The sequence below is a fragment of the Bufo bufo genome, chromosome 1, assembly GCF_905171765.1.
Source record: "Bufo bufo chromosome 1, aBufBuf1.1, whole genome shotgun sequence".
NCBI lineage: Eukaryota > Metazoa > Chordata > Amphibia > Anura > Bufonidae > Bufo > Bufo bufo.
The window spans coordinates 16,745,893-17,034,250 of NC_053389.1; the positions used below are offsets into that span (position 1 = coordinate 16,745,893).

The 288,358-nt window shown below is 44.2% G+C and overlaps 2 protein-coding genes across 3 annotated transcripts; both read left to right on the forward strand.

Moving 5' to 3' along the window:
- Positions 1-779: 779 nt before the first annotated feature.
- Positions 780-119,413, forward strand: LOC120990677 (sialic acid-binding Ig-like lectin 8). The gene is made up of 12 exons (XM_040419800.1): positions 780-899; positions 33,507-33,614; positions 36,357-36,719; positions 44,310-44,594; positions 46,044-46,073; positions 47,347-47,601; positions 97,060-97,153; positions 104,558-104,588; positions 106,108-106,150; positions 107,748-107,767; positions 115,579-115,689; positions 118,218-119,413. The coding sequence occupies exons 2-11, from the start codon at positions 33,539-33,541 to the stop codon at positions 115,651-115,653; spliced, it is 1,272 nt and encodes a 423-aa protein (XP_040275734.1). The 5' UTR covers positions 780-899; positions 33,507-33,538; the 3' UTR covers positions 115,654-115,689; positions 118,218-119,413.
- Positions 119,414-123,700: 4,287 nt separating this feature from the next.
- LOC120991972 (sialic acid-binding Ig-like lectin 8) lies at positions 123,701-239,608 on the forward strand. 2 transcript variants are annotated; one of them, XR_005776888.1, is made up of 9 exons: positions 123,701-123,743; positions 137,812-137,919; positions 162,923-163,288; positions 172,039-172,341; positions 188,364-188,393; positions 189,202-189,456; positions 224,754-224,863; positions 226,993-227,083; positions 239,361-239,391. XR_005776888.1 is itself a non-coding variant. In XM_040420736.1 (9 exons), exons 2-9 carry the CDS (start codon positions 137,844-137,846, stop codon positions 239,541-239,543), a joined length of 1,410 nt encoding a protein of 469 aa, XP_040276670.1. In that variant the 5' UTR covers positions 123,701-123,743; positions 137,812-137,843; the 3' UTR covers positions 239,544-239,608. The 2 variants fall into 2 exon arrangements, 1 of the variants encoding a protein (XP_040276670.1); XM_040420736.1 differs by having other exon boundaries at positions 224,754-224,859; positions 239,361-239,608.
- Positions 239,609-288,358: the final 48,750 nt, after the last annotated feature.

Here is a 288,358-nt window from a genome sequence, read left to right on the forward strand (position 1 = left end):
TACCCCTCCTCTCTACAATTAGATGGACATGCTGCCGTGATCACGCTCTTCTAGTGCATGCACGGTACGCTGCCTGTTACAGCGTGACGGCCGGGCGCGCGCGCGATCGAACTGTCCGGCGCATCCGCAGTCAGTAAAATGCAGGCGGGTGAGTGAGGATTGCGCTGTAACAAAAGGCAGCGTACCGTGCATGCGCTAGAAGAGCGCGATCCCGGCTTCACGGCAGCATGTCCATCTAATTGTAGAGAGGAGGGGTAAGGGGCGGGATTAGCTTTACCTGAAGCAAGGAGGCCGCTGCCCCCTTGACTTCAAGCCTGACTCGGAGACAGCGCCAACCGACATTAAAACAGCGTTTTTAACAAGTATGAAGAAACGCAAAGAGGAAAGAAAACATGATTAGCAACACACGGGGGGGATACTGTAAGGTACTGTGGTCGGTTTAATATGCGTTTTGCAGGTGACAGGTTCCCTTTAATTGCATTGTAATTGCGTTTTTATTCTATGGATACAAGGAACCTTCTTCATATAAGTGTACGGGGGTGCAGAAAGTAGAAGCATTAGCTGCCTACAAAGGATTAATTGCAAGATTTGTGGAACAGATTGTAGAACTCTGGTAGAGAAGGACCTGCTACGGTTCTGTGGAGCTGGAATATTTGCATAGTTCTTGTGGTAATGAGAATATCCTCAACAGCAAGATAGAAATTGGATTTCTTCATTCTTTCATTTCCTTCTGCATTTTGTTCAACTAGTAACTTAATAAATGCAGTACAGATCAGACAGGACGTCCACAAGATCCACCAAGAGGGCAGAGAACGAAGTATTGTATATAGAGGTGAAAGCTGGAAACTGAAGAAATGGAATTATAAGAGGTGACTCCACATACTGTAGGAGAATTCAAGGTAAGAAACCAACGACCCTGAGGACATGGTATATGGAGGGATTGTTCATAGCACAGCTCACTGCACCGTGCAGGACTGAATGGGTTAAAGAGAATGTCTTAGTATAGACACTAATGGCTCACAGTACGTTTTGGTAAAAGAGAGCTGGTGGGCCATGTGCCCTGGCTGCAGAGTTTTGGGGGATGCTTGCCTTGAAGAACATATAAGATAGGTGGGGCTAGGGCAGGCGGTGGCAGGTATAGTCCTTCTTTATTATAGTGGAGTATACCAGTATAGCAATTCTTATCCTGACACTTAAAGGGATTCTGTCACCAGGTTTGACCCCTGTCAGCTAAAAATATGCTGATGTTCAGGGCGTCTTCACGATTCCTAATGTGGGCTTATAAATGTCATCTGTGGGCTTATTTAGCTAAAAAACAGCTATTAAAAAAATAAGGTGCAAATAAGTCAAACAAATAAGGTGCCCAAGGGGATGTTAATGGTTGCAAGGTGCCGGCCGCACCCACCGCCGTTCGTGCCCAGCGCCGCCTTTCCAGACTTCTGCGCCGCCTCCTAATCCTCTGTGCCGCCTCTCGCTCTCCCTCCCTCCCCCTCCTCCTGCTGTAAGATCTCGCTCATACAGGGGTTGAGCGAAGTGCCGGTGCATGCGCACTTCGCTGTAAGAAGCCAAATGGAGAAGTCCGCACAGGCGCATCAGACAGAGCCCTGTGCGCAAGCGCGAGATCTTACAGCAGAAGGAGTGGGAGGGAGGGAGAGCGAGAGGCGGCACAGAGGATTAGGAGGCGGCGCAGAAGTCCGGAAAGGCGGCGCTGGGCACGAACGGCGGCGGGTGCGGCGGGCACCTTGCAACCATTAACATATTTTTAGCTGACAGGGGTAAAACCTGGTGACAGAATCCCTTTAAAGTAGACACTGGTAGGAGACGCTTGAGGTCCTATTACACCTGCAGATGTAGCAGGTTTCCTTCCCGGCAATCACCTGCTCAATAGCGGAGGAGACTGTTGCTATAACATGCAGTGATCTCCTCCGGAGTATGGGGACTAGCAATCACTTATGCCATCGCTCGTCCCCATACTTTGCCGGCAGCACAGCGCTGATTACAGGGCAGGATCTGCCGCCAGCAAATTATTATTTTTAAACATGTTTAAAAACACGGAATAACTGCTGATCGAGCCTTTGCTTGTTCATTGAGTAATTGGTGGCAGTATTAGGACTCTTTCACACGACTGTATGGCTTTTTCAGTGTTTTGCGGTCCGTTTTTCACTGATCAGTTGTTCCGTATTTCGTTTCTGTTGTGCTTCCGTTTCTGTTCCGTTTTTCCGTATGCCATATACAGTATACAGTAATTACATAGAAAAAAATTGGGCTGGGCATAACATTTTCAATAGATGGTTCCGCAAAAACGGTACGGATACAGAAGACATACGGATGCATTTCCGTATGTGTTCCATTTTTTTTGCGGACCCGTTGACTTGAATTGAGCCACGGAACGTGATTTGCAGGCAATAATAGGACATGTTCTATCTTTCAATGGAACGTAAAAACGGAAATATGGAAACGGGATGCATACGGAGTACATTCCGTTTTTTTTGGCGGAATCATTGAAATGAATGGTTCTGTATACGTACAGTATACAGAACGCAAAAAAGAGGCCTTACACTGCCAGATCATCGATAACAAGCGTTCATGCGATGATCTTCTGGTATAATAGGGCCTTTAGTTTTTCAATAGTTTTTAGTGACTTTTCTGATTTAATAACACAATCAAGTTAGAAACTTTTCCATCTGTAGTACTCAAGATCAGTATACAATGCATTATATGTACAGCATGACACCACCCGCAGAATAGTGAGTGCTGCTCTGAAGTATAATACAGGATGTAACTCAGGATCAGTACAGGATAAGTAATGTATATACACAGTGACTGCACCAGCAGAATAGTGAGTGCAGCTCTGGAGTATAATACAGGATGTAACTCAGGATCAGTACAGGATAAGTAATGTATGTACACAGTGACTGCACCAGCAGAATAGTGAGTGCAGATCTGGGGTATAATACAGGATGTAACTCAGGATCAGTACAGGATAAGTAATGTAATGTATGTACACAGTGACTGCACCAGCAGAATACCGAGTGCAGCTCTGGAGTATAATACAGGATGTAACTCAGGATCAGTACAGGATAAGTAATGTATGTACACAGTGACTGCACCAGCAGAATAGTGAGTGCAGCTCTGGAGTATAATACAGGATGTAACTCAGGATCAGTACAGGATAAGTAATGTATGTACACAGTGACTGCACCAGCAGAATAGTGAGTGCAGCTCTGGAGTGTAATACAGGATGTAACTCAGGATCAGTACAGGATAAGTAATGTATGTACACAGTGACTGCACCAGCAAAATAGTGAGTGCAGCTCTGGAGTGTAATACAGATGTAACTCAGGATCAGTACAGGATAAGTAATGTATGTACATAGTGACTGCACCAGCAGAATAGTGAGTGCAGCTCTGGAGTGTAATACAGGATGTAACTCAGGATCAGTACAGGATAAGTCATGTAATGTATGTACATGGTGACTGCAGCAGCAGAATAGTGAGTAGCGATGAGTAGAGATGGCCTCACAGTTCGCCCAGCGGTCGTTTCGTGGCGAACTTTGCTTGTTCGCTGTTCGCCGAACGGGCGAACATATGGCGATATTCGCTCTCGCCATATTCTTTTACATTGTGAAGAACTTTGACCCATGACACATCCATCAGGTGGTACAGGACAGCCAATTGAGATGTTTCAGCACATGGACATACCCCCTACCTTATAAATAAACCCGATCTGGCCGCCATTTTACATTCAGTCTTTTGCCAGTGTAGGGGGAGGTTGCTGTGTGGAGCAGGGAAAGGCTATTAGGGACACAAATCACTAGCTAATAGGGCCACAAAAGTCCTTTTAAGCACTAGTATAGGTGTGCTATCTAAAGGTGTGACTTACTGAGGGGTGTGATATACTTATAATATACTTTCTAACATAGAAAGTATATTATAGTGCAATTGTATTGTGCAGCAGTTGTGTGCGGTTCCGCTGCGATACTACATCTACACAGAGTGAAAAACACAATTTGAAGAAATAATTTCTACTACTAGTGTGATTTACCAGTTGACCCCCCAAAAAACTGATTGAGGCAGGGGTGTGATATACCTTCTTCCACAAGTACTGCTCTTCTATAGGGACTTTTGTCACAGGGACATTTTGAAAATGACAGGCAGAGGAAGAAGCAGGCCATTCCGCAGGGGTGGTAGAGGTCGGCCAGGTGCACCATGCCTTGGCCTAAGTGGGAAGTTGGAGAAGGTGCGTGCGATTACGTCAAAGGACGCACCAGACTTGGTTGAGTAGCTCACTCAGCCTTCCGCTTCTGCACACTCCTCATCCTCTGTATCTGCACCCTCTTCAATCTGTGTGCACTCCCAAAGACACCACCACCACCATATCCCCTCCGCTCGGTTCAGAGGAATTATTTCCCCATCCATTACAAGACCTTACCGATGCGCAGCCATTATTGGCATCGGATCAGGAAAAGGAGGTATCAACGGTCGCCACCTAGCAGTCTGACGACAGTACCCAGATCAGCCCAAGGACGGAGGTCCGCGCTGTTGCTGCCTACTCCGAGATCTCTAATGTCAGTGGTGGTGAATGTGACGAATCCGATGATTCGATGGACGTCACGTGGGTGCCCACAAGAGAGAAAGAGGAGGGGAGTTCATAGAGAAAGACAGAGCAGCAGAAAGGGAGGAGAAGGAGGAGAAGCAGGCAGAACTTAAAGTGCACAAGAGGCAAAAAGCAGACTGCTAATGTATCTGAAACGAGCCATCCACCATGCATGGTCACATCTTGCGCTCCCAGGACGCCGGCACATGGCTCCGCAGTGTTGGCTTTTTTTAATGTGTCCGCTGCTGACAATAGTGTTGCCATCTGCAGCCTGTGCTGTCAACGCATAAGTCGCGGTAAGCCCAACACTCACCTAGGGACGACCGCCTTAAGAAGGCACCTGGTCTCTCATCACCGAGCCCAGTGGGAGCAACACCTTCAGAACCCACAAAGCCACACTCCCGGCACTCCCCGTCCTGCCTCTTCTCCTTCTCCTCTCTCCTTCCAGTTGTCCTCCACTCCACCTTCCACCGTGCCGTCGTCTCATTCATCAGGCAAAAGGCCGGCTTCCTTGCCCAAAATGTTCGAGCGAAAAAATATGATGACGCCGGATAACCATCTTGCCCAACGGCTGACGGCTGGCTTGTCAGAAATGCTAGCGCGCCAACTACTTCCATATAAACTGGTGGACTCAGAGGCCTTTAGAAAATTTGTGGCCACAGGGCACACCGCAATGGAAGGTCCCCGGAAGCAAATACTTCTCCCAGAAGGGCATCCCAGAGCTATATGGCCACGTTCAGCGGCAAGTAAATGTATCTCTGGCACACAGTGTCAGTGCCAAGATACATCTGACCACAGACACGTGGTCTAGCAAACACGAGCAGGGTAGGTACATAACTTTTACTGCCCACTGGGTGTACCTTCTGATGGCCATCAAGCATGCAACCCGTGGTTCCCGTTTGGATTTGGTGTTACCACCACGGATTGCATGCAGGCCTGCCTCTTCTTCTCCTCCTACTCCATCCTCCGTCTCCTCCTCGGCTGACTTCTCCTTTTCCGCTGCTACCGCCTCTTCCGCTGTGCCCCCCAGCTCCCCAGAACCTATTCGACGTGCCAGCTGAGACGTTGCCATGCTGTGCTGCGCCTGTTGTGCCTGGAAGCCAAGAGCCACAACGGTCCTGCACTGCTTTCAGCTCTGCGGTCACAGGCCGATCAGTGGCTAACCCCGCTCAATTTGACAGCTGGTAAAGTGGCGTGTGACAGTGGTGCCAATCTGCTGAGTGCACTAAAGCAGGGTAAAATGACACACATGCCGTGCATGGCACACGTCCTGAACTTAGTTGTGTAGCGATTCGTTGCCAAATACCCCGGGGTCCAGGACATCTTGCGGCAGGCCAGGAAAATATCTGCCCATTTAAGAAGATCTTACATGGCCATGGCTCGCCTTGCTGACATTCAGCGGCGACACCACCTGCCCGTCAGACTTCTGACGCGATGGAACTCCACCTAGTATATGCTTGATAGGCTGCTCCAGCAGCAGTGTGCCGTTAACGACTACCTGTACGAACTCTGCGGCAGGACAGGTTCTGGGAAGCTTGTTTTTTTTTCACCGCGCCAGTGGCTGCTCATGCTCGACACATGCAGACTTCTGCGGCCATTTAATGAGATCCCCAAACTGGTCAGTCGCAGCCAGGGCGCCATCAGTGACATCGTACCTTACGCCTTCTTTCTGGAGCATGCATTGCGTCGTCTTATTGATCAAGCCATCGAGGAGCAGGAGCAGGAAGATGAGGAAGTCGCAATGCTGGATGAATTCCCAGGGGGGCTAATCCATATGAGACAAGTCAAGAACAGGAGTCTGAAGAGGAGTAAAAGGAGGATGGTGCTGGGGCGGAGGAGGGGCAAGAAGAGCATGCTTTAAACTTTTCTGGGATCCCTGATGTTGTTCGTGGCTGGCGGAAGGAGAACGAGGATGACATTCATTATCCTGGATGATGAGCAGGAGCCAGGCCACTCCACCGCTTCCAGTGTAGTGCAAATGGGGGCCTTCATGCGCCAGTGTTTTAGGAGGGACCCCTGCATAAAAAGCATAAAGGGCAAGGACCAGTACTGGGTGGCAACGTACTTAGACACAAAATGGCGGAAATGTTACCACCATCACAGAGGGCTGTCAGAATGCAGAACTTTCAGGCCTTGCTGCGAGAGATGCTGCATTCTGCTTATGCGGGCGCTGACAGAGGAATTTCCACTCACAGAGAAACAATTGTGGGTACCAATTCAGCAGCGCCTGCAAGAAAAGGGCTGTTTGAAGATGTGTTGGTCACTTCGGATATGAGATCATTCTTGCAGCCAACCCATCGAAGGCCATCCTCCGGATCTCAGGGAACGCCTAGACCGACAGGTGTCCGACTACATCGGGTTAACGGCCGATGTGAACGCTCTGAGAAGGGATGAACCCCTGGACTAATGGGTGTGCAGGCTTAACCTGTGGTCAGAGCTGGCACAATTTGCCATGAAACTGTTGGCTTGCCCATCGTCCAGTGTCCTGTCCAAAAGGACTTTCAGCGCAGCAGGGGGGATCGTGACGGATAAGTGCACTCGCCTAGCTCACGACAGTGTGGACTACCTCACATTTCTAAAAATGAATGAGGCCTGGATCTCGGAGGAATTCAACACATGTGACGAGTCGACCATGTTTGATTGAATTTCCTCATGACAGCCGACAAATATCCGCCACCACCCAGAACAAATCATGGTCCCTGTCTTAGGTAAATACAGCGGCATAAGAGGCCTTTTCTGTCAGATGAATGCCTAATTTTTAGGGCCTGTACTGGCCGACAGTTACATATTTATCCTGTGATCGCCTAATGCACCTCCAGCCACAGAATCCAAAGTTCTTTGCTGTCAGGTGAAGGCCTATTGGCTAATTTTTGGGCCCTGTACTGGCCGACAGTTACATTTTTTATCTCTAGCCACATAATCACACCCCTGTCTCACTCCTCTGCCTCTCATTATGGTGGCGTATGAACCGCATTCACTATATAAGGACCTTCTAATGTCACAGGGTCATGTGACTGTGCCCCCCACCCCGTACTGTGCCCCTCACCCCGTACTGTGCCCCCTTATACCCTGCATTGTGCCCTCTTACCACACCCTGTGCAGAGACCCTAATCATTCCCTGTACTGTGCCCTCCTGTACCCTTTTATCCGGTCACAGTATGGCGGTGTTATCTGGTCACTGTACAGAGGTGTTATCCGGTCAATGTATGGCGGTGGTATCCAATAACTGGATGGCCATAACTGTATCCCTTTCCCTGCCCACGCCATCATTTTAAGGACCTGGCATGAGCGGGAAAAATATGCAGATTGCGGTGCTAAGGACCTTTGCGCCACAATCTGTGTCAGAAATACGCCTAACATAGACGTATTTCTATATAATAAATGACCACTTAATTGTATTATTATTCGGGGGTAGGGCTAATAGCTTTATAGTATATAGATTCTAGTGTATTATACTGTGCCCTGTATTTCCCAGTAGAAAATGATCCTTGGGAAACACAGTCCTCATCCCTGACCACAAGGACCAGGTAGCGCTCTGTCAGTACATGGCGGCCTCCCCTCTCCGCCACGCTGCTCCGCTGTGTACTGGGGCTTATTCTGACACTAGGGCTGGGTTCACATCCTATTTTTGCCATCCATTTAATGCATACCAGAAATGCTTGCGTTACCAGATGCCTCAGACTGATGCCGTACAGTGGCGTCTGTTCACGCCATGGTAGAAAAAAAATGTATGTTAACGTATGCATTTTTTTAATAGACTCCGCAGGATACAAAAATGTGAAGTGCTGCACATTTGTATACATCAAACCGATAGGAAATAACATTTTTCTAGGATCTAGCAGGGCACATTTTTGAGAGTTTCCCTTTAAGACGCATAAAAATGGCCCCTGATTAAAATACATATTTTTGGGGGGAATTTTTGCCAATGATCCCCCTCTGGTATGTCACTGTCCCTGTTGTGGGACTAGTTGTGCACTTCTAGTAAGTTGTATTAATATGTAGAGAAAATCTAAATCGCACATCCTCATTCCTATACTTCTGATACGACAACTGTTTACAATTTGCAGCATTTCTTTTGATAAAACATGGCTATACAGCACTAGTATCAATCATTTGCTGTGCACTATTAAGAGGCATTAGTATGCAGTTTGATCAAAGAGCATAGGCCCACTTACCGCGACAAGGTCGCCTCTTTTAAGTGGGGACCTACTCTAACTATGGCGCGGCGCCGTGCGGCGACCACTGCGCCCCCACATCGCTCCAGCAGGCAACGGGATCCAGCAGCCGCACAGCAGCCCCACTGTACAGTGAGGCCACCTGGGCCCCGGGTCCCATCACTCCGCCAGCACAGCACAGAAGCAGCCGTCCAGCGCCGCATGTGAACTGGTGCAAAGAGCTCACCTGTTCACAGCCTCTCAGGAACTCCAACTGAGATGTGGTAGGAATTTATAGACCCTTTGCAGACTTCTGCTAATTAAAAGCACCTTCTGTGCCGTGCTGGTGGAGTGATGGGACCCGTGGCCCATGTGGCCTCACTGTACAGTGGGGCTGCTGTGTGGCTGCTGGATCCCTTTGCCTGCTGGAGCGGTGTGGAGGCGCGGTGGTCGCCGCATGGCGCCGCGCCAGGGTTAGAGTAGGTCCCCACTTAAAAGAGGCAACCTTGTCGCGGTAAGTGGGCCTATGCTCTTTGATCAAACTGTATACTAATGCCTCTTAATAGTGCACAGCAAATGATTGATACTAGTGCTGTATAGCCATGTTTTATCAAAAGAAATGCTGCAAATTGCAAACAGTTGTCGTATCAGAAGTATAGGAATGAGGCTGTGCGATTTAGATTTTCTCTACATATCAATACACTTCTAGTAAGTGTTTGCTGGCTGCAAATATGAGCTGAAATTTTTGATTGCGTTCGCGCTATCGTGTTCGCGAACCGTCCCGGCCGATGTTCGTCCATCAGTAGTGATGAGCGGCATAGGCAATATTCGTTTTCGCAATATTTTGCTAATTTTCCACATAATATTCGCAATAAATTTGCGAATTCTAGAATTCGTGATCTCCAGTTATTATTTTCGGGATTGCTCAAATCGGCACTAATGATGCGCATATGTTTTGCGCAATACATTCAACTTCACATTTTATCAGGTCTGAGAAGATATTACTGATTGCTGTCTGTGAAGGTTCTCATTCATCCAGGTCATGGTATATCTGTAAAGAATAAATCAAGGCAACTGGACTAACCCTAACTGTAGTAAGTCCAGTTGCCTTGATTTATTCTTTACAGATATCACTGATTGGTGCACTAAGTATTGTTGTGACATCACAGCACTATGTCTGTAGGATGCATGTATGGACAGCAGAACCTATCGCACTACCCAACACCCTGCACTGGAACCTATCAGCTCCACTATATCAGGATATAACCTACACTGACTATCTATATCACTATCTAACCTACACTGACTATCTCCCACTAACTATCTGTATTATATATATGAGCTTACTAACTATCTAATGTAATTGGATAAGGAATAGGATCCAGATGAAAGCACAGAGCACAGCAATGTCACTGCTCTCTCTCTCAGAACTGCAAAAAAAAAACTGCAGACAATGGCTACTGGGGAGGTTCTTATATAGTAAGGGGTAGGCAACTTTCCTATTGGTTGCTAGGGATGTTGCTAAGCTCTGACAAAGACATTGCAGTCTTCTCATTGGCCCACAAGCAAGAAGGGAGGTTACTTATGAAAAAAAAAGCTAGAATATTCGCGATTACGAATACATAACACTATATTCTACATCTTCGGGAATTCTTGAAGTGCCAATATTCGCAATAAAAATTTGCGATTAGAATATTCGTCATCAACACTAATAGTGAGTGCAGCTCTGGAGTATAATACAGGATGTAACTCAGGATCAGTACAGGATAAGTAATGTAATGTATGTACACAGTGACTCCACCAGCAGAATAGTGAGTGCAGCTCTGGAGTATAATACAGGATATAACTCAGGATCAGTACAGGATAAGTAATGTAATGTATGTACACAGTGACACCACCAGCAGAATAGTGAGTGCAGCTCTGGAGTATAATACAGGATGTAACTCAATATCAGTACAGAATAAGTAATGTAATGTATGTAAACAGTGACTTCAGCTGCAGAATAGTGATTGCAGCTCTGGACCAGCTGTTCCTGAGCTGCAATTACCTGTGGGTGCGGTCGACCGTGACTGTGTGTGAAAGAGCTCCTGTTCGTTTGGAGGAAACCATCTCTCCACTTCTGGTCTGTGGAGACCAGGAGAAGATGCAAAGCTTCCACCATGGATGGCAAGCTAGGCGCCGTGAGTGCCAGTGATCCTTCCAGGTCCACCGAACAAGGCCGACCTCAGTGAGGAAGGCTGGGGACTGCAGAGGCCCAGCGAGTCAATTACCACCTATGTCTCTCATGTCATTAACCATCTCCGTGAGTACGAAGAAGCGAGTAAGACCACAAGGAGGCTCCGGGAGGAGCTGCGCTGTGCCCATGCCAGGGCTGAGGGAGCCACCAAAAAGAAGAGGCCAGTAATTCAGAAGGAAATAAAAAGACTGGAGGTGGAGATTAAAATATTGGAGGACAGAAAAGCGCTGATCTGGGAGAACAGTGGTCCTTTCAAGGAGAAACTATTAAACAAGGGAAGATTTCGCAATAAGGCGGAGAAAAGGTTTACAGGGCTGCAACCTGAGATCCAGGTGGTGTATGATGGCAACCAGCAGCAGGAGCCACCTGGCAGCCTGCAGTCCAAACAGCATACCACATGCAGTGGGCTCCCTGCAGGGCAGGCACCAGTAACATCCCAGTGCAGTTCTGTCGACTTGGAGGAGGACAGTGACACCAGTGCACTAATTTTATAAAAATTTTTAAAGCCCAAAGTCGTGCTTTCTCACCCCGTGCAACAAAATCGTGCAGTGCGCCACACAAAAAAAGTGCACTAGGTCGCGGTCTATCGCAGGCTCTCTCCATAAGAAAAGGGCCCCCCACAAACCATTCCCAATCCCTCCGGGGCCGAAGCTCCTGCAAGGGACTGGGACAAATGGCAATCCTCAGCCGAAGCCAAGGGTACACCTATCTATGCTCCCGGCTTTCGCCTAGGCTGCCACCAAAGGCGTCAGCCAGGAACTTCAACAAAGGTCTGGACTCTCCCTGGAGGGAGAGCCCACGGGGTATGGCAGGGGGGTGAGGAACCAATATGGCCACACACACACCCCCTAGACCTCAGGGGGGGTACCCGTAAGGGCGCCGCAACCCTAAAAATCCTAGTGACAAAACAAACGTGTAAAAGTGCACACAGTGAACACAAAAAATAAATAAAGTGAATGTGTGGGATTAAGGCCCGGACATTCGACCGGAATTATAAAAATTCCTCATCTTGTCAAGGCCGAAGCCGAGCAAAGAGAGGTGTGTGCTAAAATTGTGAGAAAGAAAGTGTTGTGCCAACGTGCCATTTCTCAGTGGGATTCCACCCCCAGTGAGTTCCGGCACCCCAGGGTCACCACTCCTGGGGCACTTGCACTTTGGGCTTTCAACACAACTCAACCTAAGACACCAGTGCACTAATGGCAGAGATAAAGCTGCTTGAGTCCACAGTGTATCTTCAGGACTTTTCCTTTGGAGATGAACTCCCGGAGGAGGCACCTGGGGGCAGCCACAAGCTGAAGGCGAAGAAAACCAAGCAGAAGCTGCAGGAGGTGGCAAGCTATGTCTATGGTCCCCTTCCTATGTCCCCTGAGTCGGCCACAGAGTCTGTTGTGGATTTGGTGCACAGGCACAGGGAGATGACAAAGAGAGGTAGTGTGGCGCTGAGCTCCGTCTCTGCTTGCAGTAGCAAAGATGCAGCAGGGAAGGCATTGGTCGAAAGGCCGGACAGTAAGAGCAGCTGGGCAGCCGGCATTCGGTCAAACTCTGGTGCTGAGGTCTGGTCTCCGGTGGGAGGAGGGAGCGGCCCAGTACCAGAGTCTGCAGCAGTTGCCTTAGTGGCTCTTAGCTCAGTTGCTGCTGATCACTTAGTTGAGAAGCGGTGGCAGTGTGAAGGAGCTGCCTGGACCCGTAGTCTCGGTCCTTTCACAAGTACTGTTCGCAAATCTAAATTACTATTTTGCATTGGGGTGAATAACAGAGACTCTGACAACGAGAGAGATCAGCGGCACCCTGAGAAAGATCAGCGCAGCCCATTGCAAATATCTGAAAAACTGACTCAACGGATGGGAGTGTGACTGGTGCTGTGGTTGGTGTGAGTGACACAAATGTAAAATAGTCTGTACTGTTATGTGTAGAAGTAAGTGTTGGTGAGGGGACTGGTGTCTCCATGGGTGAGGGGAATTCTGATGATGTTGGGGTGGGGGCAGGGACTGTTCCAGTTGCCCCCCCAGTGGTGACAAATTTCGGTCAGAAGTTATGCCAGTGTCACCGCTGGAGGAGGGAGGGTCTCCTCCACCTTGTCTTCATACTCTGGGGATGGCATATTGCAGCGGCTACTTCTGGAGGCCTTGAGGACGGGGGAGAGATCGATCACTGTAGAGGGTAAGAAGGTTAATCTGTCCTTCTGGATAGAGAAGCATGGCCTCGGTGCTTTCAAAGAGGAAAGGGCTAAGGTGGTGGAGGTCCTGCTGAAGATGGGCTTTAAGACTGTGGACATCTATGCCTTGATTCACCCCTACAGCACGCCTGAGTTCAATGTCAGTTTCGTTCAGCCTGAGGGGCTGGAGCTCTTCTGGTCGAATTATGAGCTGGCAAAGAACGAGCCAGACTTTGCCATCCAGGCAGTGTCTCGCCAGAACGAAGTCAAGAGAGTGACCATTATCACACGTAATGAATCTCTCTCTTGTTTTGACCTCATGACTTGGCTCAGGCCATATGGTGAGGTACTGGAGCTGCCAAAGAAAAACAGAGACGACTTTGGTATCTGGTCAGGGTCCTGGACGTTCATGGTGAAGTTGAGGTGTTCAGGTACGGTAATTCATTTCCCCATATCCCTTCTTTAGCCTTCCTGAGGACGACCCTACAAACTTCAGTGCAAAAAGGCACTGTGCAGAAGTGCATATTGTGTGGGGGTGTCGGTTATCTAGTCGCATCTTGTGTAGAGATTAGGTGTTACCTGTGTGGTGACTTAGGTCATCCATTCAGCCGTTGTCCTCGTTCCTTCACCAATGCAGTAGGGGACAGCCATGAGGTTGCTTCTGCTGGGGAAGGGACTAGGAAAAAACAGAGGAAATAAAGCTCATAGGCGTCCAGTAGTGAAAAATAATGTACTTTATTGATTACAAAAATTGGTGGATAGTAAAATACCATAAAACAAGGGGGATAGGGAGCACAAACACCATCTCAGCATTACAGTGTCGGCATAAATAGCAACAGCAATAATAAGCATGGAAATAATGAACATGAGTCCTAATATGGAGACACCACGGCAGTTACCAAATGATATGAATATGGAACTATATCCTGCCTATATAGCAAAAGCCATGAATGAAGATGTAAATAACGTGGACTCACCAAGAGATGGCAGCGACCTGAATGCCTGGGATGGCGTTACCCCGACGCGCGTTTCGGCGTACCTTCGTCAGGGGGTAACGCCATCACTGTGGGGATAGCCATTTAAACCGCCCCTGGCCAATCCATGTTCTTAAGATGATTGCCCCCAGCTGAACATTCGTGGGCGCACCGAGCGCGGTGGCCAGAGCTCCATAGTCCCGCCCATGGGCGTCACGCCATGACGCGGCGAGCCACATGACATGGTCACGTGACACAAAGCCCTGCGCGCACCATGTCAGTCAGGGGAATCCAACACAGACATACATAGAAACCGTGTAAGCATCATTGGAAAAGATCCTTAAAACAGAAACCGCTATTGCTGCATATATGACTGTGTTATATAAAGACGGTATGCAATAATTCATAACGATCCAATGGAATACATCATATATTGTCTTTATCATACCCATATTCAATATAAAAACCAATCTTTCAAATACCCATCGTATCATATAATATAAATACATCAAGCTCAAACATCTACATGAATCCACATAATATACATATATATATATCGTATCTCGCTACGTAATGTGGTACTGGGTATACGTCCCGCAAGTCAGTGCCTCCACGGATCATATATAGATAACATTTCATAAGTATCTCGGCTACCGCATAAATAAACAATACCATTTTATTAAAAAATGATAGTCATGAACTCCACTGAACAAATCTACAACAAAATATATATAAATCACAGTAAATGCTTATCTGCATGCATCTTCCTCACATCCTAGGAGCACCATTAATGCCATACCGATTGGGCAGTTTTTACGGATGCGCAGAATCTGCTCCACAGATGCAGCCTTCGAAACACAGGCCACGGACCTACGAGACAGTCTCCTGAAAAGGGGATATAGCCACCGTTCCATAAAAAAAGCCTACCAAAGGGCCAAGAGTCATCAACAGATGATTTTACTACAACCTAGGAAGGAAAGATCTGGAGATAATAACATCAGGTACGTGACTAAGTACCACTCACGTTGGGAGGAAATGAGGAGATCTGTGAACAGACATTGGTCTGTCCTCTTGACTGATTCGGTCTTGGGTAAATTTGTTCCCCCAAGACCTTCCATCACAGCTCGCAGAGCCGATACTCTACGAGATATTCTGGTCAAAAGCTATCTCGAACCGGTGAATGTACCATTATTTCCTGGTATTGGGAGACCAACCAATGGCTTCAAACCATGTGGGAAATGTGTCGCATGCCCGAACATGGAACGGGCATGTGATTTTGTGAATTCATCCGGTGAACGGACATTCCAAATCAGACACAATCTCACTTGTTCCAACTCCAAGGTGGTCTATTATGCCTCATGTCCATGTAAGAAAATTTAAGTAGGGCTGACAACTCGCGAGCTGAAGGTACGTGAACATGTGAAAGATATTATTGCAGCGGTTGATACACAGGGCAATATAGATCAAAAACCCATAGCTAGACACTTCAAAGAATATCATGCATGCAACCCAAGTCTGCTCAAAGTAAAAGGGATTGATTGTATTAGACCCAATTTAAGAGCAGGCAACATCTCCAAAAAATTGGCCCAGAAAAAAAGCCGGTGGATATGGACCCTTCGAACTTTGCGTCCAAGGGGCCTTAATGAGAATTTGGGTTTCTCGTCATTTCTTTGATCACTAGGACCATCACTGTGGGGTATTCCTATACACCTTTTTTTTTATGTCTTATTGTCTTGATTTTAACATGTTTTAACAAGATTTCTTTGCCTTTCCAGCCCCAGGCCATGTATTAGTGAAGCTGCTATTTGGTGCCAGGTCAATCCATCTATAAGTGTTCTGCGTGGTGGGGTTTTAGCATACCATCGGCTCTACGGTACCTTGAACTGTTTGACGCCACATCGCTTCACCACCTCTGTATATACACACTGTGTTCTGCTCAACATTGTCTTTTGGGAATTTTTCTCATGATTTTTTGTCTATATATTTATGTATTTTTATGCATATATTCATATATATATCGCTCCACCATATCCGTATATATGCATTGTGTTCTGTCTAATGCTGTTTTTATGAATTTTTACGACACATGTTTTTATATATATATTTTTTGTGTATATATTTTTATTTATAATATATTATGCACTACTGATATGAAATGTTTTTTTAATGTATAGTATAATTTTCTCCACTGACCCATATGGGTGTCTACACACTATTTTTGTATATTTAATGGACATATTGCAACTCACAAAATTATCACTGTATCCCCTTACATTCTTTTCACATTTCTTTCAACACACATTTTTCCTTGATTTTTTGCACCCTATGGGCAATAACCATACACGTTGGCACTTTCTCAGCTCCAGTCTTTTTTACACTTAATAATCGATGTCCTCTTATTATGGTTTCACCTACAATGGACACCTCATTAATATTCCCACCTTTTTCTCCTCATATTTTCACATACAGCACACTTTCACTTTTCTAGTATTTTTCATTTTTAACATACATACCTTGTGTCCTCTTACCATGGGATTATTCATAATGGACACTTCATCACTGCCCTTTTCTCTTCTCCTATTTTTTACTAGACACTATCCCCCATTATACCACTTTTCTGTGATTTATATATACACTGCTCAAAAAAATAAAGGGAACACTTAAACAACACAATGTAACTCCAAGTCAATCACACTTCTGTGAAATCAAACTGTCCACTTAGGAAGCAACACTGAGTGACAATCAATTTCACATGCTTTTGTACAAATGGGATAGACAACAGGTGGAAATTATAGGCAATTAGCAAGACACCCCCAATGAAGGAGTGGTTCTGCAGGTGGTGATCACAGACCACTTCTCAGTCCCTATGCTTCCTGGCTGATGTTTTGGTCACTTTTGAATGCTGGCGGTGCTTTCACTTTAGTGGTAGCATAAGACGGAGTATACAACCCACACAAGTGGCTCAGGTAGTGCAGCTTATCCAGGATGGCACATCAATGCAAGCTGTGGCAAGAAGGTTTGCTGTGTGTGTCAGCATAGTGTCCAGAGCATGGAGGCGCTACCAGGAGACAGGCCAGTACATCAGGAGACGTGGAGGAGGCCGTAGGAGGGCAAAAACCCAGCAGCAGGACCGCTACCTCCGCCTTTGTGCAAGGAGGAACAGGAGGAGCACTGCCAGAGCCCTGCAAAATGTCCTCCGGCAGGCCACAAATGTGCATGTGTCTGCTCAAACGGTCAAAAACAGACTCCATGAGGGTGATATGAGGGCCCGACATCCACAGTTGGGGGTTGTGCTTACAGCCCAACACCGTGCAGGACGTTTGGCATTTGCCAGAGAACACCAAGATTGGCAAATTCTCCATTGGCGCCCTGTGCTCTTCACAGATGAAAGCAGGTTCACACTGAGCACATGTGACAGACGTGACAGAGTCTGGAGACGCCGTGGAGAACGTTCTGCTGCCTGTAACATCCTCCAGAATGACCGGTTTGGCATTGGGTCACTAATGGTGTGGGGTGGCATTTCTTTGGAGGGCCGCACAGCCCTCCATGTGCTCGCCAGAGGTAGCCTGACAGCCATTAGGTACCGAGATGAGATCCTCAGACCCCTTGTGAGACCATATGCTGGTGCGATTGGCCCTGGGTTCCTCCTAATGCAAGACAATGCTAGACCTCATGTGGCTGGAGTGTGTCAGCAGTTCCTGCAAGACGAAGGCATTGATGCTATGGACTGGCCCGCCCATTCCCCAGACCTGAATCCAATTGAGCACATCTGGGACATCATGTCTCGCTCTATCCACCAACGTCACGTTGCACCACAGACTGTCCAGGAGTTGACAGATGCTTTAGTCCAGGTCTGGGATGAGATCCCTCAGGAGACCGTCCGCCACCTCATCAGGAGCATGCACAGGCATTGTAGGGAGGTCATACAGACACGTGGAGGCAACACACACTACTGAGCCTCATTTTGACTTGTTTCAAGGACATTACATCAAAGTTAGATCAGCCTGTAGTGTGTTTTTCCACTTTAATTTTGAGTGTGACTCCAAATCCAGACCTCCATGGGTTGAAAAATTTGATTTCCATTTTTTTTTTTTTGTCTGATTTTGTTGTCAGCACATTCAACTATGTAAAGAACAAAGTATTTCAGAAGAATATTTAATTAATTCAGATCTAGGATGTGTTATTTTTGTGTTCACTTTATTTTTTTGAGCAGTGTATTTTGTTGTAGATTTGTTCAGTGGAGTTCATGACCATCATTTTTTAATAAAATGGTATTGTTTATTTATGCGGTAGCCGAGATACTTATGAAATGTTATCTATATATGATCCGTGGAGGCACTGACTTGCGGGACGTATACTCAGTACCACATTACGTAGCGAGATACAATATATATACATGTATATTATGTGGATTCATGTAGATGTTTGAGCTTGATGTATTTATATTATATGATACTATGGGTATTTGAAAGATTGGTTTTTATATTGAATATGGGTATGATAAAGACAATATATGATGTATTCCATTGGATCGTTATGAATTATTGCATACCGTCTTTATATAACACAGTCATATATGCTGCAATAGCGGTTTCTGTTTTAAGGATCTTTTGCAATGATGCTTTCACGGTTTCTATGTATGTCTGTGTTGGATTCCCCCGACTGACATGGTGCGCGCAGGGCTGCGGGGCCGCGCTTTGTGTCCTGCCCCGGGGCGTCTCTACGCCAGCTTGGTGTGTCACGTGACCATGTCATGTGGCTCGCCACGTCATGGCGTGACGCCAACGGGCGGGACTACGGAGCTCTGGCTGCCGCGCTCGGTGTGCCCGCGAATGTTCAGCTGGTGGCAATCATCATCAGAACATGGATTGGCCAGGTGCGGTTTAAATGGCTATCCCCACAGTGATGGCGTTACCCCCTGACGAAGGTACGCCGAAACGCGCGTCGGGGTAACGCCATCCCAGGCATTCAGGTCGCTGCCATCTCTTGGTGAGTCCACGTTATTTACATCTTCATTCATGGCTTTTGTTATATAGGCAGGATATAGTTCCAGCGGGCTCACAAAACCGCTTGTGTTTGCGGGTTTCCCTGTGTGAACTACCCCATGGTTACTACCTGCCATATTCATATCATTTGGTAACTGCCGTGGTGTCTCCATATTAGGACTCATGTACATTATTTCCATTCTTATTATTGCTGTTGTTATCCATGCCGACACTCTAATGCTGGGATGGTGTTTGTGCTCCTTATCCACCTTGTTTTATGGTATTTTACTATCCACTGATTTTTGTAATCAATAAAGTACATTATTTTTCACTACTGGACGCCTATGAGCTTTAGTTCCTCTGTTTTTTCCTTGTATTAAAAAGCTTGTCTAGTCATATAGAATGTTGGGAAGTCTATTTATATAAAGCCGCACCATTGTGTGCATACTCAATTGGCTATTTGACACCCATGGTTGTGTTTCGTGTTTTTATTGGGGAAGGGACTAGTAGAGGTGGAGGAACTAAGGGGCCAAGAAGGGAAAGCAAGAAAAAGATAATAAGAGAATAAGCTCCAAAAGGATAGAAAACTGGAGGAGTCTCAGGTAACTGGGGAATCCCCTGGCCCTGTCCTGGAGGCCAATCATGCTGCTGAGGCCCAGAGGGATGACGTCCTGGATGAGGAGGTCAGGAGGATCCAGGTTGAGGAGGTCACCACATCCTCAGAGTCCTTCCATTATGAGAGTATGTGTGTCACAGCCAGACAGCTGAGAAGCGCTCACAGGAGCTTCTCAGATCCTCCTCCTTGAATTTCTTTGTTTTGGTTTAGTTTCTCATCTCGTTAGTCTATCTCAGCTGTCATGCAGATGGACTGATTGCTACCCTTTAAGTTCCTCCCCATAATGCAGTAGTGTGTGGCTGATACAACTTCCTGGAGTGTGTGTGCATGCTGTTCCCAGTTCCCAGTTCCCAGTTCCCAGTCCTCAGTCGTCAGTCGTCTGCAAGATAAGTGCTGTTTATGTATTTATGATTTTGTCTTTTCTGGATCCAGGTGACCCTGACTCCCTCCGTGTCAGTGTAGGGAGCCGGTGGTCGTGTCCCTTCACTATTGTAGGGTCTTCAGGTAATAGATAGCCGAGGAACGTGGATATGCGGCCATCCACCTTTGGGGTGTTCGCATAGGCTGAGCAGTGAGGGAGAGCGGCAGGTCTATTGCAGGGGTCTCCCTTTGTTCCTTAGTTGTGGATCCAGAGAGACATTGTTTATATGGTATTGTCTTGTTTCCTGTACACCATCCGTGGCATTATCAGCCGCCAAAACCGTCTCAAGCATGGATCCGGTTTCACTTTTGGCTGAACGCTTTCAGGGTCTTTCTTTGGAGGTAGCTGATCTCCGTAAGACTTTTTTTCAGTTTCAAGTGACCGGTTCAGCTTGCGTTCATGGAGTTTGTGCTGAGCCTAAGATCTCGCTCCCGGATACGTTCTCCGGGGGTAGTGAGAATTTTGTGCGTTTTAGAGAGGCTTGCAAACTCCATTTTCGCCTTCTTCCCCATTCTTCTGGTGATAAAGAATGGAGGGTGGGGATCATTATATCGCTGCTCAGGGGTAACGCTCAGTCCTGGGCCTTTTCGCTGCCGGAGGGGGCACGGCCCCTTCGTTCAGTGGATGAATTCTTTTTAGCCCTGGGTCAGATATATGATGATCCGGATCGTATTGCTCTGGCTGAGTCTAGACTACGTCTGTTATGCCAGGGTAAACAATCCGCAGAGATATACTGTTCAGAATTTCGGAGATGGGCAGCAGATACGGGTTGGAATGATGCTGCACTCCGAAGTCAATTTTGCTATGGTCTTTCAGAGGGATTGAAAGATGCATTTGCCTTTCATGAAAGACCTACCTCCTTGGATTCTGCTATGTCTCAGGCTGTTCGTATTGACAGGCGTCTTAAAGAGAGAGGAGAGATCTCTCCTTCCTGTCATACTCAGTCCCGCGACAGTGCAGCGGTCTCATTCTGTGCACAGGGGTCTCAGTCACTGTCAGCCCCTTCTGAGCAGGAGTCCATGCAGCTGGGGTTGATTACCTCTGACAATAGAAGATTCAGCCCGCAGGGGAGGGTTTGTTTTTGTTGTGGAGGTATAAATCATCTGGCAAATGTTTGTCCCTCTAGGAGATTCAGGCAGTTTTCTGGGAGTAATAAAGAGACAAAAAGGAAAAAATCTTTTAAAAATGTTCCGTCTGTTACTATTGGCAGGGTTGAGGCGGAAATTGAAGGTTTTCCGTTTGCTTGTAGTTCCCGTTTTGTCCTGCCTGCTAGGGTGGCGCTAGAGAGCAAGTGCATTTTTTGTGAGATTTTTGTGGATAGTGGAGCAGCTGTCAACCTTATTGATAATCAATTTGCAATAACTCATGGTTTCCAGGTATGCACTTTGGGAAAGGATATTCCTGTTTTTGCTATTGACTCAGCTCCACTTTCTCAGAAATCATTAAAGGGCATAGTTCACAATATCCGTTTAATTGTGAGTGATGCTCATGTTGAGGATGTGTCATGTTTCGTCCTTAGCGGTTTGCCTACTCCTCTAGTGTTGGGGCTACCCTGGCTCACTAAACATAACCCCACCATTGATTGGCAAGCGAGGCAAATAAATGGTTGGAGTAACTTTTGCAGAGAGAATTGCCTCATAACATCTGTTTCTGAGGTTTCTACTAAGACTGTACCACCTTTCCTCTCTGAATTTTTGGATGTCTTCTCTGAGAGTGGAGTTCAGGGTTTGCCTCCGCACAGGGAGTATGATTGCCCTATTAATCTCATCCCAGGCGCCAAGCTGCCTAAATCTCGTTTATACAATCTCTCCCAACCTGAGAGGGTCGCTATGCGGGCTTATATCTCTGAGAGTCTGAGAAAAGGACACATACGACCCTCGAAGTCACCTGTTGCCGCTGGTTTTTTCTTTGTTAAGAAAAAAGATGGTTCTTTAAGACCTTGTCTGGATTTCAGGGAGCTGAACAGTATCACTATTCGTGATCCTTATCCGCTTCCTCTGATCCCGGACCTGTTTAACCAGGTTGTTGGGGCTAAAGTCTTTTCCAAATTAGACCTAAGAGGGGCATACAACCTGGTTAGGGTCAGAGAAGGAGACGAATGGAAGACGGCTTTCAATACCCCTGAGGGCCATTTTGAGAATTTGGTTATGCCTTTTGGTTTGATGAATGCCCCAGCCGTTTTTCAGCATTTCGTCAACAGCATTTTTTATCATTTAATGGGAAAATTTGTATTAGTGTATTTGGATGACATTTTGATTTTTTCTCCTGATTTCAAGACTCATAAGGAACACTTACGTCAGGTCTTGCTCATCCTGCGGGAGAATAAATTATACGCGAAACTGGAAAAATGTGTGTTTGCGGTTCCAGAAATCCAATTTCTGGGGTTTCTTGTCTCCGCTTCTGGTTTTCGCATGGACCCCGAGAAGGTCCGTGCTGTGCTTGAGTGGGAGCTTCCTGAGAATCAGAAGGCGCTGATGCGTTTTTTGGGCTTTGCCAATTATTACAGGAAATTTATTTTGAATTATTCCTCTGTTGTTAAACCACTCACTGATATGACCAGAAAGGGGGTAGATTTTTCTTCCTGGTCGGTAGAGGCGCGTAAGGCCTTTTCTAATATCAAGGAGAGTTTTGCTTCCGCTCCCATCCTAGTACAACCTGATATTTCTTTACCCTTCATAGTTGAGGTTGATGCTTCTGAGGTAGGGGTGGGTGCGGTCTTGTCTCAGGGTTCCTCTCCTGCCAAATGGCAACCGTGTGCCTTTTTCTCAAAGAAACTCTCCTCCGCAGAGAGAAATTATGATGTGGGAGATAGGGAGTTGTTGGCCATCAAGTTGGCTTTTGAGGAATGGCGCCATTGGCTAGAGGGAGCCAGACACCCTATTACCGTGTTTACTGACCATAAAAATCTGGCCTACTTGGAGTCAGCCAAGCGTCTGAACCCGAGACAGGCCAGATGGTCTTTGTTCTTTTCAAGGTTTAATTTTGTTGTTACGTTCCGCCCTGGGGTTAAGAATGTGAAGGCAGATGCCCTGTCACGTTGTTTTCCGGGAGGTGGGAATTTTGAAGACCCGGGTCCCATTTTGGCTGAAGGTGTGGTGGTCTCTGCTCTTTTTCCTGAATTGGAGGCAGAGGTGCAGGCAGCCCAGTCAGAAGCTTCTGATCTTTGTCCTCCTGGGAGGTTGTTTGTGCCTCTCGCTTTGAGACACAAGATTTTTAAAGAACACCACGACACGGTCCTTGCTGGGCACCCGGGGGCAAGAGCCACACTGGATCTCATCGCTCGGAGATTCTGGTGGCCTGCGCTTCGTAAGTCGGTTGAGGGTTTTGTGGCAGCTTGCGAGACTTGCGCTCGTGCCAAGGTCCCTCATTCACGGCCATCAGGTCCTCTCCTTCCTTTGCCCATTCCTTCCCGTCCTTGGACACATCTGTCCATGGACTTCATAACGAACTTGCCTCGTTCCTCGGGGAAGTCTGTGATTCTGGTGGTGGTGGACCGTTTTAGCAAAATGGTGCATTTTATCCCTTTTGCCCAATGCTAAGACGCTGGCGCAGGCATTTATTGACCACATTGTCAAATTGCATGGGATTCCTTCAGACATAGTCTCTGATAGGGGCACGCAGTTTGTTTCCAGATTCTGGAAGGCTTTCTGTTCTCGCTTGGGGGTTCGGTTGTCATTCTCTTCTGCTTTCCATCCGCAGTCGAATGGCCAGACAGAGCGCGTCAATCAGAATCTGGAGACATATCTGCGCTGTTTTGTGGCGGAGAATCAGGAGGATTGGTGTTCTTTTTTGTCCCTTGCTGAGTTTGCTTTAAATAACCGTCGTCAGGAGTCCTCTGATAAGTCACCATTTTTTGGTGCATATGGGTTCCATCCGCAGTTTGGGACTTTCTCGGGAGAGGGCTCTTCTGGTTTGCCTGATGAGGACAGATTCTCCTCGTCTTTGTCATCTATTTGGCAAAAGATTCAGGATAATCTAAAGAGCATGAGTGAGAGATATAAGCGTGTGGCGGATAAGAGACGTGTGCCTGGTCCGGACCTGAATGTTGGTGATCTGGTGTGGTTGTCTACCAAGAATATCAAATTGAAGGTTCCCTCCTGGAAGTTGGGTCCTAGGTTTATTGGGCCTTACAAGATCCTGTCTGTCATCAATCCTGTTGCCTACCGTCTTGATCTTCCTCAGACTTGGAAGATCCATAATGTTTTTCATAAGTCCTTATTGAAACCTTATGTTCAACCTATTGTACCCTCGCCTTTGCCTCCTCCTCCGATTATGGTTGATGGAAATCTTGAATTTCAGGTCTCTAGGATAGTGGATTCTCGTCTTGTCCGCGGTTCCCTCCAGTACCTCGTTCATTGGGAGGGTTATGGTCCTGAGGAGTGGATGTGGGTCCCAGTGACGGACATTAAGGCCTCTCGTCTCATCAGGGCTTTCCATAGGTCCCATCCTGAGAAGGTGGGCTCTGAGTGTCCGGAGTCCACTCCTAGAGGGAGGGGTACTGTCACAGCCAGACAGCTGAGAAGCGCTCACAGGAGCTTCTCAGATCCTCCTCCTTGAATTTCTTTGTTTTGGTTTAGTTTCTCATCTCGTTAGTCTATCTCAGCTGTCATGCAGTTGGACTGATTGCTACCCTTTAAGTTCCTCCCCATAATGCAGTAGTGTGCGGCTGATACAACTTCCTGGAGTGTGTGTGCATGCTGTTCCCAGTTCCCAGTTCCCAGTTCCCAGTCCTCAGTCCTCAGTCGTCAGTCATCTGCAAGATAAGTGCTGTTTATGTATTTATGATTTTGTCTTTTCTGGATCCAGGTGACCCTGACTCCCTTCGTGTCAGTGTAGGGAGCCGGTGGTCGTGTCCCTTCACTATTGTAGGGTCTTCAGGTAATAGATAGCCGAGGAACGTGGATATGCGGCCATCCACCTTTGGGGTGTTCGCATCGGCTGAGCAGTGAGGGAGAGCGGCAGGTCTATTGCAGGGGTCTCCCTTTGTTCCTTAGTTGTGGATCCAGAGAGACATTGTTTATATGGTATTGTCTTGTTTCCTGTACACCATCCGTGACAATGTGTGAGGATTATAGGAAGTGGCTAGAGGAAAAGCAAAAGCGGGGAGCCAAGAAAAAGAAGAAGAAGGGAGATGTAAGATCTTCTCCCACCCTGGTCCAGGTACCAAAGGAAGGTAACACAGACTTCCCTCTGGTTGATCTCTCCAACCGGTTCCAAGCCCTTGATAACATCTCTTCCTCTTCTTCGGATGATGAGGGGCCGGAGGTAGCAACAGCAGGGCCTACAGGGGGGCCGAGTCTTCCCCTGAGGGCGAAATGTCCTCAGCAGGGGAGACTGGCCTGGAGTCCGGGAACAAGGATGAGGAATCAAAACGGGTGGTGGGGATGAATACCTGTCACCGCCAGCTCTGTGAGAAGATCGGGCAGACGTTCTTCTCTACCTGTTGTATGATGTTCTTTGTTTTGGTTTCACTTTCTCATCTCTTTTCCTTCTCCCAGCTGTCACCTATTTGCACTGATTGTCTCCCTTTATATTCCCTCCCATACTGCCTCACTTTGCGGTTTATACTTCTTCCTGGATTGTGTTCACTGCTGGATGCTGCTTCTCCTGATTCCTCAGATAAGTCTGTTTCCTTTATTTGTGTTTCTTGCTGGCTTGATTGTAGGTGACCCTGACTCAGTCCGTATTAAGTACAGGGAGCCAGTGGTCGTATCCCCTCACTATTATAGGGTTTTCAGGTTTTACATAGTATAAGGTACGAGGGCATGCAATTGTCTACCATGAAGATCTTTGCATGGGCATAGCAGTCAGGGAGAGCTCTAGGGATTTTATAGGGCTCACCCATATGCTCCTTAGTTTGGGATCAAGCCAGTCGGATGTTTATTTATAAGTTCCAGCTTTCTGTAACACCATCCGTGACAATACCTCTGTGTCATTGAAAAGGGGGAAGGGTTCTTGTTCAGACACAGAGGGTAAATGGGGGAGTGAGAAGAAGAAAGCCGTCTAACTCAATCACCCAGGATGGCGGCACTCATCCTGTTGACTCCATTAATGTCGCCAGTATTAAGTCAGATACGGCTAGTTTTGCGGCTTATGATTTTTTTTGCCCAGATTGATGTACACATTTTATTTTTGCAGGAGACCAGGATGCTAAATTTGGCAGCCACACATACAGCTAAAAGAGAGTAGAGGCACGGGCCCTCCTATTGGTCTCTTGAGGCCGAGTCATAAAGCGAGGTGGCGGTACTTTTTACTTCACCGGTAGAATGCAGACAGGTTATTGAGTTAGAAATGGTGCCTGATTTTCTGATAATGATGTCCTCATGGTGGGACAGGAACTTCAGTTAATTAACATCTACGGTCCCCAGTCCAAGTGGGACAGGAAGTGTCTCTTTATGAGATCAAGCCCTACCTTTTTACTAGTCGGCAGGTGGTCTTTGGAAAGTACTTCAATACTGTCACGAGGCCTCAAGATAGGGGAGGTTCCAGAGACAAGTTGACTTATGATTGGGTTGTGCTTAATGGCATAGCTAGTGATGCTCGCCTAGTAGATGTCCACATCCGCCACACCCCAGGCCACACGGGGTTCACCTATCATAGGGCTAGTTGCAGGTCTAGAATAGATAGGTTTGATTTAAAGGAGGAAGCCGTCTCTTTGGCACTATCCGTCATTGAGGTGGAGATCTCCGACCACTGTTAGATATTGTTTTCTCTGAATGTTACAGAGACCCCCCGAATGGGGAGAGGCTTTGGAGGCTCATTTGATCTCTCTTGGAAGAGGTGGAGGTAAGACAATCTTTTGAGGACTTTTTTCAGAGCCAGGTGCCATTGCTGGATCTTTGTAGCAGTAAGTCACAGTGGTGGCCAAGTACCGCTTGTATCAGCCTTAGGAAACTCGAGAATCTTGTCTTGACTGGGGGTAGCGGTGAGGAGATCTTCAGAGAGAAGTCTTTACTCAGTACGATAGACATGAATCTTTGGTTTTTAGAGGGATTACGGGAAATACCTTACAGGAACTGTAAGATGTCAGTGAGTTCTAAGATCGTCTCAGGACTGATGGATAGTACAGGATCCTTGAACAGGTCCAGATCAGAGATCCTGGAGGTCATCAGATCCTTTTACTGACACCTCTTGGGAAAGAGGGATCTAGATCGAGATGTGATGTCAGCTTTCCTGGCTGAAACTGTCCCTGAACCAGAAGTAAACCCCTCTCTTGATGTTTTGGCAAAGATGATCTGTGAAGAGGAAGTCAGACTGGCAATCAAAGGGTTTGCCCTCAAGAAGTCGCCAGGTCCAGATGGCTTAACATCTGAGTTTTATAAGACCTTTAAGGACGCCTTGGTTCCCCTCTTGACTGAGGAATTTAATGAGTGTCTATCCTCGGGCACTCTGCCAAAGTCAATACGGAGGTCAGCCCTCATCATCCTGTCAAAGGGTAAAGATCCATCTCGCACTGGGAACTGGTGTCCCATAGCGCTTCTCAATGTGGACAGAAAGATTCTGGCAAAGGTGTTGTTTAACTTGCTGGTGAAATTTGCACCCCGGCTCCTTTTGGATGCCCAGCATTTCTGTTCCAGGCCACAGTGCGTTTAGTGCTGTGTTCAGTGTCCAAGAGGCGGTGGAGCAGGGAAGGGCTGGTGACTGGAAGGAGTACTTGCTGTCCTTGGATAAGGTAAAAGTGTTTGATCGGTTTAACCACGAGTATCTCTGGTCTATCCTACTGAGGTATGGCTTGCTGGGACGGTTTGTCACTTGGCTTAAGACCTTGTACACAGGGGCAGAGAGTTTCCCTCTTGTGAATGGTTGGGTTGGGCACTCTTTTGAGGTGGGGTCTGGTATTCGCCAGGGTTGTCCATGGAGACTACTACTCTATGTGTTCGCAATTGACCCCTTCCTTAGAAGAGTAAATCGTGGGCCATTGACGGGGATTGGGATGGGTTGAGCAGAGCCGGGCTCCACTCTGAAAGTGGTGGCATATGCGAATGATGCCACCGTCTTTGTAGACTCGAGAGGGGAGACAGAGTGGCTTATGTCTGAGGTGGATTGCTACTCGGAGGCCTCCGGGTTTATGATCAACCAGGATAAGTGTGAGAGTCTCTGGCTGGGAGGGGAATCCTGGTTTTGATCTCCCAGACACCCTTCCAGAGCCCCAGGAGTCCACAAAAGTCCTCGGCATCGAATTTGGCCAAGGGGATTACCCCAAAATTGGGACAGCAGGTTAAAGATCGCCGCTCAGAAGGTGGACCAGTGGAAGGGTTGGTCTTTGACCCTCAGGAAAAGGGTTAACATGATTAAAACATACCTGCTCATTTTGCTGATGTATCTGGGCAGTGTGTGCATCTTGCCGGATCCTCTTTGGACCCGGGGTCTACAGTCTGTTCTTCCAACTGTTATGGGGGCACAGACTGAATCTAGTCAGGAGGGAGGTTACTTACCCCACAAGGTGGCTAGGGGGGTTGGGTATGGTCAACCCCGTGGTGTTCCTGGTGAACACTTTCATCAAGGTTAACATTGCTGACCTCTAGAAAGAGAGGGCTCCTCTGTGGGTATTCTCCTGTCGGGGAGGGTTTCGGCCTCTCTTCCAGGAATGGTAGACAGGAGTAGTGTTGAGCGTGAATATTCGAAAAGCGATTTTTTTATTGCGAATATTGGCACTTCGAGAATTTGCGAATGATTAGAATATAGTGCTATATATTCGTAATGACGAATATTCTTTATATATCTTTTTTTTAACACAGTACACATCAATTGATCATCCCTCCCTTCTTCTAGCTTATGGGCAATTGAGAAGGCTTTGTCACAGCTTAGCAACATCCCTAGCAACCAATAGAAAAGTTGCCTACCCCACACCGTTATTTTGCACGTATTATGCAAATAATACATTTTCGAAATCAAGAATATAATCTCGAATTCGCGAATATATGTTGAATATTCTACAAAATATTCGCAAAATATTGCAAATTTGAATATTGCCCCTGCCGCTCATCACTAGACAGGAGGGCAAGTGAAGGATCTTCGTACACCGCATGGGCATCCTCCGGCTCCGGTCCTGAAGATGATTCACCGGTGGAGTCTGGGAATGTAGGAGATCAGGACTCTGTCAAGGAAACTCCTTGACCGAAGGGTTCAGTTAACCTATTTCCAGAAACCTCTGGCCCTCAGGGATTGCTCAAGTCGGGTTATAGAGGGTGGATTGCGACTTTTGAATTCAATCATGATCCCCTTGAAGTTTTGGAACTTGGCTAGGTGCTGCTTCCATGGGAAACTGTATGTGAGGGACAACTTGAAGTGTATTAGCTCTGAGGAAAGGGGTTGTCCCCGGGAGGAATGTGGTGATGTGCTGGAAAACATGGACCACTTCTTGGTTTATTGTTCCTTTAATACAGAAAAAGGGTGGGTGCCTCCACTGGCTGGCCTGGGCTCGCCGTTCTCAACTATGTGGAGTGGGCCTATGTAGTGGTGAGGTATTACACGTGGAATGCAAGCTGTCTAGTTTCTATGCAACAAAAAAATCCTCCTGGTGGATGAGTTGGTGATGAACCTTCTGGGTGACCTGGTGAAGGTGTGCTCTCTAGAATATGACAGACTGGAGGCAGGGAGGGCCTCTCACCTGTGGAGGGACTTTTCCTTTCAGGTGTCCTAGTCTTGTCATCTCCTTACTTGGTGTTGGGCTGATCCTGACATAGTAGATTTTTGTTTTGTTTTGGTCAGTATATAGGATGTAGAGCTCGCAGGCACCAAACTTGGGCTTTGCTGGGTGTGGTTTTTGTATTTAGTTTTTTTATTGTTTTACCAAAGTTCTCTTTTATTATGTTTATATTGTGTATATGGGGTTTGGTGTTAGGTGGGGTGGTGACAAGGAGGGAGAAGTGTGTTCATGGGACTGTCTGGATTTTGGGATTGTGGGACACTGGGTAATAAAAAAAAATTGTTCACTAGCCTGACCTGGTCTATGGACATGAGCTGCGACCATGAGAGATGGGTCCAGCTCTTAGCCTAGTTGGGGCGGAGGGGGTTGGTGAGTGTGGGTGTATATAGTTCAGTTTATATGGTGTATAATTATAAAAAATATATAGTTATTGTTACGGATATATAGGTGGCTTATTCAGCAAATGGAGCAGTTTTCTGTGTTTTTTTGTATATATTTGGTGTAAGGTAGGTGTATGTATATAATATGATGGGGATGGTATTGTGCATGTTCAGTCTGGTCACCAAAAAATTAAACTGACTTTCGTATATATGAAAATCCAAAAAGCTTTATTGTAAATATATGTGAACAATACATACATGTATTATAAAAAAGGCAGCACAAGGCCTCTCCTTGGGTCCTGCTCCTGCTCCAGATAAGGAGCAGGACCCAAGGAGAGGCCGGGAGATCAGTGCACAAAAATACAGGGAAAAAGAATGCTAGCTGAAAGAGCATACCTCAAAACCTCATAGCAGCAACGCCCCAAACACAATGCAAAGGAGGCCATTATAGAGATTGAGGTTGAGATGAAAGGAACACAAAGGAACACAATAAAACATATCCTGAATGGTGCAAAGATCTCTCGGCCAACTCCTGACCCAACGCCGTTTCGCCAGTAGACCTTGCTTCTTCCGGGGATATGGAAACATATAAAAACATCTCCCCTATATAGTGCCCACACAGGTGTGTGGAAGATAATTATGGTTGCAGGACCTGAATGACATCAGCACCAATGGAATTGGAGCCCCAGTACTTGAGAGCCAATCAGTAGAAGCAAAAGCACCTAATGGGGGCGGGGCTAGGCTGACAGAGCGATTATGTGACCGACCAATCCCCTCTCAAGTGGATGAGCCAGGCAAAAGTGAGGAATGCTCGGGTCACCAGATGGTTCTTGTCATTACAGAACTTCAAGTTCTCAGTGGAAAACAGGGCAGGCCGCTTGCAGGGAAACGTGAATGCCCTGTCCCGTGTACACACGGGTCTGGCAAGTGTTCACCCCCCAGGGTTGAACAAAGGAGGGAGGTAGGTAGGGAGGTGCAAGGGTCCGTCGTTGACGGAAGGTATGTGTCACCGAGGTTCCTGGCCTCAGTGAAGTAAGAGCCAATATTTTCAGGTGTCAGCGGAAGCTAATGCTGATTGACACTTTACTATTTTAGTATGGCTGTATAGCTGATCCGGGACAGCTCTTACTGGGAGTAGTCAAAGTGCTGGGTGGGTGACTACTTTCCACGTTCCAGGCCGGGTCTTGACTGGCCTATAAAAAAAACAGCAGGCAGTGTCAGCTGGGAGTGATTACCTCCCTCTGACAGAGGAGCTCTGGCAATTGATGGTGTGGGAACTGAGCTCTGCGCTGGGCTGGAAAGCTGAGACCTGTGTGTTGGGAGTGCAGGCCACCTAAAGCCTGCATTTGGACTGCTGGAGGCAGAAGCATCGACAAAGTGACTTTTTTATGCACAAACTTTCTACTCACTAGGCCACTGCCACAAGAAGATAACAGACGCACAGCCACTGCTTCCGGTGCCCTGTTAACCAATATCCCTGATGAGCCGAGTCCACACTTGGTGAAACGCATTGGATAAAGGTACATTAGACATCTATTAGGGAGGTAAGAGCATAGGGCTTCACAGCACAGGCCCGAGGTTCCTGAGGCTGGGGGTCGTCCTTATAAGGACGAGTGCCCCGACTACAGCCACTGAGGTAATCACACTCAGTAGACTAGGCCAAGTAAGGCGAGCACCTAGGGAGAGTTGGGGTCCTCATCAGTAGCCCCCCCCCCCCAGTATTCCCCCAACAGACTAGGATACTAGGCCTTATTTGCAACTATAGACCCAGAGTACCCCCTCCCTTCTATAGTGCAGGTTCTACTATACCTTATTGTCTCACTTATTTTATAAGACATAAATCAAAGTTATATATTAATTTAAATACATAAAGGCATTCTCAGTTCCGTATATATCTTATTTGAGACCACTGAGACTATATAATAGGAGGTCCACTAACTATAGATCCCTATTACAAATACAAGAACTTTCTACTCAGTGTAAACAAACACCAACCTTACAAAGAGTGTTTTTGTTTGACCTTATGTGTGAATAAACTAGGACATTTGAATTACGAACTTGTACTTTACCTCTGTACTGCACCCGCTTATCTCAACTACCAGAGCAAATCTCCACAATATGTATAGTTGGAGTATGTATATAATACAATATTAATATTGGAGTGAGTGGCTGGACCAGTGTTAGTTTTATTTACTGTTTGGTTCTGTTTGATATTTTATGATGATTATGTTTGTTATTCATGTTATATTGTTATATTATGTTATTGTTATGTTTTATAATTTTATAAAAGAAATACAGGATGTAACTCAGGATCAGTACAGGATAAATAATGCAATGTATGTATGTATACACACATCACCCCCCAGTATACAGAGGTGGCCAGAGGACCCCCACACCCATCCAAAGTGCCTGCCTCAGACCCCCATACACACATCACCCCCCAGTATACAGGGGTGACCAGAGGACCCCCACACTCATCCAAAGTGCCTGCCTCAAACCCCCATACACACATCAGTGACTCCACCAGCAGAATAGTGAGTGCAGCTCTGGAGTATAATACAGGATGTAACTCAGGATCAGTACAGGATAAGTAATGTATGTAGACAGTGACTGCACTAGCAGAATAGTGAGTGCAGCTCTGGAGTATAAAACAGGATGTAACTCAGGATCAGTACAGGATAAGTCATGTATGTACACAGTGAATCCACCAGCAGAATAGTGAGTGCAGCTCTGGAGCATAATACAGAATGTAACTCAGGATCAGTACAGAATAAGTAATGTAATGTATGTACACAGTGAATCCACCAGCAGAATAGTGAGTGCAGCTCTGGAGTATAATACAGGATATAACTCAGGATCAGTACAGGATAAGTAATGTATGTACACAGTGACTGCACCAGCAGAATAGTGAGTGCAGCTCTGGAGTATAATACAGGATGTAACTCAGGATCAGTACAGGATAAGTAATGTATGTACACAGTGACTGCACCAGCAGAATAGTGAGTGCAGCTCTGGAGTATAATACAGGATGTAACTCAGGATCAGTACAGGATAAGTAATGTATGTACACAGTGACTGCACCAGCAGAATAGTGAGTGCAGCTCTGGAGTATAATACAGGGTATAAATCAGGATCTTTACAATACAGATAATCTAATCTATAAACATAAATGGGTTTTAAATGTGCTTATTTGATTTAGAAGTGTATAGTAATATATATATATATATATATATATATATATATATATATAATGCTGTATTGGATTCATGTTTTATCTCTTCGTTCTCATGTCACTGATGGCGCTCACTGCTCTCCCCCCCCCCTATTTATTTTACCCTAGGCCCTAGAGAATATAACTGTGAGTCATCTAATATGGGATTGAGAAAAGGTTTTGTTTTTGTGGATTATTATTTGGCTTTAATGCTTATTGGATCTCAGCTGTGGAGCAGTAAGTATGACCTTGTATTCTCTCTATATAGTATATAACTATGTTCATTACTATGGATATTGTCTGGAGCAGTGAGACACGAGGCAGTGCTGTGTACAGAATCAAATATCTCCACCCTTCAAATGCAAGAAACGATTTCTTCTCATGAAGACGACCCTTGACTATGCTCCCTATTAAAATAATAGTGTGGTCCACTTGTCTTGATTAAAATCCAATTTTATTTTAAATCAAGTAAAAATCCAGGTGATAGAAAAATCCCAGCGCGTTTTAGAAAGCGTCGCCTATCCTTGAATGGTAAAACACATTTTCAAAAACACAAATGGTTCTGATTAGAATTGGGTGTGCAACCAGAAGCAAAGCCTCAAATCAATCAACCCTCCCATTCCTCACATAAAAACAATAGATGCAGCGACTGTAAATAGAAGGAGAAACAGAACATAAAGAAATAGGATGAATAAAAATATATAGAAATATAGAAATATATGAATAATTTATTAATAAAACTATATAAGATCCAAATGAAAGTTTAAACCCCTGGGTGCCCTAGCTTCCAACTTGAGAATCCAAAAGACCTCTCTGCTCCGCACCTTATGTTCCCAGTTGTCTCCTCACAACATTTTACATACTTTCTCACAGCCTTAGATCCTCATATGGGTAATATCCTGGGCATGAGCCCGCAAAAAATGCCTGAACCTCGCAGATGGAGGTTGTGCACAAGGATTCAAGACATCATATACCATGCTCACGGCGCTGCCTATAAGCCACATACAATAGAATAGACGACATACGTTGATCCACTGTTTATAAATTATTTGATAAGAGGGCTTCTCTTAGGGTACGTTCGAATCTGCGGCATTCTGATCCAGCAGCCTGATCCGGACATAAACAGTTGCATGCGTTGGAGATCCGGGGGTGAACAGTAGAATCCGGCAATGTCAGATCATGCGAAATTCGGCCTGCTGGTCTCTGCCGGAATATTGTGTTGGGTCTGATGGCGCGTATGCAAATGTACCCTTAGTGTGGAAGGATGTAATGACATTAGTCTCATGGAAAAAATTGCACGTAGCCCAACGTTTATGACGACATTTGCTCGAGCCCTTCGCGCTCAGCCAGTTAATGGTAAAAATCATTATTAGTAGACAAGCTAGGTGAGATAATGTCCCCTGCTGGTAGTGGTCTCCTAGCTATAAACTTACACTTTGTAAAATTTCCCATGGGTTATCTGTGTTCAGAGTGGGTAAATACCCTTTTACAATATCAATGACCGGACTGTCGTCCCACTGTTCCATGTACTGAAAACGAGGTTGTGAGTTTGCTTTTTTCTCCCCCTGAGTTTGCTTTTTTCTCCCCCTAAGTCACATAGTGCAGGACATGCCCTCCAAAAGTCAGTTGGCGACTGACTCTACTCAAGTCAAGAGCTCAGCACAAACACAGAGGGGGAGATTTATCAAAACCGGTGCAAATAAATACTGGCTTAGTTGCCCATAGTAGCCAATCAGAGTGAGCCTTTCATTTTCCTACGGAGTTCTGAAAAATACAAAGGTGGAATCCGATTGGTTACTATGGGCAGCTGTCAGTTTTTCTTAGCACCAGTTTTGATAAATCTCCTCCACAGTGTTACTTACTCTGCAAGGTCTCCGCACTTCATAGAGGCCATGTGACATGACCCCTCCGCACTCTCATTGAAAACATTTTACATGCAGCTTGGCTATCTCGGCTATACCACCACAGGGGGACACCCAACAACTTTTGGTGCCGACGACCCTCACTAGTATACCCTTATATCTCTGCCCACCGGTATGTCAGGACACAGTGCCCCTGAGCCTTTGCTTCTCACATGGGCCACATGTCCTCTTATGCCAAAAACCCTGAATATGTCCACTGCTTGAGGACCTATTCAGAAGGTTTATTTGACTACAGGTCCTGCACATGTATACCGCCATGCGCCAGCTACGGTATATCCTTGCATCAATACTATAACTGCTATATAATTTTTTTAAATTTTACACTGTAATCTTGCTGTCAGATGCCGCCATCAGCTACGAACGTGGTATCTGAGGGGTACAATGATGCGGGGGTGGCGCTTACAAAGAAATGCGCTTTGTGACAAAGTAATTTGTCACGAAGAGGATTTTTTTGTAAAATTCGGCTAAGCAGCTGAATCGAATTTTACAAAAGTTTGCTCAACACTACACATGATGTACCACAATAAAGCCCTTGACTGCAATGTAAAATAAGATCAACAGCAAGCGTATAAAGGGGGCGTCTCCCACCACCTTACACCATTGTTCACATCCAACGAGAGCGGCTTCTTCTGGGTGTTGAGATTATAGGCTTATGTCATGAACTCAAGGATGGAAAATGATCTTTCCTTCTGTGCCAGAAATCTAGTGGGAGAATAAAGTGGCACATTTTTAGTACAATCTATTATTATAATTTTTTTTTAAATGCTACTTTTTGTGATTTGCGGATATGTTAATTTGGTGAAAGCCAGATTTCATCCACTGTCACAAAAGGGCAAAATCTTACGCTAGAAGGCAGTATAAAAACATGGAGTAACAACTCTAAACAAAAAGATGTGTTACATATTTTCACTTTGAAAAACTTACCGCAAATTACAATAGAAAACGTTTTTTTCATGATTAATTCCTCCCAAAGTGCCTCAAACATTTCTACCAGAAAATACTGTGCATACAGCTAATCAGACAATTCTTCTTCTGATCCCTGTCTTTTCTTATACAGATTCTGTCTGTGAAGAGCTCCCTGGATATAAGATAGATACAAGTCCATCGGTGACGGTGCAGCGAGGTCTCTGTGTCCATGTTCCATGCTCATTTACCGTGGCCAGTGATAAACAGTTATCTATATCTACCACTGGTATATGGTATATCAACAATGGCACTCAATATATTGCTGCTTCTAAAAACAATTCTGTACATCAGACATTTGGACGCTTCTTTATAACTGGAAATGTGTCTAGCGGAGACTGCTCATATTCCATAGAAGACCCATTGCCTGCAGATGAGGGAAGATATTTATTTAGATTTGAAGATGGTCCCCTAAAGTTCAGCTATCAGGATATCCACCCTTATGTGAACATAACCGGTGAGTACAAAATATTGTCCAGAGCTGACCAGAGGTGACCACAATGGATGGATCTGCAGCTTATGAGAATATCACAAGCTGTGTCAGGATAATGGAACAATTTTTTTTTATTTTTTATGTCCCCATCATCTTTTTGATGGTTTGGACACGTTTAGCGCCTTGACCCATATTAAACTATGATTTAGAATCTTATAGCGTTTTCCAAATTCTGGACAGGGTACCCTTCAGAATTTGCCCTGCAGATTCATTAGCTGCAAGTACTACCTTCATGTACTACATTAAGTACTAGTAAAGAGATATTGCAGGAGATAGTCAGGAGGTAGGCTGGAAGGTGGAAACAATACAAAAAAAAAAGGTAAGATTTGTTTGATTTGTTTGATTTAAAGTTACAAATTTTTTTTATTTTTTTATTTTTTATTTTTTTTCTCCTCTTTAAAATGGCAGACTTGGTTCAGTGCAGGAATTGTTGTGCATTTATTTCATGTTCCACTCTTTGGAGATTCGGATGCTGTCAGATCTGTAGACAGTTCTCCTTACTGCAGCAGGAAATTGCATTTTTGAAAGCTGAAATATTTAAATTATCTGTTAAACAAACTCCAGCTAGGACTGCTGCAATGCCACTGCCACAGAGGACCCCCAGAAATGGCAGATGGGTTACTGTAGGTTCTGGAAGTCTTAGAGTGGTGGATAGAAGACATTTCCCACAGTCGGTGGTTCTCCATAATTCATTTGCAGCACTCTCAGAATGTAAGGACAACATGGATATGGACTCAAGCACAGAGGGTGAGAAACCATCGACTCCTATGTCTAATGTATGCAACAAAAAAGATAAAGTGAAGTCTCAAAGGAAGCAGCTGTTGCTGGGTGATTCAATCATAAGAAGTGTGGAGCTTAAAGAAAATGGTTTTGTGAGATGTCTCCCTGGGGCTACTGCTAGAAGAGATAGAAGACGTATTATTAATATTGTTAAGCAAGCAAAGCAGGAAGGGGACGTGGATGTTCTTGTCCATCTAGGGACAAATGACCTGGCTTGCAATGAAGTGTCAGAGGTGAAAAAATCTTTTATCACACTTGGTAATGACGTACAGGATTTTGCATCCACCATTTCATTTTCTGAAGTTCTGCCTGTGCATAATGTTCAGAATGATAGGCAGAGGCGCACAAAGGAGTTCAACATATGGCTTGGTAAATGGTGTCAAGAGCAAGGATTTGGCTTTGTTTCTCATGATAGCTCTACTTGGAATAGAAAGGAACTGTACAAAAAAGATGGTTTGCATCTTTCTCTCAAAGGAACAAATGTACTTAGTGAACAACTCCAAGAATTTGCGAAAGAGTATTTAAACTAGGAAGGGGGGGCAAAAGAGTGAAAATAAAAGAGTCCAATTGCCCCCCGAAACAATGCCAGAACAGGTCAGAAGCACAGAGGTTAAGAAATGATAAGCTCAGAGTCCTGTATACAAATGCTCGCAGTTTAGGTAAAAAAATCAATGAACTTGGGTCAATAATGGCATCTGAGAATGTAGATTTAGTGGCTGTTACGGAGACATGGTTTAATGAAAGAAATGACTGGGACATAACCATACCAGGGTACTCTTTATACAGAAGAGACAGAGAAGGCAAGAAAGGAGGAGGAGTGGCCCTGTATGTGAAAGATAGCATTAAATCTAACCTAATACAAGTTGGTGAGGCCAACATAGAGTCAGTTTGGGTTACGTTGCAGTTTGCTAACCATGCAGTAACTCGTGTAGGTGTGATATATAGACCACCTGGTCAAGTTAAAGAACTAGATGATCTACTAGTTGAAGAAATAGCTAAAATGACAATGAAAGGAGAAGTTATCATTATGGGAGATTTCAATCTTCCAGATATAAACTGGAAAACCAAAATAGCAAGTTCTACCAGGAGTACAGATATTCTAAATTCCCTACTGGGGTTATCTCTACAACAAGTGGTTGAGGAGCCAACCCGGAGGGAGGCCATTTTGGATTTGGTATTCACAAATGGGGATTCGGTTTATGATGTCATTGTAGGCGAAACCTTGGGATCTAGTGATCACCAGTCAGTGTGGTTTAATATAAGAACTGTGAAAGAGTCCCACCACAAAAAAACAAAAGTTTTAGATTTTAGAAAAACAGACTTTTCAAAAATGAAATTAGTCATAAATGAGTCCTTATCAGACTGGAACGGATTACATGGAGTCCAGGAGAAATGGGACTACTTAAAAGGTGCATTATTGAAGGCAACAGAAAATTGCATTAGACTTGTCAGTAAAAGCAAAAAAAGGAGGAGACCACTGTGGTACTCAGCAGAAGTGGCCCAAATCATTAAAAATAAAAAGCTAGCATTTTGTAATTATAAAAAAAAACAGAGCAATGAAGATAAGGAAATCTACAAGATTAGGCAGAGAGAGGCCAAGCAAGTTATAAGAACTTCTAAAGCGCAGGCAGAAGAAAAACTAGCTCAGTCTATGAAAAAAGGGGATAAGACATTCTTCAGATATATAAATGAAAAAAGGAAATTAAAACAAGGAATAACTAAATTAAAAACAAAGGACGGAAGGTATGTAGAAGAGAATAAAGGGCTAGCTGACTGCCTTAATGAATACTTCTGTTCAGTTTTTACAAAAGAAAAAGGAGAAGGACCTCCACTAGAAAGAATGACTAATAAATCGTTTGATGCATGTATCTTTACAGAGGAAGATGTTCTAAGTTTGCTGTCTAAGGTGAAGACAAATAAGTCACAGGGGCCTGATGAGATACACCCAAAATTATTAAAAGAGCTTAGTGGTGAGCTGGCAAAACCGTTAACAGATTTATTTAACCAATCATTAGTAACAGGAGTCGTCCCGGAAGATTGGAAATTGGCAAATGTCGTGCCCATTCACAAGAAAGGTAGTAGGGAGGAATCGAGCAACTATAGACCAGTGAGTCTGACATCAATAGTAGGCAAATTAATGGAAACCCTATTAAAGGATAGGATTGTGGAACATCTAAAATCCCATGGATTGCAAGATGAAAAACAACATGGATTTACTTCAGGGAGATCATGTCAAACAAATCTTATAGATTTTTTTGACTGGGTGAATAAAATAATAGACGGTGGAGGTGCAGTAGACATCGCATATCTAGATTTTAATAAGGCTTTTGACACTGTCCCACATAGAAGACTTATCAATAAACTGCAGTCATTGAGCATGGACTCCCATATTGTTGAGTGTATTAGGCAGTGGCTGAGTGACAGACAACAGAGGGTTGTAGTCAATGGAGAACATTCAAAACAAGGTCATGTTACCAGTGGGGTTCCACAGGGATCTGTACTGGGACCGATTTTGTTTAATATCTTCATAAGTGATATTGCAAAAGGCCTCGATGGTAAGGTTTGTCTTTTTGCTGATGACACAAAGATATGTAACAGGGTTGATGTTCCTGGAGGGAAACGTCAAATGGAAAAGGATTTAGGAAAACTAGAAGAATGGTCAGAACTCTGGAAACTGAAATTTAATGTGGATAAGTGCAAGATAATGCACCTGGGGCGTAAAAACCCAAGGGCAGAATATAGAATATTTGACACAGTCCTGACCTCAGTATCTGAGGAAAGGGATTTAGGAGTAATTATTTCAGAAGACTTAAAGGAGGGAAGACAATGTAATAGAGCAGCACGAAATGCCAGCAGAATGCTTGGATGTATAGGGAGAGGTATAAGCAGTAGAAAGAGTGAAGTGCTTATGCCGCTGTACAGAACACTGGTGAGACCTCACTTGGAGTATTGTGCGCAGTACTGGAGGCCATATCTCCAGAAGGATATAGATACTCTAGAGAGAGTTCAGAGAAGAGCTACTAAACTAGTACATGGATTGCAGGATAAAACTTACCAGGAAAGGTTAAAGGACCTTAATATGTATAGCTTGGAAGAAAGAAGAGACAGAGGGGATATGATAGAAACTTTTAAATACATAAAGGGAATCAACTCGGTAAAGGAGGAGAGCATATTTAAAAGAAGAAAAACTACCACAAGAGGACACAGTTTTAAATTAGAGGGGCAAAGGTTTAAAAGTAATATAAGGAATATTACTTTACTGAGAGAGTAGTGGATGCATGGAATAGCCTTCCTGCAGAAGTGGTAGCTGCAAATACAGTGAAGGGGTTTAAGCATGCATGGAATAGGCATAAGGCCATCCTTCATATAAGATAAGGGCCGGGGGCTATCCATAGTATTCAGTATATTGGGCAGACTAGATGGGCCAAATGGTTCTTATCTGCCGACACATTCTATGTTTCTATGTTTCTATGTTTCTATTACAAGAGAATATGGTCAAACTGCAGAACCTTGCACAGCTGATGACCAGGAGTGCCAGCTTGCAGGCATAAAATGTAAAGAGGCCCCAGCCCCTTCATTCTAAGGACTGTGGGGAGTCCTGACCAATAACTGATAGCATGACCAAGGTATATGACATCACTTTCTATGGTGGGAAAACTTGACGCAACATTAGGATAATAGGTGAGGACTCTCTACAATGTAAGGCATCAGGGCACCAATTGTACTGTAGATGGGCATTATATTTTTTTGCTTTTGAGCTTGATTTACACGAAGGGCCCCTTCACCATCCCTAGTGTTATCATATCATCACCACTTATACACTCTAGACCTCAAAGTCCTATAACCAATAGTCACTATAAATTACCATTGATAATGTACATTAATATTAACTTCTTTATGAGAAATCACATTGTATAATGTGTAAATAATGAATTAGCATTTTATTGCATGAAATAGGTTTTTGAGGTTTTTGATACAATAGAAAAACAGAACTTAATATTTGGTATAGAAATCTTTGTTTGCAATTCCAGAGGTCAGACGTTTCCTGTAGTTCTTGGCCAAGTTTGCAAAACTGCAGCAGGGATTTTGGCCCACTCCTCCATACAGATCTTTCAGGTTTCGGGGCTGTCGCTGGGCTACATTGTGTCTCAGCTCCCTCCAAAAATCTTCGATTGGGTTCAGGTCTGGAAACTTTCTAGGCCACTCTTGGACCTTGAAATGCTTCTTACGGAGCCACTCCTTACTCTACACCCCTGCCAATCAACGGTTTCAGATTAGCTCCAACTTTAGAAACAAGTATCAGAACGACACCACTCTGTCCACATGTAGTGGCCGGACCTGGCTACTGAAGCGCTTCTACCATTAATGTGAATAGGAGAAGCAATGCAATAAATCCAAAAAGCAGAAAAATTGTGTCCACAGTCCTCATACACCGCAGATCAACCAGTCGCAAGTTCAATTCATGTAACAGAATGTACATTCCACGGACTAATATTCAGTTATTCTAAATACATCTGTAACACCGGTGGTTCGTGCCCACCGCTTTTTTGCTGCCAGGCAGGAGCAGACGTCGCTTTACTCCCCCTGAGTGAATTGGAACTAGTGCTCTGTGAAGTTCCTTTTAGCCCTGTAAGAGTTATTCATTTCCTAGTGCTCGCAGCCTGGCTGGTGATTAAGGATGTGGATTCATCTCCGTGCCTGAGCTTTGAGGTTGTCTAGTGTCTTGTAACCAGCAAAGGTGTATTTCTCTTGTCTGACTACCCGTGTACCACACCTTGCTTGACTATCAACTCTGCTTCTTGCCCGAACATGGAATTGCCATCTGGATAACACATGTATTCAGCCTGCGCCAATCTTGGAATTCTTATCTGGAATAAGCACTTACTCAACTTGCCCAGACCTTGGACTGTATTCAGACTACATTTTCTGCCTGATTTTTTGGTGTCTGTCACCCCATGGATCAGCAGCAAACTACACCGGGACTGCTCCAGGAGGTAGCGGCCTGGTTGGATCCCTGCAGCAAGTCCAGATCCCTGTACAGGGTTTACAGGGGGAATATCAGCAAACCACCAGGTCAACTTTAGGTTTATCCCAATGTCAAACTGGTCAGTTGGCTCACTGGGTCAACGTCTACTGCCTATTACCAGATGCTTTATTCATTTTTAAAAACCAATGCATTATATTTCATATAGAAAAGTAAAAACCTGAATCCACTTTGTTCTGTCAGTTCATTTGATATCCAGACTGCCTCGTCCATGTGCATTCAACTCCAAGTGCACTCCCTCAGCGTGCTCATGAGCACAATTCACAAGCGCAGATACACTTGACAAAGGGGGCGTGTCCACTGAAACGTTACTTTATCACAAAGCACATTTTTTTTTGTAAGTAGCGGGTGCAAGGACAGGGAGCTGTGATAGCGCCGCCCCCCGTCATTGTACCCCTCAGATGCCGCGTTCATACATGAACACGGCATTTGAGTGTAAAATTAACAATAATTTTTTTTTTTTTATCAAACTTACTGCCTCCATTTGCTCGTGACGGGCCAGCCACCGCTAACTTGCTTGAAGATCTCAGCCAAAATCCTGTGCAGCGCGAGATTACGTTATCACGCCGGCCAGAAAGATGATGTGATCTCGCGCCGCACAAGATTTCGGCCGAGATCTTCAAGGATTTCGGCCGAGATCTTCAAGGATTTCGTCCGAGATCTTCAAGCAAGATGGAGGCTAGCGGCGCGTCGTGAGCAAATGGAGGAGGTAAGATTGATTTTTTAGTTTTTTTATGCTATTTCAGGTTAAATTGATTCGCTGACACGAAGTACGAGGAAATTCGGCATCTAGGCAAATCGAATTTATCCTGAAATTCGAATCGAATTCCACTTCTTGGGATTCGATTCGCTCATCTCTAAACTGAATATCAGTCCATGGAATAAATCTTCTGGTATACGAGCAGCAATGCAATAAAAAGTTCCATTCACTACAGAGTGGATGGAGATTTATAGCTATGTTGCCTATTTCCATGGCCAGTGCTTCTCCAGAACTGCTGATCTGCAAGGGTGCCAGGTGCAAGACTCCTAATGATCTGATATTGACGGGTCATCAATATCAAAATCCCTGAAAACCCCTTTGACCTCCAAACAATTCCTGACCACCAGGAGTAGTGTTGAGCAAATCGATAATACTCCTAGAAATATCTACACAGTGTTTATATGTACTTGGCTAGTTTGTTAGAGTTTCCTCCAGGGACTAAATTTTTTTCTGAAACCTCCAAGTTAATGTGGATTTCAGATTGTGAACATCATTGGAAACAGGGACCTGATGACAATTTCCGTACAGCGCTGTAAGCAGAATTAAAGTCAAACCTAATGCGTTATCCCATTAGCTTATCTCCCTAACTTAGTTTAAATTATGTGCAAAGCTTTTAGAGCTTAAAGGTGGGGTTGAGTAACACTGCTGGGATACACCTGTATGTTGGTGCTATATAAGCAACTTAAAATGATAAAATCATCTTCAAAAACTATATGTTTTCCCCATAAGGCCATATAAATACACATTTTATTTGTTATGTTTTCAACAAATTATATAGTTCACTTAAGGAAGGCATTGCGGTGACTGTGTGTAGAACTGCTTGGAACAGGACTTCCCGTATAAAATCAATGAAGCAGAAAAACATGCCCTTTTTTTTTTTGACCCATTGTGAAGTTAAAATGCAGGTGAGGTTTAGCTTGTATGTCCTCCTTGTTTCTTCCCATGTTCTTATAATCTTCTATTTTTCTAGACCTCACAGATAAACCTAACATCTCCTCTACAAGGCTGGTGGATGGGAAGCTGGTGACTTGGACCTGTACAAGTCCTGGTCAATGCCGAAATATAAAACCACGGATTACATGGGAAGGTATAATACAGGAGATGTTTGACATCACCTATGAAGATGGTAGCAGAACCTTCCATTCCAATATCACATTTAACCCAAGGAGGTCACACAACAATTCCACATTATTCTGTAGAGTGACCTTCAAATCAGGTGTGACCACAGTGGAGAAGAGGACACTGAATGTTGAATGTAAGTCCGACTACGCAGCGACCCTATCGGGTGGTGTAGAAACGCAGCGCTCTGTATGCATGGTTTGACCTCAAGGCAACCAATTCCAATTCATCCATCCTACCTAGAGACAATAAAACGTCACTTTTATTTGTATGTCAGTTAATGAACTCCAAAAACACAAGTTTAAAAGCTCTAGTGTGCAGATGGGATTAGTACTAGTATAGACAGCCTGTGTACAATGTAGCAATAAATCCAGTACTGTAAGCACTAAGGGCGGGTTCACATCAGTGTTCCAAATTCCGTTATAGGTTCCGTTATAACGGAATATTAAAGAATTTAAGGACGGAATGCAAAACGGAACCCTTTAAAAAGCATTCCATTTGCTCCGTCCTAATACATTTCTATGGGCAGAAATAATGGTTCCGCTATTTCCGTTAGGTATGACAGGGATTTTTTTTTAAGTATAGTATGTAACAGAATGAATGCTAGCTGTTAAAAAGAAACTGTTAGCCCCAGATCATGTTTTGTTGCAACAGTGGCGTCTTCAGGGGTAATGGGGCTACTGACGCTGTTCTAAACCCTCAGGATTATTTATAGACAGAGGATCCTCCAGTAGGCCCAGGCTCTGATACCATAATGGGCCCCAAAGGTCCAGGAGAAAGAAAAAAACTTTTGGAGTTGCCCTTGAGGCTAATCACTTGCCACTAGGGTCTAGAAAGAAAACCTATTAGACTTTATTAATGATATGGAGGTTGTTCCCAATATGAGTATTTTCTTCTGGTGGGTCCAAGAAACCCCAGTCTGACAGTGTGTATATACAGAGGGTGGAACCTCAGAATAATTTCCTCTGGTGGTCCCAGGGAACTCTCGTCCAACACTGGCATATACCCAATCCTATTTAAAAGTGGACCAATGACTACCCCAAAAAATTGTTCAAAACAGTGATTTTTATGATTATTACTCAAAGCTTAGAAGCATCAGGTATTAAATTGGGCAGTATATATCCTATCTGTTTCTTTCTCTCTTCTCTTTCTCTTCCTCTCTCTGCGGGTAGAATCAAATTTCGTTGCCAATTTGGATGAATGAGACTGAAACACATTTTTAAAAATGTGCTCATCCTCAGCATGGCCCACCATTTGAAAAAGTGAGAGTCCTATAGATGCAGCAAAACATAATAAGGGCAACAGTAAAGTCGACCTGTGAGTTCTGTCGACATGTTTAGATCTGTTGTCCTTTAACTTTCCCCATAACTCGGTGTTATACTCGGCAAACATATATGTCTGACGTATGCCTCTAACGGAAGCCATCCACTGCTGCTCAGGGCATGAGGTGCGAAACAATGTTACAGTCTGAGCAATCAGATCCCACCGACATATACAGTAATACATAGAGCAGAAGATTGTGTCAGATACATTATTATAGCGGTTCCAGACATTTGTGGTAAATATTTTTGTTTGTTTTTCTCAGATTCTCCATCAGTGATTATCACCGTAGAAGGTAAGAGATTGTGAAATATTATAAAGAATCAATTAATGTGCAATAAAACATAGAGGACAATCTAGAAGCTAGGAGGAAGATGAGTCAATGACTAAGTGGGGATTTTGTTTGAGAAGAAAATATTCTTTAAATCTGAAAATATAGTACAATGTTTATTTCTTCATGGTAAAATACTTTCTATATAAAAAAAGAAGAGATAGATAGATAGATATGAGATACATACTGTAGATCGATAGATGATAGATAATAGATAGATAGATCTATATTATATAGATAGATAGATAGATAGATATTAGATACAGTACAGACCAAAAGTTTGGACACACCTTCTCATTCAAAGAGTTTTCTTTATTTTCATGACTATGAAAATTGTAGATTCACACTGAAGGCATCAAAACTATGAATTAACACATGTGGAATTATATACATAACAAACAAGTGTGAAACAACTGAAAATATGTCATATTCTAGGTTCTTCACAGTAGCCACCTTTTGCTTTGATTACTGCTTTGCACACTCTTGGCATTCTCTTGATGAGCTTCAAGAGGTAGTCCCCTGAAATGGTTTTCTCTTCACAGGTGTGCCCTGTCAGGTTTAATAAGTGGGATTTCTTGCCTTATAAATGGGGTTGGGACCATCAGTTGCATTGAGGAGAAGTCAGGTGGATACACTACTTAATAGACTGTTAGAATTTGTATTATGGCAAGAAAAAAGCAGCTAAGTAAAGAAAAACGAGTGGCCATCATTACTTTAAGAAATGAAGGTCAGTCAGTCAGCCAAAAAATTGGGAAAACGTTGAAAGTAAGGGCTATTTGACCATGAAGGAGAGTGATGGGGTGCTGCGCCAGATGACCTGGCCTCCACAGTCACCGGACCTGAACCCAATCGAGATGGTTTGGGGTGAGCTGGACCGCAGAGTGAAGGCAAAAGGGCCAACAAGTGCTAAACATCTCTGGGAACTCCTTCAAGACTGTTGGAAGACCATTTCAGGGGACTACCTCTTGAAGCTCATCAAGAGAATGCAAAGAGTGTGCAAAGCAGTAATCAAAGCAAAAGGTGGCTACTTTGAAGAACCTAGAATATGACATATTTTCAGTTGTTTCACACTTGTTTGTTATGTATATAATTCCACATGTGTTAATTCATAGTTTTGATGCCTTCATATTCATGAAAATAAAGAAAACTCTTTGAATGACAAGGTGTGTCCAAACTTTTGGTCTGTACTGTAGATAGATAGATATTTCCGTCTATGATTTCATACCTCCTCTCTTAGGTGCTGATACTGATGATATCACCACTGTGAAAGTGAAGGACGGGGATTCTATAACTATGAAGTGCATTGTAGACAGTAACCCGGAGGCTTCCATTACTTGGTATAAAGAAGAAATGGAGGTTCAGCGGACTATAAGTGACCGGACTGTCACCCTTACACTCAGCAACATTACCCTGAGTGATGCTGGAAGATATCGGTGTTCTGCAGAGAATGAACATGGGTCCGCACACAGGACGGTAGAAATCATATATGACAGTAAGTATAAAATATCTGTATTACATGCAATGTGACATCTGTTCTCATTATAGATACGGGAATAGAAGATACGATTTCGCAAATTAACTATTCTTTTTCTGCAATATACTAACCAGCCGGGCTAGGCCTCTGTCACATGGGTGCACAGAAAATGTGTTTTAGGAGTATATTGTGTGTACGCTCCGTTCAGTAAAACTGTGTGTTTCATCCAGGATAAAGATCCTTATGAACAGTTACAGAGATGATGGACTTTCTCGAACTTCTTTTTGAGTCTGATTCTAACGAATAGGCCAGAAAATCTGATTTAGATCCAAATTGATTTTACCTGAATCAAAAGTGCTCCAAATGGCCTGAAAATTGGTGTATGTAACTCTGAGATCTTCTAGGAATCTTTTTTTTTCTCTCTTGACTTTTTTATTTTTAATGTAGATTTTTTTTTCTTCCTTTTTAATCTGTTTAATGGAATGACAGCAACAGTAAATAATATCAGAGTGACAATGACAGATATAGCTATGGGTAAACGCATGGTTGATGGTTCAAGAAACAGCTTGTTTAAAAGAAAACACTGCACTTTTGGATTTGGGTTAAACCATTTCTTTTAAAAAATCCACTAATTTTCCCCTATTTGGGACAGATGCCTGCCGGGGTTTATACACACACACACACACAAAGTTTTATCCAAAGAAGTGGTGGCTTGTTCAGAACAAGTGAACAAAAAATTATGTCTTAATGGGGGCAGATGCCTGCCTGTATTTACGCACGTGCACAGTAGTATCAAACATGGCAGTGGCTTGTTCTGAAGAACTATCCGTTATTTTGGGTAGCAGCAGCAGTAGATTCTTGAACCTGACAGACAGGGAATGTGCACCTGTGCAGGGGTAGTGGTAGCGGCAAAATTATTGTCAGCATTAAAGTTTTCTGAGATGATACTTTGTCACAACCGTTTTTAGAAGTAAATAGCATATATGAAAAAATATGACTTTTTAAAAATACCTTTATTTAATATTCAAGTGGTTATAGGTATGTATATACCAACAGTGGTGTACTACAGTTAACAAGATTTCTAAGTAGGGGAGTAGTGGCCCCCAAAAAGAAAAACATTCACGGTGACGGGATAGACACTCGGGTTCAGGTGGAGGGATGTAAGTCTAGCCCAAATAGATGGCAGGGCCGACAAAAACTTACCCTAAAGGCCCTAGAAGACTGCTAAGCCCAAGGCGACCCCCTGATGGTGGAGGTTCCCTGTCCCCAAACCTAATGCTACCCGGTCCCTAGAAAACCCTCAACAGGGAAGATATTAACAATAATGTGGTAGCGAGTGGCTGGTTGTCCTATTAGATGGACATCACCACCACTCTCTAGACCAAAATAAAACACACAAAACCCCTTTGTAGTGGTAGCGGCAGCAGCATGGAACATGACAGACAAGGCAGAAGATGTGCAACACTTAATTCTGGACAAGACAGCACACTGATAGCAAACTGGCCCAGTTCCAGCTACTCTTCCAGTCTGCCTGCCCAGACGTTAATGGAATCAGATAAAAGGGAATGTGCTGAAGAAAGGGCATGGTCCAGGTAGGACTGTAGAAGACACAGCACTGCTGCATACACACCTAGCAAGCACAGCTCTGCAACACAGCTGATGTGTACACACACAGCAGAGCTGAATACACCTCGTGACAAGCACAGGTCTGCTACACAGCTGGCAAATATACATTCAGAAGAACTGGTATACACACCCAAAAAACACAACTATGCTACATACAGTAGCTGACCTATATACACACAGCACTGCTACACAAACACCTATCAAACACAGCCATGCTACATATAAATCTCTCTCTTACACATACTATTATCTTTTTTCTTAAATATTACATTTCTCTACATTTACACCACAGTAATCTACCTGGTTCTGGCTCCTCCGGCTCAGGACATCAAAGGTCATTTAGCTTCCAGTGATCAGAGTTTTCATCTCCTTTCACTGTTCCTCAGGACCTTTCAGCATGGAGATGACTGTGTTCCTCTTCAAGATCGGTGTCAGGCAGGGAGAGAGAGAAGTGTACAGAGGCTGTAGGCCGTATCATTAAAGAAGCAGTCAGGGATGGGGTAAATGCCTTAGTTTGTCATGTGGTCATCCATCCACATGGTGGCAGTATTTATGTTACAAACCAACAAAGGACAATATATATATCATAATCCAATTCAAAATTTACCAACACATTATTGTGTTAGTTTGTTCTAAAACAATAATATACATTATGCTATAAATGTTACACTGTGTCTTTATTGTTCACCTTTTTTTTAACTAAGACTACATTGACACAACAGTGAAAAAAACATCCGTTAAAAACAGCCCCATTTAATTGTCAGGCCGTGAAAACAAAATAGGACAAAAAGCCTGTTCCTAACAGTTGTATGAATGCTTATATGAAACCCCCCTGGGAAAAGGCCTGTGCGAAATGTATGTCAGGGTGCGGGCGTCCCTTGGATCCTCTGGTCTGGTATACTTTAGTTTATTTTGCACTTGCTGTGGATGATGGTGTAAATGTTTCTCCCCCCCCTCACTTCCTTTGCAGTTTCTTTTGTTACACCACTGTTGGGTTGATATGCTATACTGCAGTAGTGGAAGGGAATCAACAATATTAATATTTTATGGTAGATTGAGGGGGGCCAACATTCTATATTTTGTATTGTCAAACATTGTGATTAGTTAGACAATTATCAGGATCTCAGGGACGCGTTGGTGACATGTGTAGGTCATCCAGGACTGCGGATATTCTAATGTGATTATTATTATTTTCTTGATCATGTTTTTGTTGGTGTGAGTAATTGTGATCCCACACAGAACAGATGGTGTAAACATTATAGGTGATAATTAGTGTTGAGCGAATCGATATCGATCCGAATTTCAGGATAAATTCGGCTCTCCGCAAAGCCAAATTTACTATTGCTTTGCAGTAGCGAATCGATTTAACCTGAAATGGTGTAAAAAAAAAAATATATAAATAAAATACTTACCTGATCCATTTGCTCGCGACCGGTTGCCTGCCGCATTCTTGAAAGATCTCAGCTGAAATCCCGTACGCAGCGACGTATGATGTCACAGCGCCCTGGCCAGCATGATGACGTCATCGGAGCCTGAGCAAGATTTTGCGCCAGACCTTCAATGAAGATAGCGGCGGGCAGCCCGTTGCAAGCAAATGGATCAGGTAAGTATATATATACTGTGGGGTTTTGCTTTGGTAGACAGCCTAGCGGGCGCAGTATAGAGGCAACCACAACGTCTTTAACTTAAACAGTTCGGTGTTTATTCAAAGAAAAACAAAATGACCATTCACAATCTTAGTGTTTGTTTACACCATGCAATGTCCATAGAACAAAATCTTCACCTTGTTAGCAGTTTTCCACCCGTAGTCCACATCAGGCCTTAGGGGCCTGTTTCCCGGCATGCGGCTTTCAGCCCTTTAGCACGGCAAAAATTCACAGGTCTCAGCACACAGAGACTCCCCAGCTTCTCTGTCAGATGGAGGATAAACCACACCCAGTTGAGATTGTTAGCTGGATTTTTTTTATATAGGCCAAAAAGACCCGGCCTGGAGTGTGGGGAGTAGCCACCCACCCAGCACTTTGGCTACTCCCAGTAAGAGCCGGCCCGGATCGGCTTTACAGCCATACTAACAGCAAACAGTGTTAGTCAGCACTGACACTTAAAACTAACAGCTCTTACCTCACCGAGGCCATGAATCTCGGTGACACATACCTTCCATCAATGACGGCATCTTGCGTCTTCCTACAATATATATATATTTTTACAATCAGATGCCGCGATCATATATGAGCATGTATCTTAGGGGTATTAATGATGGGGTGCGGCGCAATCACTGCTCACTGTCATTGCACCCGCTACTTACAAATAAATGCAGATTCTTTGGTAAAATTTGGCAAAGCAGCCGAATCGAACTTTGATAAACTTCACTCATCTCTAGTGATAATATATGTTGTGTGAATGTAGCCTTACAGGCTGCTGCTGCTTAGAGATGTGCAAGTTTTTTTGAAAATGCAAACTAAAGAAATAAATATAAAAACCTTTTTCCTTCTTTTCTTTTTAGGGACAAAGTTTGGAGCTATTATTGCAATGGTCATCGGAATACTTTTACTGGTGCTGATCATAGTGATTGGAGCTTTTCTGATCATGGGCTTCAAAAAGTAAGTTTGCAGTCACTAGGGGTCATTTATCGTGCTTGTCTGTGAGCGCCATTAGACCGGCGCAGTGAATTAGCCTGTTAGTATTTTGCATAGTATTTATAAGGCGTCGCACAGCAGGTGATAAATTAGGTGATGTATTCGTCCGGTGGATCGTGTGCAATTAGACTTCTCATTGGTCAGCTCAAGAATTCGAAGCAAAAGTGCTGGGAAAAAGTCACACATTAGACTTTAAAAGTTGCAGCCATATACAGATGTGGTTATCTGTGAAAAGGTGCACGTCTACCCGTCCATGTGGCTATTTTTAACAAAATTGTCAAGCGGCCAAAACACAGTCAGTGTTCGGTCAGTGACTTCCATCAGTGGTTTTGAGCCAAAACTAGTTGTGGGTCTATACAAAGAACAGGTGCAGATCTTTCCCTTATACTTTATGCCTGTGGAGGCTCCAATCCTGGGTTTGGTTCATAATCACGTACGGCGACCGCCCTGACATGTGACCCTGGTTCAACTGCAGAGGGTCGATTTATTTCACGCACTTAAAGCGAACCTTTCACCAGGATTTTACTTAATAAACTATTACCAGTACCTTATAGATTATCCTCATTCTGTTTCAATGCATTCTTGTGCAGCTTTCCTGGGGTGTATATTAATGAAAAAAAACGACTTATAAAGTCCTCGTTTCCAGCTCCTTAAGTCACGCTAGAAGTCAAGGGGGTAGCCCTTCCCTCACTCCGGGCTGTAACTCCCCTGCCCTAACCCCTCATCTATGTAGTGTAACTGACACCCGGCTCAGACGCCGGGACCGCGCTTGTACAGGCGGCGCATGCGCCGTCGGACTCGAGCGCGATCCTGTAACTGAATCGCGCATGTGCCGTCACCAATGCCTGCCTGTCTTCTCTTCCTCATGCGCGATTCAGTTACAGGATTGCGCTTGAGTCCGACGGCGCATGCACCGCCTGTACAAGCGCGGTCCCGGCGACTGAGCCGGGTGTCAGTTACACTACTTAGAGGAGGGGTTAGGGCAGGGGAGTTGCTGAAAAGGCGCTTTTCTTTGTAGGCCTGATTCCGTTTTCGGTAAACAGTAGAATGATGTGCTTTACCAAAAAGCTCTATCTTGGTCTCATCTGTCCACAAGACATTTTCCCAGAAGGATTTTGGCTCACTCAAGTTCATTTTTTCAAAATGTAATTTTGCTTTTTTTTTATGTCTCTGTGTCAGCAGTGGGGTCCTCCTGGGTCTCCTGCCATAGCGTTTTGTTTCATTTAAATGTTGACGGATAGTTCGTGCTGACACTGATGCTCCCTGAGCCTGCAGGACAGCTTGAATAACAACTTGTTTGGGGCTGCTTATCCACCATCCGGACTATCCTGCGTTGAGTCCGTTGACACCTTTCATCATTTTTTCTCTTCGGTCCGCGCCCAGGGAGATTAGCTACAGTGCCATGGGTTTCAAACTTCTTGATAATGTTGCACACTGTGGACAAACGCAAATCTAGATCTCTGGAGATGGACTTGAAACCTTGAGATTGTTGATATTTTTCCATAATTTTGGTTCTCCAGTCCTCAGGTAGTACTCTTCTCCTCTTTCTGTTGTCCATGCTTAGTGTGGCGCACACAGACACACAATGCAAAGAATTTTTGTCCAGCCCATTTTTTAAGTTTGGTGTGACATTATATCCAATTTGCATTTTTTCCTCCCTTTTTTGGTTTTGTTCCAATGCACACAAAGGGAATAAACATGTGTATAGCAAAACATGTGTTACTGCAATACTTTTCTCTGAGAAATACTTAATTTTCTTGAAAAATTTCAGGGGTGCCAACATTTACGGCCATGACTGTAGAATCATACAACAGACATAAAACCATAGACAGATAATAAAAGCCACGAGAAAGGTTGTCTATTTCTAATTATCACTAACAGAAATCACTGACCAAAACACTGACGTGTGGATAAGACTTTAGTCTAAAACTAAAAATTGTCGTACGAGGCACGAACTCCTCCAAAACACTTTTATTACTAAATGCACCTAAAAAAAATTCAGTCTAAGGCCTCATGCACACGGCTGTTGTTTTGGTCCGCATCCGATCCGCCAAAATTCACTTCAATGGGGCCGCAAAAGATGCGGACAGCACTCCTATGTTGCTCTGTTCCGTGGTCCCGCCCAAAAAATAACATGTCCTATTCTTGTCCGCGCTTTGCGGACAAGAATAGGCAGTTATATTAAAGGCTGTCCATGCCGTTCCGCAAATTGTGGAACGCACACGGACGCCATCCGTGTTTAGCGGATCCGCGATTTGTGGACCGCAAAACACACAACGGTCATGTGCATGAGGCCTAAAATATAAAAAATTAGACTAAGGGCTCATGCACACCACTGTATGTATTTTGCAGTCCACAGAAAAACAGATCCGCAAAAAATACAGAGGACGTCCGTGTGCATTCAGTATTTTTTGCGGAACGGAACAGCTGGTCGCTAATAGAACAGTCCTATCCGTAATGAGGACGATGATAGGACATGTTCTATTTTTTTGCAGAACGGACATACGGAAATGGAATGCACACAAACGTTTTTCCTCTCTATATCCGTTCCGTATTTTTTGCAGACCGTATGTGGAACCATTCATTTCAATGGATCCGCAAAAAAAATGGAAGTTACTCCGTGTGCATTCTGTGTATGTATGTCCATTCCATCAAAAAATAGAACATGTCCTATTATTGTTCGCATTACGGACAAGGATTATACAGTTCTATTAGGGGCTAGCTGTTCCGTTCCGCAATATACAGAATGCACACGGATGTCATCCGTATTTTTGTGGATCCGTTTTTTGCGGTCGTGTGCGTGAGCCTTAACTTCATTTCTTTTTGCGGATCCATTAAAATCAATGGTTCCACATATGGTCCGCAAAAAAAAAAATATGTTTGTGTGCATGAGCCCTAAAACAGGTGCAAAACACTCTAATAAATGACTGCTAATGTTTTATTTAAAGTTAAAAATACCCACACTACCAGGGCTGTAGGTGGGGGAGGGTTTATGTGCATCCAGTGGGGCCCCAACAAACAACTCTGCCTTGGCAACGGTAAGAACAGCAGCCGTTGTTTTTACTAAGTGTGAAGGAAAGTCTAGCTATGACTCGCAGCAGTTTCAGCTTCCCTCTAACCTAATTCATGTGGTCCAGACATTAACCAGTATTTTTGTCTTCACCACAGGCTCTCGGATCTAGGAAACTGAGATATGAGGAACTATAACTTTGGCTCCTGACAATGTCAGACTGCTTTGGCTGTCCTTGTGCCTGAAAAACTGTGGCTGCTACAGTATATTCAGTAATCTATTTGCAAAGTTAAAAAAAGACCATAATGTTTCCTTTGGGATACCAGGGAGCTCCCGCAGCACTGCAGTGTGAGGACCCCACCAAACAGCTCATCATATCTCACTTTGCTGCAGTCCTTCACTGAAGAAAGATTGATAATGAAGAACTAGAGAAATTCTAAGATGTTGGTTGGGTTCACGTTGAGTTCCTTGGAGCTGGTTTTCAATCAGATTTCTCTTCAGATATTTCAGCCAAATCCAGAGGTGGCTCCATCAGGAAGGAGAAGTCTTAGTCCTCCCTTTATATTTCCAGTTCACTTCTGACTTTGGCTACAAAACCTGAAGGGAAGTCTGCATTGAAGCCTACTCCAAAAAACTCTGTGAGAACCTTAAAGTTTGGATTCAAAGAATACCTACGGCTGGTACATATCTGCTTATCTGATGCAGTTTAGCTGCTAACATCAAACATTAAGCAGCACTACCGTTAGGTCCAAATTGGACAGTCCATGAAGTGGCGGTGCCAGCAGTGTTAGGCCTTAGCCTAGCAGGTCCCTGATAATCAAGGATTTGGGAGAAATACTGCAGCACTCGATGTCTTCAATGCCAATCCTAATTTATTCACCAAGAATACAATGCTTTGACTACAATGAGTCACAATGTATGAAAAAGACACATTGTAGTTGAAACCGCATTTTTGTTGAATAAATTAGGATTGGCATTGAAGACATCGAGCGCTGCAGTTTAGCTGCTGGCATTTTAATAATAATGATAATTATTTATTTCAATAGTTTCCATAAAATATTTCATTTATAACACTGACATATTCCATTTCAGGAAAAGACAAAAAAATGTTAATGGGACCCTTAATGACATGATCATGAAAGACACAGATGCTATTTGCTGCAATACTGAATGTAACATTTCTGTAAGTACCCCTGACCAGCATATAAACTGTTCTATAGTTGTCCGTCAATAAGCTTACAAAAAAAAAATCAGAGGACGGGATGCTTCATGTACTTCCAGATCAGAGAAGTTACGGTACTCTACAAGTCCATACAGTTACTGAGTAGAAAAATAAAATAGAATCCCACAACAGCTTTAAAAACAAAAATACTGTCTCTGATATACAAGATTAGAACTACAAAAACACAAGAAATCAACTACTACTATATAATTCTACCCTCTATGTCACAAGAATATAACTACCATACTAATGCTCCCGAATACAGGAATGCAACTACTATAATACTTTCTCCTATCTACAAAAAATAGTTATTGTAATACTGCCACTATGTAACAACATAGCTACTATAATACTGCTCCTATGTACAAGAATATAACTACTATAATACTGCTACTATGTACAAGAATATAACTACTATAATACTGCTCCTATGTACAAGAATATAACTAATATAATACTGCTCCTATGTACAAGAATATAACTACTATAATACTGCTCCTATGTACAAGAATATAAGTACTATAATACTGCTTCCTATGTACAAGAATATAAGTACTATAATACTGCCTCCTATGTACAAGAATATAACTACTATAATACTGCCTCCTATGTACAAGAATATAACTACTATAATACTGCTTCCTATGTACAAGAATATAACTACTATAATACTGCCTCCTATGTACAAGAATATAACTACTATAATACTGCTCCTATGTACAAGAATATAACTACTATAATACTGCCTCCTATGTACAAGAATATAACTACTATAATACTGCTCCTATGTACAAGAATATAACTACTATAATACTGCCTCCTATGTACAAGAATATAACTACTATAATACTGCTCCTATGTACAAGAATATAACCACTATAATACTGCTCCTATGTCCAAGAATATAACTACTATAATACTGCTCCTATGTACAAGAATATAACTACTATAATACTGCTCCTATGTACAAGAATATAACCACTATAATACTGCTCCTATGTCCAAGAATATAACTACTATAATACTGCTCCTATGTACAAGAATATAACTACTATAATACTGCCTCCTATGTACAAGAATATAACTACTATAATACTGCTTCTACGTACAAGAATATAACTACTATAATACTTCTCCTATGTACAAGAATATAACTACTATAATACTGCCTCCTATGTACAAGTATATAACTACTATAATACTGCTCCTATATACAAGAATATAACTACTATAATACTGCCTCCTATGTACAAGAATATAACTACTATAATACTGCTCCTATGTACAAGAATATAACCACTATAATACTGCTCCTATGTCCAAGAATATAACTACTATAATACTGCTCCTATGTACAAGAATATAACTACTATAATACTGCTCCTATGTACAAGAATATAACCACTATAATACTGCTCCTATGTCCAAGAATATAACTACTATAATACTGCTCCTATGTACAAGAATATAACTACTATAATACTGCCTCCTATGTACAAGAATATAACTACTATAATACTGCTTCTACGTACAAGAATATAACTACTATAATACTTCTCCTATGTACAAGAATATAACTACTATAATACTGCTCCTATGTACAAGAATATAACTACTATAATACTGCTCCTATGTACAGTAATATAACTACTATAATACTGCTTGTATGTACAAGAATATAACTACTATAATACTGCTTGTATGTACAAGAATATAACTACTATAATACTGCTTCTACGTACAAGAATATAACTACTATAATACTTCTCCTATGTACAAGAATATAACTACTATAATACTGCTCCTATGTACAAGAATATAACTACTATAATACTGCTCCTATGTACAGTAATATAACTACTATAATACTGCTCCTATGTACAAGAATATAACTACTATAATACTGCTTGTATGTACAAGAATATAACTGCTGGGGGCGGACCCTGACCGTGAAGCTGAATGGCACCAGCTTCCTAAGCTCCTCACTCACACCGGTGATTTAAACCCTTTATAAGCTATCAAATTGCACACCAATGGGGAAAACTGGCAAGGACCGAGCCAAGGATAATCTGGAGCTGACACCTGCCCGCTCCAAGCAACCAGACATGGAGCAGTACCTTAAAAAGCAAGCAAAATCACGCCCCATGGAAGTCTCCAAGATGGCGCCGGGCACGCCACAACCATCAGACGCTGAAGATCCTTCAGAGGCTGGAAGCACATCAGAGGCCTCGGAGTGCAGACTCCCTCGGAGGTGCTCAAACTTATCCAAAGAGGTCCTTAAAGAGCTGCTGGACACCGCTTTGGCTCCTCTGAAAAAAGACCTGGAGTACATCAAAGACGACCTCCGGGGTTTAGGCCATAGAGTAATGGCGCTTGAAAACTCCCAAGACACTATCCTTCATCATGAAGGGAAAACCTGCCAGGCCTTACAAGCCCATTGGGACATAATCAATGATGCCCTCCTCCGAATAGAGGACCAGGAGAACCGGAGTAGGCGCCGGAAACTGCGGATCAGAGGCCTACCTGAATCCATCGCAGCAGAGGCCCTCCGCAAGGTGGCAGCTGAAATCTCAGCTACTAGGCCCAGACAGGGCAGCCACAGTGGTTGTGGAACGCATCCACCGCGCATTCCGCCCGAAACCAAAGCCCTCAGACCCGCCGCGTGATGTGATATGTGTAGACAAAAAAATCACAGAAAAAACTAAGATAAAAACATCCTGCACGGTATGATATACAAATGTGCAGATGTCCCTGGCCATATTATTAAAGAAAAAGGTCCTACGCTAAACCTACCGAAGCCATTGGGCTTCTATGTTCAGGAGTGCAGACGCCGCACATATGGTGTGCTGCTCCTAGTCACCTCCATGTGCATCAAGCAACCAATGGGATGAGGAGCCAGCACACCTATATGTACCACCTAATCAAGGCGCTCTATTGGATAGGAAGGGCAAAAGTGCAGAGGAATGCTACTCCCAAGATAAAATAGGTGCGCATTCACACTTGAAGGTGCCACTCCCTCAAGCAAATACTACATAGACAAAAAAATCACAGAAAAAACTAAGATAAAAACATCCTGCACGGTATGATATACAAATGTGCGGATGTCCCTGGCCATATTATTGAAGAAAACCACAGAAATAAGATAATAATGCACTTAGTAAAGTAGATGCAAGCATTATATATGGACAAAGTCCTCACTCTGATATGATAATATCTGAGACACTTAGTCAATATATTTTGATCAAAACACATCTAAGCCCGCCTACCAAGCGCCAAGGTGGTCTCAGGTCAGGCGGGTCCTACGCTAAACCTACGTGATGTGATATGTGGTCTCCTCAGCTTTGTGGACACGGTCGACCTCTTGCGAACCAGCAGAGAAACCGACAACTTGAGGTATGAGGACTCCCCTCTCCTGTTTTTCCAGGACTTGGCGCCTACTACGCTGACTAAGCGGCGTATTCTCCGTCCATTACTGGACGCCTGGAAAGCATCGGCTACTTCGTTTAGGTGGCTGTACCCCTTTGGCCTGGCCATGTTGAAAAATAGCAGGCCACTCACGGTACGCACGCCGGCGGACCTGAAAAATATCTGGGGTCCGCTCGGCCTAGTGCCAATAGATGTCCCTTCTTGGATGCCCGCAGACCAGGGGGACCCCTTACCTGCCCCGCCAAGAGTCGATGCCTGGCTTGAAGTATCTCCAGGGAAAGCCGATAGAGCCAAAAAGGACCGGCATAACACCTGAAGGGTGTAGATTCATGACCTCTGCTACCTCAATGGGGATTTTCTCCCTTATACTGCACAGTGATTATATCTGTGCCTCAAGTTACCAGGCTATGTGCCTATTTTCTCCAAGATCTAAGTTCACACATGAGTGGAGATGGTTATGTACTGAGCTTTAAATCCCTTGCGGTTTGCGGGGACCTTGTTGAATGAAAAAGTGCTGTTGCTGTTCTGGCGGACTACTGCCCTCACAGGCTTCTGTTGTATTGTCCTGGTCTGGGCTTTTGTTTTTGCACTGCTACCCCGCCCCAGCTGGTCAAGATCCTGGGGTTACACTGGTTCTTCACATTGTGATGTTCACCCCCCTCTGAAAGCCTCTCAGTGGCTCTCAGTTGTCCCACGGGAGCCCCCCCCCCCTGATGGATCCCGGCATGATGTTGTGATGTAAAAAGATCCTATATGCATCAGGTGTCTTGTGGGACTTCTCATATGTGTTCTAGAATGTTTGCTGCCATCTAACATTCACATGTTCTTCTTTTATTTTCCCTTCCAGTTGTTGTCCTACCTTATTTGTCCTGCAATCCTTCCCTTTCTGTCCTCTCTCACTGCTCTGTTGGAGTTTGCCATTTGTTCTAGGAATGTACCCTTCAAGAGGTTTATGCTCTCCTCATCATCTCATGTTTTGTAACCATGACTACCTTTGTTGTATCCTCATTGAATGTCCGGGGTCTGAATGAGCCATGTAAAAGATCTCAAGTATTATCACTTTTGCAAAGAGATAAAAGCTCTATAGCCTACTTTCAAGAAACGCATTTTAAAACTGGGAAGATTCCGAAATTGCTGACCACGAAATTCACCCAATGGTACCACAGTACTCATACATGGGCTAGCAGAGGGGTCAGTATTGCAGTGCACAAAGGTCTTCCGTATAAACATATCGCAACCTCCTTGGATCCTGAAGGGCGCTTTCTGTTTATCAAAGGCCTCATTGCTGACACCTCTGTTACACTGGCGAATATATACGCCCCCAACAGGGGCCAGATCCCTTGGCTCATTCAGACCCTTAGACAATTGAATACCTTTAAAGAAGGAATGCTTATTCTAGGTGGGGATTTTAATGTGGCCTTGGAGCCATCTCTAGACTCCTCCTCAGGCCGGTCGTCTATCACTCATAGGCAGTTGAGACGCCTTAAGGTTTCTCTGAAAAAATTAGAGGTATTAGATGTGTGGCGTACATTGAATCCCTCAGGAAGGGATTACACATTTTATTTCCATGCTAAAGCTTCATATCACAGGATTGACTACCTATTCCTCTCCTCTGCCAGTGCCCCATTAGTCTCTAATGCTAAAATTGGGAGTATTGTACTTTCAGACCATGCCCCGATTTTCCTAACTCTCTCACTCACCGGCCTCCCAAAGAAAGATTGGACATGGCGATTGAATGACACTCTTATCCAGGACCCTGATAATGTCTCTAGGCTGTCAGCCTCACTGTCCGAGTTTTTCAATATAAACACATCTGGGCCTTCTCCCCCATATATTCCCATCATCTGGGAGACGCACAAGGCCGTGATTAGAGGTGAACTGATTGCTCTAGGCTCTCATATAAAGAAAAAACATTCTTACACCCAGAACTTGTTAATGTCCCGTATTACGGCCCTTGAGCTCACTCATGAGCAATCCCAAGCCTCGCATGTGGCTGCAGAGCTGTATGAAGCCAGGAATGACCTAAAAAACCTTTTAAATGCCACCTCTGCCAAGCTACTGCTCTGCTCTAAGTTTAAAGCTTATGCCCACGGTGACTGAGGGAATAAATTGATGACAGCACTTAGTAAACAACAACAGATAGACTCCTTCATCCCCGCCATAAAGGATGCTTCGGGCACCAAACATAAGGCCACACCAGACATAGCAAAGGCGTTTTGAGCCTTTTACTCTAACCTATACAATTTACCGCCCTTGACTCAAGCAACTCCAGAACTGATAGCTAAAGCGACAGATGATCTCCTACATACACTTGATCTCCCATACATAAGCCCTTCACAGGCCTCCCAACTCACAGACGCTGAGATACTGAAAGTACTATCCTCAATACCCTCTGGAAAGAGCCCCGGCCCTGATGGCCTGAACATTTCATACTATAAGACCTTCAAAACCATATTGCTGCCGCACTTTAAATCCCTCTGTAACTATCTACTCACTGGTGGATCGTTGCCTCCACAATCCCTAATGGCCCATGTAACCATCCTTCCCAAGGAAAACAAAGATCCCCTTGAATGTGGCAGTTTCCGCCCCATTTCTTTATTAAATGTGGATGTCAAATGGTGGGCGAAGATCTTGGCCTAACGCCTTCAACTGGTACTCCCTGATATAATATATGGCGAACAGGTTGGGTTTGTCCCTGGCAGACGGGGCAGTGAGAATACCATACGCCTATTGCACTTGATGTCTTAGGCAGGGCCGATCCTAGGGTCACAGGCGCCTGGGTGCAGAAATATTTCTGGCGCCCCCACATGGGCGTGGTTATCTTACTAACTCCTCCCCTTTACAATGTAGTGGTAATAGAGTCTCAAGGGTCTATAAAAGCAGCTACACTATTTTTACAAAGCATTGAAACTCTATTAACACTACTATCAACATAAGGTCATCTAGAGAAACTGTAGGTTTTTATTTATTTTTTCTTTCTCTTTAGGTGTTAAAACATAACTTTAATTAGATTGCTCTAACACCTAAATGGGAAAAATAAGAATTTTAAAAACCTGCTTTTTCTAGTCTAGATGACCTTATGTTAATAGTTAATAGTAGTGTTAATAGAGTCTCAAAGGTCTGTAAAAATAGTGTAGCTGCTTTTATAGACCATTGAGACTCTATTACCACTACCATAAACATAAGGTCATCTAGAGAAACAGCAGGTTTTTAAAATAATTTGGGGGATCTGTGGATGACACATTGTTATGGGAGATCTGTGGATGACACATTGTTATGGGGGACCTGTGGATAACACACACTGTTATGGGGGACATTATACAGGGGTAATATAACTGAGGGGTATCAGGTAAATTATACAGGGGGTAATATAACTAAGGGGTATCAGGGTACACTATACAGGGGTAATATAAGTTATATTACCCCTGTATAATAATGTCCCCTGATACCCCTTAGTTATATTACCCCTGTATAATAATGTACACTGATACCCCTTAGTTATATTACCCCGCCCTGTATATTTTAACCTGATACCCCTCAGTTATATTATATAACTGAGGGGTATCAGGGTACATTATACAGAGGTAATATAACTAAGGGGTTATCTATCAGGGTACATTATACAGGGGTAATATAAGTGAGGAGGGCTATATCAGGGACATAATACAGGGGTGAGGGGTAAGATAAGTTATATTACCCCTGTATAATGTCTGATAGTAGCCTAGCCCTCCTCAGTTATATTACCCCTCATGTACCCTGATACCCCTAGTTATATTACCCCCTGTATAATTTACCCTGATACCCCTCAGATTATATATTATATAACTGATGGGTATCAGGGTAATACAGGGGACAACAGAGGATTCGTAGCACTGTGGGACAGGGGGGGGGTACATACTTCTTTTTTTATATGCCCTCACCTCACCAGCTAGCAGGCGGCCAGGCGCGCAGGGTACTCAGATGTAGCGTAACGTGACGTGACGTGACGTGACCTCAGCCTGCGCCGCACAGCACGCACTCCCTCTCTGCCTCCGGCGGGTCCAAAACTCCGCCCCCCTATTTGAATACTAGCCACCGCCCACCGGCAGCCCACAGCCAGGTATTGTAAATGAACTGACCGTGCGGCGGGCGGCGTCAGCCAGCAAAACAGCGGGGGAATCAGCTGGGGGCCGGCACAGCTGAGTGAGCGGGCATTATAAAATAAAAAATAAAAAAAGTCAAAAAAAAAAAGTCCCGGCGGCTCGCTCGGCGCCTTTCGGGTGACAGCGCTGGGGTGCGGGGCACCCACTGCACCCCGTGTAGGATCGGCCCTGGTCTTAGGCATAGAATAATTCAGTACCAGTGGCATTACTGAGTACTGACGCAGAAAAAACTTTCGACAGGGTAAGTTGGTCTTTTATGTCCAAAACTTTGTCGAAGTTTGGAATACCAGAGCAATTTATTGCAGCCATTTTCTCACTGTATTCAGCCCCCTCTGCCAGGGTCAAAGTCAACGGGACCTTGTCCCCAGCATTTGACATTACCAATGGCACACGCCAGGGGTGCCCACTTTCCCCGACCCTTTTTATCCTAGTAATGGAGACCTTGCTAAGCAAAATCCGCCAATCATCTGAGATTGAGGGCATTACCGTGGGATCCCAGAGGCATCTGACAGCTGCCTTTGAAGATGATCTCCTGGTGGTGACTTCGAATCCTAAATCATCTTTCCCCAAGCTACTCACAATTTTTGAAGACTTTGGCTTCGTTTCCAACTTTAAAGTAAACTATTCCAAATCCATGGCCCTTAATGTCTCCTGCCCTGCAAACATAGTGCAGACTCTCAAGAACACCACCCCTTTCAAGTGGGCCTCAAAAGATATACCATTCCTTGTTATACAAGTGACAGCTGATGCCAAAGATCTATTCTCCTCCAACTACCTACCACTACTGCAATCTGTTAAAACACAGCTTCAATCACTGAAAATGCCATTTATTTCCTGGATAGGCAGGAAAAATTACTTAAAAACATACATAGTCCCCAAGTTCTTGTACCTCATACAGACATTGCCAATCTGGGTCCCACAGTCGTTCTTCATAGAGGTACGCCGGATGATTCTTTCTTTGGAGAGGCCGGTCCCCCAGAGTGGCTTACACCATTCTGACTAGGGAAAAAATTGTTTGGGGAATTCGGGCTGCCCGATGTACATATGTATTACAAGGCCAATCTTATGTGTAGGGGCATGACCCTCCTCTCAGATCATCCTGGAAATATTTGCTCCCGTCTGGAACAGACATTACTTACTAACCGTGAGAAATTGATCATGTGGGGTGTCCGTCCATGTTCCCCCACGGCCACCAAGTTATCTCTGCTTTGGAGAGGAGTACTACTCACCTGGTATAAGCTATATCACTCCAAGACACTTAATTACCCTAGCCCTGGGCTCCCACTACATCTATTACAGTCCTTTATTCACACCACAGTTCAGGACGCCACGGGAATTTGGGCCCTGCTCAAGAAGCACACCTTGCAGAATGTATTAACGCTAGAAGGGGAGCTGGATTGGGGAAGGATTCTCCAATTGCCTAGGGTTAATTCTGCATTGTTTCTACATCTCTATAGTTTCAAAAGGGACATAAGATCCCTGCAACTGCAGACCTCACTTTGATTCACCTACATGGCTGGAGCAGAGACTGAGGTCTGCGCGGCCCTCCAACAGACTTTTCTCCACGATGTACAAGGAACTATTATCCTCTACCCATTCTGAACCGCATTTCCTGTGTTCTTGGGAGAAAGAACTATCCATTAAACTATCTGACCCGGAGAAAGCCTTCATACTGACCCACTCACATGGCTTTAGCCGTTGTATCAAAATTCAGGAGAACTCGTACAAACTGCTCACCCATTGGTATAAAACACCAGAGTTCCTCCATAAACTCAACCCGGATATTCCGGGGGTCTGTTGGAGGTGCGGGGCGGACATCAGCTCTCTTTCCCATATCTGGTGGAGTTGTGTGAGTATACGCCCTTTATGGACCCAAGTTGAGAGTCTGCTAAACAGAATTTGTTCCACCTCCATTGTATTAGATCCAAAATTGATTCTACTCTGGTGCCCTAATGTATCGCTCACCCCAGCAAAATCAGATCTGCCCACCATACTCATTACAGCTGCCCGTTTACTGATTCCTTTATTCTGGAGACAGACCCTCCCTCCGTCCATTTCTGGTTGGATGGAAAAGGTAGACCAATTGTCTAGGTTTGAAGAGCTAGCCCACTGGGAGTCATACTCTCGCACGAAATACCTCAAAACGTGGCTTCCCTGGAAGAATTTTAAGTACCCTTGCAACTAGAGCAGATCCCCCCCCCCCATACCCCCTTTCTTTTCCAACCCATTTTCAACAACTTTATCTAGTATTTCTTTTATTGTATATGATACTGGATATTTGCCTGGTCAGAGATGATATGACTACTTGATACCTAGATGTACATCATGTTTTATGTGTTTAATATGACCCATCATCTATTATGCTTAAAAAGTGTATCCTGTATCATTTTGTTTTTGGCTATATGTAACATGACCAATAAAAAGAGATTTGGTTAAGAATATAACTGCTATAATACTGCATCCTATGTACAAGAATAAAACTACTATAATACTGCTCCTATGTACAATAATATAACTACTATAATACTGCTCCATATGTACAAGAATATAACTACTATAATACTGCTCCTATGTACAATAATATAACTACTATAATACTGCTCCTATGTACAAGAATATAACTACTATAATACTGCTTCTATGTACAAGAATATAACTACTATAATACTGCTCATATGTACAAGAATATAACTACTATAATACTGCTCCTATGTACAGGAATATAACTACTATAATACTGCCTTCTATGTACAAGAATATAACTACTATAATACTGCTCCTATATGCAAGAATATAACTGCTATAATACTGCCTCCTATGTACAAGAATATAACTACTATAATACTGCTCCTATGTACAAGAATATAACTACTATAATACTGCTCCTATGTACAGGAATATAACTACTATAATACTGCCTTCTATGTACAAGAATATAACTACTATAATACTGCCTCCTATGTACAAGAATATAACTACTATAATACTGCTCCTATGTACAAGAATATAACTACTATAATACTGCGTCCTATGTACAGGAATATAACTACTATAATACTGCTCCTATGTACAAGAATATAACTACTATAATACTGCCTCCTATGTACAAGAATAGAACTACTATAATACTGCTCCTATGTACAAGAGTATAACTACTATAATACTGCCTCCTATGTACAAGAATATAACTACTATAATACTGCCTCCTATGTACAATAATATAACAACTATAATACTGCCCTCTATATACAAGACTATAACTACTATAATACTGCTCCTATATGCAAGAATATAACTGCTATAATACTGCCTCCTATGTACAAGAATAAAACTACTATAATACTGCTCCTATGTACAAGAATATAACTACTATAATACTGCTCCTATGGACAAAAATATAACTACTATAATACTGCCTCCTATGTACAAGAATATAACTACTATAATACTGCTCCTATGTACAAGAATATAACTACTATAATACTGCTCCTATGTACAAGAATATAACTACTATAATACTGCTCCTATGTACAGGAATATAACTACTATAATACTGCTCCTATGTACAATAATATAACTACTATAATACTGCTCCTATGTACAATAATATAACTACTATAATACTCCCTCCTATGTACAAGAGTATAACTACTATAATACTGCTCCTATGTACAATAATATAACTACTATAATACTGCCCTTATGTACAAGAATATAACTACTATAATACTGCCTCCTATGTACAAGAATATAACTACTACAATACTGCTCCTATGTACAAGAATATAACTACTATAATACTGCTCCTATGTACAAGAATATAACTACTATAATACTGCTCCTATGTACAAGAATATAACTACTATAATACTGCTCCTATGTACAAGAATATAACTACTATAATACTGATCCTATGTACTAGAATATAACTACTATAATACTGCTCCTATGGACAAAAATATAACTACTATAATACTGCCTCCTATGTACAAGAATATAATTACTATAATACTGCTCCTATATACAGGAATATAACTACTATAATACTGCTCCTATGTACAAGAATATAACTACTATAATACTGCTACTATGTACAATAATATAACTACTATAATATTCCCTCCTATGTACAAGAGTATAACTACTATAATACTGCTCCTATGTACAATAATATAACTACTATAATACTGCCCTTATGTACAAGAATATAACTACTATAATACTGCCTCCTATGTACAAGAATATAACTACTATAATACTGCTCCTATGTACAAGAATATAACTACTATAATACTGCTCCTATGTACAAGAATATAACTACTATAATACTGCTCCTATGTACAAGAATATAACTACTATAATACTGCCTCCTATGTACAAGAATATAACTACTATAATACTGCTCCTATGTACAAGAATATAACTACTACAATACTGCTCCTATGTACAAGAATATAACTACTATAATACTGCTCCTATGTACAAGAATATAACTACTATAATACTGCTCCTATGTACAAGAATATAACTACTATAATACTGCTCCTATGTACAAGAATATAACTACTATAATACTGATCCTATGTACTAGAATATAACTACTATAATACTGCTCCTATGGACAAAAATATAACTACTATAATACTGCCTCCTATGTACAAGAATATAATTACTATAATACTGCTCCTATATACAGGAATATAACTACTATAATACTGCTCCTATGTACAAGAATATAACTACTATAATACTGCTACTATGTACAATAATATAACTACTATAATATTCCCTCCTATGTACAAGAGTATAACTACTATAATACTGCTCCTATGTACAATAATATAACTACTATAATACTGCCCTTATGTACAAGAATATAACTACTATAATACTGCCTCCTATGTACAAGAATATAACTACTATAATACTGCTCCTATGTACAAGAATATAACTACTATAATACTGCTCCTATGTACAAGAATATAACTACTATAATACTGCTCCTATGTACAAGAATATAACTACTATAATACTGCCTCCTATGTACAAGAATATAACTACTATAATACTGCTCCTATGTACATGAATATAACTACTATAATACTGCCTCCTATGTACAAGAATATAACTACTATAATACTGCTCCTATGTACAAGAATATAACTACTATAATACTGCTCCTATGTACAATAATATAACTACTATAATACTGCTCCTATGTACAAGAATATAACTACTATAATACTGCTCCTATGTACAAGAATATAACTACTATAATACTGCTCCTATATACAAGAATATAACTACTATAATACTGCTCCTATGTACAAGAAGATAACTACTATAATACTGCCTCCTATGTATAAGAATATAACTACTATAATACTGCTCCTATGTACAAGAAGATAACTACTATAATACTGCTCCTATGTACAAGAATATAACTACTATAATACTGCCTCCTATATACAAGAATATAACTACTATAATACTGCTCCTATGTACAAGAATATAACTACTATAATACTGCTCCTATGTACAAGAATATAACTACTATAATACTGCTCCTATATTCAAGAATATAACTACTATAATACTGCTCCTATGTACAAGAAGATAACTACTATAATACTGCCTCCTATGTATAAGAATATAACTACTATAATACTGCTCCTATGTACAAGAAGATAACTACTATAATACTGCTCCTATGTACAAGAATATAACTACTATAATACTGCCTCCTATATACAAGAATATAACTACTATAATACTGCTCCTATGTACAAGAATATAACTACTATTTAAACTATGCCCCGCTCCTGAAAGACATTAGACAGCACCTCCAATCAGTGAAACTCCCATTTGTCTCATGGATGGGCAGAAAAAACTACTTAAAGGCTTACATTGTCCCCAAGTTCATTTATCTCATACAAACGTTACCTATCTGGCTGCCCAATTCTTATTTTAATGATATCAAAAGAATCTTCTCCTCCTTTATTTGGAAGAGTAAGAAAGCTAGAGTAGCCTACTCGACCCTAACAAGGGAAAGGAGGTTTGGGGGGTTTGGGTTGCCAGATATCCGCCTTTATTACAAGGCCACCCAAGTGATCAGGGGTTTGGACATAATAGCTGGGGAACCATCGTCACTGTGCGCCCATCTGGAAGCCGCCACCCTTACTTACAGAGAAAAACTCGCCCTATGGGGGGTTCGCCCCTGCCTGCATAACTCCACAAATGTATCGTATATGTGGAAAGCGGTACTAGCGGAATGGTCTAAGCTGTTCACTGCCAAAGAGCTGAGATTCCCGCACACTCGCCTCCCGCTATCTCTGCTACAAGCACACATCCACAGAGATATACTTGACGCCTCAGGCATCTGGGCACTTCTTCATAACCACTCACTGGATAGTATTAGAAACCAAAATGGGGAACTAGACTGGACATCCATACTGGAAACACCTCTGGTGAATAAAGCGTCTTTCCTGCAGATACTGGGTTTCCGTAAGGACATTAAGAAACTCGAGATACCTCCCCCCCATAACACCCCGCCAACGTGGCTTGAAGAACGTGTGGGGCTTCCCTTCCCTGCTTCAAAAGCTTTATCTAAAATGTATAAGCTCCTTCTCTCAGCAGCCCCGCCATCCATGTCACATCTCACTGCATGGGAAATGGAGCTTTCGACGAAATTTTCGGCGCCTGAAAAAGCAGCCATTTTAACCAACTCACATGGCTTCTCACGCTGTGTATTAGTGCAGGAAAACTCCTTCAAACTTACGACCAGATGGTATAAAACGCCTGTATTTCTACACAAATTAAACCCTTCCATACCTGATGTGTGTTGGAGATGCGGAACTGAACCGGGATCACTGTCCCACATTTGGTGGAACTGTCATAACATACGGCCCTTTTGGCTCCAAGTCGAAAATACTATTAACCAGGTATGCTCTCCACAACATCCATTGGTATTGGACCCTAAACTAGTACTACTCTGGTGCCCAAACCAAACCTTTACCCCGTCAAAATCTAATTTACCCACGATGCTACTCACTGCAGCTAGACTACTTGTCCCGCTGAAATGGAAATCAGATAGACCCCCGTCACAAGCAGAATGGTTGGATAAGGTGGACCAGGTATACCGCCTAGAAGAGTTAGCGGCCTGGGAAATGGGAAACCGCCAGAAATTCCTAAAAGTCTGGCAACCCTGGAGGCTTTTTCGTGGCTTTACTTGATCATCCGAGCTTTCCAACTCTCTTGCAATAACCTCCCCCCCCTCCCCTTCCCTCCTTACATGTTCCCTATATGTCAATCCACATGTTGTCTGCTGTTTACCCTTGTCTACGTGTCAGTGTGATTCATAGAAACACCTTTTTGCCCATATTAGACGCCTGACAACTGTTTGGTTCCTAATGTCCTTTTTGGTTATATGATTTTATATAAGTCTGTATTTCAAACAAGTGTTAATATGTACATGCTTATTGTTTGATGATGTGTTTACTCAAACATTACCTGTACTTGTGATGAAGCATTTTATTCCTCCTTGTAACTTTCTGCTGATGTTTAATAAAAAGAAAATTGGCAAAGAATATAACTACTATAATACTGCTCCTATGTACAAGAATATAACTACTATAATACTGCTCCTATATACAAGAATATAACTACTATAATAGTGCCCTCAGCAATATGTTTAAGGACATAACTCATATAATACTGCACTAAATGTAGAACTGGTATCACCTACATTAATGCCCCTATGTACAACAATATAAAGAGTATAATGCTGCCTAAAATACATTTTTATACAATATGTAGATCGAAATTAATAAATGCAGATTGTTTTACTCCACTCATATATATGAGATAAATAAGGTGTTGTTTTCTTTGACCCCATCTAGAAACATAATTCACCTCAAGAGACTGTACAAAAAGACCCTCAATCCTCTGGAGGAGATGGTATAGAGAATGTGAATCATGATGATGTGCATTATGCAAGCATTACATTTTCCAGAGAGAAACCTAAGGAAGTCGTTTCAGAGAACATGGAGACAGAATACTCAGAAATAAGGAGAACACAATGAAGGACATTTGTCAGGATTGATCTTCCCACTCACCAGTCTTGATGCCTCTTAATAAATAAGTGGTATCTGTGGTACTCAGAAACTGAAGTATACGCCAACTAGGGGATGGTAGAGACTTCAACTATATCTTACACCCAAGGGCGGACACAGACAGCAGAGGGCCCCTATGCCCCCCCTCAACCACATATACAAATATAAACATATACGTGCAAATAAAAAACATATTGTTAATATGGGTCAATATGTTTACAGTATGTACAGTGGATATAAAAAGTCTACACACCCCTGTTAAAATGTCAGGTTTCTGTGATGTAAAAAAAGAGACAAAGATAAATAATTTCAGAACTTTTTCCACCTTTAATGTGACCTATAAACTGTACAACTCAATTGAAAAACAAACTGAAATCTTTTAGGTGGAGGGAAGAAAACAAAAACAAAAACTAAAATAATGTGGTTGCATAAGTGTGCACACCCTCTTATAACTGGGGATGTTGCTGTGTTCAGAATTAAGCAATCACATTCAAAATCATTATACTTAGCAATATTAGAAGCATCATACTTACCTGCTGCGCTGTCTGTGACCGGCCGGGAGCTCCTCCTACTGGTAAGTGACAGGTCTGTGCGGCGCATTGCTTAATGATCTGTCACTTACCAGTAGGAGGAGCTCCCGGCCGGTCACAGACAGCGCAGCAGGTAAGTATGATGCTTCTAATATTGCTAAGTAAGGGGAGGCCGCACACTGTGCCACCAATGAAAATAATACAATAGAGGGAGGGAGGGGGGGGGCCGGAGGGGGCCGCACACTGTGCCACCAATGAAAATAATACAATAGAGGGAGGGAGGGGGGGGGCGGGGGGGGGGGCGCACACTGAGCCACCAATGAAAATAATACAATAGAGGGAGGGGGGGCCAGGGGGGCCGCACACTGTGCCACCAATGAAAATAATACAATAGAGGGAGGGAGGGGGGGCCAGGGGGGGTCGCACTGGCCAGCAATGAAATTAAAACTGGAGAGGGAGGGGGGTCTGCACCCTGCTGCCTGGCAGCCCCTGATCTCTTATAGGGGGCTATGATATGCACAATTAACCCCTCAGGTGCAGCACCTGAGGGGTTAATTGTGCGGATCACAGTACCCTGTAAGAGATCGGGTGATGCCAGGAAGCAGGGGGCAGTCATGTACACAGTTCATAGTATATTCTAACTAGAAGCGTCCCCATCACTATGGGAACGCCTCTGTGTTAGAATATACTGTCGGATATGAGTTTTCACGAAGTGAAAACTCAGCTCTGAAAAAGCTTTTATGCAGACGGATCTTCGGATCCGTCTGTATGAAAGTAACCTACGGACGCGGATGCCAATCTTGTGTGCATCCGTGTTCTTTCACGGACCCATTGACTTGAATGGGTCCGTGAACCGTTGTCCGTCAAAAAAATAGGTCAGGTCATATTTTTTTGACGGACAGGAAACACGGATCACGGATGCGGCTGCAAAACGGTGCATTTTCCGATTTTTCCACAGACCCATTGAAAGTCAATGGGTCCGCGAAAAAAAAAGAAAAACAGCACAACGGCCACGGATGCACACAATGGTCGTGTGCATGAGGCCTAACACTTATACTTACCTCTTTGGAGCGATGCGATGCAGGCCTCTTCCGGCCTGTCACTGTGTCCCAACTCCAGCGCTGTACGGCTCAGGCAGCGCGATGACGTCATTGCGCCGCCTACGCCAGCCTCTGATAGGCTGCCGGCCTAGTAGTGCCGGCAGCCTATCAGAGGAACAGGAAAGGGACACACCTCCCTGCCCTGCTCCTCTGTACAGCCTTCTGTTTGTATTGCTGTCCTGAGGACGGCGATACAAACAGATCACTATGCACAATGGAAGCGCTCATCTCAGTGCCTGCGCCGCCGCCGCCGCACACATTGCCCCGCTGCCGCTGGGGGGATTTGACCATACCTGTCCCCCCCCGCATTATTTCCTGGGGGGGATCCGTCCCCCCCGTCCCCCCCGCTTCCTACGCCCATGCCTGCCATCATGTAAAGTGCCTCTGACTAACCCCAAATAAAGTTCAGCTGCTCTAGTTGGTCTTTCCTGAAATTTTCTTAGTCGCATCTCACAGCAAAAGCCATGGTTCACAGAGAGCTTCCAGAGCATCAGAGGGATCTCATTGTTAGAAGGTATCAGTCAGGAGAAGGGTACAAAGGAATTTCCATAGCATTAGATACTGTATACCATGGAACACAGTGAAGACAGTCATCATCAAGTGGAGGAAATATGGCACAACAGTGACATTACCAAGAACTGGACGTCCCTCCAAAATTGATGAAAAGACGAGAAAAAAACTGGTGTGGGAGGCTACCAAGAGGCCTACAACAACATTAAAGGAGCTGCAGGGATATCTGGCAAGTACTGGCTGTGTGGTACATGTGACAACAATCTCCCGTATTCTTCATATGTCTGGGCTATGGGATAGAGTGGCAAGACGAAAGCCTTTTCTTACGAAGAAAAACATCCAAGCCAGGCTACATTTTGCAAAAACACATCTGAAGTCTCCCAAAAGCATGTGGGAAAAGGTGTTATGGCCTGATGAAACCAAGGTTGAACTTTTTGGCCATAATTCCAAAACATATGGTTGGCGCAAAAACAACACTGCACATCACCAAAAGAACCCCATCCCCACAGTGAAGCATGGTGGTGGCAGCATCATGCCAAGGGGCTGTTTTTCTTCAGCTGGACCTGGGGCCTTAATTAAGCTAGAGGGAATTATGAACAGTTCCAAATACCAGTCAATATTGGCACAAAACCTTCAGGCTTCTGCTAGAAAGCTGAACATGAAGAGGAACTTCATCTTTCAGCATGACAACGACCCAAAGCATACATCCAAATCAACAAAGAAATGGCTTCACCAGAAGAAGATCAAAGTTTTGGAATGGCCCAGCCAGAGCCCAGACCTGAAAATCTGTGGGGTGATCTGAAGAGGGCTGTGCCCAGGAGATGCCCTCGCAATCTGACAGATTTGGAGTGTTTTTGCAAAGAAGAGTGGGCAAATCTTGCCAAGTCACAATGTGCCATGCTGATCGACTCCTACCCAAAAAGACTGAGTGCTGTAATAAAATCAAAAGGTGCTTCAACAAAGTCTTAGTTTAAGGATGTGCACACTTATGCAACCACATTATTTTAATTTAATATTTTTTTTTCCCTCTACATAAAAGATTTCAGTTTGTTTTTCAATTGAGTTGTACAGTTTATAGGTCACATTAAAGGTGGAAAAAGTTCTGAAATGATTTATCTTTGTCTCATTTTTTTACATCACAGAAACTTGACATTTTAACAGGGGTAGGGGTGTGTAGACTTTTTATGTCTACTTTATTTTTTTTTTCATACTAGGTCACGCCTCTAACTCTGCCCAAAGCATAACTATACACAACCAGTCCCCTTAATGCCACCACATAGTAATTATTCTCGCTTTGTACCTGCACATAGTAGTAATGCCCACACTGTGTCCCCCTCACAGTAGTTATGTCCAGATATGTGCCGCTCACAGTAGATATGTCCAGATATGTGCCCCCTCACAGTAGTTATGTCTAGATATGTGCCCCTCACAGTAGTTATGTCCAGATATGTGCCCCTTCACAGTAGTTATGTCCAGATATGTGCCCCCTTCATACTAGTTATGTCCAGATATGTGCCCCTCACAGTAGTTATGTCCAGATATGTGCCCCTCACAGTAGTTATGTCAGATATGTGCCCCCTCACAGTAGTTATGTCAGATATGTGCCCCCGTCACAGTAGCTATGTCCAGATATGTTCCCCCTCACAGTAGTTATGTCCAGATATGTGCCCCCTCACAGTAGATATGTCCAGATATGTGCCCCCTCACAGTAGTTATGTCCAGATATGTGCCCCCTTCATACTAGTTATGTCCAGATATGTGCCCCTCACAGTAGTTCTGTCCAGATATGTGCCCCTCACAGTAGTTATGTCAGATATATGCCCCCGTGCCCCTCACAGTAGTTCTGTCAGATATATGCCCCCCTCACAGTAGTTATGTCAGATATGTGCTCCCTTCACAGTAGTTATGTCCAGATATTGTCCCCCCTTCACAGTAGCAGTATGATGTCTGACACCACATTGTGCTGCTGCTGTGGACTAGTGTTGATCACGAATATTCAAATTGCAAATTTTAATCGCGAATATCGGCACTTCGAGAATTCGCAAATATTTAGAATATCGCTAAATATATTCGTAATTGTGAATATTAGATTTTAAAAAAAATACCAGTTCATGCGAATTTTCACAATCAAGAAAATAATGCCTGGAGATCACGAATTCGCAAATTCTCGAATATATGGCGAATATTCGCCCAAATATTCGCGAAATATTGCGAATTCGAATATTGCTCCTGCCGCTCATCACTACTGTGGACCCAGGGCAATATTTCGATTTTATGCTGCCATAGGCACTTTGGTGCCGGCTTCCTCCCCCCACTTAAGTCCCTATTTTTTAGATAGCTGACAGTAAAATGCTCCCTAGGCCTTCAACTATCCCTCAGGACTTCCTCATACTCTTGGGCTGACCTGCTACATGTGCGCTTGGCAGCTGAAGGCCTCTGTGTTGGTACCATGTTCATATATGTGCCCGCATTGCTGAGAAATATTATGTTTTATTATATCCAAACCGGGGCGTTGCGATTACTCCTAGAGGCTCCGCTCTCTCTGTAACTGTCGCGCCCTCTGCACTTTATCATGGCCAGTTGTGATGACATTTTCACTTCAAGGCCCTGTCAAAGTAGATGGGGAGCATCAGTTGCAAAGAAACCAGAGCCTCTAGGTGTAATGGCAACACCCCCATTGCTCCTAGAGGCTCATTTGCATAACTTAAAACATAATTTTTCTCAGCAATGCGGGCACATATGAACATGGGACCAACACAGATGACTTCAGCTGCCAAGTGCACATGTAAAAGGTCAGCCAGTTTCATACAGTACAAAACTGCTGAAAGATGCCCTTTAAATCAGTTGTCCGGGTTCAGAGATGAACCCGGACATATCCCCTTCTCCCCCCCCACTCAGCCCCTCTGACATTTCATACTCTGATGCTCGCCCTTGGCCTGCGCTGTAAATAATAGAGAAAGGGCTGTTTTGTTTACAGCCCTAGCAGTGTTCCTGGTGATGTCATCGGCACTGATGGGCGGCTTTACAGGCTAAGGCAGCGCTAAAGCCTGTCCATGAGTGCTGGTGATGTCACCGGGCTCACTGCTAGGTGGAAGCCCCCCTCCATAGTACCCCCAGTGGTAATAAGGCTCCCTACAGTGTCCTCAGTACTAATATGGCACCCCTAATAGAAATAAGGCCAATCTATAAGGCACTCCTATGAAGCCCTCAGTAGTAATGCTGCCACCACTGCCCACAGTATTTATAATGCCTCCCACCATACCCCCTGCAGTTATAATCTTCTTTGTAGTGCCCCTATAAATTATAATGCCTGTCCTCCCCTACATTCTTCTATAAAATACAGTCCCATGTAAATAACACCAGTCCTCTCCCTCCAGTCCCATGTAAATAACCTCTCTTCCTTGCAGTCTTCTATAACATACAGTCCTATGTAATAACTTAAATCCCCTCCTTCAGCCCCTCTAACATACAGTCCCAGTTAAATAACATATTTCCCTCCCACTAAGCAGGGAGGAGGTATAATGGGGAGGACCACATCTCCCAGCATTTCTTTGACACTTACATTAATTTCATGGCATCACAAGTTTCCACTACTGAGCGTTGCCTTTTTCTGCACTGGTCACATGATGGTGACCTCATCACAGGTCCTACCTCCACTTCAAATGTAGAAAAGGTCACATGACTATGATGTCATCACAGGTCCTTCAGCTATGGAGTATAGACAGAACGGACAGCAGATTCACAGTAAATCTTAATCAGGTTACCCTGGCAGATGAAGGGAGGGGAAAAAATAATAATAAAATAATAAAATTTAAAAAAATACCTCAGCTGGCACTGGGAAGGGCCCCCCTCCCTCTCTGGGCCCCTGTGCAGTTGAACCAGCTGCACAGGAGATATGTCCGCCCCTTCTTACGCCAGTTTCCGGAATAAGTTATAGTAAATTTGGCAGGCAACACTAAGCATTTCCCCTTCTTATAAACCCCACCCCTTTTGTCACCATTGTAAAAAAATAGTGAGTAGCTTCAAAAGTCGCCAACATAAGCAGCGCCATTTTCCTGTTTATGCTGCTAGGAAAAATCATGAGGATGGAAGAAGGATGGTTACATGCCACTGGGAGGAAGTGGGGGGGTATGAGCATGCTCTGATTGGCTCAGAGGCTGACATACAGTCTGATCAGCCAATCAAAGGAAGTATTCAGCAAGGTCCAGTTATGGACAGAGTCACAGAATGCAGTTCTGCATTTTAATTGTGACCTGGAAGGATCCTGTGCTGTTGCTCTGTCTGCCAAGGAAAAATTGTAGACCCAAGTTACTGATAGAATGTGAAAGGGGCAGTGTATAAAGACTATAGGGAGAGAATAGGAGATGTATTGTAAATTTTGAGTATATTAAAGAGTTTGATCAGAGAAAGAGAGCGAGGGAGCGAGAGACTGGTCTAGTCACTATCAGGTGTATTTGCTGGAAACTTCTGGAAACTCATTCTATATTACAGATTCCTGCAAAACCAGGATCTTTTGGTAAAAAAAAAAGTATCTTTATACACTTATTGGCTTATTGCCATACAAATTACACTTTTTCAAGCACGGAGGAACTGCCCATTTTGTTCTAGAAACCAGTTTCTTTTTAACTTTTATAATTGGTTATCTTTAGAGATGAGCAAATTTCAAAAAATTTGATTCAACCGGTTTGCCGCATTTTCCAAAAAGATTTGATTCGATCCAAATTTATTTGCGGTAAATCATGTTAAAAAACAGCTATTTCCCTTCCCGACCTTTGAAGTGCTGTTACATCATAGGAACCACTGAGTTCCCGCAATTTGACGTAATAGTACGTCATAGTGATCGTGCGGGCACCGGAGCGGTGCGCGCGCGATCACTGCAGGGGCCCGGCAGTCCGTGGTAGTCGGGCCCCTTCTGTATCCGCCGGCATCGCTGTAAAAGCGATGCCGGCGGATTAACCCCTTCTATGCCGCGGTCCGCGCTGAACGCGACATAGAAGAGGTTTGTGTCGGGTGAGGTAGAGCATCGAGTCCCCACGCTGCTGTGGCGGGGACCCGATGCGACACATGGCAGCCTGATGCCGTGCGGAGGCTGCCCAATGCCTTGCACGGCATCGGGAACTGCCTTCTACGGGAGCCGAGGAGATCCAGCCTCAAGCAACCTGTTAGTGTATTACTCAGTGTCATACACTAACAGGCAATGCATTACAATACAGATGTATTGTAATGCATTGCACAGGGGATCAGACCCCCAAAAGTGAATGTAAATAAATAATGGTAAATGTAAATAAATAAAGTAAAGTAAAAAAAAAGTTAAAAAAAAAGTGTTTTTAATAAAATTTATAAAGTAATAAAATTTATAAAGTAAAAAAGAAAAAAAAACGCCCCTTTCACCTTATTTTATAATAAAAAACTGAAAAAAACCCACAAAACCCACACATATTAGGTATTGCCGCGTCCGTAATGACCGGCTCTATAAATATATCACATGATCCACCCTGTCCTATAAACACCATAAAAAAATAGATAAAGACAGTGTAAAAAAAAGCAATTTTTGTCACCTTACATCACAAAAAGGGCAACACCAAGCGATCGAAAAGGCGTATGAACCCCAAAATGGTATCAATAAAATTGTCACCTCATCTCGCAATAAACGAGCCCCTACCTAAGACAATTGGCAAAAAAAAAAAAAAAACTATAGCTCTCGGAACATGGAGACACTAAAACATCATTTTGTGTCAAAACTGCTATTATTGTGCTAAAGTGAAATACATAAAAAATATATGCAGTACAGACCAAAAGTTTGGACACACCTTCTCATTCAAAGAGTTTTCTTTATTTTCATGACTATGAAGGCATCACAACTATGATTTAACACATGTGGAATTATATACATAACAAACAAGTGTGAAACAACTGAAAATATGTCATATTCTAGGTTCTACAAAGTAGCCACCTTTTGCTTTGATTACTGCTTTGCACACTCTTGGCATTCTCTTGATGAGCTTCAAGAGGTAGTCCCCTGAAATGGTCTTCCAACAGTCTTGAAGGAGTTCCCAGAGATGCTTAGCACATGTTGGCCCTTTTGCCTTCACTCTGCGGTCCAGCTCACCCCAAACCATCTACATTGGGTTCAGGTCCGGTGACTGTGTAGGCCAGGTCATCTGGCGCAGCACCCCATCACTCTCCTTCATGGTCAAATAGCCCTTACTTTCAAAGTTTTCCCAATTTTTCGGCTGACTGACTGACCTTCATTTCTTAAAGTAATGATGGCCACTCGTTTTTCTTTACTTAGCTGCTTTTTTCTTGCCATAATACAAATTCTAAACGTCTATTCAGTAGGACTATCAGCTGTGTATCCACCTGACTTCTCCTCAACGCAACTGATGGTCCCAACCGCATTTATAAGGCAAGAAATCCCACTTATTAAACCTGACAGGGCACACCTGTGAAATGAAAACCATTTCAGGGGACTACCTCTTGAAGCTCATGAAGAGAATGCCAAGAGTGTGAAAAGCAGTAATCAAAGCAAAAGGTGGCTACTTTGAAGAACCTAGAATATGACATATTTTCAATTGTTTCACACTTGTTTGTTATGTATATAATTCCACATGTGTGTATTCATAGTTTTGATGTCTTCAGTGTGAATCTACAATTTTCATAGTCATGAAAATAAAGAAAACTCTTTGAATGAGAAGGTGTGTCCAAACTTTTGGTCTGTACTGTATATATTAGGTATCGCCACGTCCGTAACAAACAGATCTATAAAAATATCACATGACCTAACCACTCAGGTGAACACCATTCCGCAAAAAATGAGACCCTACCTGAGACAATTGCACAAAAAATAAAAAAACTATAGCTCTCAGAACATGGAGACACTAAAACATAATTTTTTCTTGTGTCAAAACTGCTATTATTGTGTTAAAGTGAAATACATTAAAAAAAATACATATTACATCACAAAAATTGCAACAGCAAGTGATCAAAAAGGTGTATGCCCCAAAATTAGACCCTACCTGAGAGAATTTGTCAAAAAAATTAAAAAGCTATGGCTCTCAGACTATGAGACACTAAAATATCATTATTTCGGTTTCAAAAATGCTATTATTGTGTAAAACTTAAATAAATGAGAAAAAGTAGACATATTAGGTATTGCCACGTGCGTAACGATCTGCTCTATAAAAAGTCACATGACCTAATCCCTCAGTTAAACGCTATAAAAATAAAAAATAAAAACGGTGCCATATTTTTGTTACCTTGCCTCACAAAAAACGTAATATAGAGCAATAAAAAATCATATGTACCCCAAAATAGTACCAATATAACTGGCACCTTATCCCGTAGTTTCCAAAATGTCATCACTTTTTTGAGTTTCTACTGTAGGGGTGCATCAGGGGGGCTTCAAATCTAAAAACCAGTTCAGCTAAATGTGCCTTCCAAAAAACATATGGCGTTCCTTTCCTTCTGCACCCTGCCATGTGCCCGTACAGCAGTTTATGATCACATGTGTGGTGTTTCTGTAAACCGCAGAATCAGGGTAATAAATATTGAGTTTTATTTGGCTGTTAACCCTTGCTCTGCTACTGGAAAAAATGTATTAAATGTAAAATCTGCCAAAAAGTGAAATTCTGAAATTTCATCTCCATTTTCCATCAATTCTTGTGAAACACCTAAAGGGTTAACAAAGTTGAGGGGTGTAGTTTCTAAAATGGGATCATTTTGGGTGGTTTCTATTAAGTAAGCCTCACAAAGTGACTTCAGACCTGAACTGGTCCTTAAAAAGTGGGTTTTTGGAAATTTTCCGAAAAGTTTTGAGGTTTGCGTCCATACTTCTAAGCCTTCTAACGTCCCCAAAATTTTTTTTATGAATAAAAATGTTTTTTTTAACTTATTTTTACCACTGTCATGAAGTACAATATGTGACAAGAAAACAATCTCAGAATGGCCTGTATAAGTAAAAGCGTTTTTAAGTTATCACCATATAAAGTGACACATGTCAGATTTGAAAAAAATGGCCTGGGCAGGAAAGTGAAAACAGGCCTGGGGTTGAAGGGATTAAAGAGCACACAAAATGCTTGAAATAACTTCATTATTAACTTCAACTTTTTTTCATATATAGCACTGCCACCTCCGCAGCAGATACTCCATGTACAAAACACGTGTTGAAAAGATATCACAAAATGATGGTATGCATAAGATGGTGGTTCAACTGTTCAATCTTGTCATTCAACATAAAATGGTGGATATATTTCTCTCTTCAGTATCTGTACTCTGACTTTAAGTTATTTAAGCACTTTATGATCTCTCTGAGAGGTATATCTGAGGTCTAACTAATAGTTCACTTGCAGTATGCAGTTAGCAGTGACTATTTGCAGATTGGTTGAGTATGATCTGGTATGGTTGTATGCAATTGGGATTGCAATATTTTTGTATGGTATTTGTAGCTTGCAATTTGTATTTGTACTTTGCAATTGGTGGAACTGTAAGTAAACACATATATATCTAGTTTAGTATACAGTTCTAAACACAATACTAACAATATGAACATTATATAACTTGTTTTAAATACCTATATTGGCCTCTTGTTCCCATAAACTCAGCTCTCAGTGGAGTGAATGTCTCTTCAGCTCCTGTCTCTGGTGAATAATGATTCTAGCAGCAGGAGCTGGGGAATTCCCAGACAGGCTGTCTGTGAGGCTGGCTGTCATTGGTGAAAACTCTTGCTGTATGAGAAGCTAGCTGTGATTGGTCTAGACCAGTGTTTCCCAACCAGTGTGCCTCCAGCTGTTGCAAAACTACAACTCCCAGCATGCCCGCACAGCCAAAGGCTGTCCGGGCATGCTGGGAGTTGTAGTTTTGCAACAGCTGGAGGCACACTGGTTTGGAAACACTGGTCTAGATTTCTGCCCAGTAACAACAGATTAACACTATGCTTTCTGTTGTTTCTGCTGTGTCACTGAGCTTACCTTACATAACAAAATGAATCTTAAAGGCATATTATCTTTTTCTGCTTCTGTAAACACAAAATATAACAGTTATATGACATCCAAAACATGATGTCACAGTAAATAACTCTGCTTTTGTCTTTAACACATAAACATAGGAACTGTATTAAGGCTATTGGCAGGTCTAGCTGTATACACATATAAGCTATACTAGCAACCTAGGACAGGTCTTAGCTGGCCAGCTACAAGGCAAGCAGTCTGAGTCCCAAGTCATGAAACAGTCTCTTATGCTTTTTGATGGCTCTGCTGGCAGGGTTTCCATGGGCCATCCACATAGCCCTGCCCCAGAAGTGGAAGAGACTGAGTGCACTGATGCCCAACCACTTATGTTTCAGGATGAGGACATGGGAAGACCACCGCAGCACGTCTCTGATGATGATGAAACACAGATGCCAACTGTTGCGACTTTCTGCAGTCTGCAGACCAGCAAGGAGGGCAGGGGTAAAGAGTGGGTGTAAAATCATGTGGAGGATGATGAGGTACTAGACACCACATGGAATCAAGGTCAAGCGAAATCTGTTACATTCTTGGGTGACATTTTACCATTTTTGTCATGAATAAACCCCTGCTCTGCATAGGTGGCAGGGACCTAAATTTCTAAAAATCGTCTGTTACATTCTTGGGTGACATTTTACCATTTTTGCCGTATACAAACCCCTGCTCCGCATAGGCAGGGAACTAAATTTTGTAAAAACGTCTGGCATTCCCACCTGACAGCGGGGGCTCAGTGGAAGCACAAGGCGAAGGCTGAGGAGGAGGAAGAGGTCGCCAACGCAGCTGGGGCACCACCAGCACCTCAGAAGGCAGGTTTAGCATGGCCGAAATGTGGAAAAGTTTTGTCAGCACGCCATAACAACCAGCACCACCAGCTGATATGGAACGTCTTAGCAGGAGGCAGCATTTCACCAACATGGTGGAGCAGCATGTGTGCACACGCCTACACGTACTAACTGATGGGTCTGCCCCCTTCAACTTCTAGGTCTCCAAATTGGGCACATGGCCTGAGCTTGCCCTTTACGCCTTGGAGGTGCTGGCCTGCCCTGCAGCCAGTGTATTATCTGAATGTTTGTTTAGCACGGCAGGGGGACGTTATCACAGACAAGTGCAGCCACAGCCAATGTGGAAAAGCTCAAGTTCATTAAAATTAACCAGGCAGGGATCTCACAGGACTTGTCCGTACCTTGTGCAGAATAGACAGGTATACCGGCCTCACCCAGCCATTGTTGTACTCCAGCGTGCTTTCTCTTTGTTTTATTTATTATATTTCCCAATGTTTTGGGGTCTTCCCAAATTAAAACAAAAAAAAAAAGTGTTGGCTACCTCCTCCTCCTCCACCGCCGCTCCCACCTCCACTGCCACATCCACTGCCTCCTCAACCTCCTACTCCATATGGACCTCGTCCTCCTAGAACAAGATTATTATTTTTTATTTTTATGTATTTTATGTTATTTGAAGTCATTTCCCTGTCCACATTTGTTTGCAGAGCATTTGCCCTGTAGCCCTTTCCCGGAATTTTTTAGAGCTAGTTTAGTGCTCCAAAGTTCGGGTCCCCATTGACTTCAGTGGGGTTCGGGGTCAAGTTTGGATCCCGAACTCAAACTTTTTTGCGAAGTTCGGCCGAACCCGTCGAACCCGAACTTCCAGGTGTCCGCTCAACTCTAATCATAAATTCCATGTCCCAACTGAACACTGAAGAGCTGAGCCACAGCAGTTTAACCATACTTGTTTATGTGTTCTTTCGGTTCACTTGATTTCTATATACATTTGCTTTAAGTCTTGATTTAATCTCAAGACTTTTCAGCAAGTTGTGGTGGAAGAAATCTTGGAGAAGTGGGAAGAGCAGGAAAAGGAGATTAAAAATAAAAACAATTTATCAAAAGAAGAGAAAGAGGCTTTATTAAAAGAGAGATAAGTCTCTTAGTATTGAGGAAGCTGAGAAGGGTGGTGCTATGACTGTGAAGGACAGGGCTCAGTATCTTGGTGAGGCAGATTTTGCTTGCTGATGGAAAGGTCTATAAGAAATTTCAAGGTGACCCTGATGATGTGTTTAAAAAATATGAAATTGATGAATTTTTTGAAGATTCTATAGATTCTTAGTATGTTAAAAAGCGCATTGACAAATGATTGTCCCAGAGTACCAGTGTTTTATTTGCCCTCAAAGGTGCATAAAGATTTGAGTAACTCATCCGGATGACCAAGAGTCTCGAAGGTGAACTCAGTCTCGGAGCCCTTATCTAGTTATTGTAATTTTTGCAGGAAATAGTGAGAACACTCCCTGGTCTTTTAAAAGAATCTTGTGACTTTCTGAATCATTTTGCAGCCTTTGATGTATCTGATGTTACATACTGTAATCAATTTAAATGCCTGTACACTAGTATTCTGCACACTTAATGATATCTGCTCTCAGGGAATAGTTATACAAAAACCTTTCACTGACTAATGCCTCATTCACACGTCAGTGGTTTTGTCAGTGATTTCCATCAGTGATTGTGAGCCAAAACCAGGAGTGGAACCTCCACCAACTTAAAAAATAAGGGAGAGATCTGCACCTATTCTGTGGTTTTGGCTCAAAATCATTGATGGAAATCACTGACCGAACACTGATGTGTGAATGCGGTATGAGGAGTTTATAGAGTTTCTAATGACCTTGCTTGATTTCATCCTGACAAATAATTATTGTATGTTCGCTTTGGAATGGAATATTATCTTCAATTACAAGGCTCGTCAATGGGGAACCTGTAGCCACAAGCTATACTAACATATTTATCTTAGCTTTTGAGACCAGATTTATATGGGAGTGTGATATTAAAAATTCATGCAAATGTTGGCTACGGTTTGTGTACAATGTTTTAGTCCTTTGGCGAAGTATGCAGGATAAGTTTTCAAGTTGTATTTCGCAAATATTTGGGCGAATATTTGCCATATATACGCAAATTCGTTATCTCCAGTCATTATTTTCTTGATTGCAGAAATCGGCAATTGAAAAATTAGCGAATTATGAAAATTTGCAATCAACACTACTCCTAAAGTCAAAGATATTGCAGCCTTCTCATTGGCCCACAAGCTAGAAGCAGAGAGAGATCATGTGTACTGATTTAAAAAAAAATCTTGAATATTCGAAATTACGAATATATATCACTATATTCTAAATATTCGCAAATTCTCGAAGTGCCGATATTCGCTATAAAAATTAGCAATTTGAATATTTGTGATCAACACTACTCAACAGTTTTAATACTTTAATATAATTTACTGCAGAATTTGACCTATCTTGACCTAGGTTGTTAAGCAGAATGATGCTTTACTACTACTCTTTATTCTAAATCAATTGAAAGGAATAACCTTCTGAGATATGACAGTCACCCTGCTCCTCAGACTATCAGAGGAATACCTAGAGGGCAGTTTGTGAGAGCAAGAAGAATTTGCATTACAGACTGTAAGTATGATAAGTATAAAGAACTAAATATTCAGACATTTGTTGAAAGGGGTTACCCTGAATCTGTTATCTAGGTCATCTAGGTCAAGTAGGTACAATAAACAATATTATACCCCTTATATTCATCTTAGAGCAGATATTCACACCGATGCAACAAGGGACAATGGTGGATGAACAGCTTTCACATTTTGCTGGCTGCCCAGTAGCTGTTGGGCACCCACAAGAAGAAAATCCCATGGAGGAAGAGGATGAGCAGCAGGAAGATCATCATGATCATCTCATTGGGGGTGGAGCTGGAAAAAAAACAACCTAACCCTGCCTAACCTTTACTGCTACACACTACTACTACACACATCTATTGTCTTGTCTGTGCTGCCACAGCTGTCACTACTGTTGCGGCCACATATCACTATTATCCTACCCTTTCCAAATCCACAATATACAGTACTGCTTCAGCTGCCATTTAATACGGATAATTTTTCCAGGCTCGTTTAGACCAAGACACTCTTTCTTTTGCAAATTAACACTGTTGCAATCTGGGACCTGCATTCCTGCACATCATGATGTCATAGCCCTGCATCATAGGCTGGGGAAGAGGGGAACACTTTGACTGGGCTTAAATAGCCCAACACATGGAACACACAGGAAGACTACACACCGGATGCCTACCCTCCACACCATTCACTACCATCAGGCATGGACAGGAGGAGACATTTAGATGCCGGTCTTAATAAGGCCCTGCGCTGGTGGTGGATCCACCTCTACATAACTTTGGCGGATCCACTGCCGCTTCTAAATGTAACACAGCTTCCTTACATTGAAAATGCAAATGAGACGGGCTGTTCGGGCTATCCCCTTACACACCCATGCCATGCCCCCTTTTTTAGACCTGACCTGAGCCTGACCTGGCCTGAGCAGTCCTGGCGTGTCGAGTCCTAGTACGCATATCAGAACTAAAGGGAACAGTACGTTAACAGGGAGACTGAGTCAAGCTATATCCTTTAACACTTCCCAACAAGCCTTTTTCCCATAACATTGTGTGTGTTGTGAGGATTTGCTTTGGTAGGCAGAGTAAGCGGACGCAGTACAGAGGCAAAACAAGTTCGTAAATCAAAATGTCAGTGTTTATTCACACAAAAGGCAAAAGAAAAGCGACTCATTACAGTCTTGGTGTTAATTCACACAATGAAAAGTCCATAGAACAGACATGTCACCTTTCTAGCCGTTTTATCCCCGGAAGTTCACAGAAGGCTTTAGGGGGCCTGTTTCCCAGCATACAGCCCTCCTGCGGCTCTCAGCCTTCCAGCACAGCACCATGATTTAGATCCCAAAACAGAGACTCAGATTCTGAGCTCAGCTGCCTATTTAAAGGACAACGTATCTTAGCTTGTCACTGTGAAGTGATCAAGCTGGTAGATGATCATAAGGCGCATTACCACGACCTGGTACAGGATGCAATTACGTTTATTTTGAGACAACGCGTTTCGAGGTCTCGACGGCCCCTTTATCAAGTCTGTGTCACCCTAGTTTTTTGTGCAGCTGGGTGTGTACTGCCTGGTTTCTTCTAAAAAAGGCGCATGTCCGTACCTTAATTTTGTTCTTGTTACACTTTGAGTGAGTGTAGTGGTTCACCGCTACAGTCCTATGTGCGGCACATGTAAAAAGGGCTCCAAGGAATGACTTTACTTGCCTAGAGGTGACAGGTCGGGCCAATTCCTTATTGCCTCTATTTTGTTTACTTGGGGTTTAATGACTCCGCGCACAATGACATACCCTAGGTAGAGTTGAGCGAACACCTGGATGTTAGGGTTCGAGAAGTTCGGCCGAACCCGAACCCCATTGAAGTCAATGGGGACCCGAACTTTTGGGCACTAAAAAGGCTGTAAAACAGCCCAGGAAAGAGCTAGAGGGCTGCAAAAGGCAGCAACATGTAGGTAAATCCCCTGCAAACAAATGTGGATAGGGAAATGAATAAAAAAAAAAAAAAAAAAAAAAAAATGACCCAATATCAATTGGACAGAGGTCCCATAGCAGAGAATCTGGCTTCACGTCAGCAGAGAATCAGTCTCTTCATGCCATAGCAAAGAATCTGGCTTCATGTCAGCACAGAATCAGTCTATTCATGCCATAGCAGAGAATCTGGCTTCATGTCAGCACAGAATCAGTCTTCATGTCATAGCAGAGAATCAGGCTTCACGTCACCCACCACTGGAACAGGCCACTGTCACACATTTAGGCCTAGGCAATCAGGCAGAGGAGAGAGGTCCCGTAACAGAGAATCTGGCCTTATGTCAGCGCAGAATCTGTCTTCATGTCATAGCAGAGAATCAGGCTTCACGTCACCCACCACTGGAACAGGCCACTGTCACACATTTAGGCCCCGGCACCCAGACAGAGGAGAGCGGTCCCGTAACAGAGAATCTGGCCTTATGTCAGCGCAGAATCTGTCTTCATGTCATAGCAGAGAATCAGGCATCACGTCACCCACCACTGGAACAGGACACTGTCACACATTTATGCCCCGGCACCCAGGCAGAGGAGAGAGGTCCTGTAACAGAGAATCTGGCCTTATGTCAGCACAGAATCTGTCTTCATGTCATAGCAGAGAATCAGGCATCACGTCACCCACCACTGGAACAGGACACTGTCACACATTTATGCCCCGGCACCCAGACAGAGGAGAGAGGTCCTGTAACAGAGAATCTGGCCTTATGTCAGCACAGAATCTGTCTTCATGTCATAGCAGAGAATCAGGCATCACGTCACCCACCACTGGAACAGGCCACTGTCACATATTTAGGCCCAGGCACCCAGGCAGAGGAGAGAGGTCCCGTAACAGAGAATCTGGCCTTATGTCAGCACAGAATCTGTCTTCATGTCATAGCAGAGAATCAGGCATCACGTCACCCACCACTGGAACAGGCCACTGTCACATATTTAGGCCCAGGCACCAAGTCAGTGGTGTAGTACAGTCGATATGAACCACATGAAGTTTCACTAAATATCCAGTCTGCAGGTTTGCAATAGGGTCATACCAATATACAGGAGCTGCAGCAATGATCACTTGTTAAATATAGTTCCATATATTCATAAGCTGTTAGCAGAGAGTCAGGACATGCTAAATAAACCTCTTCAAATGTGCTATTAGATAACTGAGGAAAGTTTTAACAGACAGAGTCTTTACAGTGGACTCTTCCAGAAAGCCCCCTGTGTATTCTGCTACTTGAAGTGTATTTAAGATACTGCGCTAAAGGACAAGTTTTAGAGATCAATGTTACTATACAGGTATTGCAACTGGATGCAGGCTAGCATGCGAAGATGTGTCACTATACAGGTGTTTGAGCTGGTTGGAAACCGCTTACCTGCAGTGAAGACTTCAGTTGGCGTGCTTTTGTCTGCGTCCCTGTAGGTTCGGTGAGGCGGCTTTTTTCCTTTTCTTTTCTTTTCTCTACTTTTTTGCTGCTTTTTTGCTTTGGTTGTCAGTTCGTTTTTTCTTTCTTTATTCTTTATTCTTTATCGATGCTTTGGGTCAGGATGGGGTAATCCAGCTGCAGGATGGATTGGCGTGCTGCCTCGTGCCCCGGCCGGTGGCACGCTGCTGCCGCAGGTGGAGGTGTGTGTAGGGGAGTGGTTGGCGCTCACTTGGAGTTGGTTAGTGACGTCACTAAAGCGGTCAAACAATGACCGACAGGTGCCAGGTATACCGCTTTAGTGACACATCTTCGCATGCTAGCCTGCATCCAGTTGCAATACCTGTATAGTAACATTGATCTCTAAAACTTGTCCTTTAGCGCAGTATCTTAAATACACTTCATTGCCTTTTCTGTGCGGCAGTTTTGTGTGGTTCTTGCCGCGATACCGCTGCTTCTTGCATACAGCATCCACTGAGCGCCACCCCTGCAATTCTTCTATCCCACTATTCTGCTACTTGGTTTGGTCTCCTCAGTGCAGACATTTACTGTGAAGGAGGTAGGATCTCTGTCTAAGTTCTCTAAAGCTAAAGTTCATTTATCTATTGTAAAAAGTTATAATATATACCCATAATAGTTCTGTAGAATGTAAAGAGGTGACTGTATGTTTTTTAGCAGCTTTTAAACCCTGCAGCACATGCTAGGCTGAGTAGATGATGTACAGTTAGAGAGCCATGTGTTCTTCCTAAAATGGCTGCAAGACATGCTGTATTCCAGGTCACCCTGCTGCAATATCTTTGTAAATGATTTTCTCTTGTTCATTTTTCTGTATGCTTTGGTATATCCTGTAACATGTATGTGGGAATGTAATATAATGACTGCCTGTTATGATATAGGTGGGCTGGTGACCTGGCTGTATACCACATAGTGGCAGTGTTTCCCTGTTGTATTACAGGCTCCAGCCAAGTGCACTCCACCTCAATAAAGCTTTAAACCACAGAAGACCTGAGTGTCGTCCCTTAGAGTCCACTTAGAGTTTATGCCTGGAGGAGCTGGTGACCGAGTGAGTGTGAAAGCTGGAGGTGTCGCAGATGGTGCAAGGAAAAGAGGGTTACATTTGGTGCCGTGACTCGGATGTCATCATTCTGCTCAAAGTGACCAGTGAAGATACCTAAAGTCACCAGTGTGCGAGTTCTGAGGTGATTGTGCCACGGCGGAGCTGCTAGGCGGCAGATTGACCTTATTAGCGGTTTATATCCTCTCAGGAATAGAAGATGAGTGGACGAGCCAGAGCCCGCGGAAGAGCATGTGCCAGGGGGCAGCCCAGCCAAGGACATCCTGGACAGGAGCAAGAGGCTCAAGAACCTAGACGCATTGAAAGACCCCAGCAGCCACCAGCCGAGCCTTTGCTTGTGGGAAGAGGGCACCAGAGAGGCCTGCCAGTAGTGGAGAGACCTCCGACTGATGTTCTGCAGCTTTCAGCTGGATTTCTGGACATATCCCTCGGAGAACGGGGTGGCCGCAGGCGTGACTTCCATGACCTTGGAGTGAACACCCGGCAGACCATTGAATAGAAATGTGAGACCTGTTTTTTTTTGCACTGTGTGACAGGTTAAGGTTTAATCTCAGAATCAGACTTCTATCTGCACGGTAGCGTGTGTCTTAGGTTTTTCTGAATGACACTATCAGTACCTTCAATGTAAGATATCCTTTTTGGGATAGATTTCAAGTAGGCCTCAAATACCAGAAACTAGTTATTTGGAGAATGGCAAATTTGGGAATAGTTTTTCAACCCAGAAAAAAAAGTGTGCTTTTACGGTCACTACAAATAACTTGACCAGCTAAAACAGTACAGATTTGCTTGAATAGAAATGTCAGGTCTATTTTTTAGGCGCTGGGTGACAGGCTCAACTTGCCCCTGATGTAGTATATGGTCAAAAAATAACCACACTGTTGATGGTTAAATGCGCTTGGGTGACACAGGCTCAGCCTGTACCAGATGTAGTATATGGCCAAAAAATAATCAGACTGTTGATGGTTAAATGCACTTCGGTGACACAGGCTCAGCCTGCAGCTGATGTAGGATATAGCACAAAATAACCAGACTGTTGATGGTTAAATACACTTGGTGATAGCTTGTGCTGGCGCACCACAAGTCACAAAATGGCCGCCGATCACCCCAGAAAAAAAGTGATCTAAAAACGCTTTGGGCAACCCCAAAAAAGTGAGCAAGTCAATACTAGCACTTCAATGATCCACAGCTGCAGATCGATCACAGAATGAAGTCTTTTGGAGGAGTTAATCACTGCCTAATCTCGCCCTAACGTCGCAGCTGCAACCTCTCCCTATGCTTGAATCAGCAGAGTGACGTGCAGCGCAACGTGACCCAGGCTTATATAGAGGCTGGGTCACATGCTGCACTGGCCAATCACAGCCATGCCAATAGTAGGCAAGGCTGTGATGGCCTCTTGGGGCAAGTAGTATGACGCTTGTTGATTGGCTGCTTTGCAGCCTTTCAAAAAGCGCCAAGAAAGCGCCGAACACCGAACCCGAACACGGACTTTTACGAAAATGTTCGGGTTCGGGTCCGTGTCACGGACACCCCAAAATTCGGTACGAACCCGAACTATACAGTTCGGGTTCGCTCATCCCTAACCCTAGGTATTTGGTCTCCTCTAACCCCTTCGCACATTTTTTTGGGTTAGCTGTTAGACCAGCCTTTCGAAGGGAGTCCACTACGGCTTGTACTTTGGGCAGATGACTTTCCTAGTCGGTACTGTGAATGACAATATCATCCAGGTAACCCGAGGTGTACCGCCGATGTGGACGAAGCACAATGTCCATTAGACATTGAAAAGTGGCAGTTGCACAATGCAGACCGAAGGGTAACACCTTATATTGGTACAGCCCCTCTGGTGTAATAAAGGCAGTTTCTCTTTGGCAGCCTCCATCAAGGGTACCTGCCAGTACCCTTTGGTGAGGTCCAAAACAGAAAAATACCGGGCTTGGCCTAACCTTTCAATAAGCTCATCCACCCGAGGCATGGGATATGCATCAAATTTAGATATTTCGCTCACCTTACGAAAATTGTTACAAAACCGTAACGTCCCATCTGGCTTTGGAATTAAGACTATAAGACTGGCCCACTCACTTTTAGACCCCTCACACCTAATATTTTAGATGGTCCGCTCGGCAGCAGGCCCTCACCCATAATGTTTTATATGGTCAGCTCAGCAGCAGGCCCTCACCCCTAATGTTTTAGATGGTTAGGTCAGCAGCAGACCCTCGCCCCTAATGTTTTAGATGGTCCGCTCGGCAGCGCTCGCCCATAATGTTTTAGATGGTCAGCTCAGCAGCAGGCCCTCACCCCTAATGTTTTAGATGGCAGCTCGGCAGCAGGCCCTCACCCATAATGTTTTAGACGGTCATCTCGGCAGCAGACCCTCGTCCCTAATGTTTTAGAGAGTCAACTCAGCAGCAGACCACAACCCCTAATGTTTAAGACAGTCATCTCAGCAGCAGGCCCTTGCCACTAATGTTTTAGAGGGTCAGCTCCGCAGCAGACCCTTACCACTAATGTTTTAGATGGTCAGCTCGGCAGCAGGCCCTCACCCCTAATGTTTTAGAGGGTCACCAGCAGGCCCTTGCTCCTAATGCCTTTGAGGGTCACCAGCAGGCCATCAATCATAATTTTTCAAGGCTGTGTATGATCCTGTCCTTTATGTGTAATAAAGGGAGTATTGGAGTGCCGGTTCCTTGTAATTTTTGGCTGCACTTTCACTTTGTGCATAGGCTTTATGAGAGTAGGAGTCCCACTACCTGAACAATTGTACCACAATGTGAATGAGGCCCTCCTTTATGTGATATACAGGTTGTATCGGAGTGCCTCTTCCTTGTATTTTTTTTCCCAGCATTTGCACTTTATATACAAGTGAATATACAGGAAAGAATGTTTCCAAAAATTTTTCCTCTAAAATCGATTTTATCTTCGGTTTTGTGCGTATTATTGTCAGTCTGTAAAAGTGGCGTACTACTCGGACAACATCATTCCCAGCAGCGACCTGGGAGTCCAAGATGCATCCAGACATCCTCTCTATGCTGTTCCCAAACCATTTCAGTGGTGTTTCCATCAATTTCTGGCCTTTTCTTCTGCTTGTAGAAGTGGGAAGGTGACTCTGCATGTGGCGGAGAGGTGCTTCCCTTTCAGACACATGGGCTGCAAGGGTCTGCTAGTCGAAATCTGTGGCAAACTGCGTACACAGGCCCAAATTTATCATTAGTTCAAGTCAAAATAATGGAGCGAAAAAGTCGCTAAATCGCTAAAACTGCGATTGCGACTTTTATTGGCTCTGCGCTATGCTCGCCAGTTTTCTGAAAGTGGGCGTGTTTTCCTATGTAAATTAATCTCTAGACAGATTTACTATTGCGACAATTTAAAAAGTTGCAAAAAATTGCGCAATTTCACTCCAGTGAGGACCATGCTTATCTTATGCAACCTTAATAGAACATGCAACTTTTTCGTAAAGACGTGCGACTTTTGTAAAGCCGCCTGCTGAAGGATAAACTGCTACCGTCAAACCCCATTTATCACAGTACTAAAGGACCATTAATAAATCTGACTTAGCCAAAAGTGACTTTGGACATATGTAAAAGTGGAGTAAGATGTAAGTTTAATGATAACTCTGGCCCATAGTGTTTCCTGCTAATAAAGTAATTTTGCCTCTCTTTCAGAGGAAGAAAAACATTCCTCCATTTTGCTTTGATAGCGATGGTCTAAAAGCTTGGCTATTCAGTAATCATCAGACTGCTTGATGTCAATGATTTGCCTGTCACTGCGTAAGCAAGCGAGTCTATGGTTCGACATTTTGGCCAGTGTGCCCAAGGAGCCAGTTCTTTCCAGCTATGTCCCCCACTGAGACAATTGGGTTTTGTGGCTGGTGTCAATGTCATCATCATCCTCTTCCTTCAGTGGCAATTTTTCATGCTCATCTTCCTCCTCCTCCTCCTCCATGGGAGTTTCTCCTTGTGGGTCCCCAACAGCTACAGGGCAGACAGCAAGATCTGTTAGCAGGGGCGTAGCTAATGGCTCATGGGCCCTGGTGCAAGAGTTCAGTTTGGGGCCCCCCTTCCCTCAGTGCTTTGTGGCCAAGGGCAGGAAGCGCATAGCTTTCATGCTGCCCGAGGCTAAAATTGAAACGGCACCGCTGCCCCCATACCAAATTCTTGATTTAACCCCCTTCCCTTGAGCCAGAGGTGTAACTTGACCAGCATGGACTTTCTATAATACTGGTGTCTTCTTATGCACCACAAGGGTCTTTGGGCCCCCTCAGGCTTCTGGGCCCGGTAGTGACTGCTACCTCTGCACCCCCTATAGCTACGCCCCTTTCTGTTAGTATCTATGTCTGTGCATCTATGTCTGTTTTATGAATATGAGGGAGAGGACATCGTTCATGCCACGTTGTCCCTATTGACAAATTTTGTGCACATGAGATATGTTTAGGACGAGCTGCCACTGCCTAACCGTGAAACAACACCTGCTCTCTGCTGAGGTGGTCTGGTGCATGGCAAAATCATTCACAGCTTTCCACTGCTCGTATAGATGCTCGAGCATGTGCAATGTCTAATTCCAATGAGTTGAAACATTGTGGATTAAGTGGTGTAGCAGCACACTAATCTGTTGCTGCAAGTCCAGGAGAGCTTTCTTCACCATATAAGAAAAGCTGTAATGCGAGGACAGTCTCCTGGACATGGCAGCACCTTGCACAAGCTAGTGTACTTTTTTAAAAAGCATTGCACAACTAGGTTAATGACGTGCATCATGCAGCGAACATGTGTTATTTTCCCCAGGTTCAGCTCTGCCACAATGTTGCAGCTATTGTCATTGACCACATGGCCCAGCTGGAGTTTGCGGGGTGACACTCAACAAGAGGATTAATGTTTGATGTACTTTAGCAACTGCCAGCCTGTGTGGCTTACTATGAAACAGGACGATCAGCTCCAACACTGCATAGCAATTGGTGACTTGACCCATGTGATAGGAAGGAGGAAGAGTGGGAGCAAAGTTGTGACCTGCTGCTGTTGGGAATGGGAACATGTTCACAGAAGAGACGGATATGTGCCTGGTGTGAGAGCCAGGCTGACTCAATTGTAGGGTGGTCAAAAGGACCTGGCCTTGTTGCTGGAATGCAGCAAAAGACATTGTCCCAGTGGGCCATGAAAGACATCTACTGTCCCTGCCCGTAACAGCTGCTCCAAGTGTCCACCATGACGTGCACCTTGCCACAATCACAAGGAGCGGCCCACTTCTCTGCCATGTGAGAACAGACTATATTACATGGTACAGCAGCGATTGCACCGCCAACAACTTGGCCAGCTTCAGATTCAGCTGGTAGCGAATTGCTGGTCTAGAATAATTTTTTCATGGCCACACATTCCATTATGGATGTCTTAGCAGGAGAAGAAGCAACTGGTGATGAAGACACTGTATTGCTTTTGGATGTGGGTTGGCTGCCACCAAGTAAATAAGGAAAAGAAGGAATACTTGTTCTGATTAAGAATGGTGGCTACTTATATTTTCCCAAAGGATCCATTGATGCCGTGGTATGAGCTACAATAGACCTCTGGTACCTGTGTTTGTGTTTAACCATCAACGGCTTATTTGAATCCTGTAGATCCTGTACACAGCTCTGGTTTTGCAAGTCCCTCATGTTGAGGAATCAATGCCATACTGGAGTTTCTCACACAGATCTAGAGGAAGCTGTGCTTGGCATAGGGCTGGTGCACCCATAGTATTAGCAGAATCACCAGTTCCAGAGGTGACTCCAATATAGGCAGATCTGGCCATGCCAGTTCTTTTGGTGGTTTTGGCAGTACATTGCCTCCACTCTATATTGCCGCTATGACCACCAGGTTTCTCCTCATCCTCTATAGCACCCCAGAACCAGCTCCCAGGTGCTGTCCAACACACAATTATCACTGGAGTCATCACCCTCCCAATATGTATTATCAGACGGCGATATAACATGGTGGGCTTCTTGGCCCCCATCCCCATTACCTGCTCTGTAAAAAGCATTTTTGAAAAAAAAAATATCATGTTTTTGTCTCGCCATTTCATGAAAGCCATGATTGTATTTTAAATTTTTCTGGCAATGAAGTTATGTCAGTTTGATTTAAATGGTTTGACACTTTTATAAGCATTTTTGGTCACTTTTTAAACCCCCTGTGTACAAGCCCCTAGATATGACTTTGGATTCATATTTTCTTGTTATGGTTCAAATTTTAATCTATTGTCTATGTATCAATTTGCATCCAGATGGAGACTCCAATCACATTACACAAATTATCCTAGCAACAAACGGAACAATCTACCTCCTGCTGCTTGCATTGCTTGCATTTGCTTGCTGGAGGTAGTGTTGAGCGCGAATATTCGAATATTGAATTTTTTTTGCGAATATCGGCACTTCGCTAATTCGTGAATATTTCGAATATAGTGCTATAAATTCGATATTTCGAATATATTTTTTTTTTTATTGTTATATTTTTTTCTTTCCCACTTCCCAAAAGTAGTTCTTACCTGTCCTTAGGATTCCTGGCTTCCTGGCTGTTCCAGTCAGTGCCCGTTGCCGCTTCTGACGACTTCCGTGCTCATGGAGCGTCCCCATCACCATGGGAACGTCTCCATACTAGAATGTACTGTCGGATTTGAGAATTACGTTGAAATCGCATTTAGATTAATTCAAGTTATAATAATCGAATTGCGATTTCAACTTAGCACTGCTATATTCCATATTAGGCTAGAATTAACGAATATGGAATATAGCAGAGCTAAGTTGAAATCGCAATGCGATTAATATAACTTGAATTAATCGCATTGCGATTTCAACTTGGACCTGGTTTACTATGGTTGGCTTGGTAGAATTAGCGAATATGACGAATGTATTCGTCATATTCCTCAAAACGAAGATAACAAAGTATTCTCCATCTTCGTTTTAGCTCCATATTCGTCAACTTCGCTAATTCTAGCAATCAAATAGGAAAGTTGACTATAGAGACAGCTGTGTTTAATTCGCTATGTGATTATATTACTTTTCTTTTTAAAAAAAAATTGAATAGTTATAAATAATACTTGATTATTATAATGATTCAATAAAAAAATAAAAAAAGCAAAGTAATATAATCGCATAGCGAATTAAACACAGCTGTCTCTATAGTCAACCTTCCTATATGATTGCTAGAATTAGCGAAGTTGACGAATAGGTAACTAAAACGAAGATGGAGAATACTTTGTTATCTTCGTTTTGAGGAATATGACGAATACATTCATCATATTCCTATTCTTCGCTAATTCTACCAAGCCGACCATAGTAAACCAGGTCCAAGTTGAAATCTCAATTTGACTATTATAACTTGAATTAATCGCTGTCACGAGGGTATCAAGAGCCACGTCTGACTCCGTTATACCCGGGGTCAGGAAGTCGCAGCGGGTGGCTGCGCGCTCTATAGCTAAAGATCATGGTGTTTCTTAGTTATTGTTTTCTGTGTTTGCCTTGCTATCCTTTTTGTCTCTCTCAGGGATCCGTAGCTTCTCCTCCTCAGCTGTTTCGTGTCTGCCACTCCCTACCTCCTTATATTCTCCCCTCACACTTCTCTAGTTGCCAGTTATAGAGCTTCCTGCCTGGACATCTATACTGACCCACTGGAGTTGTGAATCCTGGTTGTCGTTCCAGAGTGCTACCCTCCGGATCCCTGCTGGGCTTATTGTTGTCTCCTGTTGTCACCCACCTGGGATTATATGTTGAGTCTGTGTTGTCTGTCCTTCCCTTGGTGTTTTCCCTTAGAGCTAGTGGTGCGGACTAGTGTTCCCATCGCCCTGTTCACTACCTAGGGCTCAGCTCAGGGAAAGCCAGGGCTTTAGGCACGTGATCGGCGTACGGGTGAGGAACCCGTCTAGGGACGTCAGGGCAGCCAGGTGCCAGCCGCCAGGTGAGTCAGGGGTCACCATCTTCCCTCTCACTTGGGCAGGGCCTTCCTTGTTCCCTCCCTCTGTGTCACGTATGTGATAGCCACGCCGACCGTGATATTATAACTGGCCATTACTTTTTGAGAAAAAATAAAAATAAAAAAATTATATAATTTTTTATTTGTTGTTTTTTTTTCTCTACTTAGAATCCAATATGGATCCTATTGATGCCTTGGCAGAACAGCTTCAAAGCCTGTCTTTGGAGGTGGCAGGATTGAAGGCGTCTGTTCTCCAACAACAGCAGCAAATGCAGCAGACCGCACCCCCAGCGGTTGCTATGGGTAACCAGGTTGTCACTGAACCCAAGGTTGCTCTTCCCGACAGATTTTCTGGGGGAAGGGACAAATTTGCAACGTTCCGTGAGGCCTGCAAATTATATTTTAAGTTGCGCCCTTACTCCTCAGGTCATGAAGAACAGCGGGTTGGGATTGTCATTTCCCTGCTTCAGGGGGATCCGCAATCCTGGGCGTTCTCGTTACCCCCTGGTTCTCAGGCTCTTCGGTCAGTGGAGGGATTTTTTGGGGCTTTGGGTCTCATATATGATGACCCTGACCGAGTCACCCTGGCTGAGTCAAAGTTACGGAGACTCCTACAGGGAGATCGGTCAGCAGAGGAATATTGCTCAGAGTTCCGTAGGTGGGCTACGGATACTCAGTGGAACGACCCGGCTCTCAGGAGTCAGTTCTGCTCTGGGTTATCTGAAAGGGTTAAGGATGCACTGGCGCTGTATGAGACCCCCCTTTCCCTTGATGCTGTTATGTCCCTCTCTATCAGAATAGATAGACGTCTTAGGGAGAGATCGAAAATTCCGGAGCAATTGGTTACCTCTCCCAAGCAACAGTCAGTCTGTACTGACTTAGATGAGCCTATGCAGCTAGGCGGAACTTCTCGTCAGGTCCGTCCTCCCGAGGTTCGCCGTAGGGGGGGGGGCTTGTTTTTTCTGTGGGGGGAGGGGTCATTTCATTAATGTCTGTCCCTCCTTTCTCAAAAACAAAAGACCGTCTGAAAACTACTAACCCCGGGCTGTGCGGAGGATGTCAGCCGGGGGGTATACGTTTCCTCCATACGAACATCTCAATTTGTGTTACCAGCGGTCATTGTTTTTGGTGTTAAGACGGAGTCTATTTCTGTTTTTCTAGACAGTGGAGCAGGGGTAAACTTGATTGATGCCCATTTTGCCCGCACTATGGGTTTGTCTCTCTGTACGCTGCAGAGACCTATTCCCGTATTCGCTATAGATTCTGCTCCTCTGTCTCAGAGAAACCTCACCCACATTGTTCGTAATTTACACCTTCGGGTAGGGGACCACCATAATGAGTGTCTTTCATGTTACGTTCTGGAGGGCCTTCCCTCTCCGGTGGTATTGGGTCTTCCCTGGTTGGTAGCGCACAATCCAGTGGTGGATTGGCAGGCCAGGGAGATATTGGAGTGGAGTGAGCATTGCAGAGAGAATTGCTTAAATAACAATTGCTTAATCGCCTCCATAGCTTCCCTACCTACATTTATTTCGGACTTTGAGGACGTTTTTTCTGAAAAGGGTTGTCAGAAACTACCACCTCATCGTCCTTATGATTGCCCGGTTAACCTGATTCCCGGGGCAAAATTACCCAAGTCCAGGTTGTATAATCTTTCGGGTCCCGAGAGACAAGCCATGAAAGATTATATCTCCGAGAGTCTGGCTAAGGGACACATCAGACCCTCTTCTTCACCCGTAGCTGCAGGGTTTTTCTTTGTTAAAAAGAAAGATGGGGGCCTGCGTCCTTGCTTAGATTTCCGTGAGTTAAACCAGATAACCATCCGTGACCCATACCCTCTTCCTCTCATTCCTGACCTTTTTAATCAGATTGCGGGTGCTAAGTGGTTCTCCAAACTTGATCTTAGGGGGGCCTACAATCTGATTCGTATCAGGGAAGGGGATGAGTGGAAGACAGGGGCATTATGAAAATCTTGTTATGCCTTTCGGTCTGACCAATGCCCCTGCTGTCTTCCAACATTTCGTTAATGATATTTTTAGTCATCTCATCGGCAGGTTTGTAGTCATATACCTAGATGATATCTTAATTTATTCGGCTGATCGGAAAACACATGAGGTGCATGTCAGGCAAGTACTACAGGTCCTACGGACGAATAAATTATATGCGAAAATTGAAAAATGTGTCTTCGCTGTTCAGGAATTACAGTTCCTGGGATATCTATAATCTGCTTCAGGTTTCCGCATGGATCCTGGGAAGGTCCAAGCAATTTTAGATTGGGATCTTCCTGAGAACCTTAAAGCCCTACAACGGTTTTTGGGTTTCGCTAATTTCTATAGAAAATTCATTAAAAATTATTCAGTGATCGTTAAACCCCTTACCGACATGACTAGGAAGGGGACGGATTTTTCCAAATGGTCTGACGCCGCTAAAGATGCATTTTCCTCTCTAAAGGAGAGGTTTACCTCGGCACCTGTTCTAATTCAACCTGATGTCTCCCAGCCTTTTATTGTCGAGGTAGATGCGTCAGAGGTGGGAGTGGGAGCTGTATTGTCTCAGGGTCCGTCTCCTGGCAAATGGCGTCCTTGCGCTTTCTTTTCCAAAAAATTATCTTCTGCAGAGAAGAATTATGATATTGGAAATAGGGAACTGTTGGCGATTAAACTGGCGCTTGAAGAGTGGCGTCACTTCTTAGAGGGAGCAGTCCACCCCGTCACGGTGATTACGGATCACAAGAACCTTCTGTACCTAGAATCGGCTAAACGTCTCACCCCTAGACAAGCTAGGTGGTCGCTATTCTTTACCAGATTTAACTTTGTAATCACCTATCGTCCTGGGGCAAAAAATACCAAGGCAGACGCATTATCTCGTAGTTTCCCTGGAGGGGGTAATGTTTGTGATCCGGTACCTATTTTACAAAGAGGAGTGGTTGTCTCTGCTGTACACTCTGTTCTAGAGGGAAAGGTGTTAGAGGCTCAGGGGGACGCCCCGGCCTCTTGCCCCTCAGAGAAATTGTTTGTACCGTTAAACCTGCGTCTTGAATTATTAAAAGAACATCATAATTCGGCACTTGCTGGACACCCGGGTAGTAAAGCAACCTTGGAGCTTTTATCTCGTCGTTTTTGGTGGCCAAGGTTGCGTCAGGATGTAATGGATTTCGTGTCTACTTGTTCTACTTGTGCACGCGCGAAAGTCTCTCATACACGTCCAGCAGGGTCTTTATTGCCACTTTTCATTCCCAATAGGCCATGGACACATCTGTCTATGGATTTCATCACTGACTTACCGTTGTCGGCGGGTAAAACAGTTATCTTGGTAGTAGTAGACAGGTTTAGCAAAATGGTACACTTTATTGCGTTACCCGCACTTCCTAATGCTAAAACTCTTGCTCAGGTGTTTATCAGTGAAATCGTGAAGCTTCACGGGGTCCCTTCCGATGTGGTTTCGGATCGGGGAACCCAGTTTATTTCTAAGTTTTGGAAAGCTTTTTGTTCCCGTTTAGGGGTTCACTTGTCCTTTTCCTCAGCTTTCCATCCTCAGTCGAATGGACAGACTGAGCGTACCAACCAAAACCTAGAAACATATTTAAGGTGTTTTGTGTCTGAAAACCAAGAGTTGTGGTCATCATACTTACCGTTAGCTGAGTTTGCCATAAATAATCATTATCAGGAGTCCACCGGCAAGTCACCATTCCTTGGTGCATACGGTTTTCATCCCCAATTTTGTACTTTCAAAGAGGGGGGGTCTTCTGGGGTTCCCGAAGAGGAAAGGTTTTCTTCATCTCTTTCATCGGTATGGCAGAAGGTGCAAGTTAACTTGAAAAAGATGAGTGGTAAATATAAATGCATGGCCGATAAGAAACGGTCGCCAGGTCCGGACCTAGGAGTGAATGACTATGTGTGGTTGTCTACTACGAATATTAAGTTGAAGGTTCCTTCTTGGAAACTGGGTCCTAGGTTCATTGGTCCCTATAAAATAGTAACCGTCATTAACCCTGTGGCTTTTCGCCTGGAGCTACCTCAGACTTTTAAGATCCATAACGTCTTCCATAAATCGTTACTCAAGAAGTATGTTCCACCTCTAGAACCATCGCCGCTGCCACCTCCTCCTGTTATTGTGGCTGGTAATCTGGAGTTTCAAATAGCCAGAATTGTTGATTCTCGTCGGGTCCGCCGCTCTCTTCAGTATCTTGTGCATTGGAGGGGTTACGGTCCCGAGGAAAGAATGTGGGTTCCAGCGTCAGAGGTAAACGCCAACAGGTTAATTCAGACTTTCCATGCCTCTCATCCGGAGAGACCTGGTCCTGAGTGTCCGGAGGCCCCTCGTGAAAGGGGGGGTACTGTCACGAGGGTATCAAGAGCCACGTCTGACTCCGTTATACCCGGGGTCAGGAAGTCGCAGCGGGTGGCTGCGCGCTCTATAGCTAAAGATCATGGTGTTTCTTAGTTATTGTTTTCTGTGTTTGCCTTGCTATCCTTTTTGTCTCTCTCAGGGATCCGTAGCTTCTCCTCCTCAGCTGTTTCGTGTCTGCCACTCCCTACCTCCTTATATTCTCCCCTCACACTTCTCTAGTTGCCAGTTATAGAGCTTCCTGCCTGGACATCTATACTGACCCACTGGAGTGGTTAATCCTGGTTGTTGTTCCTGTGTTCTACCCTCCGGATCCCTGTTGGGCTTATTGTTGTCTTCTGTTGTCACCCACCTGGGATTATATGTTGAGTCTGTGTTGTCTGTCCTTCCCTTGGTGTTTTCCCTTAGAGCTAGTGGTGCGGACTAGTGTTCCCATCGCCCTGTTCACTACCTAGGGCTCAGCTCAGGGAAAGCCAGGGCTTTAGGCACGTGATCGGCGTACGGGTGAGGAACCCGTCTAGGGACGTCAGGGCAGCCAGGTGCCAGCCGCCAGGTGAGTCAGGGGTAACCATCTTCCCTCTCACTTGGGCAGGGCCTTCCTTGTTCCCTCCCTCTGTGTCACGTATGTGATAGCCACGCCGACCGTGATAATCGCATTGCGATTTCAACTTAGACCTGGTTTACTATGGTTGGCTTGGTAGAATTAGCGAATATGACGAATGTATTCGTCATATTCCTCAAAACGACGATAACAAAGTATTCTCCATCTTCGTTTTAGCTCCATATTCGTCAACTTCGCTAATTCTAGCAATCAAATAGGAAGGTTGACTATAGAGACAAAAAAATCTCAGAGAAAAATTAGATAAATAGCAATAGTATGAGTGTCCGTGAAAGTGAATATTAGCCTAGAGATTAGACCCTTTTAAAATGTAGCTTTTATTAGTTCAGTTAAAAAGCAAAAAAATATATATCCCCCTATGATAACTGGATGACCGAAAAAATATATATCAGGACAGGATATCGCCCAGCTACCACCGTGAATTGGTGCAATTAATAAATAAGATGTAAGTGGTGCAAATTCCAAGGGCACTTATGACATTAAAGAGAGGTGTGGGATTGGGGAAAAGGTTAGGGCACTTCTGATGGGTGCTGGGGATGATTCTCTCCCTGTACCCGTCCTAGGTTAACCCTTTGCCCAGGGATGATCCCTGATGGTGGGATCACCCTGTCCCCGTACCTACCCTGTCTGGCCCTGTACAACCCTGTACCTTGGGAATTTAACACATATACTGATGTCATCGTCGTGTTAAATTCCCAATTAATTAGTAATTGCTGCAATATTTTTTCAAAAATAGAACTCCTTGACGTTTTTATTCTTTCATTTAGTGTTTATGTTTCACCTTTTTTTTTTTCTAATGAGTGACATTTTCAGCAGTAATAACTGTGACATATTTAATGTTTTATAGAAAAAAAAAACAGAAGAAGCTGACAAGTGCTGAGGTACAGTATGGGGCATTCTAACACAATGATGAGGGTTTTTAGGTCATATACCATAGATTTGATTAAAGGGAGTCTTCATGATTAATTTCTATGATCCAGTCTGGAGAGCCGCTGACAAAGAGCAGCTCTTTCTCTCTACCGGCTCTGAGCTCATCTGTGTATTACACGAATGACAATTTATTTCAATGACATGTAATATTATACTTCCCAGTGTTGAAGAGGAATAAACGCATTGGCAAAGTAAGGAATGTGAAACCTCTTTAGGACAGCCACCAAAAATTGCATTTATAAAAGTTTTTCTAGAGGGATGGTCCAATCAAGATGGGCAGTGTCATGGTAGGGAGTGGGGGAAACCCCCCACCGTACAATGTGGGGAAGAAGGGTTAGCAACTAGGCCTGGATGCCGGGAAAAGGGAGCCAATCACCTCCTACTGCAACCCTCATCCTAGCCCTGACCTTCTAACTGCATGAGCGAACCCAGATGGTAGGAGGGCTCCTGCACCGTAACCTCAGACCCTAACTGGCCCTGATGATCCCTGGGATAAAGTTCAGGAAAAAGAGATGACCAGTTCATCCACAACACGGATGAACCGGAGTCTCCAGCAGGCCTAACAGCAAGGAGAGGAGCAGACAGTAAGCAGAGGACAAACTCAACAGGTAAGTGTCCTGTGGCAGAATGACAACAGACCGCAGGACCACAACATCACTTACCTGCCCACAACAACTAAAACAAATGAGTCATCCGCACCACAACCACTGGATCCTGTGAAAAGCACTGAAGCCCAAACACACAAATCTGGACTCACCAAACACAGGAGCAATATTAACTGCCTGGACCACCATGCGGCAAGATGCATGGTGGACCCAGACATCGCTGCTTAACTGAAGTTGTAGTTCCCCCTCCGGGGAACCCCAGGAACCCCCTTCCGGAGGTACAGACAAACAGGGGAAATATCAAACAACCATGCTGGATTACAAACACCAAATAGACCAGACATGGAACACCAAATGGCATACAACAAACACCCTAAACATCACACACCATACTCAAAACAACAAGTGAGGATAGGTAAAGGAATAGAAACAGCGAAGACAAGGGGAAGACATCGCAGATGACATCGATGTCAAACTAGGATGGCCCTCAGAAAGCTTTAAAGAAAGGAGCAAGCTCCTTCTCATACAAAGGCAGACATAACAATGATCTCAGTCTCACAGCAACAGTATATAAAGAGACCTGAAACCACACCCAGCTCCACCTTGCTTACACCTTAACCCCATGCACAACAGAGTAGACGATACAATGGTGTGAATAAGGAGTGGTCTTGTCAAAGAAGTGGTCTTCTCAAAAAGGTGGTCTTCTGGAAAAATTTCACTGGATATATTTTCTAGCTTAGGACACAGGGTTGCAATTGCCTTTCTTTTATCTCACACAATACAGTTTTATGTTCTTAAAAAGTAATTTCATTTTTTTTACCTGTTACTTGCAATTGACTTAAAATTGCATCTTTTGGTCCTTCAGATAGAAGCCACATATACCAATCTGAGGAGATCAGATATCACAAGTACAAACCGGATTCCAAAAAAGTTGGGACACTATACAAATCGTGAATAAAAACTGAATGCAATGATGTGAAGGTGCCAACTTCTAATATTTTATTCTGAATAGAACATAAATCACGGAACAAAAGTTTAAACTGAGAAAATGTACCATTTTAAGGGAAAAATATGTTGAATCAGAATTTCATGGTGTCAACAAATCCCCAAAAAGTTGGGACAAGGCCATTTTCACCACTGTGTGGCATCTCCCCTTCTTCTTACAACACTCAACAGACGTCTGGGGACCGAGGAGACCAGTTTCTCAAGTTTAGAAATAGGAATGCTCTCCCATTCTTGTCTAATACAGGCCTCTAACTGTTCAATCGTCTTGGGCCTTCTTTGTTGCACCTTCCTCTTTATGATGCGCCAAATGTTCTCTATAGGTGAAAGATCTGGGCTGCAGACTGGCCATTTCAGTACCCGGATCCTTCTCCTACGCAGCCATGATGTTGTGATTGATGCAGAATGTGGTCTGGCATTATCTTGTTGAAAAATGCAGGGTCTTCCCTGAAAGAGATGACGTCTGGATGGGAGCATATGTTGTTCTAAAACCTGAATATATTTTTCTGCATTGATGGTGCCTTTCCAGACATGCAAGCTGCCCATGCCACACGCACTCATGCAACCCCATACCATCAGAGATGCAGGCTTCTGAACTGAGCGTTGATAACAACTTGGGTTGTCCTTGTCCTCTTTGGTCCGGATGACATGGCGTCCCAGATTTCCAAAAAGAACTTCGAATCGTGACTCGTCTGACCACAGAACAGTCTTCCATTTTGCCACACTCCATTTTAAATGATCCCTGGCCCAGTGAAAACGCCTGAGCTTGTGGATCTTGCTTAGAAATGGCTTCTTCTTTGCACTGTAGAGTTTCAGCTGGTAACGGCGATTGGCACGGTGGATTGTGTTCACTGACAATGGTTTCTGGAAGTATTCCTGAGCCCATTCTGTGATTTCCTTTACAGTAGCATTCCTGTTTGTGGTGCAGTGTCGTTTAAGGGCCCGGAGATCACGGGCCTCCAGTATGGTTTTACGTCCTTGACCCTTACGCACAGAGATTGTTCCAGATTCTCTGAATCTTCGGATGATGTTATGCACAGTTGATGATGATAGTTGCAAAGTCTTTGCAATTTTTCGCTGGGTAACACCTTTCTGATATTGCTCCACTATCTTTCTGCGCAACATTGTGGGAATTGGTGATCCTCTACCCATTTTGGCTTCTGAGAGACACTGCCACTCTGAGAAGCTCTTTTTATGCCCAATCATGTTGCCAATTGACCTAATTAGTGTTAATTGGTCTTCCAGCTCTTCGTTATGCTCAAATTTACTTTTTCCAGCCTCTTATTGCTACTTGTCCCAACTTTTTGGGGATTTGTTGACACCGTGAAAATTGGAATCAACGTATTTTTCCTTTAAAATGATACATTTACTCGGATTAAACGTTTGATCTGTCATATACGTTCTATTACAAATAAAATATTGACATTTGCCATCTCCACATCATTGCATTCAGTTTTTATTCACAATTTTGTTTAGTGTCCCAACTTTTTTGGAATCCAGTTTGTATATACGATCAGCTGAAGGTAACTATGATGACACTTGATAGCTTGATGTTTTCCGTCTATTATCATTATAATTAGCCCTCCTCTTGTGTTAGGGTCAGAACCGACCCGTTTTCAGGTTTTGAATGTCTATAAGTATCACATAAATTTGTTTATTGCATCAAGATTTTTTTACTTTGTCAGGAAAATCTATTTAAACAATGTAATAGAAAAAGAATCCTTTTCACTAAATTATAAAATACTGTGGTGAAAATTAAGACGTTTATGGTGTTATAATATAGGATTATAGGACACTAATAAGTGCCAAAACTGAAATCATAAACACTCTCTCTGCTTAGTAACACTGACAGCCAATCACCTCTCAACCCTGTGAGCTGTAGTTAGGGAGGGGCCGATCTCTTTGCCTGCTTGTCTGCTTCTCTAAATAAAGTAAATATTCTATTGAGGTTTATTTTTCCATTTTTTAAATTTGAAAATGAGAGGTATGCTATCAAAAGAAAGGTCTAAGGGGTCACACCAAAAATATTAAAATCAATCTTTTCAAGGATAAAGAAGCCTAACAAGGTAACCAAGAGGTAAGAAACAAATTGGATGATAAATAATTGTTCAGAGGGTATTTTATGGCTGATTTAAGACACGGGCCAAAACCGACCCGTTAACATCATGGATAGTAACAGAAAGCTAACATAAGAGGAGGGTTAACTATGGGGATGACATAATGTAACTGGCCCCTGCATATTTGATCAGCTCATGCCTTGCCTGACAGTCTGGTTGCTTGGGTTATGCAGTCACAATTGTTTCGGAGGCTGTCAGAAATGTTTCCTCAGCAATCGAATTAATCAATCTCAGATTAATCAGCCTTCAGGCAGATTTCAGACTTATTAACACTTTTTTGACAATGTTTTGAGCTAGTAGTAAGTTCTCTTATTTATTGTATTCACTCTATTCAAACTAGGACCCTTTAAAGGGTCCTAGTTCGAATAGAGTGAAGATTTCAGACTTAGCTGAGGGCAGAGAAAGGGTGAGGAGGCAGGGCTGATCCTAAACCCAAGGAAGTTCATTTAGATCCTCAGCTGGTAAATAGTCACACTCCCACTGTGAAATAAAGCCTAGTATGTCAATGTGTATTAAAAGTTCAAACATGTAGAGTGCCAATAATTTCTTTGTTAATACTGCTAAACCAGAGCTAATCGACTTACTTTATGGCCATTTGTTGTTCGTTTTGGGTCAGAAAATCTGGACCCTAAACACAGAGAATGTTCCAACTCTTCTTCCCTTAAATCCCTTTTTTGATCCTATTTTGTCTCATGTTACAAGTAAAACTGCCAAATATTTTAAGCAATATTCTCTGCGTGTTCTTCTGCAGTGGCTGGGTTTGATGGTAGCCCCAATGCTACGCTTCATCAACCAGACATCGTTAAGGTGTCACCACGTGTTGCTGCTCTCAAGAAGGAATGGTAAGATATGGTGCACCCCAATGGGAAATAAGTCCAGAGAGTCAGAGTCTGGAGTAAACCAGGGTGCTTCTTTAAAAATGTAGACGAGGCATAGGGCTGCCTTCTCTAGTCTCCTCCCTGGCAGAAGGCTGATTTGGATGGACAGATGTATTTTTTTTCAACCTTACAAACTATGTTGCAATGTTAGAAGTAGTGTTTCATGCTGAGGAAAAGCCTGATAGGTGTCAGTTTCTTTCTCAAAAGGCTGGTATCGTGGCAATAGGCTGGTGGCCCAGGCTCTATGCCAAAGTGTCCACATCTTAGCGTCTTCTTCTGGTCACTCAATAGTCTTCCCCTCCAAGCACTGGTCCCTATCTGCAGAATACTAGGGGCTCTGACTGCTCTCCTTATATAAATTGTCTAGCTCAGGGATGCTCAACCTGCGGCCCTCCAGCTGTTGTAAAACTACAACTCCCATCATGCCCTGCTGTAAGCTGATAGGTGTAGGCTGTCCGGGCATGCTGGGAGTTGTAGTTTTGCAACAGCTGGAGGGCCGCAGGTTGGGCATCCCTGGTCTAGCTGAACTAAAACCTTCTAGTGGTAGGGGTGGATAAACTCAGCACAAACAAATACATTGTAACACTTTCCGTCTCGTAGACTTGCATAAGAGCTTCAATGATACTCAAAGGCAATGATGTAGCAGTTTTTCCAGACAAAAACAAGTTTTCAAACATAATAACAGCTAAACCAGAGATAAAAAAAAAAGGTCAGTCTGTCTGGTTTTGGTGGTAAACAAGTCTGGTTTTCCCCCTCCAAAATATGCTCTTCTTTAACTCTTATGGTAGCTATGGTAAATTACCAGCTTCTCTTTATTAGCTAGAAAGTCTCAAAAGTCTCTCAGTATTCATTAACACTTTCCACAGTGCTGTGCAAATGCAGTGCAAATATACAGGATATACAGTATCTCAAAAAATTGAGTACACCCCTCACATTTTTGTAAATATTTTATCACATTTTTTCATGGGACAAGACTGAAGATATGACATTTTGATGCAATGTAAAGTAGTCAGTGCACAGATTGTATAACAGTGTAAATTTAGTGGCTTCAGTATGTCACAGTACATGTTGGTATTCATGGTTCCCTTAATGAACTGTTGCTCCCCAAAGCCGGCAGCGCTCATATACAGCCCCAAACCATGACACTCCCACCACCATGCTTGACTGTAGGTAAGACACACCTGTCTTTGTATTCCTCACCTGGTTGCCGCCACACATTATTGACAATATCTGAACCAAATAAGTTTATCTTGGTCTCATCAGACCACAGGACATGGTTCCAGTAATCCATCTTTAGAAGAGGCTTCCTTCTGGGATGACAGCCATGCACCCAATTTGATTCAGTGTGCAGAGTTTGGTCTGAGAACTGACAGACTGACCCCCCACCCCTTTAACCTCTGCAGCAATGCTGGCAACGCTCATACGTCTATTTTGAAAAGACAACCTCTGGATATGACGCTGAGCACATGCACTCAACTTCTTTGGTCGACCATAGCGAGGCCTGTTCTGAGTGGAACCTGTCTTGTTAAACCACTGTATGGTCTTGGTCACCGTGCTGCAGATCAGTCTCAGAGTGTCAGCCATCTTCTTATAGCGTCGGCCATCTTTATGTAGAGCAACCATTCTTTTTTTCAGATCCTCAGAGAGTTCTTTGCCATGAGGAGCCATGTTGAACTTCCTATGACCAGTATGAGAGAGTGGGAGAACGATAACACCAAATTTTCTGCTCCCCATTCAAACCTGAAACCTTCTAACACTAACCAGGGCCGTCTTTAACAAGAGGCAAAAGGGGCAGCTGCCCCGGGCCCAGTTGCTCCTGGGGGGCCCAAGGCAGCTGCCTCTTGAGCCCTGCTAGCCACTGCCCCGGGTGTCAGGCTGTCAGCTACACAGGGGGTGCTGCCATGCCATGCCTGCCGGCACTCCAGGCAGCGTACTGTGAGAGCTGTGATTCTCTAGGACCTTAGATGACATCATCACCATGTGACCAGTAACCTAGCAATATTACTGGTCACATGGCTATGAGGTCATCAAGGTTCTACCAGGAGTGTTGCAGGAGAAGTTTGCCTTAACTGTGGAAACTTTTTTTGTGAAGATTACATCAGAAAAAGTTGACAGGGGCTGTTAAGCTAATATACTGTAAACTACTGTATAGTGGGGTGCTGTATAGTGTGGGGGCCTGTATACTGTGGGGGGCTGTATACTGTGGGGGCCTGTATACTGTGGGGGGCTGTATAGTGTGGGGGGCTGTTTACTGTATACTGTGGGTAATGTATATTGTGGAGTGCTATACTGCTGTACTGTATACTGTGGGGGGCTGTGTACTGTGGGGTCTGTATACTGTATACTGTGGGTGCTGTATATTGTGGAGTGCTATACTGCTGTACTGTATACTGTGGGGGGCAGTATACTGTGGGGGGCTGTATACTGTATACTGTGGGTGCTGTATATTGGTGAGTGCTATACTGATGTACTGTATAGTGTGGGGGGCTGTATAGTGTGGGGTGCTGTATCGTGTATAGTTTGGGGTACTGTATACGGTGAGGTGCTATACTGCTCTACTGTATACTGTGAGATGTTGTATACTGTGGGGTGCTGTATACTGTGGGCTGCTATACTGCTCTACTATATACTGTGGGGTACTGTATAGTGTGGGGTGCTATACTGCATACTGTGTGGTGCTGTATACTATAGGGTGCTATACTGCATACTGTGGGTTGCTGTATACTATAGGGTGCTATACTGCATACTGTGGGGTGCTGGGGTGCACTGTGACACTAGGGTGAGCCAAGCCCTGGTCTCCTTCCTGCAGAGCGGTGCCCACTTCCAGCCTGAGCCCAGCTGCCCAGAGCACTGATCCTGAGCCGCTGGAGTCTTCAGAACTGGAAGTATTTACAGTCATTCACTGTACTCTACCAGATGTGTGGATTTTTTGTGTGTGTGTTGTGGTGGAGGGCGTGATTGCCTGCTAAGGTGTGGGAAGGCGGGATCCAGGGGACCCAAGTAAATTTTTGCCCAGGGTCCAATCAATATTAAAGACGGCCCTGACACTAACGGGTCACATGACACCACGGAGGGAAATGGTTAATTGGGCACAATTTAGCCATTTACACATAGGGGTGTACTCACTTTTGTTGCCAGTGGTTTAGACATTAATGGCTGTGTGATGAGTTATTTTAAGGGGCACACCCAATTTACACCATTATACAAGCCGTACACTGACTACTTTACATTGTATCAAAGTGTCAGACCTTCAGTGTTGTCCCAGGAAAAGATAGAAGTAAATATTTACTAAAATGTTAGGGGTGGACTGACTTTTGTGAGATACTGTATATCACAACGTACATATAAAATGCAGTTACACCCTATTAAACAGAATAAGTCAATGCAAGTTAACCCTTTAAAGTGAAATTCATTTAGGACTTGATGACACTCCTATGTCTGTCTCTAAGGCAGCTGACTGCAGCAGGAGCCTATCCCCATCTGTCTGTATTAGGACAAAAAGATTGTTAGACCTGCCCTCCTGCTAAACCCCATCTAATAATCTGGTCAGCATCCAAAAATGGAATATTATGGCCGCATGCACAGCTGTAGTTTTTTTCTTTTTTTTTTTGATCAGTTGCAGATCTACGGTATTCATCTCAACGGGGCCACAAAAGATGGTTGTGCTGTCTGCATCTATATGTCCGTTCCGCGGCCCTGCAAAAAAATAGGACATGTCCTATATTTGTGCATTTTTTGGACAAAGATAGGACATTTCTGCAGGAGTAAAAAAATAAAAATGGCAGCATGCACTCGACTGGGACCCATGATTTCTAGATCTGCAATTTGGACGGCAAAACACTTACTGCCATGTGCATGAGCTCTAATCCCTGTGTTTCTGCTGGATTTCCAATTTTGCTGGAGTCCAATTTTTCTTGTTTATATTTTTGCAAAAATTTCAATAACCTCAGAAATCTAACCCATGGGTCAATAGAAGAAATTATTCCTTTATTCTCATGGCCCAATTCCCATATCATCAATAAAGTTTTAAAAATTTTAATTCAAAGAAAAAGAGCCTAATGGTGAGTAATTGACTCCAAAGGAAACTCTGAGTCTTTTTTCTCCTGGTTATTTGGGGCCCAGTAAAGTATCTGTACCTGGGCCCATGGGAGGATCCTACGGTATTCTGGAAGGCCAGCTGGTAAATAGTCACACTCCCACTGTGAAATAAAGCCTAGTATGTCAATGTGTATTAAAAGTTCAAACATGTAGAGTGCCAATAATTTCTTTGTTAATACTGCTAAACCAGAGCTAATCGACTTACTTTATGGCCATTTGTTGTTCGTTTTGGGTCAGAAAATCTGGACCCTAAACACAGAGAATGTTCCAACTCTTCTTCCCTTAAATCCCTTTTTTGATCCTATTTTGTCTCATGTTACAAGTAAAACTGCCAAATATTTTAAGCAATATTCTCTGCGTGTTCTTCTGCAGTGGCTGGGTTTGATGGTAGCCCCAATGCTACGCTTCATCAACCAGACATCGTTAAGGTGTCACCACGTGTTGCTGCTCTCAAGAAGGAATGGTAAGATATGGTGCACCCCAATGGGAAATAAGTCCAGAGAGTCAGAGTCTGGAGTAAACCAGGGTGCTTCTTTAAAAATGTAGACGAGGCATAGGGCTGCCTTCTCTAGTCTCCTCCCTGGCAGAAGGCTGATTTGGATGGACAGATGTATTTTTTTTCAACCTTACAAACTATGTTGCAATGTTAGAAGTAGTGTTTCATGCTGAGGAAAAGCCTGATAGGTGTCAGTTTCTTTCTCAAAAGGCTGGTATCGTGGCAAAAGGCTGGTGGCCCAGGCTCTATGCCAAATTGTCCACATCTTAGCGTCTTCTTCTGGTCACTCAATAGTCTTCCCCTCCAAGCACTGGTCCCTATCTACAGAATACTAGGTGCTCTGACTGATCTCCTTATATACATTGTCTAGCTCAGGGATGCTCAACCTGCGGCCCTCCAGCTGTTGTAAAACTACAACTCCCATCATGCCCTGCTGTAAGCTGATAGGTGTAGGCTGTCCGGGCATGCTGGGAGTTGTAGTTTTGCAACAGCTGGAGGGCCGCAGGTTGGGCATCCCTGGTCTAGCTGAACTAAAACCTTCTAGTGGTAGGGGTGGATAAACTCAGCACAAACAAATACATTGTAACACTTTCCGTTTCGTAGACTTGCATAAGAGCTTCAATGATACTCAAAGGCAATGATGTAGCAGTTTTTCCAGACAAAAACAAGTTTTCAAACATAATAACAGCTAAACCAGAGATAAAAAAAAAGTTCAGTCTGTCTGGTTTTGGTGGTAAACAAGTCTGGTTTTCCCCCTCCAAAATATGCTCTTCTTTAACTCTTATGGTAGCTATGGTAAATTACCAGCTTCTCTTTATTAGCTAGAAAGTCTCAAAAGTCTCTCAGTATTCATTAACACTTTCCACAGTGCTGTGCAAATGCAGTGCAAATATACAGGATATACAGTATCTCAAAAAATTGAGTACACCCCTCACATTTTTGTAAATATTTTATCACATTTTTTCATGGGACAAGACTGAAGATATGACATTTTGATGCAATGTAAAGTAGTCAGTGTACAGATTGTATAACAGTGTAAATTTAGTGGCTTCAGTATGTCACAGTACATGTTGGTATTCATGGTTCCCTTAATGAACTGTTGCTCCCCACAGCCGGCAGCGCTCATATACAGCCCCAAACCATGACACTCCCACCACCATGCTTGACTGTAGGTAAGACACACCTGTCTTTGTATTCCTCACCTGGTTGCCGCCACACATTATTGACAACATCTGAACCAAATAAGTTTATCTTGGTCTCATCAGACCACAGGAAATGGTTCCAGTAATCCATCTTTAGAAGAGGCTTCTTGTTTATATTTTTGCAAAAATTTCAATAACCTCAGAAATCTAACCCATGGGTCAATAGAAGAAATTATTCCTTTATTCTCATGGCCCAATTCCCATATCATCAATAAAGTTTTAAAAATTTTAATTCAAAGAAAAAGAGCCTAATGGTGAGTAATTGACTCCAAAGGAAACTCTGAGTCTTTTTTCTCCTGGTTATTTGGGGCCCAGTAAAGTATCTGTACCTGGGCCCATGGGAGGATCCTACGGTATTCTGGAAGGCCAGCTTTATGCTTATTGTATGCTTATTAGCATTATAGGGGTGATTCTAGACTCTTCTGAGGCAGTTATGCTAAAATATCCCACAAATTGGGATTCAGATGATGGTTTCTATGCTGATTACTATTGTCTTCATCATATTCAGATGATATCATTGATTGTACTTGTTTTATCTTGCAGCCTGAGATCTCGGCAGACACCAATGTTATAGGATCAGAAGAGGCTGCAGCTAATAATTATGAGAAATTTCAATGAGAATACAATTACCTGTAATAACCATAGGTCCATAGTAGTGTTGAGCGCGAATATTCGAATTTCGAATTTTTATCTCGAATATCGCAATTTCGAGATTTCGCGAATATTTAGAATATACACTCACCTAAAGAATTATTAGGAACACCATACTAATACGGTGTTGGACCCCCTTTTGCCTTCAGAACTGCCTTAATTCTACGTGGCATTGATTCAACAAGGTGCTGATAGCATTCTTTAGAAATGTTGGCCCATATTAATAGGATAGCATCTTGCAGTTGATGGAGATTTGAGGGATGCACATCCAGGGCATGAAGCTCCCGTTCCACCACATCCCAAAGATGCTCTATTGGGTTGAGATCTGGTGACTGTGGGGGCCATTTTAGTACAGTGAACTCATTGTCATGTTCAAGAAACCAATTTGAAATGTTTCGAGCTTTGTGACATGGTGCATTATCCTGCTGGAAGTAGCCATCAGAGGATGGATACATGTTCTCATTCTGTTTACGCCAAATTCGGACTCTACCATTTGAATGTCTCAACAGAAATCGAGACTCATCAGACCAGGCAACATTTTTCCAGTCTTCAACAGTCCAATTTTGGTGAGCTCGTGCAAATTGTAGCCTCTTTTTCCTATTTGTAGTGGAGATGAGTGGTAACCGGTGGGGTCTTCTGCTGTTGTAGCCCATCCGCCTCAAGGTTGTGTGTGTTGTGGCTTCACAAATGCTTTGCTGCAGACCTCGGTTGTAACGAGTGGTTATTTCAGTCAACGTTGCTCTTCTATCAGCTTGAATCAGTCGGCCCATTCTCCTCTGACCTCTAGCATCCACAAGGCATTTTCGCCCCCAGGACTGCCGCATACTGGATGTTTTTCCCTTTTCACACCATTCTTTGTAAACCTTAGAAATGGTTGTGCATGAAAATCCCAGTAACTGAGCAGATTGTGAAATACTCGGACCGGCCCGTCTGGCACCAACAACCATGCCACGCTCAAAATTGCTTAAATCACCTTTCTCCCCCATTCTGACATTCAGTTTGGAGTTCAGGAGATTGTCTTGACCAGGACCACCCCCCTAAATGCACCGAAGCAACTACCATGTGATTGGTTGACTAGATAATTTCATTAATGAGAAATAGAACAGGTGTTCCTAATAATTCTTTAGGTGAGTGTAGTTCCATATATTCGCGAAATCGAATATTCGTATATATATTTTTTTTCATCTGAAAATATATGATTCCTCCCTGCTTCTTGCTTGTGGGTCAAGGAGCCATTGGCCCACAAGCAACTAAATTGAAGCTGGAAGGAATCACGTTTTCAGATGGACCGGAATATTCGAAATAAAGAATATATTGCTGTATATTGAATTTTAGAATATCCGTCCTATTCAAATCGAAACCAATAATCTCAGTTATAATATTCGAGTTCACGAATATTACAACAGAAAAATCGTAATGGTTAATATGTGTGCCCGAGCGCATGACAAAATCGTTATTTAATCAACTTCAGCATACAACAAACACCCCGACAACAAACACCCCTACAGGCGTCACCATGGGAACGCCTGTAGGTTAGAAAATACCATCGGATTTGAGTTTTCCCTGAGATTGTAAAACCTCAGATCCGATGGTATATTCTAACCCACAGGCATTCCCATGGTGACGGGGACGCTTGTCGGGGAGCAGTATGCCAAAGTGGAATATTATTGCTCTAACTTCGTATTTTAGAATATTCTTAATATTGCTCTAACTTCGTCTTTTAGAATATTCTTAATATTGCTCTAACTTCGTCTTTTAGAATATTCGTAATATTCTAAAAGACGGAGTTAGAGCAATATTACAAATATTCTAAAAGACGAAGTTAGAGCAATATTAAGAATATTCGTAAAATACACATAGATTGTAATTTAGCTAATATAGTGCTATAATCCTTTTTTTTTTAGTCTAATTTTTTTTGCCTCTTCTGATCTTCAGTTTTGGAAAATATGTACACTATTAAAAAAATTACTATAGCACTATATTAGCTAAATTACAATCTATATGTGTATTTTACGAATATTCTAAAAGACGAAGTTAGAGCAATATTAAAAATATTCGTAAAAAAACACATATAGACTGTAATTTAGCTAATATACTGCTATAGTAATTTTTTTAATAGTGTACATATTTTCCAAAACTGAAGTTCAGAAGAGGCAAAAAAAATTTGAGAAAAAAAAGGATTATAGCACTATATTAGCTAAATTACAATCTATATGTGTATTTTACGAAAATTCGTAATATTGCTCTAACTTCGTCTTTTAGAATATTATGAATATTCTAAAAGACTAAGTTAGAGCAATATTAAGATTATTCGTAAAATACACATATTAGCTTAGCCATAGCCATAGGAACGTTGATTTATACATAAAAAAAAAAAAATCATACGATTAATTTAATCGCATATTATTCGCGATAAATGAAATAATTACGAATATTCGTTTTCGACGAATATAATACGAATATTCAATCGAATATTCGCGAAATATCGCAAAATCGAATATGGCACCTCCCGCTCATCACTAGTCCATAGTTCTTATGTAGGATATTGCTGGTAGTACTACAGATTTCCTCTATTTGTTCTATCTTTGTTTCATCATTGTCTTAAGGAATGTTATAATTACAGATGAGCGAAGTATTGGAAATCCAATTCGACTGCTTTTGTGGAATTTTACAAAAGCGCATATCTTTGTAAGTAGTGGGTGCAATGATAGGGAACAGCGATTGCAGCGATCCCCGTCATTGCATCCCTCGGATGTTGCATTTATTGCGTCATCTGACATAAATCTTAGAATGTAAAATAAAATAAATAAATAAAATCATACTTACCTCTAACATTTGATTGCGAAGAGCCAGCCGTCACTATCTTGATTGAAGATTCAGCGCAAAATGCAAAATGTTGTGCGGCTAGTCATAACATCAGTACGACGGCCGGCATGGTAACGTCATACGTCACCGCACATGGGAATTCACAAGGGATCTTCAATTTGGATGGTGGCGCACAGATCTTCATCCTCAAATGGATGAGGTAAGTATGATTTTTTACATTTTTTCTGAGAAATTGATTCGTTTCCATGAAGCACGAGGAAAATCGGATTTGCTGCAAATTGAATTTTACCTGAACTTCAGATTAAAGTCCACTTTTGTTCTACAATAGTTATAAAGGTTAAAATGTGTAGAAACCCTCTTATTGCCTATATACAGTACATGAATCTATGACCCATAATGTATGAGTGTTCCTCTGACCTAAGGGAGTTACGCAGGTACAAAGTACTGGGCAAGTAAAGGGGGGGGGGGGGGTCCTGGAACCAAAATCAAAATGTACTGTAGGTGGTAATATAGTCCTGTGATCACAGCTTCATTTCTACACTGTTATCATGTGTCACTCCGATGTGATCTGCTGCTCAGACATTATTGCTACTTAAGAACCAATTATATCAGTCTGACATCAAAAGATGGGAGGGTCCCCCCTAATCAGGACCCTCATTTATTTATTAGAGAAAATAATAGCTACAAAGTATATCTCTGCAGGACCCAGCTCATCCATGTGCTACACGAACAGGCTACTGATTGCCATGTAAAATGTGTGATACTTTGTTTCACCTGTGGAGGCGCTGCAGAAACAAGTATAAAAGTGCCAAAGACAAAAAGCAACAATCAGATCACAGCTTTCAATACTAGTTTAAAACCTAATACACTGCAATGTTTAGATCTGATGATGAACAAACAAAAATTGTAACACTCCCTGAGAAAGGACACGCCACCTAAGCTGTCAGCTTTAAATTCATCTAGCAGAGCCTATGGAGCAATGAATAGAGAGATCCCTGGATCCACGTGAGCTACAGGACTGGTTCTAGCTTTGTCAGAAAGAGATTTTCATGTACTAGATTTTGTGTTATTTTTATTTAGTACAGTAATTATGGGAGAACCCCTTTAAATGTTTTTGGGTCACACTGTGATTTTAGAGAGTTAGCGCCAATCTACTGTATTAAGCCACTTAAGATAACGTTGTCTACAGCGATATATAACATTATAGTCATAGAAGATTATTTTTATTCAAATTTTACTTTTTTATTCTGCACGCTCTGATGAGACAATAGCATGTGGTTGAGGCGCCGTCCTTACACTGAGAAAATACCAAAAGCATAACTGATATTAATGGAGCATCTACAGCTCTGGAGGACCTGACGTGTCCAGATACTACATAGACGACCACTGCGCTAATGAAGAGTAAGCGACCGTTCAGAAAGGAAAGTCCAACTAAGGTCAGAGGTCAGAGTACTGGCATCGCCTGTGATTGGCCCTCTATATGGGGGCACAGCAGCTTGACAGTGGTTTACAAAATTGGAATACCCCTTTAAAAGAAGAAAGATGATAAATGGCTTGGATATAAATAATAGTAGCAGATAATTTGGGTTATCAACATATATTATTTTTTCTCATAGAAAAATCGAAAATTGTTGAGCAAACACCCTTTCCCTTAGGAAGGAATGAGGTCTATGCGGCCTGAACGATTTCATATTATTTACAGCAGAAAATTACTTTACTTCAATTTAGTTGGTAAATTACACCTGAAATGTACACCAGCTTCTACGTGCAGGAGATTCCAGTTTCTGGTGCACGGTCCTCCAAAAAAAATTTAAAGACCTGTGGCTTCTAATAAATTTGGAGCATCTTACATCAGCGGCACCACACGCCAGCCTAAATAAATTATCCCCATTGTGTATAATAGGAAAACACATTGAAACTTCTCCAGAAGACCATACCATTATCTCGAGAAGATTTCCCATGACAGATTTTCGGTTATATTATCTATTATCCATACATTGACATACTGTTATCTACCCATAGTTGGTAACAGTCCAAAGAAAGAGGGGGGTCATTCACAAAGGGAAAGAAAGGGGAAAAGTTTGCGCACATTTAATCCAAAATGTGCTTTTGCATTTTCTAATTCAGTAAACTAGGAAGGGAAACAGAACAGGAAAGTTGAAGACAGATGATCACGTGCATTCTTGGACTGGCCCATAGGGCAACAGGTGAATCCCCTGGTGGGCCCCTAGTCCCCCATCTCCTGCACAAGTGGCACATGGCACTGTAGACTAACATATAAATTGGATGTCTAAGATGCTATGTAGTGTTGAGCGAGCATGCTCGGCCAAACTGGTGTTCAAATCGACCATTGCTGTGTTCGGCCGAATACCACATATGCTCGAGCGTGATGCTCAAGTCAGTGTATTTAAATCTAATTTAGCCTCTATTTCTGCTGGGCTTTGAACTCACAACCTTCTACATAAGCAAGGACCTTAACCACTCAGCTATAAAGCTGAATGATAAACTGTGTCAGAAAAACCTGATAGTAGTTTGTAATGTAGTAAGTATTCATATACAGCAGACATATAATCTTATATTTCACTGCAGGTTTGCATGTAGCCGTATAGTGTAGTGGTTAAGATTCTTGGCTCTAATGTAGAAGGTTGTGAGTTCAAATCCCAGCAGAAACGTTTCAGAAATAGAGGCTAAATTTTATTTAAAGACCTGACTTGAGAAAGGTTCTGTGAGAGAACTGAAACGTTGTCAATTTTCTGACATATGTGAATGAACTGCACATTTTTTACTTCAAGGAGTGCTGCGGACTTTCTTTGTTGTTTATCCGTCCTGTATCGAGGGACCACCGCGGGCACCGTACAACCATTCATTGCATGTGAAGGAGTGCTGCCTAACCTTTTCTATGGATCTACATATATATATATATATATATATATATATATATATACACACAAGTTTTTAGCCATAATATATGAACATATACTATTATATATTTAGAATATATAATATATTATAATATATGTAAATATATTATTGCTAAAAACATCAGTAGTAGTTTCCCACATATTATGCCCAAACAGAAAAAGAAAAAGTCTTGAATACGTTGCCTGGACTCCTCGCGCTGCAGATCCTAATATAGTGATGTTGGTCAAGTTCACTTAAAGTCCAAACTGTACAAAATAGGATCGCTCTGCAAATACTCCTGAAGTCCTCTTTCACACCATGCGGTTATACATCAACAGATCCAGGCATGGGGCGGAATGCAAGTGCACATAGATATACCTCCCCTCATCCAAAACCTATAAAAGCCAAGGGGTCGAAGAATAGTGAAGCACTTTCACATATACAGTAGATCCCATTAAAAGGTTTATTGTATTTACAAAGTTACACTTGTAATCAGCATGTCACAAATCTAAAATCTCCACGCTGCCCAACCCGGGCTTCACTCCTTGAGCTTCGTCAGAGGCATTCATATATATCAGAAGTATAATTTTATATATATATATATATATATATATATATATATAATATATATATATAGAAACCAAAAAAAGGAAACACAGCAGCACAAGACCAGAAATTGCAGGTGCAAGTCCTCTCAGCCGTAGGCTGGAGTGCTGCCTCATCTTTGGAAACTATATATATATATATATTTTTTTTTTTTGTAATTGCACATTTATTTTGTGCCATACATTTTTTACAATTACAAAAAAAATATAAAATATATAAATTATCCTCTATTTCTGCTGGGATTTTAAGTCACAACCTTCTATATTAGAGCCAAGAACCTTAACCACTACGCTATACAGCTACATGTTAACCTGCAGTTCATGAAATGATACTTCTGGAATATTCACTACATTACAAACCACTATGAGGTTTTCTGAAACAGTTTATTGTTCAGCTTTATAGCTTAATGGCTAAGGTCATTGCCTCTAATGTAGAAGGTTGTGAGTTCAAATCCCAGCAGGAAATTTTAGAAATAGAGGCCAAATTAGACTTAAATACACTGGACTGAATCCATATATGGACATAGCTATATATGGAGTCAGAGCAAGGACTGGACTCCTAAGCCGCGGACTCACACTGGGGGATTCTCTCACTGTACAGCGATCTTCTGCATAGACTTGAGTGGGACCTGGCACCCTCTCCTCTTCAGAGCACCCAAGCATCCCAAAGTGTTCTACTCGAGCACTTCAACACTAATGCTATGCAGTACATTGCCTATGTCCATATAAAAGACTGGATGGCGTGGGCAGGTAGCATATGCATGTGGGCACCCAGAGGGAATTTTACTGGTGGGCCCTAGGCACCCCACTCCGACACTGATCGCATGAGCCTGGCCGGTGGGCTTAACCACAATGCTGTGCAGTCAGCCTGACAGCCAATCAGGTGGGAGGATATTGACTGGTCTATTGTGCTCTGTGATAGTTCTAAAGCGGAGACATGGGGGTCATTTACCAAGCTGAAACATGCCTAAATTTGGCATATTTCAGGTGCACATAGCGACACAACGGTTAGCTATCTTCAAATTCGCCCCGCTCACGCCAGGTCTAAAATTGTGGGTGGGAAGGGGATGGTCCGTCTCATTCACCATTTTCTATGCCTGTTTTAGGCATAGAAAATTATCTAAATGTAAGACACCTTGGAAGCTGAACCTCTTCATAACTGTGGCGGATCCACTGCCAGCTCAGGGTCTTTATTAAGAAAACACTGATCTTAATAAATGTGCCCCATGATCCAGATCCGGTTTTCTGGCTCCCTGTCCTCCATCTGGAGCAGGGCCTGGACAGATGCAGGGATGCCTTCCTTTTCAGTAGCTCCACGATCAGACCGCAGCATTGCACAGCAAATTGACTGACTGAGGCTTCTCTCAACCCCAGTTAGTCACAAGAGCCAGAAGACATAGCTCTCTGTGACTAACTGGGGGTGAGAGATGCATTTCGGGTCCTGCACAGCTCGTTCATGTCTTTGCATACTTTTTTTTTCCTCTTCTGCTTGCAACAAGGGTTGTGGCTTTACAGAGTCAGGACATGGCCTAGAAGGAGTGGGCATGGCCTTTAATGCCCAGCATTTGTAGGTAAAGCAAGTCCCTAATTGGATGTGTTTATCATGTATTTGAATGAAAAAAAAAAAAGAAAAGAAAAAAAACGGATATTGCACATTTTGAGGAAAGTAACTTCCTCAAATGCCTGATGTGGACAGAAGAGTTGTGTACTCGGAGGACTTAACATGTAAGTAACCGTTCATTAATTGTAGATAGAGATCTATCAGCTGCATATCACCCAGCAGATGTCCATATAAATCTGTATCTACTGACTACTAATAATGTGTAGTTCCCTTAAATCATCCAGTGTCCGCGCTGTTTTGTATAGTCATTGTATATAATGTTCTGATATGGATCATAAATTGTAAGGAGCCACAATAAAAATATGTCTCATAAATGATGGTAAAGGGACCTGAGGAGACCCCACGGTAAAGATGGGTAAAAGGGGTTAAGAAGATTCAGATAAATTAACCAAATTGTGCCTCTTTAATTTGAAGCAAAAATGTATCACCTACATAAAGTGTATGTAAATACCTCATCTAGATGTTACATTGTCTTTTTTTGAAATTGTAAAAATCTCACACAATGAGACACAGAGTCGGGCAGATTGGGAGAAATTAAGCTCTGATTTTTGTACCTGAAATTGTATTTTGATTTTAGTTCCAATCTCATGAAAATAATATTTATTATAATTTATCTAATATGTGAGATGTTACCCGAGAGATAACAACTTATCTTTTACTCTGTAAATTTCTCATTGACAGAGGGTACAGGATAGCTTCATTTACATGATATGAATGATGAGAGTGATTGTGCTGAAAATGGGATAGATGCCGTAGTGAGAATAGGAAATTCTGCAATGTCCTTGCATAGAGTTGAGGGGACACCTGGATGTTTGGGTTCGCCACGTTCGGCCGAACTTTGCAAAAAAGTTCAAGTTCGGGACCCGAACTTGACCCGAACTTGATCCCGAACCCCAACCCCATTGAAGTCAATTGGGACCCGAACTTTGGAGAACTAAAATGGCTCTAAAAAAGTCATGGAAATGGCTAGAGGGCTACAAAAGGCAGCAAAATGTGGTTAAGAGCATTGCAAGTGCTCTGCAAACAAATGTGGATAGGGAAATTACTTAAAATAACATAAAATACGTAAAAATAAATAAATTATAATCTTGATCTAAGAGGAGGTCAATATGGAGAAGGAGGTTGAGGAAGCGATGGATGTGGTGGTGGAGGAGGAGGAGGTAGCGTACACTGGTTTTTGTTTTTTATTTTATTTTATTTATTTATTTTTGTTAAAATTTGGGTAGACCCCAAAACATTGGGAAATATAAAAAATAAAACAAAGAGAAAGTGCGCTGGAGTACAACAATGGCTGGGTGAGGCAGGTATACATGTCTATTCTGCACAAGGTACGGACAAGTCCTGTGGGATCCATGCCTGGTTCATTTTAATGAACGTGAGCTTGTCCACATTGGCTGTGGACAGGCGGCTGCACTTGTCTGTGATGACGCCCCCTGCCGTGCTAAATACACGTTCAGACAATACACTGGCTGCAGGGCAGGCCAGCACCTCCAAGGCGTAAAGGGCAAGCTCAGGCCATGTGCCCAATTTGGAGACCCAGAAGTTGAAGGGGGCAGACCCGTCATTCAGTACGTGAAGGCATGTGCACACATACTGCTCCACCATGTTGGTGAAATGCTGCCTCCTGCTAATACGTTCCATATCAGCTGGTGGTGCTGGTTTTTGTGGCGTGCTGACAAAGCTTTTCCACATTTTGGCCATGCTAACCCTGCCTTCTGAGGTGCTGGCGGTGCCCCCCTCCTCAGCCTTCACCTTATGCTTCCACTCTGCCCCCGCTGTCAGGTGGGAATGCCACAAGCAGCACGTCTACCAGCGTGCGCTTGTAGTCGCTCATCTTTTGATCAGTAACAGACTTTTTTTTACTAAATTTAGTTCCCTGTCAGCAATGCAGAGCAGGGGTTTTTCACTGGCAAAAATGGGTTAATGTCAACCATCAATGTAACAGACAAATTTTAGAAATTTAGGTCCCTGTCACCTATGCAGAGCAGGGGTTTATTCATGGCAAAAATGGCAATATATCACCCAAGAATGTAACAGACGCTTTTGCACCCTGCTCCCTCTTCTGCTGTGCTGGTGCCTCTGTGCGACCACCGCCTCTTCCTCCAAACTGCACACGTCACTCGCATGACCTTGATTCCATGTGGGGTCTAGTACCTCATCATCCTCCACATCATCTTCCACCCACTCTTTACCTCTGCCCTCTTTGTCGGTCTGCAGACTGTAGAAAGCCGCAGCAGTTGGCACCTGTGTTTCGTCATTATCAGAGACGTGCTGCGGTGGTCTTCCCATGTCCTCATCCTGAAACATAAGTGATTGGACATCGGTGCACTCAATCTCTTCCACTTATGGGGCAGGGCTATGTGGGTGGCCCACGGAAACCCTGCCAGCAGAGTTATCAAAAAGCAGAAGAGACTGCTCCATGACTTGGGGCTCAGACTGCTGGGCAGGCCAGCACCTCCAAGGCGTAAAGGACAAGCTCAGGCCATGTGCCTAATTTGGAGGCCCAAAAGTTAAAGGGGGCAGACCCGCCATTCAGTACGTGTAGGCGTGTGCACACATACTGCTCCACCATGTTGGTGAAATGCTGCCTCCTGCTAAGACGTTCCATATCAGCTGGTGGTGCTGGTTGTTTTGGCGTGCTGAGAAAGCTTTTCCACATTTCGGCCATACTAACCCTGCCTTCTGAAGTGCTGACGGTGCCCCAGCTGCATTGGCGACCTCTTCCTCCTCCTCTGCCTTCGCCTTGTGCTTCCACTGAGCCCACGTTGTCAGGTGGGAATGCCACCAGCAGCGCGTCTACCAGCGTGTGCTTGTACTCGCGCATCTTCCGATCACGCTCCAGTGTCGGAATTAAGGACGGTACGTAGTCCCTGTAACGGGGATCCAGCAGCCTGGCCACCCAGTAATCAGCACAAGTTAGAATGTGGGCAACTCGGCGGTTGTTGCGGAGACACTGCAGCATGTAATCGCTCATGTGTGCCAGGCAGCCCAGAGGCAAAAACAAGCTGTCCTCTGTGGAAGGTGTATTGTCTCTGTCCTTTGTATCCCCACAGAGCTGGTTTGGGTATCACCCTGCTGTGAACACGGTTCCTCCTCCTCCATCTCCTCCTCCTCATCCTCCACCTCATCAGCCTCCAGAACTGTGCCCTGGCTGGACAATTGTGTACCTGGCTCATGTTGGTGCAGGAACTCACCCTCGGAGCCACTTGTGAATGACTGGCCGGAAACCCTATGAAATGATCCCTCTTCCATCATCACCCGAAGCACAATCACTTTTTTCAAGGAGGCATAGCAGTGGGATAGTAACGCTGAGAACGGCGTCAACAGCGCAACAAGGCACACAGGTCTCGCATGGAGGCCCACTCATTGGTGGTTAAGTGGTGCTGTTCCGCAGAGCGACTCACCCGTGAGTGCTGCAGCTGAAACTCCACTATCTCCTGCTGATGCTTGCACAGTCTGGCCAGAATGTGCAAGGTGGAGTTCCACCTTGTGGGCACGTCACATATGAGGCGGTGATTGGGAAAACCAAAGTTATGCTGAAGCGCTGACAGGCGAGCAGCAGCAGGGTGAGAACGCCGAAAGCGCACACAGACGGCCCGCATTTTCTGCTGCAGCTCTGACATATTGGGGTAATTTTTCAGGAACCTCTGCACCACCAAATTCAGCACATGCGCTAGGCAAGGGATGTGCGTCAAACCGGCTAGGCCCAGAGCTGCTATGAGATATCGCCCATTATCGCATACCACTAGGCCGGGCTTGAGGCTTACTGGCACCAACCACTGATCGGTCTGTTGTTCAAGGCCCGTTCACAGCTTCTGCGCGGTGTGGGGTTTGTTCCCCAAACAGATAAGTTTCAAGACTACCTGATGTCGTTTACCCTTGGCTGTGCTGAAGTTGGTGGTGAAGGTGTTACGCTGACCGGATGATGAGGCAGTAGAGGATGAGGAAGCGGAGTATGATGAGGAAACAACAGGAGGCAAAGAGAAATGCCCTGCAATCCTTGGTGGTGGAAGATAAGTTTTAAATCCTCGGTGGTGGAAGGACATGCGCCAAACTGCTATCCACCTCAGGCCCAGCCACCACTGCATTTACCCAGCGTGCTGTTAGGGAGATTTAACGTCCCTGACCGTGCTTACTGGTCCACGTATCTGTAGTTAGGTGGACCTTGTCACAGATGGCGTTGCGCAGTGCACACCTGATTTTGTCCCCCACTTGGTTGTGCAGGGAAGGGATTGAGCACCTGGAAAAGTAGTGGCGGCTGGGCACAACGTACTGTGGGACAGCCACCACCATCAGATTCTTAAAACTGTCTGTGTCCACCAGTTTGAATGACAGCATTTCAAAGGCTAGGAATTTGGAAATGCTGGCATTCAGGGCAATGGATCGCGGGTGGGTAGGGGGGTACTTCCTCTTCCTCTCCAGTGTTTGGGAGATAGACAGCTGAGCGATTCCATGGGATATTGTGGAGATGCTTGGTGGCTGAGGTGGTGGCATTGCTGGCACATCCTCTGTTTGCGGGGTGGCAGGTGGCACTGTCACTCCAGAGGGGGATGAAGAGGCCGAGACTGCAGCAGAAGAGGAAGCAGGAGGAGCCAGAGACTCTTCTTGTTTTTTTTGGTGTCTACTCCACTGCAGCTTGTGCTTTGCACTTAGATGTCTGGTCATGCAGGTGGTGTTCAGGTTTAGAACATTTATGCCTTGCTTCAGGCTCTGATTGCACAGCGTGCAAACCACGCGTGTCTTGAAGTCAGCACATTGTCTGAAGAACTGCCATGCCAGGGAACTCCTTGGAGCTGGCTTTGGTGTGATCGGTCTCTTGGTGCGATGGGCAGTAGCAGGCATACTGTCTAGGGGATGGCCACTACACTTTTGCACCCTGCTCCCTCTTTTGATGTGCTGGTGGCTCTGTGCGACCACCGCCTCTTCCTCCGAACTACACAGGTCACTCGCATGACCTTGAATCCAATTGGGGTCGAGGACCTCATCGTCCTCCACATCATCTTCCACCCAGTCTTCACCCCTGCCCTCCTTGTCGGTCTGCACACTGCAGAAAACCACAGCAGTTGGCACCTGTGTTTCGTCATCATCCAAGACATGCTACGATGGTCCTCCCATGTACTCATCCTGAAACATAAGTTGTTGGGCATCGGTGCACTCAATCTCTTTCACTTCTGGGGCAGCGATAGGTGGATGAGCCTTGGAAACCCTGCTAGCATAGTCATCAAAAAGCATAAGAGACTGCTGCTTGACTTGGGGCTCAGACTGCTTGGCTGATTTGTAAGGGGGTGAGGTGAAAGACGGATGTCCATGGGCTGTAGGTGCTAACTCTGATCTTTCAGCATGAGACTGGGTGGGAGACAATGTGAGGAACTGGAGGCACTGTCAGCAACCCAATCTACTATCGCCTGTACTTGTTCTGGCCTCACCATTCGTAGAGCCGCATTAGGCCCGATTAAATAACGCTGAAGGTTCTGTCGCCTACTCGCACCTGAGGAAGGTGTTTCACTTGTGCGTGTAGCTGGCACAGATCGACCATGTCCTCTCCCTGCAACAGGAGCTCCACCATCACCAGCAGCACAACGATCAGCGCCACGTCCCTTATTTGACGCTCTCCTCATTCTTTGCGTTCACCCACCAAACTAACAGATGGTTTATGTCAGGCAACAATGTAACCGCCAATAGTCAACAATTAAGTTCAACAGTGTGACAGGTGAATTTAATACAATTACTTCACGGTCACAAAAAATGTGAATTAATCAACCAACAATGTAACAGCAGTATTGACTGGTTTTATTGGACTGTTAAAAATGCAGAGCAGGCTGCAAATGTACTATCTAACACAAAAAGTTTTATTTTTTTTTCAAACAACAATATAACAGATGTATTTGACAGTTTTATTGAACTGTCAGAAATGCAGCGCAGGCTGCAAATGTACTTTCTAGCACAAAATGTGTGCTTTTTTTCAACCAACAATGTAACACAGCAGTATTTAACATTTTTATTGAACTGTCAGAAATGCAGCTCAGGCCGAAAATGTACGATGTAGCACAAAAAGGGTGTTTTTTTAAACCAACAATGTAGCAGCAGTATTTAACGGTTTTATTGGACTGTCAGAAATGCAGTGCAGGACGCAAATGTACGATGTAGCACAAAGTTAACAACAAGTTCTGATATCAGAATCTTTCCTATTCTCTCCCTCACAGCAGCAGCATCCTCTCCCTACACTAGTAACAGCAGAGTGACGTGCAGCGCTACATGACTCCAGCTTATATAGAGCCATTAAATCGCCGAACACCAAACTTTTATTGAAATGTTTGGGTTCGGGTCCGGGGTCAAAAAAATCGTAAAGTTCGGTACGAACCAAAACTTTACGGTTCGGGTTCGCTCAACCCTATCCTTGTATAATCTGTAGTGTTTAGTTTTTTTGTCTCAGACAATGTCTTCAGAATTCTATTAGACCAAATACATGACAGACAATAAGGAGGCATGCTTACCCCGTCCATTCATTGTAAGGTAACATTACAACAGAGACTGGGACTAGGAGAAATTCATTCTATCTAGTACAGGAAAACAGTGGTACCTCCGTAGATAGATAGATAGATAGATAGATAGATAGATAGATAGATAGATAGATATGAGATAGATAGATAGATAGATAGATAGATAGATAGATAGATTGATAGATAATAGATAGATAGCAGTGTTTCAAGAAAGTGTGAACAGCACAGCAGTATTCTATGATGGCGGGTGCCAGTGGCTGATGAAGCGATCCAGGCTTCCAATAACAGTAATCACAGAAAATCCACGGCACTTCCTTAAGTAAAAGCGTGTAGTTTATTCAAATTATATTCACAACTAGTGGGTAGCTTATTAAAACTTAACATTTAATAATGTCCAAGAATAAAATAGTAGGCCCTGAAATAATGAAACAAACAAAGAATACAACCATTGGCTGCATTAGTCTCCTTTGGAAGCAATGCTAACAAGAAGATGGGAGAGGACCAGAGCAGGGATAGCAGTGTAAAAAATATAGAGTGAGAGGAAAAGAGGCATAGATGGAGAGACACAGTGCTGGGTCAAACACCCTAGGTGTCCCTAGCTCTATCTCTCGTCCTCCTTATCTAATATATTCTCCCTGCCGTCACCCTCCCTAAAAATGGACTGCCCAGCTTTGCCCGACAGACAGAATAAGGTCCATAGGATCCCAAACTAATCTACCGGTTATAAGGGGAGCAATTGAACTGACAGAATAATGAGGTCGATTGGACTAAGTCGCAGTGTGGCTATGAAAGGCCTGCAATACTCAGTGCAATCAACACTCTAACATTTACAATTGTAGCTATGTGGCTAACAAGTTAATTAAGAGTCCCGACGCGTTTCCTCAATAGTTACTGATTCCTCAGGGGACCAAATCTTATATCAGTGACCCCTCGGTATTGGGTCCCTTTGCTCAAGTGGGAAGTACATAGAAGACCCGGCTTAATACAAAAATCCAAGATTATGCGCTGCAATCAATCCTGGTTGCTGGTGCCTATGCAGTATCCTTTTTACCAGTCAGATCACCAACAGGTCTCTATTTAAACCTCAACCATACGTCGACTTAATTCCAGACAATTATGGCCAAGTCTCCCCTCAGTTCATGTGACCACACGTCTTCAGGTCACCAATCACAACTGATATATAAATTAACTCATCGGTTTGAATATTGTCCAGGTACAAATAGCGCAACCTAGATCTGATTCCATTCAGTGATGTTCATTGAAATATTAGCTAACACACATTGAAACAGCTCTCCTGGTCTAGTCACACCAGGAAATATTCAGAAACTGTTCAATGGCGTGTGCTCTTAAGTGCTAAACAGCAATGATATATAAGCACAAAAACAAGAATCACTCATCTGTCCAGTATTGGATGTCAACTGTCCACAGATCGATGAGGCCGATGCTGCTCCTCGGCGTCCTGCATATGGCAATAGCAGTGGAGAGACATTCGCGGCTCTTTTTTAAAGCCGTGTTGCTCCGCCCACTTGCGTTATACAGCATCATCCGACCAGGTCACGTAAGGCATCACCTGTTCAACCCCCGGTCACATGACTGAGCAGTTCCAGGAAGCGCTTAATACAGCGGCGTGTCAATACTGCAAGATAACCATCCAGGTAGCCTGCCGTCTCCAAGGGGAGGAGACTCCAACATCTGAGTGGCACATATTACAGCCGCCGCAGGCAGTGCGCCTACCAGAGTGCGCTCTGTGCTACACACGTCTGAGGCGGGTTCGTCGCAATGTTTAAGTTAAGCCAGCAGGCAAGCCTGGTTCACCATTAACAAAGCTCCAATTCGAATCATTTTTCCACCGGGTCTGTAGGGTCCACAGATCCCAGGTGGAATGCAAGAGTTTATAAGGTTGATCCCTAAAGATATCTGACGTACACACAATTAACTTCACCGCCCCCTGAATACAGCGCTCACCAAAGTTAGATACCCAGACAGCATATAATATTGGATATAATATATGAACAAACAGGTATAAGTTTGAAAACAGGAGAGGAGGGGAGGGGAGGGGACAGGATAGTGTCTAAAAGTAGCAGATTCAGAAAGGCTTAGGGGTCAATGTAGCAGCTAAATGATAACTGCTCATTTAATCCCATGGGGACCACGGTTTTTAGCTGAAAGATCCACCATGTTTCTCTCTGCAAGAGCTTCCTGTCCCAGTCCCCTCCCCGACTCGGTCGTGCGACGACCTCAATACCCATGAATCTCAGGCCAGATATGTCACCACTATGTACCGTATTGACATGTTTCGCCAAGGAAACACTTTGCCCTGATTGAAAAACGCGAGAGCAAAGAGATGGGTATCTCACCCGACATTTTACAAGATGTTCGCCTCCTCTACAGTTTGAGCGACAGTACCCCTCAGGAAGGCAAGGGCCCCTTCACCCCCCTTAAAAACAGGAGCCTTAAAATGCCACCTGTAGGGGACCCTACATGTATTGACGTTTTTGTTAACCAAGTATGTCGGGACCTGACAAATCTCACTTCCTCACAATGCGGTTTCAATTGTAGTAAAAACGAATACAAATCACTGTTAGACCTGGAACATAAGAAAAATCTGACCATCAAGCCCTCCGATAAAGGAGGTAACATCGTCTTGATGGATACTATCGACTATAAGAGGATGTGCCAGGTCTTGCTTAGTGATAAAGACACCTATGAGAAGTTGAGTGGAGATCCCACGGTTTCATTCCAGAAGGAACTAGTCCTCATATTACGGTTAGCTAAGACCGAAAACCTTATTTCAGGGGAAGAATTAGATTTTTTGTATAAAAAACATCCAACCGTAGCAACCTTTTATAGTTTACCAAAGGTTCACAAAGGGGCACCCCTGTTAAAGGGCGTCCGATTGTATCAGGTGTCAATAGTTTAACCCAGAAATTGGGTATTTATCTTGATCGCATTCTGGCACCGTTTGTGAAAACACTGCCCACATACCTGAGAGACACGAGTGACCTTTTAGGTCGTCTGGAGGGGATAACTTTGGAGGAAGGTACATCTTTGGCTACAATTGATGTGGAAGCCCTCTATTCCTCCATACCCCATTCACTAGGAATGAGGGCAGTAGAGACATTTCTCATCACCAGAGGACGACAATTTCATCCCCATAATGCATTCATTCTGCGTTTACTTGATTTTGTCCTGACGAGGAATTGCTTCTTGTTTGACGGGGTCCTTTACCACCAGCTCAGGGGCACCGCGATGGGGAGTCCTTGTGCCCCGTCGTATGCTAATTTGTTCCTGGGCTGGTGGGAACGGACCCTGGTCTTTAGCGATGTACCCAGCAAACACATTCCATGTATCACCACATGGGCCAGATTTATAGACGACATCATTGTTGTCTGGAAGGGGGGAGAAAAAGAGTTTGCAGAATTTGTTCAGGAATTGAATGCCAATTGCATCAATATGAAATTCAACTCAGAATTTAAAACTAACACCTTGCCTTTCCTTGATATTGAGATTTCGAGGGGCAAGGATGATGTGATACAAACCAGCACATTCAGGAAGCCCACCTCGACGAACTCACTTCTACATTGGAGCAGTCATCACCCTCAATCCCTAAAAAGAGGGATACCGGTGGGACAGTACCTACAGATTAGGAGGAACTGTTCCACCTGGGGCGTCTTTAAGCAACAAGCTAATGATCTACGATGTAGATTTCGTGAGAGGGGCTATCCTGATGCAGTCCTCAGATCAGCCTACAAAAGGGCCTGTGAGAGCAATCGAGATGAGCTCTTGTACCCTAAACCTAAAAAAACGGATAGTGGTCCTATACGTCTCATAGGTACTTTTGATGGTGCATCTGAGAATATTAAACAAGTGCTGAGAAAACATTGGGACGTTCTACTTCTGGATCCGGACATTAAAAAAGTGATCTCGGAAACAGTACAAGTCACCTACCGCAGGGGCCTCAGCCTCAAGGATCGTCTGGTACACAGCCACTTCAGTGAGACTCGGGATACTAAAGAAACATGGCTACGGCGTCCCATTGGATGTTTTCACTGCAGTGGCTGTGTAGCGTGCCCACATATTGTACAGGGACGCTCATTTTGTGGTAATGTCACTGGTAAAAAATACCAAATTAGACATTTTGTGAACTGCCGCACTAAGGGAGTCATATATAAGATCAATTGTGAATGTGGCCTCGAGTATGTGGGCAAAACCACCCGTGAATTTCGACGACGGGTGGGAGAACATCTGGTTGATGTTAGAAACAACCGAGACACACCCTTGGCGAAATATGTAAATACGGTACATAGTGGTGACATATCTGGCCTGAGATTCATGGGTATTGAGGTGGTCGCACGACCGAGTCCAGGAGGGGACTGGGACAGGAAGGTCTTGCAGAGAGAAACATGCTGGATCTTTCAGCTAAAAACCGTGGTCCCCATGGGATTAAATGAGCAGTTGTCATTTAGCTGCTACATTGACCCCTAAGCATTTCTGAATCTGCTACTTTTAGACACTATCCTGTCCCCTCCCCTCCCCTCCTCTCCTGTTTTCAAACTTATACCTGTTTGTTCATATATTATATCCAATATTATATGCTGTCTGGGTATCTAACTTTGGTGAGCGCTGTATTCAGGGGGCGGTGAAGTTAATTGTGTGTACGTCAGATATCTTTAGGGATCAACCTTATAAACTCTTGCATTCCACCTGGGATCTGTGGACCCTACAGACCCGGTGGAAAAATGATTCGAATTGGAGCTTTGTTAATGGTGAACCAGGCTTGCCCGCTGGCTTAACTTAAACATTGCGACGAACCCGCCTCAGACGTGTGTAGCACAGAGCGCACTCTGGTAGGCGCACTGCCTGCGGCGGCTGTAATATGTGCCACTCAGATGTTGGAGTCTCCTCCCCTTGGAGACGGCAGGCTACCTGGATGGTTATCTTGCAGTATTGACACGCCGCTGTATTAAGCGCTTCCTGGAACTGCTCAGTCATGTGACCGGGGGTTGAACAGGTGATGCCTTACGTGACCTGGTCGGATGATGCTGTATAACGCAAGTGGGCGGAGCAACACGGCTTTAAAAAAGAGCCGCGAATGTCTCTCCACTGCTATTGCCATATGCAGGACGCCGAGGAGCAGCATCGGCCTCATCGATCTGTGGACAGTTGACATCCAATACTGGACAGATGAGTGATTCTTGTTTTTGTGCTTATATATCATTGCTGTTTAGCACTTAAGAGCACACGCCATTGAACAGTTTCTGAATATTTCCTGGTGTGACTAGACCAGGAGAGCTGTTTCAATGTGTGTTAGCTAATATTTCAATGAACATCACTGAATGGAATCAGATCTAGGTTGCGCTATTTGTACCTGGACAATATTCAAACCGATGAGTTAATTTATATATCAGTTGTGATTGGTGACCTGAAGACGTGTGGTCACATGAACTGAGGGGAGACTTGGCCATAATTGTCTGGAATTAAGTCGACGTATGGTTGAGGTTTAAATAGAGACCTGTTGGTGATCTGACTGGTAAAAAGGATACTGCATAGGCACCAGCAACCAGGATTGATTGCGGCGCATAATCTTGGAGTTTTTGTATTAAGCCGGGTCTTCTATGTACTTCCCACTTGAGCAAAGGGACCCAATACCGAGGGGTCACTGATATAAGATTTGGTCCCCTGAGGAATCAGTAAACATTGAGGAAACGCGTCGGGACTCTTAATTAACTTGTTAGCCACATAGCTACCATTGTAAATGTTAGAGTGTTGATTGCACTGAGTATTGCAGGCCTTTCATAGCCACACTGCGACTTAGTCCAATCGACCTCATTATTCTGTCAGTTCAATTGCTCCCCTTATAACCGGTAGATTAGTTTGGGATCCTATGGACCTTATTCTGTCTGTCGGGCAAAGCTGGGCAGTCCATTTTTAGGGAGGGTGACGGCAGGGAGAATATATTAGATAAGGAGGACGAGAGATAGAGCTAGGGACACCTAGGGTGTTTGACCCAGCACTGTGTCTCTCCATCTATGCCTCTTTTCCTCTCACTCTATATTTTTTACACTGCTATCCCTGCTCTGGTCCTCTCCCATCTTCTTGTTAGCATTGCTTCCAAAGGAGACTAATGCAGCCAATGGTTGTATTCTTTGTTTGTTTCATTATTTCAGGGCCTACTATTTTATTCTTGGACATTATTAAATGTTAAGTTTTAATAAGCTACCCACTAGTTGTGAATATAATTTGGATTTGAAGGGTTTAGCCCACTAGTACCAACAGTAGTCTGACCTACTTAAATTGGTTGTGTTATATCGTGATGTTTATTTAACAATAGCAATGCTTCGGTTCGTACACTGGAACCTTTTTCAAGCAGTGAGCAGCCACTAACATCTTCCGGGCATCGCACGGCTGAGGATTTCCCCCATCCTCAGCTGTGACAGTGATTTCCTGAATATTTTTTTAATTCTGTCTCAGAGTGGGAATGCACCTACAATGTGAATTTCAGACCCCTCCGTGATATCTAAGGCTACTTTCACACTAGTGGCACGGACCTCCAGCAGGTTGTTCCGTCGGGTGAACAGCCTGCCGGATTCGTCCTGCCGCTAGTGACCGTGTGCCCCCGGACTGCCGCTCCGTCCCCATTGACTATAATGGGGGCGGGGGCGGAGTTCCGGTGGAGGAACGGCAGCACACGGCGAGAGGCTGCCAGAATAAAACTATGACATGTCCGACATTTATTCCGGCAGCCTCTCGCCGTGCGCTGCCGTGCCTTCGCCAGAACTCTGCCCCTGCCCCCATTATAGTCAATGAGGACGGAGCAGCAGTCCGGGGGCAAAGGTTCACTAGCGGCAGGACGGATCCGGCAGGCTGTTCACCCTACGGAACAGCCTGCCGGAGGTCCGTGCCGCTAGTGTGAAAGTAGCCTAAGTGGGAGAACTTGCAAAATTGCAGGGTGTTCAAATACTTCTGTTCCTCACTGTAGATAGATAGATAGGAGATAGATAGATAGGAGATAGATAGATAGATAGATAGATGATAGATAATAGATAGATAGATAGATGATAGATAGGAGATAGATAGATAGATAGGAGATAGATAGATAGATGATAGATAATAGATAGATAGATAGATGATAGATAGGAGATAGATAGATAGATAGGAGATAGATAGATAGATAGATGATAGATAATAGATAGATAGATAGATGATAGATAATAGATAGATAGATAGATAGATAGATAGATAGATAATAGATAATAGATAGATAGATAGATAGATAGATAGATAGGAGATAGATAGATAGATATGAGATAGATAGAAAGATAGATAGATAGATAGATAATAGATAATAGATAATAGATAATAGATAATAGATAGATAGATAATAGATAGATAGATAATAGATAGATAGATAGATAATAGATAATAGATAGATAATAGATAATAGATAATAGATAGATAGATAGATAATAGATAGATAATAGATAGATAGATAGATAGATAGATAGATAGATAGATAGATAATAGATAATAGATAGATAATAGATAATAGATAGATAATAGATAAATAGATAATAGATAGATAGATAATAGATAGATAGATAGATAGATAGACAGAATTACCGGTAGATATACCTATATATTTTTTATTTGTTTATATTTTTTTTTACCCTAGGTCCCAGAGAATTCACCGACGTAGCAGAGAAAATGGAGTTTAAAAAATATTTGTTTTTCTTGGATTATTATTTAGCTTTAATTCTGATTGGATCTCAGCTGTGGAGCAGTAAGTATGACCTTATATCCCATTTATGTGGTATATGACTGTGTGCGGTATTATGTTTATTATGTACATTGTCTCACTGGCATGTTAGCTTTCCTTAGAGAAGAAGTAGAGAGACATGAGGCAATGCTTTATGGGAAAAATACATCTCCATTTTCCATATGACAGAAACCTGCTTCTGTTTCCACCCTTACGACACCTAGATGTCACAGAGAGGGTTTCCCACTCAGGACTAATAAGCCTCCTACTTTGTGCTCATGATGCCTAAAAGGCTGAAACAGATCTGTCAACAGACAGACATCTTAGAAATGACTGTATCTGTTCACATTAAAAGACATACAGGGGTTTCCCAAGATCTGGTGGATTTCAAGAAACCCTTTTACTGTGTAGGATATTGAGAAATAAATTTCTGTCCCCTTGAGCAGTCCATGCTATTGTGATGTTCTCCTTTCTTATTGGGGAACAAGCCTTAGGCAAGGTCCGTCTGACGCTCTATGTACAAAGATATTCTCCCCTCTAAGCACTGACATTGCAAAGTCTTAAAAGGGCTATCCCATAAAATGTATTCCTATGCCATGAATAGGGCATTAAAACTGAAGTATTATTGCAATGTATATGTACCCCCTGCACAGCCCCCCCCCACCCCACCCCAGGGGCTGGTATAGTGACCTCATAGTAAAGCAAGCAGCTCAGACACCTTTCATCATTTATCCTCACTTCATATATGTAAATATTAGAGATGAGCGAACCGAAGCTGACGAAGTGGAATTCGATGCGAATTTCGGGAAAAATTCAATTTACAACGAATGCAAATTTTCTTGTGCTTCGTGGTAACAAATCACATTTTTCCTAAAATTGCGGCTGCACGTGTGAGGACATGAAGAAAGGAAGTCTGGGAAGGCGGGATCACCCTGATTGACATACATGCATGCAGCCAATCAGCAGCCAGCCAGCCCTGTGATGTCACAGCCCTATAAATACGGCGGCCATCTTAGATCAGACATTTTCCAGAGTTCTGAGTGCAGGGACAGACGTGAGAAGGCGCTAGGAAGAGCAATAGGAAAAACCTCATTGTGAAAAAAAAACCTGAAAAAGCAATTTAAAATTGCAGAGAAAGGCTAGCGAGGAATCACTTCACAGCATCTTAGTGCAAGGAGAGACGCCAGAAGGTGCTAGGGACAGTGCTAGAAAAGCGATTTACAAGTGCAGGGAAAAGATTTTTTGGGGATCCGAATAGCCATTATACAGCTCTGTTATTCCAGCAATTTGTTTTGTTATTGGGTGCAAGTGCTGTGTTGAAAAGCCTTTAGTGGCCTATTTTAGTACAAAAAGAAAAATATACATGCACTTCACTGTTGCAGTTATTTGTGGCAAAAGCATTTAGTGGCCTATTTCAGTACAGATTTTATATATATATATATACGCATTTCACTTCTGCAGTTGTATTTGGTGATAGCGTTTATTGGCCTATTTCAGTACAAAAAGAGAAATATATACGAAGTTCACTTCTGCAGTTATATGTGGTGATAGCTAGTGTTGGGCGAGCATGCTCGGCCGAACACTATTTTGACTCAAGCATTGCGATGCTCGGCACATCGCGGTGTTCGGCCGAACACCGCGTGTGCTCAAGCACGATGCTTGAGTCTCCTTCCCGCACGTTTGTTGGCTGCTACGCAGCCAATAAACGTGCGGGGAGGTACTGGCACTCACTGTAATGCCGTGGTTCGGCTCAGTCTTAGTCAGGGAGGGCTGCAGCAGAAGGGACAGACAGTGTAGGGACAGGAATATATATATTATTTTAGGCAGGATTTAGTGTTGAAAGGTGTTAGAGACCCAAAAGTCCTTTTAAGGACTATTGTTTTATCTGGCTGCCATATATATTATTAGCCCAACCTGCGCTAAATTGTGTGCAATTGTTTGGCCGCTGCTGACAGTGACACAATCTCTGCTACATCTGTTGTGTTACATGTGCGGTTTAGGTACTAGTGCACATCTGTCCTTGCTACCTACAGTGTCCCATACTCCACGAATAAGTGAGGACACAGCTGTTGCCGTTCTCTCACAGCCCCTTTCTATCTTGGGGTAGCGGAAAAACTGTAGTTTGTATTCAGCTTTTTTACGCACATGTGGAATTATTGTGCGGTTTAGGTACCAGTACACAACTGTTCTTGTTACCTACAGTGTCCCACATTTGACGAACAAGTGAGGACACAGCTGTTGCTGTTACCGTTTCCCCCTCAGCTCCTCTTTATCTTGGGGAAAGCGGTATTGTGTATTCAGCTTTTCCACGCACATGTGGTGCCGGCATTTACTGACTATTGCTGCCCCGTTCAATTGACTGGGTATTAGTGCATACCAGCACTTGTTACCTTTCGTGTCCGACACTATCTGATTAGGTGTTGACACATTTGCTGCCGTTTTCATCAAGCACTAGAGTTGAGCGAACACCTGGATGTTCGGGTTCGGGAAGTTCGGCCGAACTTCCCGTGAATGTTAGGGTTCGGGATCCGAACCCGACCCGAACTTCGTCCCGAACCCGAACCCGAACCCCATTGAAGTCAATGGGGACCCGAACTTTTCGGCACTAAAAAGGCTGTAAAACAGCCCAGGTAAGAGCTAGAGGGCTGCAAAAGGCAGCAACATGTAGGTAAATCCCCTGCAAACAAATGTGGATAGGGAAATGAATTAAAATAAAAATAAAATATATAAAAATAAACCAATATCAATTGGAGAGAGGTCCCATAGCAGAGAATCTGGCTTCACGTCAGCAGAGAATCAGTCTCTTCATGCCATAGCAAAGAATCTGGCTTCACGTCACCCACCACTGGAACAGTCCATTGTGATATATTTAGGCCCTGGCACCCAGTCAGAGGAGAGAGGTCCCGTAACAGAAAATCTGGCTTCATGTCAGCAGAGAATCAGTCTTCATGTCATAGCAGAGAATCAGGCTTCACGTCACCCACCACTGGAACAGGCCACTGTCACACATTTAGGCCCTGGCACCCAGACAGAGGAGAGAGGTCCCGTAACAGAGAATCTGGCTTCATGTCAGCGCAGAATCTGTCTTCATGTCATAGCAGAGAATCAGGCTTCACGTCACCCACCACTGGAACAGGACACTGTCACATATTTAGGCCCAGGCACCCAGGCAGAGGAGAGAGGTCCCATAACAGAGATTCAGGCTTCATGTCAGCAGAGAATCAGTCTTCATGTCATAGCAGAGAATCAGGCTTCACGTCACCCACCACTGGAACAGGCCACTGTCACATATTTAGGCCCAGGCACCCAGGCAGAGGAGAGAGGTCCCATAACAGAGATTCAGGCTTCATGTCAGCACAGAATCAGTCTTCATGTCATAGCAGAGAATCAGGCTTCACGTCACCCACCACTGGAACAGGCCACTGTCACATATTTAGGCCCAGGCACCCAGGCAGAGGAGAGAGGTCCCATAACAGAGATTCAGGCTTCATGTCAGCAGAGAATCAGTCTTCATGTCATAGCAGAGAATCAGGCTTCACGTCACCCACCACTGGAACAGGCCACTGTCACACATTTAGGCCCTGGCACCCAGGCAGAGGAGAGAGGTCCCATAACAGAGATTCAGGCTTCATGTCAGCAGAGAATCAGTCTTCATGTCATAGCAGAGAATCAGGCTTCACGTCACCCACCACTGGAACAGGCCACTGTCACATATTTAGGCCCAGGCACCCAGGCAGAGGAGAGAGGTCCCATAACAGAGATTCAGGCTTCATGTCAGCAGAGAATCAGTCTTCATGTCATAGCAGAGAATCAGGCTTCACGTCACCCACCACTGGAACAGGCCACTGTCACACATTTAGGCCCCGGCACCCAGACAGAGGAGACGTTCATTCAACTTTGGGTTGCCCCGCAATATAATGGTAAAATGAAAATAAAAATAGGATTGAATGAGGAAGTGCCCTGGAGTACAATAATATATTGTTAAGGGGAGGTAGTTAATGTCTAATCTGCACAATGGATTTACAGGTCCTGTGGGATCCATGCCTGGTTCATTTTTATGAATGTCAGCTTGTCCACATTGGCTGTAGACAGGCGGCTGCGTTTGTCTGTAATGACGCCCCCTGCCGTGCTGAATACACGTTCAGACAAAACGCTGGCCGCCGGGCAGGCCAGCACCTCCAAGGCATAAAAGGCTAGCTCTGGCCACGTGGACAATTTGGAGACCCAGAATTTGAATGGGGCCGAACCATCAGTCAGTACGTGGAGGGGTGTGCACAGGTACTGTTCCACCATCTTATTGAAATGTTGCCTCCTGCTAACATGTTCCGTATCAGGTGGTGGTGCAGTTAGCTGTGGCGTGGTGACAAAACTTTTCCACATCTCTGCCATGCTAACCCTGCCCTCAGAGGAGCTGGCCGTGACACAGCTGCGTTGGCGACCTCTTGCTCCTCCTCTGCCTTCGCCTTGGGCTTCCACTGGTTCCCCGGTGACATTTGGGAATGCTCTCAGTAGCGCGTCTACCAACGTGCGCTTGTACTCGCGCATCTTCCTATCACGCTCCGGTGTAGGAAGTAAGGTGGGCACATTGTTTTTGTACCGGGGATCCAGCAGGGTGGCAACCCAGTAGTCCGCACACGTTAAAATGTGGGCAACTCTGCTGTCGTTGCGCAGGCACTGCAGCATGAAGTCGCTCATGTGTGCCAGGCTGCCCAGAGGTAAGGACAAGCTGTCCTCTGTGGGAGGCGTATCATCATCGTCCTGTGTTTCCCCCCAGCCACGCACCAGTGATGGGCCCGAGCTGCTTTCGGCGCCACCCCGCTGTGAACATGCTTCATCCTCATCCTCCTCCACCTCCTCCTCATCCTCGTCCTCCTCGTCCTCCAGTAGTGGGCCCTGTCTGGCCACATTTGTACCTGGCCTCTGGTGTTGCAAAAAAACTCCCTCTGAGTCACTTCGAAGAGACTGGCCTGAAAGTGCTAAAAATGACCCCTCTTCCTCCTCCTCTTCCTGGGCCACCTCCTCTTCCATCATCGCCCTAAGTGTTTTCTCAAGGAGACATAGAAGTGGTATTGTAACGCTGATAACGGCGTTGTAAAGGGAGAATATTAATCACCAATATTTATGCAAATATCGATAATTAATATTCATAAATGGGAGGAACCATCTAGTGATAACTCCGCCCATTTATGCCTTTATATAATAATAACAATACTTTCGCTATGCTCTACACTGATCGCTATGCTAGCTGCATGCGCCTTACTAACTCGCTACCGCTAACAAGTACACACTACACAAAAGGGTACAAATATAACGGTATTTATTACACCACGCAATACATTAACAATACACTACGCACGCAGTACACTACAATACACTACGCACGCAGTACACTACAATACAGCACTAAATATACAATCCTAAACTACACTACACATTCCCAATTCCACCCATAAACTATCTATACAGTTCACACATACAAGTATATAACAACCCACCCCACCTGACTATTCACTGTCCCTACGGGGTATGACGAAGGGTTAAAAGGATTGTTTGCAGAGCAGAGGACATGCTCTACAGAACCAGGGAACCAGGGTAACCACCAGGGGTTAATCAGGGGTGTATCGGGTTCCAGGGGTCAGTAGGGGATCAGGGGATATAGGGTTTGGGTTCCAGGGAACAAGGGGTGTATAGGGTAGGGTTAACAGGGGTTCAAGGGTATCAGGGACCAGGGCACACAGGGACCAGGGTCCATAATGGCAGGGAAGGGGTTATATCAGGGTTGTAGGTAAGGGACCAGGGGTACCAAGGGGTGTCAGGCAAGGGACCAGGGGTACCAAGGGGTGTCAGGCAAGGGACCAGGGGTAACAAGGGGTGTCAGGCAAGGGACCAGGGGTAACAAGGGGTGCGATACTTAAGGTCGTCCAGGGGTCTGCTCCGGTAGCGCAGGACACACTCTCCTGGGTCCGGTCCTTCAGGAGGGGGCGGCCAGGCACTTCTGTCGAGCGCCGATCGCGCTCTCCTCTTAAGATATCAGGGTCCCGGTTCTCTCTCCTGCAACGCAGGACGCGCTCTCCTTCTGAAGGGGGGGGGTAAGGGCTGCAGGGGTCGGGCTCTTCAGCCGGAGCTTCCGGAGTGCAGGACGCGCTCCTCTATAAGGTGGGGGCCCTCTCCTAACCTCCAGAATGCCGGGGCCGCCGGATATTTATCCCCCCGGCGGCCCGCACTCCCGCGCCACCAGTGGGCGCGCGCGCGCACACACCACAGTGCAGGACACGTGGGCCGGTGCGGTGAGATGACGTCACCGCGCCTGCCCGCGCGTCCCTGCACGCGCGCCGCAGGGCCGCGTGCACTTGCTGACAGGCGGGAGATCCTTTGATCTCCCGCCTGTAGCTCCCAGCATTCCGGACATCGCAAGGGTAATTGCGATGCCAGAATGCACGTAATAGAGTGAGCGGAGGTATCTCCTCTCTCTCTATTATGCTTAATTATCTCCAGCAGGACTGCAGATAATTAGAACAAAAGGATTCAAATTCTATTGAATTTGAATCCTTTTGAGGTCACCAGAATGACCGGACCTTGTCTAATGCTATGTCTAATGTATGCACATATATACCATACATGCCCGCACGTGTTTGCAGGCATGCATGGATATATATGCATACGTCTCAATCGTTCCTCAACAATCCCCCTGTTGTCGGAATATAATACGACAATATAATGGGGGAACGGGTTGAGATATATTTGCCCCCCTTCAACCCCATCTTTGGTGGAAGTTCAGGAAGAACTGTAGTGCACACTGATCTTTAGGTACTTAGACATCCCCAATCCAGCTTCCTCCGACCTGCCCTTCACCGTAACCTACTCCTCCGTCCACAGGATACACCGTCTTCTTCTTGACATCTTTAGGATACCACACCCCCACAGTCTCTCGGTAATTCTGCCTATCTTCAGGTATCTTCGTCCCCCCCAATTCTGGAGGGGGTTCACCCTTACAGTCTTTAACTGGCCTTTCTTTAACATTCTCTTGGTGTCGGCCACCCCCACTTTGGAGTGACCACACCCCCACAGTCTCTCGGTAATTTTGTCGATCTTCAGGTATCTTCGCCCCTCCAATTCTGGAGCGGGTTCACCCTTACAGTCTCAGTCCCAACTTTCTATCCAACGTCTGTTTCCATCTTGATGGGTGCGGTTCTCCCGTGGACAGATTAATAGGTCTTTACAAGGCAGGTCAGACTCTTAAGCGGTGATGTCATAGTATTTAAATTCTACTGCGGAGAACACCTCCGCCACACTACACATCCAGCCCTTCCCTTAAGAACTTCACCGTTCCAGGGTTCAAGGTGGCAAATGAATGATGCCTGTCCCTGTCGTGACCTAACCTTATCCCCATTCACACAAAATACATGTCACATCCCTCCCAACACCACCAAAATCATTATATGTATGTGTACCCATAGAGACTCATGCAACCTGGCATCTCTCTACACCTCCAAAGACACCGGTAGGTCGTAGACCCCCGTGTCAATGGGAAACGACTATAGGATGCAAATGTGTACAGCCGAATTATAACTCACCGCAATGCGTTGGGCGAGTTTCCCTGGGTATAGGCTGTCACACATTTGTACCTAGAGTGTCCATGGGTACGCAATCAACCGACAAACACAATCAATAAATGTACAATACAATGTGCTATGGGGTTTCAGGGTAGTACAAGTTATACGTCCCGAACCCTCATAGGAAACAAAGTGTGTCCATACAATATCTGGCTTCAGGAACAATGTTAGCGTTATGTCCTGAGCCTCCTCCTCTGGATAGTTCTGTAAAGTTCTGTCTGGTTCTGGTGTATTTGGTCAATAAGTCCCTTGACCCTCCAATTACGATGACCAGAACCAGAAGAAGTTTCACTGGGTGAAACAAGTGATAAGTTCTTCCACCCGAACGTCTCCCAAGTCTTCCTCCAGAGCCTTAAATAATGCTCCAGCTGGATTGTGGCACAGTCTTCTCTAGAACACCTCTAGGCAGAGGTCGCTTGGTTGCGAAAATCCAGTGGGATCCTCTGGAGCTTCACAACAGTGTCAGGGGGAATAGCTGGCCTCTTCTGTGGCATCTCCTAGGTTTTTCTTCCGCTCCATATAAAATCACACCTATGGCAGAAGAAAACACCAGGCGCTCCCAGGGGAATTTCTCCCCTAACAGTGCAATTAAATGTGAAAATTCCCAGCACCAATACCTTTGACCCATGGGTAGAGAAAGGTATTGGGCTGCCCTTTATCTCACAGGACCCCTCGTTATCCCAACACTGGTGTCTGAACACCCTACCTTCAGAGGAGCGTGTCCTCTGTTGCACATCCCTCTGCACCAAGAGATAAGGATGGCCACCCTACTAGGTTAGGATAACTGGAGTTCTGTGGACAAAGCACCATCTTGTTATTGATGGCACCGCATCCCTGTCCACTCATGTGTACCCAGGCTGACTTCCCCCTGTGATCCCGTCTTGTGGAGGCCTGCAGAACCAATGGCATAGTCATGCCCTGGCTCCCCAGGACCCCACAACACCAGAACACAGTCCACACTCTGCTGCCAAACACCCTGCGTCCAATCCCTATCAGAGCTGTGCTGCCTGCTCGGACTAGAATTAAGTGCGCAGCACAACATTACACCAATGTTGTCTGTCAGCCCCAGTCCCCAGCGCAACACAGCCCTACCGAAAACCTGGAGCACAACAGCGCTATCTGTATCGATCTGAGACCCTGGTTGCCCAGAATAATATCACATCATCCTTTGTGTGCTGCATGGAGAAGGTCCTTATGCCTTCTCCCGACCAGCAGGATTTCCCGTGTGATATTATCTGCTCGCGAACCTATACGTTCTCGATCCACAGTATAACACTGTTCCACTCCAAGGGGACACAGAATGAAACAAAGATAGCAGACGGGACTTACAACACTACATAAATCAGCATGGTAGAACACATCCGTAGACAAGGACTACCACCATCAACATCAAGAAAAACTTACAAACAGATAACAAAAACACACAACATGGACATACACAGGGAACAAACGGTGTAACAAATAGTACAGGGGTGTCAAATGTTGCCTAGCCTAGCTTGGCCACTCTGACCCCTCAGCAGCTGGTGATGCTGCCGAGAGGTAACCCCGTTATGGCCAGGCTGACTAGACCCCACTGCACAATTTGTTACCTGGCTGATACTGTTGGACACATTGCAATTACTTGGACAAGGGCAATTCCTTGCAAAGTGTCTGTCACGGGGTTCCGAAGGTGCACTCGGTCCCCCATTGCCCGCAAAACTGTTGCTTAGCTTTTGGAATGAGGTTCTGTGTTTGACCTCATTCCCAGGGCGGCTTTACTAGCTGGGTGGCTCCTTGCTCCTAAGTCTGCCTTGAGCGCCAAACTGATCACTCGGTGCTCGACTGGTTGGTCTGTCGGTCATGTGACGCTGGCCACGTCACATGACCCTCACTCCCCACTATAAATACAGGCAGCCTGCTGGCTACAGGTTGCCTGTTAATTTCTAGGTTCCTGGTATTTGTTGGACTGCTGAATACTTACCTGATCCTGTTCCTTGACCATCCTTTTGCCTGATCCTCCTGTACTGCGCATCCGTCCTGGTATTGTGACCTCGGCTCCCACCTGACTACTTTCTTAGGACTCCTCTTGTACTTCTCTGCTCTCCTGGTATTTATGACCCCGGCTTCTCCTGACAATTCTCTGCTTGCTCCATTTGTACTTTGCAGCTTTCCTGGTATTGACTCGGTCCGTTCACATCCTGTTGTTTGTCTGTCTGTCATCCCTGCACTTACTCCAAGTTAGGCATTGCCGTCCAGTTGTCCCCTGTCATTAGGACTCGCGAGGCAAGGCCAGGGGTAAGGGTGGAGCGCAGTGGTCACTTCCCTTCCCCCTGTGTGTGTGTGTACGCGACCGTTACAGATTAACAGGCCCAATAACCACTGTATTATGAATCCTCTGGTGACCCTGACTGACTATGTCTCTAATCTGACGCAGATGGTGCAGGAGTTAGGGGAAAAACTCAGCTCTTTTGAGTTAGGGCAAGGCTCTTCCACTCCTCAGGCCTCCAGTCCACATTTTGAGCCCCAGATTAAGCTCCCAGAAACCTTTTCTGGAGACCGGAAGAAGTTTCTCTCTTTTAAGGAGAGTTGTAAACTTTACTTCCGTAGGCGCCCCGTGTCCTCTGGCCCCAAGAGTCAACGCGTGGGCATTATCATTTCCCGATTACAGGGTGATCCCCAGGTCTGGGCGTTCTCTTTACCTGCTGGCGCCAGTTGTTTATATTCTGTGGAGGGGTTCTTTCAGGCCCTAGGTACCCTCTATGATGAACCAGACAGGGCTCTAGTAGCCGAGATGGCTCTAAAGGCACTGGTTCAGGGCAATTTACCAGCGGAGGATTATTGCACCCAATTCAGAAGGTGGTGTGTCCCCTCAGGATGGAACGAACCAGCCCTGAAGAGTCAGTTCAGGTCAGGTCTGTCTGATAAATTAAAGGATCTTCTGGTCAGTTATAAACTTCCAGAGACCTTAGAGGAGATGATGACCCTTGTTGTCCGACTTGACCGACGGGTTAGAGAGAGACGACAGGAACAACAGTTCTCTTCCCAGATGGTGGTCCAGCCAGAGGCCTATCCCAGAGACAATGCTGAGGTCTCCACCGAGGAACCCATGCAGGTTGGCATGACCCGAGGGAATCTTCGCCGCAGACGTGGAGATTCTGACCATTGGATCAACCAGTGTCCTAAGAAGGTCCTCTCTGTCAAGTCTCGCAAGGCAACCTAAAGACCAGGTACACCCTGAATTTTCTAAATGTAAGATTTCGGTACCCATTACGATTTCTCTGGGAGTAGATAAATGGGCGGGTAAGGCCTTTATTGACTCTGAGTATGCTGTTAGATTGGGTATTCCTATGTTTGCCTTACCAACTCCTATCCATGTCATGGCTTTTGATGCTACTCCTCTTATTGGTGGTACGGTGAGCTTATGTACCTCGGAGATTTCTCTAACCGTGGGTGTGTGCCACTCAGAGAGATGTTCGCTTCTAGTCCTGGAGAACCTACCTGCTGAGGTGGTACTAGGGTTGCCTTGGCTCCGACTACATAACCCCACTATAGATTGGTCCAATGGGGAGTTGGTGAGATGGGGGCCTAAGTGTGACTCGTGCCTGTCCGTGGTACAGGCTGGGGTCTCAGTAAAGTCTGATAGTTTACCCTCTGTTGTTAGAGAATATTCTGATGTATTCTCATCACCAACCCCAGAGGTTCTACCCCCCCATAGACCTTATGATTGTACCATAGAGCTAGTAGAGGGGGCCAAGTTTCCTAAAGGACGAATTTATAATCTTTCTATGCCCGAACGCAAGGCCATGGAAGATTATATTAAGGAGAGCCTTGGTAAAGGGCATATTAGACCTTCTGTCTCTCCTATGGGGGCGGGGTTTTTCTTCGTTAAGAAAAAAGATGGTGGTCTTAGGCCATGTATCGATTACCAGAGATTAAATAAAATCACTGTCCAGAATAGATACTCCCTCCCATTGATTCCGGATTTATTTAACCAGGTCCTGGGGGCAACCTGGTTTTCCAAAATTGACCTGAAAGGGGCATACAATCTAATCCGAATCAAGGAGGGAGACGAATGGAAGACGGCGTTCAATACTCCGGTAGGACACTTTGAATATCAGGTGATGCCTTTTGGACTCAGCAATGCCCCAGCTGTGTTCCAAAACTTCATGAATGACATTCTTAGGGAATTCTTAGGTAAATTTATTATTGTCTATCTTGACGACATTTTGATATTCTCTCCTGACTTCGAATCCCATGTGTCTCATGTTAGACAAGTATTAGAGGTGTTGAGGGAGAATCAGCTATCCGCTAAACAAGAGAAATGTGTCTTTGGTGTGCAGGAGATTCTGTTTCTAGGGCATGTTCTGACTCCTCACGCCTTCAAGATGGATCCTGGTAAGGTACTAGCAATTAAGGAATGGGTAAGACCATCATCCTTAAAGGCCTTACAACGGTTCTTAGGTTTCGCCAATTACTATCGTAAATTTATTATGAATTTTTCCGTAATTGCTAAACCGTTGACCGACCTTACTAAGAAAGGGGCGGATTTGGAGAATTGGTCTACTGAGGCCATTTCTTCATTTGAAAAATTAAAAAAGGCATTCAGTAGCGCTCCCATTCTGATCCAGCCTGATCAGGAGAAACCTTTTATTGTGGAGGTGGATGCGTCCGAGGACGGCGCAGGAGCAGTCCTTTCACAAGGTCCTGCCAGCCTCACTAATCTGAGACCATGTGCCTTCTTCTCCAGGAAATTCTCTCCCACGGAGAGAAACTACGACATAGGGAATAGGGAGCTGCTGGCCATTAAATGGGCATTTGAGGAGTGGAGGCATTTTCTGGAGGGGGCAAGGCATTGTGTAACTGTTGTCACTGACCATAAAAACCTTATGTTTCTCGAGTCTGCTAAGAGGTTGAATCCCCGTCAAGCCAGATGGGCTCTGTTTTTTACTCGTTTTGATTTTTCCATCACGTTCAGGCCGGGAAGTAAAAATGTGAAGGCGGACGCATTATCTCGGAGCTTCCAGGCTTTTCAACCTACTGAGGTACCACCTGAATCCATCCTACCAGCAAAAATCTTCTTAGCAGCTCTTACCCAGGATATCTCGGCTCGCATTAGGTCAGAACAACATCTGGCACCGGTATCCACCCCAACAGATAAGTTGTTTGTTCCTGTACAATTTCGTCTCCAGCTGTTGGGTGAGTGTCACGATTCTGCCTTTTGTGGACATCCGGGTGTTGAGGGCACTAAGGATCTGGTTTCTAGATCTTATTGGTGGCCCACTCTAACTAGGGATGTCAAGTCCTATGTGTCAGCCTGTGAGGTTTGTGCCAGGTCCAAGACACCTAGGACTCGCCCTGCTGGTAACCTACGACCCCTACCCATTCCCAGTAGACCCTGGTCCCATATCTCGATGGACTTTATAACTGACCTACCGCTGGCGGAGGGTAAGACTGTAGTGTGGGTAGTGGTGGATAGGTTTAGCAAGATGGTCCATTTCATTCCCCTGTCTAAACTCCCGAATGCCAAAACCCTGGCGTCTATTTTTGTGAAAGAAATTGTTCGATTGCATGGTATCCCGGAAAATATTGTTTCGGACAGGGGTGTGCAGTTTGTGTCCAAATTCTGGAGAGCCTTCTGTCAAAGATGTAAAATTTCGTTGTCTTTTTCTTCCGCCTACCATCCTGAGAGTAATGGGCAGACTGAACGCCTTAATCAGTCTGTGGAACAATTCCTGAGGTTGTATGTTGCTGATGACCAGCAATTATGGGTCTAATTCCTTCCATTGGCTGAATTTGCTCTGAATAATCGTGTCAATTCTTCTGCTGGGGTCTCCCCTTTCTTTTGTAACCATGTTTTTCATCCCCGTTTTCATTCTGGGTTATCCGTCTCCTCCTCTAACCCTGAAGCTGATAAACTCTCCTCCGAACTGTGCACAGTTTGGGCCCTGGTTCAATCGAACCTAGAAAAGGCTCAATGTTCTCAAAAACTCAAGGCCGATAGGAGACGTTCAAGGGGGGTAAACTTTCAGGTTGGGGATAAAGTATGGTTGTCCTCCAAGAATCTATCTCTCAAGGTAACTTCTAAAAAATTTGCTCCTCGTTTTATTGGACCATATAAGATCACGGAAGTGATTAACCCGGTATCTTTTAGGTTGGAGCTGCCTGAGTCATTCCACATTCATAGTGTGTTCCATAAATCTCTGCTTAAAAAATATTTTGAACCGGTAGTACCATCAAAAGCCTCGCCTCCGCCAGTTCTTGTTAATGATGCTGTCGAGTATGTGGTGTCTAAAATAGTGGATGTCAGGAAGGTGCGTAATTCCTTGCAGTACCTGATTCACTGGAAGGGGTATGGACCTGAAGAGAGATCTTGGGTACCTGCCAGGGAGGTTCATGCTCCTAGACTTGTTTGTAAATTTCATTTAGAACACCCTGAAAAGCCATCGCCTGAAGTCTTGGGTCCGGTGGCCCCTCGTAAAAGCGGGGGTACTGTCACGGGGTTCCGAAGGTGCACTCGGTCCCCCATTGCCCGCAGAACTGTTGCTTAGCTTTTAAAATGAGGTTCTGTGTTTGACCTCATTCCCAGGGCGGCTTTACTAGCTGGGTGGCTCCTTGCTCCTAAGTCTGCCTTGAGCGCCAAGCTGATCACTCGGTGCTCGACTGGTTGGTCTGTCGGTCATGTGACGCTGGCCACGTCACATGACCCTCACTCCCCACTATAAATACAGGCAGCCTGCTGGCTACAGGTTGCCTGTTAATTTCTAGGTTCCTGGTATTTGTTGGACTGCTGAATACTTACCTGATCCTGTTCCTTGACCATCCTTTTGCCTGATCCTCCTGTACTGCGCATCCGTCCTGGTATTGTGACCTCGGCTCCCACCTGACTACTCTCTTAGGACTCCTCTTGTACTTCTCTGCTCTCCTGGTATTTATGACCCCGGCTTCTCCTGACAATTCTCTGCTTGCTCCATTTGTACTTTGCAGCTTTCCTGGTATTGACTCGGTCCGTTCACGTCCTGTTGTTTGTCTGTCTGTCATCCCTGCACTTACTCCAAGTTAGGGATTGCCGTCCAGTTGTCCCCTGTCATTAGGACTCGCGAGTCAAGTAGGCAGGGCCAGGGGTAAGGGTGGAGCGCAGTGGTCACTTCCCTTCCCCCTGTGTGTGTGTGTACGCGACCGTTACAGTGTCCTTTGTTCCCACACCTGAAACGCGTGACTTGGTTTCCTGTCCTGTGTGTTTTGCAGTGTCTCGCTATGTGACCTAGGCCACCACATGCAAAACATCTGATGCTTTCTCTGCATGACCCAGGTCCATCTACACTGCAGCCGTGCTCCCTTCTCCTGAATTGTACCATCCTCAGGGACGCACTCTTCACCACAGTTCTTTTTCCCAAAGTCAGGGAAAAATCTCTGTTAGTCTGGACCGGCTTGACCTGATGATTAGACCGGTCACAGACTACTCTCCCCCCTTGTGGCCCTGCACAGGGCAACATTTTGGGAGATTCCGACCCTGGCTTTACGGAAAAAGAAAGGGCCGGCACCAACTTGATGATAACCTGTTGCATGCCAGACATTAGCTGGGACCTTACAGCAACCTCAGCCTTCAATTTGGCTACCGTCACATCAGTAGAGGCAGTCTGCTCCTTGAAGGCCTTGACCTCAGTATAAGACTGAGTCAACTTAGCTTCAATTTCCTCCTTCTGCCTCTGCAGCTCTACTAACTGTGACTCTATCCTAGCCACCTGCGCATCTCGGTCAACAGTAGACTGCACATTCTCTGCCAGCTGTGCCTGCAATGTCGAAACCTGGTCCGAATTACTGGCACAGCACTGGCAGTGAATGGCCGGAGGAATTGTCTCCGTTGACTGAGACACCAGCGCCACTTCCTTTGGCTTACAGATGCTAGCCTCAAACGTATGAACGAGTTTGGCTAGCATCCGAAGCCGTTTGGTGGCCTTGTTCAACACCGTCCGTTTGTTAACACAAAGCTTGTCATAACTACAAGCCTGTGCCAACAAATCGGACCACAGCATTTCTGCTGACTTGTATGTAGTGGGGAGAATGGGGTTAAATGTGCTGTGTTTGCTCAAGTGTTGCAGTGTGGGGAAGTCCATACTCACCGTATGATGAGCGTCCATTTTCTCCTTGGGGCCGTACCTCTTCGTCCTTTCAGCTGCTTGGAAGAAGTCCATTTTCCCGGATCGCTTCTTCCCCAGCCGGACTTGTACGCCGCTCCCACGAAGATGGATCTCCTTCAGTGACGTGTGCTCTTCACCCTTGCAATCACTTGAGCGATGCTTGTTGGTGCTGTACTTTTCCGTGTCTTCTTCTCTTACCCCAGCGACGGTGACCGTGTAAAGCAAATACAAAAATATTAATAACAGAACAATTATAGATTCTCTGCTGAAGATTTTGATCTGCGCCTGGTGCTGTGAGAGAGTCGCGCTACCCGTCCGAATTATCAGGTCCTAGACTCTCAGACCACTGACCGCGTCTCTCTTGCCTGATAACTGACAGTGTAACGGACCTCTAGCCTCCAAACCAAACACAGATTTCAAAATCTAAGCAGTGGGCCTGGCTCGCCAATGTAAAGGGAGAATATTAATCACCAATATTTATGCAAATATCGATAATTAATATTCATAAATGGGAGGAACCATCTAGTCATAACTCCGCCCATTTATGCCTTTATATAATAATAACAATACTTTCGCTATGCTCTACACTGATCGCTATGCTAGCTGCATGCGCCTTACTAACTCGCTACCGCTAACAAGTACACGCTACACAAAAGGGTACAAATATAACGGTATTTATTACACCACGCAATACATTAACAATACACTACGCACGCAGTACACTACAATACACTACGCACGCAGTACACTACAATACAGCACTAAATATACAATCCTAAACTACACTACACATTCCCAATTCCACCCATAAACTATCTATACAGTTCACACATACAAGTATATAACAACCCACCCCACCTGACTATTCACTGTCCCTACGGGGTATGACGAAGGGTTAAAAGGATTGTTTGCAGAGCAGAGGACATGCTCTACAGAACCAGGGAACCAGGGTAACCACCAGGGGTTAATCAGGGGTGTATCGGGTTCCAGGGGTCAGTAGGGGATCAGGGGATATAGGGTTTGGGTTCCAGGGAACAAGGGGTGCATAGGGTAGGGTTACCAGGGGTTCAAGGGTATCAGGGACCAGGGCACACAGGGACCAGGGTCCATAATGGCAGGGAAGGGGTTATATCAGGGTTGTAGGTAAGGGACCAGGGGTACCAAGGGGTGTCAGGCAAGGGACCAGGGGTACCAAGGGGTGTCAGGCAAGGGACCAGGGGTAACAAGGGGTGTCAGGCAAGGGACCAGGGTTAACAAGGGGTGCGATACTTAAGGTCGTCCAGGGGTCTGCTCCGGTAGCGCAGGACGCACTCTCCTGGGTCCTTCAGGAGGGGGCGGCCAGGCACTTCTGTCGAGCGCCGATCGCGCTCTCCTCTTAAGATATCGGGGTCCCGGTTCTCTCTCCTGCAACGCCGGACGCGCTCTCCTTCTGAAGGGGGGGGTAAGGGCTGCAGGGGTCAGGCTCTTCAGCCGGAGCTTCCGGAGTGCAGGACGCGCTCCTCTATAAGGTGGGGGCCCTCTCCTAACCTCCAGAGTGCCGGGGCCGCCGGATATTTATCCCCCCGGCGGCCCGCACTCCCGCGCCACCAGTGGGCGCGCGCGCGCACACACCACAGGACACGTGGGCCGGCGCGGTGAGATGACGTCACCGCGCCTGCCCGCGCGTCCCTGCACGCGCGCCGCAGGGCCGCGTGCACTTGCTGACAGGCGGGAGATCCTTTGATCTCCCGCCTGTAGCTCCCAGCATTCCGGACATCGCAAGGGTAATTGCGATGCCAGAATGCACATAATAGAGTGAGCGGAGGTATCTCCTCTCTCTCTATTATGCCTAATTATCTCCAGCAGGACTGCAGATAATTAGAACAAAAGGATTCAAATTCTATTGAATTTGAATCCTTTTGAGGTCACCAGAATGACCGGACCTTGTCCGGTCATCCTGGCGCCTTCACCCAGATTACATCAATGTAAATGCTTGGGGCACATTTACATTGATGCATCTGTGTCCATGTAAGGGGGGGGGGGATTTATATGGTATGGGGATATGACAAGGGGGCATAATATGAATATACATGTGTATCGATGCTTGGGGCACATCCATACACATGTATACATTAATCATACATTCTAAGGGGGATTATATAAGGGGCCACATTCATATATATAAGGGGGCACAGATAATAAGGGGCACATCACAAGCCCCTACATTATCAGGGGGCACAAGCCCCTACATTATCAGGGGGCACAAGCCCCTACATTATCAGGGGGCACAAGCCCCTACATTATCAGGGGGCACAAGCCCCTACATTATCAGGGGGACGGCTCCCAGGGGACACATATTTCCCACAGGGGCCAACATGAGCCCCTGGGGATCACCATGGGCAGACGTGCGCAGATGCTGGGCACATCTGCGCACATCGTCCCATGATGCTATGTCTAATGTATGCACATATATACCCAACATGCCCGCACGTGTTTGCAGGCATGCATGGATATATATGCATACGTCTCAACCGTTCCTCAACAGGCGTCATCGCCACTGGCCATGTTGGTGGAGTACTCGAAACAGCGCAACAGGGCACACAGGTCTCGCATGGAGGCCCAGTCATTGGTGGTGAAGTGGTGCTGTTCCGCAGTGCGACTGACCCGTGCGTGCTGCAGCTGAAACTCCACTATGGCCTGCTGCTGCTCGCACAGTCTGTCCAGCATGTGCAAGGTGGAGTTCCACCTGGTGGGCACGTCGCATATGAGGCGGTGAGCGGGAAGGCCGAAGTTACGCTGTAGCGCAGACAGGCGTGCAGCAGCAGGGTGTGAACGCCGGAAGCACGAACAGACGGCCCGCACTTTATGCAGCAGCTCTGACATGTCGGGGTAGTTGCGAATGAACTTCTGCACCACCAACTTCAGCACATGCGCCAGGCAAGGGATGTGCGTCAAACCGGCTAGTCCCAGAGCTGAAACGAGATTTCGCCCATTATCGCACACCACCAGGCCGGGCTTGAGGCTCACCGGCAGCAACCACTCGTCGGTCTGTTGTTCTATACCCCGCCACAACTCCTGTGCGGTGTGGGGCCTGTCCCCCAAACATATGAGTTTCAGAACGGCCTGCTGACGTTTACCCCGGGCTGTGCTGAAGTTGGTGGTGAAGGTGTGTGGCTGACTGGATGAGCAGGTGGAAGAAGAGGAGGAGGAAGCTGAGTAGGAGGAGGAGGAGGAGACAGGAGGCAAAGAATGTTGCCCTGCGATCCTTGGCGGCGGAAGGACGTGAGCCAAACAGCTCTCCGCCTGGGGCCCAGCCGCCACTACATTTGCCCAGTGTGCAGTTAGGGAGATATAGCGTCCCTGGCCGTGCTTACAGGTCCACGTATCTGTGGTTAGGTGGACCTTGCCACAGATGGCGTTGCGCAGTGCACACTTGATTTTATCGGACACTTGTTTGTGCAGGGAAGGCACGGCTCTCTTGGAGAAGTAGTGGCGGCTGGGAACAACATACTGTGGGACAGCAAGCGACATGAGCTGTTTGAAGCTGTGTGTGTCCACCAGCCTAAATGACAGCATTTCATAGGCCAGTAGTTTAGAAATGCTGGCATTCAGGGCCAGGGATCGAGGGTGGCTAGGTGGTAATTTACGCTTTCTCTCAAATGTTTGTGTGATGGAGAGCTGAACGCTGCCGTGTGACATGGTTGAGATGCTTGGTGACGCAGGTGGTGGTGTTGGTGGTATATCCCATGTTTGCTGGGCGGCAGGTGCCAACGTTCCTCCAGAGGCGGAGGAAGAGGCCGAGGCTGCAGCAGCAGAAGAGGCCGGGGCGGCAGCAGCAGAAGAGGTAGCAGGGGGAGCCTGAGTGACTTCCTTGTTTTTAATGTGTTTACTCCACTGCAGTTCATGCTTTGCATGCAGGTGCCTGGTCATGCAGGTTGTGCTAAGGTTCAGAACGTTAATGCCTCGCTTCAGGCTCTGATGGCACAGCGTGCAAACCCCTCGGGTCTTGTCGTCAGCACATTGTTTGAAGAAGTGCCATGCCAGGGAACTCCTTGAAGCTGCCTTTGGGGTGCTCGGTCCCAGATGGCGGCGGTCAGTAGCAGGCGGAGTCTCTTGGCGGCGGGTGTTCTGATTTTGCCCACTGCTCCCTCTTTTGCTATGCTGTTGGCTCGGTCTCACCACTGCCTCTTCCTCCGAACTGTGAAAGTCAGTGGCACGACCTTCATTCCATGTGGGGTCTAGGACCTCATCGTCCCCTGCATCGTCTTCCACCCAGTCTTGATCCCTGACCTCCTGTTCAGTCTGCACACTGCAGAAAGACGCAGCAGTTGGCACCTGTGTTTCGTCATCATCAGAGACGTGCTGAGGTGGTATTCCCATGTCATCATCATCATCAGGAAACATAAGTGGTTGTGCGTTAGTGCATTCTATCTCTTCCACCCCTGGGGAAGGGGTAGGTGGATGCCCTTGGGAAACCCTGGCAGCAGAGTCTTCAAACAGCATAAGAGACTGCTGCATAACTTGAGGCTCAGACAGTTTCCCTGATATGCAAGGGGGTGATGTGACAGACCGATGGGCTTGGTTTTCATGCGCCATCTGTGCGCTTTCTGCAGAAGACTGGGTGGGAGATAATGTGAACGTGCTGGATGCACTGTCGGCCACCCAATTGACTAATGCCTGTACCTGCTCATGCCTTACCATCCTTAGAACGGCATTGGGCCCCACGAAATATTGCTGTAAATTCTGCTGGCTACTGGGACCTGAGGTAGTTGGTTCACTAGGAAGTGTGGCTGTGGCAGAACGGCCACGTCCTCTCCCAGCACCAGAGGGTCCACTAACACCACCACGACCATGTCCACGTCCGCGTCCCTTATTAGATGTTTTCCTCATTGTTCCCGTTCACCACAATTTAGAAAATGGCAAATTTGGGAATAGTTTTTCAACCCAGAACAAAAACTGTGCTTTTACGGTCACTACAAATAACTTGACCAGCTCAAACAGTACAGATTTGGAGGAATATAAATGTCATGCCTATTTTTTAGGCGCTGGATGACAGGCTCAACTTGCCCCTTATGTAGTATATGGCCAAAAAATAACCACACTATTGATGGTTAAATACACTTGGTGGCAGCTTGTGCTGGCGCACCACAAGCCACAAAATGGCCGCCGATCACCCCAGAAAAAAGTGATATAAAAACGCTCTGGGCAGCCTAAAAAAAGTGAGCAATTCAATATCAGCACTTCAATGATCCACAGCTGGAGATCGATCACTGAATTAATTCTTTTGGAGGAGTTAATCTGCCTAATCTCGCCCTAACGTCGCAGCTGCAACCTCTCCCTATGCTTGAATCAGCAGAGTGACGTGCATCGCTACGTGACCCAAGCTTATATAGAGGCTGGGTCACATGCTGCACTGGCCAATCACAGCCATGCCAATAGTAGGCATGGCTGTGATGGCCTCTTGGGGCAAGTAGTATGACGCTTGTTGATTGGCTGCTTTGCAGCCTTTCAAAAAGTGCCAAGAAAGCTCCGAACACCGAACCCGAACCCGGACTTTTACGAAAATGTTCGGGTTCGGGTCCGTGTCACGGACACCCCAAAATTCGGTACGAACCCGAACTATACAGTTCGGGTTCGCTCATCCCTAATCCTGATGCATCCTGAACGGATTGCTCTTCATTCAGAATGCATGGGGATAAAACTGATCAGATCTATGCCGGAAAAGTAAAACGTTAGTGTGAAAGTACCCTTAAAATATATTTCTAAAATTCTACATTTAAACAATAGTAAGTTTTCTGATGACACATTTTTTACCCAGTTAGTGCTAAGATAAGGCTAGTTTCACACGAGCGAGTTCACTGCGTTGTGGCGTGTGTCTGCCAGAGCTCCCGTCCTGACCTACAGTAGCAATGATAGGATTGCTTAGCATTAGATTGATTTATGATGCCATGTAACCCTTAGAAATCTGGAATGTATTGTATAACACTGACGGCATTATGTCAGTCTTATACAATACATTCCAGAACTCGAAGGCCTCTTTCACACGGGCTTCGTGTGTGAGGGCCGTAAAAGATGCTGGTGCGTTGCGGGAAAATGCGAGATTTTTCTGCGCGAGTGCAAAGCGATTTAATGCGTTTTGCACGCGTGTTAGAAAAATCGGCATGTTTGGTACCCAGACCCAAAGTTCGGATTTGGGATCGGTGTTGTGTAGATTTTATTATTTTCCCTTATAACATGGTTATAAGGGAAAATAATAGCATTCTTAATACAGAATGCTTAGTAAAATGTCCATTGAGGGGTTAAAAATAATAAACAAATTTAACTCACCCCATCCACTTGATTGCGTAGTGGATCTCCTCTTCTACTTTCTTCAGGACCTGGCTAAAGGACCTTTGATGACGTCACTGCACTTATCACATGGTCCATCACATGGTCCATCACCATGGTGATGGACCATTTGATGAGCGCAGTGACGTCATCAAAGGCCCCTTAGCCAGGCCTTGAAGAAAGTAGAAAGAAGAGGAGATCCACTACGCAATCAAGTGGATGGGGTGAGTTAAATTTATTTTACTTTGTCCCTCAAAGGACATTTTACTATGCATTCTGTATTCAGAATGCTATTATTTTCCATTATAACCATGTTATAAAGGAAAATAATAATCGATCGTATCCTAGAAACCGTGCGTGAAAATCACTTGGTTGCGGATGCTTGCGATTTTCACGCAGCCCCATTCACTTCTAAGGGGTCTGCGTTGTGTGAAAAACGCACAATATAGAGCATGCTACGAAATTAACGCAACGCACAAGTGATGCGTGAAAATCACCGCTCATGTACACAGCCCCATTGAAGTGAATGGGTCCGGATTCAGTGCGGGTGCAATGCGTTCACCTCACGCATTGCACCCACGCAGAATTCTCGCCCGTGTGAAAGGGGCCTAAGGGTTACATAGCATCATAAATCCATATAATGCTATGAGAACCCCGACAGTGCTGGGAGGTCAGGACAGGAGGTCTGGCACATGCCGTGAGGTCAACGAATTGAACTTGCTCATGTGAAACCAGCCTTAGGGCTCTTTCACACAGGCGTCGCGTGTGAGGGCCGGACAAGATGCGGGTGCGTTGCGGGAAAATGCACAATTTTTCTGCGCGAGTGCAAAGCGTTAATGCGCTTTGCACGTGCGTGAGCAAAATATGCATGTTTGGTACAAAGACCCGAACCCGGACTTATTCACAAAAGTTGGGGTTTTGGATCGGTGTTGTGTAGATTTTATTATTTTCCCTTATAACATGGTTATAAGGAAAAATAATAGCATTCTTAAAACAGAATGCATAGTAAAATGTCCATTGAGGGGTTAAAAATAATAAACAAATTTAACTCATCCCATCCACTTGGTCGCGTACCGGATCTCCTCTTCTTTCTTCAGGACCTGGCTAAAGGACCTTTAATGACGTCACTGCGCTCATCACATGGTCCATCACCATGTTGATGGACCATGTGATGAGTGCAGTGACGTCACCACAGGTCCTTTTCAACAAAAAAGAAAGAAAACATGCCAGGCTGAGCGTTCAAGTGGATGAGGTGAGTTTATTCATTGTTATTTATTTTTTAACCCCTCCATCACTATTGTACTATGCATTCTGTATTCAGAATGCTATTGTTTTCCCTTAGAACCATGTTATAAGGGAAAATAATAATGATCGGGTCCACATCCCGATCGTCTCCTAGCAACCATGCGTGAAAATCGCACCGCATTCGCACTTCCTTGCGGATGCTTGCGATTTTCACGCAGCCCCATTCACTTCTATGGGGCCTGCATTGTGTGAAAAACGCACAATGTAGAGCTTGCTGCGATTTTCACGCAACGCCCCAGTGATGCGTGAAAATCACCGTTTATGTGCACAGCCCCATTGAAGTGAATGGGTCCGGATGCGTTCACCTCACACATTGCACCCACACAGAATTTTCGTCCGTGTGAAAGGGGCCTTAGTGTGCCAGCAAATTGCGGTCCGCAATGCACAGGCACTGACTATGGGGCCGCCGCATGCGGATCGCGGACCCGTTCACTTGAATGGGGTGCGCAATCCGCATCCGACGGTCCGCACCGCAAAAAAGTAGTACATGCACTACTTTTTAGCGGTGTGGAGGCATGGACAGAAACCCCACGGAAGCACTCCGCGGGGTTCCGTGCCTCCGTTCCGCACTGTCCTTCCGGACCCATTCAAGTGAATGGGTCTGCATCCGTGATGCGATGCCTCATTCACACGTCAGTGTTCGGTCAGTGATTTTCATCAGTGATTTTGAGCCAATACCAGGTGCGGCTCTGTAACGGACCGTTTCAGCAGACAAGGGGTTAAAATCCATTTAGGCGTTAAGCCCCTTTCTGAGAGACAGGCACAGCTACTGCAGGATACACCAAACTCCCGAACTGGATACAAAATAGCACTCCAAACTGGAACCTCACGAATAGCTGCTAGCAGACGAACAGGGATCAGCTTACACTTCTGGCAATCGGTCTTCTAACAGCATACAGTGAATCCCCCCAATAACGAGACAAGGCTCCGTGTTGAGGGTCAAGCAGTGGTCTGACTGTACTTCAAGTACAGCCTCTTTTATTCATAAACCACAAACATAGTACTGCCCACAGGGGTTTGAAATACAACCAATCAGTAATTTACAACACATACAATGTAACTACAGCAACCAATCGTTCACACCCCCAGAGGACCAGAATGAAGACTGTGACATAGGACAAATACAACATATCCCCACAATGCATCATGGTCTCCTCCTCTCTGTCCCGGAGACAACCTGAGGGAGATCGCCAATACACATGTGAGGACAACAGAACAGACATCACCATTTAAACACACAATGGGACAATGGCACAATAGAAACACACCCAGCATTTTCCTCCCAAGCTGACAAGTTACACTTATTATAAATTGTTACAACTTTGTGAGTTTACATTGGCCATACATATAACTTACATCAATTTAAACAGTATAACTTAAGGACAAACCTATCCAAAATTCACTTGAATAGGTTCAGGGGTTTAAAAGTTAGTATATGGCCCATAATCCAGGGGCAAGAGGCCAGCAGCCAGTCCTCTCCAAAACCCAGTGGCGAGGTTGGTTTTGCCACAGGCTCTAAACCCAGAACAGGAGCAGATCTTTCCCTTATATATTAGGTCTGTGGAGGCTTTAATCCTGGTTTTGGTTCACAATCACTGATGTGTGAATGAGGCTTTAGGGTGAAAAGATCTGTAAATGCAGCTAATCAGACAATCCTGTGACTAATCCCTATCTTTTCTTATACAGATTTTGTCTGTGGACAGTTCCCTGGATATAAGATAGAAACAAGTCCATCGGTGACGGTGCAGCGAGGTCTCTGTGTCCATGTTCCATGCTCATTTACCGTGCCCAGTGATGTACGGTTATCTATATCTGCCACTGGTATTTGGTTTCTTGCACACAATGGAGTTGGATACCCTGTTGCTTCCAAAAATAATTTTGATCATCAGACATTTGGATACTTCTTTCTGACGGGAAATGTGTCTAGCGGAGACTGCTCATATTCCATAGAAGACCCACCGCCTATATATAACACAATATATTATTTTAGAGTTGAAGATGGATCCCTAAAGTTCACCTATCAGGATATCCACCCTTATGTGAACATAACCGGTGAGTACAAAATATTGTCCAGAGGTGACCACAATGGACGGATCTGCAGCTTATGAGAAAATTACAAGCTTTTATTTTGTCAGGATAGTGGAGGAGAGTCATTTATTTATGTGCCCCATATCTGAAGAGGTTTTCCCTATCCCATGGTGATAGTTTGGCACATGTGCAGCTCTCCTCCCATACTTTGGGATATAGAATATTTTTATGTTATGGAATTTTTCCAAGATAAGTGATATCATCCTGATCAGTGAGGATCTAATCGCTGGGACTGATCTTGAGCAGAGGAACCAGGTTCCCTTCAGGACTTCTCCTGGCACTCCAGTGTGATTCTGTTGGCTGCCATCATTTCTGCGCAGTGTGAATTGACTTTCATCAGTGAACAGCACTGAGGACCACTGGTCCCTCGTCCAGCATAGATGCTCCCTGTCCCATGCAAGACGATGACGCCTGTGCCTGGTCGTGTGGTAAGGTACCCTTGCAGATTGTCTAGGATGAAGACCATGGTGATGTAAATGGTTTTGAATGGTCTGACATGACACTTGGGTACCTCTCACCTTCCTTAAATGTGACTGGAGTTGTGTGGCATTCATCATCCGGTTCCGCAGGACATTGCTCACAATGAAGCGGTCATCAGTATGGGATTTGGCCAAAGGACATCCACTTCTCTGCCTTTCTGTGACTCTTTCAGTATCTCAGTGTCTCTATTTCAACCTGCTGATGACAATTTGTGACACTCTAAGATCAGGGGCCACTTCCATCTGAGAACATTCTGCTTAAAGCCTTGCAGTGGCGAGGTAGTGCTGATCAGTTGTGTCGTCTCAGGATGTCAAAATGTGAACATGATGAGGAGGACTTTTTAATTACCAATTCTAATTGAACCAGGACATTTATTGGGCGATTCATGGATCAAACACCTGTTGTGAATTTTGCCATTAAGCTCCTTGTTAGAGAACAGCAAGTTGTGCAAAAAGTACTGAAACCTTGAACAATTGGACATGTGCATTCAGAAGTTTAGAGAAGGTCACATTAACTTCACCTGTAAGGCCCCTTGCAGATGAGAGTGTCCGGATTAGGTCCGGATGCATTGCAAATGCGTTCAGTGAAATATGCGCAATTTCACAAGCAAAGTCATTCAGTTTTGCCTGCGATCACGTTCATTTGATCAGTTTTTATTGTGCGGGTGAAATGCGATTTAATGCGTTTTGCACATGCGTGATAAAAAACTGAAGGTATACAAACAACATCTCTTAGCAACCATCTGTGTAAAACGCATTGCATCCGCACTTGCTTGCGGATGCGATGCGATTTCACACAGCCCCATTCACTTCTTTGGGGCCCCCGTTGCGTGAAAAACGCTGAATATCGAACATGCTTTGTTACGCAATGCACAAATGATGCGTGAAAACCAACGCATATGTACACAGCCCCATTGAAATTAATGGGTCTGGATTCCGTGCGGGCGCAACGCATTCGCATCATGCATTTCACCCGCGCGGAATACTCACTCGTCTGCAAGGGGCCTAAAGGTTAGAGCGCATTTTAGGTTCATCCTGAAATTTCTCCCACAGGCCAAATATCCCTAAATTTTTGTGAGTAGTGTATATCATCATTACAGTCGCACATAGAGTGTTTTATTCAGTTCCAACAACTCCTTTTTAGTTCACTATTTTATTTTTGGTTTAAAACTACATCATGATTAATGATGAGCGGGAGGTGCCATATTCGATTTCGCAATATTTCGCAAATATTCGATTGAATATTCGTATTATATTCGTCTAAATTGAATATTCGTAATTACTTAATTTATCGCGAATAATATGCGATTAAATTAATCGTACGATTTTTTTTTCTGTATTAGGCCTCATGCACACGACCGTATTTTTTTGCGGTCCGCAAAACGGGGTTCCGTTTTCCCGTGATCCGTGACGGTTTTTTCGTCCGTGGGTCTTCCTTGATTTTTGGAGGATCCACGGACATGAAAAAAAAGTCGTTTTGGTGTCCGCCAAACGGATCCGTCCTAAATTACAATGCAAGTCAATGGGGACGGATCCGTTTGACGTTGACACAATATGGTGCCATTTCAAACTGATCCGTCCCCATTGACTTTCAATGTAAAGTCTGGCCGTGAAAAAAATAGGACAGGTCGTATTTTTTTCACGGCCAGGAAACACGGATCACGGATGCGGCTGCAAAACGGTTCTTTTTTTCCGATTTTTCGGGTCCGTGGAAAAATCGGAAAATGCACCGTTTGGCAGCCGCATCCGTGAGCCGTGTTTCCTGGCCGTGAAAAAAATATGACCTGTCCTATTTTTTTCACGGCCAACGGTTCACGGACCCATTCAAGTCAATGGGTCCGTGAAAGAACACGGATGCACACAAGATTGGCATCCGTGTCCGTGATCCGTGGCCGTAGGTTAGTTTTTATACAGACGGATCCGAAGATCCGTCTGCATAAAAGCTTTTTCAAAGCTGAGTTTTCACTTTGTGAAAACTCAGAACCGACAGTATATTCTAACACAGAAGCGTTCCCATGGTGATGGGGACGCTTCTAGTTAGAATACACTACAAACTGTGTACAAGACTGCCCCCTGCTGCCTGGCAGCACCCGATCTCTTACAGGGGGCCGTGATCAGCACAATTAACCCCTTCAGGTGCGGCACCTGAAGGGGTTAATTGTGCTGATCACGGCCCCCTGTAAGAGATCAGGGCTGCCAGGCAGCAGGGGGCAGACCCGCCCCCCCCTCCCCAGTTTGAATATCATTGGTGGCCAGTGCGGCCCCCCCCCTCTATTGTAATAATAGGTTGGTGGCCAGTGCGCCCCCCCCTCCCTCTATTGTAATAATTCGTTGGTGGCACAGTGTGCGCCCCCCCCCCCTCCCTCCCTCTATTGTAATAATTCGTTGGTGGCACAGTGTGCGCCCCCCATCGGCCCCCCTCCCTCTTTAGCATTAACAACATTGGTGGCCAGTGTGCGGCCTCCCATCTCCCCCCCCCCCCCTTCCCCCATCATTGGTGGCAGCGGAGTTCCGATCGGAGTCCCAGTTTAATCGCTGGGGCTCCGATCGGTAACCATGGCAACCAGGACGCTACTACAGTCCTGGTTGCCATGGTTACTTAGCAATAGTAAAATAGTAGAAGATTCATACTTACCTGCTGCTGCGATGTTCGTGTCCGGCCGGGAGCTCCACCTACTGGTAAGTGACAGGTCTGTGCGGCGCATTGCTAAATGAACCGTCACTTACCAGTAGGAGGAGCTCCCGGCCGGACACGAACATCGCAGCTCCCAGGTAAGTATGAATCTTTTACTATTGTACTATTGCTAGTAACTAGGGATGAACCGAATTTTGGGGTGTCCGTGACACGGACCCGAACCCGAACATTTTCGTAAAAGCCCGGGTTCGGTGTTCGGCGCTTTCTTGGCGCTTTTTGAAAGGCTGCAAAGCAGCCAATCAACAAGCGTCATACTACTTGGCCCAAAGGGCCATCACAGCCATGCCTACTATTGGCATGGCTGTGATTGGCCAGTGCACCATGTGACCCAGCCTCTATTTAAGCTGGAGTCACGTAGCGCCGCACGTCACTCTGCTCTGATCAGTATAGGGAGAGGTTGCAGCTGCGACGTTAGGGCGAGATTAGGCAGATTAACTCCTCCAAAAGACTTCATTCTGTGATCGATCTGCAGCTGTGGATCATTGAAGTGCTATTATTGACTTGCTCACTTTTTTGAGGCTGCCCAGAGCGTTTTTAGATCACTTTTTTTCTGGGGTGATCGGCGGCCATTTTGTGACTTGTGGTGCGCCAGCACGAGCTATCACTAAGTGTATTTAACCATCGATAGTGTGGTTATTTTGTGCTATATCCTACATCAGCTGCAGGCTGAGCCTGTATCACCGAAGTGCATTTAACCATCAACAGTCTGATTATTTTTTGGCCATATACTACATCAGCTGCAGGCTGAGCCTGTGTCACCCAAGTGCATTTAACCATCAACAGTGTGGTTATTTTTTGGCCATATATTACATCAGGGGCAAGTTGAGCCTGTCACCCAGCGCCTAAAAAATAGACCTGACATTTCTATTCAACCAAATCTGCACAGTTTTAGCTGGTCAAGTTATTTGTAGTGACCGTCAAAGCAGACTTTTTGTTCTGGGTTGAAAAAGCATTCCCAAATTTGCCATTCTGAAAATAACTAGTTTGTGGTGTTTCAGGCCTACTTGAAATCTATCCCAAAAAGAAAATCTTACATTGAAGTTATTGATAGTGTCATTCAGAAAAACCTAAGACACACGCTACCGTGCATATAGAAGTCTGATTCTGTGATTAAACCTTAACCTGTCACACAGTGCAAAAAAAAAACATGTCTCACATTTCTATTCAATGGTCTGCCGGGTGTTCACTCCAAGGTCATGGAAGTCACGCCTGTGGCCACCCCGTTCTCCGAGGGATATGTCCTGAAATCCAGCTGAAAGCTGCAGAACATCAGTCAGAGGTCTCTCCACTACTGTCGGGCCTCTCTGGCGCCCTCTTCCCACAAGCAAAGGCTCGGCTGGTGGATGCTGGGGTATTTCAATGCGTCTAGGTTCTTGAGCCTCTTGCTCCTGTCCAGGTTGTCCTTGGCTGGGCTGCCCCCTGGCACGTGCTCTTCCGCGGGCTCTGGCTCGTCCACTCATCTTCTATTCCTGAGAGGATATAAACCGCTAATAAGGTCAATCTGCCGCCTAGCAGCTCCGCCGTGGCACAATCACCTCAGAACTCGCACACTGGTGACTTTAGGTATCTTCACTGGTCACTTTGAGCAGAATGATGACATCCGAGTCACGGCACCAAATGTAACCCTCTTTTCCTTGCACTATCTGCGACACCTCCAGCTTTCACACTCACTCGGTCACCAGCTCCTCCAGGCATAAACTCTAAGTGGACTCTAAGGGACGACACTCAGGTCTTCTGTGGTTTAAAGCTTTATTGAGGTGGAGTGCACTTGGCTGGAGCCTGTAATACAACAGGGAAACACTGCCACTATGTGGTATACAGCCAGGTCACCAGGACCTCTCTCCTCTGTCTGGGTGCCGGGGCCTAAATGTGTGACAGTGGCCTGTTCCAGTGGTGGGTGACGTGATGCCTGATTCTCTGCTATGACATGAAGACTGATTCTGCGCTGACATAAGGCCAGATTCTCTGTTACGGGACCGCTCTCCTCTGTCTGGGTGCCGGGGCCTAAATGTGTGACAGTGGCCTGTTCCAGTGGTGGGTGACGTGATGCCTGATTCTCTGCTATGACATGAAGACTGATTCTGCGCTGACATAAGGCCAGATTCTCTGTTACGGGACCTCTCTCCTCTGCCTGGGTGCCTGGGCCTAAATGTGTGACAGTGGCCTGTTCCAGTGGTGGGTGACGTGAAGCCTGATTCTCTGCTATGACATAAATACAGATTCTGCGCTGACATAAGGTCAGATTCTCTGTTACGGGACCGCTCTCCTCTGTCTGGGTGCCGGGGCCTAAATGTGTGACAGTGGCCTGTTCCAGTGGTGGGTGACGTGAATCCTGATTCTCTGCTATGACATGAAGACAGATTCTGTGCTGACATAAGGCCAGATTCTCTGTTACAGGACCTCTCTCCTCTGTCTGGGTGCCTGGGCCTAAATGTGTGACAGTGGCCTGTTCCAGTGGTGGGTGACGTGATGCCTGATTCTCTGCTATGACATGAAGACTGATTCTGCGCTGACATAAGGCCAGATTCTCTGTTACGGGACCGCTCTCCTCTGTCTGGGTGCCGGGGCCTAAATGTGTGACAGTGGCCTGTTCCAGTGGTGGGTGACGTGAAGCCTGATTCTCTGCTATGACATGAAGACAGATTCTGTGCTGACATAAGGCCAGATTCTCTGTTACGGGACCTCTCCTCTGCCTGGGTGCCTGGGCCTAAATGTGTGACAGTGGCCTGTTCCAGTGGTGGGTGACGTGAAGCCTGATTCTCTGCTATGACATGAAGACTGATTCTGCGCTGATATGAAGCCAGATTCTCTGCTATGGCATGAAGAGACTGATTCTCTGCTGACGTGAAGCCAGATTCTCTGCTACGGGACCTCTGTCCAATTGATATTGGTTCATTTTTATTTTTTTAATTTTAATTTTAATTCATTTCCCTGTCCACATTTGTTTGCAGGGGATTTACCTACATGTTGCTGCCTTTTGCAGCCCTCTAGCTCTTTCCTGGGCTGTTTTACAGCCTTTTTAGTGCCCAAAAGTTCGGGTCCCCATTGACTTCAATGGGGTTCGGGTTCGGGACAAAGTTCGGATCGGGTTCGGATCCCGAACCCGAACATTTCCGGGAAGTTCGGCCGAACTTCTCGAACCCGAACATCCAGGTGTTCGCTCAACTCTACTAGTAACCCGCTGCCACCAATGATCGGGGGGGGGGGGAGATGGGAGGCCGCACACTGGCCACCAATGTTGTTAATGCTATAGAGGGAGGGGGGGCCGATGGGGGGCGCACACTGTGCCACCAACGATTTATTACAATAGAGGGAGGAAGGGGGGGGGGCGCACACTGTGCCACCAACGAATTATTACAATAGAGGGAGGAAGGGGGGGGCCGGGGGGGGGGCACACTGTGCCACCAATGAATTATTACAATAGAGGGAGGAAGGGGGGGGGCTGCACTGGCCACCAATGATATTCAAACTGGGGAGGGGGGGGGGTCTGCCCCCTGCTGCCTGGCAGCCCTGATCTCTTACAGGGGGATATGATAGTACAATTAACCCCTTCAGGTGCGGCACCTGAGGGGTTAATTGTGCTGATCACGGCCCCCTGTAAGAGATCGGATGCTGCTAGGCAGCAGGGGGCAGTCATGTACACAGTTTGTAGTATATTCTAACTAGAAGCGTCCCCATCATCATGGGAACGCCTCTGTGTTAGAATATACTGTCGGAAATGAGGTTTCACAATCTAACTCATATCCGACAGTATATTCTAACATAGAGGCGTTCCCATGGTGATGGGGACGCTTCAAGTTAAAATATACCATCGGATTGGAGAAAACTCCGATCCGATGGTATAAAAGGGACTCCAGACTTTACATTGAAAGTCAATGGGGACGGATCCGTTTGAAATGGCACCATATTGTGTCAACGTCAAACGGATCCGTCCCCATTGACTTGCATTGTAATTCAGGACGGATCCGTTTGGCTCCGCACGGCCAGGCAGACACCAAAACGACATTTTTTTCATGTCCGCGGATCCTCCAAAAATCAAGGAAGACCCACGGATGAAAAAACGGTCACGGATCACGGGAAAACGGAACCCCGTTTTGCGGACCGCAAAAAAATACGGTCGTGTGCATGAGGCCTAAGGCAAAGTTCCTATGACTATGGCTAGGCTAATATGTGTATTTTATGAATATTCTTAATATTGCTCTAACTTCGTCTTTTAGAATATTCGTAAGTTAGAGCAATATTAAGTTAGAGCAATATTAAGAATATTTGTAAAATACACATATAGATTGTAATTTAGCTAATATAGTGCTATAATTTTTTTATTTTTTTGCCTAATTTTTTTTTGCCTCTACTGCACTTCAGTTTTGGAAAATATGTACACTATTAAAAAAAAAGAATATAGCACTATGTTAGCTAAATTGCAGTCTATATGTGTATTTTACGAATATTCTTAATATTGCTCTAACTTCGTCTTTTAGAATATTACGAATATTCTAAAAGACGAAGTTAGAGCGATACTAAGAATATTCGTAAAATACACATATAGACTGCAATTTAGCTAATATAGTGCTATAGTAATTTTTTTAATAGTGTACATATTTACCAAAACTGAAGTTCAGAAGAGGCAAAAATAATTAGACAAAAAAAAAAAAGGATTATAGCACTATATTAGCTAAATTACAATCTATATGTGTATTTTACAAATATTCTTAATATTGCTCTAACTTCGTCTTTTAGAATATTCGTAATATTCTAAAAGACGAAGTTAGAGCAATATTACGAATATTCTAAAAGACGAAGTTAGAGCAATAATATTCCACTTTGGCATACTGCTCCCCGACAAGCGTCCCCGTCACCATGGGAACGCCTGTGGGTTAGAATATACCATCGGATCAGAGGTTTTATGATCTCAGGGAAAACTCAGATCCGATGGCATTTTCTAACCCACAGGCGTTCCCATGGTGACGGGGACGCTTGTCAGGGTGTTGTATGCTGAAGTTGATTAAATAACGATTTTGTCATGCGCTTGGGCACACGTATTTAACCATTACAATTTTTCTGTTGTAATATTCGTGAACTCGAATATTATAACCAAGATTATTGGTTTAGATTAGAATAGGGCGAATATTCGAAAATTGAATATACAGCAATATATTCTTTATTTAGAATATTCGTCATATTTGGTCCATCTTCCTTCCAGCTTCAATTTAGTTGCTCGTGGGCCAATGGCTCATTGACCCACAAGCAAGAAGCAGTGAGGAATCATATATTTTCAGATGAAAAAAATATATAAAAAAATACGAATATTCGATTTCGCGAATATAGAACTATATTCGAAATATTTGCGAAATCTCGAAATTGCGATATTCGAGATAAAAATTTGAAATTCGAATATTCGCGCTCAACACTAATCATGATCTCAAAAGCCTCATATTTTCTTAACATGTCAAGTTAGAATGAGTGCAACTGACATTAGTGGGGTTTAGTTTGTACATCCTACTGCCTTCTTCTCATTTTTATATAATGTTCTATTTTTGTAGATCTCACAGATAAACCTACCATCTCTTCTACAAGACTGGTGGATGGGAATGAGGTGACATTGACCTGTACAAGTCCTGGTAGATGCCGGAAGATAAGACCACAGATTATATGGGATTGGGAAAGAACCATGACTGATATAAGACAGGAGATGTATAATATCACCTATGAAGATGACAGCAAAACCTTCCATTCCAATATCACATTCACTCCAAGGAAGTCACACAACAATTCAACATTATTCTGTAATGTGACCTTCGAAGGAAACTTTTCTACAGTGGAGAAGAGAACTCTGAATGTTGAATGTAAGTTACACTCATAAAATAGCATCTTCTTTACCAACATGCAAGGATGGAGTTTAAGAATGTTTGTCATGCTTTTTTAAATTAAAAAATATATATATTTTTGGTGAAACAATGTTGGCTATGTGCGGGGTCTGCGCTCCTGAACATAAATGCATAATGGCATAGGCAGGTTTAGCGTAGGACCCGCCTGAACTGAGACCACCTCGTCACTTGGTAGGTGGGCTTAGATGTGTTTTGATCAAAATGTATTGACCAAGTGTCTCAGATTTTTGTCAATAGAGTGAGGGCTTAGGCCATATGTTATGCTTGCATCTATTATTATAGTGTATTATTTTCTGTGATTGTATAAATGTAGCCATGTACATCCGCAACATTCATTATCATATTGTGCAAGATGTTTTATATATTTATTTTTTCCGTGATTCGTTTAACTTGTCTTGAAGGAGTGGCACCTTCATTTGTGAATACGCTCCTATTTTGGGATTAGTATTCATGTGTACTTTTGCCCCATCTATTTAATAGGTGACCTTGATAAAGGTGGTACATTTAGGTGTGTGTACTCCTCCTCCCACGGGCTGCTGTTACACATGGAGGTAACTAGGAGCAACACACTGTATGTGCGGGGTCTGCGCTCCTGAACATAAATGCATAACGGCATAGGCAGGTTTAGCGTAGGACTGAATTGAACGGAGACCACCTTGTCGCTTGGTAGGTGGGCTTAGATGTGTTTTGATCAAAATGTATTGACCAAGTGTCTCAGATTTTTATCAACGGAGTGAGGGCTTAGTCCATATGTTATGCTTGCATCTATTATTATGGTGCATTATTTTCTGTGATTTATAAACAATGTTGGCTAGCTATCGTTCAGCAAGGCAAAAGGCAACAGAGTCTACTACGTAGTATGGCAGCGACTGCACCACAGTAACTTGAACAGGTAGGAGTTAGGGCTACTTTAACACTAGCGTTTTTGCTAGATCCGGCAGGGTTCAGCAAAAACGCTTCCGTTACTGATAATACAACCGTCTGCATCCGTTATGAACGGATCTGGTTGTATTATCTTTAACATAACCAAGACGGATCCATCATGATCTCAATTGAAAGTCAGTGGGGGACGGATCAGTTTTCTATTGTGCCAGAGAAAATGGATCCGTCCCCATTGACTTGCATTGTGGGTCATGACTGATCCGTTTTGCTCTGTATCCCAGGACAAAAAGCAAACCGCAGCATGCTACGGTTTGCTCTTTGGTATGAGAATGGAGCAGAATGCATTTTGGAGCATTCTGTTCTGTTCAGTTACGATTTGTCCCCATTGACAATTAATGGGGACAAAACAGAATAATTTTTTCCGGTATTAAGACCCTATGATGGATCTCAATACCGGAAAATATTAACGCTAGTGTGAAAGTAGCCTAAGATTGCACATCATCAGATTGCTGAGGTCCTAAAGTCCTGTTCACACATTCCCGAATGATGGCTGAGGACACGGTAGAGAAGGAGGATGAGCATTTTGTGCGGGAGAAGCAGTAACTGATGATTATGATGACAAGGACACTGTATTGTATGTGGCTATGGCCTAACTGCCACAAAGGCAGCTGAGATAAGGACACTCTTGTTGTACTAGCTGGTGGCCAGTTCTATTTTCCTACTGAATTGGATGCTGCTGCTTCATCTGTTGCAATAGAGCTGTGGTGCCTTTGTGTTTTAATGCCCACAGCCTTTTTTAATCTTGCAGACCTTGCTATAGGCGATGCTTTTGTCTTCCGCAGCTGTGGAAACTGCCAGAGGAGAGATACTCAAAGCAGAGATACGCAGTGGTGCTTAGGCATCAACAGTTCCTGAGATGACCATAATACAAGCATATACTGTATTATCCTGTCAGTGTTTTCAGAGGTTTTGGCTGTATGTTTCCTTGCCTCTTTATTGCCAATTGGCCCACCACCTTTCTCCTCTGATGTCACATGCTCCTCAGCACCATGATCTGTCTCACAGGTGTGTCAAACGCATAATCATCATACTGTGATAAGTCATTGTGGACTCCATTGAATTTTCACCAAGTACACTGTCACCATCACTACCATTACTCCTACTGCCACCAGCATGGCTACAAGTGCCCCTACCACCAAACACCAGACAGTTATGTTTGAGGTCCCCCACCTCCACCTGAACCTCCGTCTCATGGCAGTCCAAATGCTGACTGTTCTCACACAATTCATCAACAGGGAGTATCTCCACATCATCCTGCTGCAACTGAGGAGAGACCCATCCAGTCCACAGTATTGTTCTCTTTGTCCTCAGTAATAATCAAGGAGTTGTCCTGCCATTTATATTGATGACCTATCGTCAGGATAGATCATCAATATCTAATCGGTGGGGTCCAACACCTGGCACTCCTGCCGATCAGCTGTTTGAAGAGGATGCGGGGCTCCATGTGAGTGCTGCTTCCTGTTCATTACATTGCTCATCATCTCGGAAGTCTCTGCAGTGCAGTGTAATGACAAGTACTCACTACATTGACCTGAATGAAGTGAGTACTTGTAATTACACTATGCCCACAGGCAGGGCCGGTTTTAGACAAAATCTGGCCCTGGGCAAAATCAAAAGTGGGCCCCAAATCTTGTAATAATGTTCTAACAACACAGTTACATTCTGTCGATAGCGGCCCTCCCTAACAGATTTACACCCCATAAAGCTCCTCACACAGATCTTCACCCTCATGGTCCCAGAATATGCAACATGCTCCCTCCCCTCACAGGAATGAGTTCCCCTCACTCACGGCAACTGAGAGTGTTAAAAACCGAAATCGCAGGATTCCTCTTCAGGCGCTCTTTCCCCCAGTGGAGATCAGGGAAAGCACCCTGTTCTATAAATAAGCCACAGCCTGTACTAGGCTTCCAGGCTCATTGTTAGTATATCCCAGTTCAGGCCACTAGATAGCACCACTGAACTGTGATAAACTGATTTCTATACAAAGTGTCCATTCACACATCTGTGTGTGTTTTGCGGATCCGCGGATTCGCCAAAAACACGGAAACCGGCAATGTGCGTTTCTTCATTTTGCGGACCGCACATTGCCGGCACTAATAAGAATATGCCTATTCTTGTCCGCTATTGCGGACAAGAATAGGACATGTTCTATTTTTTTCGGGATCGGAATTGCGGACCCGGAAGTGCTGGTCCACAATTCCGGATCGGGGCCGCACAATGTAGAAATGAATGGGTCCGCAATTCCATTCTGCAAAATGCGGAACGAAATTGCGGACGTGTGAATGGAGGCTAATGGAGAAATTTCCATCTGATGATTGTAAGTTGTGATCCACTTGGAGGACTAAACAAAAAGTTTAAAAAAAATAAAAAAAAATATAAAAAAAAAAGTATAAAATTAAAATAACCACCATTCCCCAAAATAAAAAGAAACAAAAAACAAATTGCTTTATGGGTATCGCCGCATGTGAAAATGCCCATACTATTAAAATATTAAAGAAGTTAGAATCGCGTTTTATTCATCACTTTATCTCCCCAAAAAATTTAATAAAAAGTGATCTAGACATACACACCCCAAAATGGTGTTGTCAAAAACAACAGATCGTCCCACAAAAAATGAGCTCCCACACATCTCCATAGACATAACTATAAAAAAGTTATAAGGGTCAGAATATTGCGATGAAAATAATAAAATAGGTGCCCTGAGTGAGTGTGTTGTTAGGGTTGCCACCTTTCCCGCAAAAAAATACTGGTTACACAAGTTAAAAAGGTTGGGCTGGGTTAATACGGGTGTTTTTTAGCATATTTTACGTTTTGCTCCATTTTATTTATTTTTTCAATAAAATCAAACTTGTCACTGTTTGGGACACCCTGTGTATTTAAGTTTTATTTAGACTCTATTTTCAAAATGTTTCAGTGGGGATTAAACATACAACCATCCACATTAGAGACAAGAACCTTAACCACTGGGCTATAGAGCTCAATGCTAAGTCATCATTTAAAAACCTCATAGAAGTTTCTCTTGTACAGGGTGGGCCATTTATATGGATACACCTTAATAAAATGGGAATGGTTGGTGATATTTACTTCCTGTTTGTGGCACATTAGTATATGTGAGGGGGAAAACTTTTCAAGATGGGTGGTGACCATGGCGGCGATTTTGAAGTCGGCCATTTTGAATCCAACTTTTGTTTTTTCAATAGGAAGAGGGTTATGTGACACATCAAACTTATTGGGAATTTCATAAGAAAAACAATGGTGTGCTTGGTTTTAACATAACTTTATTCTTTCATGAGTTATTTACAAGTTTCTGACCACTTATAAAATGTGTTCAATGTGTTGGATTGTCAATGCAACCCTCGTCTCCCACTCTTCACACACTGATAGCAACACCGCAGGAGAAATGCTAGCACAGGCTTCAAGTATCCGTAGTTTCAGGTGCTGCACATCTCGTATCTTCACAGCATAGACAATTGCCTTCAGATGACCCCAAAGAAAAAAGTCTAAGGGGATCAGATCGGGAGACCTTGGGGGCCTGCAGTGTTGCTATCAGTGTGTGAAGAGTGGGAGAAGAGGGTTGCATTGACAAAACACAATGGGCAGCACATTGAACACATTTTATAAGTGGTCAGAAACTTGTAAATAACTCATGAAAGAATAAAGTTACGTTAAAACCAAGCACACCATTGTTTTTCTTGTGAAATTCCCAATAAGTTTGATGAGTCACATGACCCTCTTCCTATTGAAAAAACGAAAGTTGGATTCAAAATGGCTGACTTTAAAATGGCCGCCATGGTCACCACTAGGGATGAGCGAACCCGAACTGTATAGTTCGGGTTCGTACCGAATTTTGGGGTTTCCGTGACGACGGACCCGAACCCGAACATTTTCGTAAAAGTCTGGGTTCGGGTTCAGTGTTCGGCGCTTTCTTGGCGCTTTTTGGAAGGCTGCAAAGCAGCCAATCAACAAGCATCATACTACTTGCCCCACGAGGCCATCACAGCCTTGCCTACTATTGGCATGGCTGTGATTGGCCAGTGCAGCATGTGACCCAGCCTCTATATAAGCTTGGGTCACGTAGCGCAGCACGTCACTCTGCTGATTCAAGCATAGGGAGAGGTTGCAGCTGCGACGTTAGGGCGAGATTAGGCAGATTAACTCCTCCAAAAGACTTCATTCTGTGATCGATCTACAGCTGTGGATCATTGAAGTGCTGATATTCAATTGCTCACTGTTTTTAGGGTGCCCAGAGCGTTTTTATATCACTTTTTTCTGGGGTGATCGGCGGCCATTTTGTGGCTTGTGGTGCGCCAGCACAAGCTACCACCAAGTGCAGTTAACCATCAATAGTGTGGTTACTTTTTGCTATATCCTACATCAGGGTCAAGCTTTCATCAAGTGCATTTAACCATCAATAGTGTGGTTATTTTTTGGACATATACTACATCAGGGGCAAGTTGAGCCTGTCACACAGCGCCTAAAAAATAGGCCTCACATTTATATTCATCCAAATCTGTACTGTTTTAGCTGGTCAAGTTATTTTTTGTGACCGTCAAAGCACAGTTTTTGTTCTGGGTTGAAAAACAATTACCAAATTTGCAATTCTCAAAATTAGTGGTTTCTGCTGTATCAGGCCTACTTTAAATCTATCCCTAAAAGGGTATATTAGATTCAAGGTGCTGATAGTGTCATTCTCAAAAATTTAACACACACGCTAAAGTGCAGATCCAAGTCTAATTCTGTGATTAAACGTATACCTGTCACCCAGCGCCTAAAAAATAGGCCTCACATTTATATTCAGCTAAATCTGTCATTACTGGTGTGCCTGTATTAGTCTACTACGGTACCTAAATAGATAGCCAGATAGTGTTAGGTGTCTGTAAAAAAAGGCCTGAATTTTAATTCAATACATTGGCCCGAATAATATTTTTCTTATTGTGGTGAACGGTAACAATGAGGAAAAGAATCTAGTAAGGGACGCGGACGTGGACATGGTCGTGGTGGTGTTAGTGGACCCTCTGGTGCTGGGAGAGGACGTGACCGTTCTGCCACAGCCACACGTCCAAGTGTACCAACTACCTCAGGTCCCAGTAGCCGCCAGAATTACAGGGATATTTGGTGGGGCCCAATGCCGTTCTAAGGATGGTAAGGCCTGAGCAGGTACAGGCATTAGTCAATTGGGTGGCCGACAGTGCATCCAGCACGTTCACATTATCTCCCACCCAGTCTTCTGCAGAAAGCGCACAGATGGCGCATGAAAACCAAGCCCATCAGTCTGTCACATCACCCCCATGCATATCAGGGAAACTGTCTGAGCCTCAAGTTATGCAGCAGTCTCTTATGCTGTTTGAAGACTCTGCTGGCAGGGTTTCCCAAGGGCATCCACCTAGCCCTTCCCCAGGGGTGGAAGAGATAGAATGCACTAACGCACAACCACTTATGTTTCCTGATGATGAGGACATGGGAATACCACCTCAGCACGTCTCTGATGATGACGAAGCACAGGTGCCAACTGCTGCGTCTTTCTGCAGTGTGCAGACTGAACAGGAGGTCAGGGATCAAGACTGGGTGGAAGACGATGCAGGGGACGATGAGGTCCTAGACCCCACATGGAATGAAGGTCGTGCCACTGACTTTCACAGTTCAGAGGAAGAGGCAGTGGTGAGACCGAGCCAACAGCATAGCAAAATAGGGAGCAGTGGGCAAAATCAGAACACCCGCCGCCAAGAGACTCTGCCTGCTACTGACCGCCGCCATCTGGGACCGAGCACCCCAAAGGCAGCTTCAAGGAGTTCCCTGGCATGGCACTTCTTCAAACAATAAGCTGACGACAAGACTCGAGTGGTTTGCACGCTGTGCCATCAGAGCCTGAAGATATGCATTAACGTTCTGAACCTTAGCACAACCTGCATGACCAGGCACCTGCATGCAAAGCATGAACTGCAGTGGAGTAAACACCTTAAAAACAAGGAAGTCACTCAGGCTCTCCCTGCTACCTCTTCTGCTGCTGCCGCCGCCTCGGCCTCTTCCTCCGCCTCTGGAGGGACGTTGGCACATGCCGCCCAGCAAACATGGGATGTACCACCAACACCACCAACTGCGTCACCAAGCATCTCAACCATGTCACACGGCAGCGTTCAGCTCTCCATCTCACAAACATTTGAGAGAAAGCTTAAATTCCCACCTAGCCACCCTCGATCCCTGGCCCTGAATGCCAGCATTTCTAAACTACTGGCCTATGAAATGCTGTCATTTAGGCTGGTGGACACAGACAGCTTCAAACAGCTCATGTCGCTTGCTATCCCACAGTATGTTGTTCCCAGCCGGCACTACTTCTCCAAGAGAGCCGTGCCTTCCTGCACAACCAAGTATCCGATAAAATCAAGTGTGCACTGCGCAACGCCATCTGTGGCAAGGTCCACCTAACCACAGATACGTGGACCAGTAATCACAGCCAGGGACGCTATATCTCCCTAACTGCACACTGGGTAAATGTAGTGGCGGCTGGGCCCCAGGCGTAGAGCTGTTTGGCGCACATCCTTCCGCCGCCAAGGATCGCAGGGCAACATTCTTTGCCTCCTGTCTCCTCCTCCTCCTACTCAGCTTCCTCCTCCTCTTCTTCAACCTGCTCATCCAGTCAGCCACACACCTTCACCACCAACTTCAGCACAGCCCGGGGTGCGATAATGGGCGAAATCTCGTTGCAGCTCTGGGACTAGCCGGTTTGACGCACATCCCTTGCCTGGCGCATGTGCTGAATTTGGTGGTGCAGAAGTTCATTCACAACTACCCCGACATGTCAGAGCTGCTGCATAAAGTGCGGGCCGTCTGTTCGCGCTTCCGGCATTCACACCCTGCCGCTGCTCGCCTGTCTGCGCTACAGCGTAACTTCGGCCTTCCCGCTCACCGCATCATTTGCGACGTGCCCACCAGGTGGAACTCCACCTTGCACATGCTGGACAGACTGTGCGAGCAGCAGCAGGCCATAGTGGAGTTTCAGCTGCAGCACGCAGGGGTCAGTCGCACTGCGGATCAGCCCCACTTCACCACCAATGACTGGGCCTCCATGCGAGAACTGTGTGCCCTGTTGCGCTGTTTCGAGTACTCCACCAACATAGCCAGTGGCGATGACGCCGTTATCAGCGTTACAATACCACTTCTATGTCTCCTTGAGAAAACACTTAGGGCGATGATGGAAGAGGAGGTGGCCCAGGAGGAAGAGGAGGAAGAGGGGTCATTTTTAGCACTTTCCGGCCAGTCTCTTCGAAGTGACTCAGAGGGAGGTTTTTTGCAACACCAGAGGCCAGGTACAAATGTGGCCAGACAGGGCCCACTACTGGAGGATGAGGAGGACGAGGATGAGGATGAGGAGGAGGTGGAGGAGGATGAGGATGAAGCAGGTTCACAGCGGGCTGGCACCCAACGCAGCTCGGGCCCATCACTGGTGCGTGGCTGGGGGGAAACACAGGACGATGACGATACGCCTCCCACAGAGGACAGCTTGTCCTTACCTCTGGGCAGCCTGGCACACATGAGCGACTACATGCTGCAGTGCCTGCACAACGACAGCAGAGTTGCCCACATTTTAACGTGTGCGAACTACTGGGTTGCCACCCTGCTGGATCCCCGGTACAAAGACAATGTGCCCACCTTACTTCCTACACTGGAGCGTGATAGGAAGATGCGCGAGTACAAGCGCATGTTGGTAGACGCGCTACTGAGAGCATTCCCAAATGTCACAGGGGAACCAGTGGAAGCCCAAGGCGAAGGCAGAGGAGGAGCAAGAGGTCGCCAACGCAGCTGTGTCACGGCCAGCTCCTCTGAGGGCAGGGTTAGCATGGCAGAGATGTAGAAAAGTTTAACACTGATTTAGGTATTTGTTTAAACAGTATATAAATGCACACCATATGTCATTACCTATTTTTTTCAAAATAATAGTCCTAAAGATCGCTAGTCCCAAATGAAGCATAATTTGAGAAAGTGACAGCCCTATAGAAGTAACTGAGTCTAAGACAGTGAAGACCACTTTAAAGGGAGTAAAATATTGATGATGACCTATCCTCAGTATTATTCATCAATATCTGATCGGTGGAGGCCTGACTCCGTTCAGCGCTGTGGCCTTTTACTTGGCCAGTGACATTATATCCATTGGTCTAGGGGAAGCTCAGTCCCTTTCCGGTGAATTGTCCTGAGCTGCAATACCAGTATAGCCACTGTACGATGTGCTGCGCTATGCTTGGTGAGGAGGCCGCAGCAGTCACTGGAGTGCCGCAGCCTCTTTAAACAGCTGACTGCCTGGACTCAGACTGCCATCAATCAGATAATGATGACCTATCCTTGTCACGCCGGTGACAGGTTTGAGAAGGTCTGAAAGAATATCTGCACATTAGTTATCTGACAGCCTCTTTTGGTTTCACTTTGTCTGTGTGTTGCTGGTATGTCCACACCCCCTGTTCAGGTGTGGATCATGTGACATTCACCTCCCCCTATTTAGTCTGACTTTACCCATCACTCCTTGCTCTGGATAGCTTCATTTGGTTTTTTGGAAGAGCTGGAGTGTGGTTCATGGTGAAGTCCTGTTCGTCCATCATCCATCATCCATCAGCCTCAGAAGTTAAGTGTTCCGCTTGTTGTGTTTTGTATTCTCCCCCACCTTTGTTGTTTACTAGGCTTCAGCGAGACGCTGGTTCCTTCACCAGGGAAGGAGCGGTTTGTCTCTGCCCGGTCATTACTATTAGGGCATCTGAGGGCCACCAGGGTTTTCTAGGTTCCTGTGTATGGGCATCTCTACCATTGAGAGGTGCCCATACGGATAGGAGTTAGGGCCAGGAGCAGGGTTTTATAGGTGGTGACCCTTATCCTTCCCTAGCGGTGAGGCCTAGTGTCTTTTCCCTTCCTTCTTGTTGTCCTTTGGTGTTCTCCCCTACAACATCCGTGACATTATCCAGAGCCAATACCACCATTTTTTGTTATGATCTGTGCAGCTATGAATGCTATGACTGCACTGGTCAAACAACTGCAAAATTTTACTTTGGAGGTAGCAGACCTCCGTGCGATGGTTTTGCAGATTCAGAGTCCACAGGCTGCTGGTGTCAGTGGTGGGTTCCAGGCCTGCCCTGAACCGAAGGAAGCTCTCCTGGACAGGTTTTCCAAGGGTAGTGACAATTTCATCCGGTTCAGGGAGTCATGTAAACTATACTTTAGGCTGCGTCCATACTCTTCTGGGGATGAGTGTCAATGGGTGGGTATGATTATTTCATTGCTAAAAGAGAATGCCCATGCCCTCCGGTCGGTAGATGAATTTTTTAGAGCCTTGGGTCTTATCTATGATGACCCGGATCGGATCTCTCAGGCCGAGACGAAGTTACGGGGGTTTGCAGCAGGGAGAACGTTCTGCAGAGACCTATTGCTCAGAATTTAGGAGATGGGCTACGGATAGAGAGTGGAAAGATTCTGCTCTCCGTAGCCTATACTGCCAGGGTCTCTCTGAGAGACTGTAGGACGCATTGGCTTTTCATGAAAATCCTGTCATTGGAAGCAGCTATGTCTCTTGCTGTACGTCTTGATAGACGCCTGAGGGAGAGGTCTATTGGTCCTCAACTTCAGGACATACTGTCCAATAAGGGTACTGCTTCCTTTGACACTTATGGTGGAGAGACACGGGTGGTTGTGCCTTGTGATGAGCCTATGCAGTTAGGAGGAGCTACTCCTGGAACTATTGGCAAAAGCTTGGGTAATGTGAAAGGAGTCTGCTTTTATTGTGGCAAGAAGGGACATTTGGTGAATATTTGTCCGTACTTGCAGCATCAAGGAGTAAACAAAAAGAAAAAAACGTTTAATCCCCAAATTACTATTGGTAGTATGGGTGGGGAGCAAGAAAACCTACTTTTGTCTTTTACTGGTAGTACCCATTTTCTCCTGTCTGCCGAGGTGGCGCTAGAGTCCAAAACTGTGAAAATCGAAGCATTTATCGACAGTGGGGCAGGAGTTAACTTGATTGATGGACAGTTTGTACGCATTCACGGGTTGACTACTAATGCATTAGAGAATAGTATTTCTGTCTTTGCAATTGACTCAGCACCTCTCGCCCAAAAATGCCTGTCGCAGGTAGTTAATGACATTCATTTAAGAGTGGGTGATTTGCATCAGGAATCTATCTCCTGTTATGTGTTGGAGGGTCTGCCTGCTCCATTAGTGTTGGGCTTACCATGGTTAGGCAAACATAACCCTAACATCGATTGGCAAGAGAGACAGATTCTCGATTGGAGTGATTTTTCCATGGACAACTATCTTAATGCATCGTTCTCCATGGTTACCACTAAAACTTTACCCTTGTTCATTTCAGAATTTTCTGATGTTTTCTCTGAGAGTGGTAATCAGGAGTTGCCTCCACCCCGGGAGTATGACTGTCCTGTCAATCTTATTCCCGGAGCTAAATTGCCCAAGTCTCGGTTGTATAATCTTTCGGAACCCGAAAGAAAGGCTATGCGAGAATATATCACCGAGAGTTTGGCAAAGGGACATATTAGACCATCCAAGTCCCCAGTGGCTGCTGGATTTTTCTTTGAAAAGAAAAAGGATGGTACCCTGAGACCATGTCTGGACTTCCGTGATCTCAATTGTATTACCGTCTGTGATCCTTACCCCCTTCCTTTGATTTCGGATTTGTTTAGTCAGATTGTCGGTGCCAAGGTGTTCTCTAAATTGGATCTGAGGGGGGCATATAATCTGGCAAGGATCAAGGAGGGGGATGAGTGGAAGACCGCATTTAATACCCCTGAGGATCATTTTGAAAACCTGGTCATGCCCTTTGGGTTAACCAATGCTCCTGCAGTTTTTCAACACTTTGTCAATGACATCTTTCATCATCTGGTGGGGAGGTTTGTTGTTGTATACCTTGATGACATACAAATTTATTCACCTAATATGGAGACTCATCAGGATCATGTGAGACAGGTGTTACAGATCCTAAGAGAGAATAAGTTGTATGCTAAGATGGAAAAGTGTGTATTTGCTGTACAGGAAGTGCAATTTCTGGGTTAAGGCTCTTTCACACCTGCGTTCTTGTCTTCCGGCATAGAGTTCCGTCGTCGGGGCTCTATGCCGGAAGAATCCTGATCAGGATTATCCCAATGCATTCTGAATGGAGTGAAATCCGTTCAGGATGCATCAGGATGTCTTCAGTTCCGGAACGGAACGTTTTTTGGCCGGAGAAAATACCGCAGCATGCTGCGCTTTTTGCTCCGGCCAAAAATCCGGAACACTTGCCGCAAGGCCGGATCTGGAATTAATGCCCATTGAAAGGCATTGATCCGGATCCGGCCTTAAGCTAAACGTCGTTTCGGCGCATTGCCGGAGCCGACATTTAGCTTTTTCTGAATGGTTACCATGGCTGCCGGGACGCTAAAGTCCTGGCAGCCATGGTAAAGTGTAGTGGGGAGCGGGGGAGCAGTGTACTTACCGTCCGTGCGGCTCCCGGGGCGCTCCAGAGTGACGTCAGGGCGCCCCAAGCGCATGGATCATGTGATCGCATTGGACACGTCATCCATGCGCATGGGGCGCTCTGACGTCATTCTGGAGCGCCCCGGGAGCCGCACGGACTGTAAGTATACCGCTCCCCCGCTCCCCACTACTACTATGGCAACCAGGACTTTAATAGCGTCCTGGGTGCCATAGTAACACTGAAAGCATTTTGAAGACGGTTCCGTCTTCAAATGCTTTCAGTACACTTGCGTTTTTCCGGATCCGGAGTGTAATTCCGGCAAGTGGAGTGCACGCCATATCCGGACAACGCAAGTGTGAAAGAGGCCTTACCTGCTCTCATCCTCAGGTTTTCGTATGGATCCCGAGAAGGTCCGTGCCGTGTTGGACTGGGATTGACCCGAAAATCTGAAAGCGCTTATGCGTTTTTTGGGGTTTACCAACTACTACCGTAAATTTATCTTGAACTATTCATCGGTGGTTAAACCTTTAAAAGACATGACTAGGAAGGGTGCTGATATTTCTATCTGGTCTGGTGTGGCATTACAGGCCTTTTCTGCTGTGAAAGAATGTTTTGCTTCGGCCCCTATTCTGGTGCAACCGGACGTGTCTCAGCAATATTGTCGCAGATTCCTTCACCCAGTAAATGGCGCCCATGTGTATTTTTTTTCTAAAAAACTCTCGACTGCTGAAAGGAATTATGATGTGCGGAATAGGGAATTGCTGGCCATTAAGTTGGCGTTCGAGGAATGGCAACATTGGTTGGAAGGAGCAATTCATCCTATTACGGTAATTACGGATCACAAGAATCTGGCCAACTTGGAGTCGGCTAAGCGACTGAACCCAAGGCAGGCCAGATGGTCATTGTTTTTCACCAGATTTAACTTCATTGTCACTTATCGCCCTGGGGTTAAGAACATTAATGCGGATGCTTTGCCACGTAGCTTTCCTGGGGGGGGGGGGGGTGAGTCTAATGACCCTAGTCCCATTTTATCTGAAGGGGTGGTTATATCTGCTATTTATCCTGATCTCGAGGCCAGGGTGTTGGAGGCACAGGAGGATGCTCCGGACTCTTGTCCTCAGGGGAAATTGTTTGTTCCCTCCGAATTATGTCACAAGGTGTTCGAGGAACATCACTGTACGGTGCTTGCTGGGCACCCTGGGAGCAGATCGACTGTCAATCTCATCTCTCGCAGATTCTGGTGGCCGGGGTTGCGTAAGTGTATTGAGGACTATGTGTCAGCCTGTGGTACCTGTGCACGTGCTAAGGTGACACATACTCGGCCTTCCGGATCTCTGCTTCCATTGCCCATCCCGTCCAGACCGTGGACCCATTTTTCCATGGATTTTATCAAGGATTTTCCGAATTCTTCGAGAAAGACTGTGATTTCTGGTGGTTCTCGATCGTTTTAGTAAAATGGCACACTTTATTGCATTACCTAGTCTACCCAATGCTAAAACTCTTGCGCTGGTGTTTGTCGAAAACAAAGTGAAACTACATAGTATTGGACAGACGGAGCGCACTAATCAGAATCTGGAGACTTACTTGAGATGTTTTGTTTCAGAGAATCAGGAACAGTGGTCTTCATTTTTGTTGTTAGCTGAGTTTGCTATAAATAACCGTAGACAGGAGTCCACTGATAAGTCGCCATTTTTTGGGGCATATGGGTTCCATCCACAGTTTGGTAAATTTTCTGGTGCTCATAATTCTGGCATTCCTGAGGAGGAACGATTTTCCTCTTTGTCTTCTATTTGGCGGAAAATCCAAAATAACCTAGAAAAGATGGGCAACAGGTATAAGCTTGCGGCTGACAGGAGACGTATGAGTGGTCCGGACCTGAGAGTGGGTGATTCTTTGTGTCTGTCTACAAGAAATATTAAACTTAAGGTACCTTCTTGGAAGTTGGGACCAAGATTTATTGGTCCATATAAGATCACTGCCATTGTTAACCCTGTAGCCTTCCGTCTTGAACTTCCTCAGGCATTGAAAATCCATAACGTATTTCATAATTCATTGTTAAAGAAATGTGTTGAAACTGTTGAACCGTCCTCCTTGCCTCCTGCTCCTGTCATGGTGGACGGCAATTTAGAATTTCAGATAAGCAGGATTGTGGACTCCCGAATTCTCCGGAGATCCCTCCAGGATCTCGTTCATTGGAGAGGGTACAGACCAGAGGAGAGGATGTGGGTTCCAGCGACCGATGTTAATGCTAGCCATCTGGTGAGAGCATTCCACAGAGCTCATCCTGATAAGGTCGGTCCTGGGTGCCCGGAGGTCACCCGTAGAAGGGGGGGTACTGTCACGCCGGTGACAGGTTTGAGAAGGTCTGAAAGAATATCTGCACATTAGTTATCTGACAGCCTCTTTTGGTTTCACTTTGTCTGTGTTTTGCTGGTATGTCCACACCCCCTGTTCAGGTGTGGATCATGTGACCTTCACCTCCCCCTATTTAGTCTGACTTTACCCATCACTCCTTGCTCTGGATAGCTTAATTTGTTTTTTTTGGAAGAGCTTGAGTGTGGTTCATGGTGAAGTCCTGTTCGTCCATCATCCATCAGTCTCAGAAGTTAAGTTTTCCGCTTGTTGTGTTTCGTATTCCCCCCCAACTTTGTTGTTTACTAGGCCTCAGCGAGACGCTGGTTCCTTCACCAGGGAAGGAGCAGGTTGTCTCTGCCCGGTCATTACTATTAAGGCATCTGAGGGCCACCAGGGTTTTCTAGGTTCCTGTGTATGGGCATCTCTACCATCGAGAGGTGCCCATACGGATAGGAGTTAGGGCCAGGAGCAGGGTTTTATAGGTGGTGACCCTTTTCCTTCCTAGCGGTGAGGCCTAGTGTCTTTTCCCTTCCTTCTTGTTGTCCTTTGGTGTTCTCCCCTACAACATCCGTGACAATCCTGAGGATATTGTATTCCTTGTAAACCCCTTTCAAGCTAATCTTTCAGTTTACCTGACATGTACAGACCTCTCCTTCCTTAACTTTTCCCTTAACTCACTGTATCCTGAGATGTGTGGAGCATGATGAAAAAAAAAAAAAACATACGTATGATGTATGCCTCTAATGTAAGCCATCTGCTGCAGCTCAGGAAATGATGAGTGCAACAATGTTACAGTCTGAGCAATCGGATCTTCCTACTGACCTGTACTAGGCCTCATGCACACCACCACTGTTTTGGTCCGCATCCGAGCCGCAGTTTTTGCGGTTTTGATGCAGACCCAATCACTTCAATGGGGCCGCAAAAGATGCGGACAGCACTCTGTGTGCTGTCCGCATCCGTTGCTCCGTTCCGTGGTCCGCCCAAAAAATATAACCTGTCCTATTCTTGTCCATTTTGCGGACAAGACTAGGCAGTTATATCAATGGCTGTCCGTGCCGTTCCGCAAATTGCGGAATGCTCACGGACGCCATCCGTGTTTTGCGGAACCGCAATTTGTGGACCGCAAAACACACAACGGTCGTGTGCATGAGGCCTTATATAAAGATCAGCAGATTGTGTCAGATGCATTATTATAAAGTTACCAGACATTTTTGTGTTAAATACTTTGTTTGCTTTTTTTCAGATCCTCCATCTATGAATATCACCCTAGAAGGTAAGTGATTGTGGTAAGATTATAAACAGAGATGAGCGAAGTTCTCAAAAATTCTATTTGCCTGCTTCGCAGAATTCTACAAAATAAATCGCTTTGTAATGAAGTACTTTGTCAGGAAGACCATTTCTTTGTAAGTAGTAGGTGCAGTGACAGGGAACGGCGATTGCGCTTTCCCCCGTTATTGTACCCCCTCAGATGCCACATTCATCACTGATTGCAACATCTAAGATCAATATTATGGCATTTCAGGGGTTGATAAAAAATTTAAAATTAAAAATTAAAATCATCATCATACTCACCTCATCCATTTGAGCTCAAAGTGGCCACCACAGCCATCTTGCTTGAAGAAACTTTTCGAGGTGCATGATGATGTCATCACGTAGGTCAGAATGGTGACATCATATATCACTGCGCACCAGATTTTGCGCAGGAACTTCAAGCAAGATGGCGGCGGAAGCCTCTTTGCACTCAAATGGATGAGGTATTGTAAGTATGATTTTCTAATTATAAAGAGTCAATTAATGTGCAATACAGAAGGGAGGACAGACTGGTTGTCACCAAGATTTTCCTGTTAAATAAATAAGTTAACAGGAAAAGGAGACAATGACAAAAAATATTCTTCAGACTGGAAAATATGCACTGTACTTTCTCCATGTTGCAATACTTTTTCTATAGGGTAATACAAGTTAGATAGAGAGATATGAGATAGATAGATAGATAGATAGATAGATAGATAGATAGATAGATAGATAGATAGATATTAGATAGAAGATATTTCCATCTATGATTTCATACCTCACTCTCTTAGGTGCTGATACGGATGATATCACCGCTGTGAATGTGACAAACGGGGATTCTATAACTATGAAGTGCATTGTAGACAGTAACCCGGAGGCTTTAATTACTTGGTATAAAGAAGACATGGAGGTCCAGCGGACTATAAGTGACCGGACTGTCACCCTTACACTCAGCAACATTACCCAGAGTGATGCTGGGAGATATCGGTGTTCTGCAGAGAATGAACATGGGGCCGCACACAGGACGGTAGAAATCATATATCACAGTAAGTATAAAATATCCGTATTACATGTGATGTGAGATCTATTCTCATTATAGTTAGGGATGAGCAAATTTCATATTTTAAAATTTGTTTTCGGTTCGTGTTGTGGTATAATGTGAATTGCGTTATGGATTCTGTTACCACGGACCATAATCCAATTCCATAACGGAATGCCTTTAGAGGCATTCCATTATCCATTCCGTCATAATATAAGTCTATGGCCTGCATAACGGATCCGCCAGGTTTACGTTATGCAGGAGAGGACTCCAGCATAACGTAGACCAGATGGATCCATTATGCAGGCCATAGACTTATATTATGACACAACAATTAAAGGAAAATGGAGATGAAATTTCAGAATTTCACTTTTTTGGCAGATTTTCTATTTTAATTAAAAAAAATCGCTAAGAAAGCAAGGGTTAACAGCCAAACAAAACTCAATATTTATTAAGTTTATTCTGTAGTTTACAGAAACACCCCATGTGTGGTTGTAAACTGCTGTACAGGCACACGGCAGGGCGCTGAAGGAAAGGAACACCATATGGATGTTGGAAGGCAGATTTTGCTGAATTGGTTTTTAGACACTATGTCCCATTTGAAGCCCCCCCCCCCCATGCACCCCTCGAGTAGAAACTCTAAAAAAAATTACCCCATTTTAGAAAATACACCCCTCAAGGTATTCAAAACTGATTTTGCAAACTTTGGTAACCCTTTTGGTGTTCCACAAGAATTAAAGGAAAATGTAGATAAATTTCTGAATTATATTTTTTGGCAGATTTTTAATTTTAATCAATTTTTTCCTGTAACAAAGCAAGGGTTAACAGCCAAACAAAACTCAATATTTAATGCCCTGATTCTGTAGTTTACAGAAACACCCTATGTGGTTGTAAACTGCTGTACGGGCACATGGCAGGGCGGAGAAGGAAAGGAACGCCATAGTTTTTGGATGGCAGATTTTGCTGGACTCGTTTTAGACACCATGTCCCATTTGAAGCCCCCCTGATGCACCCCTCTAGTAGAAACTCCAAAAAATACCCCATTTTGGAAACTACAGGAAAAGGTGGCAGTTTTATTGCTACTATTTTAGGGTACATATGATTTTTGGTTCCTCTGTATTACACTTTTTGTTAGGCAAGGTAACCAAAAATAGCTGTTTTGGCACCGTTTTAATTTTTTGTTATTTACAATGTTCATCTGACAGGTTAGATCATGTGGTATTTTTATAGAGCAGGTTGTTACGGACGCGACAATACCAAATATGACTACTTTTTGGGGTTTGTTTCAGTTTTTCTTTCAGTTTTACATAATAAAACAGTTTTTGTTTCAGTTTTACATAATAAAGCATTTTTGAAAAAAATTATTTTTTAGTGTCTCTATAATCTGAAAGCCACCATTTTTTATTTTTTGGGCAACTGTCTTATGTAGGGGATTATTTTTTTCAGTGTGAGATGATGGTTTAATTGGTACTATTTTAGGGTGCATATGACTTTTTGATCGCTTGGTATTACACTTTTTGTGATGTAAGGTGACCAAAAAATTGTTTTTTTGACACAGTTTTTATTTTATTTTATTTACGGTGTTCACCTCAGGGGTTAGGTCATGTGATATTTTTGTACAGCAGTTTCTTACGGACGAGGCACTACCTAATATTCATACTTTTTTATTTATTTAAGTTTTACACAATAATATCATTTTGAAACAAAAAATACTAATTATGTTTTAGTGTTTCCATAGTCTGAGAGCCATATTTTTTTTTTGGGGGGGGCAACTGTCTTATGTAGGGGCAATTTTTTTTTTTGTACGAGATGATGGTTTGATTTGCACTATTTTGGTGTGCGTATGACTTTTTGATCGCTTGGAATTACACTTTTTGTGATGTAAGGTTACAAAAAAATTGCTTTTTTTACACTGTTTTTATTTCTATTTTTTTACGTTGTTCACCTGAGGGTTTGGTCATGTGATATTTTTATACAGCAGGTTCTTACGGATGAGGCAATACCTAATATGTATACTTTTTGTTATTTATTTAAGTTTTACACAATTTTATCACTTTTGAAACAAAAAAATATATAATCATGTTTTAGTGTTTCCATAGTCTGAGAGCCATAGTTTTTTTTATTTTTTGGGTGATTGTCTTAGGTAGGGTATCATTTTTGCGAGATGAGATGACGGTTTGATTGGCACTATTTTGGGGTGCAATATCATGACTGCCGGACCCCTGCCGCTGATCGGGCGGGAGCAGCTCCTGCGCCCGCCCAATCAGAGAGCTGTAGCTGTACGGCCCTTGGATTTCAGACACGGATATCAGCGCCGTGTATCCTACGGGTTAAATTAATAACTGCATCAAAGTTAATAATACAAAATTCATTGTTTCCCCTTACAAAGAGGTTTGCTCCAAATCAAAGTTGCTCCAATTGCCCTGAGAATTGGAGTTATAACACCTTCTAGTCTCCTAGGCAAAGATGTTATCTGTTTTTCTTATTTATTTATTTATTTTTTATAAATTATTGCTCTTCCCCTTTTTCAGCTCTTGGATGCAATGGCAGCAATAGCAAATCATATCAGAGAGATATTGACATATGTAGCTATGGGTATATCATGGCAGCACAGTGGCTTAGTGGTTAGCCTTGCAGCGCGTTGGAACCTGACCAAGGGCAACATCTGAATGGAGTATGTATGTTCTCCCTGTGTTCGATTCTAATTTACTCCCACACTTTAAAGACATACTGAAAGGGAACTTAGATTGTGAGCTCCATTTGGGACAGCACGAGGTTAATATCCATATACTGCTGCGGAATATATCAGCACTAGTGATGAGCGACAGGGGTCATATTCGAATTTGTGATATTTCGTCGAATATTCGCAAATTCAAATATTCGTTATATTCTACATTCTTTTTTTTTACTCGAAAATCGGCAAGGTAATGATCGCGTAATATGCGAATATTGCGCGCTCAATACAGGCGTGGGTCAAAAACCAATATATTGCACTCTAGAATATAGTGCTATATATTTGTTTTTTAGAATATTCGTAATTTTTCCCATCTAAAGTCATGATTTCTCCCTGCTTAAGTTGCTTGTGGACCAATGACTCATTGGCCCACAAGCAAGAAGCAGGGAGGAATCATGTGTTCAGATGGAAAAAATGATGAATGTTCGATATAATGAATATATAGCACTATATTCTAAATATTCGCAAATTCTCAAAGTGGCGATATTCGAGATAAAAATTTGCTTTCGAATATTCGCTCTCAACACTAGTCAGCACTATATAAGTTAGGCCTCATGCACACGACCATTGTTGTTTTCCGTTCCGCAAATTGGGGTTCCGTTGTTCCGTGATCCGTTTTTGTTTCCGTTGTCTTTCCATGTGTCTTCCTTTTTTTTTTGGAGGACCACCAGAAAAAAAGTAAGGAAAAAAAAAAGTGTAAGGTTTATGTTCTCCGAAACTCTCCGGTCTGGATAGAGGATAAATTCTTCAAACTGATAGAGAAGATGATTAATGATTTGCTATAGGGGAGAAAGCGGGTAAGGCTGAAACTGGACTACTTTTTAATGCCACTGGAACAGGGGGGTTTAAACCTCCCCAGCTTTAGGGGATATGTCATTGCGTCTCAGCTATGCCTTTTTCATGAGTGGGAATCCAGCCCCCTATGTAAGAAATTAGTAGACCAATTTGGATTTCATGATTTTTTTACTCTATTAGATTCAGGATGTCTACTTCGTCTCAGGCAGGAGTTTGGAAGTTTTGCTAGGCTGGTTACCAAGGCCTGGACATTGATCAGGAGCTGGCTTTCCGTTACATCCTCACTGGTCTGCACTCCACTATGGCAAAATCAAAGACTTCCAATGCTTGAGGACCTTGATTGTCATCAGTATTGGAGGGCTAAGAACATCCATTATACAGGGAGTGCAGAATTATTAGGCAAGTTGTATTTTTGAGGATTAATTTTATTATTAAACAAGAACCATGCTCTAAATGAACCCAAAAAACTCATTAATATCAAAGCTGAATATTTTTGGAAGTAGTTTTTAGTTTGTTTTTAGTTTTAGCTATTTTAGGGGGATATCTGTGTGTGCAGGTGACTATTACTGTGCATAATTATTACGCAACTTAACAAAAAACAAATATATACCCATTTCAATTATTTATTTTTACCAGTGAAACCAATATAACATCTCAACATTCACAAATATACATTTCTTACATTCAAAAACAAAACAAAAACAAATCAGTGACCAATATAGCCACCTTTCTTTGCAAGGACACTCAAAAGCCTGCCATCCATGGATTCTGTCAGTGTTTTGATCTGTTCACCATCAACATTGCGTGCAGCAGCAACCACAGCCTCCCAGACACTGTTCAGAGAGGTGTACTGTTTTCCCTCCTTGTAAATCTCACATTTGATGATGGACCACAGGTTCTCAATGGGGTTCAGATCAGGTGAACAAGGAGGCCATGTCATTAGATTTTCTTCTTTTATACCCTTTCTTGCCAGCCACGCTGTGGAGTACTTGGACGCGTGTGATGGAGCATTGTCCTGCATGAAAATCATGTTTTTCTTGAAGGATGCAGACTTCTTCCTGTACCACTGCTTGAAGAAGGTGTCTTCCAGAAACTGGCAGTAGGACTGGGAGTTGAGCTTGACTCCATCCTCAACCCGAAAAGGCCCCACAAGCTCATCTTTGATGATACCAGCCCAAACCAGTACTCCACCTCCACCTTGCTGACGTCTGAGTCGGACTGGAGCTCTCTGCCCTTTACCAATCCAGCCATGGGCCCATCAAGACTCACTCTCATTTCATCAGTCCATAAAACCTTAGAAAAATCAGTCTTGAGATATTTCTTGGCCCAGTCTTGACGTTTCAGCTTGTGTGTCTTGTTCAGTGGTGGTCATCTTTCAGCCTTTCTTACCTTGGCCATGTCTCTGAGTATTGCACACCTTGTGCTTTTGGGCACTCCAGTGATGTTGCAGCTCTGAAATATGGCCAAACTGGTGGCAAGTGGCATCTTGGCAGCTGCACGCTTGACTTTTCTCAGTTCATGGGCAGTTATTTTGCGCCTTGGTTTTTCCACACGCTTCTTGCGACCCTGTTGACTATTTTGAATGAAACGCTTGATTGTTCGATGATCACGCTTCAGAAGCTTTGCAATTTTAAGAGTGTTGCATCCCTCTGCAAGATATCTCACTATTTTTGACTTTTCTGAGCCTGTCAAGTCCTTCTTTTGACCCATTTTGCCAAAGGAAAGGAAGTTGCCTAATAATTATGTACACCTGATATAGGGTGTTGATGTCATTAGACCACACCCCTTCTCATTACAGAGATGCACATCACCTAATATGCTTAATTGGTAGTAGGCTTTCGAGCCTATACAGCTTGGAGTAAGACAACATGCATAAAGAGGATGATGTGGTCAAAATACTCATTTGCCTAATAATTCTGTACAGGGTGTATAGCACAAGTAGTTGGTGATGGTCGGGTCCTCGCTTCGGAGGAGATTGCGCAGAAGGAAAACACAGGTGAAATAGTTTGGTTTAGATATTTTCAGCTACGATTGGCACTCTGCAGCATTGCAGATAAAACGTTATTAAGTATAGACATGTCTAGTTTTTTTGCACAGTTTAATAAAGAAAAAGAACCACGTAAAGGTTAAGATAGCTCATTGTTATAAACACTTAATTAAGACAAGTTTTTTTGGATTGTCACTCTTCTGGACAAAAGTCCTGGAGACTCACCCTAATTTATCTTCTGAGGCTTGGGAAAGTGTATTGAAGAATATGGGTTTAGTTTCTTTTAGTTTTAATCACATTTAATCGCATTCAGCTTAGTTTAATATTATTCACAAGATATATGTAACGCCGGTGTGGCTTCAGAAGCAAGGATTCCGAAACAATTCCAATTGCATACGTTGTGGGAGCCCGAATGCAGACTATCTCCATCTGTTTTGGGATTGCCCCCTTTTATATAGATATTGGGGAGCAATAAAAGATTATGAGGCCATCTTGTATAGGCAGAGAGGCTCATATGATAAATGGCTTAGGGTTTGGGCAGCATGGAACGGGTGAAGGAAGGATTGCAAAAGACCTTAAGGTGACCTCTTCCGTTGTTTTAAATCAAAAAAAAAATTCTCTCCGGGGGGCCGGCATCGTGGCAGAGGGAGGTGGCTGGGTGGGTGGGAATGTACGCATTTTGCTTTTCTTATTTTTGTAAGTGTTTTTGAGACGAATAAAGAAAATTAAAAAGGAGAAAAAAAAAAGAAAGGCCAGGAGAGTATAACAGTGGCTGCAAGTAGTAGTAGTGGCTGCTATGTATTGCTAATGATAGGAAAATTAGAAGCAGGGAGTAACAGCTGTGGTAGTATGGCAGCATGGAGCATGGCGTTGGAAGGTAGTGGTAGTAGCAGTCATGTGGTTCAGAACATGATAGTAGGCAGGCAGACAAGGATAGTGGCAAGATGGGGCACTATCAGCAACAGAAGATCTATTTGTTGGCTAAGTAGGAGTGTGATAATCCATGTCTCATTCATTTTAATAAAAGTGATGTCTTTTACATGGGTGGAGGACAATTTCATCTGTTTGTGTGTCACAAAGCCCCCTGCTGAACTTAAAACCCTCTTTGACCTGACTGAAGCTGGACAAGCTGGAAGGTTTGAATTCAAAGAGAGAAAAAAAGCAGTCTGGTTTGAATTTTTTTGGGAGCAGCAGCTATACAAGCCAGTGGCGTAGCTGAGGGCAAAATTTTAAGAGGCGCCAGCAGGACCGCAATGCCAATTAGGCAAAGTGAGGTGATCGCCCCAGGTGGCATGGCCCTGCTCACAAGTGAGGGGTGGCTGCAGGGCACAGGTAGATAAGAGCTTCCATTGGAAGCGCACATCCCCATAGTCATCTGTATCACCGTCCTCAGGACAGCGATACCGATGGATGTGCTGCGGGGCAGGCGAGAGGCGTCTCCCTTCCCTGTTCCTCTGAAAGGCTGCCGGCCTAGTGCCTACAGCCTATCAGAGGCTGGTGCAGGCAGCGCGATGACGTCATCGCGCTGCCTGAGCCGTACAGTGCGGGACATGCCGGAAGAGGCCTGCATCACATCACTGCCAGCCTGAGGTAAGTATATATATATTTTTTTTTATATGGTACAATACTGGTTACTGGCACATGATTGGGGGGCACTTGTTACTGGCACACGATTAGGGGCACTTGTTATTGGCACATGATTGGGGGGCCATCTATGGGGGGCACTTCTCACTGCACATGATTGGGGTCACTTCTTACTGGCATATGATTGGGGGCCATCTATAGGAGGCACTTCTCACTGGCACATGATTGGGGGTATCTATGGGGGCACTTACTGGCACATTATTGGGGGGCATCTATGGGAGCACATCTTACTGGTACATTATTGGGCACACTTTTTACTGGCACATTATTAGGTGGCACTATGAGGGTACTTCTTGCTGGCACATTATTGGGGGAACTATGGGGGCATCTAGTGAGGCCACAAAGAAGGAGTATTTTATATCAGTGGCTCTGTATAGGGGCATTTTATACTGGGACACATTATGGTGGGTTCTATGGAGAAGGGGGAGAGGAGTACTATGGGGTCATCTACGGGGGCACTAAGAGGGGGTATTTTATACTTGCAAATAATGGGGGAAACTGAGGGCATCTACTAAGGCACTATATAGGGGTATTTTATACTGGTACATTATTTGAGGTACTAGGAGGAAGGGGGATAGAAGCACTAGGGGGGAAATTAACTTGGGGCACTATATAGGGGTATTTTATGGGGGCACTATGGGGACTTTAGCTCAACTGGGGGCATTAAAAGGGGGTATTTTTTGCACTGTCACATTATATGGAGAATTATTACTACTGGGGGGGGGCATTATGGTGGGCTTTACTACTACTATGTGTCTATGGGGAATATTATTACTAGTATAGACACTATGGGAGCATTATTACTTCTGGGGCACAGTGGGGACATGTTGGGGGCCCTGTCGGAGCATTATTACTTGTGTGCTCTAGCAGAGAACTATTCCTATTGGTGGAACTTTTGGGACAATTTGCTGTGGGGACCATTGGCACAGTATCAGCTTATAAACTACAAATTGGAGTGGTAATGAAAAGCAGGAAGTGCACAACCCCATATGCAGTGGTACATCTATACCCGGGGGGGGGGGGGGGGGGACACATAGATCCTGCAGTTGTGGCCTGCTGCTAATGGCAATCCCCAGCAAAAATGCATACAATGGAGGATGCCCGCAGCGGACCACAATTACCACAATAGACATCCTACACAGGATAGCAAAGGTGTGGATGTGCTAAACAATAAAACAAAATAACAATAACTTTTACAAAGACAGGTGCACTCTGCGGTCTTACTAAACCCTCATACTGCTGTAAAATTGAGAGATTAGCCAACGTATTCTACTGTGGAGGACATGTTTGAGCCCGATCACCTCGCCAAGGTTTCTCAAGTAGCTCGGGACCTAACGCTAAACCTACCTGTGCCGTATGGGAAATACCAGGAGCCAGTGGGCAAATTACAGGAGCGCAAGGTCTGACTCACAGCAAACTCCCAGTTACCTCCAGCACGTAACCATGCTTACAATGAGAGGAGAGAGAGAGAGCTCCGAGCCCCACCCAAGACTGGCTGATATAGCCCGGGCCTCACATGTGCACCAGAATGCTGCCTGTAGAGGGAAATAAAAGCACATTCAGACTAGGAGTTTTTACACCTCCAAACAATTCTATATATAAACTACAAATTGGCATGGTAATGAAACCTTGGCGAGGTGATCGGGCTCAGACATGTCCTCCTCAGTAGGATATGTTGGCTAATCTCTCAATTTTACATCAGTATGAGGGTTTAGTAAGACCGCAGAGGGCACCTGTTTTTGAAAAAGTTATTTTTACAGTATCAGCTTACCACAATTATTTTTTGGGGACGTTATGTTTACACTATTAGTGTCAGGGGCACTATTTGCTGGGTGCAGTTATTTTAGGGCACTTCATGGTACTAGTATTACCAGGGGGTTTATCTGTTTCTGCAGTATAATATTCAGGAGCACGGCAGGCAGAGTATTGGGGGTGTTAGGATGATTTGTCCAGAAGATAGGAGGATGATGGAAAAGTAGTAAACTAAGATTTTTTTTGTCAAACTGCAGAGATGAGAAATGGCTGAAAAATAGTGGTCTGGTCTGAAGGTCTGAAAGGAGAAGATGAGGAAAGAGAACATCTACATCAAAGGAGACGTCACTGGATGTAAGAGGTATGGGGCGCTGTATTACCCTCTATGTTCTGTAGGGATGGGAGGGTGGATATAGAATTTGGCCCACACTGTAGCAGCCTGGCCCCAGACCTCAGGTCACACTGTGCGTGTTCTGAATTCTGGGGCCTCACACCCATCTACTACATTATCTGTACTCAGAGTTATCACCGTGTTATCTGTGGTGTTACATAGGACTGCAGGTGACATCTACTGCAATATCTGTACTCAGAGTTACCACTGTGTTATCTGTGGTGTTACATAGGACTGCAGGTGACATATACTACATTATCTGTACTCAGAGAGTTATCACCGTGTTATCTGTGGTGTTACATAGGACTGCAGGTGATATCTACTGCAATATCTGTACTCAGAGAGTTAGCACTGTGTTATCTGTGGTGTTACATAGGACTGCAGGTGACATCTACTGCAATATCTGTACTCAGAGAGTTAGCACTGTGTTATCTGTGGTGTTACATAGGACTGCAGGTGACATCTACTGCAATATCTGTACTCAGAGTTAGCACTGTGTTATCTATGGTGTTACATAGGACTGCAGGTGACATATACTAAATTATCTGTACTCAGAGAGTTAGCACTGTGTTATCTGTGGTGTTACATAGGACTGCAGGTGATATCTACTACATTATCTTTAAAATGGGCATGGCCACAGCTAAGCCACTGATACATGCAGATAAATAACGCAAGTTTGTGAATGTTTGCGTGTTTGTTTTACAGTGTGTGTTTGTTGTAAGTGTGTGAAATAAGATTAAGTGATGTTAAGAATCAGGGACTATAGGAAAAGACCACAAAAAGTCAGTTGCTTCTCATTGCACTGTATTATTATTATTTTTTTCTTTCTCTTTTCTTGTGTTTCATTATTGAAAGGTAGCTAGCTGGGTGGGAGACTCAATTATTAAGTTTGGAGAAGTGTTTAAACAAAAAAAAATGGGGGGCGGGGGGAGTGCAGAGAGAGCCGGGGATGAGGTACTTAAACTGGGGGAGGATTGTATGTATACTAATGCCAGAAACCTGACTAACAAAACAGGTGAAATGGAATTAGTGATATGTGAGGAGGACTATGACATAGTGGGAAGAACTGAGACATGGCTGGATGATAGTCATGACCGGGCAGTTAGAATGGATTGTTACAGGTTGCAGTCTGTTTAGAAAGGAGATGGGGTCTGCCTTCATGTAAAATCCTTTCCAAAACCCACACTCTGGAAAGAGATAAGTGAGGAAAATGAACATGTGGAGTCACGGTGGATAAAAATACTAATAGGAGTTTGTTATAAGCCACGTCATACACAAGAGTCCACAAAAAATCTACATCAACTTCCTGAAACCTGGAAACTGAAACCTGTACATCTCATAAAGGAAACAGGTTCTTGGCAATAACCAAAGACCTTTGCCAACTAGTTCAGGACCCGACAAGAAGGGCGGCCATACTGTACTTAGTCTTAACCAATAGACCTGACAGAACAACAGATATGTAGGTTGGCGGACAACTGATAAATAGTGACCATAAAATAATAACCTTCCAATTGTCATTTAAAAGAGTGTTTCTTCAGGGAGGAACAAAAATACCACATTTCAAAAAAGCTAAATTTGACCAGCTGAAAGAGGCCATTGGCCTAACTAACTGGGACAAAGTCCTCAAAAATAAAAATACAGCCACAAAATGACTTTAAAAGTGATTGACGTTATGCTGCCGGCCTGACCGCAGCTTTTTTATAGTGAGTACTACTACAGACGATTATGCTAGTTTAACAAACTAGAGCCACTGCTTGAGCATTAAATAAATAGACTTTACATGTAAAGACTGCTGTAAGCGGGGGTCACTAGTCACACAGGGACACGAGGGGACACATTAATAACGTAATACTGTAGCACATAGGGCCATGAGGTGACCAGCATAAGATGCTATATGTGTGTCATCCACAGATCCCCCATAATAGTGTCACCCACAGATCCCCCATAATAGTGTCATCCACAGATCTCCATAATAGTGTCATCCACAGATCCCCCATAATAGTGTCATCCACAGATCCCCCATAACAGTGTAATCCACAGATCCCCCATAATAGTGTCATCCACAGATACCCCCATAACAGTGCATCATCCATAGATCTCACCATATCAGTGTGTGATCCACAGATCCCCCATAACAATGCATCAGCCAAAGATAATAGTGTAATCCACAGATCCCCCATTACAGTGTAATCCACAGATCCCCCATAATAGTGTCATCCACAGATACCCCCATAACAGTGCATCATCCATAGATCTCACCATATCAGTGTGTGATCCAGAGATCCCCCATAACAATGCATCAGCCAAAGATAATAGTGTCATCCACAGACCACCATTAGTTCAAAACCCACCAAAATCACACCTTTTGGTTAAAAAAAAAATTATTCTTATTTTCCTCCTCAAAAACCTAGGTGCGTCTTATCATCAGGTGCATCTTATAAAGCGAAAAATACGGTAAATGGTAAAAAATATAAATCTTAAGGTGTCGGCCCCTTACAAAGTTATGAGAGGGGAGTTTCAGACAGCGATAAGGAGAAAGCAAAGCTGTGAAATATTTTTTTCTCCACTGTATTTACTGAGGAAAATAAACTGTGAGAGGAAATGCAGAATGTAAACGTAAATTCCCCTTTAATAGTGACCTGTTTGACCCAGAAAGAATTACAGTCGCGTCTTAAAAAAATTAAAATAGACAAATCCCTGAGACCAGATGGCATACACCCCTGTATCCTAAGAATTAAGGGATGTCGTAGATAGACCCTTATTTCTAATATTTAATGACTCTATATTGACAGGGAGTGCTCTAAAGATTGTTTAGCATTTGAGTAAATGTGGTGTCATTATTCAAAAAGGGGTCAAAAACTGAGCCCGGGAACTATAACCCGGTAAGTCTAACATCGGTCGTGGATAAACTGTTTGCAGGTTTTCGAAGAGATGATATCTTGGAGTACCCAATGAAGCAATGAAAATAATCAAATAACGCCATATCAGCATGGCTTCATGAGGGATCGGTCATGTCAAACTAATTTAATAATTTTCTAGGAGGAGGTAAGTTCTAGACTTGACCTGACTAAGTCAATGGATGTCGTATATCTGGACTTCTCTAAAGCATATGATACTGTACCGCATAACAGGTTAGTACATAAAATGAGAATGATTGGACTGGGAGAAAATGTCTGTATGTGGGTAAGTAACTGGCTCAATGATAGAAAACAGAGGGTGGTTATTAACGGTACACACTCAGATTGGGTCACTGTCACTAGTGGAGTACCTCAGGGGTCAGTACTGGGCCCTATTCTCTGTAATATATTTATTAATGATCTTGTAGAAGGCTTGCACAGTAAAATATCAATTTTTGCAGATGACACTAAACTGTGCAAAGTAATTAACATGGAAGAGGACAGTATACTGTATATATACACTACAGAGGACAGTATACTGTATATATACTACAGAGGACAGTATACTGTATATATATACTACAGAGGACAGTATACTGTATATATATACTACAGAGGACAGTATACTGTATACAGAGGACAGTATACTGTATATATATACTACAGAAGACAGTATACGGTATACAGAGGACAGTATACTGTATATATATACTACAGAGGACAGTATACTGTATATATACTAGTGGTACACCGGCGCTTACACTGAAATGGACTGACGCAGCGGTACCGCAACGGTATCGCCACCGTTGAAGATCAAGTAAATGATGTGTAATATGTGTGTTAGGTACTGCGCGACATGCACCCCCTTTTATTTTCCCTGCCTATTCGGCACTTTAAAGGTCCGCAGTAAATAATACAGTAGCTCACAGATTTTTTGAATACCTTATCCTGGATGTTCATCTGCGAGGGCTGTTCTCCTGCGTCCTTCTGGCTTCTTTTTTCTTTTTTTCCTTCTTTTAAGTGCCGTACGGGATGAGGAAAGGTTTGGGGGGGCTGAACCCTAGTTTTTATTTGTGATTTTTTTGTGATTTTTTATAAAATACAGAGCTTGCCCCGGCCGGTGGCACAGCTCGTGGTTAGAAAAAGCCGCTTGTTCGCGCTCGCAAGGAGCGCAACGTGACATCACGGCAGTAGCTACGGTGGACCAGGAGGACCAAAATTACTCCAACGCGTTTCGATTAGATCGCTAATCTTCGTCAGGGATGATTGTTCTGGCTCCTGGTGCTACTTTTAAAGGTCCGTATCTCCTCCCTTCCTTAACCCCTTCATCCTTGGCATTATAGTTTGATGTTATTGGAAAGCAAATAATTCTATTTCGGAGTTTAGTCCTGAGGGTACCAGAGCGTTTAAGTTAAATATCCAACGGTTTTCTGATCTGGACATTTTCTTGATGTAATCTCCTCCCCTTTTGTCTTTTTTGACCATTTCGATACCACAAAAGGTGGTCCCGCTAATGTTACCTCCATGTTTCTCGTTGTAGTGTCTAGAGAGCGGGTGACCCTCATATTTTCTTCCTATATTGTAGATGTGTTCCCCTATCCTTTTGCTTATGGTTCTCTTTGTGCGTCCTATGTATGTTTTTTTACACGGACATGTTATGGCGTATATTGCGCCCTGACTTCTGCAGGTTATGTGATCCTTTATTTTGTATGTTTCTGTGTCCCCTGTCTATTCATTTCTTATTTCCAAGTTAGTATGCTGTTTTCTGTTTATTTTTAGTTTTTTGCAGACACCGCAATTGCCGCATGGAAAAAAACCTCCCTGGGTTTTTTGTCCTGAGATCGCCTTTAATGTTTGGTTGTCATATATTTTGCTCAAGCATTTGTTGGTGGGGGCTATTATACTTCCCACGTTTTTAGCTTTTCTGTAGATGAATTTTGGATTTTTGGGGATCTGATCTCCTATTATTTTGTCCTGCTTCAAGGTTTCCCAATGCTTTTTGATTATCCTTCTCAGTGTTCCTGCTTGGCTGTTATACTGTGTGATGATGGGTGGCATTTCAAAAGCTCCCGCTTTTGTTTTACTGTCTTCTGTTTTTTTCTTTTTATTAATTAACTCCTATCTGTCAAGTTTTCCTATCAGTTTTTTCTGTATTAGTAGTTTTTCCTTGTCGTAACCTCTCACTTCAAATTTTTTCTGCATTTTATCTGCCTCTGCTTGGTATTCATTTTCCTTTGTGCAGTTGCGTTTTATTCTCATGAATTGCCCCTTTGGAATATTTTCCAACCACTGTGGGAGGTGGCAGCTCTCACGGGAGATGAAGCTATTTGCATCTGTGGGTTTGTCGTATGTCCTTGTTTGTATTTTACCATCCTCTATGTAGATGGTTAGGTCCAAAAAATTAATTGTCCTGGTGCTGCATAATGGTGTAAATTCCAAATGATATTCATTGTTGTTAATTTCCTTGAAGAATGCATTTAGTTCTTCGGGGGACGAGATTCGCACCGGTGTTCCCAAACATCTATGTAGGTCAGTGGGAACATGAAGCCATCTACCCCCACGGCCAACTCCGGTCGAATCTCGTCCTATGGAAACGCTTCATAGATGACATTATATTCATCTGGATCCACAGGATTTACTTTATGCTGTTAAAAACAAAGCAGGGCGCTCCATAGGGTAATACCGTTGGTAGTCAGATAAAATAAATGGTTCCAGTACGGGGCTCACCTTTTGTGGTTGTGCAATCTGTAGGCATAACTCTAGTAAAAGCTTGTCAATACATGTGATGGAGTCACGATTCGCTGGTGGATCTGCAGCCGCGGAGGGATGACTTCTTGTCGGAGATCCCTGAAGTCTCCAAGAAGTGGTAGGATACAGAGGTAAATAGATAAAATATCCCAGGGCGCAAGAATCCAGTCTAGATAGTGATAGTAAATAGAAACGTATTTATTGCACAAGTACAACGCGTTTCGGGGAGTAGTTCCCCTTCATCAATAGCAAGGGGGGGGGACTCTGTTGTTGTGTCTGGGTGAGGGGCTGGAGGGGGTAGGAAGAAGAGACATTCATAACAGATAAAATTATGATACATAATTGGTGCTAAAAAGAGTCAACAAATAGAGTAATTATGATCCAATAACTAATCAAGGACTAATGATTTGATAGGAGAATGATAAGATAATGAGGAGGGGGGTAATAAACGAATTAGAAGGTATTGATCCATGGTGATGCATGTGCATATTGTTCATTACACAAATAATGAAAAATAATAATGGGTATAATAATAATGGATCAAAAATATATACACTGCTCAAAAAAATAAAGGGAACACTTAAACAACACAATGTAACTCCAAGTCAATCACACTTCTGTGAAATCAAACTGTCCACTTAGGAAGCAACACTGAGTGACAATCAATTTCACATGCTGTTGTGCAAATGGGATAGACAACAGGTGGAAATTATAGGCAATTAGCAAGACACCCCCAATAAATGAGTGGTTCTGCAGGTGGTGACCACAGACCATTTCTCAGTTCCTATGCTTCCAGGCTGATGTTTTGGTCACTTTTGAATGCTGGCGGTGCTTTCACACTAGTGGTAGCATGAGACGGAGTCTACAACCCACACAAGTGGCTCAGGTAGTGCAGCTTATCCAGGATGGCACATCAATGCGAGCTGTGGCAAGAAGGTTTGCTGTGTCTGTCAGCGTAGTGTCCAGAGCATGGAGGCGCTACCAGGAGACAGGCCAGTACATCAGGAGACGTGGAGGAGGCCGTAGGAGGGCAACAACCCAGCAGCAGGACCGCTACCTCCGTCTTTGTGCAAGGAGGAACAGGAGGAGCACTGCCAGAGCCCTGCAAAATGACCTCCAGCAGGCCACAGATGTGCATGTGTCTGCTCAAACGGTCAGAAACAGACTCCATGAGGGTGATATGAGGGCCCGACCTACACAGGTGGGGGTTGTGCTTACAGTCCAACACCGTGCAGGACGTTTGGCATTTTCCAGAGAACACCAATATTGGCAAATTCGCCACTGGCGCCCTGTGCTCTTCACAGATGTAAGCAGGTTCACACTGAGCACATGTGACAGACGTGACAGAGTCTTGAGACGCCGTGGAGAACGTTCTGCTGCCTGCAACATCCTCCAGCATGACCGGTTTCTGTTTTGCATTGGGTCAGTAATGGTGTGGGGTGGCATTTCTTTGGAGGGCCACACAGCCCTCTATGTGCTCGCCAGAGGTAGCCTGACTGCCATTAGGTACCGAGATGAGATCCTCAGACCCCTTGTGAGACCATATGCTGGTGCGGTTGGCCCTGGGTTCCTCCTAATGCAAGACAATGACCTCATGTGGCTGGAGTGTGTCAGCAGTTCCTGCAAGACGAAGGCATTGATGCTATGGACTGGCCCGCCCGTTCCCCATACCTGAATCCAATTGAGCACATCTGGGACATCATGTCTCGCTCTTTCCACCAATGTCACGTTGCACCACAAACTGTCCAGGAGTTGGCAGATGCTTTAGTCCAGGTCTGGTAAGAGATCCCTCAGGAGACCGTCCGCCACCTCATCAGGAGCAGGCACAGGCGTTGTAGGGAGGTCATACAGGCACGTGGAGGCCACACACACTACTGAGCCTCATTTTGACTTGTTTTAAGGACATTTCATCAACGTTGGATCAGCCTGTAGTGTGTTTTTCCACTTTAATTTTGAGGGTGACTCCAAATCCAGACCTCCATGGGTTGAAAAATTAAATTTCCATTTTTTTATTTTTGTGTGATTTTGTTGTCAGCACATTCAACTATGTAAAGAACAAAGTATTTCAGAAGAATATTTAATTAATTCAGATCTAGGATGTGTTATTTTTGTGTTCCCTTTATTTTTTTGAGCAGTGCATATATATGGATAATGAATAAATGATAAATAATAAATAATATTGATAATGACAAAATAATAATGATGAAGATGAAAAATAAAAATAAAAAATATATGTATATATATATATATATAAATAATAATAATAATGAAAAATAAATGAATAAATAAAGATAAATGATACAAAATATGAAATAAATAAAAATGTTGGTTCAATATATGGAGCGTCATGCTTACATATGTACAGAAAATCAGGTGGTGGTGGAATATACATGTAAAATACTACATTACACAACCTTGGGGACCTCGGCTGTTTGAAATAGGGAACGCCACAATTGAAACATAACTGAACTCGGGGTATTTCAGAGGTTTATCTTGAAGGCCTCGTTAAGACCAAATGGGTTAAGGCGGTTGAGTTTGTATATCCAAAACATCTCGCGCCTTTTGATCGTCTGCATGGCATTGTGGCAATCAGAGCCGATTTGTTCAATGGGCGTGATGGAAAAGCCAGTGGCGAGGCCCTTATGGCGAATGGTTGCGTGTCGAGACACGCTGTGCTGTAGGAAACCCTTTTTGATATTTGACCGGTGTTTGTTAAGCCTGTTGCGCAAGGTTTGGATTGTCCGCCCCCACATACTGTAGGCCGCAGGTGCATTCCAGTAGGTAGATAAAATTTTTTGATCCACAGTCTAAATGTTGTCTGATGGAGAAGGTTCCCCCATTAGATCTACTTTGGAAAGAAGTTGACATGCGTATAGCGGTACAGCAGAGACATTTGGGTTGGTTGCATCTGAAGCTGCCAGGTTGTTCGGAGTGTTGGGTTCTCGTGGGGGAAGGTTTGTGGTCGAATCTGTCGGCACGCAGTTTGCTTGGAGCTAATAGATTTTTTAAAGTTTTAGCTCTCCTGAACGTCAAGGGAGGATGGCTGGGTAGTGATTTGGATAGAAATGGATCGTTTCTTAGGATATACCAGTGTTTGGATAGAATGCTCATAATATCCTTATGGTTATTGCTGTATGTCGTGATAAAGTTAGTACTCCACTTATTTTCAGATTTCTTGTTTTTTTAAATATTTTTAGTGATATCATCTGTATTATCGTTTTTATTAGTGGGTAGGCAGTTTTCTTGTGTGAGGGTTTTTGCTTTGTTGAAGGCCGCTTCTATGATTGGGAGAGGATAACCTTTTTGTATAAACCTCTTACGGATGTTCTCACTCTGGGTCATGAAGTCTTTTTCTAGGGAGCAGTTCCTTCTAATTCGTTTAAACTGGCCGAAGGAAATATTGGTTTTCCATTTTTTGTGGTGTGAACTGGTGAAGTCCAGGTAGCTGTTGCAGTCCACCTTTTTGAAATGCGTGCGTGTTTCTAATTTATTATTGATGACGTTCAGTTCCAGGTCCAGGTACTCAATTTGCGTCTGATTGTGAGTTCCGGACAAGGTGATGCCCCAATCAGTGGAATTGAGGTGTGCAACAAAATTATTTAAAGAGCAAATGCCACGGTTCCAAATAATTAACAGGTAGTCAATGTACCGTCGATAAAAGATTATGTTTTGATCCCAAAAGCTAGAGTTATATATGAATCTGGTTTCAAAAGCCCCCGTAAACAAATTCGCAAAACTCGGCGCGAAACGCGTGCCCATTTCAGTCCCCCTGGTTTGCAGGTAAAGTTGATCCTGGAAGCGAAACACGTTGTGCGTCAGAATAAACCTAATGGATTCGAGAATAAAGGATTTTTGGTCGGTGGGCAAGAGATGGTCGTTATCCAGATATTGTTTGGTACAGTTGATACCCAATTCATGTTCGATGTTTGAATACAGTGCAGTGACGTCTAATGTCATCAATCTGTAGGTGCCTTCCCACTTGATCTCCTTGAGTGATTGTAACAAGGAGGAGGAGTCTCGAAGGTATGATGGTAAAGTGGTGACATACTTCTGTAGGAGAACGTCAACGTAATGTGAGAGGTTACAGGTAAGGGATGAGATGCCTGAGATGATCGGGCGGCCTGGGGGTTTCATTGGGTCCTTATGGATTTTTGGTAAGTGGTAGAATATTGCAATTGCTGAGTCTAGGCTTAGAATGTAATTTTGTTCCTTCTTGTCTAATATGTGTTTTGCGGATTCAATGAGGGTTTTGAATGCCTTCTTGTGCTCTAAAGAGGGGTCCTAATTAAGAGGGAGGTAATAGTCTCTATTAGATAGAATGTGAAGTGCCTCTTTCACATAATCCTCTTTGTTTTGGATCACCACACCCCCACCTTTGTCTGCCCCTCGGATGACAATCCCAGTGTTCTCTTGAAGGTGTTTCACTGCTAGTTTCTCACTGGAGTTTAAATTACTGTTGAATAATGTTTTTTGGTGGATATCCTTATGGTTATTGCTGTATGTCGTGATAAAGTTAGTACTCCACTTATTTTCAGATTTCTTGTTTTTTTTATATTTTTAGTGATATCATCTGTATTATCGTTTTTATTAGTGGGTAGGCAGTTTTCTTGTGTGAGGGTTTTTGCTTTGTTGAAGGCCGCTTCTATGATTGGGAGAGGATAACCTTTTTGTATAAACCTCTTACGGATGATCTCACTCTGGGTCATGAAGTCTTTGTCTAGGGAGCAGTTCCTTCTAATTCGTTTAAACTGGCCGAAGGGAATATTGGTTTTCCATTTTTTTGTGGTGTGAACTGGTGAAGTCCAGGTAGCTGTTGCAGTCCACCTTTTTGAAATGCGTGCATGGTTCTAATTTATTATTGATGACGTTCAGTTCCAGGTCCAGGTACTCAATTTGCGTCTGATTGTGAGTTCCGGACAAGGTGATGCCCCAATCAGTGGAATTGAGGTGTGCAACAAAATTATTAATAGAGCAAATGCCACGGTTCCAAATAATTAACAGGTAGTCAATGTACCGTCGATAAAAGATTATGTTTTGATCCCAAAAGCTAGAGTTGTATATGAATCTGGTTTCAAAAGCCCCCGTAAACAAATTCGCAAAACTCGGCGCGAAACGCGTGCCCATGGCAGTCCCCCTGGTTTGCAGGTAAAGTTGATCCTGGAAGCGAAACACGTTGTGCGTCAGAATAAACCTAATGGATTCTAGAATAAAGGATTTTTGGTCGGTGGGCAAGAGATGGTCGTTATCCAGATATTGTTTGGTACAGTTGATACCCAATTCATGTTCGATGTTTGAATACAGTGCAGTGACGTCTAATGTCATCAATCTGTAGGTGCCTTCCCACTTGATCTCCTTGAGTGATTGTAACAAGGAGGAGGAGTCTCGAAGGTATGATGGTAAAGTGGTGACATACTTCTGTAGGAGAACGTCAACGTAATGTGAGAGGTTACAGGTAAGGGATGAGATGCCTGAGATGATCGGGCGGCCTGGGGGTTTCATTGGGTCCTAATGGATTTTTGGTAAGTGGTAGAATATTGCAATTGCTGAGTCTAGGCTTAGAATGTAATTTTGTTCCTTCTTGTCTAATATGTGTTTTGCGGATTCAATGAGGGTTTTGAATGCCTTCTTGTGCTCTAAGGAGGGGTCCTCATTAAGAGGGAGGTAATAGTTTCTATTAGATAGAATGTGAAGTGCCTCTTTCACATAATCCTCTTTGTTTTGGATCACGACACCCCCACCTTTGTCTGCCCCTCGGATGACAATCCCAGTGTTCTCTTGAAGGTGTTTCACTGCTAGTTTCTCACTGGAGTTTAAATTACTGTTGAATAATGTTTTTTGGTGGACAGTCCGGAAATCCTCCAGAACTAAGTTATGAAAGGTGTCAATGAAGTTGCCCTTATGTTGAGTGGGATAAAAATTGGATGGAGGCTTCAAGCCGGTAGAGATATATGTTGAGACTCCTGGGGTCGTTTGGGTATCCACGTGCTTCTCATCCGATGTTTTGCTCGAATTCTCCAGGATGTTGAAGTGCCTTTTGAGAGTTAATTTTCTTGTAAAATTGTGTAGGTCCAAAAAAAGGTCAAAACCCTTGATGTTTGAGGAGGGACAAAAAGATAGACCTCTAGATAGCAAAGCGGTCTCCTCAGGCCTAAGTGTGTATGTGGATAAATTGAAGATTCTAACCTCTGGTGCTGCAGGATCAGGGCATCCTATGTTTTGCGTTTTGCTCTTGCCTGTCCTACAGCCCCTTCGGTATTTTTTCTTTTGGCTGTTCTTTTTCCCAGCGGATGAAAATAATTTGTGATTGCGACTGTGCTGGGACTCTTTAGTATGCGGTATAAGTTGGTGGGTGTGAGGGTGGGGGGAAGGGATAAAAAAGAGACCGAGCCTGGATTGGAAAGGCAAGTGGTATTGAGTGTGGGGGGTGAGTCTGAACTGATGTGTTGATGGTGGTTGGCGGGGGGGGGGGGACCGGCTGGGAATTTGGGACGGGGATGTGGTATGTAAAGTGATCAATGAATCAAGTTCAAAATCAACAGGGGTAGGCGGGGAGGAAGGAGTGGACTGTAGCGAAGGTGGGGGGGAGAGAAGGGTTGGGGAGGGAGGGAAAGGAGGTGGGTGGAAAATTGAGAGGGGCACAGTTGGACAAGACGTCTGGATCGAAGATCTCTGAGGTGGAGCTGGGAGGTGTGGGGGAGGTGTGGCCCAGGGGAGAGCATGGTGGGGGGGAGTAAGGGCCGGTCTTAGGATCTGGGATGATGGATGGGGTGGGTCTGGAGTTGGAGGTATTGGCCAACGGTGTGTAGAAGGCTATGTCAGGTGACAAGAAGGGGTTGGGGGTGGTGGCCCCAATGGGAGATCGGTGGTGGGTTGGGTTGGACTGTAATCTTTTGGGAAATGCCATCCCAGGGGCTGACGGTAGGGGAGGTGTATCGTGGGTATGGGGTGTTGCGTGGTGTTTGGTGGTATTGCGTCTATGGAATTTGGATTGGGAGGGGCGTGGTATAATGGTACCGGATCTACGGGTGAAGGATTTAGTTGTATGCCGGGTGGGGACATGTGGCTCCACTCGGGTTGTGTTGGTGGGCGGAACGGATGAGGAGTGCGGTTTGGTGGAGGTGTGGTCATTGAGCCAGAATTTGACATTGTTTGTGGTTTAGTCGCTCCTATCCCTATTTAATTTGCCTGCTTTTTTGTTAAGGATTTCCTTATCATGTGTGATCACTCGTGCAGTGACCATCCGATCAAATTTATAGTAGGATTTGTGTTCATTATGACACAGGAGATTTTTGTGACATGATGATATTTTAACATCAAGATCTGATGCTACAGTAATAATGTTAGTTGGATGCACAGGATGGTTGATGCACCAAACAGGGTGCTCTCAGTCTTGCAGCGTCACCCCGCTGCTAGATGGAACAGAAATATAAAAGAGATGACTGGGCACACCTAAGATATTGGTTACTAATATTTATTAAAGTACTTGTGATAGTTTAAAACACAAATCCAATGTGGTGATGTACGGTACAAAAGTATAGCTTTAAAACATTGCCACACAGTTTGGCAGCATTCAAAGCAAAAGTTCTGCATATTTGTGGTTGGGATGAAGTTGAATTGGTCACTCACAGATGATATTGTAACTTAACATCCTCATTCCAAACTCAGCATAGGCAGAATAATAAAGTACGTGAGGTAGTACATATAGTGAAAATGAAGCAATATATTAGCGGTTAAATTACAATATTAGTAATAGTCATATAATGGCATAGAGTGTAAAATCAGGTGACAATGGGATAAAATAGGGATTCGCTTGATATAACAAGGTTCTAAATGTCCAGATGTAGCAAATAAAGTCCCACAAATATTTGTTGCCAATTTAAGGTAGCAAAGTGATACTGTGTATTGAGTTTTCAGTAGTTTGATGTATTAGTTTGCTCCGTCACTGACCCAGCGCGTCCCGCTGTCGGTCAGCAGTCGATCCAGCAATAAAGCAATAGTTAATTTAAGGAACGCTCTTACCGATGTTGGAGGGTTCTCACATTTGGGAGAAACCTCTGCCGTCTATCGGAACTTCCTCCCGGTTTTTTGGTGCAGTCAGGTGAATCCCAGTTGATAGTATTGGTCACCTGTTAGCAGTTTGATTACTGCACGAGGTCCCGCTTGTTTGGATCCGGAGAAGGTATCCCAGCTTTTCGAGTAGAAGTTTCAGACCGGCTGCGTTTTTATGAGTCGGTTCAGAGTTGTTCCTAAGTAAAGTCGATGCGGTGCACTCGCATGAAGTTATGCTTGGGGGGTCAAAGGATAGGGGAACACATCTACAATATAGGAAGAACATATGAGGGTCACCCGCTCTCTAGACACTACAAGGAGAAACATGGAGGTAACATTAGCGGGACCATCTTTTGTGGTATCAAAATGGTCAAAAAAGACAAAAGGGGAGGAGATTACATCAAGAAAATGTCCAGATCAGAAAGCCGTTGGATATTTAACTTAACCACTTCCCATCTGGTCCATTTGCCCCCTTCCTGGCCAGGCCTAATTTTGCAAAACTGACATATCTCACTTTATGTGGTAATAACTTTGGAACGCCTTTATTTATCCAAGTCATTCAGAGATTGTTTTCTCGTGACACATTGTACTTCATGATAGTCATAAATTTGAGTCAAAATATTTCACCTTTATTTATGAAAAAATCCCAAATTAACCCAAAAATCTAAAAAATTCGCAATTTTCTAAATTTCCATTTCTCTGCTTTTAAAACAGAAAGTGATACCTCATAAAATATTTATTACTTAACATTCCCCATATGTCTACTTTATGTTGGCATAATTTTGGAAATGTCATTTTATTTTTTTAGGACGTTGGAAGGCTTAGAAGTTTAGAAGCAATTCTTCAAATTTTTAAGAAAATTGCCAAAACCCACTTTTTAAGGACCAGTTCAGGTCTGAAGTCACTTTGTGGGGCCTACATAGTGGATACCCCCATAAATGACCCCATTGTAGAAACTACACCCCTCAAGGTATTCAAAACCGATTTTACAAACTTTGTTAACCCTTTATGCGTTCCACAAGAATTAAAGGAAAATGGAGATCAAATTTTTAAATTTCAGTTTTTGGCAGATTTTCCATTTTAATCCAATTTTTTTTTTAACACATCGATGGTTAACAGCCAAAAAAAACTCAATATTGATTATCCAGATTCTGCGGTTTACAGAAACACCCCACATGTGGTCATAAACTGCTGTATGGGCACACGGCAGGGCGCAGAAGAAAAGGAACTCCACATGGTTTTTAGATGCCATGTCCCATTTGAAGCCCCCTGATGCACCCTTACAGTAGAAACTCCCAAGAAGTGACCCCATTTTGGAAACTAGGGGATAAGGTGCCAGTTTTATTAGTACTATTTTTGGGTACATATGATTTTTTGATTATTCATTATAACACTTTAGGGGCAAGGTGACCAAAAAATTGGTTGTTTTAGCACAGTTTCTATATATTTATTTTTACAGCGTTCACCTGAGGGGTTCAGTCAAGTGATATTTTTATAGAGCAGATTGTTACGGACGTGGCGATACCTAATATGTATACTTTTTCTCATTTATTAAAGTTTTACACAATAATAGCATTTTTGAAACAAAAAAAATATGTTTTAATGTGTCCATGTTCTGAGCTATAGTTTTTTTTTATTTTTTGAGAGATTTTCTTATGTAGGGGCTCATTTTTTGCGGGATGAGGTGACGTTTTTATTGGTACCATTTTGTGGGACATACGCGTTTTTAATCACTTGGTGTTGCACCTTTTGTGATGCAAGGTGACAAAAATTGCTTGTTTTGACGTTGTTTTTTTTTTTTTTTTTTATTACGGTGTTCACCCGAGGGGTTAGGTCATGTGATATTTTTATAGAGCTGGTTTTTACGGACGCGGCTATACCTAATATGTATACTTTTTTTTATTTGTTTCACTTTAACACAATAATAGCATTTTTGAAACCAAAAAAATGATGTTTTAGTGTCTCCATGTTCTAAGAGCTATAGTTTTTTTATTTTTTGAGAGATTTTCTTATGTAGGGGCTCATTTTTTGCGGGATGAGGTGACGGTTTTATTGGTACCATTTTGTGGGACATACACGTTTTTGATCACTTGGTGTTGCACCTTTTGTGATGTAAGGTGACAAAAATTGCTTGTTTTGACACAGTTTTTTTTTTTTTTTATTACGGTGTTCACCCGAGGGGTTAGGTCATGTGATATTTTTATAGAGCTGGTTTTTACGGACGCGGCTATACCTAATATGTATACTTTTTTTTATTTGTTTCACTTTAACACAATAATAGCATTTTTGAAACCAAAAAAATGATGTTTTAGTGTCTCCATGTTCTAAGAGCTATAGTTTTTTTATTTTTTGAGAGATTTTCTTATGTAGGGGCTCATTTTTTGCGGGATGAGGTGACGGTTTTATTGGTACCATTTTGTGGGACATACACGTTTTTGATCACTTGGTGTTGCACCTTTTGTGATGTAAGGTGACAAAAATTGCTTGTTTTGACACAGTTTTTTTTTTTTTTTTTTTACGGTGTTCACCCGAGGTTAGGTCATGTGATATTTTTATAGAGCTGGTTTTTACGGACGCGGCAATACCAAATATGTCTATTTTATTTTATTTTTTCTATTTAAAAAATAAAAAATTTATTCCTTACTTGGGGACTTTTTTACATGTGAAACTTTTTTTTATTTTATTTTTTCAACCCTTTATTTTTTTTTTATTTTTTTTTACACTTTTTTCACTGTTGATTTCTCCTGTAACTGGGGCTGACATAGTAGCCCCAGTTACAGTAGAAATACACCCCCCAGAGAGGCTGTACAGCATAATACTGCGCTGTACAGCCTCAGAGCAGGGCTGATTGAGGTCTCTGAAAGACCTCACACAGCTCCTGCACTCTCCGGTCCCGGCGGTCACATGACCGCCGGGCCGGAACAGGAAGCGCATAGCGCTTCCTGCTCTGCATACACAGTGCTCAGTGAGCGCTGTGTATGCAGCGATCCAGAAGGCAGGGACACCTGGGAACTGTCCCTGCCTTCTCTCTGGGTTGCCCTGCTGTCACTGACAGCGGGCAACCCGATCAGCAGCTGCACGATTAGCGTGCAGCTGCTGTTTCTGAACGGACGTTTTAAAACGTGCTTTCAGAAATAGAGGTCCACCCATAGAACGTTTATATCCTATGGGCGGACGGAAAGTGGTTAAACACTCTGGTACCCTCAGGACTAAACTCCGAGATAGAATTATTTGCTTTCCACTAACATCAAACTAGAATGCCAAGGATGAAGGGGTTAAGAAAGGGAGGAGATACGGACCTTTAAAAGTAGCACCAGGAGCCAGAACAATCATCCCTGACAAAGATTAGCAATCTAATCGAAACGCGTTGGAGTAATTTTGGTCCTCCTGGTCCACCGTAGCTACTGCCGTGACGTCACGTTGAGCTCCGTGCGAGCGCGAACAAGCGGCTTTTTCTAACCACGAGCTGTGCCACCGGCCAGGGCAAGCTCTGTATTTTATAAAAAATCACAAAAAATCACAAATAAAAACTAGGGTTCAGCCCCCTCAAACCTTTCCTCATCCCGAACGGCACTTAAAAGAAGGAAAAAAAAGAAAAAAGAAGAAGCCAGAAGGACGCAGGAGAACAGCCCTCGCAGATGAACATCCAGGATAAGGTATTCTAAAAATCTGTGAGCTACTGTATTATTTACTGCGGACATTTAAAGTGCCGAATAGGCAGGGAAAATAAAAGGGGGTGCATGTCGCGCAGTACCTAACACACATGTATATATACTACAGAGGACAGTATACTGTATATATACTACAGAGGACAGTATACTGTATGTATATATACTATCGAGGACAGTATTTTGTATATATACTACAGAGGACAGTATACTGTATATACACTACAGAGGACAGGATACTGTATATATACTACAGAGGTCAGTATACTGTATATATACTACAGAGGACAGTATACTGTATATATACTACAGAGGACAGTATACTGTATATATACTACAGAGGACAGTATACTGTATGTATATATACTATAGAGGACAGTATTTTGTATATATACTACAGAGAACAGGATACTGCTACAGAGGGATCTGGATAGATTGGAGATTTGGGCAGATAAGTGGCAGATGAGGTTTAAAGGGCTTCTGTCACCCCACTAAACTCATTTTTTTTTTTGGGTACTTATAATCCCTATACTGCGATATATCTATACATTATGTTATTAATCATTTTCGTTCTGTAGATAAGGCAAAAAAAACACATTTTTATAATATGTTAATTACCTGTCTACCAGCAAGTAGGGCGTCTACTTGCTGGTAGCAGCTGCAAAAAAACACCCCCTCCTCCTGTTGATTGACAGGGCCAGCTGCGATCTCCTCCTCCGGCTGGCCCTGTCTGCATTTCAAAAATCGCGCGCCTGTCTTGATTCGGCGCAGGTGCTCTGAGAAGGAGGCTCGCCTCCTCAGCACTCACCAGTGCGCCTGCGCCGATGACGTCCCCGAAAGAGAAGACGTCATCAGCGTCTCCCTTGTGTGGATTAATGATGGTAGATTTAAAACTATAGATGCTATGTTAGGGTTGCTAGTATGGAGGGGTAAACCATCAATATTAAAATGGTAGATTGCCAAATGGAACAAAGATATGAAGGATAAGGCATCCTTAGCTTTAGGATCTTTTTTCTGGCATCCCAGTTGAAATATTTAATTTCTTTTTTGTACAGGATTTAGAGGATTTATTCTTGAATACAATCAGTGGAGGCAGGCTTTTTCTGTAAACAGACATTCCTTTAAATAGATATACAGTATTTAAGATGGCCCCCAAGACTTGGAATTGGTTGAGGAAGAGGGGAGGGATAGCAGGCTGTATACCCACGGTACCATTATGTGAAACTTTTCTAAAAGTTAAAGGTAACGCAGAAATGAAAAAATCTGGACAAGGAGGGGGCTCTTCTTTCTTTCTCAATTATATAATAAACTCGACCAGTTAATAACATTCAATGATGTAAAAAGATTGTTTGGTCTTGGACTGAAGCAAAATCAACAAATTTGTGTAATCAATGAGAATTGGAGCAACCCTAGTGTCCTGATGCAGACTTGTCCTCTGTTGAATGAGATTGTAGAGATTGATACTGCTAGAGGAGCTACTTCTAAGTTAGACAGAGAGTTGACACGGCGGGAGGGTCATCTCCCTCAAAGAAAAATATGGCAAACAGGGTTTTTTGCTATCGGAGGAGGATTGGTCGAAGTTATGGTGGTGATTACCAATCAAATGTCTGTCAAACATTGATCATAGAATGATTCAGTGTAAGTTTATACATAGGTTACATTCAACCCTGAAAAGATTGATGGTAATGAAGTTGAGGGACACAATCAGGGGGGGCAGACTGTATGCACCTTTGCACCTTTGCTGGCGTTTCCCCAAGCTTGTGAGAAACTGGCAAGCTATATTAAGTTATATACAAGTAAAGTCTGGAATGAGTAGTCCATTGGATGTATTACACCATATATTAGGTGACTTAATAGGTGTTGAGCAACATTTTTGTGATAGTGTGTATACTATAAGTTAATTTTTGTTGTGAGAATGACGATTGCCAGACAATGGTTCTCAAATAAGGTGCCAACCCTTACTATGTAGTGGAATAAAGTAATTCATTATATAGTGAAGGAAGGCAGAACCTATAAATCCAAAAATAGGTATGCGGCCTGGTACGATATAAGGTTATGGTGGATAAATACTCTGGAGTTAGACTAGAAGAAAGTAATCAAGTTAATATACAGTTACATTGAAATTGATGGAGAACTCCGCTCACTGGAGAATTAATAGGGTGGTATAGGGAGGGTGGGCAGGAGTGGGTTTACTTTTTAAAATAGGTATATTTATATGTGCTATAATTGATTTTTTTTTTCTCTTGAAAATAATGGAAAGACTAAAAAACAATAATCAATGACACTGCCTACGGTGGATGCTCCTCCTCGAAGCACCCAGCAAAATGAGTAAGCTATAGTTGTCAAGTATTCCCTTGTGACATCAGCATAAGCATCTACTCTAAGATAAATATCTAGGGGATGACATCTCTACTGACAAATATGGTGGCCTCTTTGTTGGGCCTGAATAGATATCAAGCGTCTCTGATGGGCTGCCATTGGCTGATCTTGAAACAACACATGTGCCCTGCTGAGGTGGTGAACTGCACGACAGATTTACATTGCTCATATAGATGCTCTAGTATATGCAAAGTAGGATTCCAACGAGTTGTAATGTTGCAGATCAAGCTGTGTAATGGCAGATCGTTCTGCTGCTGCAAGTCCAGGAGGGAGTTCCTTGCCACATAAGGAAGACTTATATGTGCAGACAGTCTCCTGGATATTGACAGCACCCTATGCAAAACTGTGAATTTTTTCAAAAAACATTGCATGACTAAATCTATCATGTGTGCCATGTAACAAGCATGTGTAATTTTCCCCAAAATGCAGTGAAGCCACACTGTTCCTGCCATTGTCGCTGACCACCTTGCCCAATTGAGGTTGGAACAGAGACATTCAATAAGATGTTTGCTGCACTTTAGCAAGTGATCAGCTATGTAGCTACTCTCGTCCAGGCCAATCAACTCTAGCACAGCATGGCAACGCTTCCCTTTACAGATTTGATAGGTGGGAGTAGGAGCCATGCTCTTCCCTGTTTCTATTGTGGATGGAAGGATGCCCATGGAGGAGGATTTGGAGGAGGTTGATAAGAGGTGGGAAACAGAACAACACAAAGATGGAGGTGTCTTTAAGACCTGGACTTGTTGATGCAGTGCTGGATCGCCATTGTCGTGAAAAATATTGACCCAGTGAGCCGGGTGTTCAATGTGGTGTGCAGCTTGCCGAGAATTGCAAGGAGCGGACCCCATTCTGAACCACAAAGAGTACAAAGCAGGAATGTTCTATATTTTTTTTACCTTTCTCACACTCCTTGCTAGCATATATTAATTGCTTAACCCCCTATTAGTCACTGTCTATAAGCTCATGTATGTAATTAATTTAGCTTTATTTCATAAATTATTTGACTACTAAAGGTTAAGATTTATGATAATAGGGTGAGAAATTGGATTTCCTCTCCCAGACAGGGAATTTAGTTTGAAGTAATTGTATATTCTGTACACATACAGTGCTGCCCATAATTATTCATCCCCCTGGCAAATTTTGACTTAAAGTTACTTTTATTCAACCAGCAAGTAATTTTTGGACGGGAAATGACATAGGTGTCTCCCAAAAGATAATAAGACGATGTACAAGAGACATTATTGTGAAAAAAAAAAAAGAAACATTTCTCAGCTTCTATTTACATTTGAGCAAAAAGCGTACAGTCCAAAATTATACATACCCTTCTCAATAATCAATAGAAAAGCCTTTATTGGCTATTACAGCAATCAAACGCTTCCTATAATTGCAGACCAGCTTTTTGCATGTCTCCACAGGTATTTTTGCCCATTCATCTTTAGCAATGAGCTCCACATCTTTCCGGTTGGAGGGTCTTCTTGCCATCACCCTGATCTTTAGCTCCCTCCACAGATTCTCAATTAGATTCAAGTCTGGACTCTGGCTGGGCCACTCCAAAACGTTAATGTTGTTGTCTGCTAACCATTTCTTCACCACTTTTGCTGTGTGTTTTGAGTCATTGTCATGCTGAAATGTCCACTGGTGCCCAAGGCCAAGTTTCTCTGCAGACGGCCTGATGTTCTCGGTGAGAATCCTCTTGTATTGCTATTTATTCATAGTGCAGTTTACTGTGATTAGGTCCATTGGCTGAAAAACACCCCAAAAGCATTAGGTTCCCACCACCATGTTTGACAGTGGGGATGGTGTTCTTTGGGTTGAAGGCTTCTCCTTTTTTACGCCAAATGAAGGAAACATCATTGTGACCAAACAATTAAATTTTTGTTTCATCTGACCATAAGTCTTCTTCTTTGTCCAGATGAGCTTTTGAAAAGGCCAAGCGAGCTTTTCTGTGCCTTATCTGGAGAAGTGGCGTCCTCCTTGGTCTGCCAGGGGTATGAATAATTATGGGCAGCACTGTATAAAGAAGAAAAGAAAAGAAATTAATCACACATTCAGCTGCTATGCTTTGATCTAATCCCTTCTACTTTTGATTAAAACAGCACTAAATAGCGCATGTGTACCGCCCCCTATGCTACATGCTAAATGAGGCATTAGTGTACATTTTGATCAAAAAGGCATAAGCCTGCTCACCACGCCAAGGTTGCATCTATGAGTGGGTCCTAGTCTAAAATTGGCGTGGCACTGCACGGCGACCACCAGCGCTGTGGCGCCAATCTGGCATGTAGTGGGACCCAGCAGTCAAACAGCACCCGTCCTGCCCGACTAGGCCATACCTAGCACTGGGCCCCACCAACCCGCCAGAAAAACAGCACAGTGGCCCCCATGCTGTACCGCATCATGTGAACAGTTGTCAAAGCTCACCTTACCTGAAGCTCTCAGGAACTCCAACTGAGAGTATGGTAGGTTCATTTAACCCTCGTGCAAAATACCTTGCTAATTAAAATCACCTGTCCGAATGGAAGGAGTGCTGATCCAGGGACAGAAGCTCTGTACATATATTAAGAAGAAAAGAAAAGAAATGAATCGCACATCCAGCTGCTATGCTTTGATCTAATCCCTGCTACTTTTGAAGAAAACAGCACTAAATAGCGCATGTGTACCGCCTCCTATGCTACATGCTAAATGAGGCATTAGTGCACTGTGCTGTTTTTCTGGCGGGTTGGTGGGGCCCAGTGCTAGGTATGGCCTAGTCGGGCAGCAGGGGTGCTGTTTGACTGCTGGGCCCCGCTGCCTGCCGAATTGGCGCCACAGCGTTGGTGGTCGCTGTGCAGGGCCACACCAATTTTAGAGTAGGACCCACTCATAGAGGCAACCTTGACGTGGTGAGTGGGCTTATGCTTTTTAACAAAATGTACACTAATGCCTCATTTAGCCTGCAGCATAGGGGGCGGTACACATGCGCTATTTAGTGCTGTTTTCTGCAAAAGTAGCAGGGATTAGATCAAAGCATAGCAGCTGGATGTGCGATTCATTTATTTTATTTTCTTCTTTATAATTGTATATTCTAGTCACTCTAGAAATTTGTATAAGCCATACAGTCTACAATCTTATCCTCTACATCCTCTACATCCTCTACATAATGCATTCGCTAACACAGAAAAAGGAATGCAGTTTTCACAGTAAAATGTGTTTGAACTATATATTCTGTGGCAGTAATGCATTCATTAACACTGATATAAAAAAATCTAATTTTGCAGTGAATGTATTTGAACTACAGGTTTGTTACAGTTCATTAACATGGGTTTAGCTACGTAATTCTTGCAGTAAAATATCTTTGAACTACATAGTCTTTTGCAGTAGTGCATTTTCTAACAATGCAATTTTTGCAGTGAAACGGGAATTGCACAGTTCATTGCAGTAAGGCCCCTTTCACACGAGCAAGTTTTCCGCGCGGGTGCAATGCGTGACGTGAACGCATAGCACCCGCACTGAATCCTGACCCATTCATTTTAATGGGCCTGTGTACATCAGCGTTTTTTTTCACGAATCAGTTCTGCGTTGCATGAAAAACGCAGCATGTTCTACAGTTGCAAGAAAAAGTATGTGAACCCTTTGGAATAATATGGATTTCTACACAAATTTGGTCATAAAATGTGATCTGATCTTCATCTAAATCACAACAATAGACAATCACAGTCTGCTTAAACTAATAACACACAAAGAATTCAATGTTACCATGTTTTTATTGAACACACAATGTAAACATTCACAGTGCAGGTGGAAAAAGTATGTGAACCCTTGGATTTAATAACTGGTTGAACCTCCTTTGGCAGCAATAACTTCAACCAAACGTTTCTTGTAGTTGTAGATCAGATGTGCACAACGGTCAGGAGTAATTCTTGACCATTCCTCTTTACAGAACTGTTTCAGTTCAGCAATATTCTTGGGATGTCTGGTGTGAATCGCTTTCTTGAATTCATTACACAGCATCTCAATCGGGTTGAGGTCAGGACTCTGACTGGGCCACTCCAGAAGGCGTATTTTCTTCTGTTTAAGCCATTCTGATGTTGATTTACTTCTATGCTTTGGGTCGTTGTCCTGTTGCAACACCCATCTTCTGTTGAGCTTCAGCTGGTGGACAGATGGCCTTAAGTTCTCCTGCAAAATGTCTTGATATACTTGGGAATTCATTTTTCCTTTGATGATAGCAATCCGTCCAGGCCCTGATGCAGCAAAGCAGCCCCAAACCATGATGCCCCCACCACCATACTTCACAGTTGGGATGAGGTTTTGATGTTGGTGTGCTGTGCCTCTTTTTCTCCACACATAGTGTTGTGTGTTTCTTCCAAACAACTCAACTTTGGTTTCATCTGTCCACAGAATATTTTGCTAGTACTGCTGTGGAACATCCAGATGCTCTTGTGCAAACTGTAAACGTGCAGCAATGTTTTTTTGGACAGCAGTGGGTTCCTCTGTGGTATCCTCTCATGAAATCCATCTTGTTTAGTGTTTTACGTATCGTACATTCGCTAACAGGGATGTTAGCATATGCCAGAGACTTTTGTAAGTCTTTAGCTGACACTCTAGGATTCTTCTTCACCTCATTGAGCAGTCTGCGCTGTGCTCTTGCAGTCATCTTTACAGGACGGCCACTCCTAGGGAGAGTAGCAGCAGTGCTGAACTTTCTCCATTTATAGATAATTTGTCTTACCGTGGACTGATGAACAGCAAGGCTTTTGGAGATACTTTTATAACCCTTTCCAGCTTTATGCAAGTCAACAATTCTTAATTGTAGGTCTTCTGAGAGCTCTTTTGTGCGAGGCATCATTCACATTAGGTAATGCTTCTTGTGAAAAGCAAACTTAGAACTGGTGTGTGTTTTTTATAGGGCAGGGCAGCTGTAACCAACACCTCCAATCTCATCTCATTGATTGGACTCCAGTTGGCTGACACCTCACGCCAATTAGCTCTTGGAGATGTCATTAGTCTAGGGGGTTCACATACTTTTTCCACCTGCACTGTGAATGTTTACATGGTGTGTTCAATAAAAACATGGTAACATTTAATTATTTGTGTGTTATTAGTTTAAGCAGACTGTGATTGTCTACTGTTGTAACTTAGATGAAGATCAGTTCACATTTTATGACCAATTTGTGCAGAAATCCATATCATTCCAAAGGGTTCACATACTTTTTCTTGCAACTGCATATTCTGCGTTTTTCATGCAGCCCTGGCCCCATAGAAGTGAATTGGGCTTCAGTGAAAAACGCATTGCATCCGCAAGCAAGTGTGAATGCAATGCTTTTTTTACTGATGGTTGCTAGGAGATGTTGTTTGTAAACCTTCAGTTTTTTTATCACACGTGTTAAAAACGCATCAAAACGCATTGCACCCGCACGGAAAAAAACTGAACGCAATCGCAGACAAAACTGACTCATCTTGGAAAATGGTGCGAGTTTCACTGAATGCATCCTGAACGCATCCAGAGCCAATCTGTCACGCTCGTGTGAAAGAGGCTACCTATTTTCTTGCAATAATTTGCAATGTGTTTAATAACACAGGTATAAAAATGGCAGTATAACCTTTACTGTAACTACCCTTTATCTTTCAGTAATATACAGTACAGTGCTTTTAGTAATGCAGATATAATAATGGGGTAACTGCATATTGATTTTGCTGTAACTACCTTTTATCCAAGTACAGTATTTAGTAACATAGGTTTAACACATTTTTTTTTTTTTTGAAAACAAATAAGCAACTGCTCATCAACATTTGCAGCAGAATGCTGTTGAAGTGCTGGAAATAAACTTTTTATTTCTAAAGCTCTCTGTTCATATCTGGAAAAAATGAGTTTATTTTATTTGCAGGATATTTTAGTGGGTTGTGAGTGATTAGTCCTTCACTCTTCTTATATGCTTTGCCTGATCAAATTTCCTAAAACTCATATTCTTCATGTATTCTCTTTATAGTGTACCTATCACAACATTACTGGCTCGTGTCTGTAATACTTTGTCAGCCACTGAAAATAAAAATCCTTCCAGGTCACAAGCTGAACACAAAATATATAATTTTTCCTTCTAAACAGATTGTCTGATAAAGCTGTCTTTCAGCCTCTGAATTAATCAGGGCAGCCCCCCCCCCCCAACTTTCTCCAAGTTTCATTTGATCCTCCATCTTCTTCTTCCCTCATGATTGTTCTGACCAACAATCACAGTAATTTTTAAGTTAAATAACTGTTTATTTTTGTGTTTTTTTGTTTTTAGGCATAGGAACACAGTTTAGCTCTGTGATAATGCCTGTGGTTGGCGGAGTACTTTTTCTGTTGCTGTTAATAGTGATTGGAGCTTTACTAATCATCTACTTCAGAAAGTAAGTCTGGTGCCAATGTTTTTTTTTCATCTAAACATATACATGCAACCAGGCCTGTAGATGGGGGTGGTTTGGCAAGGGTTTGTTTTATATAGGGTTAGAGCAGCAACTTTTATTTTAGTCAATGTTGAAGGAACGTCTACAGTATGACTCACAACAAAATTAACTTCCCTCTAACCTAGTTAATTTGGTCCAGATATTTACCAAAATGTGTCTCTTCCCTACAGTTTTTCAACAATCTAGAAAGCTGAGGTATGAGAAATTTTATGTTTGGAGAGCTACCATGGCCGTCAACGCAATAGGAGGAAAAACTGTGGTCAATTCTAGTGATGAGCGGGAGGTGCCATATTCGATTTTGCGATATTTCGTGAATATTTGATTGAATATTCGTCTTATATACGTCAAAATCGAATATTCGTCATTATGCTATTTATCGCGAATAATATGCGATTTAATTAATCGCGTATTGCGATTTTGTGTATTTTACGAATATTCGCCATATATTCTTGTTTTAGAATATGACAAATAATATAAAATCGAAGTTATAGCAATATAGCGAATATTCGTAAAAAAGATTATAGCACTACATTAGTGAAATTTCAGTCTATATATGTAATTTACAAATATTCGCTATGTTGCTAAATATTCGTCTTACAATATGACGAATATTCTAAAAAACTAATATATAGCACTATATCACATATATTTGTTTTTTAGAATATTCATTTTTTTCCCCCAATTAGTACAGCTATTGCCCTTCGGCATACTCCTCCCCGACAAGCGTCCCCGTCACCATGGGAACGCCTGGTGGTTAGAATATACCATCGGATCTGAGTTTTCACAATCTAACTCAGATCCAATGGTATATTCTAACCACCAGGCGTTCCCATGGTGATGGGGACGCTTGAAGTTAGAATATACCGCCAGGGCGCTGTGATCCACGCAATTAATCCCTCAGATGCAGGTTAATTGCGCGGATCACAGCGCCCTGTGCGCCCTCCCCCCCAGTATTAAAATAATTGGTGGCCAGTGCGCCCCTTCCTCCCCAGTATTAAAATAATTGGTGGCCAGTGCACCCTAACCCCCCCTCCCCAGTATTAAAATAATTGGTGGCCAGTGCGCCCTAACCCCCCCTCCCCCCCAGTATTAAAATCATTGGTGGCAGTGGCCACAGGATCCCCCTCCTCCCCTGGAAGTGGCCAAAGGGTCCCCTTCCCCCCGTCATTAGTGGCAGCAGGCAGTTCCGATCGAGTCCCAACGTAATGGCCGGGCTTCGATCGGTTAACATGGCAGCCAGGACGCTACTGAAGTCCTGGCTGCCATGGTTAGTTAATCACTCAGCAGCATTTACTTACCTGCGGGGCTCTCCTCCTTCTGAAAACTCAGGTCTATGCGGCGCATTGCTGAAGACATATGCGGCGCATAGACCTGTGAGTTCTCAGAAGGAGGAGAGCCCCGCAGGTAAGTATATGCTGCTGAGTGAAACTGCCTGCTGCCACCAATGACGGGGGGGGGTGAAGGGGGACCCTGTGGCCACTGCCACCAATGATTGTAATACTGGGGGGGAGGGGGGGTTAGGGCACACTGGCCACCAATTATTTTAATACTGGGGAGGGGGGGGCGCACTGGCCACCAATTATTTTAATACTAGGGAGGTGGGGGGGAGGGCGCACAGGGCACTGTGATCCGCGCAATTAACCCGCACCTGAGGGGTTAATTGCGTGGATCACAGCGCCCTGGCGGTATATTCTAACTTCAAGCGTCCCCATCACCATGGGAACGCCTGGTGGTTATGCGAATATTCGCGCTCAACACTAGTCAATTCATCCTGTAATTAATTTGCAGAGTAAACGTTTCCAAAAAATCCCAGAAATCAAAGCAATGGAGATTGATTGCACTGATTTATCAAAACTGGGCTGTTCTGCGATGATCTTGATGGGCCATGTGCAGCCAGAGCACAGCAACCTGTGTGCCGGACTGCAATCTATGCCAGATCGTAGCTATCTGGCACAGTTTCCAGTCATTATTTAGAAAAGTTTCTGCCATATGACTGTATTCACATGTGCTTATTCTGATTCAGTTCAAATGCAATAGTTTTAATGTGTAATTTTTATTACTCATATTCCTCTTCAGAAAAAGAAAAAAAAATGTTAATGAGAACCAGAAGGACGTGGGTATGAATGATACAGAAGCTATATACTGCAGTCCTGAATGTGTCATACCTGTAAGTGCACATGATCAGTATATAAACCATTCTATAGCTTTATTTTATGAGCTGCCATAAGAAGTGGAGGTAGATGTTTCATGGTTTTGTAGCTCAGATAAGTTGATTAGACTCTTCAATCATATACAGTTACTGACTAGAGATGAACGAATCGAAGCTGACGAAGTGGAATTCGATCCGAATTTCAGGAAAAATTTGATTTGCACCAAAGCCGAATTTTCTCGCGCTTCGTGGTAACGAATCAAATTTTTTACTAAAATGGCTGCTGCACGTGTGAGGACATGAAGAAAGGAACTCTGGTAAGGCAGGATCACCCACATTGACATGCATGCATGCAGCGAATCAGCAGAAGTGCTAAAATGACAGGCCTTTTTGTCCTATATTAGGGGCAAAACAAAAATATATTTGCCGGTCAGCAGTGCTGTTATCTGTTCTAAAGCCATTTTTGCTGTGTATTAGTGGCAAAACCAAAATACATTTGCCGTTTAGCGATGCAGTTACCGAATATGTTTTAAAGCCTTTTCTGGCGAGTTTTACCATAAAAAGAAAAAATATATTTGCCGGTCAGCAGTCCAGTTATCTGTGGTAAAGCCTTTTATGACTTGTATTAGCGGAAAAAGAAAAATATATTTGCCGATCAGCGGTCCAGTTATCTTTGGTAAAGCCTTTAGTGACGTGTATTACTGTAAAAAGAAAAAATATATTTGCCGCTCAGCGGTCCAGTCATCTGTGGTGAAGCCTTTTGTGACATGTATTAGTGGAAAAAGAAAAAATATACTTTCCACTCTTTTTGCGGTATGGACCGAATTATGTAGTGCTGAAATTTTTTATGTGAAACAGGCTTTTGTTGGGAAAATTGATGGGTTATTGTACACTGTATTCTGTATGAACCGAATTCCATCACCCTTTCATTGGTGAAATTTTTTATGTGGACCAGACTTTTTTTAGGAAAATTGACGGGTGATTGTAGACCTCCTTTTGCTGTATGGACCAAATTACGTTGTCGTGGGTCCTGCAGTAAACATAATGAAAACGCTGATGACAACACACCAGCAGACTTTGCCTTTACCATCTATTCGCAATTAAATCAAGCAGCTTCAGTAAGTTGAAAATATTCATGTGTTTTTATCTGCTCCGTCTGCATTCGATCTCCACAGCACACAAGACATGACAGGATAGCCTCTGCTTTGGAGTCCAAGTCCAGTTTCTTAAGATCAGGAGTTCCATCAGAATTGTGAGGAACATTCTTGCTCCCTGTGCAAAGCCATAACAAAAGGACTCCGTAGGCATACACATCAGAGGAAGTTGAAGCCATGGGTTGTCTACAGTGGTACATGCTCTGAAGAAAGCTGGAAAGGTTCAGCCCGAACTTCCAGCTGGGAGACAGGGCCATAGCAAAGACCTTCTGGGGTATCACATAGGCCACAGGCAGGGAGGCATCTCTCATGTGGAGTAGGCAACCCTGGGATGAGCGGCTCTGGCTCTGGCTGAGGTCGTTCTCGGAAGCGGAGCACAGCGTCTGCCGACTCTTGCAGACAGCACAATTTTCTTGTTGCAGCTGGGTCATCCGGCAATACCTCTGGTGCTGACTACTAGTGTTGAGGGCGAATATTCAAATCGTGAATTTTAATCGCAAATATCACCACTTCAAGAATTCATGAATATTAAGAATATAGTGCTATATATTCGTATTCACGAATAGTGTTGATCGCGAATATTCTAATCACGAATTTATCGCAAATTTATTGTGAATATCAGCAGTTAGCAACATCCCTAGCAACCAATAGAAAAGTTGCCTAGCCCTTAGTGTTGATCGCGAATATTCTAATCACGATTTTTTTATTGCGAATTTATTACATTGTCGATTTTCGCAATCAAGTAAATAATGACTGGAGATCAAGAAGTGTCGAATTTGCAAATTTATGGTGAATATTCAGCCACAAATTAGCGAAATATTGCAAATTTGAATATTGCCTATGCCGCTCATCACTACTGACAACGGGACCAGAGGTTTCTCGAGGCAGATTACCACTACAGCAAATGGACCCTGAAGGGACTACATGGGGGTATATTCTACGGTGTCCCCCTTATAGAGGCTGTGGCAGGCCTGAGGAAGGTAACGGCGCTTCACAGAGCGCCTGTTAACATACAGCTCCTGCCCGATCTTGTCATCTTGGATGAAGCCAGACGCCCTGTCAACCGAGAACCACACCATGCTCCCGGTCCTCCTCTCAAAAATTGGGTCCCTGGGCTGGGGTCGATCCCATACCCTAACTGCCCAGTCCTCAATAGCTTTCCGATATTGCTCAAAGAATAATATATAGTTCAACTGGCGCTACACCATATATATGAAATCGCAGCGGTGTTTGTAGCAGTCCCGTACCTGCTATGGAGGGTATTGTGCAGACAAGCTGTACGAATGCCAAATGTGAGAAAATAAATGTAACACTGCGCGCTATAATTAAGTGAATATATTATATTGAAATAACTAGCCACAAACTGGAAAAACCATCTACCACGCTGACATGCAGTGCTGCAAAAAACCACTAAATGCGTATAGGTCTAACCTTAACGCACGTGTGTTTGCGGTGGTGCAATGTTCTGCAGCGGTACTCCTCTTGTATTCTCTATGTACAGTGAGGGAAGTGGATCCAAAGGGAGGGGATGGCCAGCATGGACCGGTGAGTGTTAAAATATTATAAGTATTGGGAAGCTCGCCCCGGCCAGTGGCAGAGTATTCCCGTTACCTGTGGGTTAGTGCTCACGTCTGAGCCAGTGACGTCACCGCTAGTGAGTTACGGATGGTAGTGGGAGTCAAACTTCCAACGCGTTTCGAGTACGGGCGGTACTCTTCGTCAGGGAACTATACTCATTTAGTGGTTTTTTGCAGCACTGCATGTCAGCGTGGTAGATGGTTTTTCCAGTTTGTGGCTAGTTATTTCAATATAATATATTCACTTAATTATAGCGCGCAGTGTTACATTTATTTTCTTGCTTTCCGATATTGCCACATATTTCCTGCATGGGCCTTAATCTCTCTGGGGACCATGGGATTTAGTCCTTTAAAGAGCCATGCTTCCTGGGCGGCGGAGTGGTGACTCCAACTGTCTTCACCGCGCCAGCCGCCACGGGGAATTCCACCTCTTTACCTTTCAGGAGCCGCTGCAATTGTATCTCTTCGAGTGCTGCCTGCATCTCGGGCACTTCATCACCCCAACACATGCCGCCCCAGTTTGGCCAACAAGGATGCGCCATCTTGTTTCCTCTCTGGCTAGCACACACTGGTGATGAAGCAGGGGCTTCAAGGGAGGAGCATCCACTTCCTCTCCTTGCACCGTAATATCGCTCCCTGTGGGCAGGGCTAAACCTTCCCGGTCCAGATAGGGACGTTCCTCTACTTCCCTGCGCAGACTGGGCAAGAAGAAAAAGCGCCATAGCAGTTAAAAATGGTGGATTAACCCTTCAGATGCCGGCATGCACAGTTTTGCCCCTGTCACTCCGCAGTAAATGTAATAATCATTTTTAAATGTTTTTTTGTACATCCTGTAGGCAATATAATCCAAGGGCACACAGATTGCTCCCGTTCGGATCCTGTTCGAATCTTGTTCGTGGACGCCAAATGCAGTCGTCGGGCGCACTACTTGGGGTCCCTTAAAGTACATATTTCTCATGATGCCAGTTGCAGTGAAGCAACAAGGGCACAGGGCCTCTTTTAGTAATGTAGTGGTAGATGGTACCCAGGTGTAGGAATGCCAGAGTGGTGTCAGGTAGCCTAATGTCCCTTAATGTTGGTGCACGTGTCACGGTGCTCCTACCTGGATACGCTGGACCCCAGGCACTGCCCTCTGAAAGCAGGAAAAGGGGGTAGTAGTAGTAGGGGAAGAAGAAAAAAATTGAGTCCAGACTTTGTGATGAAGTTGATAACAGCTTTACTTCTATAAACATTTCTCCAAACAGAATTAAGGCTTTGACTTGGTTCCAGCAACTGCCTTCTTGTAGTCTGACTCTAAACTGGTCCAGGGAACTTTACTCCTGGCTTCAGAGGCTTCAAGCTTCTGCCTCTGTATCCAGCTGAGCTGAAGGTGCTCCATATGGCCTGGGCAAGGCCACGTCCAACAGGGACGGGCAGCTGCTTCCTCCCCTTGGCAGGGGGTAAGCTGAACTGACTCTAAACTAAACTCCTCCCTCCCTGCAACAAGGAGGAAAAACGCCCACCACACCACAGAGGGGGGTTAGAATGGAAAGAACGCTCCATTCTCTGTACCTGTAGCTCCGCCATGTTTCTGCCATCTGCTGTTGAGCCAGACATATTACACTTAAACAGTTACAAAGTAGTAAATGCACAGTGTGACGGTCCTGCAATACATACACAGATGACACTAGGTTAACCAATAAAGACAGTAGCAGGAGGCAGAAGTGGTAATTACAGGAGCAGCCAGAAGAGCTACAGGGCGATGAGTAAGATGAGGCAGAGGACCCAGACACAGCGTGACAGTATGCAGTGGAGATGGAGGCAGGGAGTCCCTTCGAGTCACTTGCACAAATGGCCCGATGCATGCTCACTTGCTTGCGTAGTGACAGCCAAATTGTCAGCATTCGGCAGAGGGATGACTTCTGGATCTCCACCTTGTTGGACCCTCGCTACTGGTCCAAAATGGGGGCCTTTTTTTACACCCGCTGAGGGGCAGGGCAAACTGAACTACTATAGAGACATCCTATGTAGTCAGTTGGTCGCTGCCTATCTGCGCCATTGTCCATCCTCTCGCAGGTCTGACCGGGGGGCCCTCTGCGCTCACGTTCCAATGCCATGGCTGCTGGGGATGGTTGGGGTGGCAGGAGCAGTACCAGCTCTATCAGCAGCAACTTGAGTGTAGAGTCGATGATGAGCAGCTTTCTTCACGCGCATAGTGAAGAAACTACTCATCAGCAGAAGCAGCTAGACCTGGAGCAGGACCTGAATCAGTAGGTGGTGGCATACTTGGACAGCACCCTGCCACCCCACATTGAAAATCGGCTGGACTACTGGGCAGCCAAACTGGATTTGTGGCCGCATCTGGCAGAGTTTGCCCTAGAAAAGCTGTCCTGCGCGGCCAGTAGTGTGGCATCAGAGAGGGTGTTTATCTGACAGATTGTTCTGTTTCTCTTTGTTGTGGTTTTGAGCAGGATCCCACCTCCCCACAGGTTCTGCTCATTAGCTATTTAGTGGTGCTATTTATACCCACCTCTCACTATAGCCTTTGCAGTTTATATTTGCTTCTGGAGTTCTCAGCTGGTGTTTGGTGGATCTCCTGCTCCCCGTCCGTCTTAAGCTAAGTCCTACTCCTTCCCTTTTGTTGTGTGTTCTAACTAGGCCTCAGGAAGACGCTGGTTCCTGCACCTTGCACTAGTAACTGGTTGTCTTATCTCCAGCTCCCTAGCTGAGGGTTTGCTTTAGTTTCAGCTAGGCTTAGGTTCCAGCGCATGAGCACTTCCACCCTAAGGATTTGCTCATGTTGTCAGCAGTCAGGGAAAGGCTCAGGGTTTGTCAGGTGGTGACCTTTCTCTGTTCCCTAGCTTTGGGGCCTAGCCTGGTGTGTTGTTGCTTTTGTTGTACTTGGTTTGTTTCCCTTCCCTCACCTACCGTGACACTATAGTTAACCCAAGAAGAACTCACCTATCCACCCAAAATGTGGAAAGACTGACCTTTGTCAAGATGAATCAGGCGTGGTTTAGCAAGGATTTTTCCAACCACCGATGCCTGATGCATCAGACTAGGTCATCCATGGTGCCACACCAACACTTTGACAAAAGAGACCGGTTTCTTCTGGCTACCTGCCTCAGCTATGATTCTGATGCTGCCACCCGCCTGATGTCACACATCTCATGCTAAGTGCTCTTTGTTTCACTCACCATCATTAGTGTGTACTGGTAATATCACCCACCTTCACACTATGTCACCTTGCCACTCTGTGGACTCCTGAGGCTGCCGCCACCTCAAGACTCTATCATTGTGCCACTCCGTGGTCTCCTCATGCTGCTGCCACCTTCACACTATGTCACCTTGTCACTCTGTGGCCTCCTGATGCTGCTGCCACCTCCACACTGTCATTGTGCCACTCTGTGGCCTCCTCATGCTGCTTTTACCTCACCACTATGTCATTGGGCCACTCTGTGGACTTCTCATGCTGTTTCCACCCTCCCCACTTCATGACTGGACTACTATTTTGCCTGGCTGACATCAAAATTTATTTGACCCTTCTTCTGATCTGTCAGAAGGAAGGAAAAATTAGATGCACAACGGATCCTGTCTATGTAACAGCTATAAGGCCTGCATGACATGGTCCCTATTTTGCATCAGAATTGGCTTGATTTGGTAGCCAAAAGCAGGAGTTGGTACAAAACACAGAAGACATGCTAATATTCCATTCATGTGTCATTTCTGTTTCGGATACAATCCTGTTTTTTTGGCATTAGCAATACTGATCGATTACTGACCAAATGCTGACCGAGTAAAGGCGAATGCTCCACAGACAGTATCCATTTTTGGGGGGTTATTGTTCTGACGGATCAGAGGAAGGGCAAATTAATCAGTGACGTCAACACAAACTTACTGCTGACACCCTCTCTACTCTATCGGGGGCTCTACTTGTATAAGCGTTTAATAGAACAGGTTCTGTAGACATCTATGTGGAATCCGCTTACAACAATGTAAAAGGAGTGCGCTTCATCTTGGCGCTAACATCGACCTGTAAGGCTGAGTTCATACTTGAGTTATTTTGTCAGTTTTGGCCCCGTGACTGCCCAAATAAGTGAAGTGTGCAGTGTTTCTAAGAGCGTGTCATACTGACAGTATTATTTCACTACCACAGAAAACTCCCTATGCGTGTTACTGCAAGGCACAGTGTTCTACACCACTATAAAAGCTCTCTGCAGCCAGAAAAATAACATTTTTTTAATGCGATTCGCTGCAAATATATATTTGGATCGAAACAAATTTTTCCCAAAAAATTTGGCGAACCGGCAAATCAAATTTTTAAAAAATTTGTTCATCTCTGTTACTGACCTAAAAAACAAAACTGAAACCCACAATAGCTGCATCCGCTAAAATACTTCCCCTTATGTATAAGAAATAACTAATATATTCTACTATAATACTGCTCCTATGTACAAAAATATAACTAGTTTATTATTGCCTCCTAAATACAAGAATACAACTACTATACTACTATACTACTATAATTCTGCTCCTATGTACAAGAATATAACTACTATAATATTGCCTCCTACGTACAAAAATATAACTACTATAATACTGCCTACTATGTACAAGAATATAACTACTATAATACTGCCTCCTATGTACAAGAATATAACTACTATAATACTGCTCCTATGTACAAGAATAAAACTACTATAATACTGCTCCTATGTACAAGAATATAACTACTATAATACTGCCTCCTATGTACAAGAATATAACTACTATAATACTGCTCCTATGCACAAGAATATAACTACTATAATACTGCCTCCTATGTACAAGAATATAACTACTACAATACTGTCTCCTATGTACAAGAATATAACTACGATAATACTGCTCAAATATACAAGAATATAACTACTATAATACTGCTCATATGTACAAGAATATAACTACTATAATACTGCTCCTATGTACAAGAATATAACTACTATAATACTACTATAATACTGCGTCCTATGTACAGGAATATAACTACTATAATACTGCCTCCTATGTACAGGAATATAACTACTATAATACTTCAATATACAGGAATATAACTACTATAATACTGCTCCTATGTACAGGAATATAACTACTATAATACTGCTCCTATGTACAAGAATATAACTACTATAAAACTGCCTCCTATGTACAAGAATATAACTACTATAATACTGCTCCTATGTCCAAGAATATAACTACTATAATAATGCTCCTATGTACAAGAATATAACTACTATAATACTGCTCCTATGTACAAGAATATAACTACTATAATACTGCTCCTATGTACAAGAATATAACTACTATAATACTGCTCCTATGTACAAGAATATAACTACTATAATACTGCCTCCTATGTACAAGAATATAACTACTATAATACTGCTCCTATGTACAAGAATATAACTACTATAATACTGCTCCTATGTACAAGAATATAACTACTATAATTCTGCCTCCTATGTACAAGAATATAACTACTATAATACTTCTCCTAAGTCCAAGAATATAACTACTATAATACTGCTCCTATGTACAAGAATATAACTGCTATAATACTGCTCTTATGTTCAAGAATATAACTACTATAATATTGATCCTATATACAAGAATATATCTACTATAATACTGCCGCCTGTGTACAAGAATATAACTACTATAATACTGCTCCTATGTACAAGAATATAACTACTATAATACTGCCTCCTATGTACAAGAATATAACTACTATAATACTGCCTCCTATGTACAAGAATATAACTACTATAATACTGCTCCTATGTACAAGAATATAACTACTATAATACTGCTCCTATGTACAAGAATATAACTACTATAATACTGCTCCTATGTACAAGAATATAACTACTATAATACTGCTCCTTTGTTCAAAAATATAGCTACCATTATACTTTTACCAAGAACCTAATGATTACTCCGGCTGAGCTCCAAAGATCCCATGTGCAGATGGGAGAAACGTCCAGAAGATCAACTATCACTGCAGCTTCCACCAATTTGGATTTTATGGCAGAATGGTCAGAAAGGTGCATCCCCTTATTAAAAGACACATGAAAGCCGCCTTAAATTTGAAAAAAAATAAAACTTTTTGCAGGTCTGATAATACCAAGATTGAAAGTTTTGGCCTCAATTCTACGAATCATATCTGGAGAAAACCAGACACTGCCCAATACCATCCCTACAATGAAGCATTTTCATGACAGTATCATGCTGGGGGAGACGGGAGACTGGTCAGGGTTGAGGGAAAGCTGAATGTAGCAAAGTACAGAGATATTCTTAATGAGAACCTGATCCAGAGCTCTGGAACTCAGACTGGGCTGAAGTTTCATCTTCCAACAAGACAATTACCCTAATTAAACGGCAAGACAGTAGAGGCTCAGGGAAAACTTTGTGAATGTCCTTGAGGGATTCATCCAGAGCCCTGAACCCAATGGTACATCTGTGGAGAGACCTGAAAATGGTTGTCCACCAACGGCCCCCCATCCACCCTGACAAAGCAGAACATTTCCAAATCCAGGTGTGCTAACTTTGTGGAATCATCCCCAAGAAAACTGGAGGCTGGAATCAATGCTTCAACTAAGGGGCTTCAACTAAGTTCTGAATAAAGGGGCTGAATACTTTTGTCAATGCAAAATTTTAATTTCAGGGATGCACCCCGGGCTGGCAAACTGGGCAATTGCTGAGGGCCTCAATCCTTTAAGGGCCCCCCTGCTTCAGTCCCGATCGCAGAAGGTTGAACAGTTGGGATTCCAGAGTGGGGAATTTCCCAGCTTAGCAGTCCCTGCTCCTACTCCATATATGCATATGTCCATATATGGAGTTAGTGTTATAAACATGAAAGGGGTATTCCCAATTATTGTCATTATATGTATACAAATCTAATTTAGACTCTATTTTTGCAATGTTTATGTCGGGATTTGAACTCACAACCTTGTACATTGAGGGCAAGAACCTCCTCATCAACTGGGCTATAGAGCTCAATGCTAAGTCTGTGCTGAAAAACATCTTAACAGTGAAATATTTTATTTTATTGAGAATAAAATGGAGCAAAACTTAAAATATGATCAAATAACACCCATATTAGCTTATACCAACCTTTTCAACTTGTGTAACCAGTATTTCTAAAACGTTTCTGTTGGGAATTGAACTCACAACCTACTACATTACAGGTAATTACCTTAACCACTCGGCTTTAGAGCTCATTGTGCAGTTACTGCTAAAAAACCTCATAGAAGTTTCTCTTGTATAATACAAGAGAAACTTTTATGCTGTTTTTACCACAAGAGAAATTTCTATGAGGTTTTTCAGCATTGACTTAGCATTGAGCTCCATATCTCAGTGGCAAAGGTTCTGGTCCTTAATGTAGAAGGTTGTGAGTTCAAATCCCTAAAGACATTTTTTTTAAATAGAGGCTAACTAAAACTTAAATTAACCTACACCAACCATTTTAACTTGTGTAACCAGTATTTTTAAAATGTTTCTGTGGGGATTTGAACTCACAACCTTCTACATTACAGGTAAAAACCTTAACCACTGGGCTATAGAGTTCAATGCTAAGTCACTGCTGAGAAACCTCATAGAAGAAAACTTCTATGAGGTTTTTTTTTTAGCAAAAACATAGCATTGAGCTCTACAGCCCAGTGGTTAGGGTTTTTGCCCTTAATGTAGAAGGTTGTGAGTTTGAATCCCCACAGAAACAGTTTAAAAATAGAGGCTAAATGAAACTTAAATACACAGGGTGTCCCCAACAGTGACAAATTAGATTTTATTGAAAAAAAAAAATGGAGCAAAATGTAAAATATGATCAAATAACACCCGTATTAACCCACAATAATATTTTTAACTTATGTAAACAGTATTTTTTGTTGGGAAAGGTGGCAACCCTAACAGCCCCACCACTCAGGACCTCTATAGGCCCGCTCACTGCAGCAAGCTAAGCCTCATCAGGACTCACTTAGTAAAAAAAAAAAATCTTTTCATCACAATATTCTGACCATCATAACTTTTTTATAGTTATGTCCACAGAGATTTTTGTTTCTTTTTATTTTGGGGAATGGGGGTGATTTTATTTTTTATATTTTCACAACTTTTTTTTGCTTCATTAGTCTGTATAGAAATCAGTTTATCACAGTTCAGTGCTGCCATCTAGTGGCCTCAACTGGGATATACTAAAAATGAGCCTGAAAGCCTAGTACAGGCTGTGGCTTATTTATAGAACAGGGTGCTTTCCCTGATCTTCTCTGGGGGAAAGCGCGCCTGAAGAGGAATCCCTCGCTTATGGTTTTTAACACTCTCAGTTGCCGTGAGTAAGGGGAACTCATTGCTGTGAGTGGAGGGGGCATGTGGCATATTCTGGGGCCATGAGGGTGAAGAACTGTGTGAGGAGCTTTACGGGTGTAAATCTGTGAGGGAGGGCTGGAATCGACAAAATGTAACTGTGTTGTTAGAACATTATTAGAACATTTGGGGCCCCACATTTAATTTTGCCCAGGGCCACATTTTGTCTAAAACCGGCCCTGGTTGCACCACATTTATTATGAGGCACAGCCTTGTCATAAATTAGGCACATCCTCTGGCAATCCGTGTGCTTAAACAGAAATCTGCAACAGCTCAGAGCTGCTTTAGATTTCTGGCTTAATTTGTGCCAGAAAACTTACATAAATTAACAAAAATTGTTGAGTCTGCTGGCCATGACCCCTTTGGAAAAGTGGCAAGGGCGGAGTAAAAACTACTTTGTAACTTTTTGACGCCACTTTTCAGGTGTACAGTAAGTGATAGGAATTTTCCACCTGTTTACACTTTCTCATTATGGGGTATTAAAGGGGTTTTCTGAGATATTTATATTGATGACCTATCCTCAGGATATGTAATCGATATTGGATCAGCGGGGGTCCGACACCTGATCAGATGGTTGAAGAGAAGGCCGTTCTCCATGTCACCTCAGCCTTCCCTTCATTGCTTACCTGCTCACTATTGACATTGCAGTGATGAGCAGTGGAATTACAAGAAGCCTCCCATTCACTAATATGGGACGGCTTGTTCCTAAGTATAGGGGGGAGAACTTTTTTTAATTTTTTGTTTATTCATTTTTTTTTAACACAAAACTGCAACATAGCAAAAATGTGAAAAAAGTGAAAGGATCTGGACTTTTCAAATGCAGTCACCATGTGCTGTCCGCATCAGTTTGTCCGTTCTGTAACCCCCCCAAAAAAATAGAACATGTCCTATTCTTGTTTGTTTTAGGCATTGTCACAATGGATCCGCAAATAAAAACGGATGGCATACGGATGTCATCCGTTGTTTTTTTGCGGATCTGCAATTTGCGGACTGCAAAACACATACAGTCGTGTGCATGTAGCCTTATACATACAAAATAAACACCTAACTACATACCTCCATACACAACAGTATAACAGGTATAATGCTCACTACTAGATGGTTATACAATAGGTTGAAATTGATAGATAGACAAACGTTTTGATATCTCTGAGGTAAATATTTTTTTTTGGCTCCTTTGACCCGATCTAGAATGATAGTCCACCAGAAGAGACCCTACAAGACGGTCTTCAAACCCCTGAAGGAGATGGATCAGAGAATGTGAATCAGGATGATGTGCATTATGCAAGCATTACATTTCCCAGAGTGAAACCTAAGGAGGTCGTTCCTGATGACATGGAGGTAGAATACTCCGAAATAAGGAGAACACAATAAAACTGGATTTGGGGACTTTTCTTTTTGCAGGTCATCTATTTTTTATGAGATAATTTGTACTTTCTGGGGTCAGAAAAAACTGCAATTCCACCATTGTTTACGGATTTCATATTTATGACATTCACACATTACATGTTTTCATAGGTAAAATGAGGAAAGAGGCTGGAATCTTAATTATTATTATTATTTTTTTAAATTTATTATTTATTTTTTATGCTTTATTTTTTCTTCCTTTTTTAAAGTTTATATTTAGTCCCCTTGGGAAATTAAAAATGTGATTTTTACATCGCTTCTTCCGTAAACTTGTGGGGTCATTTATCAAACTGGTGTAAAGTAGAACTGGCTTAGTTGTTCATAACGACCAATCAGAATCCACCTTTCAAAATGCCAAAAATGAAAGGTGGAATCTGATTGGTTGCTAAGGGCAATTAAGCCGGTTCTACTTTACACCAGTTTGATAAATGACCCCATTGGTTTCCTATTGCAGTCTATGGTAACATCTCTGTGCTCCTATTAAGCCCTGCCACAGGGTAGTCCTGGGAGCCTTCGGAAAGCTCCTGTGATCTCGTTTTGGGGCACTGTCCATTCATTGGGGCAGGCGCTCCCAGTAATTGACCCCTTAGATACTATAGCTGCAATTGACCATGACATCTCAGGAGTTAAATGTTTGTGATACCCAAAAAGAAACCAATAATAACTTTATTGACATCTTACATCTGCCATCTGAGTGAGAGAGGTGCAGTACGGATGTGTAATGACTGCCTTCCTAGAAGGCAGGGGCCAAGAACGGGAGGAAGACCCCTCTTAGCTCCACCCTCTGACAAATTGTAATAAAAATTAGAGATTTTGGATATTTTTGGGACACAATTTGGGGATCTGATTGACATCAGGTTGTGTTCCACGTTCTCCTATCCCCGGGACCTGAACAGACTCTTACCAAGCAATTTGTTAAATATAAAGAGCCTTTTTGCTTTTATGATTTTATCTTTATAACTGTTTCTGCACCTCTATGTATGTCTGTTAATTATTTTCATTTCTTGTAATCTAAGTATTGTAAATTTTTATTATATTAAAGATACATCTTTGACTTGTGGTCTGGAATGAGCCCATTAAGCTTCATTTTAAATGTATGAATGTTTTTTGTTAGTTTTTCTGCTGTAAGTGTGGTTAGTGCTACTGTGTGCCTGGGTGTGTGAGAGGCGCTGTGGGGTTTTCTATAAGCCCCCAATTAATTTGTATATTAATTTAAATATCTTGGGTGCTCTGGCCAAACACATCGGGATGCTCGGGTGCTATACCGAGCACCCAAGTATAATGAAAGTCAATGGGAGAACCCAGCATTAATCCAGGAACCCCTCTGGTTCATAGGAAAAGGTCAAAAATTTATGGAAACACCACCGAAATGGTTCGGGAACAGCATGGGGAGGATGTCTGGATGTATCTTGGACTCCCAGATCGATGCTGGGAACCATTTTGTCTGACTAGTGCGCCACTTTTGCAGACTGACAATAATACGCACAAAACCGAAGAAAAAATCACTTTTTTGATGGAGGAAAAATTGTTAGGAAACATTCTTTCCTGTATATTTACTTGTATATAAAGTGCATGTGCTGTCAAAAATTACAAGGAAGAGGAACTCCGATACAACCTGTATATCACATAATGGAGGACCTCATTCACATTCTGGTACAATTGTTCAGGTAGTGGAACTCCTACACTAATAAAGCCTATGCACTAAGGGAAAGGGCTGCCAAATATAACAAGGAATCGGCACTCCAATACACCCTTTGTTACACATAAAGGAGGGCATCATACACAGCCTTGAAAAATTATGATTGATGGCCTGCTGGTGACCCTCAAAAACATTTGGAGCAAGGGCTTGCTGATCTGACCATCTAAAACATTATGGATGAGTGCCTACTGCTGCTTTGGTAACTCTGGATAACCTGGGGAGGATCGCACGTCCCTGTCACTGTGACGATCCATTCGGATGTCTGCCCTATCAACTTTCGATGTTATTTCCAGCTCAAACCATGGTGACCACGGGTAATGGGGAATCAGGGTTCGATTCTGGAGAGGGAGCCTGAAAAACGGCTACGGCTACCACATCCAAGCAAGGCAGCATGCGCGCAAATTACCTATTAGGTATAATTAGGTGAGGGCCTGCAGGTGAGCTGACCCTGTAAAAGATTGTAGGTGAGGGCCTGCTGGTGAGGTGACCCTGTAAAAAATTATATGCAAGGGCCTGCTGGTGAGCTGACCCTGTAAAAGGTTGTAGGTGAGGGTCTGTAGGTGAGCTGACCCTATAAAACATTAAATGTGAGGACCTTCAGGTGAGCTGACCGTGTAAAAGATTGTAGGTGAAGGCCTGATGGTGAGCTGACCCTCCAAAAAATTATATGCGGGGGCCTGCTGGTGAGCTGACCCTGTCAAACATTATATGCGAGGGCCTGATGGTGAGCTGACCCTGTAAAACATTATATGCGAGGGCCTGCTGGTGAGCTGATAGTGATAAGCGAGCACCAAAGTGTTCGTGTGTTCAGGTGTTCGGTCTGAAAACATCGCAATATTCGTGCGCTCGGCCCACAAAAAAAAATCCTCTTTAGAGGAAAAATTGTTAGGAAACATTCTTTCCTGTAGATTCAATTGTATATACAATATAAGTGCTGCAAAAATTACAACGAAAAAGAGATACGGCCTCTATATCACATAAAGAAGGGCCTCATTCACATGGTGCTACAATTGATCAGGTAGTGGGACTCCTACACTCATGCAGAATATGCACTAAGTAAAAGGCCTGCCAAAAATTACAAGGAACAGGCACTCCATTGCACCTTTTATTACACATAAAGGAGGGCATCATACATACCCTTTAAAAATTATTAACAATAGCCTGCTGCTGACCCTCAAAAAAACATTAGGAGCAGGGGCCTGCTGGTTACCCTCTAAAACATTATCGATGAGGGCCTGTTGCTCAGCTGGCCCTCTTAAACATTATGGTTGACGGCCTGCTGGTGAGCTGACCCTGGAAAACATTGGAGGTGAGGGCCTGAAGATGAGCTAACCCCATAAAACAATGTAGTGAGAGCCTACAGGTAAGCAGACTATATGAAATATTGGAGGTGAGGGCTTACAGCTGAGCAGACCGTATGAAACATTGGAGGTGAGGGCCTACAGGTGAGCGAACCCCATAAAACATTGGAGTGAAGGCCTACAGCTTAGCAGACCGTATGAAACATTGAAGGTGAGAGCCTGAAGGTGAGCAAACCCCATAAAACATTGTAGTGAGGGCCTACAGGTGAGCAGGTGTATAAAACATTGGAGGTGAGGGCCTACAGCTGAGCAGACCGTATGAAACATTGGAAGTGAGGGCATGAAGGTGAGCAAACCCCATAAAACATTGTAGTGAGGGCCTACAGGGGAGCAGACCATATGAAACATTGGAGGTGAGGGCCTACAGCTGAGCAGACTGTATGAAACATTGGAGGTGAGGGCCTACAGGTGAGAAAACCCCATAAAACATTGTAGTGAGGACCTTATGGTAAGCAAACCCCATAAAACATTGTAGTGAGGGCCTACAGCTGAGCAGACCATATAAAACATTTGAGGTGAGGGCCTGAAGATGAGCAAACCCCATAAAACATTGTAGTGAGGGCCTACAGGTAAGCAGACCATATAAACAATGGAGGTGAGGGCCTACAGGTGAGCAGACCGTATGAAACATTTAAGTGAGGGCCTACAGGTGAGCAGACCGTATGAAACATTGTACTGAGGGCATATATACTGTATGGAACAGGAGGAGGATGAGGATGAGTAAACAAGATTCAAACATATACCCTTCTTTTGGAGGTGAAAAGGGTGCATTTGAATCTTGTGGAATGAGTACATTGTAAAGCATACATTTAAATTGCGTGTTTGTTCCTCATTAGCTCAGCATTCCTCTGGTGGAGTGGAGAAGTCAGGGGCAATCCAGGCCTTGTTCATTTCTATCTGTCAGCATTGCCAGTGGACAAGCGGATGCACTTATTTGTTATGATGCCACCAGCAGCACTAAATACCCGCTCAGACAAAACGCTGGCGGCAGGGCAGGCCAACACCTCCAAGGTGTAGAGTGCAAGTTTGTGCCACGTGTCTAGCTTGGACACCCAGTAGTTGTAAGGCACTGAGGGATCATTTAGGACACTGACACGGTCGGCTATGTATTCCTTCACCATTTTCCAAAACTTTTCTCTCCTTGTACCACTAGGCTGCGCTTTAGGGTGAGGTTGCAGGCGGGGTGTCATGAAAGTGTCCCATGCCTTGGAGAGTGTTGCCCTGCCTTTGTTGGAACTGCTGTGTGTTCCCATTGTCTCCCTTCCCCTTTTGCCTAAGGAAGTACGGACTCTGTCACCAGCGTTGTCAGATGGAAAATTACGGAGCAATCTCTCAACAAGTACCTTCTGGTATTGCACCATTTTACTCATCCTCTCCACCACAGGAATGAGAGATGAGAAGTTTTCTTTGTAGCGGGGGTCGAGAAGGGTAAACACCCATTAATCCGTGTTATCTAAAATGTGTATAACGCGAGGGTCGCGGGTAAGGCAGCCAAACATGAATTCAGCCATGTGTGCCAGAGTACCAACAGGCAAGATGTCGACATCAGAATGACTCTCCTCTTCCTCCTCCTCCTCCTCCTCTTCGGCCCATCCATGCGGAACAGATGGAATTAAAGTTCCATTGGTACTAGCCTCAGTAGCAGAGGCAACAGTCTCCATCTCCTCCTCCTCCTCCTCTTCACGGTCCAATTCCTGAGAAGATGAACTGTGGGTGGTCTGGGTATCACCCTGTGAGATGTCCTCCCCCAGTTCCTCATCTGCCACATTCAGAGCCTCGTCCTTAATTGTTAGCAGCGATCGTTTGAGTAGACACAGCAGTAGGATGGTTACGCTGATAATAGTGTTATCACCACTAACCATTTGTGTAGATACATGAAATATTTTTAAACCTTACACAGGTCTGACATGAATGCCCACTCCTCGTTTGTGAATAGTGGCAGTTGACTTGAAAGGCGACGACCATGTTGCAGCTGGTATTCCACAATTGCCCTCTGCTGCTCACAAAGCCTGGCACAGTCGGTGAGCTGAAAGCCGCACATTCACCTAGTGTGCAGTCAGGGAAATGTAACGTCCCTGGCCACATGGCACACCGTGAAAAATAGTTGCGGCTGGGGACTGCATACCGAGGGACCACGGCCGACATCAGGCTGGGGAAGGCCTCAGTGTCCACAAGCCTATATGGCAACATTTCAAGGGCCAGTAATTTTGAAAGTTGGTAATTAAGTGCTATGGCCTGTGGATGGGTGGGTGGGTATTTGCGCATGCGTTCAAATGACTGTGGTATGGACATTTGGATGCTACACAGGGACAGGGAAGTGGATGTTGTTGCTGCTGGTTCATTTGAAGGTCCAGGTGCAGGGCGAGAGGCATCCGGGCTTGCGTCTTGGACAGGGGATTGGACAGCATGTATCATAGGGGAAAAGGAGACAGTGGTGTGACCCACAGACCCAGATTGTGGAACCAGGCGTTCCGCGCACTTAGTAGGGTGCTTGGATGCCATGTGTCGGATCATGCTGGTGGTGGTGAGGTTGCTAGTGTTCATGCCTAGGCTTATTTTGGTACCGCACAGGTTGCAAACTACCACTCTTTTGTCCTCTGCACAATCCTCAAAAAAGCGCCATACTGCAGAACACCTACCTCTTGCTAAGGTTGATTTAAGCATGGGGGTGATCAGTGTAACGGTTGTTTGGTGTGGGCCGACTTCTCCCTTTTGCAACCCCACTGCCTCTTCCAGCCTGTTGCGGTGCTGTGGATCCCTCCCCCTCTGTACTGCTGTCCTCACTCGGCTTTTCACCTTCCCATGTTGAGATAATGACCTCATTGCCCAACACCTCCTCTTCCACTTCCTCCCTCTGATCATCCTCCTGTCTTGACCTAACCACAACCTCAGTGATTGACAACTGTGTCTCATCGTCATCCACCTCGTGAACTAATGATTGACGTTCACCACCGTTATCTTCTTGAGACTGTGAAGGCTCAAGAGGTTGGGAATCAGGGCACAATATCTCAGGTCCCTCTTCAAGCATGCTGGCCGTGAGGGCCAAATCTAATAGTGGAGCTTAAAAGAGCTCCTGGGAATATTCGAGTGTGGGATCACTTGTTTGGCAGGCCTCTTCATGGTGGGAGGAAGGATGATCTGAGCGAGGAGTTGGCTGGCCAGACTCTTGGCTACAGAGACTGGACTTGGTGGAAGTCCATTCTATGTTTCTAAGAGAGGGTGGTGCTTAGCCGACTGGAAGCATTATCGTCAGCAAGCCAACTAACTGTTTGCACTGGTCTGACTTGGACAGTGTTGTCGTGCACCGCCTAGCTAAGTTGGACATGAAGCTGGGTACGGTTTTATTACTTTTTTTTTTTTATGCACTGGCAGCCCAGTGCCATGGCCTCTGCCTGAGCCATCAGCCTAACGCCCACTTCCCCGTCCCTTAGTGCTGGCCTTCTTTATATTTATGGATTTTTTAGTGGTTGTGACACTGTTCTTTTTAATGTCCACAAAAAACAGTTTTCAGATACAGGGCAGTATATGACACAGAACAACACAGATTTTGGACAGTATTTTAGACACAGATTATTGTAATCTGCAGTACAGACACTGTTTTATGATGTTGTTTATATTTATGACTATTTTATTCCCAATATACGGGCCTGAAGCGCACAGACGGTACATAAATTCAATGCACTGTGATTAACGTTTTAAACCGCAGACAAGAAAACTGGGTGCTGATTTAGTGAAATGTGTTTATATACTGATTTTCAATTTCTCCAAATATATGGGCCTGAAGCAATCAGACGGTATAGAAATGCAATGCGCTGCGATAAACGGTTTCTGCCGCAGACAATAAAACTGTGTGCAGATTCGGTGAAATTTGTATATATATATTGATTTTTAATATATCCCAATATAATGCCCTGAAGTGCACAGACGGTATTCTAATTCAGAGCACTGAGATTAATGGGTTAAACAGCTGACAGCAAAAATGTGGTCAGATTCTGGGACAAAAAAATTATTGTTTTCACTGATATTCTTCCTATTTATGCCCCTGATACACAGAAGGTATTGCACAGATGTCAGAAGTCACTGCAGACACCTTCTATTAAGATAGCCAATGAAGCGATCTGCACTTTTAATTGCTGTCAACACACACAGTAGTCCTTAAAAGGACTTTTGGGTCTTTGAAACATCTTGAGAAAGAGTAATTTGCAATCACAATCTCCCTACACTTTCTGTCCCTTCCTAACAGAAGCTCTCCCTGACTCGCGTGACCGGGTGCTATATAGCACCCGATGACATGTTCCGGCCAGCCAATCACTGTAATGCCAGTAGAATTACCAGCATGTTTATTGGCTGCTTAGAAGTTACCAAATATGCAGGGAGGAGACTCGAGCATGGCACTCGAGCACATGTGGTACTCGGCCGAGCGTTCGGATCTGCCGAGCATAGTGATGCTCGAGCCGAAACAGTACTCTGGCCGAGCATGCTCGCTCATCACTATGAGCTGACCCTGTAAAATATTGTAGGTGAGGGCCTGCTGGTGAGCTGACCCTCTAAAAGGTTGTAGGTGAGGGCCTGCAGGTGAGCTGACCCTCTAAAACATTATATGTGAGGGCCTTCAGGTGAACTAACCCTGTAAAACATTATATGTGAGGGCCTTCAGGTGAGCTGACCCTGAAAAAGATTGTACGTGAAGGCCTGCTGGTGAGCTGACCCTGTAAAACATTATATGTGAGGGCTTGCTGGTGAGCTGACCCTCTAAAAAATTATATGCCTTGGCCTGCTGGAGAGCTGACCCTGTAAAACATTACATGCGAAGGGCATATATGCGAGGGCATTATATGTGACGAATAAGCATGTTGATATGATAGAAGAGGAGGATGAGAAAATGAAGATTCAACCATATTCCCTTGTTTGTGGTGGAAGGGGTGCATGGGATTACAGTGTATCCAGTACATTATAAACAACACATTTAAAGTGCCTTTATGTTCATCAGAGTCAAGCGGTTAGCATTTTCAGTTGACAGGCGGATACGCTTATCTGTTCTTATGCCACCAACAGCACTAAATACACGCTCAGACAAAACGCTGGCGGCAGGGCAGGCCAGCACCTCCAAGGCGTAGAGCGCCAGTTCGTGCCACGTGTCCAGCTTGGACATCCAGTAGTTGCAAGGCACTGAGGGATCATTGAGGACGCTGACATGGTCTGCTATGTACTCCTTTACCATCGTCCAAAACTTTTCCCTCCTTGTACCACTGCAAAGCATCATCCTTAATGGTGAGCAGCGAGCGTTTAAGTAGAGACAGAAGTGGGATGGTTATGTTGATAATAGCGTTATCACTGCTCACCAACTGTGTTGATTCCTCAAAGTTTCTTAAAACCTCACAGAGGCAGGCTCGGACTGGCCCACAGGGGTACAGGGGAATCCCCCGGTGGGCCCCTGAGCAAGGTGGGGCCCTAGTCTTCCACCCCCTGCACCAGTGGCACATAACACATTAGATTTAGTACACTACATACATATATTCAATGTACAGCATATCAACCAGCTTATGTTCATATAAAAAAAACTTGCTAGATTATTTATTATATTTGAATGTATCCATACATTAAATTTTACTGGTGGTCCCTAGGTACCCCAGTCCGACATTGCACAGAGGTCAGAGATCCATGCTCATCTTGCTTATGAATAGCAGAAGATGACTGGAAAGGCGACGACCATGTTGCAGCTGGTATTGCACTACTGCCCTCTGCTGCTCACAAAGCCTGGCCAACATGTGGAACGTAGAGATCCAGCGCTTGCTCATGTCGCACAACAGCCGGTGAGCTTGCAATTTCATGCGCTGCTGCTGCTGCAACCTTCACCAGTAGCTCGGGCAACTTGGGGTAGGTTTTGATAAACCGCTGAACCACTACGGTTAAGACATGGGCTAGGCATGGGATGCATGTGAGCTTCCCGAGCTCCGAAGCCACCACCAAGTTACGGCCATAATCAGACAAAACCTTGCCTGGTTCTAGGTTGATTGGTGAGAGTCAGTCACACAACATTCTGGTCTCTTATACCCTGCCACAGCTCTGCGGTGGTGTGCTGTTTGTTACCTAGGCAGATCAGCTTCAGCGCGGCTTGTTGCCGCTTCCCCACTGCAGTGCTACACTGCTTCCAGCTACCGACTGATGACTGACTGGTGCTGCACGCAGATAATTCGGAGGTGGAAGTGGAGGAGGAGGCGGAGGAGGAGAATTGGATGCTTGGATGTCATGTGGCGGATAGTGAGGTTGCTAGTGTTCACGCCCCGGCTCATTTTGGTACGGCACAGGTTGCAAACTACTATTCTTTTGTTGTCCGCACTTTACTCAAAAAAACACCATACTGTGGAACACCTATCCCTTGGCAAGGGAGATTTTCACAAGGGAGTGCTCGCTTGCCATTCCCCACTGTCATCTTCTTATGATTGTGGATGCTCAAGAGTTTGGGAATCAGGGCATAAGATCTGTCCCTCTTCAAGCGTGCTCGGCGAGAGGGCCAAATGAAGGAATGGTGCTGAAAAGAGCTCCTCAGAATATTCGAGTGTAGGATCACTTTTTTTTCTCAGACTCTCCATGGTCGAAGGAAGGAGGATCAGGGTGAGGATTCTGTTGACCAGACTCTTGGCTACTCAGACTGGACTTGGTGGAAGACAGGGTGGTGCTTAACCGACTGGAAGCATTATCTGTTGCAATCCAACCGACCACCTGGTCGCACTGGTCTGACTTCAAGAGTGGTGTCCTGCGCCGCCCTGCAAACTGGGAGATGAAGCTATGTATCGTTGAGGATTGCACCAGGCACAGTTTCACCACGCCCAGGGCCACGGTCTCTACCTACACAATCAGCATCACAGCCACTGCCACATTCCTTACTGCTCGCCTTCTTCATATTAAATGGTATATATGATTGAAAGTATGTCACAGGTATAGTAGTGTAGGATTTGGAAGTGTATGTGCAAACAAATTTCAAAAGGTATTTGGGATGTGTAAGCGTCACACAGGAGATATCCCGCAGATAATGTCAATGCTGTTACCAGCGGCTAATGAAAAATTACAGGGAATGTCACAGGTATTTGGGATGAAGACATGTTATACAGGAGAGGTACCACCGGTAATGTCACTGTCCGCAGCGTCTACGCAAAAAAGTACACTGTATGTCATAGATACATTTTTGAAGCAAACACGTTACACTGCAGATGTGGCCCTGGTAATGTCACTGTCCACAGCGGACACCGTCTATTTAAAAAGTACACTGTATGTCACAGATATTTTTTGGATGCCCACACTTTACACAGGCGATGTGGCGCAACTAATGTCAATGTCCGCAGCGGACACCGTCTACGGAAAAAGTACACTGGATTTCAGATATTTTTTGGATGCGCACACTATACACTGGAGATGTGGTGCATCTAATGTCACTGACCGCAGTGAACACCGTCTACGTAAAAAGTACACTGGATGTCACAGATTCTTTTGGGATGCGCACACTTTACACTGGAGATGTGGAGCAGATAATGTCGCTTTCTGGAGCGGCCTAACTATTGTATGCAGGATGCGCTAAAACTAGATATTGCTGCCACACACAATAGTCCTTAGAAGGACCTTTGGGTCTCTGAAAAGTATTCTTAAATCACTCCCTGCACTGTCTGTCCCTTCCTCAGCACAGCTCTCCCTGACTAAGAATGGGCCGAACATGCGTCATCGGGTTCTATATAGAACCCGATGACATGTTCCGGCCAGCCAATCACTGTAATGCCAGCAGCCAACATGGCTACTGCATTACCGTGAGGGTAGTACTTACCTGCACGTTTATTAGCTGTGCAGCAGCCAAGAAAAGTGCTGGGCGGAGACTCGAGCATCGAGATGATCGTTCTTAACTGGTGTTTCGGCCAATCATGCTCGATCATCACTATTGGGGAGGCTAAAAGGCCATGTTGGGGTTTGATTTATGTTCAATCTGTGGCCTGCGTGTAGGTGCATGTGAGACTGAGTGTGCTCAGTAGATAAACCCTTGGCAGTCGCACCCCGGCATGTGGCAGGGTGGTCCTCTCAAGTGACAGCTCATTTTTTTAGGGGCAATCTTGAATTTTTATTGATACCATTTTGGGGTGTGCATGACTTTTTGACCACTTGTTATTTAAATTTTTTTATGTTACAGTGTATGGGATAAATACATTTTTATTTTATTAGTTCAGCATTTTGTGATGCTGAGTAGCCTATGATATTTTTTTATTATTTTATTTAAATTTTGTGCAAAGAGGAAGGTGATTAGAATTTTTATTTTTTATATGTATATTTTTTATTATTATTTTTGCTTTTCTTTACTTTTTTAAGTCCTCATAAGAGATTTGATCATGTGATTATCTGATCATTACTCCCTCAGGCTGCAGTGAATTACCACTACTGTCTATGGGAAATTTTCTATTTCCTAATGACCCCTGCCACAGACAGGATTCCATTGTCATAGGCCTCTGATTTAAAAGAGGGCCCAGGGCTGCCTTATCAAATGAATGGATCCCTCAGTCTTGGCGCAGGAGAGCTGATCGGGCCCCAGGTGCGCATGGCTCCTGGAAAAAAGACTTGCAACTGACCAGGGCATCTAAGGGGTTAAAACTCCATGTTCGGGATTATTGCCAATCTAGGTCTTTGCCCCCAGGTGTTTGCTGTGTTAGGCTGGGTTCACACGGGCGTGACGGATTGGCTCAGGATGCGTTCAGGGTGCGTTCAGTGAAACTCGCACTATTTTGCAAGCAAGTTCAGTCAGTTTTGTCTGCGATTGCGTTTAGTTGTTCAGTTTTTTCCGCGCGGGTGCAATGCGTTTTGATGCGTTTTTCACGCGCGTGATAAAAAACTGAAGGTTTACAAACAACATCTCTTAGCAACCATCAGTGAAAAACGCATCGCACCCGCACTTGCTTGCGGATGCAGTGCGTTTTTCACGCAGCCCCATTCACTTCTATGGGGCCTGTCCTGCGTTACAAACGCAGAATATAGAACATGCTGCGATTTTAAAGCATTGCAGAAGTGATGCGTGAAAAAAAACGCTCATGTACACAGATCCATTGAAATGAATGGTGCCGGATTCAGTGCGGGTGCAATACGTTCACCTACCGCATTGCACCCGCGCGGAAATCTCGCCCGTGTGAACTCAGCCTTAGGCTTGGTCTACACAACGACATGTGTTGTGCGACACATAGGGCACAACTACACTGCAACATGTGTCGTGCGACATTTTGTCGCACCAATGTCACGCAACAATTTTTATAATGATAGTCTATGGTGTCGCACTGCGACATGAGGCATGCTGCTCCTGTGAATTTTGAATGGATTTTTTGCGACTGTCGCAGTCGCAGCATGTCGCATGTCGCAGTGCGACACCATAGACTATCATTATAAAAATTGTTGCGTGACATTGGTGTGACAAAATGTCGCGCGACAAATGTCATCGTGTAGACCTAGCCTAAAACAGCAGAAACCCGACAGCGCCACATTTAGATAATTTTGCAAACACCAAATACTACATTTTTGGTTCACTTTGTTATAGAATTTTGATTCAATTTTTGGTTGAAAATCCCTGACAAGTGAGAAACTGAAGCGCACGGCAAAGACGCAAAACTAGGAGAATCACGACCAGGTATGACTAGCAATTAGCAAAGTTTTGAAAAATTTGATTTGGTCGATTCGCTGAACTGCAACAAGAAATTTGATTAGTTAAAAATGTATTAGTTAGGAATTGCTATAAATCAGGCATACCTGTACGTCACTATAGCTGAGGGAATGTATGGAGCGGGCTGCTGCAGTGAGCTTGCTTCATACGCGGCAGGTGTCAGCTGTATCATACGGCAGACAGCCTGCTGCAGTGACAGGGCATGGGGATTAGGGTTAATAGGACAAGGGATCAAAATTTAGTTGAATAAGACAAAGAAACCCAGGATTTAACCCCCTATGGGGGTTAAAAGTTGTCACTGTGAAAGTTAAAAAAATAAATAAAGTTTAAATCACCCCTTTTCCAAATTTTACATATGAAAATATATAAACAAAAAAACATATTAGGTTTCGGCTCATTGGAAAATGCCTAAACTAATAAAATATTGATACAAATTTCATGTGCGCTGATCACAGTAATAGAAAAAAAGTTATAAACACACGACACACGATTTGTTGTTTTTTGGTCAATCCCCCCCGCCCAACAAAATAAAAAATTAAAAATTTAATGACAGTAATAATAATAAAAAAAAAAGGTTCTCATACAGCTCTGTAGATTGAAATATTAATAAGTTATGGCTGTCAGAAAATAGTGATGCAAAGAATTTTTTATTTTATTTTTTCAAAATATTTTATAAAAAAAAAATACAAGTTTGGAAAGACATTATGACATTTTAATGTACAGTGAACACTGTGTGAAAAAAAAGTTTAAAAAGTTATGGCTATTGGATCATTGAGAGGGAAAAACAAAAATGCAAAACAAAAAATGGGTCCCGTACTAGATGCTCGGAAAACAATGGAAAACTACAGAAAATGATATATATTTTTTTTTAACCCTCTAGACATGAATGCCTTTTAACCACCTCAGCCCCCAGTGCTTAAACACCCTGAAAGACCAGGCCACTTTTTACACTTCTGACCTACACTACTTTCACCGTTTATTGCTCGGTCATGCAACTTACCACCCAAATGAATTTTACCTCCTTTTCTTCTCACTAATAGAGCTTTCATTTGGTGGTATTTCATTGCTGCTGACATTTTTACTTTTTTTGTTATTAATCGAAATTTAACGATTTTTTTGCAAAAAAATGACATTTTTCACTTTCAGTTGTAAAATTTTGCAAAAAAAATGAGATCCATATATAAATTTTGCTCTAAATTTATTGTTCTACATGTCTTTGATAAAAAAAAAATGTTTGGGTAAAAAAAAAATGGTTTGGGTAAAAGTTATAGCGTTTACAAACTATGGTACAAAAATGTGAATTTCCGCTTTTTGAAGCAGCTCTGACTTTCTGATCACCTGTCATGATTCCTGAGGTTCTACAATGCCCAGACAGTACAAACACCCCACAAAGGACCCCATTTCGGAAAGTAGACACCCTAAGGTATTCGCTGATGGGTATAGTGAGTTCATAGAACTTTTTATTTTTTGTCACAAGTTAGCGGAAAATTATGATTTTTTTTTTTTTTTCTTACAAAGTCTCATATTCCACTAACTTGTGACAAAAAATAAAAACTTCCATGAACTCACTATGCCCATCAGCGAATACCTTGGGGTGTCTTCTTTCCAAAATGGGGTCACTTGTGGGGTAGTTATACTGCCCTGGCATTCTAGGGGCCCAAATGTGTGGTAAGGAGTTTGAAATCAAATTCTGTAAAAAATGACCAGTGAAATCCGAAAGGTGCTCGTTAGAATGTGGGCCCCTTTGCCCACCTAGGCTGCAAAAAAGTGTCACACATGTGGTATCTCCATATTCAGGAGAAGTTGGGGAATGTGTTTTGGGGTGTCATTTTACATATACCCATGCTGGGTGAGATAAATATATTGGTCAAATGCCAACTTTGTATAAAAAATGGGAAAAGTTGTCTTTTGCCGAGATATTTATCTCACCCAGCATGGGTATATGTAAAAAGACATCCCAAAACACATTGCCCATCTTCTCCTGAGTACGGAGATACCAGATGTGTGACACTTTTTTGTCTGGAATATAAATGTCTAAAAAATTTTACGCATTTGGATTCCGTGAGGGGTATGGTGAGTTCATGTGAGATTTAATTTTTTGACACAAGTTAGTGGAATATGAGACTTTGTAAGAAAAAAATAATAATTTCCACTAACTTGGGCCAAAAAAATGTCTGAATGGAGCCTTACAGAGGGGTGATCAATGACAGGGGGGTGATCAATGACAGGGGGGTGATCAGGGAGTCTATATGGGGTGATCACCCCCCTGTCATTGATCACCCCCCTATAAGGCTCCATTCAGATGTCCGTATGTGTTTTGCGGATCCGATCCATGTATCCGTGGATCCGTAAAAATCATACGGACATCTGAATGCAGCCTGACAGGGGGGGTGATCAGTGACGGGGGGGTGATCAATGACAGGGGGGTGATCAGGGAGTCTATATGGGGTGATCACCCCCCTGGAAGGCTCCAGGGAGACGCCTGTATGTGTTTGACAGATCCGATCCATCTATCAGTGGATCCGTAAAAATCATGCGGACATCTGAATGAAGCTTTACAGGGGGGTGATCAATGACAGGGGGGTAATCAATGACATGGGGGTAATCAATGACAGGGGGGTGATCAGGGAGTCTATATGGGGTGATCACCACAGTCATTGATCACGCCCCTGTAAGGCTCCATTTAGACATCCGTATGCGTTTTGCGGATCCGATCCATCTATCAGTGGATCCGTAAAAATCATGCGGACGTCTGAATGGAGCTTTACAGGGGGGTAATCAATGACAGGGGGGTGATCAGGGAGTCTATATGGGGTGATCACAACAGTCATTGATCACGCCCCTGTAAGGCTCCATTCAGACGTCCGTATGCGTTTTGCGTATCCGATCCATCTATCAGTGGATCCGTAAAAATCATGCGGACATCTGAATGGAGCTTTACAGGGGGGTGATCAATGACAGGGGGGTAATCAATGACAGGGGGGTGATCAGGGAGTCTATATGGGGTGATCACCACAGTCATTGATCACGCCCCTGTAAGGCTCCATTCAGACGTCCGTATGCGTTTTGCGGATCCGATCCATCTATCAGTGGATCCGTAAAAATCATGCGGACGTCTGAATGGAGCTTTACAGGGGGGTAATCAATGACAGGGGGGTGATCAGGGAGTCTATATGGGGTGATCACCACAGTCATTGATCACGCCCCTGTAAGGCTCCATTCAGACGTCCGTATGCGTTTTGCGGATCCGATCCATCTATCAGTGGATCCGTAAAAATCATGCGGACATCTGAATGGAGCTTTACAGGGGAGTGATCAATGACAGGGGGGTAATCAATGACAGGGGGGTGATCAGGGAGTCTATATGGGGTGATCAGGGGTGATCAAGGGTGATCAAGGGTGAATAAGGGGTTAATAAGTGACAGGGGGGGGTGTAGTGTAGTGGTGCTTGGTGCAACATATTACTGAGCTACCTGTGTCCTCTGGTGGTCGATCCAAACAAAAGGGACCACCAGAGGACCAGGTAGCAGGTATATTAGACGCTGTTATCAAAACAGCGTCTAATATACCTGTTAGGGGTTAAAAAATATCACATCTCCAGCCTGCCAGCGAACGATCGCCGCTGGCAGGCTGGAGATCCACTCTCTTACCTTCCGTTCCTGTGAGCGCGCGCGCCTGTGTGCGCGCGTTCACAGGAAATCTCGCGTCTCGCGAGATGACGCATATATGCAAGACTGTGCGCAGGGCTGCCACCTCCGGAACGCGATCCTGCGTTAGGTGGTCCGGAGGTGGTTAAAAAGGATTTATTTTCATATTCCAAGTGTAAAATGTAAAACTTTACAACTATATATACTTTGAAAATGCCCCTTTGTATCAAAATAACATAAATGGGCCGCATGGGGCAAATAGTTGACGACTATATACATTTTACCTAATAATTAAAGTTAGACTTACTTTTAACCGGTGACCAGCAGTTGGATCCAAAGAACTGTTAAAGGAGGAGAGAAAAACGGTCATGGGGAATTCCCAGAGTGACACAAGAAGAAAGCACCCACCCCACCTCCTAGTTGCAAACCCACTTCTCCAACTCCAGCGCTTACCTGCCCTACATGTGGAAGCCCTTCTTCTACCATTTGCTTTTCCTCCTTTTCCACATCATCTAATACCAATGATATGTCATCAGGGACATCCAGCATCTCCTCTCTCTGCATCTTGCTGACTTTTCTAGGACATGGAGAGTTTGAAGGAGGATTTGGAAGAAGTAAAGGCAGCAAAGGATGAGGATGATCATCATTAAGATCTGGCCCCCCTAAGGGGTGAAAAAAATAAATGATTTCCATATTCTACTATATGCTACTTTCATAGTCAACTACATAGAAAGGGAGGCTGCAGGTGCAAGTTCAGCTTCTGCGTCGTTGGATGAGAGCACACATACTGTTATCTTTTTGCAATCACCTCGGTGATTGCTGTCGAAACAAGTAACAAGGAGCAGAAGGAGCATCTGGAGTAGCAGATGACATTGAAGTCAATGAGAAGGAACGACAGTTTCTGTCACCGCCAGATATCTGAGAAGCTCTGACAGACGTTCTTCAGAACCTCCTGCTTGAGGTTCTTTTGTTTTGCTTTCGTTTTGTCATCTTGTTTTCCTCTCTCAGCTGTCATCTAGTTGCACTGATAGCATCTCTTTATATCCCCTCCCATACTGCATCACTTTGCGGTTTATACAACTTCCTGGAGTGTGTGCCTGCTGGATGCTGCAACTGATGCTTCCACAGATAAGTCTGTTCATTTATTTGTGTTTTCCTGTTTGCTTGATCCTAGGTGACCCTGTCTCCCTCCGTATTAAGTGTAGGGAGCCAGTGGTCGTGTCCCCTCACTATTATAAGGGTGTTTAGGTGTCATACAGTCGAGGCACGAGGGCATGCAATTATCTATCATAGAGATCTTTGCATGGGCTGAGAAGTCAGGGTGAGTGCTAGGGCTTTTACAGGGCTCACCCTTATGTTCCTTAGTTTGGGATCAAGTCAGTCGGATCTTCGTTTGTTGTCTTCTAGTTTTCTGCAACACCATCCGTGACATTATAAACCGCGAAAATCGTCTTAAGCATGGATCTCAGTTTCAGGTGACCGGTTCAGCTTGCGTTCATGAAGTTTGTTCTGAGCTTAAGATCTCCCTTCCGGATACGTTCTCAGGGGGTAGTGAGAATTTTGTTCGTTTTAGAGAGGCTTGCAAACTCCATTTTCGCCTACTTCCCCATTCCTCTGGTGATGAGGAGCAGAGGGTGGGGATCATCATCTCGCTGCTCAGGGATAATGCTCAGTCTTTGGACTTTTTACTACCGGTGGGGGCACAGCCCCTCCGATCCGTGGATACATTTTTTGCAGCCCTGGGTCAGATATATGATGATCCAGATCGTATTGCTCTGGCTGAATCTATACTGCGTCTTTTATGCCAGGGTAAACAGTCCGCAGAGTTATACTGTTCAGAATTTCGGAGATGGGCAGCTGATTCTGGTTGGAATGATGCTGCACTCCGAAGTCAATGTTGCCATGGTCTTTCAGAGGGATTGAAGGATGCATTTGGCTTTCATGAGAGACCTGCCTCCTTGGAGTCTGCCATGTCTCAGGCTGTTCGCATTGACAGGCGTCTTAGAGAGAGGAGAGAGATTACTCCTTCCTGTCATAATTAGTCCAAGGACAGTGGGTCTGTCTCATTCAGTGCACAGGGGTCTCAGTCTCTCTCAATCCCCTTTGAGGAGGAGCCCATGCAGCTGGGTTTGCTTGCCTCTAATAATAGAGGATTCAGCTCTCCAAGGAGGGTTTGTTTCTGTTGTGGAGGTATAAATCATTTGGCAAATGTTTGCCCCTCTAGAAGATCCAGGGAGAGTTTTGGTTTAATAAAGAAACAAAAAGAAAGAAATCCTCTAAAAAATTTCCATCTGTTATCATTGGCAAGGTTGATGCAGAAATTGAAACTTTTCCGTTTGCTTGTAGTTCTCATTTTGTCCTTCCTGCCAGGGTGGCGCTAGAGAGCAAGAACATTGTTTGTGAGATTTTTGTAGATAGTGGAGCAGCTGTCAATCTCATTGATAGTCAATTTGCTGTAACACATGGTTTCCAGGTATGCACTTTGGGAAAGGACATACCTGTTTTTGCTATTGATTCCTCTCCACTTTCTCAAAAATCTTTAAAGGGCATAGTTCACAATATCCGTTTTACTGTAAGTGATGCTCATGTTGAGGATGTGTCATGTTTCATCCTTAGCGGGTTACCTACTCCTCTAGTATTGGGGCTACCCTGGCTCACTAAACATAACCCGACCATTGATTGGCAAGCGAGGCAAATAAATGGTTGGAGTGACTTTTGCAGAGAGAATTGCCTCTCGACGTCTCTTTCAGAGGTTTCTACTAAGACTGTACCATCTTTTATCTCTGAATTTTCGGATGTGTTTTCTGAGTGTGGTGTTCAGGAGTTGCCCCCTCATCGTGAGTACGATTGCACTATTAATCTCATCCCAGGCGCCAAGCTGCCTAAATCTTGTTTATACATTCTTTCCCAACCTGAAAGGGTCGCTATGCGTACTTATATCTCTGAGAGTCTGAGAAAGGGACACATACGACCCTCGAAGTCACCTGTTGCCGCTGTTTTTTTTTTAAGAAAAAAGATGGTTCTTTAAGACCATGTCTGGATTTCAGGGAGCTGAACAGTAACACAATTCGTGACCCTTATCCGCTTCCTCTGATCCCAGACCTGTTTAACCAGATTGTTGGGGCTAAAGTTTTTTCCAAGTTGGATTTAAGAGGGGCTTACAACCTTGTCAGGGTCAGAGAAGGGGACGAATGGAAGACGGCCTCCAATATCCCTGAGGGCCATTTTGAGAATTTGGTTATGCCTTTTGGTTTGATGAATGCTCCAGCTGTCTTCTAACATTTTGTGAACAGCATTTTTTATCATTTGATAGGGAAATTTGTACTAGTGTATCTAGATGACATTTAGATTTTTTCTCCAGATTTCAAGACCCATAGGGACCACCTACGTCAGGTCTTGCTCATTCTGCGGGAGAATAAATTGTACGCTAAACTGGAAAAATGTTTGTTTGCGGTTCCAGAAATTCAATTTCTGAGGTTTCTCCTCTCCGCTTCTGGTTTTCGCATGGACCCCGAGAAGGTCCGCGCTGTGCTTGATTGGGAGCTTCCTGAAAATCAGAAGGCGCTGATGTGCTTTTTGGGTTCTGCCAATTATTACAGGAAGTTTATTTAGAATTATTCCTCTGTTGTTAAGCCACTCACTGATATGACTAGAAAGGGGGTAGATTTTTCCTCCTGGTCGGTAGAGGCGCGTAAGGCCTTTTCTAGTATCAAGGAGAGTTTTGCTTCCGCTCCCATCTTTGTACAACCTGATGTCTCTCTGCCCTTCATTGTTGAGGTGGACGCTTCTGAGGTGGGTGTGGTCTTGTCTCAGGGTCCCTCTCCTGCCAAATGGCGTCCGTGTGCCTTTTTCTCAAAGAAACTCTCCTCTGCAGAGAGAAATTACGATGTGGGAGATATGGAGTTGTTGGCCATCAAGTTAGCTTTTGAGGAATGGCGCTATTGGCTAGAGGGAGCCAGACACCCTATTACCGTGTTTACCAACCATAAGAATCTGGTTGGAGTCAGCCAAGCGTCTGAACCCGAGACAGGCCAGATGGTCTTTGTTCTTTTCAAGGTTTAATTTTGCTGTCACGTTCCGCCCTGGGGTTAAGAATGTGAAGGTGGATGCCCTGTCACATTGTTTTCCGGGAGGTGTGAATTTTGAAGACCCGGGTCCCATTTTGGCTGAAGGGGTGGTTGTCTCTGCTCTTTATCCTGAATTGGAGGCAGAGGTTCAGGCAACCCAGGCAGAGGCTCCTGATCTTTGTCCTCCTGGGAGGTTGTTTGTGCCTCTCGCTTTAAGACACAAGGTTTTTAAGGAGCACCACGATACTGTCCTTGCTGGGCACCCGGGGGGTAGAGACACAGTGGATCGCTTGGAGATTCTGGTGGCCGGCGCTTCGTAAGTCGGTTGAGGGTTTTGTGGCAGCCTGCGAGACCTGCGCTCGTGCCAAAATCCCTCATTCACGGCCATCAGGTCCTCTCCTCCCGTTACCCATTCCTTCCCGTCCTTGGACACATCTGTCGATGGACTTCATTACGGACCTGCCTCGTTCCTCGGGGAAGACTGTGATTCTGGTGGTGGTGGACCGTTTTAGCAAAATGGCGCATTTCATTCCTTTTCCTGGGTTGCCCAATGCTAAGACGCTGGCGCAGGCATTTATTGATCACATTGTCAAATTGCATGGTATTCCTTCAGACATAGTCTCTGATGGGGGCACACAGTTTTTTTTCCAGATTCTGGAAGGCTTTCTGTTCTCGCTTGGGGGTTCGGTTGTCATTCTCTTCTGCTTTCCACCCGCAGTCGAATGGCCAGACGGAGCGCGTCAATCAGAATCTGGAGACATATCTGGGCTGTTTTGTGGCGGAGAATCAGGAGGATTGGTGTTCTTTTTTGTCCCTTGCTGAGTTTGCTTTAAATAACCGTCGTCAGGAGTCCTCTGATAAGTCACCATTTTTTGGTGCATATGGGTTTCATCCGCAGTTTGGGACATTCTCTGGAGAGGGGTCTTCTGGTTTACCTGATGAGGAGAGATTCTCCTCGTCTTTGTCATCTACAGTTGTGTTCAAAATTATTCAACCCCCACTGAAATTGAGTGTTTTGGCCAGTTTGACATTGATTTTGATCATTTCAGTCATCTTGTTTACAATTAAATCAAAGAGGCACTTGTAAGTCAGACAAATATAACATAACATTTATAATGAAATAACCACAAATGTCTTTTCTGTGCTCACATCATTATCAGTTTTATTCAACCCCAAGTGACATTCAATCTTAGTACTTAGTACAACATCCTTTTCCAGTTATAACAGCTTTTAAACGTGAAGCATAGCTTGACACAAGTGTCTTGCAGCGATCTACGGGTATCTTCGCCCATTCTTCATGGGCAAAAGCCTCCAGTTCAGTCACATTCTTAGGCTTGCGCGCTGCAACTGCTTTCTTTAAGTCCCACCAGAGGTTCTCAATCGGATTTAAGTCTGGTGACTGCGATGGCCACTTCAAAATCTTCCAGCCTTTAATCTGCAACCATGCTGTAGTGGACTTGGAGGTATGCTTGGGATCATTGTCCTGTTGAAAGGTCTAACGTCTCCCAAGCCTCAGGTTTGTGACGGACTGCATCACATTTTCATCCAATATCTCCTGGTACTGAAGAGAATTCATGGTACCTTGCACATGCTGAAGCTTCCCTGTACCTGTAGAAGCAAAACAGCCCCAAAGCATGAATGACCCCCCGCCATGCTTCACAGTAGGCAAGGTGTTCTTTTCTTCATAGGCCTTGTTCTTCCTCCTCCAAACATAGCGTTGATCCATGGGCCCAAACAGTTCTAATTTTGTTTCATCAGTCCACAGAAAACTTTTGTGGTTTGTCCACATGACTTTTGGCATACTGCAGTCGACTCTTCTTATTCTTTGGAGACAGCAAGGGGGTGCGCCTGGGAGTTCTGGCATGGAGGCCTTCATTACGCAGTGTGCGCCTTATTGTCTGAGCTGAAACTTCAGTACCCACATCTGACAATTCTTTTTTCAGTTCCTCAGCAGTCACACGGGGACTTTTCTCCACTTTGCGCTTCAGGTAGCGCACAGCAGTCGAAGTCAGCATCTTCTTTCTGCCACGACCAGGTAGCGTTTCAACAGTGCCCTTTGCCTTGAATTTGCGAATGATGCTTCCTATGGTGTCTCTTGGTATGTTTAACATCTTTGCAATCTTCTTATAGCCATTGCCCTTCCTGTGAAGAGAAATCACCTCTTCTCTTGTCTTCCTGGACCATTCTCTTGACTTCACCATGTTTGTATACACACCAGTAAATGTCTAGAAGGAGCTGAGTATCACAGTCCTTTTAAATCTGCCTAATTGGTGCTTATTATGCTTGATTGCTGCTCCTTGACATCCACAGGTGTTTTCAATACCTGATCGAAAACACTTGAATGAACCTCTGTTCTTAAGAGTGGTAGTCCTTAAGGGGTTGAATAATTGTGTCAATGAAGAATCACAAAAAAAACATTTAATACTGTATTACAAAAACAATTGATGTCATTTTAGTTGCATTTGGTTCTTTAAAAAGTCCTTGTAAGATTTCATTCTGAACACAATTACAAATGTACACTAAATTCCCTAAAACCCTTTACAGCATTGGGGGTTGAATAATTTCGAACACAACTGTATTTGGCAAAAGATTCAGGATAATCTAAAGAGCATGAGTGAGAGATATAAGTGTGTGGCGGATAAGAGACGTGTGCCTGGTCCGGACCTGAATGTTGGTGATCTGGTGTGGTTGTCTACTAAGAATATCAAATTAAAGGTTCCCTCCTGGAAGTTGGGTCCTAAGTTTATTGGGCCTTACAAAATCTTGTCCGTCATCAATCCTGTTGCCTACCATCTTGATCTTCCTTAGACTTGGAAGATCCATAATGTTTTTCATAAGTCCTTATTAAAACCTTATTTCCAACCCATTGTACCCTCCTCTTTGCCTCCTCCTCCGATTGTGGTTGATGGTAATCTTGAATTTCAGGTCTCTAGGATTGTGGATTCTCGTGTTGTCCGCTGTTCTCTCCAGTATCTCGTTCATTGGGAGGGTTATGGTCCTGAGGAGAGGATGTGGGTCCCAGTGACAGACATTAAGGCCACTCGTCTCATCAGGGCTTTCCATAGGTCCTATCCTGAGAAGGTGGGCTCTGAGTGTCCGGAGTCCACTCGTAGAAGGAGGGCTACTGTCACCGCCAGATATCTGAGAAGCTCTGACAGACGTTCTTCAGAACCTCCTGCTTGAGGTTCTTTTGTTTTGCTTTCGTTTTGTCATCTTGTTTCCCTCTCTCAGCTGTCATCTAGTTGCACTGATTGCATCCCTTTAAATCCCCTCTCATACTGCATCACTTTGCGGTTTATACAACTTCCTGGAGTGTGTGCATGCTGGATGCTGCAACTGATGCTTCTACAGATAAGTCTGTTCATTTATTTGTGTTTTCCTGTTTGCTTGATCCTAGGTGACCCTGACTCCCTCCGTATTAAGTGTAGGGAGCCAGTGGTCGTGTCCCCTCACTATTATAGGGTGTTCAGGTGTCATACAGTCAAGGTACGAGGGCATGCAATTATCTATCATAAAGATCTTTGAATGGGCTGAGAAGTCAGGGAGAGTGCTAGGGCTTTTACAGGGCTCACCCTTATGTTCCTTAGTTTGTGATCAAGTCAGTTGGATCTTCGTTTGTTGTCTTCTAGTTTTCTGCAACACCATCCGTGACAGTTTCCTTCTGCTCACGTTGACAAGCCCTGAGTAGAGAGGGTCTGCAGACCAGTGGAAGATGCAGCGTTTCCTTTGGAGGGCCCAGGCAACTATCTGTTGGCCATAACACGGCAAAATATTAGACTGCCCTTTAATACTGAAGCACAGTAATTCTATATATAAATTAAGAGATTAACTAGGATTGTGTCAGATGCAAATAGAGATATATTGTATTAGACAGCCTTTTAATACTAAGGCACAGTAGTTTTATATATAAAATAAGAGATTAACTGCAAATGTGCCAGTGGGTCAACAAGATGCAGATGACAATATATTACATGGCCATTTAGTACTGTGGGACAGTAATCCTATATATAAACTAACAGATTAACTTGGATTATGGCAGCAGGTGAACAAAATGCAGACGGCAATTACACACAACCTGCACTGTCCCTGCAGTGTCTCTATGCTCTCCCTACAGTGTGTAAAAGCTCTTCCTACGATCTCTCTACACTGTCCCTGCACTCTCCCTATACAATCTTCTACAATTAAAAGCTCTCGGCAACACTGTCTCTTGTGCATTAGCACTTGTCATGTCTCCCCCTATGTTCATTTCACAGGACAATGGTGGAGACATCGTGGGATGAGGCTTTAATAGGAATGTGAAATCACAGAGGATGGATATCTGCTGATTGGATGGCTGCACAGCATTATTGGTCATATTGTGTTCCCGGGTTTTGTGCAGAAATTCTGATGTCACTGAAAGTTATACTCATATGTTGTGCTGTTTTTTCTGAATAAAACCTGTTTTTCCTTGAGATGCATCTGATGGACACCAGATTAATCAGCGGCCAACAGATTTTCTTTACTGCCACTTACAGCCTTGGCAGAAACACATATCTGAGGGGCTGGTCTCACAGCTTCAGTCGCATATGTGAGGGCCCGGTCTCACAGCTGCAGTCACATGTCTGAGGGGTCGGTTTCACAGCTGCAGTCACATATCTGAGGGGCCAGTCTCACAGCTGCAGTCACATATCTGAGGGTGAGTTCTCACAGCTGCAGTCACATATCTGAGGGTGAGGTCTCACAGCTGCAGTCACATATCTGAGGTAAGGTCTCACAGCTGCAGTGACATAACTGAGGTGAGGTCTCACAGCTGCAGTCACAAATCTCCCAACTTTCTAAATTAACAAAGAGGGACACATTGTGCAGCACGGCAATTTTTTTCTGCACTAGGCCATGATTTGTTTCTGCGCTAGGCCATGCCTCTAACTCCGCCCAAAACATAACTATGCACCTAATCCCAACCAGTCGTCTTAATGCCCCCACATAGTAATTATTCCCCCTTCATGCCACCAACAGTATTTATGCCCTCATTGTGCCCCCTTACAGAATTATGCCCAGCTGTTCCCACAGTAATACGCGCTGTTATGTGCCCCAGTAATATGCCCAGCTGTGCCCCCAGTAATATGCCCAGCTGTGCCTTCAGTAACATGTCCAGCTGTGCCCCCTGTGATATGCCCAGCTGTGCCCCCAGTTATCTGCCCAGTTATGTTCCCCCAGAATTATACCCAGTTATGTGCCCCCAGTAATATGCCCAGTTATGTGCCCCCAGTAATATGCCCAGCTGTGCCCCCAGTAGTATGTCCAGTTATGTTCCCCCAGTAATATGTTCTGCTGTGCCCCCAGTAATATTCCCTAGTTATGTGCCCCCCAGTAAATATGTCCAGTTATGTGACCATACTTACCTTGTTCCTAGCAGCAGCAGGACATCAGCTGCTCTGGTCTGTGAAGGAGGCGGAGCTGAGGCTGACTTCCGTCTGGCCCCCCACCCCTCCGCATAGACCAGAGGTGTGGAGAGCTGGCAGGGGGGAGGAATGATAAAGCAGGGAGACAATGTCAGCTCTCTGCTTCATCATAATACAGGTAACTGTCTCTTCTTCCTATGGACAAGAAAAGGCATTTCTATTATAGTGTCGGCCATGTGCGGTCCTCAAAATGCGGAACACACATGGCCGGTGTCCGTGTTTTGTAGATCCGCAATTTGTGGACCGCAAAACAGTTGAGGACGTGTGAATGGACCCTTAGTAAGAGCCTTCTTGTGTTCTAATGATTCCATGTCCTTAGAAGAAGAGTTACCTATATTGATTTATTAACCTGTGAATGCTAGCAGTTGTAGAGAGGACTTGGGCGTTATTGAATACAAGGTGTCTCGTCAGCATTACTGTATATGACGAGTGGTGGCAGCTAAGATTGATTCATTTTGGATGATGTACTGTAGTACTGATAGAGGGAGGTCCAGTGTGACTCTGCAGGCTCCTATCCTAAATCTAAATCCTTAATCCTGACAGTCTTATACAGATTTGGTGTCTGATAAGGGGGTCTGATACAGATTGGGAGTCTGATTTGAGGTCTGAGATCTTGTAGTTTGAGTATCTGATTGGGGGGTCTGATAAAGATTGGGGGCTCTGAATGGAGGTCTGATGAGGATTGGGAGTCTGATTAAATGGGTGTGATCGGAGGCCTGAAACAGATTCGGGTCTGATACAGATTGAGGGTCTGATGGGGGGTCTGATAAGGATTCTTATCTGGTATGAGGTCCAATAAACATTAGAGGTCTGTTGGGGGGCGGTCTGATCTGAGGTCATATAAAGTTTGGGTATCTGATTAGGGGGTCTAATAAAGATTGGTGATCTAATGAAACGGTCTGAACGGAGATGTGATGAAGATTGGAATTTTGATTTGGGGGTCTGCTGAAAATGAAGGATCTGATCTATTTTCTTATTTTCCTCCTCTAAAATCTAGGTGTGTTATAAAATGAAATATATGGTCATTTCAGCTCCTGTGGATGGAAGTTCACGTGTATCTCTCATAGTAAAGAAGTATCATTCTTGGACCTCATGTTAATTACTTTCAGAAATATTAAGAGCTTGATACAAGATCTTACAGAAATTTCAGTGCAGGTGTTACCATTTTAGTCTGTGTCACCCTATGGAGATCATCAAGGATATCCCAGTGGGTGAAAAAATCAGGGAAAAAAGGAACTGTTCCAGTGAGTATGTAGGTCATCCTCAATGGAGTCTCAGTAGGGCCAGTGATATAGCAAGGACTGGAAATAGAAGCAAACTGCTGAAATTTAGATTGACATGGGGCGCCATTTATTTACAATGCATTTTGTGACTAATTAAATTCTGTGGGACAAAATGACGGATATTAATTTTGTGTCACAAAATAACTCTGTGTGACTAAATCAATTCTGTATGACAAAATGAATTCTGTGTCACATTATAAATTGCGTATCACAAAATACCATTCAGTCCTACAAAAAGATTTCTGTAAAGACAAAGGGGGTCATTTATTAAGACCGGTGTTTTAGACGCTGATCTTAATAAGCCCCTGCACTGGTGGCGGATCTGCCAAAGTTATGTACAGTCGTGGCCAAAAGTTTTGAGAATTACATAAATATTGGAAATTGGAAAAGTTGCTGCTTAAGTTTTTATAATAGCAATTTGCATATACTCCAGAATGTTATGAAGAGTGATCAGATTGCCTTCTTTGCCATGAAAATGAACTTAATCCCAAAAAAAACTTTCCACTGCATTTCATTGCTGTCATTAAAGGACCTGCTGAGATCATTTCAGTAATCGTCTTGTTAACTCAGGTGAGAATGTTGACGAGCACAAGGCTGGAAATCATTATGTCAGGCTGATTGGGTTAAAATGGCAGACTTGACCTGTTAAAAGGAGGGTGATGCTTGAAATCATTGTTCTTCCATTGTTATCCATGGTGACCGCAAAGAAACGCGTGCAGCCATCATTGCGTTGCATAAAAATGGCTTTACAGGCAAGGATATTGTGGCTACTAAGAATGCACCTCAATCAACAATTTATAGGATCATCAAGAACTTCAAGGAAAGAGGTTCAATTCTTGTTAAGAAGGCTTCAGGGCGTCCAAGAAAGTCCAGCAAGCGCCAGGATCGTCTCCTAAAGAGGATTCAGCTGCGGGATCGGAGTGCCACCAGTGCAGAGCTTGCTCAGGAATGGCAGCAGGCAGGTGTGAGCGCATTTGCATGCACAGTGAGGTGAAGACTTTTGGAAGATGGCCTGGTGTCAAGAAGGGCAGCAAAGAAGCCACTTCTCTCCAAAAAAAACATCAGGGACAGATTGATCTTCTGCAGAAAATATGGTGAATGGACTGCTGAGGACTGGGGCAAAGTCATATTCTCCGATGAAGCCTCTTTCCGATTGTTTGGGGCATCAGGAAAAAGGCTTGTCCGGAGAAGAAAAGTTGAGCGCTACCATCAGTCCTGTGTCATGCCAACAGTAAAGCATTCTGAGACCATTCATGTGTGGGGTTGCTTCTCATCCAAGGGAGTGGGCTCACTCACAATTTTGCCCAAAAACACAGCCATTAATAAAGAATGGTACCAAAATACCCTCCAACAGCAACTCTTCCAACAATCGAACAACAGTTTGGTGAAGAACAATGCATTTTCCAGCGCGATGGAGCATCCTGCCATAAGGCAAAAGTGATAACTAAGTGGCTCGGGGACCAAACGTTGACATTTTGGGTCCATGGCCTGGAGACTCCCCAGATCTTAATCCCATTGAGAACTTGTGGTCAATCCTCAAGAGGCGGGTGGACAAACAAAAACCCACAATTTCAAACTCCAAGAAGTGATTTTGAAAGAATGGGTTGCTATCAGTCAGGAATTGGCCCAGAAGTTGATTGAGAGCATGCCCAGTCGAATTGCAGAGGTCCTGAAAAAGAAGGGCCAACACTGCAAATACTGACTCTTTGCATAAATGTCATGTAATTGTCGATAAAAGCCTTTGAAACGTATGAAGTGCGTGTAATTATATTTCACTACATCACAGAAACAACTGAAACAAAGATCTAAAAGCAGTTTAGCAGCAAACTTTGTGAAAACGAATATTTGTGTCATTCTCAAAACTTTTGGCCACGACTGTACAGTAGAGCCCGGCATCTACATAGCTTCTGCATATCCAGCACCGCTTGCTTCTAAATGTAAGACAGCTCCCATGCTGGCTTACATTTAGAGCATTTTCTACGCCTAAAACAGGTGTAGAGAATGATGAATGAGATGGGCCTGCCGGCCGTCCCCTTTCCCACCTATGCCATTCTCCTTTTTTTAGACCAGTAGGGAAAAGTCGTGGATTGCAGATCAAATATCCTTTGCACCGCAGTCTGCGCCAGAAATATGCCCAATATAGACCTATTTCTGATAATAACCCCCAAAATGAACTCTATGACTACTACATTCATTTTGTCTCACAGAACACATTGCGGGTCGCAAAATACATTGCGAACAATCGGCACCCCATAGACTGATAATAATGGCATCCAGAGGCATTTTTTTGTCATTATGCTCAACAGCAGCTACCAGTAAATTAAGGCTATTACTAAGTACTTGTCCGTGCTTTTTTTAGAACGATGCACTGTTTTTGGGTCAAGGAGGTGAATTCTCCACTTAGACACTCTTCGACTTTAAGATTCCTATTGTCTCCCAGTATGGAGGGCGACGATAAGAAATCTAAAAATGGCTTATGTCTGTTTTCTTTTCAAATGTGAAAGCTGAAGATGTGGTTGCTGCACATACTTTTTATATGAGGAAATACTTATTATGTGAGGAAGGTTCAAAGTACTAGGGATGAGGAAACAAAAAGATGGGGAAACAAAAATCATAAAACCAATAAAATCAGAGAATAAAATAGTCACTATATAAAATAAATCCCAAATGAGCCAACTGGTGCTGACAAAGTGCTTTATGCAAATGGATTCAAATGAATTTCCAAATTACTCAGCAGTTGATACCTTTTAATGGCTAACTGAAAAGATGATGCCACAATTGCAAGCTTTGAAGGCTACTTGATCTCTTAAGACATTATCTGAAGATTCACATATTTGCACAAGATATTTGTAAGCTCTCCAACAATTTACTGCTACAACTGTTTGTTCACTCATATTGATCTGTGTAACTTTACTGGTCTCCTCTACCTCATTATTACTATGTACTTTGATGTATATATATGTGACTCTTCAGATTCTGTCTTAAGAGACGCCTGAGGAAGAGGCACAAGTTGCCTCCAAAGCTTGCAATTGTGTCATTATCGTTATAACAAAACAATAACAAACACAGGTGCACTCTGCAGTCTCACTAAATCCTCAAACTGTTTTTAAAATTGAGAGATTAGTCAACATGTCCTACGGTGTAGAACATGTCTAAGCCCAGACACCGCGACAAGGTTTCTCAAGTAGCCCGGGACCCTACACTCTCCTACCTGAGCCGTATGGGCGATACCAGGAGCCAGTGGGCAAATTACAGGAGCATAAGGCCGACTCACAAACAACTCACCAGTTACCTCCAGCATGTGGCCATGCTTGCAATGGGAGGAGGGAGGAGTCTGTGAGTCCCACTCAAGACTTGCTGATATGTCCCAGGCCTCACAGGTGCACCTAAATGTGGCCTGTAGATGGAAAAAAGGCACATTTAAATAGGAGTTTATACACCTCCAGAAATCTATATATACAAACTAAGAAGACAGGTTGGCATTAGCAGGAGGTGCTTCAAACCCACATGCAGTTGTGCATATATATAGGGGAGCAAATCCTGCACTTGTGGCCCGTTGCTAATGGCTATCCCCAGCAAAATGCATACAATGGAGGATGCCCGCGGCGAACCACAAGTACCACAATAGACATCCTACACAAGGTAACAAGTGCGGATGTAATTGTTTTGCAGAGTGCACCTGTGTTTGTTATTGTTTTGTTATATTGTTATATTAATTATTACATCCGCACTTGTTACCTTGTGTAGGATGTCTATTGTGGTACTTGTGGTTCGCCGCGGGCATCCTCCATTGTATGCATTTTGCTGGGGATTGCCATTAGCAACGGGCCACAAGTGCAGGATTTGCTCCCCTATATATATGCACAACTGCATATGGGTTTGAAGCACCTCCTGCTAATGCCAACCTGTCTTCTTAGTTTGTATATATAGATTTCTGGAGGTGTATAAACTCCTATTTAAATGTGCCTGTTTTCCATCTACAGGCCACATTTAGGTGCACCTGTGAGGCCTGGGACATATCAGCAAGTCTTGAGTGGGACTCACAGACTCCTCCCTCCTCCCATTGCAAGCATGGCCACATGCTGGATGTAACTGGTGAGTTGTTTGTGAGTCGGCCTTATGCTCCTGTAATTTGCCCACTGGCTCCTGGTATCGCCCATACGGCTCAGGTAGGAGAGTGTAGGGTCCCGGGCTACTTGAGAAACCTTGTCGCGGTGTTTGGGCTTAGACATGTTCTACACCGTAGGACATGTTGACTAATCTCTCAATTTTAAAAACAGTTTGAGGATTTAGTGATACTGCAGAGTGCACCTGTGTTTGTTATTGTTTTGTTATATTGTTATATTAATTATTACATCCGCACTTGTTACCTTGTGTAGGATGTCTATTGTGGTACTTGTGGTTCGCCGCGGGCATCCTCCATTGTATGCATTTTGCTGGGGATTGCCATTAGCAACGGGCCACAAGTGCAGGATTTGCTCCCCTATATATATGCACAACTGCATGTGGGTTTGAGCACCTCCTGCTAATGCCAACCTGTCTTCTTAGTTTGTCATTATCGTTAGCCATTAAAACGTATTAACCACTGAGGAATCTCAATCTTTTTTAATCTTATATTTACTGCCCAACACGGTACAAATATATAATTCTTTACATTTTCCAAATTACTTACCTTCTTTGCCTTCTGGCCAACACAGTAAAAATATATAATTTTTTACTTTTCCAAATTACTTACCTTCTTTGCCAGAGCTTAAATTTATAAGCATCACTTTCTCTTGGGTTTGTTAAGTAAAATCAGATCTCTTAGATTTTTTGTGTAACATTTTAATCAGGAGAAATTAAATATATGGATCTGAAATTCTGAAGACCTACAAATACCTAATGTGCAGTAAGAGCCAATGGGGTACGGCCAAATGGTCATGTTTCCTTATGCAGTTTTGGAAGCCAAAATCGGATTAAAAAAAGGGAAGAAGTCGTATCTGTCCCTTATACTGTACTCTCTCTACTTTTGTGATCCACTCCTTCCAAAGCTGCATCAGGAAACCTGACTGTGTGGCCGTGTCCTTACCCTCCCAAAAGCCTAAAGACCTGAAAATAGAAATGCCCACATCATCATTTGTGATCTTTACACTGTAAGGCTTTGGGCTACAGCAGAAGCTCTCCTCTAGAGATGAGCAAAGTTATGGAAAATTTGATTTGGCTGCTTTGCCAAATTTTACAAAGCGCATTTCTTTGTATGTAGCGGGTGCAATGATGGGGAACTGCGTGGCCATTTTGATTGAAGACACTGTGCAAAATCTTGCTCAAATGGTTGAGGTAAGTATGTTTTTTTTTTCTGTTTTGACCGCCATTTCAGGGAAAATTTATTCTTTACAATGAAGTGCAAGAAAATTCAACTTGGCGGCGAATCAAATTTTTCATGAAATTCGGATCGAAGTGCACTTTAGATACTTTGCTTCACTCAACACTACTCCACTTCACAGATCTTTTTGCAAAAAGTGATCAGGACTTCTAAGTACCACCCACTCAATGAATCTTTAGCCATCTGCTTCCCAAAAATTGAAGGATTCAGGAGGTAATGATCACAATTTTTTCTTAAATGTGGGAGTAAAGCAGGTTAATTACAAACGTGCTCCACCTTTACCTGTCCTGAATTTGGTTAAGGACTCAAATTTCTCATGAAACAGTCAACGCAGTTGCCACATTCTGGAAAGAAACCCTTGACAGACCGCAGTCCCCACCAAAACCACTGGGTGGCTGCATACAGACACAAAAAGGATGGACGTCTCGTGACAGAGTATCAAAAAATTTTGTTTTTTGAAGAAATATGGCCATCTCATGCCACACATCTTCTGTGCAAGAAAAAGGCAAAAAGAGCACCTTTGTATACAGTCTAAATCAGGCATCCTCAAACTGAGGCCCTCCAGCTGTTGCAAAACTACAACCCCCAGCATGCCCGAACAGCCTACAGGTATCAGCCTACAGCAGGGCATTGTGTGAGTTGTAGTTTTACAACAGCTGGAGAGCTTCAGTTTGAGGATGCCTGATCTAAATATTCTGGAAAACAATGTAATTCTAATGAATATTCATGAGCTGCCATGATGAAGGGTGTGTTTAAATAAGTTTCCCAACATGTCCCCATTGTTGGTTATTTTAAGAAGAGATTATCCAAATAGGGCTTTTAAACTTTAACAATTTATCACCTACACACAAGGTATGATAAAATACTTGGTCCACCCCCACCAGCCTCTAAAAGAGACCCTCTGCCCCCTATTCCTTATTCTATGGACAATTACAGCTTGAAAAAGCTGTATAGCTTCATGATGATAGGAAACAAGGAAATGGTCAGGGAAGGTATCTACTAGAGATGAGTGAATAGAATCCCACAGTGGAATTCGATCCGAATTTCAGGATAAATTCGATTCGCCTCGAAGCCGAATTTCCTCGTGCTTTGTGTCAGCGAATCAATTTAACCTGAAATAGTGTAAAAAACAAAAAAAATCATACTTACCTCCTCCATTTGCTCGCGACGGTCTGCAAGACTCCATTTTGATTGTACAGTCGTGGCCAAAAGTTTTGAGAATTAGATAAATATTGGAAATTGGAAAAGTTGCTGCTTAAGTTTTTATAATAGCAATTTGCATATACTCCAGAATGTTATGAAGAGTGATCAGATGAATTGCATAATCCTTCTTTGCCATGAAAATTAACTTAATCCCAAAAAAACCTTTCCACTGCATTTCATTGCTGTCATTAAAGGACCTGCTGAGATCATTTCAGTAATCGTCTTGTTAACTCAGGTAAGAATGTTGACGAGCGCAAGGCTGGAGATCATTATGTCAGGCTGATTGGGTTAAAATGGCAGACTTGACATGTTAAAAGGAGGGTGATGATTGAAATAATTGTTCTTCCATTGTTAACCATGGTGACCTGCAAAGAAACGTGTGCAGCCATCATTGCGCTGCATAAAAATCGCTTCACAGGCAAGGATATTGTGGCTACTAAGATTGCACCTCAATCAACAATTTATAGGATCATCAAGAACTTCAAGGAAAGAGGTTCAATTCTTGTTAAGAAGGCTTCAGGGCGTCCAAGAAAGTCCAGCAAGCGCCAGGATCGTCTCCTAAAGAGGATTCAGCTGCGGGATCGGAGTGCCACCAGTGCAGAGCTTGCTCAGGAATGGCAGCAGGCAAGTGTGAGCGCATCTGCACGAACAGTGAGGCGAAGACTTTTGGAAGATGGCCTGGTGTCAAGAAGGCCAGCAAAGAAGCCACTTCTCTCTGCAGAAAGTATGGTGAATGGACTGCTGAGGACTGGGGCAAAGTCATATTCTCCGATGAAGCCTCTTTCCGAATGTTTGGGGCATCAGGAAAAAGGCTTGTCCGGAGAAGAAAAGGTGAGCGCTACCATCAGTCCTGTGTCATGCCAATAGTAAAGCATCCTGAGACAATTCATGTGTGGGGTTGCTTCTCATCCAAGGGAGTGGACTCACTCACAATTTTGCCCAAAAACACAGCCATGAATAAAGAATGGCACCAGAACACCCTCCAACAGCAACTTCTTCCAACAATCCAACAACAGTTTGGTGAAGAAGAATGCATTTTCCAGCACGATGGAGCACCGTGCCATAAGGCAAAAGTGATAACTAAGTGGCTCGGGGACCAAGACGTTGACATTTTGGGTCCATGGCCTGGAAACTTCCCAGATCTTAATCCCATTGAGAACTTGTGGTCACTCCTCAAGAGGCGGGTGGACAAACAAAAACCCACTAATTCTGACAAACTCCAAGAAGTGATTATGAAAGAATGGGTTGCTATTAGAGTTGAGCGAACACCTGGATGTTCGGGTTCGAGAAGTTCGGCCGAACTTTCCGGAAATGTTCGGGTTCGGGATCCGAACCCGACCCGAACCTCATCCCGAACCCGAACCCCATTGAAGTCAATGGGGACCCGAACTTTTGGGCACTAAAAAGTCTGTAAAACAGCCCAGGAAAGAGCTAGAGGGCTGCAAAAGGCAGCAACATGTAGGTAAATCCCCTGCAAACAAATGTGGATAGGGAAATGAATTAACATAAAAATTAAAAAAATAAAAATGAACCAATATCAATTGGACAGAGGTCCCATAGCAGAGAATCTGGCTTCACGTCAGCAGAGAATCAGTCTCTTCATGCCATAGCAAAGAATCTGGCTTCATGTCAGCAGAAAATCAGTCTCTTTATGAAATAGCAGAGAATCTGGCTTCATGTCAGCGCAGAATCAGTCTTCATGTCATAGCAGAGAATCAGGCATCACGTCACCCACCACTGGAACAGGCCACTGTAACATATTTAGGCCCCTACACCCAGACAGAGGAGAGAGGTCCCGTAACAGAGAATCTGGCCTTATGTCAGCACAGAATCTGTCTTCATGTCATAGCAGAGAATCAGGCTTCACGTCACCCACCACTGGAACAGGCCACTGTAACATATTTAGGCCCCTACACCCAGACAGAGGAGAGAGGTCCCGTAACAGAGAATCTGGCCTTATGTCAGCACAGAATCTGTCTTCATGTCATAGCAGAGAATCAGGCTTCACGTCACCCACCACTGGAACAGGCCACTGTCACATATTTAGGCCCCGGCACCCAGACAGAGGAGAGAGGTCCCGTAACAAAGAATCTGGCCTTATGTCAGCGCAGAATCAGTCTTCATGTCATAGCTGAGAATCAGGCTTCACGTCACCCACCACTGGAACAGGCCACTGTCACACATTTAGGCCCAGGCACCCAGGCAGAGGAGAGAGGTCCCGTAACAGAGAATCTGGCCTTATGTCAGCGCAGAATTAGTCTTCATGTCATAGCAGAGAATCAGGCTTCACGTCACCCACCACTGGAACAGGCCACTGTCATATATTTAGGCCCAGGCACCCAGGCAGAGGAGAGAGGTCCCGTAACAGAGAATCTGGCCTTATGTCAGCACAGAATCTGTCTTCATGTCATAGCAGAGAATCAGGCTTCACGTCACCCACCACTGGAACAGGCCACTGTCACATATTTAGGCCCCGGCACCCAGACAGAGGAGAGAGGTCCCGTAACAGAGAATCTGGCCTTATGTCAGCACAGAATCTGTCTTCATGTCATAGCAGAGAATCAGGCTTCACGTCACCTACCACTGGAACAGGCCACTGGAACAGGCCACTGTCACATATTTAGGCCCAGGCACCCAGACAGAGGAGAGAGGTCCCGTAACAGAGAATCTGGCCTTATGTCAGCACAGAATCTGTCTTCATGTCATAGCAGAGAATCAGGCTTCACGTCACCCACCACTGGAACAGGCCACTGTCACATATTTAGGCCCAGGCACCCAGGCAGAGGAGAGAGGTCCCGTAACAGAGAATCTGGCCTAATGTCAGCACAGAATCTGTCTTCATGTCATAGCAGAGAATCAGGCTTCACGTCACCCACCACTGGAACAGGCCACTGTCACACATTTAGGCCCAGGCACCCAGGCAGAGGAGAGAGGTCCCGTAACAGAGAATCTGGCCTTATGTCAGCGCAGAATCAGTCTTCATGTCATAGCAGAGAATCAGGCTTCACGTCACCCACCACTGGAACAGGCCACTGTCACATATTTAGGCCCCGGCACCCAGACAGAGGAGAGAGGTCCCGTAACAGAGAATCTGGCCTTATGTCAGCGCAGAATCAGTCTTCATTTCATAGCAGAGAATCAGGCTTCACGTCACCCACCACTGGAACAGGCCACTGTCACATATTTAGGCCCCGGCACCCAGACAGAGGAGAGAGGTCCCGTAACAGAGAATCTGGCCTTATGTCAGCACAGAATCAGTCTTCATGTCATAGCAGAGAATCAGGCTTCACGTCACCCACCACTGGAACAGGCCACTGTCACATATTTAGGCCCCGGCACCCAGACAGAGGAGAGAGGTTCCGTAACAGAGAATCTGGCCTTATGTCAGCACAGAATCAGTCTTCATGTCATAGCAGAGAATCAGGCTTCACGTCACCCACCACTGGAACAGGCCACTGTCACATATTTAGGCCCAGGCACCCAGGCAGAGAAGAGATGTCGCGTAACAGAGAATCTGGCTTCATGTCAGCACAGAATAAGTCTTCATGTCATAGCAGAGAATCAGGCTTCACGTCACCCACCACTGGAACAGGCCACTGTCACACATTTAGGCCCCGGCACCCAGACAGAGGAGAGGTTCATTCAACTTTGGGTTGCCCCGCAATATAATGGTAAAATGAAAATAAAAATAATATTGAATGAGGAAGTGCCCTGGAGTAGAATAATATACAGGGAGTGCAGAATTATTAGGCAAGTTATATTTTTGAGGATTAATTTTATTATTGAACAACAACCATGTTCTCAATGAACCCAAAAAACTCATTAATATCAAAGCTGAATATTTTTGGAAGTAGTTTTTAGTTTGTTTTTAGTTTTAGCTATTTTAGGGGGATATCTGTGTGTGCAGGTGACTATTACTGTGCATAATTATTAGGCAACTTAACAAAAAACAAATATATACCCATTTCAATTATTTATTTTTACCAGTGAAACCAATATAACATCTCAACATTCACAAATATACATTTCTGACATTCAAAAACAAAACAAAAACAAATCAGTGACCAATATAGCCACCTTTCTTTGCAAGGACACTCAAAAGCCTGCCATCCATGGATTCTGTCAGTGTTTTGATCTGTTCACCATCAACATTGCGTGCAGCAGCAACCACAGCCTCCCAGACACTGTTCAGAGAGGTGTACTGTTTTCCCTCCTTGTAAATCTCACATTTGATGATGGACCACAGGTTCTCAATGTGGTTCAGATCAGGTGAACAAGGAGGCCATGTCATTAGATTTTCTTCTTTTATACCCTTTCTTGCCAGCCACGCTGTGGAGTACTTGGACGCGTGTGATGGAGCATTGTCCTGCATGAAAATCATGTTTTTCTTGAAGGATGCAGACTTCTTCCTGTACCACTGCTTGAAGAAGGTGTCTTCCAGAAACTGGCAGTAGGACTGGGAGTTGAGCTTGACTCCATCCTCAACCCGAAAAGGCCCCACAAGCTCATCTTTGATGATACCAGCCCAAACCAGTACTCCACCTCCACCTTGCTGGCGTCTGAGTCGGACTGGAGCTCTCTGCCCTTTACCAATCCAGCCACGGGCCCATCCATCTGGCCCATCAAGACTCACTCTTATTTCATCAGTCCATAAAACCTTAGAAAAATCAGTCTGGAGATATTTCTTGGCCCAGTCTTGACGTTTCAGCTTGAGTGTCTTGTTCAGTGGTGGTCGTCTTTCAGCCTTTCTTACCTTGGCCATGTCTCTGAGTATTGCACACCTTGTGCTTTTGGGCACTCCAGTGATGTTGCAGCTCTGAAATATGGCCAAACTGGTGGCAAGTGGCATCTTGGCAGCTGTACGCTTGACTTTTCTCAGTTCATGGGCAGTTATTTTGCGCCTTGGTTTTTCCACACGCTTCTTGCGACCCTGTTGACTATTTTGAATGAAAAGCTTGATTGTTCGATGATCACGCTTCAGAAGCTTTGCAATTTTAAGAGTGCTGCATCCCTCTGCAAGATATCTCACTATTTTTGACTTTTCTGAGCCTGTCAAGACATTCTTTTGACCCATTTTGCCAAAGGAAAGGATGCACACCTAATATATTTGCCTAATAATTATGCACACCTAATATAGGGTGTTGATGTCATTAGACCAGACCCCTTCTCATTACAGAGATGCACATCACCTAATATGCTTAATTGGTAGTAGGCTTTCGAGCCTATACAGCTTGGAGTAAGACAACATGCATAAAGAGGATGATGTGGTCAAAATACTCATTTGCCTAATAATTCTGCACGCAGTGTATTGTTAAGGGGAGGTAGTTAATATCTAATCTGCACAAGAAATGGACAGGTCCTGTGGGATCCATGCCTGGTTCATTTTTATGAACGTCAGCTTGTCCACATTGGCTGTAGACAGGCGGCTGCGTTTGTCTGTAATGACGCCCCCTGCCGTGCTGAATACACGTTCAGACAAAACGCTGGCCGCCGGGCAGGCCAGCACCTCCAAGGCATAAAAGGCTAGCTCTGGCCACGTGGACAATTTGGAGACCCAGAAGTTGAATGGGGCCGAACCATCAGTCAGTACGTGGAGGGGTGTGCACAGGTACTGTTCCACCATGTTAGTGAAATGTTGCCTCCTGCTAACACGTTCCGTATCAGGTGGTGGTGCAGTTAGCTGTGGCGTGGTGACAAAACTTTTCCACATCTCTGCCATGCCAACCCTGCCCTCAGAGGAGCTGGCCGTGACACAGCTGCGTTGGCGACCTCTTGCTCCTCCTCTGCTTTCGCCTTGGGCTTCCACTGGTTCACCTGTGACATTTGGGAATGCTCTCAGTAGCGTGTCTACCAACGTGCGCTTGTACTCGCGCATCTTCCTATCACGCTCCAGTGTAGGAAGTAAGGTGGGCACATTGTCTTTGTACCGGGGATCCAGCAGGGTGGCAACCCAGTAGTCCGCACATGTTAAAATGTGGGCAACTCTGCTGTCGTTGCGCAGGCCCTGCAGCATGTAGTCGCTCATGTGTGCCAGGCTGCCCAGAGGTAAGGACAAGCTGTCCTCTGTGGGAGGCGTATCGTCATATCGTCATCGTCCTGTGTTTCCCCCCAGCCACGCACCAGTGATGGGCCCGAGCTGCTTTGGGTGCCACCCCGCTGTGAACATGCTTCATCCTCATCCTCCTCCACCTCCTCCTCATCCTCGTCCTCCTCGTCCTCCAGTAGTGGGCCCTGTCTGGCCACATTTGTACCTGGCCTCTGGTGTTGCAAAAAACCTCCCTCTGAGTCACTTCGAAGAGACTGGCCTGAAAGTGCTAAAAATGACCCGTCTTCCTCCTCTTCCTCCTGGGCCACCTCCTCTTCCATCATCGCCCTAAGTGTTTTCTCAAGGAGACATAGAAGTGGTATTGTAACGCTGATAACGGCGTCATCGCCACTGGCCATGTTGGTGGAGTACTCGAAACAACGCAACAGGGCACACAGGTCTCGCATGGAGGCCCAGTCATTGGTGGTGAAGTGGGTCTGATCCGCAGTGCGACTGACCCGTGCGTGCTGCAGCTGAAACTCCACTATGGCCTGCTGCTGCTCGCACAGTCTGTCCAGCATATGCAAGGTGGAGTTCCACCTGGTGGGTACGTCGCATATGAGGCGGTGAGTGGGAAGGCCGAAGTTACGCTGTAGCGCAGACAGGCGAGCAGCGGCAGGGTGTGAACGACGGAAGCGCGAACAGACGGCCCGCACTTTATGCAACAGCTCTGACATGTCGGGGTAGTTGCGAATGAACTTCTGCACCACCAAATTCAGCACATGCGCCAGGCAAGGGATGTGCGTCAATTCGGCTAGTCCCAGAGCTTCAACGAGATTTCGCCCATTATCGCACACCACCAGGCCGGGCTTGAGGCTCACCGGCAGCAACCACTCGTCGGTCTGTTGTTCTATACCCCCCCACAACTCCTGTGCGGTGTGGGGCCTGTCCCCCAAACATATGAATTTCAGAACGGCCTGCTGACGTTTACCCCGGGCTGTGCTGAAGTTGGTGGTGAAGGTGTGTGGCTGACTGGATGAGCAGGTGGAAGAAGAGGAGGAGGAAGCTGAGTAGGAGGAGACAGGAGGCAAAGAATGTTGCCCTGCGATCCTTGGCGGCGGAAGGACGTGCGCCAAACAGCTCTCCGCCTGGGGCCCAGCCGCCACTACATTTACCCAGTGTGCAGTTAGGGAGATATAGCGTCCCTGGCCGTGCTTACTGGTCCACGTATCTGTGGTTAGGTGGACCTTGCCACAGATGGCGTTGCACAGTGCACACTTGATTTTATCGGACACTTGTTTGTGCAGGGAAGGCACGGCTCTCTTGGAGAACAACATACTGTAGGACAGCAAGCGACATGAGCTGTTTGAAGCTGTGTGTGTCCACCAGCCTAAATGACAGCATTTCATAGGCCAGTAGTTTAGAAATGCTGGCATTCAGGGCCAGGGATCGAGGGTGGCTAGGTGGGAATTTACGCTTTCTCTCAAATATTTGTGAGATGGAGAGCTGAACGCTGCCGTGTGACATGGTTGAGATGCTTGGTGACGGAGGTGGTGGTGTTGGTGGTACATCCCATGTTTGCTGGGCGGCAGGTGCCAATGTTCCTCCAGAGGCAGAGGAAGAGGCCGAGGCGGCGGCAGCAGCAGCAGAAGAGGCCGAGGCGGCGGCAGCAGCAGAAGAGGCCGAGGCGGCAGCAGCAGAAGAGGTAGCAGGGGGAGCCTGAGTGACTTCCTTGTTTTTAAGGTGTTTACTCCACTGCAGTTCATGCTTTGCATGCAGGTGCCTGGTCATGCAGGTTGTGCTAAGGTTCAGAACGTTAATGCCTCGCTTCAGGCTCTGATGGCACAGCGTGCAAACCACTCGGGTCTTGTCGTCAGCACATTGTTTGAAGAAGTGCCATGCCAGGGAACTCCTTGAAGCTGCCTTTGGGGTGCTCGGTCCCAGATGGCGGCGGTCAGTAGCAGGCGGAGTCTCTTGGCGGCGGGTGTTCTGATTTTGCCCACTGCTCCCTCTTTTGCTACGCTGTTGGCTCGGTCTCACCACTGCCTCTTCCTCCGAACTGTGAAAGTCAGTGGCACGACCTTCATTCCATGTGGGTTCTAGGACCTCATCGTCCCCTGCATCGTCTTCCACCCAGTCTTGATCCCTGACCTCCTGTTCAGTCTGCACACTGCAGAAAGACGCAGCAGTTGGCACCTGTGTTTCGTCATCATCAGAGACGTGCTGAGGTGGTATTCCCATGTCCTCATCATCAGGAAACATAAGTGGTTGTGCGTTAGTGCATTCTATCTCTTCTACCCCTGGGGAAGGGCTAGGTGGATGCCCTTGGGAAACCCTGGCCGCAGAGTCTTCAAACAGCATAAGAGACTGCTGCATAACTTGAGGCTCAGACAGTTTCCCTGATATGCATGGGGGTGATGTGACAGACTGATGGGCTTGGTTTTCATGCGCCATCTGTGCGCTTTCTGCAGAAGACTGGGTGGGAGATAATGTGAACGTGCTGGATGCACTATCGGCCACCCAATTGACTAATGCCTGTACCTGCTCAGGCCTTACCATCCTTAAAACGGCATTGGGCCCCACCAAATATCCCTGTAAATTCTGGCGGCTACTGGGACCTGAGGTAGTTGGTACACTAGGACGTGTGGCTGTGGCAGAACGGCCACGTCCTCTCCCAGCACCAGAGGGTCCACTAACACCACCACGACCATGTCCACGTCCGCGTCCCTTATTAGATGTTTTCCTCATTGTTCCCGTTCACCACAATTTTGAGAATGGCAAATTTGGGAATAGTTTTTCAACCCAGAACAAAAAATGTGCTTTTTCAGTTACTACAAATAACTTGACCAGCTAAAACAGTACAGATTTGGTTGAATAGAAATGTAAGGCCTGTTTTTTTTTGCGCTGTGTGACAGGTATACGTTTAATCACAGAATCAGACTTCTATCTGCATGGTAGCGTGTGTCTTAGGTTTTTCTGAATGACACTATCAGCACCTTCAATGTAAGATATCCTTTTTGGGATAGATTTCAAGTAGGCCTCAAATACCAGAAACTAGTTATTTTGAGAATGGCAAATTTGGGAATAGTTTTTCAACCCAGAACAAAAACTGTGCTTTTACGGTCACTACAAATAACTTGACCAGCTAAAACAGTACAGATTTGGTTAAATAGAAATGTGAGGCCTGTTTTTTTTTTGCGCTGTGTGACAGGTATAGGTTTAATCACAGAATTAGACTTCTATCTGCACGGTAGCGTGTGTCTTAGGTTTTTCTGAATGACACTAAAATGCACCTTCAATGTAAGATATCCTTTTTGGGATAGATTTCAAGTAGGCCTCATATAGCAGAAACTAGTTATTTTGAGAATGGCAAATTTGGGAATAGTTTTTCAACCCAGAACAAAAACTGTGCTTTTACGGTCAATACAAATAACTTGACCAGCTAAAACAGTACAGATTTGGTTGAATAGAAATGTGAGGCCTGTTTTTTAGGCGCTGGGTGACAGGATCAACTTGCCCCTGATGTAGTATATGGCCAAAAAATAACCACACTATTGATGTTTAAATGCACTTCGGTGACACAGGCTCAGCCTGCACCAGATGTAGTATATGGCCAAAAAATAACCAGACTGTTGATGGTTAAATGCACTACGGTGACACAGGCTCAGCCTGCAGCTGATGTAGTATATGGCCAAAAAATAACCAGACTGTTGATGGTTAAATGCACTTGGGTGACACAGGCTCAGCCTGCACCAGATGTAGTATATGGCCAAAAAATAACCACACTATTGATGGTTAAATGCACTTCGGTGACACAGGCTCAGCCTGCAGCTGATGTAGTATATGGCCAAAAAATAACCAGACTGTTGATGGTTAAATGCACTTCGGTGACACAGGCTCAGCCTGCAGCTGATGTAGGATATAGCACAAAATAACCACACTATTGATGGTTAAATACACTTGGTGATAGCTTGTGCTGGCGCACCACAAGTCACAAAATGGCCGCCGATCACCCCAGAAAAAAGTGATCTAAAAACGCTCTAGGCAGCCTCAAAAAAGTGAGCAAGTCGATATTAGCACTTCAATGATCCACTACTACAGATCGATCACAGAATGAAGTCTTTTGAAGGAGTTAATCTGCCTAATCTCGCCCTAATGTCGCAGCAGCAACCTCTCCCTATGCTTGAATCAGCAGAGTGACGTGCAGCGCTACGTGACCCAAGCTTATATAGAGGCTGGGTCACATGCTGCACTGGCCAATCACAGCCATGCCAATAGTAGGCAAGGCTGTGATGGCCTCTTGGGGCAAGTAGTATGACGCTTGTTGATTGGCTGCTTTGCAGCCTTTCAAAAAGCGCCAAGAAAGCGCCGAACACCGAACCCGGACTTTTACGAAAATGTTCGGGTTCGGCTCTGTGTCACGGACACCCCAAAATTCGGTACGAACCCGAACTATACAGTTCGGGTTCGCTCATCCCTAGTTGCTATCAGTCAGGAATTGGCCCAGAAGTTGATTGAGAGCATGCCCAGTCGAATTGCAGAGGTCCTGAAAAAGAAGGGCCAACACTGCAAATACTGACTCTTTGCATAAATGTCATGTAATTGTCGATAAAAGCCTTTGAAACGTATGAAGTGCGTGTAATTATATTTCACTACATCACAGAAACAACTGAAACAAAGATCTAAAAGCATTTTAGCAGCAAAATTTGTGAAAACTAATATTTGTGTCATTCTCAAAACCTTTGGCCACGACTGTAGATCTCGGCCCAAATCCCAAGCATGGTGATGTATGACGTCACCACGCCGGCCATCATTGTAACGGATCTTCTGGCACCCGACTGGGTACTTCCATTGATGGATGCTTCTAGTGCTTCACAAGGGCTCCAATTGACACCGTAAGCACTGCCGACCCCACGAACCACCGCAGCTTGGTTGGGGTCTCGCCGTCTTCTACCCACCCTGGACCTACGACAAGACTTCCAGGTTCCAGTGGGTAAACCTCTCTTTCTTTAGAGAGGGATGCAGAAACAAGCTCTTAAAAGAGCTCAGGAATTATAGCCATGTATAGCAATTATAGTCCATGAATAGCATTTCCCAGTGTAGATGCAGCCTTTTCCCCACACACATAAGACAAGGCTCTATGTTGAGGGTAAAAAAGGAACTCTTTAACCACCTCCGGACCGCTGTACGCAGATTCGCGTTCCGGAGGTGGCAGCGCTGCGCACAATGACGCATATACGCGTCATCTCGCGAGACGCGAGATTTCGCTCCAAGCCGGCCCGCGCATGCGCATCGCGGGCCGGCAAAATTCAAAGAAGAAGTTCGTCACCAGCCTGCCAGCAACGATCATTGGCTGGCAGGCTGGCGATTTTTAAAAAATCCAATCAAAAGTCATATAACAGATCATATTAGTAAATATGATCTGTTATATGGCTTCTCTGCTCCTCTGCTGGTCCTTTTCGTCGGTTGGATCCAGCAGAGAAGCAGACTGAACTGTGAGTACACCAAACACTTCACTGTAGCCCCTGATCACCCCCCTGCACCCCAATTAACCCTTTGATCACCCCTTTGATCGCCCCTGTCAATCACTAGTGAAAGGAAAAAAAGTGATCAGTGTAAACTGTCACTTTTTTTTTTTCACTGGTATTGGCTGTTAGGTTTTAGGGATAGTTTAGGCCCCTTGGTTAGGTAGTTAGCGTCAGTTAGCGCCCACCCCACCGCACCGCAGTCACTTTTATTCGCTGAATAGCGTATCGCTAATCAGCATTTGTACTTTTATAGTATCTGTAAGTGATCAAAACTGATCACGGTCAGATCTATAATAGTATTAGTGTCACTTTAGTTCGCCCTCCACCCAAAACGCAGTGTTTGCCCGATCAGGCCTGATCGGTCGCCCACACGTGCGTTCACCCACGCCCGCCCCACCGCAGTGACAAAAAATATATTTTTTTTGATCACTGCACTTTCATTTTACACGCACTGCGGCGATAAAAAAATCAGTTTTGATATTTTTTATCAACCGCAGCGGCCTCCGGTACTTCGCAAGCCTCCCCTTTGTAAGACAGGTTTGCTTTTTTTCTTGGGTAGTCTCAGGGAATACCCCTAAATTTAGTAGTCCAAAATGTCAAACAGGGGGTATTCTTCTGAAGAGGCCTACAGGATTCTGACTCAGTCGGATGAGGAGTGGGAACCCTCATCTGATGAATCTAGCGGGTCAGAATATGAACCTGTGGAAAGCAGTGGCTCTCTGACCCAAAGTTCGGACGAGGAGGTGGAGGTCCCTGGCAGCACCAGGCGTACCCGGCCCCGTGTCGCTAGACCACAGGTTATGCAGGATCCGCTTCAAGAGCAGCAGAGTGGGGCTGTCGCTGCCGGATCACGTGGTGAGGCATACACCAGCAGCGCAGCCCTCCCTGGACCTAGTACCAGCACTGCCGTACAACATGGTGACGTGGCGAGCACCAGAAGGGCAGTTGAAGCTGGTACGGTGGCACGTGCAGTAGTTACCCCGTCGCAGCCACCGCGCAGACAGGCCCGTAGAGCCCCTTGAATCCCTGAGGTGCTGGCAAACCCTGATTGGCAGTCACCAACTTCAGCCGCACCTGTAGTTCCCCCTTTCTGGAGTTCGGGTTGAGACGGCTCAAATCGGTTCGGCCCTGGGATTTTTTGAGCTGTTCTTGACTGCGGAGCTCTTGGACTTAGTCGTGGCAGAGACCAACCAGTATGCCACACAATTTATATCCGCCAACCCGGGAAGCTTTTATGCCCAGCCTTTCCGGTGGAAACCAGTCCAAGTTTCCGAAATTAAAATTTTTTTGGGCCTTCTCCTCAACATGGGCCTGACAAAAAAGCATGAATTGCGGTCATATTGGTCAACGCACCCGATTCATCACATGCCCATGTTCTCTGCTGCTATGTCCAGGGCACGATTTGAGGCCATCCTCCGTTTCCTGCATTTTAGCGACAACACCACCTCCCGTCCCAGAGGCCACCCAGCTTTTGACCGGCTCCACAAAATTCGGCCCCTCATAGACCATTTCAACCAGAAATTTGCAGATTTGTATACCCCCGAGCAAAACATCTGCGTAGACGAGTCCCTAATACATTTTACCGGGCGCCTTGGCTTCAAACAGTACATCCCAAGCAAGCGTGCCCGGTATGGGGTCAAATTGTATAAGCTCTGTGAAAGGGCCACAGGCTATACCCACAAATTTCGGCTCTATGAGGGAAAAGATCAGACCCTGGAGCCGGTCGGTTGCCCTGACTACCTGGGGAGCAGTGGGAAGACAGTCTGGGACTTGGTGTCACCCTTATTCGGCAAGGGGTACCATCTTTATGTGGACAATTTTTACACAAGTGTGGCCCTCTTTAGGCATTTGTTTCTAGAACGGATTTGCGCCTGTGGCACCGCGCGAACTAGTCGCGTGGGCTTCCCCCAACGGCTTGTAACCACCCGTCTTGCAAGGGGGGAGAGGGCTGCCTTGTGTAACGAAGAACTGCTCGCGGTGAAATGGAGAGACAAGCGTGACGTTTACATGCTCTCCTCCATTCACGCAGACACGACAATCCAAATTGAGCGAGCAACCCGTGTCATTGAAAAGCCCCTCTGTGTCCACGACTATAATGCGCTCATGGGAGGGGTGGACTTCAATGACCAGATGTTGTCTCCGTATTTAGTTTCCCGCAGAACCAGACGCTGGTATAAGAAGGTGTCTGTATATTTAATTCAATTGGCGCTGTACAATAGTTTTGTTCTCTACAGTAAGGCTGGGAGAACACGATCTTTCCTCAAATTCCAGGAAGAGATCATCGAGAACCTCCTTTACCCAGGAGGTTCCGTGGCCCCATCCACCAGTGTAGTTAGCCGTCTACACGAGCAACATTTCCCCAGTGTCGTTCCTGGTACCTCAACCCAACCGTCACCCCGAAAAAGATGTCGTGTCTGTAGCAGGAGTGGAATAAGGCGTGACACCCGCTATTTCTGTCCTGACTGTCCTGACCACCCTGCCCTATGCTTTGGTGAGTGTTTCCGGAAGTACCACACACAGGTACACCTAGCATAGGGATTGCATCTCACAGGACAGGCACACAGGGCTATTAGGGCCCTTTTACTCTCAGCTGCTGCAAACCTCTCCTTTCACCTGGGATAAAGTGCATAACGTACTTCGCCACATCTTTGGGCGATTTGCGCTTTGCACATTGTCCCATGGGGAAGGAGAGGTTTGTTCTATAAAGGTAAAAAAAAATAAACAAAAAAAAAATTACCGGTAAGTAAAAAAGTTCAAAAAGTTAAAAAAAAGTTAATATGTTCTGTTCTAAAGTTAATAAAGTTATTGCTTTGCGGCCTGGTTTTTTCTTTTTTGTTTTGTTTTTTTTACCTTTCAGGTGGACCAACCGATCGACCAGCTGCAGCACTGATGTGCATTCAGACAGAAGCATTGCGCTGCTGTCAGATTACACGCAAGTCGGTGTATGCGGCGCTGCAAGACGAGATTTCTCCTCTGCAGTAAAAGATATGTTTGCCGAGGCATATGAGCTGAGGAGGTGGCGGTGTTCATATACTTTGGCAAACACTTTGTATATATAAAAAAAAAAATCCCGGCAATGATTTATTCATCCACATCGATTGATGTGAATGGAGAAATCTGGTTTGCCAGGGCATACGAGCTGAAGTGGGTATGGATGTTGGGCGGAGCTCCTATGTCCTGGCAGACGCCTTTCCCCTCCTTTTTCTTTTTTTGGCAGAGATTTTTTCATCCACATTGATCGATGCGAATGAAGAAATCTGTGCCGTTCATTTTTTTCTTTCAGTCCAGAGGCTGAACGGAAAAAAAAAATCTCATTACCCGTATGCTCAATATAAGGAGAATAGCAGAAACTCCTAATGCTGGGCATACATGTAATGATTGCGGAGACCCTCAAATGCCAGGGCAGTACAAACACCCCACAATTAACACCATTTTGGAAAGAAGACACCCCAAGGTATTCGCTGAGGGGCATATTGAGTCCATG

What these genes read in the sequence shown, in the direction of transcription:
- LOC120990677 (XM_040419800.1), top strand. Translation starts at nt 33,539, where the DNA reads ATGGGATTGAGAAAAGGTTTTGTTTTTGTGGATTATTATTTGGCTTTA. An exon ending in AGTGATTATCACCGTAGAAG is followed by an intron (nt 46,074 to 47,346) that starts GTAAGAGATTGT and finishes CTCCTCTCTTAG; the next exon opens with GTGCTGATACTGATGATATC. An exon ending in GAGGAGATCAGATATCACAA is followed by an intron (nt 106,151 to 107,747) that starts GTACAAACCGGA and finishes GGAATCCAGTTT; the next exon opens with GTATATACGATCAGCTGAAG.
- LOC120991972 (XM_040420736.1), top strand. Translation starts at nt 137,844, where the DNA reads ATGGAGTTTAAAAAATATTTGTTTTTCTTGGATTATTATTTAGCTTTA. An exon ending in GAGAACTCTGAATGTTGAAT is followed by an intron (nt 172,342 to 188,363) that starts GTAAGTTACACT and finishes GCTTTTTTTCAG; the next exon opens with ATCCTCCATCTATGAATATC. An exon ending in CTAATCATCTACTTCAGAAA is followed by an intron (nt 224,860 to 226,992) that starts GTAAGTCTGGTG and finishes ATTCCTCTTCAG; the next exon opens with AAAAAGAAAAAAAAATGTTA.